General features: G+C 39.6%; 3 protein-coding genes and 3 long non-coding RNA genes across 8 annotated transcripts in view; 1 reads left to right on the forward strand and 5 right to left on the reverse strand.

Annotated features, from left to right (window-relative positions):
• Window positions 1-1,013: 1,013 nt before the first annotated feature.
• hdgfl2 (HDGF like 2) lies at window positions 1,014-89,996 on the reverse strand. Its single transcript, XM_076277775.1, has 16 exons — window positions 89,790-89,996; window positions 78,598-78,674; window positions 67,512-67,650; window positions 40,327-40,497; window positions 33,852-33,977; window positions 33,398-33,466; window positions 33,090-33,270; window positions 32,352-32,436; window positions 31,442-31,730; window positions 18,719-18,843; window positions 12,563-12,627; window positions 12,324-12,394; window positions 6,995-7,096; window positions 6,054-6,210; window positions 1,940-2,051; window positions 1,014-1,804 (listed from the first exon to the last, which is right to left on the reverse strand). Exons 1-16 carry the CDS (start codon window positions 89,859-89,861, stop codon window positions 1,708-1,710), a joined length of 1,938 nt encoding a protein of 645 aa, XP_076133890.1. The 5' UTR covers window positions 89,862-89,996; the 3' UTR covers window positions 1,014-1,707.
• A 2,304-nt stretch (window positions 89,997-92,300) lies between these two features.
• sirt7 (sirtuin 7) lies at window positions 92,301-126,635 on the reverse strand. Of its 3 annotated transcripts, none has more exons than XM_076277779.1 (10): window positions 126,540-126,635; window positions 120,849-120,986; window positions 120,630-120,734; window positions 120,419-120,489; window positions 102,953-103,025; window positions 102,674-102,772; window positions 100,339-100,575; window positions 100,174-100,254; window positions 92,778-92,884; window positions 92,301-92,678 (listed from the first exon to the last, which is right to left on the reverse strand). In XM_076277779.1, the coding sequence occupies exons 1-10, from the start codon at window positions 126,564-126,566 to the stop codon at window positions 92,486-92,488; spliced, it is 1,131 nt and encodes a 376-aa protein (XP_076133894.1). In that variant the 5' UTR covers window positions 126,567-126,635; the 3' UTR covers window positions 92,301-92,485. The 3 variants fall into 3 exon arrangements, with proteins under 3 accessions (XP_076133894.1, XP_076133892.1, XP_076133891.1); XM_076277777.1 differs by lacking the exon at window positions 126,540-126,635 and adding an exon at window positions 124,118-124,331 and having other exon boundaries at window positions 120,702-120,734; XM_076277776.1 differs by lacking the exon at window positions 126,540-126,635 and adding an exon at window positions 124,118-124,330.
• An 8,490-nt stretch (window positions 126,636-135,125) lies between these two features.
• LOC143114273 (uncharacterized) lies at window positions 135,126-137,695 on the reverse strand. Its single transcript, XR_012984881.1, has 5 exons — window positions 137,203-137,695; window positions 135,953-136,013; window positions 135,789-135,833; window positions 135,637-135,701; window positions 135,126-135,513 (listed from the first exon to the last, which is right to left on the reverse strand). It is a non-coding gene; the product is annotated as an uncharacterized LOC143114273 (long non-coding RNA).
• An 844-nt stretch (window positions 137,696-138,539) lies between these two features.
• Window positions 138,540-141,162, reverse strand: LOC143114278 (uncharacterized). The gene is made up of 2 exons (XR_012984882.1): window positions 141,070-141,162; window positions 138,540-138,703 (listed from the first exon to the last, which is right to left on the reverse strand). It is a non-coding gene; the product is annotated as an uncharacterized LOC143114278 (long non-coding RNA).
• Window positions 141,163-191,166: 50,004 nt separating this feature from the next.
• LOC143114285 (uncharacterized) lies at window positions 191,167-195,630 on the forward strand. The gene is made up of 4 exons (XR_012984883.1): window positions 191,167-191,219; window positions 191,322-191,366; window positions 193,732-193,883; window positions 195,594-195,630. It is a non-coding gene; the product is annotated as an uncharacterized LOC143114285 (long non-coding RNA).
• Window positions 195,631-199,682: 4,052 nt separating this feature from the next.
• The window catches only part of naprt (nicotinate phosphoribosyltransferase), a 100,636-nt gene continuing 11,960 nt past the window's right edge, over window positions 199,683-288,358 (reverse strand). The window contains exons 4-13 of the mRNA XM_076277780.1: window positions 287,408-287,538; window positions 287,122-287,237; window positions 258,611-258,804; window positions 254,238-254,378; window positions 223,151-223,235; window positions 218,554-218,634; window positions 213,725-213,827; window positions 201,035-201,192; window positions 200,089-200,196; window positions 199,683-199,969 (exon numbers count right to left, since the gene is read on the reverse strand). Of these exons, the coding sequence (XP_076133895.1) occupies window positions 199,886-199,969; window positions 200,089-200,196; window positions 201,035-201,192; window positions 213,725-213,827; window positions 218,554-218,634; window positions 223,151-223,235; window positions 254,238-254,378; window positions 258,611-258,804; window positions 287,122-287,237; window positions 287,408-287,538 (1,201 nt within the window). The 3' untranslated portion in view covers window positions 199,683-199,885. The remainder of the gene's footprint in view (window positions 199,970-200,088; window positions 200,197-201,034; window positions 201,193-213,724; window positions 213,828-218,553; window positions 218,635-223,150; window positions 223,236-254,237; window positions 254,379-258,610; window positions 258,805-287,121; window positions 287,238-287,407; window positions 287,539-288,358) is intronic.

The raw sequence follows: 288,358 nt of genomic DNA on the forward strand, positions 1-288,358 counted from the left end.
TTAAGCTATCGTTCATGAATGCGGAAGTAATTGTTTTTAAATAGAGGCGGTCTTGTGCGTCTCCACGTTTCACAATTGGACAACGTAATCCCAAGAGAGGATGCTTCACAAGCTGATGAGCATCCTGAACAACACTTCATCCCCTAAATGAATAGCTTGTTGAGCTGAAGATTACTTTCAGTGGCAGGCTAATCTTCCCCAAATGTTGCTCTGAAATACACAGGTCATTCTTTCCAATGGCAATCAAACTTTACAACTCTTCACCTCTCCTCTTATTTTACTTTTATGTTTTTGTTTACATGCACAGGAGTCACATTTCCTTTGGGATGAATAAAGGATTTCTGCACTGTGCACAAAAGGCTTAGGCCACTATTAGATTTGTTGTTTTAGTAAGGTCATGATGACCACCTACAACAAAAACTTTTTTTGGCGTTTTTCAATATTATGTACTTATTTCCTGTATTTTCTGGGACAAATATATAAAGTCCTCTCAACATTGCTAAAGCAAAACATGTAAGGTGGCCTAAAGCAGTGGTTTTCAAAGTGGGGGCCGCGAGGGGGTGCCAGGGGGGCCTCAGCAAATTGGAAGGAAAAATAAAAGCAACAAATAAATACATTTGAGACATTTAAAATATACCTATTACTGTGAGGGTTGTTATACAATGCCATTATAATAATTTGTTGCATATCTGAACATTATATTTTCCATCATAATGACTGGGAGTAAAAGTAGCGTGATAGCTCTCATATAGCAGAAAACCCCAAATGCTCCATCGTGAAGTGCTTGTAGCTAAAATTAGGATTAAGGAGAGTGGATTAGGATTATCTTAATGTATTTTTTACATTTGCCGTAGTATTGTTGATGGGTTTAATAACACATCAAGGGGGTCCTTGGCCAGAACCTAGTGGTATTTGGGGGGCCTTGTCGTGGAAAAGTTTGGGAACCCCTGGCCTAAAGCATGCACAGTACTGTAATATGTGACTTGCCATTCATTTGAGAAGTGCAGTATAAATAAATTACACTATTTTTATTCAACTAGAAATACAAAAGGTTGTAACCAAACAACACAGATATACATCAACTTGAACTACAATCATATTTGTGACACTATCTTAACTGTATGTGAATATTTTTTTGTTTTGTTTTTACACCTTAAAAAGTATTTATTTATATAGACTTTGTGTAACTGTTTAATTCATGAAGGTACTGAAAGAAAAAAATAAGATTATACAGCATTCTGTTAGAGATGACATAACTATTAATATACAGTCTTTCCACACAAATATCCTCATAAAAGTAATATGGCTCAAACAACATACATTAGTCTCATTTAAAAAAGGTTCTTCATCCTGTCCCAATGGAACAGTGTATTTTTCAAATGAAAACACAAAAGACACAACAATGACTGACACCTAACAATTGGCATGCTGTCAATATTTAACTAAGCGTTCTTTGCCAGGTTCTAATGACTTACAATACATGTTAAGAACCCAATCCTTAATCTCTCCCACTTTATAAACACGGAGGGTTGATTCTGGAGGAAGCCATTGTAAAAGAGAAGACTAAAAGGCAATTATGTTTATGTAAAAGGTGGAAACATGAGAATATCAACAGGGTCTGTACAGATGTATGCATCAGTTACTTTTCTTAGTCCTCAAGCCAACAAAAAACCCCACTGCCATTCAGTAAATAAACTAGTAACATCTTCAGCTGTCCTCTACAGCAGTCTGTGTGTTTGTAGTAGGACTATGTTTTGTGGCATCTGTGACAACGTGTCTCTCAGTCATATGTTCTGATTCCAGCCTACAACAAAACAGGAAAATATGTTTTTTAAATATTTTTAAACAGCAAAAAAACATTCCTTTATCAATTATTGAGAATATTATTTTCTTATTTTTTATGGATTACAAAACATCAACTACACTAGTATTACAGTACCTGCTGGAAATGGCAAGTTCGGACTCAGGGCTTTCTTCGGCATGTAGAGATTCTGGGTCACATTCAACATTTTTCTTTAGAGATTCTGACTCCCCATTTACTGGTTTTAGATCTTGGAAATAACAGAGATGGCAGTGTGTTAGGAGTAGTTTAAACATGTCTTGCTTATCAAATACAGGTAATCCAGATACAATTTAAACAAATAAGATGTGCACTTGGCCATACACATGCATTTCCATCAGGCAGATGCACTGTGGTAATGGCAGCATATTTCAGTGGTGAAAGCTACTGATCTCTGTATGTTGTCTTCCAAAGTATTGAATAAAATCAATCAATCAGTTTTTTTTTTTGCCTTACACCCCCCCCCCCCCAAACTGTAGAGATGCATCTAAAAGCAAAAATAGAATATTGTGGAAAAGTTAATTTTACTCTAATTTGACATTTTCAAGCCATTTTTGATTTAATGTCGATGATTACGGCTTACAGCTCACGGAAATCAAAAATCAGTATCTTATAATATTAGAATAAAGAGGTTATAATACAGCAATGACTGTTTACTGAGCCTTTAATCTCTCAGCCTGGTTCATTAAACACAACCACAATCATGGGAGACTGCTGACTTGACAGTTGTCCAGAAGACACTCATTGACACCCTCCACAAGGAAAGTAAGCCACAGAAGGTCATTGTTGAAAGGGCAGGCTGTTCACAGAATGCTTAATCAAAGTATATTCATGGAAAATTGACTAGAAGGGAAAAGTGTAGTAGAAAAAGGTGCACAAGGTGCAACAAAGATGACCACAGCCCTGAGAGGACTGTCAAGCAAAGCCGATTCAAGAACTCCATACGAGCCACCATGCGAAAATGGGGAAATGGGTTACAAGTGTCACATTCCTAGTGTCAAGCCACTCCTGAACCAGAGACAAGGTTAGACGGAGAAAAATAACTGGACCGTTGCTCAGTGGTCTACAGTCCTCTTTTCAGATGAAAATAAATTTCATTTGGATATCAAGGTCCCAAGAGTCTAGTGGAAGAGTGGAGAGGCACAGAATGCTATGTCATCTGCTGGTGTTGGTCTACTGTGTTTTATCAAGTCCAGAGTCAATGCAGCCTTCTACCAGGAGATTTTAAAGCACTTCATGCATCCATCTGCTGACAAGCTTAATGGAGATGCCCATTTCCTTTTCTAGCAGGACTCGGCACCTGCCCACAGTGCCAAAACTGCTAGTTACTGGTTTGTTGACCATGGTATTACTGTGCTTGATTGGCCAGATAACTCGCCTGACCTGAACTCCAATAAGAATCTATGGGGTATTGTAAAGGGGTAATTCCGTGTCAAATCAGATAAAGTTGTTGCTGCACCGTCTCAGATTTTGTTCAATTCTTGTCTATATCATCAATGGGTCTTAAAACCAAGGCCTGGGAAATATTTCTGTGAAAACTTCTTTTTCAGACCTTGAAATTCTTTCATTTTTACAGCATGCCAAAAATCAAATGTTTTATTGTAAATGTTTATTTTGGTGTTCCCAAAACACCTGTAACTACATGCATTTATTCTGTGAATGGGACTTGGGACAATATTGGTACTTTACACACTAAATGTCCATATACTTAGCCATTTCCACATAGATTTTGATGTCCTACTAGCTACCCCACATACCATTTCAGTTGACTGAAAATGACACAAAAATACAAACATGCCTTGTCTTATCCTTTATATTGTCATGGCCTTTTGTTTGGGACAACATTAAAAAAGGATTATATTTCTAGAGAAAATACCGATTGATGGCAGGTGTGTCACAATAAAGGAGTTTTGAGACCCTCAATATCACTTTTTTGCATGTTTTTTTCTGAAACTAGGGACATCTATAAAACCAATGAGACTGTGGTACAAACTTTTAACAATTGAATCGTACTGAGAACATGTTTGTCTTCCATTCTATAAAGTTTGGTGATGCTAGGAATAATACTTTTTAAGATATAAATGTCCAAACATGGCCTCCAAGATAAGGCCTTTTAGAGAATGTAAACAATCAAGGGCAAAAAGTCTATAAAAACAATAGAATTCAATACAAATATTTCACAGGTTTTAGTTATGGAACCTAAACATTGTGTAGACAAACTCTGAGGAAAATCGGAGTAGGTGTTGCAACCATTTTCCTGGATTTTGTCTGATTTGACACGGAATGACCCAAAGAGGAAAATGAAAAAAATCAGTCCCAGCAATATAGACAACTTTAAGGCCATTATCAAAGAAACCTGGGCTTCTATTACACCTCAGCAGTGCCATAGGGTGATTGTATCCATACCTACCATTGATGCAGTAATTTGTGCAAAAGGAGCCCGACCAAGTATTGAGTGCATAAATGAACTATTTAAAATTCGTCAGATTAGTTATTTTCTTTTCAAGAGCTCAAAATAACCTCTTTAGAGATATTACTATTTGATTTTCATGAGCTGTAAGCCATAATCATTCAGATTAAAACCAAACAATGCCTTCCAATATTTCACTTTATATGTAATGAATCTAGAACAGGGGTCGGCAACCTTTTTTGCCTGGAGAGCCACTTTTACCAAATGTAATATTTTTTTAGTCTCAGAAGAGCCACATAAAGACGGTTACAAGAAAAAGGTTGGATATTTAACGTACAGTTACTTTCATTCAGAGGCTTTTTAAATGCATGTCACCATTTAAGGGCAACTCCATGCAAAACTGTCATATCCATAATGCAACTAAATACCATGGCATTGTGTTGGATTTATGGATGTGACCGTTTTGCGCGGAATTGCCCTTAAACATGAGCGCAGGTTTGTCTTTATATTTTTGTATATGTGAGAAAGATTTCTCACATGCAAGTGGAATCGAACAGGGTTAACACAGCAATAGGCTACTAACTCGTTGCAGTGTGCGATATATAACGGGCAGTTCATTTCGCATTTTCAGAATCAGTCTTCGGATGGAAACTTTCCCATTTCAGCCTTGTGTTCGCTGACGTTTCCTTTTTGACATGTTCCTTATCTAGCCTACAGCAAGCGCACACATCAACAATAACAATTAAAGTGTTCTCGATGACTGAAATGGAGGGAAATCTGTGATTTTGTTTGATATTGACATGGCAACAAACCACAAATGTAACAATATTGTGCAGCTACGGTTACGGAGTCAAGTGAGGTGGAAAGTTATATAGACTAAATTACTCAGATAGACTTATTACATTTTGAAAATGAACGAACTAAAATAAAATACATTTTAAATAAATACTCATTATTTCATTTCAAAAGCTGAGCCACATCAGAGGGATCAAAGAGCCGCATGCGGCTCCGGAGCCACGGGTTGCCGAACCCTGATCTAGAATATATGAAATTCACTTTTTGAAATAAAATATGGAAAAAAATAACTTTTTCACAATATTCACATTTTCTGAGATGCAATGCTACAGGCTACTATGAGGAGCACATGGGTCACATCAAAATCATGATGCGATTGTCTTAACGTAACTGCCTTTGGAGCAGAATGCATATGGCAGAATTGGCCCCTAAGTGAATTTGGTGAATTTTACAACAGGCTGTTTATAAATGCAGAGAGATGCTGTACTCTGAAGGAGGGTCTTTATTGATTCCAGGTACAACTTGCAGCGTATGTAACAACCAAATTGTGCGTTACATTTTAACTTGGTTTAGGCTTGTTTGCTGATTGATATCTGAATACAACTAATTTAAATGTAAAGTCTGCATTGTTGTTACACATGAAAAGTTTTTATGTGGGGGTGTTGTGGCACAAGTGGATACAGCCTCCATATCACATTCGGGTCCAAATGCCCCTGGGTTTGAGTCAGACCCAGGTTACTTCCCAATCCCACCCCATCTCTCTCTCCTATTTGCTTCCTGTCACTCTCTTCACTGTGTTATCTGATTTTAAGGCATAAAAGCCCCCAACAAATAGACATTTAAATAAAAACATTGGCATGAAACATGTAATGGACAAACAATAAGAAACTGGAAAAAGAGAAAAGGTGATACCACAAGCAATGCCACAGCCTCCAGAGGGGTACAAAAAAGTCATAATTACACTGAATGAGCATAAGGTATGACAACTACTGTTCCAAGGAAAAATACCTTGAAGTTGAGGCTCTGTTCCACCATCGTCCTGGTTCTGGTTCTCCAGTTGAGTTTTGGCAATTGGTTCACCTTTACCTACAAACTGCAGTTTCAATTTGTTGTACACTTCACTTGCTTTTTCCATTATAGCAGTGCTGGCTTTGTATCGACGGATCTACGAGAGTTCAGGAAAAAAACAAAACAAATGAAAAACCACCCCACTGCTGAACACTAATATTACATTTGAAGAAAGGGAGCTGGAGCACACTGATTACTTGCAGTCTTATTTTAGTGCAAACAGACTAACATTTTGACACAACTGTGTCTTCCTCAGAATCAATGATGACCAGAGATGAGACACCCAATATATTGAAAACAGATCATTGGAACAATTCCAGGATCTCCGCTGGATTGGCTAAGATGTAATTAGTCTCATCACTGTGTCGTTAGGTCACACCACCCCAGTGTTTCCCACAGAATTTGATAGAATTTGTGGCGGTAGCATGACTTGGACAACAGGGTGTGTGTGTGTGTTAAGATTGTGTGTACGGCGCAAAGCAGCAGTGCTGCGCAATGTTTTGAGCAGAACTTTTGTCGGACACCCCGTTTCTATTTTAATTCTGTCGCTTGCGTTGCTTTGCCATTTTGAATGAGAAATATGACTCAATAGAAGGGCATATTTAATGGATTCAATGTGGACAGAGCATTCAATGCTACACAAGTCACTCGCACGGATACAGTGAGGATTCCCTGTTAGGGGCTTGAATTTTGTGCGGGCGGTTATGGGTAGCCAGTGGAGCTCAGTGAAATAACATTGGAGTAACGTGTACCCTTTTCTGTTGATTCAACACCAGACACATTGAGAATAATGAATCATCTGTCTAGATCTTCAACTCAACTGCATTGTGTTGTCTGCAGTATTACATTAAAGAATTTATCTCTTCACTTTTTCTCCTTACCTTTTTGAGAGTAGTGATGACATCAGAGTTTTTCTGTAGGATGGCACTAGTGACCTGTACTGATTCAAGATCGGTCAGTGCTTGTAGACAACGTTTTATGTCCTGTCATAAAGCACAAGACAGTTCACATGTTAAATGCATCCCAAACCACCTCTATGCACATACTTGAATAAAATGATTAATACCCCTGGAAAATATTAATTTAATGTTGATTTTCTCTTTATCAATATGTTTGTTCTGATTGAAAATGAATGACACTGCCAAATGCCAAAAGGTTGGAAGACAATGTGGTAACATGGAATCACAAAAGAAAGAGTTTTCGTTTTTTTTAAATATTTTTATGAAAAATGGTTTGTCCAAAATTATTCATACCCTTTTTAAATAATCAATGGAAACATCTTTATTTGCCATCACAGCTCTCAAAATGGTTCTTATAATACCTACCAAGCCTCTCCATGTCTCCACAATGATTCTAGACTGCATCTTTTCAGCAGCAATTCAGGTTTTTAGGCAGGAACAATTATTTGCCATCACTCTGGCCTTGTGCTCACTTTATTAAGGATTAAGGTCTAGACTTTTGCTGGGCCACTCTGAAATGTTGATATTGTTCTCTGTTAATCATTTCTTGCCTTGTTTCGCTGTATGTGTAGGATCATTGTGTGGTTTAATGGTCCAATGCCGCCTATTGGGGCACGTCTCTCGGCACACTACCTGATCTTTTACTCCAGAATCTTAATGTAGCCCCTTGTTTTAGTGTTACCATTTACTTTGAGAAGGTCACCAGGTCCCACCGGTTGAAAAACATCCCAATAGAATCATTTTCTCATCCCCAACACTTAAATTGGACATCGTCACTGGGATTTAATGCTTCTTTTTTATGCCAATCTCAGGCCATGTTCCTGGGTCAAAAATAAATCCAGCGAAAGCTAAATTCTTTGTCCAGGTGTGTCCTTATAAAGGTTAAGCGGAGTTGTGCATGTTTGGAGAAGAGTTATCCATGATCAGCATCCATGATGACCAAGTGGTCCATTTTGGGATGGGGTGAAAATTTCAACCACCAAAACACCATACCCACAGTGGACAATAGCTATAGAAATGTAATAGTTTTGGGTGTTTTTTAGACAATGGGGCCTGGCAACATTGTTAAACTGAATGGCATCATGAGAAAAAGGACTGCCGTATTTTCCGGACTATAAGTCTCACTTTTTTCCATAGTTTGGCTGGTTCTGCGACTTATAGTCAGGTGCGACTTATATATGAAAAAATATATAATTGAACATATTTTTAAATGTTAATTCATATTAACTGACATGAACCCTACATGAAACATTCTATAGTCGCGAGAGAGTGCTCTCAAATGCACAAGTTCTGTGCGCTTTCAGTCAGAGATTAGTGCTTGCACTACCTGAAACACACGTGCATAGCTAAATCCTCAAATAATGGCCGGGATTCTATTTATAGCCGGGCCTCAGATTCGGACAAATAAAGGCCAGTAATTTTGTTTCGATTTAACTCATAAAAGAGCCCTTCTTAATATTTTATATTGTTGGTTGGTTTAATAAAGTCATTGTCCTACACCATGAGTCTCCAACACGTCACTCTCAAGCTAGTCGCTTGCCGCCCCCTTCTGAGCTTGCCAGAGGCTGAAGCAGTAACCTAGCCTACATTTAAACACGATTGTTGCTGCCAGGCATTAGCCTACGAATTATATAAAAAAGTAAATCATGCATAATTAAAAAAATAACTCAGTTTAGGCTATCGCTGACCTCTTTGGCTATACGGAATAAGGTTTCCATTACAGCACAGAACACGTTCCATGAATGGATGAAAGCGGATGCCTTGTCTCGCAATAAGCGGATGGAAATCCCGACACTCTTTCAACTACAGGAAACTTAATAGTGAACCATCTAATACCCCACAGATTTCAGTGATCATCAGTACCGATATTTAGCAATGTAATCAAACGGTAAATTAAATCCCAAATTCAACATCTTCTGCTTTTGATAGCCTACCGGTATGCCGCTCCAAATAGTCTAGGTCCTGGGAAAGATTTGTATGCACTTCATTTAGAGGAGAATATCTCAACTGTTATAGACTAATATGACCCCATTGAGCAACGTGGGATGTGTGCCAAAATCGCTACCCGGGACGAAAGTCCTGAAAATGACCACAATAGGTGACACTATTAGCACATTATAGGTGAATGGGACTTCATGTGCATGTGCACACAAGAATGGCTGTCCCTGTCAGCTGATATCCATTGCTGCAAGTACTGCAAATGTAAGGGAGGCAATAGTTGTAAAAATCCTATCACTGAATGAGTTCTCATTATAATCCCCATACCTGGACTGTTGAGAAAAAGTTGAAAGTTTTACCTTGCAACACAGGGAATAAACCTGTTGTTCTGTATGTTTCACTTTAAGTTAACGTTCCAATGATAATAGCATAGTTATATTACATTTCTACAGCTACATTACATTGGTAACATCTACAGAAACACAATTAAAAAGTATCAAACCAGAATTCTTACACTACATGGTCATTGAATAACATTGTGATCACCTTAGAAAATATGTAGCTTGAAGAGTTTATGTACGCATATTTAATGAGATATTGGCTAATTTGCATATTTTAATTTATTTTTAAGACAAAGTGTAATACAAAAAGTATTTCTCTTAATATGAAGATTAAACTGGTAGAAGTTTATGAGAATATCTATTAAGGAAAAAAAAAGTCCCATTCACCTATAATGTGCTAATAGTGTCACCTATTGTGGTAATTTTCAGAACTTTCAGAACTGGGTAGCGATTTTGGCACACATCCCACGTTGTTCAATGGGGTCATATTAGTCTATAACAGTTGAGATATTCTCTGCTAAATGAAGTGCATACAAATCTTTCCCAGGACCTCTACTAAAATGAAAAGTAGGCCTATTTCTCAGAATAAAACACACCACGTAAGAAATAAAGGCCTAGCTGCCTCGAATACAAGCCTGCCTCAAATAAAGGTGCTGTGCTTTGCGCAGCCTAAATAAAAGACCCCAGCCATAATTTGAGGATTTACGATAGTCTGTCTCCTAAAAATTCCTCACCCGTTACAGACATGCAAAACATTTGAAAACAAAACTCACTGCCATATATTTGATCGCTGTTTTGCTACAAATGATCTTTCACGTAATGAATGCGCACACTATAGTGAAAGAAGGCCTACTATGCGCTCCATGTCTGTAGCTGTCTGTTCACATCCGCAATCGATTATAACGCTCCTCAAACGGAGAACACATCCATGTTCTCTCGTGTTATAGGCTGTCATGCTTCTGTGTTGCGAATTTCCTGACGGTTCCTGATCGCTAAAATGCTTGATTGCATTGTATTCTAGGATACACCGAACTTGCAAGCGGGATATTCTTCCTACAGGCAGTAGGGGCGGGCGAGAGAGTATTCATTCGCCCTGTAATGAGTCATTTAACCATATACCGACTTACGAAGATGATTAATTAACACGAAAAGGTTGCCTGGTGTCCCTGTAACATCCTCAATAGTCCAGTTATGTAGTCTCTGTCTGTTTTTTAAACTGTATTTCTAAACAGTGCAACTTATAGTCCAGTGCGACTTATATATGTTTTTTTCCTGTTCATGACGCATTTTTTGACTGATGCTGACGATTTTGACCAATACTCCGGAGTGACTTATAGTCGGAAAATACGGTACATCAAGATTCTTCAAGACACTGAGCAGGGAACCTTGGGCTCATAGGCAGCATTGGACCTTTAAGAAAGACAATGATCTGAAACATCCAGCCAAAGTGGGAAATAAATGGTGAACAAGAAACAATCGAGTCGAGACATCAATCCATACAAAAGTGAGAACATGGCCAGAGTGATGGCAAATAATTGTTCCTGTCTCAAAATCCAAAATTGCTGCTAAAAAGGTGTGGTCTAGAATCATTGTGTAGACATGGAGAGGTTTGGTAGGCATTATAAGAACCATTTTGAGAGCTGTGATGGCAAATAAAGATGCTTCCATGGATAATTTAAAAAGGGTATGAATAATTTTGGACACGCCATTTTTCATAAAAATGTTAAAAAGATAAAAATGCTTCTTTTTTGATTCCATGTTTCTACCTCATTGTCTTACAACCTTTTGGCATGTGGCAGTATCATTTTCAGTCAGAACAAACATATTGGTCAAGAGAAAATCAACATTAAATCATTATTTGCCAGGGGTAAGAATAATTTTGCTCTTAACTGTATTGTTACTTTCTCTAATACTCTAGGTTGTTTACCATGATATCATTTCAGTATCATAATACTTAGGTATGGTATAGATGTCATAATTTTGGTTTTGTACCATAACTAATGTCTACTGAAAACAAACTAACATTGGTCTTACGTGCTTCAACAGAGTTCGGACAGCCAATCAGGACTTTGGATTAGGGCTCAGCTCTATTTCATGATAGTCTGGCTGACATCAAACCAATGTTCAATAGAGTACTGAAGTCATGAAGCTATGTCAAAGCAGCAATTTCACTGGATCTAAACAAATCAATCTAACCATAGTGGTGACCATAGAGGTGGCTTTCTTAATCTATTTAAATAATTCTACAACATTTCTGTTGTTAAGTATATTCTTTTACACTAGGAATTGCATACTACAACATATATGCATACCAACACAATGAAATTTTATTTTAGCATGGGTTTCCTCCGTAAGAGACCTGCATATAACTTCACAACAAGTAGTTAAAAATCTGAAACTCACAGACGTGTCAGGGCTTTATTTTTGAGGCAAAAAACGTCACTCTTAACAGCCGTCGCATTTGATAAGACATGAAATATACACTGGGATTTTGTTTCTTATTATTACATCTGACAGGGAATCCGTGTTATGTGGCTAAGACGCTGCCTAGAAGGGAAAACACGTTTTAAACGGCTATAGCATACATTTAAAAAGAATTTATGGAGGTAGAAACAATGGCACATGTCTATATGCAATTCTGTCTATGCCACTTTGAAAGTTTGTTTAGATCCAGTGACACTGCAGTCATGGATCGGAATGTCACACTTCGGTACTCTATTGAGAATTGGTCTGGACAGTGTCAGTTCACTTTCAATTTCTAAGGAGCATAACCAGTGGGTGAAATAAACATAAGTTCGTACACTACACTCTTACGGAATCTTGTTGGTCCAGGCCATTTTAGAATATCTTTGTAAAATAAAACAACAATGATATCTTTTCAAACTTTCTTTACTTTATAAAGGCATGCAGCAAGATGCAACATTCAGTAAGCAGCCTGGAAGTATTGCCAGGTTGGCAAGGGGTTAACTCACTGGACTGTCAACTTTAAGTGCAAATTTGATGTCCGTGTGGAGCTTCTGCAGTTTCTCCTCAGGAGATGGCTCTGTGAACCAGACAGGACAAAAAGCTCAGAGTTTGAGTGTGTGTATTTTTTAGTACAGCGATCATATACATTATAGTCATCATGGATCTACCACTAAACTGTTACCACTGAGAGACTGGTTAATAAATGGTAGTTCTAGTTCTCTTGTGAAATCACAGAAATCCTTACCCTTCTTTTTGTTCTCTTTCTCTGGCGGATGTTTTGGTCTATGCTTTGATTTGTCCTGCTTACTCCTGGAAAAAATAAAAGCAGGAATTGATTACCATTCTTGTGGGTTAAGTTAAAGGTTGGGTTAACAGTCTACACATTCTCCAAGTGAGCTCCATATGAGTCATACAAAGTTCCTAGAAAAGGTTTTGAGATTTAGCTAGAATGTTGGCGGCTTCCAACTACAATGGGTACCATTTAGAAGTGGCCACTTCATTCGCGCTTCCCGTGATTCAGGCCGCTGCGTTAAATGTATTACCACTTTTCACCACGAGGTGGCAGCGTTGTAGCATTGACGGTAAACAGGGCAGCTGACTGCATTCAGACGCGTTGCAACGGCCAGTGTTGTGCCAGTTCACAGCTTTTCTGAACTAGTTCAAGTTCAGTTCATACATGCTCAAAGTGAACAGTTCACGTTCAAAGTTCACAATTTTAATTCTGAACTAGTTCAAAGTTCAGTTCATTTGACTTTTTTCGTGAGATATTCAAATTAATACTTTTTTTCACACTACGAGCTAGAAATCACTATACGTTCTTTGAAGCTGCTCATTGTAGACATTAGCTTATGACACTGCAATTGTGGGTTTCTTACCAGGTGATGAAACTTACAGCAGTACAGACAAGGTAGACCAGTCTCCTTGCCATCACTTCCACTAGCCATTTTTTTTTTTATTGCAGCGCTTTCTCTCACTCTCGTCATTGGTCTGTCTCTCTCTCTCTCTCTCGCTCCTCCAGCCCTCCGCGCTCTCGTCGTTGCCTGCTACGCGGCGTTGCTATGCCTACCCCGCTCTGCTGCAATTCATTACGGGTACCGTTGTGCGGAAGCCAGTATGCTATTCAACTATTCTCAGCCGGACACTACGTTGCCCGCAATGCATTGCGCACACAATGTCAAAACCATTTCTGTCTGGTGATGCATGATTTAAGCGGCACCAGCGAGAATACAGGAGGGAGGAACTTTCTCTCGTTGCGTTTCAAAAGAGAAAACAGATGTCACTCAGTTTTCAATGGAAAACAAATTCCAACGTTCATTTACAGTGATGTCTGCCGTTCATGACACATAATGTGAACTAATTCACGTTCAAGTTCTTTATTAAAAAATGTGTTGCATTCAGTTCAACGTTCACGAAAAAATGAGCATGTTCAATGAACGCGTTCTTTTGAACTCGTTCACGCACAACACTGGCAACGGCAGTGTGATTGGCAATCCGCAGACCGGTGCCGGGCCGTGGGCTGGACATGTGCTATACGAAGCAACTGCATTGGCTTCTCGCGCGTCTGTGCAAGTGAAACTGACAAACTCGTGGGTAGGCTAGAAGCAACGATATTTAAAACAATGAATGAAGTGGATTCCTGTAATGTTCATGAAAACAGCATAGCGATTGGATAGCCTAATAAATCGCGACTTGTTGTAGGCCTAACAGTAGCTTATATCGTAGCAAATAGCCTATGGCGATGACATATTTAAAATAGATTTTTTAAATACATTTCACTCGTCTCGCTGGAGTGAGTGCAGTGTTTCCCACAGAATTTAATTATATTTGTGGTGGTAGGTTTGCAGAATTAACTTGAATGCAACAGTTTTTAACAAATTAGCGCAGCGTGGTTATGATGCTAACCAGATTTAAGCACAATTTAGTACAACCTGGAAAATCATTGTGTGGTGGTCAATGTTGATATTGTTGTGGGCCGCCACAAATAAGTCAATGTATGGGAAACACTGGAGTGCATAATGTGGGCTGTTGCGGAAATAAAATAATTAGGGAGATGATCTGCATAAAATGAGACAGTTTATTTTTTCCCGAAAAGTGGGGTAGCCACTAGCCTTGTGACCTCATGAGCTAAACCATTAATGAAAGCAAAACAAACATAAACAAAACAGCCAGATGCCTCTTCATAAAATAACAAAGGTATCGGCAGGCTATATTAAAAGCAGAAGATTTTCAGTTTGCTTCGAGATTTAATTCACTTTTGGATTGTTTGAGCATAGTGCTAAATGTTGGGACTGTCGCAGGAGACATACTGTATCAGCCATCGAAATGAAAGCTCATCAGGGGGTAATATTGTGGAAACAACTGAAAAACGTTGGGTAAATATATGGTGCGTGCCTCGACAAAATGAGTCTAGTTTGACACAATAAAAAATGGGTTTATTAGATATTCATAATCCACAGACCTTAGTGTTAAGGTCATTTGTTCAATTCCGTTTAGCCAACCCAGAGATATTGGCCAAAATGTGAAGGCTATCCTCATCTCAGCAAAAAAACAAGTTTTGAGAAAATCAGCTTTAAAGTTCGAACTACACAGCACAGCTTCTAAATGCTCCATTCACGCAGGTGGTAAAACTTGTGAGGCATTCGTATAATTTGTGAGGTAGGCTAGCCTATAATGTTCGTTCAACTTCTGAAGACGACAAGGACAAAAATAGCTTAATGCTTAAACGTCTACTTTTTATCCAAGCTTTAATGCGCAGCCTACACATTTGGCCTTCAAAATCACATGTCTAGGTCGTTTTACAGTAGCCTAAAATACATCTATGAGTGATAGATAAGAGGTAAAGGAATGTGTTAGTGGTGAAATCAGAAAATGCATAATTTTTTAATTTTCAACCCTCGCTGCATTCAAATCGCTATGAATCGAAATGGATTTCCGCGACACAAGACTCATTTTGTTGTGGCACGCCCCATATGGTCCATACTGTAGCATACTGGCGCGCATAGTCAAAGCGGCAAAAGCCGACGTTCCTAACCCTGCTCACAAGAGCCACCTTGTGGTTGTTTGGGTCATTGCAGCTTCACTGGGGAAATATAAATAAAAGAAGTGTGATCCACGCGTGAGGTCACGTGAAGTAGTACCAGAGACTTTCTGAGGAGACACAGAACTCCATAAAAATCCTCCATAGAAATGCATGGGGTTAGTTTGTAACGCCAATATGGCCGTTGTCTACACATATCCCACCCCTTTCTCGGCAAAACGTCGACATGTGAATACATTGAACCAATCATGTTGTGTTGTGAAGACAACGATGAGTGCCCAAAAAGCGTTACTATATGGCCGCCGAGTGGAGGGACTTGCCTAAAAGGACTTTGGTAGTACCCACTGTACTAACAAAATCAAGCCTGACTATGCAAGCCACAGACTATCCAGAGTTAGGACTATAGGGAGAGGTGGGGAAGCACTCTCTAGTGCAATTCCAAATTAGGGTGATGGTTAACACTGTTTATGAACCCAAATTATGGTTATGACTGGGAACCCTGTATGAGCTTTGGGAATGTTTGGGACCAAGCTGGGATAGTAATCCTGATATTCTTGCAGGCCTTCCAGAAAAACTGATCTACAACACAGGTGACAAAATACACCTCAGCTCTAACCAAGGGCCGGCACAACACGTGACATTTCTGAATCAAACAATAAACTCCAGGGGTTTTGCTAGCAGTTGAAAACATTCGGGGCTTCAGCCCACTGAGTCTAAACGGTTCTCAGAAATCCCATTTTGCCTGCTCTTGCTGCTCACTTTTGATAGATTAATCCACCGACTCCAGCCTCGTTTGCACCACATTGATTACATAATATTGACAATAAGCATACATTAAGTTATCATAAGCAGTTGTCATTGCTTTGGCAATGAAAGGATGTAATGACCTGTTGCTATCTTGACATTGAAACCACTTCCGTCCAGTCGCCCTCACCCCAATAGTCATGAAATGCTCATCTTACTCATCCTACCTACTGTCAGCACACAACTGGACCCATACCAATTTGCATACCGGCCGAAAAGGGGGACAGAGGATGCAGTGGCATGCCTTCTCCACTCCCTCCTTCACCACCTCCGGACTCCCCATAACTTTGCCTCAATTCTGTTTGTTGACTTCAGCTCCGCATTCAATACAATCCAGCGGCATCAACTCATTAAGAAACTACAGCACCTGAATGTCACCCCTCTCCTCATCCACTGGATAAAAAACTTTCTCAGCAACAGGCCACAGGCAGTGAAAATTGGGACTACAACATCATCAACCATCATCACCAACACTGGAACCCCCCAAGGTTGTGTACTCAGTCCCTTCCTGTACACACTTTACACAAATGACTGCCAGAGTTCACTACCCAACACCACTTACTACAAATATGCAGATGACTCAGCCATAGTAGGACTACTTACAGACAACAGTTCCATCACAGCTTACCACCAGTCCATCACAGATCTTCCACTGTGGTGCTCTGATAACTACCTCCAACTCAACATTGACAAGACAAAAGAACTGGTCATTCATGCATCAAAATCACCCTCTGGACTCAATCACATCACCATCCATGGCCAACCAGTTGAACAGGTCAGCACTTTCAAATATCTTGGTCTCACCATTGACAATAAGCTTAACTTCAATGAACATGCCACCATCACAGAAACATGCACAACAGAGACTGTATGCCATACGCAAACTCTAGATCACTGTATGTTGCCCCCCCATCTCCTTCTGCTACTCTACAAAAGCATCATCCAACCCCTTCTACTCCATCTCCTTCTACTCTATTGCAAATCTGCCTAGAGCAGGCCGTCACCACAAACTGAGTAACTGTGCAAGAAGAATAACTGTGGGGGAGGCCACCAAGGCACCTATGGCAACTCTGAAGAAGTTAAAAGCTTCAGCAGCTGAGATGGGAGAAACTATGCATACAACAACTTTTGCTCGAGTTCTTCACCAGTCAATGCTCTATGCGTGAGTAGCAAAGCTCTTATTAAATCTCGACTAAGTTCGACCTAAGACATGTAGGAGACCCCTAGGTCAAATGGTCTCCTAGGTCCTTGGTCTGATGAGACCAAAATGTATCTCTTTGGCCATCAGACTAGATGCTATTTTTTGCGGACACCAAACACTGCACATCTTCAAAAACACAGCATCCCATTTGAAGCATGGTGGTGGCAGAACCATGCTGAGGGGATACTTCTCGACACCAGGTCCTGGAAGGCTTGTAAACGTAAAAGTAAAATGAATTCAGCAAATTATATCCTGGAGGACAATCTGATTCAGTCTGCAAGAGAATTACAACTTGGGAGAAGATTTACTTTACAGAAAGACAATGGGCCGAAAACTACTCATGAATGGTTTAAAGACAGCAAGGTGAATGTTCTGGAGAGCCAGAGTCAAAGCCCAGACCTCAATCCTATAGAAAATATGTGGCTGGAGCCGCTGGACTTGAAAATAGCTGTTCACACCCAATCCCATTCCAACCTGACAAAACTTAAGGAGCTTTGCAAAGAAAATGTGAGTAAAATTGCAGCATTCAAATGTGCAAGCGTAACTGAAAGCTATCCACTCAGGCTCCATGCCAAAAATCTATTAAATGCTGACTTGAAAGGGGTGAATATTTATGTAATCGCTTATTTTGCATTATATATTTTTAATGAATTAACATTGCTTTGTAGAAATCAGCTTTCACTTTGACATTAAAAGGGGAAATCCGGTTTCAGAAGACATTTTTGCTTTACAAATTACATTGCTATACATTGCTATAAATTACAAGCTATAAATCATTTTGTTGCTAATGCAAACGACAGTCTAGCTCAAAACTCCTCAGACAACAAACAAAAGTTTGAACTCGTTATTATTAATAAATAGACCATACAGTGGGTACCACTTGGAATTGTCCGGTTTCACGATTCTCACAGGACCTCACGTGTGAATCACGCATCTTTTATTTATATTTCCCCAGTGAAGCTGCAATGACCCAAACAACCACAAGTAATACGTTGTAAGTTGTACATTATAAGTTGTAATACATTATAAGTTGTAATACGCTGTACTGTAGGTTGTGTTTACAGCGAACCATCCATTTAAGTCATTCTGGTCAACTGAACGGATATGACAGCAAATACTGAATGGATCTGGATCTGATAATAGACAGGATTATCTGTGTTTGATAATGTTGCATGTTCATTATAAGACTGAATTCTGAATGACACTTCCACCTGTATAAAGTTTCCTTTCTTCAGACTTCACATGGGGCACATACAAAGTTTATACTCTGCCAAATTTGTGATGCTTCAATTAGTGTATCAAGTAAGTAAATAATCTATTACCAAACCACTTTCCCAAATGCATCTTAAATGTGTTACTTTGGTTTGTCCACTGCACGTTGGATTTTCTTCTTCCTGTGTCTTTCCTTCTGCTCTTCACCTTCTTTTTCCTTCTTCCATCTCTCTTTCTTCTGGTTGTCTGACCGTTTGCTTTTTTTTTTTGGCTGGTGGTATAAACAAACAATCAACAATCAGTGTATTATGTATTAGAAATTCAATTGAATGTTTAAAACATTGAAATGAGCAACTCCATACCCTTAAGAATTGAAATCACCACCTTTGCTGACCAACATTCACACAGCTTTTGAAACAGCATTTATGTGGTTAAGAAAGTGGAATTAAAAAAGTTACAAAAAGACAGCCATGTAAAGAGAGAAACGTATGATGATTTCATACAGAAAACTTTCCTTTCTAGGGTCCATTTATGGTAGTTAACAACATTTGATTGAGAGAAAAATTGCCTTAATTTATGGAGTTGAGCAAGGCATTTTTTGCACTGAATGGGCTTATATTGAAAGCTACTGTAAGCATGTCAAAAAACAAACGCTATTTTATAACATTGACAATGCTCAAAATATAATTACACTTCTGTGGTAGTGTGGTGAAGGTCCCTACAGACAAACCAAAGTATTGTACACTTTGAAAGTGTACAGAGAGGTTATAACAAGACCTGCATCTGAAGGAAGCAAATTGCCTGGATTTGTGTTCTGGTAGCGTCAAATGGGCATGTTCGACTTCTTCCAGTGCTGTGTAGATCTGGCAGAATGTAAGGCATGTTTGTATTGTAAGATTCAGTCAGATCTGCGCAGCGCTGCAAGATCGAACACGCCCGCTGATTTTAGCATTTGTTTGGCACCAAACAAACTCTGGCATTTTGATTAGTGTCCATTGGTGATGCCCCTTGGAAATGGGAGGTGAATGAAGCTTGTCCAGATTCAATCTCAATTGAGATAAGGTCTGGTGCTAATCAGGCCATCAAGACACCAGGTAGCATGCCTTTTAGGTAGCTAGCTTGCTGATTTTAGTCCGAAACTGGCATAGTGCTTATTTAGTAGAATTAAGTTGCTCAATAAGTTAAAGTAACACAGTGAAAGAATACTTTCCCCTTGGCAATGTTCTGTTTTCATGAAAGTCTACCGGACTGCCCTACACATAAGAAAATGACACTTAAGGGTACTTAGTGCATCTAAAAGGGATGTTCCTGTATGGTACACACCACAGAGCAGAATACCAGTCATTCTGGCACGCAGTGGCAATGGCAGAGACACCATTCTCTCCAATAACTCAGTGCACCTAGCCTGGAAGCCAGCCCAATTTACCTGGCCCACGAAATTTGAGGTCCGGAAACTGAGATTGAGATCCATTGAGAAGCCTTTATGCCTGAACCAGAACAGTCTGTGCCAAATCAAATTGTCTGGGTGGACTTTATATGACAATGGACAGATCATGTCATGTCACTCACGTCACCTGAGCATGCTTGAATTGATTTTGTTTTCATTACAAAGGCTGTCACTAGAGAAGCTAGATGTTTAGATTTCGCTATTGCGTCAGTTGTACAACATATTGAGAGCGCAATACCTTTAAAAAACAGAAAACATCGATTAAGGCATTTGTCGAGAAGGATGTTTTGGTTGTTCTCCCTACAGGATTCACACATTTTGTTGCTCTGACTTTCAAGAACGGGCCTTTATTTTGTCCCGAAATTGCACTGTGCCTACATCAGAGGGCCACCTCTTTTGGCCTACCATCAAATGCTTAACCTCTTTAGAAAGCTTGGACCCTGTAGTTTCTTATGAAACAATCAGAATAGCTGTGTGAAGTACTGGCACAGGGTTACAGAGGCTAGAATATTGTTTTTCCTTTCTGCCGGATAACAAGAATCTCTGAATTGACCACATTTCAGCCCTCTAGGTCACTTTATAGGACTTTAGAAACACAACTGAGCCCTAGCACCCGGTCTTGAGAAGCTGTGTGAAAAAGTAGATCAATATAGAATGAAAAATGAGTACTTTAGACCATCATTTGCCAAGGTATGCTCATGCGTTTTGTAAAATGCCCTATGGAAACTCCCCATAGGACTTTTAGTTACCCAAAATGTATACTGACAATAAAAGCCTTACTGTGTGGCAACTTCTAGGTGTAGAAGCATAATCCTAGTCTCAAATGAAAAGGTAACACTCTGAGGTTTCTTGTCAGAGGTTCTGATATAGAATGACTACACAATATATGGAATAATTACACAAAAGTCTCTATCTTTGCATTTTGTTTGTTGGTTCAATGGGTATAAGATGGACTATACATATACACAACTAATATTGGATAACACAACATGAATATTCAATTTCTATGGATTCCTGTGAATATTTCAATACCCAATATGCTGCATCTACTTATTGATAAGGATACACACTGCAGCTAGAATGTAGAAAAGCACCAAAGGCAGAGGAGGGGATTTTTGATTGAATTGAAGCATAGTAAGATTAATCTGACAATGTAAAGCACTATACAGATTTTACACAAAAAAGGTTGTCATCATGTATGGATCCCAAGAGTCCAAGCTTTCAAATGGTGTATGACATTACTATGCTACATAGCAATATGGTGCAATTGAATAGTCGGAGTGCCATTCTCAATTTCACAACGTAACTCATTTGAACCAGACCACCGTCTCAGATAAGCTATCCTCAGTGTCAAACATAATAATGCATGTAGTCTTTAACTTATACACAGGGAAAATGCACTAACTGGCAGAAATTAATAAAGCCATTGCAGCCAAACTATGTTCTAGTATTATAGGCTAATGTACACATTACTGTACACTCCTGGGTGTTCAGTTGTCTTGTGTGTGGAAATAAATAAACTAACAATTTTAGAATTTGCACTGAGATGTTGTCGGGTAGCCATTGAATATTCTGGCATCAGAGATTGCTAACAGATGTTTCAAAATATCTGGGAACATTCCGGAGCTCTAAATGGCAGAGGATAGCTACAGATCAATTCACACAATCATTGAAGTAGGCTGTATTATGGGCCATAATGTATGACTTTGTCAATAAACATAGAAGAGGCGAAGCGCAAGTTCAATAGCAAACAGGACTTTTTCAGCCCATATCAAACCATGTAGGCTAGCCCAATGAACGCCTATGTAAATACACAAAACATTCACATGAAAGCAGGGTGAGTTCTTCGGACTTGCGAGTGCTGTCAAAATCGATCGTATGTGGTTTGCACATATAGTCTAGTGGTGTGGTGGTGAAGTGCAGTCATACTGCGTTCAAGAGCTTAGGGTAGGTCTACGTCCAGTAGTAGCCTATATTTTAATTTAACATGTTTAATGGTAAGAGATCGCACAGGGATGGATAATGAGCATTGTTTAAGATTAAATTACAATGCCAGACACCTTCAGATATGAGAGACCCCTTCAGATTTTTGACTTTGTTGTTTTCATGGGAGCCAGTCCTCATTCTAAGGGAGCTCGGCTCTCTCTGGCTCCCACGTAATTCGAGCACTGGTTTTGACGGTTCATGGCATGCGTAATATAGCCTCATGCCCATATGTGACCCCAGACAGATTTTTCCCCTTTCACGTGAAAGCAGAGGCGTGGAGAACTGCGTATCACGTGTAGAAATGCCAAGTGGGAGAGATAACCAAAGCAGCCCGGAGTTGGAGGATGCACCAGCGTCGCATAATTTGTCTAGTGTGCGCGAACATTTTGGATTTAGAAAACGGTAGATAGAACTGAGACTGTGTGCAAGCATTGTGCAACACGTATTAATTATGCTAGTACAGGCCCGGAGTGGCTAATCGGGAGTTTCGGGAGGATGGGCCTGTCTGAACATCGTGAGCTTAAATGTATTGTGTCTGAAGTTAATTTGCTGCGCCCTCGCAGCACTTTAGCAGCTTAGGCTGTGCGGCTCTCAGCCCCTTACTTGCAGTTTCCCAAATATTAACAAAGTAGCCCTCACAAAAACTGTTTGAAAATCGCAACCAAGTCTATATTAGCAATCATTGCAGGCTATATGAACGGCCCCTCCTCCAGTGGCACGCACGGCACTGACGAACTCTCATGTGCAGGGAAGACGTGCAGTAGGCTAATAATAATTAATTTTACTGTAAGGTAATTACCCTAGATCTCAAAAGCTCTCGAAAAATAAAATATCATTACAATTATGTTGGGTCCTCCTCACATGGAAGCTCTAACGGTCCGTTTCAGTGAGCAAATAGCCCTGTTGAGAGAAACTAGAGGAGCATTTCAAATTCGTCAGAGACAGGAGAGAAAGTGCGCATTTACAGGACATGTCAATGTTATGTGGTAGCCTAGAAGCTATCTTGCATACCGTAGCTCGGGTACGCTACGCTATGTGTAGAAATACAATATTCTGTAATATTTCAGTCAATCTTAGTGTGCTACAAAGGCACAGAAGTTACTGCAGATGGCAACACCACACACAAAATTTTTGCCAAATAAATGAAAAGCAATTTGAAATCATCAATGTCTTCACTCTTGCTGTATCAAAATCTCACCTTTCCTCAGAGATAGTCTTAATGATATGCTTTATGTGTCATTCTTTCAGTTTGTGCATGATATAGTTACATGATATAACTATACTAATACTGTAGCCTAAATGGTGGATAATTAAGCTATACATATTATGCTGAAGTATGGTATTTCTGAAGCGTTAAAGATTAAAATGAAAAATAACAACAAGAACCGTACAGAACCGAAAACCGTGACTTTAAAACCGTGATACGAACCGAACCGTGGGTTTTGTGAACCGTGCCACCCCTAGTGTTATCTGCACGCATTTTCAGCTATCAGCGTGTATGTCAGGGGTCTCAAACACCCGGCCCGCGGGCCAAATCCGGCCTGCGTCCGGCCCAATTCCGGCCCGCGACGTATGTCAAAATAATAATGTAATCCGGCCCTTGAGGGTATTTTTAATTGCGACAAACAACGATACTGATTAAAAAAGACAATAGATCCAAGTACGGTGACATCTCATTTGTACTCTGCTCCACTATGTGCTAGACATCCAGAGCTTGATTCAAACCCAAAATCGCTGCGCAAAGTTTTCAGGAAATACTTGTATTACACGCGAGAAACACAAAGACGTGCATTTGTAATGACACGGAAGCGATGCAGTCCATAGTTTTTCACAAATTGAAGCAGAAATAGGCCTACACCTAATGTTGAAAAACGTTTACGTGTGATGAAGTCTTAGGTAGGCTATGTTATTCACCTATTCTGATTCTGAAGGAGAATATCCTTTTGGAGATTATGATCGATCGTCTATTGACAGTGATAGTCACAGTGCATCTGTGAATGGAGGTGCGTCTTTGCGTGTATACGACGGTGTCCACTAAGCATACCATGTTTATTTTCGACCCTCTGCCCAACATAGCTTGGAGGTTGCAGTGGTAATCGTGATGAAAGTGTCCGTAATGGACGTGGTACAGACAGCAGGGCTAGTAGAAATAGGGCTATAAAGAACTACAAAGTCACCTGCAATATGATGCGAACTTCTGGGTACTAAGATTACCCGCGATAGGAACTGATTTGACCAGAATACTTTATTGTAGGCCTTGTGGTTTAGTAATAGATTACTAAACCATCTTAGGTGTTTTCCTGTTAATTTGTTATGTGGGTAATATGAAAAAAAGGAAAGTAAACCTGCTCAAATATGTTCATCCAGTACTTACTGAAAGGTGCATAATTTGGGGTGCTTGCCATCCAGTGATGGGTACATTTACCCCCTTCATAAACTTTTGTTTATACTCAAAGATTTTTACATTTACAGTAGGACTTTATCTCTGACCACTTTCAAGCCATGGCCTTTTGAAATTTTGATATAAAAATCCAATGGTGGAGGTCCGGTATGAGTGGTGCCGAGTGAGGTCGCACTTTCTTGAGCTCCTCGTCAGAACTGTACATTTTGTATATATTAGCTATATTAAGATGAATCAATATTAACTACAGTATACCATCTCATTCTACAATACTTCTACCTCGGTTACACCACGGTATTTCCACTTTTTTGCGTCAGATACATATACTTTTTCCTCTAACGATGGCTTCATCCCAGCAAAAACGGTCTGCTGCGCTAAGTGCTAAGGCTAGAAATGGCGCCAATGCTAACAACGACCAGGAGATCAGCAGCAGCGACTCATCAAACGCCACTATTCTACAGGCGATTCAGTGTCTTAAGGACGATTTGCTTAAGAAAATGGATGAGAACACTAAGATGCAGTCTTTGGAGCTGAAGCGGGAAATTACCCTGCTGCAAGAGGAGCTAAAAGGTAGCATTGAACAAGTTAGCAGTCGGACCAGGGCACTGGAGGACACTGTGGAGAGTATGCACACAGCGTGCAATAACCACTCCGAAGCCATCTGTAAACTACATGACGAGGTTCAGCAGTTGAAACGGGACATTAAAACACTGACGGATAAAAACGAAGATCTGGAGGCTAGGTCAAGGAGGTGCAATCTCCGCATCACCGGGGTGAAGGAGAAGCGGGAGGCGGGGAAAGCACCGTCGGAGTTCATGGCAGGGCTACGTGACACGCTGGGTCTAGAGAGCTGCCCAACGCTTGACAGGTCTCATCGGACTTTGCGTGAGCGCCCTGGAGATGACCAACCACCTCGAGCTTTTGTGATTAAATGCCACTACTACCAGGAAAAGGAGGCTATCCTACGCAGAGCAGCCAAGGCTAAGGAACTGATGACTCCGGACGGAGATATAATCAGGGTCCACCCGGACTACACACAGACTGTGCTTAAGCAACGAAACGCTTTCAGAGAAGTTAAGGGCATCCTCAGGGGTTGCAGTGGGGTCGAATACAGGCTGAGGTACCCAGCGGTGTTGCAAATTACCACCAAGTCTGACGGCCAGCGGCACAGCTTTTCGGACCCGATCAAGGCGAGGGATTTTGCTTTGGGTATACCTGGTGCTACGCAGCATAGCTGAGGTAAAGTTTGTATCACTTTAGCTGCGGGCGGTCACAGCTAACTGATCTGCAAGTGGTCATAGTCAGGTTCATAAACATCCTGTATCTTTCTTGTCCTATCGCCCGGACGTTGTTAGCCTTTGAGCTGCTGTGTGTATTACGTTAACTCAGTTATTTGCAAATGGCAATGTGTTAATCTACTGTCTGGGCGCGGGATAACTTCCTGCTCTGTTAGCCAGCAGGGCTAGCTGCTAACAGCAATTGACCTAACGTTAACGTTGCACTCATTGATTTATGATTACACCCAGGCAGCGGAACACTGTTCCTAACGTTACTTAACTGAAATGTTGTTTGACTGGTGAATATATTGTGGATTATCTACATCTTGATGTTTAAATCTTAATAAACGAGCTTATGCATAATTAATGATACCATTACAAAAGTTCTGGCGAGGCTCAGTCTCGCTAGGTAAGCTGTTCACTTGGAGTTACGAGTGTTATCGGGGGTGGGCTGCAGTCTCTCAATAGGCCTTTATCACGGCAGCCGAAGTAGGAAGTGAACAGCCCTGCTCCTGTGTGAGCACAGGTGTTTCTAATTAAGTGTCAGATTCAGCCACAGTTACTTCAACCAGAGGCCTCGTTAATGTTTTTAGGAACACCTGTGTTTTGCCTGCTAACAGGAAAGTGAACAGCCCTGCTTCAGCTGCCGTGATAAAGGCCTATTGGAGAGAGACCGGCTGGGTTTGCATCACGTTCTTTTGGGTTATGGGTTTGTCGTTCAGACGGACTCATTTAATAGTTTTATACAGTGTTATGACGTTTCTGATTGTATGTGGTGTATTTTATGTTGTTTTGTTAGTGTTTTTAAGTCAAGTTTTTCTACCCCCCCCTCATTCCTCCCCTCTCCCTCCTCCCTGCAATGGAAGGCTCAACGTGTTGCGCTACTTATCATGAGGAAGTCAAACCGATTGGGCAATGCTGTGACTAACTTTGTAAGCTGGAACGTTAAGGGCCTTAACCACCCTGTGAAGCGAAGTAAGGTTTTTGCCCACTTAAAAAAACTAAGCGCTGATATTGTGTATTTACAGGAGACGCACCTCTGCCAGAAGGACCATGCTAGACTTAAGCAGGATGGTTTCTCTCAAAATTTCCATTCTAAATGTCAGGCTAAATGTAGAGGGGCCGCTATATTGATACGCAGACAGGTGCAGTTTGTTCAGTCTAATATTATTGCTGATCCATGTGGGAGATATGTCGTTGTGCAGGGCCTTTTATACAATATACCAGTGGTGTTGGCATGTGTCTATGCCCCTAATTGGGACGATGCTGATTTTTTTTAAAAATTCTTTGCGGTACTGCCCGAATTAAATTCCCACCGTTTAATCTTGTCAGGGGATTGGAACTGTGTTCTGCATAGCTCTCTTGATCGTTCGGCTGCCCCCTCTAGGTCACTGTCAAACTCTGCCAGAGTTATCAACTCTTTCATAGAGAATTATGGGATCGTGGACCCATGGCGATTTAAAAACCCTACAACTAAACAGTTTTCTTTTTTCTCCTCTGCGCATCAATCTTACTCTAGAATAGATTACTTTCTGCTCGACAAAAATCTACTCTCTATCTTGAAATCCACTGTATATGAGAGTATAGTAATTTCAGACCACAGTCCAGTGGTGTTGCAGCTTTGCTTTCATGACCATGTACCCCCGAACAGAGCTTGGCGGTTTAACCAGCGTTTTCTATCTGACGAAAATTTTATTCACTTTGTCTCGACAAACATTGATGTTTTCTTGAAAACTAACATGCCGTCTGAGACAAGCGTAGGGACCGTATGGGAGGCTATGAAAGCTTACCTGCGAGGCCAAATTATATCATACACCGCCAGTGCCAACAGGGATAGAGCAAAACGCATGACTGAACTAGCAAACTCTATTTGTGATATCGATCAGAGAAATGCAGCCGTGCCATCTGCTGACCTCTATAAGGAGCGTATCACGCTACAGACAGAATTTGATTCTTTAGCATCTGCACACATTCAAGATCTTTATCAGAGGTCGCGTATGACCCATTATGAGCATGGCGAACGGGCCAGTAAGCTACTCTGCCACCAATTGCGGCAATCTGCAGCAGATAGCCTAATAGCTGAAATCACCACATCAAATGGGAACACCACTTCTGACCAGATAGCTATTAACAACCAATTTCAGAAATTTTATGAAGATTTATACTCTTCAGAAACCCCCAATGATTCTCGCACGACTAGTTTCTTTCAGTCTCTCGAACTTCCAACACTGAGCTCAACAGAGGCGTCGTCTTTAGATGGGGACATATCTGAGATTGAAATCAATCAGGCAATCACGTTGATGAAAAGTGGCAAGGCCCCTGGGCCTGACGGCTTCCCTATAGAATTTTATAAAAAATTCTCAAAACAACTCTCACCAATACTATGCAAGGTTTTTGCTGAGGCCTTTCAGCGAGGCTCGTTGCCCCCCACTATGTCTCAGGCGGTAATATCGGTCCTCTTGAAAAATGGTAGGGATGCTACTATATGTGACTCATATAGGCCTGTCAGCTTGGTATGCTGCGACAACAAAATTCTTGCTAAGGTTCTAGCTTTGCGTCTAGAGGTTGTACTCCATAAAATTATTCACCCTGATCAAACAGGTTTTATAAGAGGGAGACAATCTTTTGGAAATCTTCGCCGCCTTTATAACATCATCTATTCAAACTCGGGGCCCACACCGGAGGTTGTTGTTTCACTTGATGCACACAAAGCATTTGACCGTATTGAATTTGATTATCTATTCACTGCGCTTAGTGAATTTGGCTTCAGCCCTGGCTTTGTCTCCTGGATAAAGGTCCTCTACTCCGCACCACAAGCAGCAGTCCGTACTAACGGCATTATCTCTAAATATTTTCCCTTGCAGAGGGGCACGAGACAAGGTTGTCCTTTATCCCCCCTCTTGTTTGATTTAGCCATAGAACCGCTGGCGGTAGCTCTCCGAGAGAGGGGTGATCTTGTAGGTATTGAGCGTGGAGGTATTGTTCACAAACTGTCCCTGTATGCGGACGATATGATTTTGTACTGTTCAGATCCCCTCACTTCTATCCCTGTGGCTCTGGATATAATTAATTCATTTGGCAGGGTGTCTGGCTATAAAATTAATTTAACCAAAAGCTTACTCTTCCCAATTAATACTAGTGCAACCAGGCTCACTCTCACACAACTGCCTTTCAAAGTGGCTACTGACTCTTTTACGTATCTAGGTGTGTGTGTGACGAGAGAGTATGCAGACTTATTTAAAAAGAATTTTAGACCAGCCCTGGAGAGGGCTAAGGATGATCTTAAGCGCTGGGAATCTCTCCCTATATCATTGGCAGGAAGAATTAATTCCATAAAGATGGTTATCATGCCAAGGCTATTATAGTATTTTAACACAATCCCTACTTTTATACCAAAGTCTTTTTTTAAGGAATTAGATAAACATATTAGCACATTTATCTGGAACAAGAAAATCCCACGTATCCGTAGATCATTCCTAGAAAAATCTAAATCAGAAGGGGGTCTTGCATTACCTAATTTTCTGCATTACTACTGGGCTGCCAATATCCATAAAGTCGCATTCTGGATGTCCTCCTTCAGAGATGGAGTTGGGCCTGACTGGTGTGATATGGAACGACAAGCATGTGGGCCAGTAGATCCCGCTGCACTACTCTGCTCTCCAATGCCACTCAGTAGGAAATGGTATTCAAACAATCCGGTCGTCAGCAACTCCCTTCGAATATGGACACAGTTTAGAGTTAATTTTGGCTACAAGCATACCATCTCATTAATCCCTATAGCCCGTAACCCTCATTTCAAACCTGCCCTTCTTGATTCTGCATTTAACCTCTGGTCTCAGAAACGGCTGAAATGCATTGCCGACCTTTTCCATGAAGGGGTATTTGCCTCCTTTGTCTACCTAGTTAGAGAATATGGCATACTAAACACACATTTTTTTAGATACTTGCAAATTCGTGACTTTGCGCGAAAACATTTTCCATCCTTCCCTTCAGCTCCACCAAGTGGCCCTGCACATAACTGCATCTCTCTCAATCCTGTTCTACCAGGGTGTGTCTCCAAACTATATTCTATAATTCAAAGTATTCATGCCCCCCCTCTTAATCATGTTAAGAATGCATGGGAAGCAGAACTACAGTCAGACATCTCAGATGAAACATGGCAGAAAGCAATTGCGAACATACACAAATCTTCAATCTGTGTGAGACATGGCTTACTTCAATTCAAAGTTTTACACCGTTTACATTTCTGCAGAAGCAAACTCGCCAGGATATACCCGGGCACAGACCCCACCTGCCAAAGATGCTTCAACGCCCCTGCCACTTTATCCCATATGTTTTTCTCATGCCAATCAATTGCCCCCTTTTGGTCTTCAATATTTAATACATTGTCCCAGATGTGTGGCCAGGACATGTCACCAAATCCTATGGCCGCCATTTTTGGTGTTGTCCCGGAAGAGTTACACCTCCCAAACAGCCAGTCACAAGCTGTGGCCTTTGCATTGCTTCTTGCCCGCCGGCTCCTCCTTCTTAAGTGGAAGGACAGACTCCCACCATCACATGGCCAGTGGATTAGGGATGTCATGGCACACCTTAAACTAGAGGAACTCAGATGCAGTATTAAAGGCTCTTCTCAGAAATACTACAGGCTATGGCAGCCCTTCTTAGACTACTTCCATAACTCCTTCCCCTCAGTCAGTCTCATGAATTAAAAGCCTTCCTCTCCCCTCCTTCCCATCAACCTATTTTTTTTTGTATTTTTTTATTTTAATTCTGTGTGTGTCTCTCTCTCTCTCTCTCTCCTCTTCCATTCTCATTTCTTCATTATTATTATAATTTTTTTTTTTTTTTTTTTTTTTTGGTGGTTCTCTACATGTCTGTATCGTCACTTTGTCTTATTTCATGTGTGTGTAAGTTTGTGGCATTTCTGATACATTGATTTTGCTGAAATGTATTTTCATTCATGTTTACGCTTTTACTATGTCAATGTATATGCAAATGATTGTGTGAAACTCAATAAAAAAATAATTAAATATAAAAATCCAATGGTGTTGCTTTCTTAACCCTGACGCCTAGTTTGCCAGGTTTAAAAAAGTTATGAGAGGAAAATATTTTTATTTGGTGTAAAACACACACATACCTGTTTTTATGCTTTTTGTTTGTTTTATAATTTGTATTAATATTTATTTTATCATTATTTTATTTATAAGCTAAGGTTGCTAGCACAGGTGTCTAAAACTAGATAAAAACACTTGCACTTTCTGTTTGCAGTTTTGTGTGGTATTTGAAAAAAAGAACATTGCATTTTCAGAAATAGTCTGCCCTCCAATCAGATGACGTTGGCAGAAGTGGCCCCCAGCTCATTTGAGTTTGAGACCCCTGGTGTATGTCAACGCCCCGTAAACATACACGCCACTTATTGTCTCACTTCCGCGTGTATATCAACGGCAAGTATATGGCGCCCTCTAGGGTTAGGGTTAGGTTTAGGTTTATGGTTAGGTTATGGCGTTGATAAACACGGCAAAATGCTATTATGCGTTAATAATGCTAGTGCTATTATGCTAATGCTATTATGCGATAACACGCTAGTGGCCATTGGCGTGTCATACATACGCAGTTCATGATATCAGTCTGCTACAAGAGGTTAAGTTGATGACACGGTCAAGTCAAAAGTCATAAGCAAAGACTAGCTATACAATTATGTATTATGACCATGAATGAACAGAAATCTTAAGTCATCAATCCAGACAGGGCCACTTACCTCAGTGGGTGCCGGTGAGTCAGAGTCTGATGGAGCAGGGAGAGGTGGTGGTGGTGGTTTCTTACTCTTCTTGAGAGGATAGTCATCTACTCCCTCATCTGAGCTGCTGCTGGTGTCCCTTTTCCCACCCTTCTCTTTCTCGCGTTTTTTCTTCTCCTCCTCTTCCTTTTCCCTATCTCGCAATCTCCGTAGCTCCTCTGCTTCCTCCCTTTTCCTACGCTCTTCAAGTTCACGACGACGCTCCTCATCTCGTTTCTTCCACTCACTGATGCGATCCAATTCACTGCCACTGAAAAGGAAAAAAGGAGTCACAACTTTTTTCTATTCATTGTAGTCAATAAAACAGTGGATGGAAGAGTCAGGTAAGTTGAGCCAGTGGGCAAGTTAAATCACCACCTGTATCTTGGAAAGTTATTTTTTTGTGTCAAAGTATTTTCTTGGGCGTAAAGGGTATAATCAGTCTCACATCAAAAGTAAATAATCTCAGTTTACAAAGTTGTATCAGATATATTGGTGACCAGGAACTGTATAAAACCATGTAAGTGAATTAGAAATACCCCTAATTTGGGGTAAGAGTCAGAAGAACTACAGCTCTGGAAAAAATAAAGAGACCACTGCACATTTTTCTGATGTCATCCTACAGTTGCTGAGTGGCATTCGAATGAGTTGATGGTCATATTCAAAATTAAAATACCACTGCAAATATAAATATGACCGCCAACTTATTCAAATGTCACTCAGCAACTGTAGGAAGACATCAAAAATGTGCAGTGATCTCTTATTTTTTTTCCCAGATGGACCACATCCTGAATGTGTGTTCTTTGCATTAGTTTTAGTCCCATGTCATATTCCTTTTGGCTATAAATGGCTAAAAAAATGGCTCAAATTACCCACTCTCCCCTACCCTCACCTGTCACTATCGGAGGAGGAGGAAGAAGAAGCCTTCTCTGGGACAGGTTTCGGTTTCCTTCCAGGTGGTTTTGAAAGTTTTTTTTCTGAATGAGAAAAAAAAAGATACATTGATTGGGATTTAAAAGAAATGCATTATTGGCCCTCAACTGTCCACAAACTGAATAAATACTGTAAAACATCTGACCGTGCAATAAGAGGCTTCTGGTGAAATTAGATAGCTAAATTATATTTCACCTTGCTTTAAAAAGGTGGGCAGCCGTGGCCCACTGGTTAGCACTCTGGACTTGTAACCGGAGGGTTGCTGGTTCGAGCCCTGACCAGTGGGCCACAGCTAAAGTGCCCTTGAGCAAGGCACCTAACCCCTCACTGCTTCCCGAGCGCCGCTGTGGTTGCAGGCAGCTCACTGCACCGGGATTAGTGTGTGCCTCACCTCACTGTGTGCTGTGTTTCACTAATTCACAGATTGGGTTAAATGCAGAGACCAAATTTCCCTCACGGGATCAAAAGAGTATATATATACTTATACTTTTACTTAAAAACAGATTTGTATTCAACCGAGCATATGACTACATGAATGAGCAGGACCTTCTACCAAGAAATTTTAAAAGACCAGTTATTCTTGGAGACTAGACAATTATTGGAATAATTTGGGCGGACTCAACACTTAAGTATGTTGTCGAGTTTGTAAGTCTGACAACTACATTAACAACCACAACACAATCTCAACAGTTCTCACCTTTCTTGGCAGCCTGAACACGTTTGCGATCAGGGGCATCAGAATCAGACTCAGATTTTGAGCCAGTCTGTGACTCAGAGCCAGAGATTGCAGGACGCGGTTTGGAATCATCGGAGTCAGATTTACCTCCTCTCTGCTCAGACTGTGATCCTGAATCGGAATCGGAGCCTGTTGAAGGCTTCTGTCGAACAAAAAATAAGCCATTCCAAAGTTTGTTCATATAATTTATACTAAAACCTTGTAATTTCCAATGACCCATTTATTAAAATGCTGCTTTGTTACATCATTTCTAAAATTTAATTTGTTACCGTCTTCCTTCCTCTTGCTGTGGCTTTTTTCCCAGTTCTGCCAGTTAACTTCTTTTCCGGTGTGAAATCCTAAGGGGCATCCACAGCAACATATCAGCCATGACTAAGGAGTAAATCGTCTCAATACAACTAAAACAATTCTTTTAAAATGGATAGTTCGGGTCCTTAATTATGACTGATTGATTCGGGTTTGATGCCGTTGTAAAATCCAGCACAACCCTTCATGTTGACCGCATTTCGTTCTATATTACTGCGCTACACACAAAAGTTAGAGTTGATGCATCATGATGTTGCTTGGCAACCATTTTGATAGAGGGAACATATTTCTTTGCAATGGAGCTGATGCTACTATATTTGTTGCCAAGACATTGTGTGCAAATAATTGTGGGTAATCCAGGTAAGATGTCAAACTGATATACTGAAATAATGTTAAGGGTTTCAGTTGTTATTGTACCTGGTCGCTACTTTTTCCTGAATCAGAGTCTGATGTTGGGGAGGGCTCAGACTCTGACGTACTCCCGTTGCCCTGCTGTCTGTCTTTCTCACTGGATGAGCCTCGGGCCTTCTTTGCTGAAGATTGCTATAAAACACAAAATAATTCTATATATTGGATTATATAAACAGGAAGTGAGCTCATATCTCCGCAACCATTTCACGTATCATAACCAATCTTAGTAAGTAGACTCATGACCCCATCAGGAGGATGTTCAAAAAATTGGTGACCTTTGTGATAATAAACTTGTACTTGTAACAAAAGGCAATTGAAAATGTAGCGAAGTAAAGAGTAGATTACTGGCTCAAAAATGTGTAAAAATTGAAGTAAAAGTAGAAGTACTTTTGGAATATGGAAAGTTGCCGTTCCAAGAAAAAAATACTTTTTTACTCATGTGCGTACTTGTAGCACGTTACTACCCACCCCTGGTATACTGCATAGTCCTGCGTATCACATACAATAGACTACACCACTGGTCCCAACATTCATTCATTCATTCATTCATGAGCACTGTGCACCAGCTTATTTGCAGCCCTGGCCTGGACATTGCTTGGCTCCGTTAGTTGACATTGACAATGTTGCTATGATCAAAAGTCTTATGCATTGACACATCCGAAAAGCCAAAACACATGTTTTGCAGTTGCAGTGTGCCCGAAAGATTTGGTTTCGCTGAGATATAAACTCACTTCCTTTGGCAGCTTTGCGTCTGATTTCGATTGGCTGTGATGGGTGAACCCTTTCGAATATCAAAAATCCTTTCTGTATTGTGAGGCATGGTCTGAAGATCATGTACATCAGGTTTCGTGAAGATTGGAAAAAAATTGTGACCTGTGAAACTTTAGTTTAGCTTTTGCTAAAATCCAATATGGTGGAAGAACGGCAATCATCAGTGATGCGATGTTCGCGAGCAACTTACACCGGTTCAACTTACACCGCTTTCAGCAAGCACATTTAATAAAAATAAAGAAAATAAGATAGGGAACTTAAGAAGAACAATAAGTGTGCTGCTTTCAGCAAGCACACTTAATAGCACAGTTTACGTTGAGCAGTTGCCATGCTGTCTAGTCTCCGCCCCACCTCTGCCAGGATACCATCAAAGATCAGAGAGACCAGAGAGTCGCATAGACCAGCGTTACGTGGCCTTGGCAGATATCTGCGCTCTGTTATTCAGTCCCCTCATATATACCATTTGTTGTGTTTTGGCAGTCATAGTTTTTGCAGCACTCGAATCGGAATAAGAATAGTAACTAGCATGCTAGCTGTAGAAGCCAGCATAGGCATAACACTAGCTAACCCATCGGCTAAACCGCTGACTACTTAAATTGTTTGGCTTACGAACAGAAACTGAGGAATTGGCAACTTTTCACGATCAGACATTTATGGTCGTTTGTAGTGCTGTCGCGATTAGTCGACTTAGTCGACCTAATCGACCATGAAAATTAGTCGATTAGCCTACTTGTTTTGAACATGCTGATGTCAGGCTCATTTGCAAAATCCTCAACTCCAGACGCCTTTTCAAAGTTGGCTAGACCAGCGTTTCTGAAACTATGGGCCGCGGACGAGCACCGGCCGCAACGTGGATACTGCTGGTCCCGGAGCCGCAGAGTGAAATTATTCCCGGGGCTTCGTCTGATAATTTGCTGCGCAATTGATCAAGGAACCGCGGACCGACAGAAAAAGTAAACAAACGTTTCTGCAATCAGTGTCATCAAACATAGAGGCATACCATTCTTGTTCATTCAATGCATGCGTGTGCGCGAGAGAAACTGAAATCACTCGATAACGTTGGTAGCAAAGCTCCGATTCAACCTATTGAAGCTATTTAATTATGAAAAGACATTTAATAGAACGATGTGGATTTGTGCAACTTCCATAAAAGCACAGACTAATACACTATCTAGCATTGTATTGTATACCGTAAAACTGCAAATAATAGCCTGGGCTTTTATTTTCCCAAATCGCCAAACTGCACTGGCTGGTATTAGAGACAGGCTTCTATATGAGACAGGCCATTAATTCCCTTTACACAGAACTTTTCCTCTGCAAGATGGAAAATATTATCGAATTAATTATTTCAAACACACTGAATGTCTACCTACATGACTAGGCTATCTGATGACAATTACGGATCATCATTCATTTAGTGTTGAGATGTTGTTCATTGAGTGAGATACAGTAAGATCCAAATAGCGGGATAGCCAGAACAGATGAAACACGTTTTAATTAAACGTAATCTACAAAGAGATCGTATCACACTGAGAGCTCATATTTTGTCACTAGCAAATAGCCTATATCAGTCCTTTGTCAAATACAGTTGCATTATCAGCCCTGACCAAAACTGTTCAGGAATTATTTATGCAAAAGTGGAACGTGCTTAATGTTTCATTCTCCCTCCTTTTTGGAACGAATGAAACAGCATGAGAGAGCATGAACCATATTGTTTCTCCCGTTTTGTATTTGCCAAATTTGACAACAGTCTACATTCAAATCATAGCCTGAATTCCATATTTTTGATCAGGGGTGCTGAATAACAAAATAATCATAATGTCCGACGATTTCTCCCCCAGCATATGATTCGAATTTAGAAAGCTAAATACGCCATTTCACCGCCGTGTATGAGTAGGTCTAAGAGTGAGAAGTTTTATAATGGCCTGGGCAGCCACATTCCACTGCAACTATGCGCAGCACTTGCCACTCCGACTCATCAATAAAAACTGTGCGCGCACACAGCAGTACCATAGAAGCGCACTTGACTTTACATCATTAACCTATTTCAGTAGGTTATATAGCCAGAGAATGTCCGTAGACGGGCTCTGATATAGCCTAGTCTAAGGTAAATTCCTTTTCTGACTTCTTTCTCTTTATCGCCATGGCATTTAGAATAAAGAATAACGTTCGCAAACCGTTCTGTTTTGTTGCCAGCATAAAAACAAGCTTACCATCGGCCTATCCGCAAATTTTAAACACAAGGGATGAATTGAACGATGACGAAGTCGGATATATAGGCATAGTTCATATTGGAAAAAAAGTTATACAATTTGGAACTCTAGCTTTTCCCCACCGCAGTCTTTTAATGCCATCTAATCATAACGTGCGCAGTCTGCGCCATTAAGCCCAAATCACACCCAAGATTAGCAACGAGATGAGCAGCAACTTCATGCAACATTCTAAAACCTTGCAACTGTGACCAGACATGTGAATGCTTTGCGGAGGCTTGTAACGACGTGCAACATCTAATTCACACTGCTGTAACCTCCTTTCTGTAACGGTTTTGTGTCATTGCGAATCTTTAAACAGACGATCTGACGGGTTTTAGAAGATTAAATACAACCCGAAACTAAAAAACAGACCAGGCCTCTACTGGAGACCGGCCTTTAACCCAAACCTGTAGCCACACCAGGTGTTCAAAAGAGACAGGTGTCTCTTAGGGACTCGGCGATTATTTGAAGTTTTACGGTAGTCAAATTTGAATAAAGTGGCCAAAAGCTATTGTGGCTTAATTAAATGTCATGTTAATATTCTTTCCATTTGCCTACCAGTGTATGATGCTGGTGCTGATGAGAGAAACATCCCAAAACAATGTCACCCATATAATTGCTGGTGTTTTGAGAAGTATTTATCATGCAACCATGCAAGAGCAATGAATTAATTATATTTTACATTGGTAAAGCAGTCCTCTAATGTGCATGTTTTCACAAACTTTTTGTGAACAATGTTAGCACTTTAAACATCGTCTGCTTTGAAGTGCATGTATAACAATATAGCATAACAATAATAATTGATAATGATAATTTGATGGGGGGTGGGTTCATGTAGGTGCCATGACCGGCCCTCAGGTCAAAGAAGTTTGACAAACATTGAACACTGTCTATGTCCATGGCAACACTGGCATACAAATAAAGTATATCAAAGGTCTGACATTAGACCTGATGGTAGCATTTGATGGTGATTTCTTTTTTTTACACATAATGTTTTTGAACAGTTTACTTAAGTTTTCTCTTCAGTTGAGTTCAAAATAAAATGGACACAACGAAATAACAAACACGTCGTTTAGATTAGTCGACTAATCGAAAAATTAGTCGAAAGATTAGTCGTTAGAAAATTAGTCGTTAGTGGCAGCACTAGTCGTTTGTTGGCTTACTCTATGCACATCAGTCTCTGGGATCACTCGCTGGCTACAACACATCATCAGTAGGGTAAAACTAACCTGTCTCACGACGGTCTAAACTCAGCTCTCGTTCCCTATTAGTCAGTGAACAATCCAACGCTTGCGAGCCTACTAGTGGTGGGAAGGGTTCAATGCCACTATAAGCAACTTTCTTAGTCATTTGCAAGCGACGCGACCCTGCTCAGTGTGGCAGAAGGCTGAACAATTTTGGAAAATAATCTAATTGCGATTTGTTTCTTTACCAATATCAAGCTTTTTATCTTCTGTATTATTAAACAAAGACAAGCAATACATCATTCAATACTGTAGTATGACTAACACAATATTAAATTAAATTAAACAAACTGTTCTTTCCTGGAAGCCAGGCCTATGTTATGACATTAGGTGATAGATAAATGGATATGAATGACATATTTTTATTTAACTACTTCATCACAGTAGTAGGCCATATTTGTAATGTAATAGTTATCATATGGTGACCACCAAATTACATTTCTATTTTATAAAACTAAAAGCGCACTCAGAGAGTGGAGGTCTCCGCCAAGTTTCACTTCACTATCATTGCGAGAAAATAGGCATCCACATGGAAAATACTTTGAGTCGGATCTGCTCCAAAAATGTAAATCCTTAGCCTGTAATACACCTTTCCACCAAGTTTTGTGAAAGTTGTACCGGTAGTTTTTGCTATATTGTTGACAGACATACCACACTGAAGTAGCCTATGGCGCAGTAAATGCTAGCGCACGCTCTTGATAGCGCACATCACTAATGTCTATGAAAACAATATGTTTATGGAATAAAACTAGACACGCCCTAATAATATCTGATTATCGTAAACATGGTAATTGCCAAGCATTTAGTTCGAAAATTCTAAAACAACAATGTTTTTTAATACTTCAAAATAACATTTGATAAATTTGGTTCTTACCGGGGGTTTTACTGCCTGAAATATCCGATTTTGTTTACCACGCTCGGAGTTTAGTGCTGGGCTGGTGGGTACTTATTCCCAACCTTTCGGATTTGTACACGCAGCCTTACAACACTGTTTACAGCTCTTCGAGTCACGGTAAAATGTAATTTTTGGTACATAGCTAATTTAGATAAACTTATGGTGTGGGTGCTTGCGTTTCTTTAGGAATCCGCCATCTTGGTTTGTATAGAAATTAATGTTAAGTGACACATACACGTAAGAGGTTAGACATACGTGACGGTTAGTAATATGTGACGTTCCTATACTATTGCTATTTATTGTTAAGCTACGACAATGTGAGCCCTAGCCAGCAGAGGGCACTTAGCATACCATGCACACGGACAATATTGTGCGCCTGCCCTAATTCTGAAGCAGTGGCCACCACTATAAAATGAAGAGCAAACGAACGAAAGTTCATGTTTTTACAATAAACTACATCAACACAACAATATGTGGAGTGAAACTGGACGGGCCCTAATAACCTCTGACTAGCTCTACATAGGCTATTGGTAAATTGCAATGTGAGCAGCAGGCAGGGGCAGGCAGGATCATTTAAAAGGCAACCGCGACTACATTTTGAGTCTGCCCTAATTCAGATGCAGTGGCGGCAATCATTTTTCAGTCACGGGCCACCTCCACAAAATGAACGTAGAGGAAACACTTGACATAAAACAAAAATTGCAGAGTAAACACGCTCCATAAATGTGGCCTTAGATGATTAAGTCACAGGAATTCTGATAGATAGTTTTATGGAACAGAGAAAAGCTTTTCAAATAAATGGGCCAATTATTTGCCTGATGTGGTGATTTGTAGTCAAGCCTCTTGATTATAAGAACCAATTAACAACTTCTTTACCAACACTAAAGTGACTGATAGCTCATATGTGACTGACACACTGCAAAAAAAATAATATAATTATTATTAGTCTTACATTAAGATCAAAAAATCTATTTGATATTGTTTTAAGTATGGAGAGACTTACCTAGCGCTCTCTCGAAAGATCATTTTGATTTAATTTAAGAAGACTAACTTATGTTAAGGAGTCTTATGAAGACAAATTTGCTCAACGCACTGGCAGCCAAATTTGCTTGTTTTTAGGACAAGTTTACGCATTGCACTGGCAGCCAAATGTACTTGTTTTCAGGATGAGACATCCTAAATTAAGTCAAATAGGAAAGTGCTAGGTAAGTTTGTTTGTACTGAAAACATTACCAATTAGAATTTTTGATTTTTATATAAGATTAATAACACTTGGTTAGATTTTATTAGATAAGCAGTTTTTGCAGTATACTCATTACCTTATGAGCAGTCATTTTCCGCTTCAGCCCTCCTCTTCCTTGATCTTCACTGCCCGAGTCTGAATCTTCACTACCAGTCTCAGCATTCCAAGGAACAACAGCTTCCTGATTATCCTCTGCATCACTTTTAGCCCCAGCATCATTATCTTCTGTGTCAGATGAGCTTGCAGGCTGTGATCAAGAGATGATTAAACAGCATTTATTAGCTTTACCCATTTATACTGTCATGTATTAATGCATATTCAATTACACAGATTGGCTCTGGTATAGCTTGAAGACAAGATGAATATTTCAACGCATTTGAATTTTCTCTGGCAAATCCGTGTGGCCACCTTCCCATTCAAGCAGATTTCCGAATCATCAAAAGTCCAAAAGCCAACCACAACCACTTATCGGATATGGGGCAGACTTTACACAATGACACCTGCAAGTTTATCATCATCAGGCCATGTGAATATCATCAATACCATAATAATCAATAAATTGTGAAGTTTCAGCCAATACATTCTGACAGATGTTGTGTGTATTCAGCGCAAGTAGGAGGGTGAGGTGGTAAACCTGCTGTTGCGCTACATTCACTTACAGTGTCTACAGAACTTTTCGAACTTTCTACAACCAAAGCCTTGTTTTCGCCCAGTGTAACAAGGGTGAATAGCTTGGAATAGACTTTGGGTCTCCTTGACTTCGGTGTCCTGTTCCGTGAGCACCAACCAGGCTGAATCGCAAGTGACCCCCTTCTAAGGGTGAACACTGCAAAAAATTTATTCTAACCATTGCTCCGAAGCCTAATTAATCCGACCATGCATTTATGACTAATGATTAAGTGTCGGGAATAGGCTTGGGTAGACTTAAAAGCCTAGCCAAAATTCTGTCTGTGCACACAAGGCTTAGCTTACGTTAAAGAATACAAATGCCTGTGCCGTATTTTGCCTGTAGTATAGCCCAAGTTTGTGCCGGTATGACCACATCCCCATGCATTCGTTTACGTTTTGTGAATGAGCCTCTGCTGTGCCTGTTGGTTTCAAGAATGTCTATTAAGCACTGGATTAATTAACCTAGCCCAGGGATGGGCAACTTTGATGAGAGAGAGGGCCACAACATTTTCTTGTCGCTGTCAGAGGGCCAGACGTGATCGCCCTGGGTGAAATAGGAATATGTCGCTCCCATGTTCGTAGACTGTGTGCCACTTTCGACTGTGTGCTACCTTCACAGAAGCCCCTGGCTGCAGCGTGCAGATCTGGGCTGGTTTCAATGTGGGGGAGCTCAACGTTGCTACTTTCCAGCGCTACTGGATCGCAAGGAAAAATTAAAAAATTGTTGCCAGGCCTCACGGAAAAAATGGTAGCATACAATTAAGCAATTAGGCTTTTCACGTAACATAAACATAATATTATTACAGGCTATTTTAAAAAAACTGGACTACCTATTTAATGATGCCGTCTGTTAGGTGTGCATTTAAACGTGACATTAGGAACACACTTCGAGTTTCGCTGTCTCATATCACCCCGCGATAGGACCATCTTATTGCGAGGAAACAAGCTCATTGCTCCCCTGATTCGGTGACATGGTGAGATTCAGATTTTAGCCTACCTATTATTACATTGTCGTCCCTCGGCTACGTTCCACTGCTAGCAAACTGACGATTCACCAAGAACTTGAAATAAACTAAAAAATATTACACATTCACAATAAACCTTTTTCCCACTGTAATAGTGACTCTTGTAAAAAGGCTCTTATTGTTAGTGTTAAACAGGTTTCCCACTCTAAGTCAAATGTAAAATTCCATGGCTTCCCATGACCAATCCGGAAATTAAAAAAAGCCCATTGAAAAAAACAGGTAGGGGTAACTACAACCACTCACGCAAGTAGTAATGCGAAAAATATACTGTAATAACTCAATAAACACCAATGCTGCGTGTAAATACTGTATTAGGCCTAATGTATTTTGGAAAGACAATTTTAAACTCCAAAAAAATTCCCTGATATTCCATGACTTTGCCACTCAAAGATATAACTCCCTGACCTTCCATGTCTGGAATAGACTTTATTAAAATGCTGATGGTATTTTTGAAATTCCATGACCCGTGGGAACCCTGCTTTACTTTGAGGTCGGCTACGACAGCGGCTCTAGCAGCTCCGATGTAGCCTACTTTTAGTTATCTTCGTGCATGGTGTTGTAGTGTTGACTTAAGTTCACCGCTGATTTCGTTTCTAAGCATAGCCTACTAAACACATAAGTTGACTTTGAATTCTGTGTTAAGATCAGCTGTGTCTGAACCTTTCCCACCTTGTCTACAATTCTGAGTTTTCTTTAGCCTATTAACTGCTCTCTGTATCTCTTTCTTGCTCGCTGGCTGTAGTGAAGAAAGCTTGACTCCGCTGGATTTTTTATATAGGAAGCGCCCCTATCGGTGGACCGTATCATTACAATAAGGATCCTGTTCAGATGTGATAAAAACATGTCAAACGAACATTTTAATGACATTTCAAAATTGATCCGCGGGCCGCACTGAGTGAGGAGGAAGGCCGCATGCGGCCCGCTGGCCGCCAGTTGTCCATCCCTGACCTAGCCTATTGTTGCCAGAGCCACCCTATCAACAATAAAGTGATTCTTGATCAGTGATTGTTTTGATTGGCGGTATAGGGGAGAACAGTGGTAGCCCTTTTTTATATTACAGGATTCACTATTGTCATGATGCCAACTTACAACTGCAGCCTAGGTCTCGGCCTATGTTACTGCGCTTATTTTTATGACTGCGTTAGCCAGCTCACTCTTAACTTAGGTTGCTAATAGGCCTAAACTGGTTGCTGATTTGTTGAGACCACACCTTTCCATTAATCTTATTTGCATAGTCGTCAGGCCATCATTACTGTGAATTTGGGAACATATTTTTTTTGGGGACTATTTCTATTTCTATTCCATATCCGAACCCACAACATAGCGTACCCAAACTTCAACCTCAACTGCTGCCTGTAAGCCTAAATGACCTAAATCCCATAGCCTAGCTAGGTAGGTTAGCAACACAAACTTGAGATGTAAGTGAGCAAATCAACTTGATATTAGACTATTATTATGTGTTGCTGCTGTGCAGACACAGCATCACTTAACCCCTAGAACCCTAAGCTGTTTTTAGGGCATTTTCACTACCTTTATTCATAAGGATTTATTCTGGTCATTGTAATTGCCACACACATATATTATATATTGTTTTTTTCAGGAGAGTCTAGGCTATTCAGATCTGCCATCATTTCATGTATTAATACTAGCATTGATTTTATTCTGATTTTTAAAGAATTAAAATATAAAAAGTGTATTATAAAAATTCTTATATTTCGACATGTATCTCACCACAGCAAGCTCACAGCTCTACATGCATTTCATGTGTGTGTAGGGCAGACTGTCCTGAATCGGGCAATATAATTGCCATGTTGGAGGGATACTCTGGGGCTGAGCAATATACAGAAATATTTGCTGTGTGATTTACGGAAATAAATGCCATTTTTTATTTAGTGATGAAAAATGACCTTTCTGCGCTCCATATCTGTGACACGAACTGATCTGACCTGACTTGACCCGAGGTTGCGTGTTAGCCTGCGTGCCTGTGTGTATGCAGTCATAATAATTCTCAACTTTTTACTGCATTGCCATGAACAAAGTAAAGGCAAAAAAGGTGTTTATTTGTTGAACAAATTGGGATGCAATGTGAGCCTTGAATTGGATGCCATGCAGGAATTTGCTAGGATCTCAAAACCGGAATATGAACATGCTTTGCCATAGAGAAACACATGATAGCATTGGATTATAAACATGCTTTGCCACAAGAACAGACAAAAACGTGGGGTAAGTCCAGCTATATGAAGTTATTATTTTGCCGTCACTTCATCTGTTTTATAACCCAGAAGGATGTACTTGGTATCAAATGATAGCTCCAAGTCTCCTCTTTCATCTGACACGCGTGGCATATCTATGCGATCACGGGTCCGCGAGTAATTCAAACGAGAGTAATGAGTGTGCAGCGTTGGTTTGTGTACATGACGTTATTATTTTGCAGTCACTTCGTCTGGTTTTATAAGCCAGAAGGGTCGATAAACATGGTACCAATGGATAGCCCTGTGCCTCCTCTTTCATCTGATATGCTTGCCATATCGATGCGATCACGGGTTCGCGAGTAATTCAAACTAGAGTAATGTGTGTGCAGGTGAACGCAGAGAAGTATAGACTGTAAATATGATGCAATTTGATTTAATTTCATGATTTTTTAAAATTTTTAGGGATGTCCGATATTGGCTTTTTTGCCGATATCCGATATGCCGATATTGTCCAACTCTCAAATTTCGATTCCGATATCAGCCGATACCGATGTCGATATGTGGGTTATTTTTCCTCAAAACTAATTTAGGTAACATCACATATCTCCTGTTGTGGAATTAACACAACATGCTTAGGGCTCTATTTTCCGTCCCGGCGCAATTGACTTTGTATACTCGCGCGTTTGTCTTTCCTATTTTGCAGTCAGCGCATATTGGAATTTTCCCTCCACAGGTACATGCCTGTAAATTAGGGAATTCGATTGCGCCCACGGGGGCGGTTCAGCGAAAAGACGGGGCGTGTTCCGGCGCAAACGTTCACTGTTGATATTTTGCAGTTTCAGAAAACAATTCCGCCACAGACCAGGAACTCCCTGGTCTAAAGTCTGTGGCGAAAATGCAGATGCTATTTTAAGGGCGCATGCATGACCACAGGCCTGCATGAATGAATGCGTTGCACACCAATCTACAGACACCCCCGTGCACAGACGGAAACATTCAAAGCCTTGATAATATTTGTCCATTTCCCGGTTTTGTTCGTGCATTGGTGACCTAAATATTTAGTAGCCTATAAAGTACAACATCTACATGCAATATCTTTACAACAACGCCTAATTACGACCTATTAATCTGGACAACTTTATAGGCTACAGCCCTATAAAGGCTAAAGTTACTTTTAGTTTTGTTCCAATTTACCGTTGTGTAAGTTTTTAAGCACCATAATTTTGCCTACCTTGTTGTAGCCCATCTGAAATAACTCCAAGCTCCCTATGTTCCCTCCATCCTTTCGTTATTTTCAAAAAACGTTTTATATCCATGATGGCCTTGAAGTCTTGAGTTAGTGAATTAGCTTAAATCAGCTTTTCATGTGCTGTTAACCAGCAACAGATAGTACAAGAAAGCAGCAAGTATGGTTACAATTTCTGTACAATTTCTGTAGTTGCTGCATCCATTCATTGTTATTCTCTCTCCTGCTCAAATAAATGTTGTGCGTGAATTAAGTTGATGATAATGTTTTTACAAACTCTGCTTTACAGAAAATATTGTAAATAGTCTACTGTCACGCAGTTAATGGGATACTGTGCAGAGTTGAAAGTTAGGTCAACTTAAACGAAGCCCTTGCTTGGCCGCCTGTGCTGCGCAACGCACACTTAGCTCCTCTCATCTATACAATGTAGTTCCCACATTTCTGTAAACCATACATAATTTCAAAGAAAAATATTACCACGAGGGAAATCAGTGTGGTGTCCATGTGAAAAAATAGGCATAAATCTAGCGTACACATTTTCACGAATCACTGATGTGTTGATGACATAAATTAGGAAATGTTAGAGGACTTAAGGAGACGTGATGTTGAACTGCATGCCGATGCCATTTAACCCAAATGCCCAGATTAACTGACGGAAGATATGCATTGTCTATAGAGAGGTAATGTTAGATTACATTGTACATTGCAAATATATCACCATGCATTCATAACCTCGTGATTCAGTGAGAATGATCCCAAAACATCGGAAAGTATGTCTTTGTGACAATTCTGTATTACATTTTGTCAAGATGAAAAATCAATAGCTAACTGTTCCCAACTGAACAGTGATTATAGCGCTGTGAACGCTACTGGCTGCGCCTGGCAAATACGCCACCATAATAGCAATCAGCTATGGAACAAGCGTGCCTGTTGTTAAAGGGATTGTGAGATGACGCTCTGATTGGTTTATTGCACGTTACGCCCAAACCACACCCATGATTAATGTAGCTACTTCAGACCACCCCATTTTAGATTTGCGTCGGGCGCAACAGTCAATATCCCGCCGGTAAAATAGCATCAGCACCCAAGATCCGCCCACAAAGTCACTTGCGTTTTGCGCGAAGACACTTCCGTTTCAGACCATTAAAATAGGGCCCTTAATGTTATTGTGATGCCCCACTGGATGCATTCTTGAATGCAACAAGGCTTTCCAAATGTTAACATTGTCTGTGCAAAATAAGAAAAATACTTCAACTTAATTTAGGGAAAAAGTGCCATGTTTATTTTTTATTTTTTAATTGTCTCAAACAACAGTTTGGATTACACTCTCCCTGAGATAATCTTGACAATGCCCACAACAAATAGGGCAAATTTGACTTCTTCACAAATGATAAAACATTGTACCTGAACAACTATGTGCAACATAGCAGAATGTAAAGCCAACTAAAATAACAGGCATAGTGTATGACAGGCTACCCTTTTTCTGTGTTAAATGAGCCTGCATTTGTAGGATGCTTCATGAACTGTTTCTTTAACTAAAACTCAATCACCTTAATTGAATGAATGCACAAATATGAGTCAATTACACTGTGGCAAGCAACTATACTGCACAATTTTGAAAACATTTGTTTGAGCTACAAAAAATACTTCAGGCTTGAGGTGAAGTACATAACGGGCCATACCCACAATCAGGCTTGGAATTTCACCATTTTAGGGGCAAGGCCACTTGGCCTTCAGTTGGGCATATTTGGTGGGGGGCACAAAGGCCACATGTCAGGGCACCAAGGCCAAAGTTAACTATACAGTAGTAGGCTATAAAAATGATCAAAGTTGTATTCACTGCAGTAGACCTGCATCACTGTATACAAAAACATAAAACATGACATATTACATATAACTGTAAATCATCTGATCATCTAATATTTTCAGATATCTAGGCTATATTTAACATTTATTTTATATTTGGCCTGTTATGAAATCATGTATTGAACAATTTAAGCACAGCTCAGCTTTAAGAAACTCAAATAGCCTAGATGCATGCTTAGCATTTTGTGATCATTAAGGCTACTTTCACAAACTCTTACAGTCAGCTGTCCTCTGATTTACCGATATCTAGGCGACATTTGTAATATTTGTTTTGTATTTGGCCCGTTATGAAATAATGTGGAACAATTTAAACACAGTGTAAAACTTAAATCCCAAATTTGGAGACATCCATCTATGTTGAAATTTACTGCAAATTAAAAACGGGATTAGTCTGGAACGGCTAACTGTACAGGGGACTGATTTACACCTTTCTGTTCGGTAAGGTCTGCTGTTTATTCTGATATATGGTTTGTCATATGTTAAACAAAGGGTTCTGAAGTATTCCACCGAGATGAATGGGTAGGGAGATGGACGCAAAACCTTCAGTAGAATTTATGATTGAATGATATTATTTACTTTTCTCGCGAACCGTTCACCACAGCAATTAGCGGCTAACATCGTTTAAAAGCTGAGAAAAAGCTCTTTCATGTGATACTTGTGATGTCTGTGTGATGAGTAGGCTACTTCGCGAGTAGTTCAACTGAGAAGAATGGGTTAATTTGGACGCACTTTCTTGCGCTGTCACTTTCTCTACTGCGTAATTTGGCCATAGGCTAAATATATATCGCTATTAGTAGGACGCAAAGCAGAATATTTAAAGAAGGGGGCACCAAGGCCACCGTGGCCTGTAAACCTCTGATTTTCAAAGGGGCGTCACGGCCAACTCAAGGGGCTACGACGGCCATGGCCAATTCCAAACCACAGACATAATGTTGAAACAGAGCGAGCAAGTTTGTTACTGCAGCCATCCACGCTTGTTTGTAAGCTTCAAGACGCAGCTTGATGAGGTCATCATCTGTGCGCCGGTAAACGCTTCAGGAACGCAAGCATTATTTTATCGGTTTTAAGGCAAAAAAATCCGATAACGATATTAACAGATATTACATTTTTATGCTAATATCGGGCCGATAATATCGGTGGGCCGATATTATCGGACATCTCTATTAATTTTCATACTTGATCGTACAGACAAGTGTGTAGTCTCGTTGGAAAGCCCCACTTCTGCTCTGTCGTGCAATAAAGGTTTCATCTCGCTGCGATGAACCGTTCCGAAGAAAGGGTGTGTTTTTTGACGCACTTTGCGTCAATCGGGTTCTAAGGGTTAAACCAGTGTTTTTCAACCACTGTGCCGGGGCACACTAGTGTGCCGTGAGATCATCAGGTGTGCCGCAGAAAATTACCCAAATGTCACTCACTGGTCCAAAAAAAGCAACTGTTGCATCAAAGAATTTATAACCACATGCTCTCATTGATTGTAACTGTATGATTGCACTATTTGTGGTATGCAGGCATTGTACAACGGGGGCCCCATATCCAGTATTCACAGAATCATCACATATCCAGTTCATAACAACAATTAAATTAGATATAGTCACCTACAAATGAAACAGAGGGCGCTTGTTTTATTGAGGTCTTGCATAGAAGCCATAATAAGGCCATATCTGTGCATTATTTGAAATTTTAGGCTATGGTATGTTTATTTTTTCTTCACACAGAAAAAAAAACAAAAAGAATCAAGCATCACAAGCACGGTCCGGACGGCACTCAGGCCCAGCCCAACCTATACGACTGGAAAATCGCTACGCCATTCTGACCGAGGATGAGGAGCCCCTCCTGTCCCGAGACAACCATCCTGGTCCCTCCTCAAAGTCGGCGCCCCCCTGACCCCCTCCTCCCCGGACCTCATCAACCTCCACCCTGGTCATCGGCAGTTCCATAGTTAGAGACCTCTGTCTCTACGTAGCGGTCCCTCCAATGTCTACTGCTTCCCTGGTGCCAAGGTCCTTGACATCCAGCAGAAACTCCCAAGCATCCTGGCCTGCCACACCAAGGTCAACAACATCATCGTACACGTGGGCACAAACGAAAAACGCTTTGTCATTTCTGGGCCTCTCCCTACCTACAGAAAAGGTGCTGAGAGATAGTCTAGACTGTTCGATACCTCAGCATATTCCTCAAAAGCCAGAGGCATTTTCAGCTAACATGGGCTTACTAAATATAGGTGGATTTACTACCAAAACCTTTGCAATCAATGATTTTATTAGTGAAAAAAAAAAAAGATTTTCTGTTTCTTGTTGAAACCTGGCTGACTTCAGACAGCGAAGCTGTTCTTGTTGAAACCTGTCCCCCAAATTATAATTTCTTCCACTCAATTAGACAAGGCAAACAAGGCGGTGGAATTGCCTCCATTCTCTCAAATAAATATAGCTGCACTAGAGTCAACTTTGGCGAATTCGCTTCCTTTGAGTATATTGCCCTCACTCTGAAGGCTGACCCAGCTGTACTTCTATTAACCTTATACCGCCCTCCTAAACTATGGACTGGCTTTCTCGACCAGTTTTCTGAACTTATGTCGCTCATCATCACTAGCTATGATCGGATAATTGTAAATGGCGACTTTATTATTCATGTCAATAGGACAACTGATGCTAAAGCCAGTAAGTTCCTTAACCCTTAGAACCCTAAGCTGTTTTTAGGGCATTTTCACTACCTTTATTCATAAGGATTTATTCTGGTCATTGTAAGTGCCACACACATATATTATATATTGTTTTTTTCAGGAGAGTCTAGGCTATTCAGATCTGCCATCATTTCATGTATTAATACTAGCATTGATTTTATTTAGATTTTTAAAGAATTAAAATATAAAAAGTGTATTATAAAAATTCTTATATTTTGACATGTATCTCACCACAGCAAGCTCACAGCTCTACATGCATTTCATGTGGTTGTAGAGCAGACTGTCCTGAATCGGGCAATATAATTGCCATGTTGGAGGGATACTCTGGGGCTGAGCAATTCACAGAAATATTTGCTGTGTGATTTACGGAAATAAATGCCATTTTTTATAGTGACCTTTCTGAGCACCATATCTGTGACACGAACTGATCTGACCTGACTTGACCCGAGGTTATGTGTTAGCCTGCGTGCCTGTGTGTATGCTGTCATAATAATTCTCAACTTTTTACTGCATTGCCATGAACAAAGTAAAGGCAAAAAAGGTGTTTATTTGTTGAACAAATTGGGAAGCAATGTGAGCCTTGAATTGGATGCCATGCAGGAATTTGCTAGGATCTCAAAACCGGAATATGAACATGCTTTGCCATAGAGAAACACATGATAGCATTGGATTATAAACATGCTTTGCCACAAGAACAGACAAAAACGTGGGGTAAGTCCAGCTATATGAAGTTATTATTTTGCTGTCACTTCGTCTGTTTTATAACCCAGAAGGATGTACTTGGTATCAAATGATAGCTCTGAGTCTCCTCTTTCATCTGACATGCGTGGCATATCTATGCGATCACGGGTCTGTGAGTAATTCAAACGAGAGTAATGAGTGTGCAGCGTTGGTTTGTGTACATGACGTTATTATTTTGCAGTCACTTCGTCTGGTTTTATAAGCCAGAAGGATCGATAAACATGTTACCAATGGATAGCCCTGTGCCTCCTCTTTCATCTGATATGCTTGCCATATCGATGCGATCACGGGTTCGCGAGTAATTCAAACTAGAGTAATGTGTGTGCAGGTGAACGCAGAGAAGTATAGACTGTAAATATGATGCAATTTGATTTAATTTCATGATTTTTTTTAATGTTCATACTTGATCGTACAGACAAGTGTGTAGTCTCGTTGGAAAGCCCCACTTCTGCTCTGTCGTGCAATAAAGGTTTCATCTCGCTGCGATGAACCGTTTCGGAGCAATGTAACAGAGAAGAAGGGGTGTGTTTTTTGACGCACTTTGCGTCAATCGGGTTCTAAGGGTTAATGTGTTGGACAGTTTAGAGCTAAAGCAGCATGTTACAGGACCCACCCACAACCTTGGCAACACCCTCAATCTAGTAATTTCTAGAGGGATAGAAGTCACAGACTTATCAGTAAATGATATAAATATGTCTGATCATTATTGTTTATCTTGGAGTAATACATACTCCAAAAATTTATCCCGAAATTGCAATCAAATCAAGACTCTTGGACATTAGAGCAGAACAGCAGTTCATAGCTCATATAGACTCCATAAATTTAGATATTTTACATCATCCCATTGATCAAATGGTAGAGGCTCTCAATCATGAATTAGGCGCTCTGTTTGACAGAGTGGCACCCTTAAAGACTAAAAAAAGGCCCTGTAGCACAGTGTTTTTCAACCAATGTGCCGGGGCACACTAGTGTGTCGTGAGAGATCATCAGGTGTGCCGCAGAAAATTACCCAAATGTCACTCACTGGTCCAGAAAAGCAACTGTTGCATGTTGCATGTTGCATGTAGGACATTTTAAGTGTCATAAGTGTGCCGTGGCACAAAAAAGGTTGAAAAACACTGCTGTAGCAAACTGACTAGTGCTGCCACTAACGACTAATTTTCTAACGACTAATCTAAACTACTTAATTTCACTGCATTTCTTACTTCCAGTAACTATATGCATGTGACAATAAACTTCCTTGTATCCTTGTATCCTTGTAAACAACTTTTTTTTTTTTTAATCAAGTGTTTGTTATTTCGTTGTGTCCATTTTATTTTGAACTCAACTGAAGGGAAAACTTAAGTAAACTGTTCAAAAACATTATGTGTAAAAAAAAGAAATCACCATCAAATGCTACCATCAGGTCTAATGTCAGACCTTTGATATACTTTATTTGTATGCCAGTGTTGCCATGGACATAGACAATGTTCAATGTTTGTCAAACTTCTTTGACCTGAGGGCCGGTCATGGCACCTACATGAACCCACCCCCCATCAAATTATCATTATCAATTATTATTGTTATGCTATATTGTTATACATGCACTTCAAAGCAGCCAATGTTTAAAGTGCTAACATTGTTCACAAAAAGTTTGTGAAAACATGCACTTTAGAGGACTGCTTTACCAATGTAAAATATAATTAATTCATTGCTTTTGCATGGTTGCATGATAAATACTTCTCAAAACACCAGCAATTATATGGGTGGCATTGTTTTGGGATGTTTCCCTCATCAGCACCAGCATCATACACTGGTAGGCAAATGGAAAGAATATTAACATGACATTTAATTATGGCACAATAGCTTTTGGCCACTTTATTCAAATTTGACTATACAATACAATGCTAGATAGTGTATTAGTCTGTGCTTTTATGGAAGTTGCACTAATCCATATCGTTCTATTAAATGTCGTTTCATAATTAAATAGCTTCAATAGGTTGAATCGGAGCTTTGCTACCAAACGTTATCGAGTGGTTTCAGTTTCTCTCGCGCACACGCATGCATTGAATGAACAAGAATGGTATGCCTCTATGTTTGATGACACTGATTGCAGAAACGTTTGTTTTCTTTTTCTGTCGGTCCGCGGTTCCTTGATCAATTGCGCAGCAAATTATCAGACAAAGCCCCGGGAATAATTTCACTCTGCGGCTCCGGGACCAGCAGTATCCACGTTGCGGCCGGTGCTTTAGCGGCCCATAGTTTCAGAAATGCTGGTCTAGCCAACTTTGAAAAGGCGTCTGGAGTTGAGGATTTTGCAAATGAGCCTGACATCAGCATGTTCAAAACAAGTAGGCTACAGGCACTTTGCGCGTCTTACCTGAGAGAAAGTGGAATAGGACATTATGTCCAATATTCCAATATATGGTTTAATGTTCTGCATTATGTCCAATATTCCAATATGTGGTTTAATGTTCTGCATCTCTCATTAGTGGGTCACTTTGATACTAAAAGTATGATTCTATGTAATGACTGTATGATATCTGTACTGTCCCTGTGTATATCTCTGTGTGACTGTGTTTAGAGATAAGCAGGAATATTATGACTTTGCAGTGTTTCACTGTTCTGCATGGCTGCGTCAGTAGCTATCTGCTCCGGATTGCCAGGCGGCCACTAATCAGGGTCTGATTCAGTGTAGTCCACGTGAGATGGGATGACCAACGCCATCTCCCATCAGCCTGGAAGGATACTTAAACTCTAACTATTTCCTTGTCTAGTTAGAGCAGCTGATGGATCTTTAGGTGAAGTCATGCTGTCTCTCCCTTGATGCGCATCATTGCAAATAAACTCTATTCCTGATTTTTCATACTATTGGTCTGACTGGGTCTCTATTAAATCCATGGTATCAAAATTACCATCAGTTTATGGAGGTTCTACCGAGATTGATAAGGATTGTATTGATCTATTGAATTAAGGATTGTTCTTTTTACCAAACTTACTGTGTGTGATCCCTCAGCCCGCTGGAAAGACGCGCTCTCGGTGAGTAGTATGTTTTGTTCCCTTAAAGTGCTATTATGACTGCCATTTGGGCAAAGGGGGATTGCGTTGAGTAGAGCTCCTGTCTTAAAAATAGACAGTTTGGGTGGTAGTCTGTTGTAGCAGCTATCGGCCCGTAAAAGAAGGAACAAATTGTGTGCGCACACAGGTTGGACTTACGTCAACGAATCTCCGGAGAGTTACAGATGTTTTGAGTACGGGTCTGGGCGAGAGATCACATTCACTGGGTTTGCTAAATTGGACAATCTGTCAAATTTTGAGACCAGTCACTTTACGGTAACCAATCAGGAACATGAGTCAGTTTTTGTCAACATGTATGTCTATGTATGTTTCTGCCCTATGGGTTATGTGTAAGTGTGCTTTGCAATTTAGTGTGCTTAGCAAAAGCTACTCTCTGATACTAACATGTCTGAGTGTCAACCTGTCTCTGCTTGAACTACTATTTGGCATAGTTTGTTCGGAGCTGCAAAGCTATTTGAATCTAAGAAAACATCCGCCTCATCTGCGTGGTTAAGGGAAAGTTAACTTACTTGGCAGCTTTGTCTGTCTGTGGCAGCCACACATGGTCAGCAGCATAAGTTGGGCCAAACTAAGATAAAGGTGGGGACGCCTATTCAAAACATCCCAGTGCTGCTAACATTGTGTGTCAGCCAATCAAAAATACCACAAAATAATTAGAAGAAAGAATCTGTCCAAAACTATAGGCTACATGTTATGTGTTGCAACTAAAGACTGAGTTCGTTTTGTCTTTGTCTTCTCTCCTGTCAGTCGACATGAGGCCTGAGTGAGAGTGTGTGTGTGTGTGTTGGCCAGCTGATATGCATAAAGGTCACATATCTGTTACAGACTGTAACTGAGGATACACATAAGAAAGATGCATCTGACTGTTGTATTTAATTGTTTTTTTTTTTCTTTTTGCTAAGATAATTATTTTTGGGATTTTGTTAAGTGTTTGAAGTCTAATTCCTTCTCTCCCGTTGAGTTGTTCCTTTTCACAAAGGTAAAAGATATTCTGTGGTCACCATTGAAGGCACTCTTGCTGGTACGGAAAACACTAACACACTTAACCATAAGGTACAGATCTTCTCTGACTTAGCTGTGTGTGTGTGTGTGTGAGTGGTTGTTATCTCTGCACTTGAAGGTCAGGGAGCCGGTGTAAAGAGAGAGAGAGAGAGAGAGAGTGGAGAAGAGAAAAGACATTTATTACACTTGAATTATGAAGTTAAAGATATTTTATTAAGTTCGACCAATTTGAAGGTGTTGCTTGTCAGAGGAGTCTTAATTAATTCTCTTTTAAAATGACGTTTAGATGTTGATTGCATACCATAATTAATTCAGACAAGAGTTACTTCTCTTAAGAGTGGCAACATGTTTTGTTTTGGTTTGTGTTTGGTCAACATGCCTTAATTATTTTATTTTTGTTTGTTTTACTGTCAATGCTAAAAGAGCCATTGAATTACAATTGTCATTGAATAATTTCTACAGTCCTAAGTGTTTATTTTTCCTCTGGAACAAAATGGAGGGGGGTGATCTTACAGTCCTGGTTCTGGGGATGGGCCTCTGGAAACACCCGTAAGGGAGCTGAACACGCAGCAACAGGTAAACCAGAGACTTACAAGCAGACCAGGGCTGTTAGGTTGCTACCGCCCATCATATCTTTTTTTCCCCTGGTGATTCAGGCCCTAGCCCTAGAATAAGATATACTCATAGAAGCCTGAGATTCTAATATATGAGAGATCTGTGGGCAAGATCACTCGACAACCCTGCTCACAACAAGTAAGGTAACAAACCACCAACATTTGATTAAGTGACTGAGTAGTCACACTTGAGTTGTATGACTTTAGTTGTAGTTATGCTTCACTTATGTAGCCACTGAAGTATATAAGCACTCTTAGAATGTAAAACTTTTTGCTTCAACCAGCTGTGCTAGTTTGCAAAGATTCAATATAATTGGATGATTTTGATCACTGGCTCCTGTCTCATCTTCTTGATTCCGAATTGATTTACCTAACAGAATTGCGAGAGGTCCCGGGATCCCAACATCTGGGGTCAGAACGAGCTTTCTGAAAAACCGTACATGGTGAGGTCTGGGACCTTGGATTTGGAATCCTGAAAGCCCTTGGTTGTTTGAGACAGCAAGGCGAGATGGCTGACCTTCTGACCCCCGGTGACAGGATCCTACTGAAAGGGAGTTCTCCTAAGACGTCGGAGCGAGAACCAGTGATCAAGCAAAAAGGCGAACGTTCGGTGAGTAAAAAATAAATAAATAAAAATCTCCTCCGTAGGGAGTCAAGGCTATTTTGTAGTAGTAGTCTTTGGATGAAAAGAAACCCAAAGCGAATAGGCTCAGGGGTGATTCATCCTAAATAAGAAAAATACTAGGAGGGCTATTTGGTAGAAGTAGTCCTATGATGAAAAGAAACCCAAAGCGAAGAGGCTCAGGGGTCCTAAATAGAAAAACCTAGGTTTATTAGATCCTTTTGATATTTATAAGGACTTCTACATAGTGCTCATTGGTGAGGGAAATAACAGTATGCATATTATTTGTGATGATCTAAAGTGTATATTTACATGGTTAGCCTCAAATTACATTGATTTATTCAATGACTAAAATGTCATAGGGTCACAACCTCCTACATCATCCTCCAGTGTTTTATATACATTTTGATATCTGATATCTCCGCCTAGGAATATCTGTTGTTGTAACTAAATTTAGTGAAGCTTTGCAGGGAAAATGAAATGCTGTGTGCTGTGCTATAAAGAGTGTTGGATGCCTGGACCAAAGCATCAAGGCCATCCTTGCTCTCCCCAATCCACTACAAGTCACAGGAGCACATAGGCGAGGTGATGGGTATGTTAATTATATCAGATTCCATATTCCAGATTTGTTTTAGTTTTTCCAGTTATAAATGTAATAAAGGCCCCATAGAAAGTATGACCATTTTGCTTAAATGCAGGCTAATTGTTTCTCCAAGCTTCCTGCTCCCCATGCTAATAGAACCGGACCCAAGTTATCCTGTTTTTACGTGTAGGCCGTAAACACTGGAAGCCATGCGGACGCTATGTTGCTGCTTCAAGGTAGACACAGTGTTTTGACTGTTGATTGGCTAGGTGTGTCGGCCTTGAGCCCTGTCAGATCCTGCTTTAAGGCCACCATACACTATGGTGAGCGACTGGCTGAATGGGCCACAGTGGAGACATACAGGTTCTGAGAACAGAGAAGGTACATATGTATTAAGCATTGCTCCACAATCTCGTGCTTCTGGCAGTGACAACGCTGACAAGAGTTGAAGCATATCAGTTAAATTCATACTTGGGGGCCAGTTTAGCAAAGTTGCAATCTTACCAACAGCAGTGAATTTATTAAATTGTTGATGCTATGACGCACTTAGCTCTAGGACACAGTGTTATAGGCGACAACATTTTAGCTAAGGGAATAATTTTGCAGCCTTGCTGCAGATCATAAGGGGGAGTCTGATTAAGAGTTGTCTGATAACATAGACAGCTAGCTCTTGCAGTGTATTAAGTTATGATTAAAGATAGCTTTTTCTTTCATGGAGGATGAGAGGTTGTTGATGTTGACTTCACTACACTGAACTAATAGGTTCATATGTTTAACAACACACACAGTTGTTATATTGGTATTATTATTTTTTTTATCATCATTGACATGGAAAAGGTTTTACAACTGTTTTTACAGCTATGCAAACCAGTGTCAAGATAATAATAATTGTTTACAATTATTTTGGATACAGCAATGCAAAAAAATAAATAAAAAAAATACAACTTTTCATTTGTTTAAGAATAAAGTTCTAACCAAGTTCTTTAAAACATTCCTTTAGACCTGCTTTAAACAATGTGGAAAAGGGTTCAGATAATTTATAGCGTTGCTGTATGATAAACAATTAATGATTTTTCAACAAGATCATGATCATTTGAAGTTATATTTCATTGCTAATTACTAGTTTGGTGACAGACCATAGCAGTATTGCAATTGAAATCTTTTTAATTATGTTAGCTGAAACTTAGGAAGCACTACTGGGGCCTTGGGTTTGGTACAAATGTAGCTTAGGTCATACTGAAATGATTTAGCTAGGGGCGCCGGAGTCAGCGACCCTTGGGGCCAAGATGGCGGCCAAATCCAATATGGCCGATGGGCGAAAAGGGTTGATATCTTTTTCAGCTTAATTGATCATGGGGAATACATAGGAATGTTAATATTTATGACCCGGTGCATCTGGACCCCTTATTCCTCCAATTCTAATATGGCCGCTGTCCAAAAAAGCAGTTTTGGCTGTAGTATGGGGCCTTACACCCCATTGTTTGTGCAAATTAATCTACAAGCACCAAATTTGGCACGGATGCAGCTGAGGGCATAATGAAATGATTTAGCCAGGCCGCCCGAGCCAGTGGTCCCTGAGACCAACATGGCAGCCAAATCCAAAATGGTTGTCGCCTGAAAGGGATTCGGCTATAGCTTTGGAGCCAGATGAGATACAAATACAAACTTGATGTCTATTTTACCATTTTTGATGATGGGAAACCCATAGGAATACTTACATTTATGATTGGGTATATCAGGACCTGCCAAATTCCCTAAATTCAATATGGCTGTCCGAAAAAGGGTTTTGGCTTCAAATTTTGAACCAAATGCGCTACAAATGAGGATGTTTATTTTTAGTTTATTGACCACAGGAAGTCCATTGGCATATTTATATGTATGCTTGTGTCAGTCTGGAACCTGTATTCTTTTCAAGACTTTGGTTGAAAATCTTTTTTTACCACAGCTTTGAAGGTTATTCTCAATGTGGATTAATTTCCTTATAAAAGTGAAATGCTTTCAGTGTACCACAGGTGAATACATTTCGAAATGTAATCATATAAGAAAGAATAAGACTAGAATAAGAATAGTATGTCAAATTGTTAAAAGAATAAGAGAATAGAATAGACTAAGAGAATAATAGATAGTCAATTTGTCCAAAACTCTTCAAAGGTTTGCTTAGCATATAAAAAAAAAACAGCAATAACATAAAAACAACAACAGAATTTTCATGGTCTCGCTCATGAATTTTTGCCTGAAGAAGACCCAGCAGGGTCGAAACGTTGTCTGTTGTGCATTAAATATATGGGAGTCAAAAGCAGTGTTGCGGACATTATATTTTTTCAATTGAGTAAGTTTTCATTTGTCCTGCACCTGCCAGAAGGTGGGATGTGCACACAATAACTGTTTGCTCTCTCATGAATTCTCATTCTCATGATCTCTCTCACAATTGTAGTCATAAGAACAAAACACTTATGGAAAAAAGTACACCTGGTTAGGAAGGAAGTTGGTAGGAAAGGAAGTAGTTGGCTAAACACTGTTGTTGGTCATCTTCTGAGACCACAGGTGACTACTACAGTACATGGACCCATTACAATTTACATACCGTCCAGAGGTGGGTGTGGAGGATGCCTTAATCTACCTGCTTCATAGAACACACTCTCACCTGGACAGGGGCTGGCAGTATTGTGAGGATCATGTTCTTTGATTTCTCAAGTGCTTTTAACACCATACAGACTATGCTGCTACGTGACAAGCTTTGAAGGATGCAAGTAGACACCTCCACAACTTCATGGATTACTTATTACCTGACTGACAGACCACAGGTTGTGAGAATGAAAGGGTGTGTGTCTGAACAGGTAGTCAGTCACATAGGAGCACCAAAAGGGACTGTGTTGTCTCCTTTTCTTTTCACACTGTACACCTCAGACTTCCAGTACAACTCTGAGTCATGTCACCTGCGGAAGTTCTCAGACAGTTCACAGACTGCAGTTGTGGGGTGTGTCAGTGATGGTAAGTAGACGGAGTACAGGCAACTGGTGGACCACTTTGTGACATAGTGCAGAAACAACCACCTTGTCTTGAATGTGGCTAATACAAGGGAAATGGTGGTGGACTTTCGTAGGGCCAGGCCTGAGCTAAATACCATTTCATTACTGGGTGAGGAAGTTGTTGAGAACTACAAATATGTGCGGGTTCTTATAGACAATAAAATGGATTGGAGGTACAACACTGAGGCTGTATACATAAGTATACAGTATATACTCTTTTGATCCCGTGAGGGAAATTTGACTCTGCATTTAACCCAATCCGTGAATTAGTGAAACACACTCAGCACAAAGTGAACACACAATGAGGTGAAGCACACACTAATCCCGACACGGTGAACTGCCTGCTACAGCGGCGCTCGAGGAGCAGTGAGGGGTTAGGTGCCTTGCTCAAGGGCACTTCAGTTGTTCCTACTGGTCGGTGTTCGTACTGGCAACCCTCCGGTTAAAAGTCCGAAACGCTAACCAGTAGGCCACGGCTGCTCCAAAGAAGGGTCAGAGCAGACTCTATTTTTTGAGAAAGCTTAGGTCATTTAATGTGTGGTCATGGTAAAAAAAATAGTTTTCATCTGTAGCTTATTCAGTTCAAAAGTTGTAGTCAAAACCCTTTTTCAGACAATCACCAGATTGCATTTGGGGACTTTGAGGGTCCACATATACCCAATCATAAATATTTTGTGTTTCCCATAGCCAGAAAAGGTGAAATATTTTTTAATTTTACATTTGTATCTCATCTGGTTCAAAATATGCAGCCTACAGTAATCCCTTTTCAGGTGGCGGCCATATTGGATTTGGCAGCCATCTTGGTCCCAGGGGCCACTGGCTCCGGCATCCTCACTAAATCATTTCAGTATGCCCTCAGCTGCATCCATGCCAAATTTTGTGCTTGTAGATAAATTGGCGAAAACAATGGGGTGTAAGGCCATATTGGAATTGGAGGATTAAGGGGTCCAGATATACTGGGTCATAAAGATGAACATTTATATGTGTTTCCCATGATCAATTAAGCCAGGGCCCGAATTATCTTTTTGTCTTTAAGGGGGTCTCTCTATCTCATAAAAAGTTGGCACACCCTGGCATAGCCTAACAAGGCGATACAATTAAATAGCCTAGGCGCGAGTGGCGCTTTTGCGCAGTAGCCTATATGCGCACGATAGGCCTAGACACACGCACACAATAGAGATTTTTCATAGAAATTGATTCCTTTTAATTCATTTCAACATATTATTGATTGTAATATTCCATATTTAATTTCAATTTCACAATACAAAGATAGAGTGCCATTCTCAATTTCACAACGTAGGCTAACTCATTTGAACCAGACCACCGTCTCAGATAGGCTATCCTCAGTGTCAAACACAATAATGCATGTAGTATAACTTATACACAGGGAAAATGCAACTGGCAGAAAATAATAAAGCCATTGCAGCCAAACTATGTTCTAGTATTATAGGCTAATGTGCACATAACACCTGGGCGTTCAGTTGTCTCGTGTGTTGAACCGTGGGAATAAATAGATGAACAATTTTGGAATTTGCACTGAGATGTTGTCGGGTAGCCATTGAATAGGCTATTCCGCCATCAGAGATTGCTAACAGGTGTTTCAAAATATCTGGGAACCTTCCGGAGCTCTGAATGACAGAGGATAACTACAGATCAGTTCACAGAATCATTGAAGTAAGCTGCATTATGGGCCATCATTTATGGCTTTGTTAATCAACATAGAAGAGGCGCAAGTTCAACAGCAAACAGGACTTTTCCGCATGTATCAACCCATGTAGGCTAGCCCAATGAACGCCTATGTAAATAAACATTCTCATCAAAGCAGGGTAACTTCTTCAGACTTGCGAGTGCTGTCAAATCGATCGTATGCGGTTTATGGTGTGGTGGTGAAGTGTCATCATGCTGCGTTCAAGAGCGTAGGGTAGGTCTACGTCCCGTAGTAGCCTATATTTTAATTTCACGTCTGTAATGGTAAGAGATCGCACAGGGATAGATAATGAGCGGTTGTTTAAGATTAAATTACAATGCCAGACACCTTCAGATATCAGAGACCCCCTCAGATTTTTGACTTTGTTGCTTTCATGGGAGCCAATCCTCACTCTATGGGAGCTCGGCTCCCTCTGGCTCCCACGTAATTCGAACACTGAATTAAGCTGAAAAAGACATCAAGTTTGTATTTGCAGCTCATGTGGTTCAAAAGTTATAGTCGGAACACTTTTCGGGCAGCGGCCATATTGGATTTGGCTGCCATCTTGGCCCCAAGGGTCGCTGGCTGTGGCGCCCTAGCTAAATCATTTCAGTATGACCTGAGCTACATCTGTGCCAAATTTGGTGCTTGTAGATAAATTGGCGCAAACAATGGGGTATAACTACAGTCAAAACTGATTTTTTTGACAGGGGCCATATTGGAATTGGAGGATTAAGCTGTCCAGATATACTGGGTCATAAATATAAACATTCCTATGTGTTTCCCATGATCAATTAAGTTGAAAAAGACATCAAGTTTGTTTTTGTAGCTCATGTGGTTAAAAATCTAGTCGGAACCCTAGCTTTTCGGGCAGCGGCCATATTGGATTGGCTGCCATCTTGGCCCCGAGGGTCTCTGGCTCCGGCGCCCTAGCTAAATCATTTCAGTATAACTTGAGCTACATCTGTGCCAAATTTGGCGCTTTTAGAAGAAATTGCGCGAAACAACCTATTTATGTGCTTAAGGCCCCCCACTAGAGATATGTATCTGTGTTTTGTTTCAGGTGCAATCAGTGGTCAAAAGGGGGAGCCTTACAGACTCTACTCTTGTCCTTCTTCTTTTGTCTATTGTTTCTTTTTCCCCTAGAACGGTTTGGTTATTGTTTTATCACTAGTACTCTGTGGTCTGTAAACTTTTTCCACACCCTGTGAGAAATCAAGACAGTCAGGGCCACTTTAATACATGTAACCATGTTGTTTCATTTGATTCATTTCCTTTATTGGGTTCTATTTGAGAATTGCTGAGATACATTTCTTATTGTTTGGTGTCAAAGGCTTCAAGTCTTTTAAAGGGGGACTTGAGAGTATTGGATTCAGAACTTATTATTATTTTTCATGACTTATGAAGAAATCAGTTAAATCATATATCTAATCATGTACCTGCTTATTTGGATCTGACTAACTTTAATGAAACAAGTGTATAATCATTTATATTTTATATAGTGACATTATTTGATTAAATGTTCCAGCCATAAAGGCTGAAAAAGGGGGACTGAGAGAAAGTGGAATAGAACATTATGTCCAATATTCCAATATATGGTTTAATGTTCTGCATTATGTCCAATATTCCAATATGTGGTTTAATGTTCTGCATTTCTCATTAGTGGGTCACTTTGATACTAAAAGTATGATTCTATGTAATGACTGTATGATATCTGTACTGTCCCTGTGTATATCTCTGTGTGACTGTGTTTAGAGATAAGCAGGAATATTATGACTTTGCAGTGTTTCACTGTTCTGCATGGCTGCGTCAGTAGCTATCTGCTCCGGATTGCCAGGCTGCCACTAATCAGGGTCTGATTCAGTGTAGTCCACGTGAGATGGGATGACCAACGCCATCTCCCATCAGCCTGGAAGGATACTTAAACTCTAACTATTTCCTTGTCTAGTTAGAGCAGCTGATGGATCTTTAGGTTAAGTCATGCTGTCTCTCCCTTGATGCGCATCATTGTAAATAAACTCTATTCCTGATTTTTCATACTATTGGTCTGACTGGGTCTCTATTAAATCTATGGTATCAAAATTACCATCATACCACATAGGTTACCTCACTTTATCAGTGGCTTGAACGCTAAAAAAGAAATGCGTTGTGACTTATTGAACATGCGACGCGCACCTTATTGTTGATATCACGGGGGGCGGCATGTTTTTTTGTATGAATGAATAAACGACACACCGTTGCATTGTCAACGTGAGCCACTCTCTTCACTTCATTTATTGCAATTTCCACAATACTAGTCAGAGTCTGGACTAGCGTAACTAGTTTAGCTCTGCCTATTTGAATTGCGCTCGCTGAAAGCAGGCAGGCATGCAGTTTTGCTGCTCGCATTTACACTTGCGTGCATGGCAGGGTTTAAAACATGACTGCCAAAGTCTAAGTAGCCTATTTGACAGTCGTACTTTTCAAGAGTTAATAACATTACAATGAGCCGTTTGAGACGGGAGACCAAAAATAAATAGGTGGTCAATAGTAAACGACTCTTCGACTAAAAAAATTGCCGTCGACTAATTTTCATGGTCGACTAAGTCGACTAATCGCGACAGCACTACAAACGACCATAAATGTCTGATCGTGAAAAGTTGCCAATTCCTCAGTTTCTGTTCGTAAGCCAAATAATTTAAGTAGTCAGCGGTTTAGCCGATGGGTTAGCTAGTGTTATGCCTATGCTGGCTTCTACAGCTAGCATGCTAGTTACTATTCTTATTCCGATTCAAGTGCTGAAAAAACTATGACTGCCAAAACACAACAAATGGTATATATGAGGGGACTGAATAACAGAGCGCAGATATCTGCCAAGGCCACGTAACGCTGGTCTATGCGACTCTCTGGTCTCTCTGATCTTTGATGGTAGCCTGGCAGAGGTGGGGCGGAGACTAGACAGCATGGCAACTGCTCAACGTAAACTGTGCTATTAAGTGTGCTTGCTGAAAGCAGCACACTTATTGTTCTTCATAAGTTCCCTATCTTATTTTCTTTATTTTTATTAAATGTGCTTGCTGAAAGCGGTGTAAGTTGAACCGGTGTAAGTTGCTCGCGAACATCGCGTCACTGATGATTGCCGTTCTTCCACCATATTGGATTTTAGCAAAAGCTAAACTAAAGTTTCACAGGTCACAATTTTTTTCCAATCTTCACGAAACCTGATGTACATGATCTTCAGACAATGCCTCACAAAAGTTACAGAAAGGATTTTTGATATTCGAAAGCGTTCACCCATCACAGCCAATCGAAATCAGACGCAAAGCTGCCAAAGGAAGTGAGTTTATTTTTAAAGCCTTGATGAACGAAAATATCCATGATCTAAAAAGATCATGTAGAAAAGCTGAGAGAACATGGAGAAAAGTTACAGGTTCACCGTGCCATTCTAAAAGAAAAAATAGCAAATTATAATAGAGCTAATTGGAATGAGAGAAGGAACCACTTCTCTAAGGTAATTGCTGAAAACAGTGTAAACTCTAGGTTGTTGTTCTCCACCATTGATAGGCTATTGCATCAAACACCTTTTGATACACTCAGTCAGGCATCCTCTCTAAGATGCAAAGAATTTGCAGACTTCTTCAAAAACAAAGTCATTTCTATAAGGGAGGCTATTGGTAACACAAGTAATATGTTTGATAGTACACCCAAAAACAGCCCCCCAAAATTAAGGTTCTTTAGCACAGGTACTCAATCTTGAGCTTGGTAAAATTATAACTCAAACCAGCTCCTCAACATGTGTTTTGGATTCAATCCCTACTAGATTCCTCAAAAATGTATATGATAGCTTAGCTCCCTTTATTCTCAAGGTAATAAATACCTCATTAGAAACAGGTATATTTCCAACTGCTTTTAAAACCACTGTTGTGAAACCTTTACTAAAAAAGTCGAATCTTGACCATACCAATCTGAGCAACTACAGGCCTATATCAAATCTACCGTTCCTGAGCAAAGTACTTGAAAAAGTCGTTTGTAATCAGTTAAATACCTTCCTCAACGAAAACAGTATCCTTGAAAAATTCCAATCAGGTTTTAGATCAAATCACAGCACAGAAACAGCTCTAGTAAAAATAGTCAATGATCTTAGACTGGCTACTGACTCAAACAAAGTCTCAATCCTTATTCTTCTGGATTTGAGTGCGGCATTTGACACCATTGATCATAGCATCCTAATTCACCGCCTTGCGAAGTGGGTGGATCTCTCTGATAATGCTCTAAACTGGTTTCAAACCTACATTACTGGCAGAGATTTTTATATCAGTCTAGGAGATCATGTGTCTGAAAAACATGACTTGCCTTTTGGTGTGGCCCAGGGGAGCTGCCTTGGTCCCCTGCTATTTTCCCTATATATGCTTCCGTTGGGAAACGTCATAAGTCAGCATAATGTAAACTTCCATAGCTACGTAGATGATACCCAATTGTATATTTCTGTGGAGCCAACTAACCCAGATGGCCTTTGCTCCCTCACTGCATGCCTAACCTCCATTAATCAGTGGATGAGCAAAAAAAATTTGAAACTAAATGATGAGGTACTTTTAGTTGGACCAAAACTAAAGCGAGACATTGTTCTTAGTAATCTGGGGAACTTGGCGCACCAGGTCAAACCAAAAGTAACAAGCCTCGGTGTCATCTTAGATGCAGAGTTAAGTTTTAAGTCCCATATCAGTAAAGTTACTCAGACAGCCTATTTCCACCTGAGAAACATTGCCAAAGTGCGGCCCTTTTTAACTATTTAGAAAAACTAATTCATGCCTTTATCACTAGCAGGTTAGACTACTGCAATGCACTTTTTCAATCTGAGGAAGACCGCAAGGTCGAAACGTCATGTGCCAAATGAGAAAATAAACTCAACAAAAGAGTACCAAGGAGTGTGCAAACTTTTTCCCTAAAAAATACACTTTGAAAGTAAAAACACTTTGTTATATGTGCTTGCAACTATAGATAAGCAAGTTTGTGGGTCCAAATGGAAAAAACAAATGCTGAATGGTGCTTGCCATTATATTTAGTGAGCTGCAAATAGCTGTAGGCTATCTGCATACGGTAGCTGTTACGAACACTGGTCATAGGATTAAGTAATGCCGACGTTGTTCCGTGGTATTTGTGGGAGTTTTATTCAGCGTCCCACCTGGCTGAGGTTTGGACGCATGTGGTGTGTGTCTCCCTGTCTCCCTACTTGGAGCTGGCGGAGGCCTACTGGATAGAAAAGGCAAAAACCTAGTAATTATGTGAATACACTGCAAAAAATTAAATCTAACCAAGTGTTATTAATCTTAAAATAAGATCAAAAAATCTATTTAGTATTGTTTTTAGTATGAAAAGACTTACCTAGTGCTCTCTCGAAAGATCATTTTGACTTAATTTAAGACTTTGACTTATTTTAAGGAGTCTTATCAAGACAAATTTGCTTGTTTTTAGGACAAATTTGCTTAACGCACTGGCATAAAATTTTGCTTGTTTTCAGGATGAGATGTCTTAAAATAAGTCAAACTTTTCTTAAATTAAGTCAAATGATTTCACGAGAAAGCGCTAAGTAAGTCTCTTTATACTGAAATCAAAACAAACTAGTTATTTTTATCTTGATATAAGACTAATAATCTTGGTTAGATTTTATTAGAGTAAAAAATTTAGCAAAAAATTAAGCAGTTTTTTGCAGTGTAAAAATCTGTTTGAATGGCCAAAAAATCATGTGGGGTATACCTCACATTACCTTGGTGTTAGGGTAGCCTACTGCACATGCCATTGACAGCGAGTGGAAACTTCAGTCATTTGCCTTTATCATATTAAAAATCTGACTCTTCATTGATCCACTCATCTGACAAAATAGTTTTTAAATTAAGACATCATCGTGTCATTTTTATGATGTAAATTGAGGGAGCAAAAGCAGGATTGGCTCCAAATATCGGCTCAGAGAAAAGAAATCGGCAGCCCGTATCGGTCATCGGCTAAGACTGATGAAAAAAAGCGGCATTGCCACTGAAATCCATATCGATCCCTAATCAAAACTCGACATATTGGCGAGAGACATGTTTGCTCTATGTTTTTGTCAAGTATTGCTATGACGTATAACCATAAACTGGGCTAGAAATAACATGACATGATACGCTGTGATACATTTTGATCAATGAAACTTATGGGACCAATGAAGCCTGTGATCAATGTCACCTTTAAAGTAGCACACATATTGTTGTGAAGTAGCAAAATCCGATACTCACAGCAGGAGTGCTGTAGGATGCATGAGGATTGTTCTGGATCTCCCACAGTCCTTCATTGAAGCCTTTCCGCTTGTTAGGCTTACCAAAACGATCCCGGTACTTCTCAAATGCAAACAGGTCCTTTGGTGCCAGGAAGGCTCTGGGAAAAGAGCAACCATTTCAGTTCAGTCCTCTACACAGACATTATCCATTATGGGTTACTGAATGGATACTAAGCAAAATTGTCCTTGACGAGCCTGTGTCCCTGTGTTTTTCCCCAGTGCCCAAACCTAGTTCATTGCTTTGAACCCCAAGCCTCCCCAGGTGCGAACCCAACCAGCCTAGCATGCTATATGTAAGACATTTACTGTAATAAATCATACAATTACCATAATATGGCATCAGAGATAAAAAAAAAAATCTATATTTTCAAATACTAACTTCACTGACAACAATGGTACAGCCATATTCCCAATTCACACTTTCATTTGCAGCCTGCATACTGTTTATGTGTTTTTGTCTGCTGTGCCACCCTCCGCAAATTTACAAATCACACAATTAGTAGTATTTTGATCTTTGAATTGCCAGATTAGCCTACTTAATGCTCTCAAATGATTTGATTTTGGACTGCAATACCCCCTTTTAAACACTAGTTGTTTTTCTTACATATAGCACCTTTGACTTTACTTTACTTAAAGTAACCTAACAAACTAACTAACACTAACAAAATGCAACACTAACATTTTTTTTTTTTCAGTTTTTTGTAATTTCCTAGTGACCTCACATTTTTTGTTTCTCCTGGGGACCCGGAAAACGTAATCTGCATGACCATCCAACTTCATTATGAAAAAATATGATTCAGTTCCACTTAAGATTATTTTGTTTCTATGTTCTGTAAAAGAATTGTTCAAAGTTAAATGACAATTTTCCATTTATTAGTTTGTTTGGGATATAAAAGACACTGGGATATACATGGGTCAATGACGTGACGCTCATTTTTTTTGGTACATATGGGTTACCGTATTTTCCGGACTATAAGTCGCACTTTTTTTCATAGTTTGGCCGGTCCTGCGACTCAGGTGCAACATATGTATATTTATACAACAATTGGGTTCCATGGAACTATTTATTTGTTTCTGATTGGCCGAGAGATGTTCCATGAGTTGGAATATCCCTGGACATTTCAACTCAGACTTTGCACAGCTAATAATAAATCACTCCGCGATACAATGCGAAGATTTGACACAATGTTCTCATCCCAGCTCTCCACTATTTTAAGCAATGGGTTACTCCTTAGCAAACCATAACAAAACAGTGCTTCACCACATCTGTGGATTAAGCCACACAGTCAACTTAATGTAAGTAAGATAAACGAGGATGCTAATTGTTCTCAGCATTGCCAGCATTGTGTATAATATGATTGTCACTTGGAGGAGATTTGTAGATAACTAACGTTAGCATAGTTAGCTAACCGCTGCTAACGTGCTAGCATCTTCACATCAGGCTATGCACAGTAGTGTAACATTTATTCACCATAAATTAATAAAGTTGAGTGGTTCTGCAATGTAGGCTATGTTTCCGTTTTTTTACAGTACCATGTCCCTTACATGACATGGCCCAGTGTCCTTGTAACATGCATGCAACAAACCTAGATATGAATGTGATTTCAGCCCGACTCATTTCTTTCAAGAAGACACTTAAACCACAAAGACCCGTAACGGTAACGAGGGATCTGGAATGTTGGTTACCTAGCAACCAAGACGCTGTCTATTGAAAAGGGAACTATTTTTTGATGCGTAAGAACAATGTCGAAATTAAAATTTTTAAACAATATTGGGGTGTTTTCAGATTATTTAGTTTGTGGTAGAATTGTTGTATAAAAGCAATATAGCACGGCCGAACAACACCCGTGGTATATTGCTTAATTATATATATGTTTTTTTTCCTCTTCATGAAACATTTTTTGACTGGTGCGACTTATACTCCGGAAAATACGGTACATACATTTAAAATTGTTAAAATTTGAAAATAATTTGACAAATTATTTTCAAATATCATTTTCATCAAACCTTAATTTTAAAGTTTTGGATTTATTTAAAGGGAAACTTGGCAGGATTTCCCCCTCTGCTGGAGAAATTGTGCATTATGCTATTTCAAACTGTGGAAAAAGGTATAACAATAAAGCACATGGATTTGCTTACAAGCTAGCAAAACGGTTAGCATAAGTTCGGCAGACAATGTGGATGTTACAAGGTAAGAAACACGATTTAAAACGAGTTTCTTGTTTCTCACTTCTCTTTCCGGGACGGTAGTCTCAATGTTGCAAGCTTGGTTTTCCGCCTGGGGACGCTAGGGGCAGCGGGAAAAGTCACCATTTTCACCGGAACAGGTCATTTAACCATCCAAATGATTTCTAAACGGGTTTATGACGTTGAAATAGTTGCCAAGTTCCCCTTTAATTTTGAAAGAGTATTAACTGAATTTGGGTAAAATTGTCAACACGGTGTAACCACAAAAACATGAACCAAATAATTACACTTGCTGAAAAAAATGTGAAATTCTCTCCAAAATCCCTTCTAACATAATCTGGCATGATCTTGCACAAGAACTTTTCTATATGTAATACAAGTAATGAAACCCCATTGTTCTGAATGTTTAAATTAATATGGGGAATCCTGTCTGTCATATCAACCACTTAAAATGTCAAGTGGTGTAACCACCATTTAAGGAGCAATTTTGTATGTATTATGTCAGAGAATCATGCGACAGGAAATTATGTCATAGAGAAAGACCCTTCAAGACGCCAACTGCTATGAGTCAAGGTTAGCAACTCTCCTAAAGTAACATAATAGTGTTTTTAGGCCATGGCCAGGCAAGCTTAGGTTATATGTCAAATGGTATGACCTTTTAAAAATGTTGATAAATCATAATAATCATTAAATATTCAATTTAATGTAAAAACTGTGTTTGAATATTCACATAAAGGTTAAGTGTGTACATAGTTGTCCATAATAATGCCTGCAAATTTTGCTTTTAAATAGAAATGTCAAATGGTGTAACCGGTTACACCATTTGACTCTTTTCAGTTTGAGACCAGTTTGATCAGATTCAGGGCCAAGAGTATGTAATTTTAGGTGCCAATTATATTATTTTTATAATTTAAATAGTGACTAACTGTTTAGCATGAACAATAGCTTTAAAAGGGTTTAATTAGATTGCAATTTAAGCGATTTTTGAAATGTCAAAGCTTTTCATTTTAAATTTAAACTTCCATAATTGTTTTTTAATATTTTATTATGATGTATGCAAACAGTATGTTCAAATTATAAATAAATAATATAAATACATGTATTATATATAAAATGTACCTCTTGTGCTGCACACACTTGTTTGGGCTTACGAGCCGGCCAAAGAGTAGTAGCCTAGGCTGACGCATTAAATGTGTGCCGCCAAAGATTCTTTCACCGTCAGTTCTGTTATCAACATTCCTCTTTGGCTGCTTCTATTTGCGATGTACTCTGCTTTCGACATTCATTTACATTAGATTCCATTCTTTTCAATACAACGCCGCACACCAGCATCGCACTTTGGCGCCGTGTAAATCACGATTCAGTTATATTTGGTCCATAAAATCCATTGTTCATCCAGTGTTTGCCTGTTAAAAACTTCGGCCCAGATGTGTGTGGCAAGTGACAGTGCACCATAGACTGTAGGCCTATAAAATGGCAATACACTCATGTTGAAAACTTCCTTATTTTCAACTGAACTCAAAGATAATGAATATAGTATGAATATAATATTTTCTGTTTGTTATGCCCTATATATGTACTTAATGTGTAGGCCTACATTTTGTGCATGCACTTCTGCGGTAGCATTTATTTCAGTTTATATCAGCTACATTTCTGAAGAATATCGTGTTGCCTCAGGTCTGCTGCACATCTTTTGAAATTTGATTTGAAATAATCAAATAGACCTACGTCTTAAAGTTCAGTTAATAAAGTAACTTGCTTTGCTTTCATCAATCAAAGCAATCAAGATACACAACTAGATGTACCGCAGATCGGTACAAAATATGACCGCCACCCAGTCCAGCACATTTTTTCCACAAAAATAAATCACGCTGAAAGGCCTATATGATTCTAACTGTCTCACTAAATTGCATTATCCACACGTACTCAATTCTCACTGATATCTGCTAGACAACAAGTACCAAAACATGATTAGTTCATAGATTTCACATGTAAAATTCATTTTATACAACCCCACCTCCATCTTGCCTGTTCATAATTCTGAGAAATTCTTGAATTGTGTGCATGTGTGCATGTTCATGTTTATGTTGTGTGTGTGTGTGTGTGTGTGTGCGTGTGTGCGTATGCGCTTGTGTGTGTGCCTGCGTATGTGCCTGTGCAAGCGTACATATGTCTACTGTGTGAGTATGTGTCATACGTATGATTACTGTGAATGTATGTGTGTGTGTGTGTGTATCTGTTTGTGCACATGTGTGTACATGAAATGGGTTAACATGACCCCTGGAGGCAAACATATGGAAAAAAATGGTCATCCTAGTCCGTACAGTTCTCAAGATATTCACAGAGAACTGTGTCTGCCCTACCCTCCTTTCGGGGGTCCAGTCCAGCGGGGGGGCTACAGATCAAAACGAAAAACGACGGTTCCATGCTATCCATGTGGGGTTACATGCCCACCAAGTTTTGTGTACCCCGGTCTTTCAGTGTCCCGGGAATCATTGTTGGTGTACGTCACTAAATGTACACATAAATTATTTTATTGTAAGGCCCCCCATGAACGAAAGTACACAAAACTTGGCATGCATTCGGAGGGTGTCATAATGATCCTACACTTTTAATTTCGTGCAGTTTTGACCTTGTCAGCCAGAGATATTGTGATGAAAACACCACATTTTTTGCTTTTTATTTTTTAACTAGGTGGCGCTATACATGAAATAAGTGGTAATGGGATGGGTTGACATGCCCCGTTAAGACCAACATACATAAAAAAGGTGGACCTCCTAGGCCCTACGGTTCTCGAGATATTCACAGAAAACTGTCTCCGGCCACCTACAGGCCAGTTGGTGTATAGTAACATAAATTAATTTATTGTGTGGCCCCCCATGAACGGAATTCCACAAAATTTGGCGTGCATACAGAGGGTGTCATAATGATCATACACTTCCAATTTCGTGCAGTTTTGACTATGTTAGGTCACAGATACCTTCAATTACAACACCTCATTTTTACTTTTTTGTGTTTAACTAGGTGGCGCTATACATGAAATGAGTGGTTATGGAATGGGTTGACATGGCCCCTTGAGATCAACATACAAAAAAAAAATGGTCCTCCTAAACCCTACGGTTCTCGAGATATTCACAGAAAACTGTGTCTGCCCTACCCTCCTTTCGGGGGGTCCAGTCCAGCGGGGGGACTACAGATCAAAACGAAAAACGATGGTTCCATGCTATCCATGTGGGGTTACATGCCCACCAAGTTTCGTGTACCCCGGTCTTTCAGTGTCCCGGGACTCATTGACAGAAACTTGGGCATGCGAAAAAGAAAAAAAAAAAAAAATCTGACTAAACCTATATGACCGCCGCTTCGCTGCGCGGCGGTCATAATAATCAAGATACACAAAAATTGCTTTATTATTATGGACTCCTGGAAAGTTCAGAAATGCAAAATAATAGAATTTTAACCATATGATAAAATATGTGATTAATCGTGATTAACTATAGGAATTCAGCGATTAATCTCGATTAAAAATTGTAATCGTTTGACAGCACTACTAATAATTTCATGAGAGCAATTGCATGAACTCTAGGAGGTGTGAAATATTAGATATGTCATTTTTGTGGTTACAACATTTGACAATTTAACACGCTGTTAGTTCTATCTTTTGTTAAAAAATAGCATACACATCATATTAAATAATATGAATACAACATAAATACAAAGTATACACTTTAGCAAACCTCAGGCATGTTTTGTTTTAAAGGTTTAAACATATTTTTAATTTTCTCATCTTACCAACCCTTATGTCATTGACCCACATATAAACGACACTTTGTTTGGGATATAAAAGGACATTATGCATATGCATCCTTATATAGAGGCACAGAGGCATTCAGCATCCATTTACACCAGACATGGTCTCATACAGTTCAATGTGCTGCGTTGCATGCATGCTTAAAAATGTCGAGCTGGCTAAAATGTATCTTAAAGGGAAACTTGGCTGGATTAGCTATATTTCCCCCTCTGCTGGAGGAGCTGCGCCAGGGGCGGAGTGGCAATCGGGACGATCGGGAGTTTTCCAGGTGTGCCGGCCGAGGAATGTGCGCGGTGCGGGCCGGCCCATAAAGTCTCTGTCGCGGCTGTGAGGCGTACGCGGCTATCGAAATCTTAGATTCATTATGAATTTTCCAGGAAAATCTCTGTGATCTACACTTTGAAGTTCTAAGAAGTCGCTCACTGTCTATAGGTCATTCATGGTTACCCTGCACACTCATCTCTCCCATGGTGATTTTTGTGTAGGCTAGCCTTCATTTTTTTTTTATCTTAATTCATTTTTGTCTTATTCAGGCGTTACAGAACTTTCATGGTCACAAGTAAAAAAAATGAAAATTTAATTTGCTTGTTTGTTTTTAAATTAACGTAGGCCTAGGCTAGAATGGAGCAAAGCCTCCTGGGACTGGGGGATGTGTTTCTGGTTTATCCAATGAACCGATTGCAGGTCAAGTCTATTTACAGAAATGTAGGGGGATAAATGAGTGGCCCCCTCGTCTAATGGCATGACCCTACAAGCGATCAAGTTCGAGGAAAACTACAGGATTTTTGACAATCGACGGATTTGCGTGGTTGCTTGCCGTTACATGGATGGAAGGCAGAGAGAAAGGTTAGCGGAGCTAAAGAATTGACGTTATTGCTAGGCGGAAACTAGCACAAGCTAGTCTTATGTTGATATGTAGGCCTAGCCTATTTAATTATTTAATTACCTGTGTTATTAGGTTGGCATTGTCTGTAGGCTAGGCCTACTTCCTTTTTTAAATGTATACAGGCAACTATTGGAGTGCTTTGATACCCAGATAAATGTCCTTGCATGATGCTTGACATTTCCATCCACACAAAACTGTTTTTATACTGCACTTAAATATCTATAGTTCCTTACACATTTATTGAAAGTGCCTGGTTTGTGGTTGATTGGCTTGTTGTATTGCATTAGGTACTTGCATTATTGCTATTCAGTTCCTTTCTCCAAATGTAACCATACATAGCCTATTAGTATTTTAAATTGACATATATTTTGTTTGTGCTATTGATGTGTGTGCGTGTTTGGGGGGGTGTTCGGGCCGGGCCGGGCCACTGCAGTCAGAATTTTTCCGGTGGATTTTAGTGCCCCACTCCGCCCCTGAGCTTCGTGTAATGCTATTTCAAACTGTGGAAAAAGGTAATGATAAATGGATTTGGATTTGTTTACAAGCTAGCGAAACAGTTCGGCAGATCAATGTGGATGTTACAAGGTAAGAAACACGATTTAAAACAAGTTTCTTGTTTCTCACTTCTCTTACTGGGATGGTAGTCCCAATGTTGCAAGGTTGATTCTCTGCCTGAGGACACTAGGGGGAGCGGGGAAAGTCACCATTTTCCCCGGAACAGGTCATTTAATCATCCAAATAATTTCTAAACGGGTTTATAAAGTTGAAATAGTTGCCAAGTTCCCCTTTAACACAGATCCTTTGTGTGACCTCTGTGGGGCATTTCCTGCCTCATTGGATCACGTTCTGGTTGTGTCCGAAATGTTTTGATATTCTGAATTTCATATGTAACCCAGGCCTTACTGCCTTGGGCACAAAATGCAGTGAATAGCTCTACTTACTAAAAATAATACATATATTATTAAAAGTCATGAATATAGTATGGTTAATAATATTTATTGTTGCCAAAATAGGTTAAGAGGTCAATTATGGTCTTTGATTTGTCCAATAACGAGGCATTATAAAGTTTGTAAGTACACCAGAAGTTTGGGCTTTTCCAAAATCACGGAAGTGACGTCGACGCAGCAATAGCGGTGGCAGCTGAGAGTAGAAGCCATCAGGCAAGTGATATTTTACTAAACTTCTGGTGCACTTACAAACTTTCTAATGCCTCGTTATTGGACTAAAGGTCATAGTTGTACTACTGTAGAAGTTTCGTACCATTCAGGGCATTATTAGTGGGGTAATTTACGAGATAAAAGTTGGTTCCATTACGACTGCAGAACGTCATTCGTTTCTGACAGCGCTACTCGACCAGGGTTCGACCAAGGGAAAAAAGGTTCTGGGAGGGTGTTATGGTGTTAAGGACCCTAGGGTGAAATTACTCCGAACCATCGCTTTAAGGTTTATGTTGTGAGCTGTGATTTGTTGTTGTATCATGTTGAGCAATTGTTGATAGGCTAGTGTAAGCGCTCATTTAAATAGCTTCCTTCATTCTGTAAATATTGTGATAATCATCTGTATCTTCCTTCACTTCCTCACCTTCACTTACTGACCACTCATGCTCATTTACAGATCTCTAAACCCAGCCGTCTAGCGCCATCAACGGGTCAAAATTTGGCCGAAAATTGAACCGCTGGGTCAAAAGTTATGAAGCCGCCAAACAGGAAGTGGACTAACATCTCGGTGACGCTTTGAGTTAACATTACAAAACTCGATATCATTAGTCAGGACACTGTTCCAATCACTCACAGCAATTTCTATGCATATACATTGGACGGTCTAGCGCCACCACCAGTTCAATATTGGAGATGCGTTCATGCGTGTGATCCTTGACTCTTTTGTCTGATTTTCACAATTGCATCTAAATCCTTGGACATTCTGGGGTTCATCGACCCCTATCGAGTCACTTTCTGCCATGTTGGACCTCCGCAAAATTGGATTTGATCCAAACTCTACGAAAAGTTTCAGTGGTCCCAAATTTCATCTGATTTTCACGAAACTTGGCGGAGATGGCGCACAAACGATACTTGTCAGATTTTTCAATTTCAAGTTTATTTGCCCGTGACAGCCAATCAAATATGGTGATGAAGCCGTCAAACAGGAAGTGAGCTCGTATCTCAGCAGCGCTTTGATGTACGAAGACCAAATTTGGTAAAGGGACTTGGTACCTGATTGTGAGGACACAGTAGGAAATTGGCATCATTTGGCCTCTATAGGGGGCGCTACAATACAGGAAGTGAGCTCATATCTCAGCAATGCTTTGATGTATGAAGTCCAAACTTGGTACAGGGACATGGTAGCTGATTGTGAGAATGCACAAGGACATTGGTGTAATTTGACCTATTCTTTATCCAATTGCCATGAAAGTTGCTGTGAGTGCTTGCTCATGCCATGGCAATGCCATTCCTGCTAGTTTACTGCTAGACCCCCACATTGGCGCTTGCGGCTATATTTTGTTTTTGTTTTTTTTAAATCACTTCTCTATCTCCCTATTGCTATGCTTTTAAGTGTCACATTGGAGCCTTCAGCTTTGTTTTTCTTAGAACTAATACTTGCATATAGAATGCCAAAAGGCTGCAAGAAAATATTCATAGACTCCAGAGGTGTTTTGTGAATGTAGGCTACAATGTGCCTACAATGTGTGCAAGTTTTAAGCAAGTTCTGGAAATTATAGAAAATGGTACCAAATTAGAGTGGTTCATGCCTGCGTATCGAACCGTAGGGGGTATCATTCAGTTCAAGAATGTACCGTGTACCATGACCTCCCGATAAACAAATGATAATTAAATAACAGTCATCTACAGAGATTTATGAAATTACCAGTGTTTCCCCTACAATGTATTCATCAGCGGCGCAGCACCGCTGCTGGAAATCAAGCGCCACTGCAAAAAAAAGTTGCCTAATTAAATTTTTTTTTTTTAAAAAGACGCAAGTGAACTTCAGGAACAGCTGCCGTTCGTTCAGGTTTCATGTCAACAAATAATAGTAGGCTAACGTTGAAGGCGCAGTCAGGATTCCACAGGAGATCACGCTTGTTTGTGTTTAAGTTTATTAGCAGACGCATTTTTGTGCAAGAAAACGTAGCCTACATTATGTTAACCAAGGAACCAAATTAAACACGCCAGCGAGATAGCTGCCCCTACCTTCAGTAGCCTATTCCCAGATAAATTCCACGCATTGTTTCGTTTTTGTTTGTGATACAGGCAATGATTTCAAGCCGTGTTGCTAATACCTAGGCTGTGAAACTAAGGTCTAGCTAGCCTACTGGTGGGTTTAATTGAATTTGAGTAATAGGATACGCAACCATTTACATCTGAGATAGTTTGTAATTCCTGTAGAGCTCACCAAAATTATAGATATGATACAAGACACTTATCTGCTTTAATCCAAGATAGATTTTTTCGAGTTTTTGAGCATTTATTTACCAAATGACATGGGAAACATAATTCATTTAATCAACATATGCACCATGCACAACAACGCTACTAAGTTAGCTTAAAACCTTGAGAATCAAGCAAGCCGTCACGGCATTAAAGTGACAAGCACTCAATTCGAATTGCACAGCACCTGACATGAAAGAGAAGTCTATATAGTTTATACAGTGCTGTGCAAAAGTTAAGACACCCATGCTGAAATTGACTAAAGGGAGGAATAAAAAATACTTTGCCTTTTGTCTTAATTAAAAAAAAAATAGGACATCAATTATTTTTTAATGCATCATGTATCGTAAATAAACAAATGTTATTATATAAATAAATGTCTTAACTTATGCACAGCACTGTATATTCTAAATAGTAATAGTTTGTACAGTGGCCTACAGTGTACCGTTGTACAGTGGCTAATAACTAATAATGTAAATGAAAAAGGTGAAAGAAAAACATGAATAAAACTGTTCAAGTACTGCAATAATCATGCTTTGTAAATGCTTGTGTTGATGGTTATGCCATAATTTGTAACTCAATCTGTCCATTTCTTTCACAAAATCCACCAGAAGTCACCATTTTTCTTTTTTTTTTTTTGGGGGGGGGGGGGGGCTTCCTACGATCAACAGCACCGCTGCTGGAAAATTTTCTAGGGGAAACACTGTACCATGTGCTTTATATTTACAACCATCATACTCACGTTTCATGAGTGCCAAAGAAGAAAATCGGGATCTTGTTTGGTGGAGGTTTCACTGCTCCATCAGGAACATCCTCAATCTAGGGGATGAACAGTCATAAAAAATGTATTAAGAATTAATCAGTGAAGCTGCAGATAACGATTAACTCTTGAAAGACGCACAGCGCATGATCCTGGAATGTAGATGTCTGTTTCTTATTGATGAAAACCTACCATGTTTATTTGAGAGCCCAGGCATAAGTTCACTCTGCCTGGTCATGGTAAATTTCCAACGGTCTCTGACATGAAATAAGTTGATCGATATTTTTACTCCTCTCAATATGTATACATGATTAACTCATTGCCTTTCATTAGGTTGTTACCTCGCTAGACAGTTTGTAGTGGACTTATTTAGCTTTAGGCAACTCCCTCCACTTGGCGGCCATATATTGACGCTTTTTGGGCAGTTATCGGGCATCTATTTATGCAGAAATGCGCGTGCGCAAGGCGGTGTTGTGGTTTATTTACTGCCACAACATGGTGTCTAATGACTAATGTTTGTTTGATAACTTTTTTTTTTATTTTGTGTTATTGTGAACTTTTAAATTTAAATGTTATATTAGAAAGTTTGCCATCGTATGAAGCGGCTAGCTGAGGTTAACGTTCAGCAGCCGCCTCGCAAGCTGTCTGTGGCGGCAAACTGAGGTGCTTCAGACGGTTAGCTGCCGTCTGTTAGCTAACGTTAGCTGGATGCTTTGAGATCCTGTTGACATTCACATAGCTAACTGCTAACTTAGCGTTGTGAGCTCCCGTACACTGTTTTTAGACATGGTTATTTCACAAAGTTTGATGAGTATAAATACGTTCACCCACTGATTTTATGAAACAAATATTTTATGATGTTTGATGAATATAAATACGTTAAGACACACTGGTTATAAGATATAGAATTTAACAAAGTTTTAAGAATATAAATAGATAAATACACACTGGTCATAAGACATGATTTTTTTGATAAGGAATACGAGTATAAATAAATAGATATGTTGATAAAAGGAATAGTATTTTGTAAAGTATGAAGACTCTGAATATGTTAAGAAACACAGTTTTGATATAACAGTTATCTTGAAGTAATGAATGTAAATATACTAAGCTATGACACTGGAATGAATGTTCATTATCTGAATCATATTGAGTATACGTAATGTAACTAGGGTCATTCCAAGTGAAAACAGCCAAAATCGGGGGATCATGTACATGGTACCTCTCAGATTTGGCTGAAAAGCGGTGAAAATATGCCTTATGTTACCAAACTGAGGAATCTGAAGTTTCAGGTCAATATCTCAAACGGTTTGCCAGTGCCGTCCATTTGAAATTCAGGTGCCACGGCCCTAATTGACACATTGGAATTTCACATTTCATCCTTTGCCATTTTTGGAAGCCCATAACGTCTGTTCTAATAGTGGTAGAAGGCGTGGTAGAAACTGGTGTGGTAGTTCATTGTAGCCTGTACTACACAATTCTGGAGGCAGAATCAACATTCCTTACTGTTTAGGTGAGAGGTGGGTCACCAAAGTCCTAAAAAATGTTGACATGTGTGATTTTTTACTTTTTGGGTGGCCGTAGCACCACGATTAATGATCATATTTATTCTAAACAGGATTATTTTGTCATGTTTGGGAACTTTGCTCTTTCCAAAATTAATTTGAGGGTTATGGTACCACTGGTGGGGGTTTTATGGGGGTCCAAAAACCCTCTCCGGCAAATGTGACTTTTTTGGAACCCCATATTTGGACCCCCAAATGACCATGTGGGCACTTGATGATCCTAATGGGATTTATACCAGATAAAGATACACATTCGTTCTTTCTTTTAATGAAATAAAAATGTTGACTATGAAGCTCCATAATATGAATTTTATTCTTCATAATGCACCATTTTGGACATTGTTTCCAGAAGTCTGGAATGTAGATCAGGGAGAATTTAGTGATGATAAAGCATGAAAATAGTGGAAATAACTTAGTATTATGCTCAGTGACGGCAAACAATTAAATACTGAGACTGTCACAGATTAACCCCTTATCCCCCATGAAAGAGACCCGCCATCAAACTTTCAAACTAAATAACAAGAATGTTACATAGTGTAAGAACACTACAAATAAAAGTGAGTTTTTCCTTGCCCCTGTCACTCCAAATAAAATTAAATTGAAAATTAAATGGAATAGTGTCTTTAAGTATTATCCAAGAAATTGTGGAAGCAGTGGCATCATTTTGTCATGGTCATTTTGGTCAAGTTCGTATTGGCGAGCACTGCGTCCATAGATGTCTGGCACACTGACACAACAAATGATATGTTGGAATGGCACCCAACAGGGGATCTGTCTTTGGTCCGATGGCCATGTGAGGATGTTGTTGACACACTTCATGAATTTCACAAAAATGTCACCATGTTCATCTGAACGTTCAACAATGTTTCCAATGAACCAATCATAGATACAGGCAATGTATTTTCCTGGCTGGAAAATTGAGTGTCAGCCCTCTACCACTATTAGAACAGACATGATGGGCTTCCAAAAATGGCAAAGGATGAAATGTGAAATTCCAATGTGTCAATTAGGGCCGTGGCACCCGAATTTCAAATGGACGCCACGGGCAAACCGTTTGAGATATTGACCTGAAACTTCAGATTCCTCAGTTTGGTAACATAAGGCATATTTTCAGCCAAATCTGAGAGGTGTCATGTACATGGGTGGCTGAGTTGACGTGGAATGACCCACTAGTGCCTTTGACAGGGCTCTACAGTGCGCCCATTTCACTCGCACATGCGAGTAAAAATGATGCCGTGCGAGTGCAAAAAAATATTTAGGCGCACTGGTGCGAATTACTTCTAACCATGTCAATGTTTGTCTACAAAATACCCTGTAACATCGAGAAACATTACTGGTGAAAACCATAGAATCACGTCGAATGCAGCATAAAAACTACACCTCCCATCAACGTTAGCAGTTTCGCGTTGTGACTCGCTAGTAGTTGCTTCTATCAAATCCAAGAGCGCGCAGAAAAAGCGGAAAGTTAGACTAGCCAGCCAAGATGCAAAGATTGAAGAAATTAGTTCTTCTATCCACCTAATTCATTGGATATAGGAGGAACAGGATGAGATTCTCAGAATGCAGTGAGAGAAGGAAAGGTAACTTAACATGCCTTTTAGCCCAGTTGATGTATTGGCTGCAATATGCAAAATATAGCTGTAGCGGACTGGCACAAAATTAGCCTCCCGTAATACTCCCCTTTTATTCAAAGGTAGAACGCTACTGACAACTCCAGGCTTCCACGCACCGATTACAAGCTGAAGTGCACAACGAAAGTAGGCCTAACGTTTGCCTACTGCCCCCATCAATGCAGATATTTCAAATAAAAACTAATTATAAAACATATATCCTTGATTAGCCTATGTTGGGTTTTGTGGAAGAGAAAATGTAGTAGTATTAGGCAGTATGCTGTCAGATAGGTCCCCATGGGCATATTTGGATTAGCTATAGATGGATTCACAAATAAATAATTTAGCCTACATTTGGCAGGATATTTAATAAACAGGCTAAATGCAAATATGGCAATGTATTATATTATTTTACAATAACAAAATGTAGGAAAATAGAACAGACTGAAAATAAAGTAGGCACTGATCTTTAAAATCCTTTTTCCTGTAGCCTAAATGTTGTCAGTCATTCTTAATATTCGCAATTGGTGCACTGGCATGTTTAACTGTTAGCTGCAGTATAATGTTATTATGTGTAAGTTAAGTACAGAACTGACTGCGCCCACATTTTTGTCTGTGCTCCTAAATTTTTTAACTTGGGCGCACAAGTGCTCCTGAAAAAAAATGTTAGTGTAGAGCCCTGTTTGATATAGCTGTTTGTATATTTAAACGGGTTAAGCGTTTTATAGTATTGAACTGAATGTGCGATTCTCTGACTTTTGCTACTTTAGAATTCTATTTGGTATGAATGGTTAGTCAGGTGGTTTGCTACAGGTAGCCTGTACTTAAATACTATGGAATGTCCATGTTATTGTACTATTCAGCCATAGTGGCCTATTTCTCACGGGTGTAAAGATAGTATATGTATGTGATGAATGTATTGAGATACATAAATGTAATGTTAAAGAATGTTACTGTTGAAACAGACTTAGAGAATTATTGCACATTTACTTTGCCATGACTGCTAGTAAATAAAAGATGCACTTTGGATGAAAAACTGACAAGAAGCAGCCTGTGTCATCTCCTTGTTTTTCCACCTGTTTCACAGCCTGTGTCATCTCCTTGTTTTTCCACCTGTTTCACAGGTAGATTATCTTTAATACTACTGGTACCACTCTTAGGACCCGTAATACTATTACGGGTCCCAAGAGTGGTACCAGTAGTAATAAAGATAATGTACCTGTGATGTGATGTAATGTAATGTACCACAATGTAATGTACCACTCTTGGGACCCGTAATATATGTTTAGACAACCATATTGGCGTCAAAAACTAATCCCATCCATTTCTATGGAGGATTTATTGAGTGCCCTGTCTCCTTAGAAAGTCTGGCTAACCTCTGTGTAAATTAAACAAACATCAAATGTGCTCGTCTGAACATTTTCTAAGTTGGCATGACTTAAAATATGATAGCTTTTCTACTCCTCTAAATCATGATGCAAAAAATCAAATATTGTCAGAAACGTCATTATTGCATTTCAGCAGTTAGTTACTAGGTGAAATGTAATCTGTCTTTTTCTTTGTCAGCAAGTGGGTGGTTGACGACATAGCCTTTTTGTGGTCCTCAGTGTCAAACATAAGTAAAGACATGTCTAATCTGCAAATAAATGTGGTTACCTTGTGTGGTTACACTTTACTTGACAGTGTCGACATAAGAGTGTCATGACACTGTCATTAACATGTCAAAGAGGTCATAAACGTTCATGACATAACGCTTCTGTTAAGTGACATTCAATTTTTGTCATAACAAGTTGGGGTTAGGTTTACAGTTATATTTATAAACCTATACCTTCACTGCACGGTGGGCATAATAAGGGGAAATATATTAAATTTATTGGTTTCGTTCAAAATCAAACTTTGTGAAATGGACTTGGAACAGTCACGCCATATGAACTTTTCCTGGTTTGGCTGAAAATTGTATGAGTATGAATGGCATTAATGGTCTATGTTAATATAAAACAGTTTTGGTAACACTTTACTTGAAAGTATCGACATAAGAAACCTAACTCTAACCCTAATCCTAACCTCTAACTCTAATCCTATAACCCCAACCCTAACCCTAAGTATAGGTCTAATCAGAGTTTTCTTTCTTCCCGATTTTTTTTTTTATTCAGTAATTTTGTGTCAACGATTCCCGGTACACTGAAAAACCGGGGTGCATGAAACTTGGTGGGCATGTAGCCCCCCCCCAAGGATGACACGGAACCATTGTTTTTTTGTTTAGATCCATCGCCCCTCTGCGACAACCCATCTCATAACCACTCATTTGATGTATAGCGCCACCTAGTTAAAAATGAAAGGCAAAAACAGGGCATTGTAATTAGGATTGGGTATAGGGCTGCACGATATTAGGAAAACATGCGATATGCGATAACATTATTGAGTACTGCGATAACGATATAATTTGTGATATTTAAATATACTGCTCAAAAAAGGTTTTCCACACATTTTTGAAACCTTCCACCCTTTTCCCCATTCTCAAACTACATTCACAGAATGTCTGACAGTTCTTGCAAAATAAAACACTCGCCTCAAAAGTTTTACTTGTGCTCAGAACCAAACAGTGTCAGAGTACTGATCCAGTGTATAATTGAAGTGTTCCCTTAATTTTTTTGAGCAGTATATTTAATGTTTTTTTCCCCCATTCTGCTTGGGAGGGGGGGGGGGGGGGGTAAATGTATAATTACAGAAATAAATGTATAATTTTCTACATAAACAATATAAAATATTGTGTAGCCTAGGCTATATATGGCCTGATGGAAGTGGACAGCTAAGAGACCTGATAGGCTATCGAAGTTGTGTGGAAGATCTGCTCCTAATCCTCATAAAAGACGGATGGACAGCCAATCTGAACACTTGTGCACCAACCAGCGGAATATTCCACATTGCCAGCCTTCGATGGGCCTAGCAAAGAAGCTACTTGCTATATCGCGGCAGTCATCTCAGTCTGTAACCTCATAGGCTGTGCATCCCACGTTATTAGGCTACCGGCATGCCGACTACGAGGGCAGCGGAAAGTGAAAGTAATTGGGATGCAATCGCACAGTCCAGGCTAAGAAGTAGGTTAAACAACGTTACAAATAACGAATCCTGATTACCTCTGTGCTGCTGTCTGAGGCTTTTGCTAAATGCAAATCATGAAATACAAGCCTTACAGACAGTGAAAGACAGATATCTTCTGATATAACGATAACGAAAGAAATTGTTTATTTTAACACGGTGGAGAAGGACGCATTTGCGCTGTGTTTGTAACACGGCATCCTTCATAAAACCAAAATATTCCCATATAACAGACGTGCTTTTCCTTTTAGTCACTAATTCCTCTTCACCCAAGTGTAGCCTACCTCGCTCGACTCACTATCTTCAGCCATCACGACTTAGCTCCCGCTTCAACACCTAAAACACCACACACCTAAACTGGTAGGGGACGGGCTTCTTGGACAGCATGACGGCATCGGTTTGGTAACATATGTTGACATTCAGAATGTGAATACACCAGACTGTATGGAATGCGCACGGCACAGAAAATTTATCGAAATTTATCGAAAATTACGTAATCTTTGCGGTATGTCCATCGCAAGCGTTGATAGATTTTAGATATATCGTGCAGCCCTAATTGGGTATTGTTTGGGTTTTATCCGATATCGGTGTTAAATCAATACTTTTAAAACGGTGCCGGTGCCAAAACAGTACCTGAACCGGTACTTTGTTTTTACAATAAAATGCCTAAACCAATGGTTGAATGCATGAATTGGTTTTTTGATTGATAAAACAAATTTGAACATGAAATTGAACTATATATTTAGTTTATTATCAATATCTGTAGTTTCATTGCTTCTAGGCATATTTCTAATTGCAGATGGCTTGCCATAACTTTAAATGTTAAAATGGCTTCCATGGATGCACACACAATGGCAAGTAGCATAATTCAGTGGTTTTCAAAGTGGGGGCCGCGAGGGGGTGCCAGTGGGGCCTAAGCAAGTTGGAAGGAAAAATAAGAGCAACAAATAAATACATTTGAAAAATACACCTATTACTATGAGGGTTGTTATACAATGCCATTATAATAATTTGTCGCATATCTGAACATTATATTTTCCATGATAATGACTGGGAATAATAGTGATAGCTCTCATATAGCAGAAAGCCCCAAAAATAATGATTAGGATTAGCTTAATGTATTTTTACATTTGCCATAGTATTGTCGATGGGTTTAATAACACATCAAAGGGGTCCTTGGCCAGAACCTTGTGGTATCTGGGGGGCCTTGACATGGAAAAAATTGGGAACCCCTGGCCTGAGTGAGGCGGTTCAAACATGGCCAGGCACAGGCGGACTAGCCTTAAACGTTTTTTCAGAGGCCAGACGCGATGGATGATGATAAATTGGTAACGTCTGAAGCCTCAGATGACCGGTCAACTCCACCACCACCAGATAAAAAGCAGAAGTGTCAGGCGAATCTGTCAGAATCAGTGACTTTGGAAGTGAAGTTGTGGGGGGTGTGGCCGTGCAAGACACTGTCATTCTCCGCGTACACTGGTCACACAACTGTGTTCTGTATAGCATACAGTCGGCCTATGCTTTCTCTGTCTATGATCTGCAGGGTTAGGCCTCCTCCGACCCGAAATCATATGGAGGACTACTCATTTGAAACAAACAGACCCTCACCCCTTTTTTGCGAGGGTAGTCCTCCTAAATAGGCCTATGTGATTTTTACTTTTAAATTATCAATAACAGTTGCACAGTTTTGAAAACGAACATTAAGGGATGTTTTAGGACATGTTTGAGTAGCCTACTACAGTATAACCTGACTCCGCCAGATGGATTTGCTCCGCATATCCATCTGGGAACTTTTCATTGAAGAACTTTTGGGAAGGGGCGGACATACTGGTTAGCTGATTGGATAAACCATCTGTCTATCACCACCTTTGTTGGTTATCGAAGGGCCAAATCAACCAATTAGATGAACAAAGTATTCTTCTAATGCCGTTTAACATACAATTAAGTTAGGTAACGTGACAAACGTTAAGATGTTTTAACTTACCATTTATGAACCTAATCAACGACAATTCCCATCAAGTTTTCATGGTAGGCCCTACACTTCTGAAGATAGTATATTCCTCCATTATGAACTGGAATCAGCCGTGGAGGATGTCTGTGTCGTTCATTCCTCCCAGCTGCATGGCTGAGACTCATAGCTTCACAGTTTACCCAGGAATACTTTCTAATTTGAATAAAACTTGCGCGATAGCTATGCTCATCTCTGTGGATGCAGTCATGTTGTTCGTTGCGTCACACCTCAACCCGCCTCAAAGCCAACGCTGATTGGACGTTCGTTTGGTGAACTGCTCCAAATTTTCTTTAACGGAAAGTATCCAGACTGATCTGCGAGTGAAATCCTGAAGCTCGCGAGATCAGGATGGTCTCACGAGGCTAACTACAGTATGCCCATTGCCAGCCACCCTGAGAGGTGAATAGGCGATTCAAAACGAGTCAGAAAAGTCGAGACAGGACCAATCGTCAAATTGTCGGTGTCCACCACTCTAGTTCATCCAAAACAAACCAGAAAAGGGCCTTAAAGTGCTAAAAACCGGAATTTTCCTTTAAGCAACTGTATTTTATCTGATTCTTCAATACTTTAATATCAATATGCAACACTACCAACATTTTTGTTCAGTTTGTTCATTTCAAAATTTGCATGGGGAATCTAATCTAATTTAAAAAAAAAAAAAAAAAAAATTTGGGGCAATTAATCATTTTGGTTAGAATTTGTACCCAATTTATACCCACCCACCATTATGAATTCAGGGATTATTTAAGTTCCGATTTCAGTGGACAATTAGGTTTTAACATTTCAATAGTAATCGCCCACACAACCCTAATATTAGTGCTGGGCGGTATACCGGTTCACACCTTACCTCATATCACCGTTATGATATGAATTTTTAATATACCGCCATACCGGTGTATTTGATTACACAACGTTTGGAACGCTGCGCCGCGCGACTGTTTCAGACAGGACTTTCTTCACACGCACGCATGGTGCCAATGCGAGGCATAGTGAGGGTAAACACAAAACAGTTTAGAAGTTTTTCCCCTGAAGTATGACCCTTAAGCCTTAATTTCTTCTTAGGTAGGGGGTTTATTTAAGGGTGTTGCACAGAATACCTTAAATTGTTTCTTTAGTTAAGGAAAAACGTTAAGGGATACTGCATTGAAAGGGATTTACCGTCACGAAAATTCTATTGAGATTGTTCAATAGCTGTAACTAGCTGGCTAGTAGGTGATGTCGTTAGTTAGCAACCCACCGAACACAGTGAAGTTTAATGTTCTTATCATTCATCTCACCTTAAGAATATTCGCTGAAATTATCCAGGTAGCAAGTAAAGCATGTTATAGACATGCACTAAGCAATACTAGCTGGCTAGTTAGAAATGATCCTGACTGTCATCAGTGCACCAAAACGAACTTTTTTGTTAATGTTTTGCCTAGCGAACCGAACCGAAGCTCATAGCAGGCTAACAAGACATCCACATCCACATGAAGTTAACGTTAGCCTACCACTAACGTAAGCCACACAATAACAATAAGGCATGTTTCTGATAGGCCTATTTGACAGAGTAAGCATATTAGCAGAGAGGTTTTATTTTAAATTGTATAATTTTCAAAAAAGTATAATTATTGCAAGTTGCACTACTTTTTGTATTGGTTTTATACAAGATGTTTGTGAAATTTGCACAGTAAAAGTTCTGTATTTTGACTGCAATTGTTTTTGCATTCTGATGATTCTTCATTAGAATCATGAGTGGCTCTTTGTAAACAGCATCATTTTCTGGGGCCATGCAAAACTGCATTACCACTAGTGTGGAGTTATTCTACATCATGACTGTAAAATAGACCATCCTTAGTCAATGTAGGCTACTGCAGCAATTCCTCTCTCAACCTGTAGAAAATGCTGTGAACATCTGATTATGCATGGGGGAAAAAATACCGTCATATACCGTGAAACCGTAAGAATTTTGAAAAATACCGTGATATAAATTTTTGGTCATACCGCCCAGCACTATTACTACCCATGTCTGAATTAAAGTCATAGCTTAGTGTTAGGTTTGAAACTATTTATGTGCTGCAATGCGTTACATTTTAGTAGCTCATAAACTCCAATGTGCCAATTTAAGTTGGAACTAAACTAAGATGGAACTTGTGTTCAACCAGCTGCAGAACTCTACCCATAATGCATTAAAAGCATAATTCCCATAATGCTTTGGGCTGCTGACGACATAATCCTGTTGTCTATATCTTAAGTCTAATGTGAGGGATTGCACCAACATTTTTTAACATAAGCTATGCAATGAGGGATATTAGCATGGAGTAATTGACGGTAGCCCTATTCAGTTTTGTAGAGACTTGCTCCTCGAGGTCCAGGACTCCGTTAATGGTAAACGAACCGGGCTCTGGTCAAGCTACACTACCACCATCTATCTGCTACCCCAGCCAAACACGTTGCTTCAAGAGTACGTAGGGGAGGGGTGTAATTTGGTTGGCTGTGGTCAGATATCAACAAATAACGTTAGCTTTCGCAAAATATCGGACTGTCTTTAATGCGTTGTTTAACCAGCTTCACATATGCTTTGCGAATCTGTACCACTCGACTTTATAAAAGTCTCAAGTCAGCTACATGGTATTGAGGGGGAGGGAAGCAACACAATCTCAATGAATTGAGAAGTTGGAAACTTGGTCCAACGAAAGCTCTGTGTAACAAGCCAAACAAACAATCAAGAACGTTATCACTACTTTAGCTAACAACCGATATGCCAGCGGTTAACAATCAGGAAATATGTAATTTTCATTTGGTTATTTGAATATCATGGATGAATATCATGGAATAAAAACGGCCAAACAGCACAGTGCTAGCAAGCCCAGAACCCCTGAAACCCATCACATCGATATGCTTTCTTACCCGTGCAGGCCAGTGGGGGTACCCCTTCATTTTAGCGAAAACTAGGTCGCCAGGCCGGAAATTGTGTGGCATTTCGTGTATCCTTTAACGCCCTTTTCTTCCTGTTTGTGTTAAACTGGTGTATTTAGAAGGCCAAACTCAATATAAACCCTTCTTCTAGCACCAGGTAGCGAGTGTAATATCAAGTGCGAGTTGATTTGAAGCAGAGCTGAGGGTATGAAGGCGGTATTTCCGGCAAACTTGACACATGAGCCTGGGTTCCCACCTTCCTTTTTTCAATTGGTGCAAACGTCTGTCACACAGGGTTTTACACGACTGTTGTAATACACGATATTTTGACGACTGTTCCCTCGATTTGCCCATAGTGGTGTGGTTTAGTGAAATTACCGTTAGTGGGTGGAGAAAAGCATCATATTTCACATGAGTCTTTTTTAATATCACCATGAAACTTCCCCAGTTGTTAATTCAATGTTGTTGGGTGATTCTTCAATTTGGGTCGTTTTGTCATCTTAAATTTTGAATTAATAAAATTAGGAAGAATTTGCTTTAAATTTAGGCTATGCCAAGACAATGCCTACATACTTTGACGCGAAGATATAATGATGGCCACAGCTGAGTTTAAATAAATGTAAAATAATTTATAGCCTATTTATTTAAACTGGCATTGCAAAATGTCATTCCTATCACATCAAAATCTGTCTTGAAAATAAAAGGATCTAACGGAGATCATTTAAACTCATTTATGTTGTAAACATTGTTAACTATCAACAATAAGTAGCCTAGTCTAGGCTATAAATTCAAAATGTTTACATTCAGCAATTTACATGGTTTCATAATTCCCACCATCAAAATGTGTTTTTCCATGTTCAACAAAGCACACTTTGTTTAATTTCTGGAAAAGTAGTTTTAAATCTTTTTTCTTTGAATATGTGGATAAGTATTTCATTAAGCCTTTCATGTAGCAGCTCAACATTGAAGATAAAACAATTTTTTAAGTATTTAGATAGATAGATAGATAGATAGATAAATACTTTATTGATCCCCAAGGGGAAATTTCATTTTACTGTAAATGAAGTATTATGGCTATATGGCTACCATTTATAGGGTGGCTAAGAGCAGTTTTTCAGTGGAATCATGCAAAGTGATACAAGCACCAAATTTGGCAGTTGCTGTCTTGGGCATACTAAAGCAATTTGTCCAATTGGCCACTCAAAAATCCAAGGTGGCAGCCATATTGCAATTATAAGAGCTCCATATGTGTGTGCTAATGTCCAAAATCTCTAGGCTAATCCCACTCTCTCCCATTCTCACGTGTAACACTGGTAAAGTTAGCTTAAAAGACATTTGCTTGAAATTCAAAAAATAGGCTGGCTAGATCCAGAGTTCCTTTGAGATGAGAGAAGCGTAAAGGACAAACATCAATGCATCACTCCACCAATCAGGCCTTTAAAAGTGGACAGATGGAAGCCATTTTTTGCCGGGAGTTTCCCCAAAAGCACCTGAACAACTCTCAGACCATGAGAAGTAAAATCAGCTGGTGTGATGAAACGAAGATTGAACTATTTGTCCACAATTCCCTACGGTGTGTGTGTGGAAGAAAGCAGGCACTGAGCTGCACTGATGTTTGTCCTTCTTTACGCTTCTCTCATCCTCTCAAAGGAATTCAGTGACCATTGGGTCCTTACCTGTCTGATCAAGGCCCTTCGTCCCGGATTACTCAGTTTGGCTGAGCGGCCAGATCTAGGAAGACTGTTGGTTGTTCCAAACTTTTCCATTTGAGAATGATTGTTTGAGGCTACTGTGCTCTTTGGCACTTTCAATGCTGCAAAATTGTATTGTATCCTTGCCCAGATCTGTGTCTTCACAAAACCCATGTCTCGCAGGTCTATGGACAATTCTCTTGACCTTGTGGCTTGGTTTACTTCCGTTTTGCGTTTGAGAGGGAATATGTTGATGAGATAGGGCCCTGCATGTTTTAGCTGAGACAGCTGGGGTAGTTTGCTCAGAACGACAAACTACCTGTTGATATGCAGAAGTACAATACATCATCAAGTAAAGGGTGCCATCATCTTTGTACATGACATTTTCATTTGTTTTATTATCAAAAATATTATTTGAGTCAAGAGTAAGGTCTAAATTGTATTAAACATGACATTAAACAACTAGATACTAGATAGTACTGCATAACGCATGACCGCTGCTCAGTCCTGTACATCCTCTCTGCGAAAATAAATCACGCTTGTCAATTTGTCTCCATCTCCTATAATGATTGTTTCAGATTATTTCTGAGAAAAAATTAGGATTTTTAGTTTTTCTTGGAAAGGTCCAAACAACTGGCCATCACTGTATAGTTCCTTTGAGACATACAGTAATTTAGCACTGAACATATCCTAACAATGATATGAGTGAATGCTTTGATGATAACCTTGCAAGGTAACAGAAGGGAAAACAATCTCTAAACAAGCCCCAAACAAAATGGTATTTCTTTGGTAAGTCTCTTGAAAATAAAACTTGATACACAAATAAGTTTTAATGAAGACAACGAAATTGTGTAAGCATGAATGGTAAAGGCAACAGACTTGCCCAGCAAGATAATGACAATGGAGTAGCTACAATACTAAGGTAAAATGACAAATACTACAAAACTGTGCCATTTCGCCACATTAATCTACATTTCGTCTTAAATCCACCATGTGTTATTTCTTTCGTCCCTTGTTGCAACCTCGTCCAAACCAGCCTCCTTGTGTCCCTTCTGTCCCTTCTACATGGCCACTGAATTCTGGATGACCAGTATCAACAGCAGAAGGTGGCAATAACAATTTCCGTGTGTGACTGGCCTCCTCCTTTGGCTGAAGAGTTGTAGCCATATTGAAGATTGGGTCTTCCGCTCTGTCAGAAATGAGGTGAAATTAATTATTACAGTTGGTGAAGTGTAGTCTACATCAATGAAAAATTATATATTCAGAGGAAGCACGAAAACTTACTTACCTATTGTAGGCTGGTGCTTTAATGTTTAGCTCCTCCATCAATAGTGACATCACATCATCGCACTTCCCATGGATTTTCAAAGTGGCCAAATCATCTTTAGGTGTCCACTTGAAAGAAAAAAACCTGGGTTAGACCCCTTCTGAACATCATGTCAATACATATGACTGACAGTGTTCTAAAATTCTACACCAGCATTGTCATTGTTCAGTCTATATTAAATGTTGGCAGGTGATGTGAAACAAGCTCATTCTCTGTTATTTGTTTTACCGTTTATTCTAAACCAACAGACAGCGCTGTGGTTCAAGGAAACACTTGGAGACCACCGCTGTATCACAGACAGTGGTTGTAACACAAGGGGTTTTGCTCTGTAACATGGCATCAAACAAACTCGAAATATTCAGTTGCGGCCCCAGCTGTGGCGCAACTGGCTGGGGCACCTGCACCGTATGCCGACGACCCGGGTTCGATTCCCGCCCCGTGGTCCTTTCCGGATCCCACCCCTGCTCTCTCTCCCATTCGCTTCCTGTCACTCTCCACTGTCCTATCATTAAAGGCATAAAGCCCAAAAAAATATACTTAAAAAAATAAATAAATAAATAATGGCCCTCCCTGCAACTTCTCCCCACCCATTACCGATTTTGAGGCCCTAATAATGACCTCCATTGGCATTGTAAAAGCAAGTGGGGAGATGGTACATCCCGCCATGATTCCTACCTCGAGTTGTTGCCACCCTGTGGTGTACTCAGCTGTAGTAAAACAAAATTGAATATCCAGAAAGTATGCTTTTACTAGGCTTTTAATGCTACCTGGGATTCTGAAATAATCAAAGGCCTCCCACAACAGACTATGCGGTACTGATCCAAAAGCATTAGCCAAATCCAAGAACACAACGTGCAGGTCTCTCCTCTCACGCTTCGCTAACTGAATTTGGTGCCAAATCATGCTGGTATGCTCTAAGAACCCGGAGAAGCCAGGGATTCCAGCTTTTTGCACCGTGGTATCAATTAGTTTATTCCTTTCAAGGTAACTTATCAGTCTCCATAATTCCGTGAAAATGCATGAAATGCAACTGAATCCATGCATTTCCACTGAATTATTTTTGGAATCTGATCCCTTATCATACCTGTTCGTTCGTACTCGTCGCTCGACTTATCGTGACTAAATTCAAGATGGCGTCGAACGGTAAAATTCCTTAAGGTACTGTCTTGTTTTAAATGTCAAGGCCCTCGGAAGTCTACCAATGAAGTATGGAGCTACTTTGAGCCTGGTAAATGGTGTAAAACAGTGATTTATTTGCATGGCTAGGCCGATGCCCGAGGCACCACAACGAAACACTGTTGGTAGCATTGGCTAACTAGCGCCAGATTTCTGAGTGCAGGGGACAAGCCAAGGTGAGCTATGAGACATACGTTCACACTCAGTATCATGTTTCAACACACTTTAGGTCAAGATCACACCGGAATTCTCCTTTAAGAAACAATTTCTGTGCACAAAGTATAGTGGGGTACGAATTGTCATGAAATAATGGTCCCGTAGGATTTTTTTGCTAAAATTGATTTTTTTTGTTTTATCTGCTTTATTTGGGGTCCTACTGTTGAAAAATGAGATCATTCATCAGCATCATCCTCATTTCTAGAATGCTTCGCTAATTATAGCGCCCCCAGTGGCCGAATTACACCAAATTTGTTGTGTACCCTTGGGAGGGGGTCAGTTGTCATGTGACCAAGTTTCGTTAACATACATCAAAGTGTTCCCAAGATATGAGCTCACTTACTGTTTGGCGACTTTGCCCCATTGGATTTGCCTTTATTACTTGAGTGCACATAACTTAGAGTGTATATAATCAATTTGACCAAAAAATATGATAAAATACCCTAGAAAAGCCTAGACCACTACCAAAAAATGAGATAACAACTTCTGATCACAATGAAACGGTCATAAATGGACTCAGCATCCTCAATAACCCCTAAATTGACACCAAGATTGTGAAAATGTGATCATTATTAGTAGATGTCGTGTGTGGTCAGTATCCTGGCCAAGATGAGAAAGCGCCCCCCAGAGGGGGGGGCAAAACGGGGTCAGAAAATTTGCACCCAGTCATTTTTCAACAGTAGGACCCCAAATAAAGCAAATAAAACAAAAAAATCAATTTTAGCAAAAAAATCCTACGGAAATACAATTTGTACCCCACTAGTAGGGCCAATGCCTAAAACATGCATGCATGATCAGTCATCTGACTCTTGAATATTAGAACCCATTGTTCAGACATGAAAACATTGGTTACCCACAAACTAGAAAGAAAATAATTAGAATCAGAAATATTATTACGTAAGGACATCATACTATTAAAAAAACAACATGTATCCAACCAGATTGTCAGCTTGGAACAGACCAAGGACCATATAACCAAACAAACTAAACTCACAGACCATCAACATCTAAGGCATAAAAAAAAAAATTCTTGGGTTCCGGTTTCCGACCGACCCTGTCAATTTATGTGCGACCCAAATTTATTTTATGAGCTTGGGGAACAAATAACACTAAATAGTCTAGGCTACATTAAATAAATCCACAAATAAAAGGCGAACTATAATTACATTAATTACCCCTTGCGTTATGTATAGGGATGAGCGTATTCTCTCTTTTACAAAGTAGCCTATGCACAGCTGTTCACGAAGACGATTGTTTTCGTCACTTACCAAGGCACTCGCAATTTTGTCCAAACACCGCAACTTTTTCGCAAATTTGACCAATCATCGTAGTTGGTTTACTGACATTTGAGTAGGCTATGCAACCCATTGGCAAATGTTTATCTGGATATGTCCTTTTAGCTTATGTCATGTTTGCTAGCTTGTGGGCTTAGTTTAAGTAGTGCTACCAAAATCATAGAAATTAATAAAATTGCAAGACATTTACCTCTTCTATGATCCAAGAATGATTTCATTCGAGTTGTTTTTTTTTACATTTATTTTAACTAATGACATAGAAGACATTCCCAATTGCATCCACATATCGTAATGCACTATGCAAAAAGTGATTTACACTCGTAGCCGAACACAGTGAGATGCAAGCCTTCCAATCCACTCAGAAATGTAATTAGGCTACCCTCACGTCCTTAAAGGGGCAGGCAGTCAATTAGACGTACACCACCAATGTAATGACATTAAACAGAAGTGTAGTCAAATAGTTTAAATCAATATGAAATTACTAGATACTTACTTGGCTATTAGTATGGTTATGGTTATGGATTTAGCAGACGCATTTGTCCAAAGCGACACATAAATACAAAGCAACATAATAATATTTAAAATTGAACAGGGAACAGATTAGAATGTAGGTCAAATATAATAAGGAGAATAGTTATAATACACAATAATATCAATTCAATCAATAGCCTAATAAAAAGCAATGGAAAAAAAGGGGAAAGGCAATAATAAAACAATAATGTCCATTCAATCAATAATATAAAAACAATGACATGCTAAGACTACATTAAGGATAATATCAATAATAAACAATAATGTCAAATTAATTAACAGCCCAATTAAAATAAAACAACATAATACAAACCATAACACATAAGCGCTTAAACAACTAAGTATATGTTGAATAGGAATGTCTTTAGACCCCTCTTAAACGACCCAAAACTACCACAGGAAAAGAGAGCACTGGGCAATTCCTTCCACCAACATGGAACCACTGAAGAAAAGAGTCTGGAATTAGACCCAGTTTTCATGACGACACAACAGACGCTCACCAGAAGACCGCAGTGGGCGGTTGGGGAATTATTAGTAATTATTAGTAATTATGCAGGCCACAGACTATGAATTATTAAAAAGATATGAACTTAATATGAATTACAAAATATATGAATGTATTGAAACATATGACATGATGCCATCTCTTTAGGTGACTGTCTTTTTTGGACAGTTCTACGAAAGGTTATACTGCTTTGTGAATTACCTCAGTCAAAGCATTTTCACAAATAAAGTAAGCCTACTTTGATTTTCTGTAATCCTTACTGTTTACCTTTGATTATCCTTTTTTAATAAGCATCAAGATTATCAGTGTGACTTTGGTCTTACTAACCTTAATTGCCCTAAATATAAAAAATAAAAAAAATCGCAACTATTTTTGCAATTTTCACTTCCTCCCGCAATTTCTCCACAAGAAACAGCTAAAAACACCGCAACTTCCATCTAGGCATTTTAGGTCGCAACAGTCTCAAAACACCTCGTGAAATCCTGGAGGGACTGATTTTCTACCTATCCCTTACTGCCACTGGAAAAAAAAAAAAAAAGAAATTCCCTACCGACCCATGGCCTCAACTGACAACCAACAGGAACCAAACTTTTTTTTTTAATGCCTAATGTAAACTGTCCTAGCTGCATAGGCAGCAGGCTTGGAATTTCACCATTCTGGGGGCAAGGCCACTTGGCCTTCAGTTGGGCATATTTGGTGGGGGGCACAAAGGCCACATGTCAGGGCACCAAGGCCAAAGTTAACTATACAGTAGTAGGCTATAAAAATGATCAAAGTTGTATTTAGCCTATTCACTGCAGTAGACCTGCATCACTGTATGAAACATTACAAAAACATGAAACATGACATATTACATATAACTGTAAATCATCTGATCATCTGATCATCTAATAAAAACAGATATCTAGGCTAATTTATTTTATATTTGGCTTGCTATGAAATCATGTATTGAACAATTTAAATGTAGCACAGCTCAGCTTTAAGAAACTCAAATAGCCTAGATGCATGCTTAGCATTTTGTGATCATTAAGGCTACTTTCACAAACTCTTAGTCAGCTGTCCTCTGATTTACCAATATCTAGGCGATATTTGTAACATTTATTTTGTATTTGGCCCGTTATGAAATCATGTGGAACAATTTAAACACATTGTAAAACTTAAAGCCATGGCCGTCGTGGCCGCCGTGAAATTCCTTCCCTGATAGGCAGTGTCTCAAAACTGTTGGCTTATTGAAGTCTGTCAGGCCTGTTAAGCAAACAACTCTTTTAATTCAATTCATTCTGTTTGGATGAACATACAAAACTCACACTCACAGCTTTGCTTTGGAGTCATGCATATGCAGTTGAAGAAACACTGATATAAATATCTGTTCACGGACCACTAAGGGTAGCTTGCAAACGACATTTGAGAAATGCTGCTGTATGTAGCCCATACAAAATGACATTTGAATAAATTATTATAGCGTGAAGGATTCTTTTTGCAAAAAAAATGGTTATTACTAGGGATGTCAGCGTTAACATGTTAATCACAATGCGATACCAGGTGTTTTGGGAACACCATTATAAAAGGAGCAAAATGCTATGCTGTTTCACCTGAGGGGAGGCTAACTATCTATTGTTTATTGTAAATCTTTATTTTGGTATTCCCAAAACACAAGGATACGAGGAAGTTTATTGCCACATGCATATAGTTACTGAAAGTAAGAAATGCAGTGAAATTATGTCTGGTGTCAGCCTATTTGTGCATTAATGGGGGGGGGGGGGGGGGGTAAAAGTGCAGTAGAAGCGGGGTTTAGTAGATTAAGTGGCAAGGGCTGCATAAGAAAGGTGGGGGAGGATTGGGATTGGGGCGGGGGGGGGGCACCAACAAGGAGCACCCAAGAGCAACAGGGGCAAGGAAAAACTCCCTTACCAAGGAAGAAACCTTGATCCACGGCTCAAGGGGCTAACCCAACTGCCAGGGGTCTTGGTGTGTGTGTTGGGGGGATGACAGGGGAGATGGGATAGTGTGCTGTGTATGTGGGGAGAGGGCAGTGTGCAATATGTGTGACACCTGTAACTACATGCATTTATTCTGTGAATGGGACTTGGTACAATATTGGTACTTTACACATTAAATATCCATATACTTAACTATTTCCACATAGATTTTTATGGTCCTACTAGCCCACCTAGCTACCCCACATACCATTTCAGTTGCTTGAAAATGACACAAAAATACAAACACGCCTTGTTTTATCCTTATTATGTCATGGTCATTTGATGTGGATACTTCAAATTGTTGGAAAACATGAATAAACTGTTTTTTAAAGAGGAAATAGTAAATAATAACAAATGAAAATGTTTTTTAATACCCTCAACATCACACTTCGCAAATTTTTCCGAAATTTATGGCCCTTTCAAAAGCCAGGAGACTTTTAGTACAGACTTTAAATTGTTTACACATGCTTTTTAGGAGTTGGTCTTCCACCCTAGAACATTTGAGGAGGCTAGGGAAAATATTTGTCAAGATATTAAGTCTCAAACATGGCACATGTTTTTCAAGCTGTAAAAATGAAAAAAATTCTGAAGGTCTGAAAAAGATATGAAGACTTGCACAGAAATATTTCACAGGCCTTGGTTTTAGGACCCATTGATGATATAGAGAAGGTTTGAACAAAATCTGAGATGGTGCAGCACCAACCTTATCTGATTTGAGATGGAATGACTCACATGCAAAATAATAGAATTTTAATCATGTGACAAAATATGTGATTTATTGCGATTAACTATAGAAATTCGGCGATTAATCACGATTATGAAAAAAATAATAGTTTGACAGCCCTAGTGCAGAAAGTAGGGTGACCAGACGTCCCGAAAAATTTGGGACAGTCCCGATATCCAAGCAGTTGTCCCGAATCCTGCCCTAATTGTCCCGAAAATTATACTCAATCAGAATACTGAGTAGTTATTTTCTGATAAGTGTCTGGATGCAGCCCGGCTACTTTGTTTCTTTTTGACGTTCTATAATTAGGTGCGAATATGCACTGATTTCGCGAAGCCGAGGACATTGAATGTGCACGCAGCGCAGCAGGCAGAGCCAGCGTGTGTGCAAAAAAAAATACGTCGGAAGTTCGGCCTAATGTCCATGTCGTTTAGTACAATTATTTTGTATTCTTACTTAATGACCCATAATTTTGGCAAGGCTTGTTATTAGCGTTAGGCTATTATTCTAATTCTGAAAGGTCTGATTTGCACTGTTACGCAGTCATTGCTTTTTTTTGTTTTTTTCCCACAATGACATTTTGAGTATATAATTTCTCTGTTGTATTTTGAGGCAGACTTGATGTTTGAATAAAAATGTGTTTTGGTACAGGCCTACCACCCCCAACCCCCCCCTCCGCGAAAAAAAAGCGTCCCGAATTTCAGGCAATCTCATCTGGTCACCCTAATACAAAGTGACTTACAAAGTTATGAATTGTGTGTTGAAAGATTGAAAGATGGTTATAAGAATAACTTACAAAGATAAGTAAAGCAATATCAAAACAATACTGACAAATAATAAGAATAGTGATTGGCTCTTTCTTAGTTAATTGCCAACTGAAAATGGTACCCTTGATGAAGGCTTCTATCATGAGCCATTTCAATAACAATACCTGCAAGTTGACAATGTAGAGTCTTGGTCTCTTATTAGCAGGTCTGTTCATACACCAGAGGCGTGGATATTTCTTCAGCACCTAATGAGCAAATAATATCAAAACTTTATTTAGAGAGATGATAAAGTGATATCTTCATAACTGTTTAAATTCTCATTCTCCTACCTTAAGGCTTGAGCCCAAACAAAGAATGGTATCAGAGCGTTCAGCTGCCTCTATAGCTCCCTTCCAGTTAAGCGGTTGGTCCAGGGTGCCTCGTTCTCCAAAGTGCACAATAGTGTCCCTAAGATCTCCTCCACAATGACAACATTGTCGCCCAGTTATATGCCTGTGTACAGCTGTGCGCTCTGTTACATCAAAGAGACGTATGTACTCCCTCACTGGGATGCAAGTCATACACACCTACAACATGAAAAAAGGAGAATTTAGTTTATGGTACTTTCAGGTAGGAATTCATATATCAGTTATCAATAGGGTTGGGTATCGTTTGGGTTTTATCCGATACCGGTGCTAAATCGAGACTTTTTAAAACGGTGCCGGTGCCGAAACGGTGCCTGAACCGGTACTTTGTTCTTACAATAAAATGGTCTAAAGCATGAATTGCTTTTTTTGTATTGATAAGACAAATTTGAACATGGAATTGAACTGTTCAATTCAATATTCAATTTACTATCAATATCTCATTGCTCCTACAGCTTGCCATGGATGCACACACAAGTAAGCTCTGCTTTCAAGTTTACCCAGTGTAGGCAGTTTGCCATAAGGTATGTTAAAACCGCTTGCCATAGAACTGCCAGTCATGGAAGGACTACTTTCCAGTTAATTCAGTGTGTTCCCAAATGCTTCAAGAAATGTCATGTCTTCCCCCATAACACGCAATAGTTTTGAACATGTTAGGTTACATGTCGGTGTTGAAGTGTTTAGATTCCCAGCGCTAGTAGGCATTTTAACAGCAACTATGGCTATGCGCTAACACCAGTCAGCTGAGTTTAATTAGCGATAACTTACAGAGATGGTTCCGTAGCCTCTTTCACAGCTCAGTGACATCATTTTAACATGATCTTCATATTCATTGTGATGCTATATGTGCCTCATGCACATGAAAGATTAATATCATGCCATTATGTTGTTTAGAACACACTGTAAAATAAAGTTTTCACCTACAACTTTGCTGATAACATTTCAAATAAATGCCAGTTAGCGCATTAGCGAGGATATTGTGTAAAGTAGGCTATACTGTTGATGTTGTTTCATAGCCTTTTGCCTGTGTGTAGTTAGGCCCACTGCTAGATTTTGACAGGAGCTTGTGATATCGCTTTAAAGCTACTTGGGCTCACGCAAGCTGTCAAACACTGTCCTCTCTCTCGCCTATGTGGTGCACCCCTCTGGTTTATACATCCAGTGTTTATGTTAACTAACTGTATCTGGATGTACTGCTATCAGAGCAAGACGTTAGAGATGGCGCATGGCATGCAGTGATGCCTCGTATAAAAAAAAACGCACCGAAATGCACCGAAATGAGGCACCGAAATCAACGTTATTATTCGATGCAGTTACTACCGTTTGCGTCGGCACCGGTGCCATATTAGAACCGTGTTTCGGTGCCCAACCCTAGTTATCAATTACATTTGATGTAATCAATTACCATCCAGTGTTTCCCATATATTGACTAATCTGTGGCGGGGCGCCATGAAATCAAAATCGGCCGCCACAGATTAATATTCTATGTTTAATTTAATTTAATTTATTTTAAATTAAATATAAGATCAAATCCTTGCATTGCCATTGAGCTGCGCTTAGGCAAGCAGCCTTTTCTTACCCCGCCCCACTCTCTCTCGTAGCCTGCTGCCCCTCCTCTGCATGTGCATTTAACAAAGTATTCACGATTGTTGAAGGATTGTTGTTGCCACATAGAAGCATTGCATAGAAGACGTCTGGCTAAATTGCTATTAAATCCGCTTAGCATCGTGACCATGCTGCGCAAATTTGTTCAAAACTGCTGCATTGAAGTTAACTCTGCTAAGGTCTTATCACAACATAGTAGGCTACATTGAAGAGACTAAACGAAGTTAAGTTATGCAATCAAGCAGTATCTCAAAGCTAACGTTAGAATACTGTTTGGATGTCGAATTTAGCATGCTTAGCCTACTTACAGCTCCTTGTCAATTTGGTTGAAGGGCTCATTTTATTGACTCCGACACTGAATGTTAGCAAAATCCCGATGTAAATGGAAAAGTGTTTTCCAAAATTCAAAAGTGCTTGTCCCAAGGAGAAGTACGAACCTTTATTTTAAGTATGTAGAAAACGTTATGAATTGCATCCACACATCGGCAGCCTTTTAACTGTGTTAATCACGAACGTCTTAAAGTGACAGGCACTCAATTAGACCTATACACTACCAAGACGATCTTAAACAGAGGCTGGAATGGTGCAGTATAATACAGGATCTCCTTTCGTAAAATGCCTTATTATAAGCAGAAAAGTGAAAAATGCTTCACACCTCTATGAACATGTTTCCATGTAGCTCAGAGAGGTTTTGCCTGGGGAGTCCACTTCTTAGGTGGAGTCCATCACAGTTTTGAGAGACCACTTGCTGAACCTGTCAAAACACAAACAAGAAAACAGTCAAGTTTCAGTTTCCGTTAAAGAGATGGAATTATATAAATAATACTCAATTCTACAACAAGTTTGCTGGGAAAAGAAAAATATCAGTAAGAAGAAAGTGTATATAATATAAATTACTTGGTAGAGGAGCCTTAAAATTCCTAATGGGGCATACCAGTTTTTCTTTATGCAACATCTTGATGCACATGTGTGTGAAAGTGGGCTCAGCTTGACTCAAATCTGCCACTCTAAAAAACAGAGAGACTTATTAGTGTAAAGAGAAGGCAAGATTAAGCTTTAATTGTATATCCTGACATTGCTGAAACTGCACCTGAGCAATAAATGTTATTATTTATACAGGAGATATAGGCCAGCAGGTTCAACCAAGACTGAGAAATATAAATCATGTGATAAACTAATAATAACTAAATCGTCGTCATCATCATCATCATCATCATCTAGTAGTACTACTATGTGAACAAGACATACAGAACGGTTCCATGCAGCCAATAAACGGTTTCGAATCAATTTTTTGGGAATAAACCGAATATGCGTGTCTTGTAAAAACCTAAATCCTGATTGAAATAAACCGAAAAAGGCCATATTCGGTTTACTAATAAACCGTTTGCACACCCTAGCATATGCTTGTTTTAAATGGAATATTGGGTCATTAAAACACCTTAAATGCAATATGCTCCTAGAAGGAAGAGTGTTGTAGGCCTGCGCATGCTCAATTCGCACAGAATTCGGATGAAATGAACCAATTCTCTCTCACGCACTTTCCTAATCATGGCAAAACAATGCGCACACTTTTGGAAAAAGGAGACAAACTTATGTCTTGCAATCATAAAAATGACATGGAGTTCATCGACGGGAGAAAATGTCGTAATAGCTACGTTTTTAAAAAGATTCGTAAAAAACTTAATGAGGCTGGCTATCAACATACGCCTGAACAAGTGAAATACAGGTGGAAGACCCTGAAGACGTTGTATTATGCAGCCAAAAGAGGGAATTCCACCAGCGGAGATTTACGTCATGACGTTGGGAACATATTTGTAGGCTGCGTCACTGACTTATTCGGAATAATGTTGATTGCTATGTAAACAGAAATATGCTCAAAATGTGACATTCTACTTGCTTGTAAAGAGGTTAAACGGAATATTGACATAAACGGAATCAATAAACTGATTCAAAGCTGTTTATTCCCGGCATGAAAATGTGCTGATTGGGGCAGCCGTGGCCTACTGGTTAGCGCTTTCGGACTTGTAACCGGAAGGTTGCCGGTTCGAACCCCGAGCAATAGAAAGCGGCTGAAGTGCCCTTGAGCAAGGCACCTAACCCCTCACTGCTCCCCGAGCGCCGCTGTTGTAGCAGGCAGCTCACTGCATTGGGATTAGTGTGTGCTTCACCTCACTGTGTGCTGAGTGTGTTTCACTAATTCACGGATTGGGATAAATGCAGAGACCAAATTTCCCTCACGGGTTCAAAAGAGTATATGCTTACTACTATACACCTCAAAGTGCAATAACTGATGCTAACAATGTTAAAATGCTAACCATGTGACTTATCTAACCTAGCTAATCATTTTTAGTAGTTATGCTAACTATGCTAACTAGCATGCTAACCATGCTAACTATGTTAACCATGATACTTAGCTAACCTAGCTAATCATTTTTAGCAGTTGTTAACTATGCTAACTAGCATGTTAACATGCTAACTATGCTAACTTAGCCAATAATTTTTAGCAGTTTTGCTAAAAATTTTAACAATGTTAACATGCTAACTATGCTAACCATGCTAACTAGCTACAGTGAGTAGGAGTCATAGTTGATGACAAGTAACAGTTACAATGGCTGAACAGTTAAAAAGTTCAGTAGTTTAAAGGGTTAAATTGTTTAACAGTGAAATATTTTAGTGAGGACTTTTACTTAAACAGTTTTTGGCAGAGGAAGCAGTTGAACAGGGTGTGTAGTCTTAATTCGCCTTATTCACCTGGCGGCCGAACGCCATTGAGGGGTACACAAACCCGGAAGTTTGACTCTGATGCATACGATCCAGCAGCACCAGCAATGGAAACTCCAGAATGGACCACCAAGTTTTTGGCAGAGGAAGCAGTTGAACAGGGTGTGTAGTCTTAATAGAGCCAGTTTGTATGCTTAAAGCCTGAGACTTAGGATTCTAATTGCTTAACGGCTCTATTGTGATGTCATCAGCCCATGTTAAGTCTATGGGGAAATTTTGATTAAGTCATTTAGTCGCTTCTTCTTCTTCTTCTTCTTCTAACGCAGTTAATGCAGCTTCAACAGTTTAACGTAGAAACTTCATTCAAACTATGTTACGTAGGTCTTACTTAGGACATGTGGGCTATGTATTTTTCAGCTTTGTAACTTTTATACTTTTTAAACTATTAATTAAAAACTACTCAATTTCCCCATAGACTTAACATGGGCTGATGACATCACAATAGAGCCGTTAAGCAATTAGAATCCTATGCCAGGTGTTCCGGCCACCTGGATCAACTGCCAGTCTCAGGCTTTAAGCATACAAAATGGCTCTATTTGCCTTATTCACCTCGAACGTTCCACCGAGCCTGAGGGGTACACTTAACCACTTCCGGGATTTCTCACAACGCGATTTATCACACTGCTATGTTTCCCAATGCACTTCAACACACAGGAAAAAAATCAAACAGAGGACAAACGTTTCCCCAAAGATCAGGGACTACGTCGACAATGGATAATAAACATCAGAAGGGATCCTGGTCGTAATTTTAGGGAGAGTTTTATTATATGTCTGGTGCTGTAAGGCTGAGCCGTCTCCATGACTAGCTTGTATCGCTAGCAGCTAACTAGAACTAGCAAGTTTTAATAAATAGATTAAGGCAGAGAGACAGGTTGTTGAAATATACAGCCTAGTCCAAAATTAGTAGTAGCCTATGTTATTAAAATCTACCACCACAGATGCACTAGTATAAGCATATTCTGAGTGACCTTGTTAGCTTCTAGGCACAAGCTAACCTAGGGAACACGTCACATCAGTTTTCCTAGCTAGGAGGAGGATGTACACATCGAGTCTGATCAATACAATTATACATGTATAAATGCTTATATGATTACATTTTATTTGCTGATGCAGATAAACACATACACAAGTGTGCTCGGAGCATTTCCTCCCAGACTGCCTTGTGAAAAACTGTGTTTGCATGGAGTTCTATCAGACCAGAGAGGAGTGTTGTTTAGATGAATTAAGTTACTAGTTTGTAATGCATTTATTAACTGTGTAGTGACAGTGTTTCTCTGTTGATGATTTCCAGTAATGTTTCCATGGATCTCGATGATCGATATGGTGTAATTGGTTACATGAATTGAACATAAATATCCTTGTAAAAGACCTAATGGGACACATCAATATGTTTCTCTTATACTACTTCCAGTGAAGACACCCCCTCCGCACCCAGACCATGAATATGCTACACTGCCTCCCTCACTTCAAGATCAACTTGAGGAAGCCCGCAAGACCATCGGTGATCAAGAACTTTTTATTTTAGAGCTTCAACAAAAACAGTTTTTGATTTTAAAGGTGACGATAAACAGATTTCATTTTATACAGGGTTCCCAGATTATGATACATTTAAAGCTGTGTTTATGGCCCAGAAACCTACTGCAGAAAATATGGTGGGATCATTATTGTTGAACTTTATGAATCTATACAAAACCTTTACAATCATTATTGTTCATCTTCACGAATCTATACAAATACTTTATCATAATTATTGTTCATCTTTATGAATCTATACAAAATCTTAACCAATATTATTGTTCATCTTTATGAAGCTATACAAAACCTTAACCACCATTATCGTTCATCTTTATGAATACAAAACCTTAATGAATATGATTGTTCATATTTACAAATCTATACAATATGCGAACTTGTATTGTTACCATAGCACCTTATCATGGTCAATGCATCACAGGATCAGTCCCTGTCAGACCATATAATCACTTCTCATGCTCTTTACTTTTACATACCTGTGAGTGATTTGATTTTTTACATGTATGTGTGTGTATGTATAAGCTACTGGATGTCTATCTATCTAAAGAATAAAGTACAATTGTATTACACATGGATGATGTCCTTCATAACTTTATAATTTAATATACCGGAACCAGAACAGGCCGGAACATCAGAAAACATTTAAAAAAAAACATTGATAGGCACAATGGTCTAGGTTTGTAAAGGTAACTTTGTACATAGAAGTTGGTATGGGGAATAATGTAAAAAGGCCTGCCTGTAAACTGTAAGCATGGAAAAGGAACCAGATCAGAAAACAGGCCGTTCAAAAAACATTGATAGGCACAATGGTCTAGGTTTGTAAAGGTGACTTTGTACATAGAAGTAGTTGCACTGAGTCTCCCTTATCAATGGCTGCTCAAGTGACAGCTCCACCTGAAAAGATAATCAAACTTTAGACACTTGACACTTCAGAGTTGATATTAACAAATATATGGCATATACATATATGTGTGTGTGTGTATATATATATATATATATATATATACATACATATATATATATATATATATATATATATATATATATATATATATATATATATATATATATATATATATATACATATGATTTAGCTAATTGATTATATAACCTGTACACCAGCAATTGTTGAACATTTACCTGTACAAGTACATTGACAGTAGCCCAGCCTAACAGCATGTTGTAGGCCTACTGTAGAAATTTCACTTAAATTGCAACTGCAACATGCCTGCTTGCCAACGTTCAAACGACAACGAAAAAGATAATAAAACAACAAGAGGGTTGAGTCTGAATGACACTGAGTTTTTAGACACTGAGTTTTTGTAGTTAAGAAATATTTTCGTATAAAAAAAATGGTCATTCTTCAATCTCCTTCACTGACGCCTATGGAAAAGGCTTAACGTCCCAAAACAACGATCAATGATCATCAAATTTCTCTCTCACATTGCTCCTCATAACCATCTATAAAAAAAGTGTTTTTTATTTTCTTTTTGAGCACATCCGAATCCCAGGACATATCGCACTGGACCTTATAATAGGCTCGAGATATAATTCCAAAGGGGGCAGATAGGGGCCACTGCACTTAAAACTTAAAAAGATGAAGCTTTCCGAACTTTGAAATTGCGATCAGTGACTGGCATCGGGTGAACGAAGCTTTTCGAAGTTGAACAGGCTATTAAAAACTATTTGCGCACCTCCATGTCACAGGAGAGACTGGGCTCTCCCTTCTATGAAAAAGACGTTAGGCTACCTGCAAACTGGCCTATGATTTGATTGCTGAGTTTGCGGCAAAGCAAGAACATTTTTTTGGCGAGTCAGTGTAATTTATTTGACCCAGTACAGGACATTGACAGTAGCCCAGCCTAACAAGCAAATGTTGCAAAATACATCAAAAGACGCAATTAATCAGAAATAAATAATGTAATCTGCATCGCTTTATTTAACAAACTGCAAGCAAGAAGAGCATTGAGTTCGCTGTGAGGCCAAACCCAAGAGCAAAGCCTATCTGTTAAGGCAGTCGATAGGCTATATAACGAGCTGTGTGCCTGGAAAGACGATAGATGACGGCTCTGGTCATCCCATACCCTCCCCCCACTTCCTGTAGCCTACCATTATGAAGGCCTGTAGCCTAAAACGACTCGTTGCCGTTTTGTGACATTAAGTTTTTTCACGTTAAGCCCCCCTCCCCCATCCCCTTCTTTCACAAGCAGTGGGGGAGCGCGGGGCACAAAGTAACACTTTTTGGTAGACAAAGGAGGGTTCTCCGCGCTTCTGTCGTTTGGCCACAATCCGTTGCAACCAGGCCAGGACAGATATTTAAGAGAGAAGGAGAGACGCCGGTGCAGCTCAGATGTCTTCTTAATTTTCTTTATTCTTTAGTAAAAGGTGCAGAACATTATTAAACTTTGACTAACATTTCGATGTGTCGATGTTTTTGACTAACGAACATCGAAACGTTAGTCAAAGTTTAATAATGTTCTGCACCTTTTTACTAAAGAATAAAGAAAATTAAGAAGACATCTGAGCTGCACCGGCGTCTCTCCTTCTCTAACACTTTTTGGCTTTGGCTAAATATTTCTAAAATCATTTGAGTTTCACTTGTCACATGTTTTAACAAGCAACACTTGTTATTGAACTAATAACAGACGTGTGTCGAAAATTTACTTTATTTTCCATACGGAGAAATAACATATGCAGTCTAACCAAGGTCAATCTTGCCAAAAAAGCCCTCAAACCTGAAAACACATGAGGCAAAAGTGCAAAACATCACAAAACTAACTAAACTAACACGCGCATATTTTTGTATTGCAATCATTGTAGCCTACAGTTGTAACAGCGCGTAACAGTCGTTTTACTCCCCGGATGCGCTCATTATAAAGAACGTTTAACTTGTCCCAAAAACAGCTATCAATTAATCACCAAACGTCTTATAAACAAGTATTGCCAGGAGCGACACCTTGCAAAAAATGATAACAATAGGCCTAGGCCTTTATATGGCTCTGCTCCTGCCTAGATTCGAACTCAGAACTGCCTGAAAGTTGCAGACCTGTTCTGGAAATACGTGCATTAACCCACTCGACCGTCAGACAACGCTATCTGCTTCGAGTAGGCCTATTGGGTAGGACTGTAGCCTACACTGGTTGCTGTGGCACAGTCTTGAGTGACCGAATTCGTTTTTCTTTGTCATATGAATGCTTTCATTTTGTTAACATTACTGTTAAGGAGATGCTGTAGGCAAAGTCTATATTTCAACCTTGTGAGTGTAGTAAAAAAAATCAGAACTATTCACAAGGTTTCTGGGCAGCATATTTATGTTCTGTTAGCAAGCAAACTTCTCATGACTACCGACAAAGTAGCCTACTGCCAGCTGACGAAGCTCTCATTTTAAAACATTACTGAGAGACAGACACTGTACAATCAAGAAATCTTGCCACTGAATCCAAAACTATGTTTAACATTATGTACAAGGCTTAGGCTACAGTGGACTAGCATGTTGCAGGGGCTGCTAAAAACACAGAGAAACGCACTGAAAACTCGGCCAATCACAGCCCTTGCTGTCGAATGCTCCGTCTGGTTCGACCGTGGAACTCCACTGCGGACTATGCTGCCCCCAAGCGGCTGCAGTTGTACTTACATTTCACCATTCACCATGATCGTGAATGAAGTGTCAATTTTTAACTGGGACCCACTGTATATATATATATATATACACACAGTATATATATAAGATATAAGTATATATACTTTTTTGATCCCGTGAGGGAAATTTGGTCTCTGCATTTAACCCAATCAGTGAATTAGTGAAACACAAACAGCACACAGTGAACACACAGTGAGGTGAAGCACACACTAATCCCAGCGCAGTGAGCTGCCTGCTTCAACGGCGGCGTTTGGGGAGCAGTGAGGGGTTAGGTGCCTTGCTCAAGGGCACTTCAGCCGCGGCCCACTGGTCGGGGCTCGAACCGGCAACCCTCCGGTTACAAGTCCAGAGTGCTAACCAGTGGGCCACGGCTGCCACACGCACATACACTGAGTGTGCAGTGAATTAGGTACATCTGGCATTGAAATGATCTGGCATGAAAATATTACAGCTACATGCTGGTAGTGGTAGGTTGTTTACAGCTGTGATACTTGCGAACACAACTTGAAAGATACAGGTAATATCTTGGACACTCATTGTACAAAAAAGTCAGGGTTGTGGAAAAGCTCATCTTAAGATTGAACAGTATGGATCCTACAGTATGTAAATTTTAAACAGACAAGTGATTTGTAAACTAATTACATTTTGAAGAACCTTCCTCAACCCTGGCTACACTGCTCCAAGAACTGAGCAACTCGTATCTTAACATGAATGTTAATACTTACCTTACCTTATCACTTACCTGATAGTTATACTGTCATTATACTATCATTGTCAACAAGCAATAGCAACATGTTCATGCATTGTTACTTTACTGTACACATTTAATTAACTGTATTTTATACCATTTGTACCACTTTGTATTATACCATTTTGCAATAAACCACCCCCCCCCCCCCCCCAAATAAAATAATAGTTTGACAAAAAAAACTAGCAGCATGCACCTAGCCCTGTCTGGCTTTGCTAATTTGAAACAAAATAATATTTGAGTAGATATCAATGAGGCTTATGTGATACTACATCAACTACAGATAACATGTTAATAAGATAAAATAGACATGTTATTTTCAGTCAGACAGGGAAAGGTACATTGTTGATATAAACTCAAAATGAGCATTTAGCAAGCTGGTTTAACTGTGGCAATGCTATGCGAACTGAGCAGTTTGTCCACTTAGCACTATGCTACCTGTAAGCTATGTTGTAAGGTGCCTCATTTTCCACACCGAGGGAAAATACCTAGCCCTCACAAATATGTGTGATGGGCTCCTATTAACTGTCGATTAAAGACATGTTAAGTGTTAAATAAAATCTAACATAGTACAGACAGTCAACAACTCCATATCACAGCTAAGCTTACTACCCCTAGCTGCTACAAGCTAGCAGAAATTGAGGCAAATTTGCGTCCATTCTTACCTTCAATGCCGTGGATAAAACCTTCGATCCAGTTACTGTATCCCTTAATTAACACAGCCCGTGGGATGTTGCAGTCGGTACTGGCCCACTTCTCCACATTTTGTATCGTTAATTCGGCAGACAGGAAAGATTGGTGGTCCATTCTGGAGTTTCCATTGCTGGTGCTGCTGGATCGTATGCATCAGAGTCAAACTTCCGGGTTTGTGTACCCCTCAATGGCGTTCGGCCGCCAGGTGAATAAGGCGAATTAAGACTACACACCCTGTTCAACTGTTTAAGTAAAAGTCCTCACTACAATATTTCACTGTTAAACAATTTAACCCTTTAAACTACTGAAATGTTTAACTGTTCAGGCATTGTAACTGTTACTTGTCATCAACTATGACTCCAACCCACTGTAGCTAGTTAACATGGTTAGCATAGTTAACATGTTAGCATTGCTAGCATTATAAGCATTTTTAGCAAAAAAGTTAAAAATTAGCTAAGTTAACTAAGTAACATGGTTAACATAGTTAGCATGTTAGAATTGCTAACATTGTTAGCATTTTTAACAAAACTACTACAAATGATTAGCTAAGTTAGCTAAGTAACATGGTTAACATAGTTAACATGTTAGCATTGTTAGCATGCTAGTTAGCATAGCTATTAAAAATGATTAGCTAGGTTAGCTAAGTCACATAGTTAACATGTTAGCATTGCCAACATGCTAGTTAGCATTACTACTAAAAATGATTAGCTAGGTTAGCCAAGTCACATGGTTAGCATAGTTAACATTGTTAGCATGCTAGTTAGCATAACTACTAAAAATGATTAGCTAAGTTAGCTAAGTCACATGGTTAGCATTGTGGGGTCATCCCTATGTTCCCCGGGTCCTATGTTCCCCGGGTCCTATGTTCCCCAGCCGCACGGCAAGGCACGGGTTGGTAAAGTGCTGTCGCGCGTGTTTGAGCTCCGAGTCGCCTCTTCTTGGAGGAAGAGCGCATGTTTGAATCTGCAAGCACGTTCACTAATGAACATTTCTTGACGAAGCTGGCCTATCTTAGCGATATATTTGATATATCTTAGCGATACATTTGAGTTAAATGTCCAGTTACAAGGCAAAGACAAGCACCTACCTCACCTAGCAAATAAGATTACTGCATTCACCAAAAAACCTTGAGTATGGGACAGGCGCCTCGATCGCGACAGTTTTATGACTTTGAGATTTCTGAGCGAAATCGCTGAAACGTCTGATTGGGAGGCACTCTTGTGATCCCATGTATTAAACAGTAGGCCTACATCACATCCCTGCAAAGTTTATTTCAAAAATATTTACCAACCAGCAGTGCTCACTCAGTATGACTGGATTATGGATCCATTTAATGCAGCATGTTGGCATTTCATTGAATATATTGTACAATGCTGTATAATGGCCTATGCTTCCTAATATGTTGCTGGAAAACAGAAATATGTGTGTTATGTATTTATTTATTATTATATCTGCAGCACCAGCTGATTTTAACTCCGTTGAAGAGGATATATTTAGAACTTGTCATTATTTCAATAAATTTCACAATTTTAAGCTTGACCCTACCACTTTCTTAGAGCGATGAGGGACAGTTGGGGCTCGAGAATGCCCCCTCAAAGTGGGGAATGAAAGAAAAAGTTTGAGAACTACTGGTCTAGTTTGTTAACTACCACAGTCACGAGTTGGGTCGCGATAGTCTGTCATTTTTAAAAAGTGGGTCCCCAGAAAAAAAGTTTGAGAAACACTGTTAAATCTAGCCGAGTCTGCATGGCTTCAGTCCCAAGCTTGTCATTGTCTTTGCACTTGGCATGTCATTGTTGATTCTTACTGTACAAGAGGTGAAGGAGGGGATCTAAAATAGCCTTTGGTTGAGCTGTCGGAAGAATGGGATTAATTTTAATGGAACAAAGAGAGATCAAACTACTGGGCTGTAGACCCAAAGGGACATTTTTGGATTATTGACGAGTCAGACCAAAGGGGCTTCGGAGCAACGCGCAGTCCCCCCTGAACGGAAAAATTAACAAAACAAACCTATTAAATATCAACTTAAAAAGGCATGTAGTTGTAGCGCGTTTCTTCTGTGAGAGGTGCAGCTCGTGTGTGTTGCTGTCCTCAATTTAGTGCTGAAGCGGACAATGCGAAGTTACCTAGAATGTTAACTTTGAACTTGTTATATTCAGTAAAGAAGCACTACACAAGTAAAACCATTGTAGGCCTATGTTGTAAAAAATGTTCTTCATCTATTCTTTTACTCCGCTATACTCAACGTGGAAGTTAGGAAAATCGCCCTTCTGGCTTGTGTCAATATTGCACCGTGCGCGTATGTGTAGGTCTACCTGGTGTGCTACGGCAAGCAACATTGATAGAAAAATACACTTTGCTACCGTTTGTGCACGAAATGTGCACTCGCAAGCATATCCCATGCAATTTCCGTGGTCAGATACAAGGCGGGGAACATAGGACCCTTTTCTACAAAAAGGGTCCTATGTTCCCCGGTCCATACAAATAGCGGGGAACATAGGACCCGGGGAACATAGGACCCGGGGAACATAGGTACGCTCCCAGCATTGTTAGCATTGCTAATTAACATAGTTAGCATAACTACTAAAAATGATGAATTAGCATGTTAGCATTCTTAACATTTTAGCATAACTGCTATAAATTATTAGCTAAGTTAGCTAAGTCATATAGTTAACATTGTTAACATAGTTAATAGCATTAGCATTATTAAAAAAAAAAAAAAAAACTGCTAGAAAACATTAGCTAAATTAACTAAGTTAAGTAACTTGGTTACCATTATTAGTTAGCATAACTGCTAGCAAACATTATAGCCATTCCAACTGTCAGTTATGGTCAACTATCTACCTAAATAATTTAACCAGGGCTCAAAATTAACTTTTTTTCTCAGTGTCCCGCAGCTGTCCCGAATTCTATTTGCCACTGTCCCGGACTTAACCACCAGTGTCCCAAATTCAAGTTCTTTTTTTTTCCCATTCTATATAATAAACAGCATAATAATCAGTAACTTGCATTACATAATTAACTCATTATGGTCCACCATGTAAGTTCTGAACACTTAATTTATTAAACACACAACACTAATTTTCAGAGTTTGGGACCAGTTTCTCAGTGAAAACAATAAGTAGCATGGGAAATTACCACAAAGCTGTCAGATAGGCTACTCTCCCGTATTCGTTTATTTTCTCAACAATAGCCTATAGCTTAGAACTGCCACAGCAAGATGTCAAATGCTAACTTGAATAACCGTTTTCATAGTTATAGGCTACCTTGCAACACTATCGTTTTGTCAAATCACAGTTGCAGTAGGCTATTTAGCTCAGCATCGTATTAGTGACGTTTCGTCCGTCACTGACAGAAAACACACAGCGTTTTAGTCAGAGGGGACTGTCATCTCGTTTTTTTTTTAGAAAACCATTGTAACCTTAGGCCTACACTATCAGTCAAAAATGTTCACAATTTCATGAAAAAAAAATGCCATTTCCTAGCCTACCTGCTTGCTAATTAGGCAAGTTAAGTAATATCGGAAAGTGAAAGAATATCGGAGGCATATCACCTGTGCCCTATTTTTGTGTCGGCCTATGTGTCACTTAGGCTAATTCATTTTTATACAGAACCAAGACGGCAGATTCCTAAGGAAACGCAAGCACCCATCCCATTTGGGTATCTTATACTATATTTGTACCAAAAATGACATTGTAGTAGGGGTGGGCGATATGGACAAAAAATAATATCTCGATATTTTTTGTGATTTTGACGATAACGATAATTAGTCGATATCCTTTAAAAAAAATGTTTTGTTAAAGTCTGAGTTACTTTACAGCTCATTATTTATGAATAGCATCATTACAATAACCAATAACCTAACCTGTGACTTTTTAACCAAATCAACCAATGCATTGTCACTCTATGACACATTTCCAATTCTGCCCCCACTTGTGTGTGTGGCAATGACATGGTCTAGCCAGCTACATTAGAGAAGATGAATAGGCCTAACAGTTTCCCAAGAGAAAGTCTGAAGCTGAAGTTCCTTTCAAACCTTTACATAGGATTCACTGTAAAACTAAGAGCAGACCAACAGAGTAGCTTACATCTCAGTTATTTCCTTCTATGTTTTGTTTTAGAGCAATCACGTAGGCTAGCATTCCAAGTTACAGAATAGAAACTAATGCGTTAGCTTATGGCTAATGTATATGAGAAATCCCATAGAGATGCTAACGGTTAGCATAATCGGTAAACGTAGATATTTAGAGCGAACTTCAGTCCATTTACAAAAGAGTTACATGAGAATAGTTATTTTTTTACAACTGACGATTAAAATACTCAAAGGCTAATGTTTTCTCTCCATATAATACCGTGTAGAAAAAAACGTGACTGTCTCATCAATGCTACTTGAACAGAAGTAGCCGCATAAAATCCCAAGTAGGCTACTCTCGCTGCACAAAATAAACATTAGGCTGCGTGGGACAACGTTGTGACCCACTAGTGATCACGCGACACTTGCTCTGCTGCACTTCTCCCGCATAGCCTACATCCTGGGAATGTATGAGTCTTCAGTGCGTGATTTCGAGTGTTTTTTCCCCATAAGTAATTTAAATACTCGATAATGTCAATTTGCACATCGTTAAAACAACAATCACGATATTATCGCAGACGATATATATCGCCCACCCCTACATTGTAGCCTTCAGTGATTCGAAGAGCAGTAAACAGTGTTGTAAGGCTGCGTGTAGCCTACAAAACAGATTCTTTTTACAGATCAGTTGGCTAACGCTGCTTTTTCCAGCTGCACGTTACGCCAGGTCAAATTTTGTATCATTTTATTCAGACGAGAAAGATACGTTTAAATTCACATGTTTACAGTTTAGGACTAAAGTAACTATTTTGCAATTTTCTTTGCCATTTTTTCTACTGTCCCAGAGTTGTCCCAGACATCATTCTATTGTGTCCCGGAAGCATTTTTTATGGTCCCTGGGACATCGGGACATTGTTAATTTCGAGCCCTGAATTTAACCATTTAAACTATATATTGATTTTAAGGTTATGTTAATTACTTACAAAGCTCTGAATGGCATAGCACCTTCATATATCTCTGAGCTTTTAATATCTTATCAACCTCAAACGAAACTTAGATCATCCAATTCTAATCTTTTAATCATACCCAAAGTGCTCCACAAACAAAGTGGAGAAGCTGCTTTTATCCATTATGCCCCCAAACTATGGAACACCCTGCCTCTGTACATCAAGCAGGCGAGTTCAGTAAATATTTTTAAAAAAGATCTGAAAACATACCTGTACAGGAAAGCTTTTAGTTAACTCGTCTTATCCTGTAGACTACTTTTTCAGATTATTCTACATCTGCTGCTATTGGAGGGCGCAGCCAGCCAGAAGCAGATGGGCTCCCCCTATTAAGTCAGGTTCTGCTCAAGGTTTCTTCCTGGAATATGGGAGTTTTTCCTTGCCACAGTTGCCATATGGCGTGCTTGTGGGGGGTAAGAGGGTTAAGGCTGCCAGTCTTATGACATGTAATTTTGTATATTTTTGATATGTTGCTGAGTGGATCATAAACGGCCCCAGCAATGAAGAAATGTGATTGATAATGACTGACTGACTATTATTTTGTTACATGCTTCAAATGTAAAGCCCTTTGAGCTGCATTCTGTGTATGAAAGGTGCTATACAAATAAAGCTTATTATTATTATTATTATTATTATTTAACTGTTCAGTCATTCCAACTATATTAAACCTCATTTACCTAGCAACCAATATAGTTTGTTTTTACTCTACTTTTTACTTTTACATCATATTTTTGCATTTTCATGCACTGTATTTCCTTCAGGAAATGCTTTTCTAGTTTTTAATTAATAGTTTAAAAATTATAAAAGTTACAAAGATGAAAAATACGTACGTAGACCTACGTACGTAGACCTACGTAACATAGTTTGAAAGAAGTTTCTACGTTAAACGGTTGAAGCTGCATTAACTGCGTTAGAAGAAGAAGAAAAAGCCTAGGAAGAACAGTACAGTGCATTTTCATGCACTGTAATAATAAACATCATCAGCATTATCATCTACTAATTACTACATTATCTAATCAAATAAAAAAAATATTAATTACAGGATGTAGATCAGTATGTCAAAATCATTTCTCTAAATATGTTCATTTTGGTGTCCACAGAAAAACTTCCTCTCCATTCAAAAAAGTCAATTTCATTGCATACACTATCATAATTATAAAAAATCTTGAGTTATTTGATTCACTTTTGCAACGACATGCTAGCTGGAATCTCCGGATTACAGCGACTACGCTAAGCTAAAGCTAACCGGGCCGTTTCTAGATTAGGACAATGGCTGGGTCAGCTATAAAACGCTTTGGCTCACTCATCCAACTCTAGGGACTGCAAGGAGTGACCCAATTTCACCTAGGGGTGGCATATTCCTTTAAGGAACGGCTTGGCCTATTAGTAGAATATTGGAGTGGATTCAGGGGTTAATGAGTATTCTGATTCCATTCCTCACAATTTAAAAATTCAAAATGGCTAGTAATGACCAGGGGTTGTCACATTTCCACTATTGGCAGGCTGATTTTGATGAGTTTTTGGGTAACTAAAAAATATTAGAGGACAATAACTTATGTATTTGAAATAATTTTGATACTTCAAGTTGATTATAAATTGTTGGAGATTTCTGAACACAATTTTTCTCAAGACATTGGTGACAATTGAATATTGGAGGTATCAAAGGGAAGTACATATATGGGCACTGATGGTGTCGTGCAGGGGTCTCAAACTCCCGCCTCGGGTCCGGCCCAATTCTGGCCCGCGACCTGATGTCAAAATAATAATGTAATTCGGCCCTTGAGGGTATTTTTAATTGCAACAAACAACGACACTGATTAAAACAGACGATAGATCCAAGTAAGGTGGCAAATCTCTTTTGTACTCTCATTCACTAGTTGCTAGACATCCAGAGCTTCGATTCAAGCCCAAATTCACTTCAGAAAAGTTTTCAGGAAGTAAGCGAGAAACACAAAGATGACATGCATTTGTTTGTAATGACACGCAAGTGATGCAGGCCATAGTTTTCCACAAATTAAAGCAGAAATACACCAAATATTGAAAAAAGTTCATGAGTGATGAAGTCTTGGGTCTGTTATTCACCTATTCTGATTCTGAAGGAGAATATCTGCCTTTTGGAGATTATGATCAACCGTCTATTGACAGTGATAGTCATGGTGTGTCTGTGAATGGAGGTGCGTCTTTGGGTCTTTTTGACAGTGTCCACTAAGCATACTATGCTTATTTCAACCCTCTGCTCAACATAGCTGGGGGTGATGATAGTGTCCGTAATAGACGTGGTACAGACAGCAGGGGCAGTAAAAATAGTGTCGTTATGATAGTGTCGTGATGATGGTGTCCGTAATAGACGTGGTACAGACAGCAGGGGTAGTAAAAGTAGGGCTCTGAAGAACTACAGTCACCTGTGATAGGAACTGATTTGACCAGGCTACTTTATTGTATAGTAGCAAAGGGTTTGTGGTTATAGTAATAATTTGTTATTGTTGGTTTACACTTTAGACCTACTGTTTTCCTGTTAATTTGCTATGTGGGTAATATGACAAATATGTTCAACATCCAGTATTTACTGAAAGGTGCATAATTTGAGGTGGTTGCCATCCAGTGGCATCATAATATGCAAATTAGATGGGTAAATTGACCTCACATTTACAGTAGGACTTTATCTCTGACCACTTTCAAGCCATGGCCTTTTGAAATTTTGAAGTCAAAATCCAATTGTTTTTAAGTTTAAGACCAGGGGCCTATTGCACAAAACTAGGATAAGGGATTAAGCCGGGGTATCTTGGTTATCCTGGCTCAATTTATCCGTGATCCAGTTGCACAAAAGCGGGATAGGGGACAGCAGGATATGTTATGGTATAAGTTACCATGGTGATTCATTCTGTGGAGCTAGCCTGCTCCAGACCAAGTTCCAGGATCTATTTAATCTCATCCCTTATCTCAGTCAGCAGTCACCACAAACGGAAACCAATAGTTATTCCATTGCCCACTACACATTGTTATCACATATACATAGACCCACTGTCATTATTTAAACGTTTGTGATCATTAATTAACTCTTACATACTCGCCATTCCCGATGCGACAATGTGACGTCACGGGAGTGCCTAACCATTTTGCGCGTGGTGGTCGCGGCACTAGCTGCAATATTCTCCTAAACAGAGGTGTTGCTGTTTGTTGCTGTTGTGAAAAGGCTATCGCTACCTACTTCACACCGTAGAAGAAGCAATGAAGCCGCTCTAGTTGCCATGGTGAATCAGTGAATCTGTGATCGGTGGCGGGGTCTATTTGAGGGAGCCGTGAGCGCGCACTTATCCAGGATAGGTTTAACCTGGCTTGATGAATCTGTGTCTGCTCATACTGGCTTGCTCGTTGTGCAACCAATTAAGCCTGTACGCTCTTGTTTTGGATTCATTGTAGTAACTTATCACGGATGTCTTAATTCTGCTTTTGTGCAATAGGCCCCAGGTTTAAATAAGTTATGAGAGGAAAATATTTGTATTTGGTGTGAAACATTATTTCATATTTTTTTTTATTTATAAGCTAGTTGTTAGTACAGGTGTCTAAAAAGAGATAAAAAAAAAAAGACTTGCACTTTCTGTTTGCAGTTTTGTGTTATACAGTATTTGAAATAATGGGGAAAAAACATTGCATTTTCAGAAATATCTGTTCTTTTTTTGTATTATTCTTGAGCACTGATGTGGCCCTCCAATCAGATGACATTGGCAGCAGTGGCCCTATAGTTTCTATATGTTGGGGACCCATACTATACATTTCTAAATCAAACTATCCAGATCCATAATGGGGCTCTATTGGCTGGGAAGTAGACTAATACATATGAACTGAGAGAATTACTTGGTGAAGGGGGCTAAATAGTTGGGATTTTGTGGCACAGTATAAACATTTGAACCCAGTGTTCTTCAATTTACCTCACTGGCAGACCCCTCTTCAACTTTGTCCAAACACCATTAGGCCCACGGTAGTCTGGAATTGATGCAGCCTGGAGACCATATCAAATATGAGAAACGGATATCTATGTGAAAAATCGCCGGATTTATCCTTTAAGCCAACGGTCAATCATTGGCTGATTTCCTTCTTTGCTTAATAATGTATCTTAAATCAGTCTCATTAGGTTACTACCGTGCTGATGCCAGCTCCAGTATAAATGACCAGGTTTTGGGATGTTCGTATTGCCTCTGCTAGCTGTTTCACCTTAAATCTCAGCTCCTCATCATCATCGAACAACTAAATGTGAGAAATGATATACAATGTTTGAAATTGCATAACCATTCATTTAACAAAAGAACAATGAAACAGATTACAGAATTTAAAAGTTGAAAATGACCAAAAAGAAAAAACCTCATCTTGCTTTCTCTTCACCAAGGTCCTCTGGATTTGGCGTTTGCACAATTCTTGCACAATGTCTTGGTGCTGCTGTAAAGCTGCCAGATCCATTTCAGTGCGTTCACCATCTTCTTTCTTCAAAATGTCTGATATCTAAATGATGTAAAATGCAGATATAAAATAATTTAGCCACTACAAGAAAACTTTTTCACATTTATTCCAGGGCTTAAATTTCATTGCGGGTATTGCGCATAATTTGTTCAAGTCCCGCAACTCTAGCCATCATAATGCGAGAAATTCCCGCATACACTTTTACAGCCTGTCTGATGACGTTAATATAATCATTAAGTGGCGTGAATACGGTGCTATTGACCGGACTGATCAACTACCGAGTTGAATTGAACATAGCCTCATGCAGACGCAGACGCACACACACACGGAGAGAGAAAGAGAGAAAGAGAGAGAGAGAGGGAACCACTTTGCGCTTACGCAAATAGGCTACGCAACCATGGCAAACTTTTACATCTGGAAAGAGCTCTTTGGTAACTAATCTGCTAGCTCAGGTCACGTCAACACTTGATCCCAGAAAGATTGTCTTCGACATGTTAGTTTTTTGAACATTTATTGTATCTAATGACATAGAAAACATAATGATTTGCATCCACATACCGCACTATGCACAACTTTTATTCACTAGCGACTATAGCCTAAAACCGTCAGGCTGAAGGGAGGCTAATTACTCCATAGAATTACTCACGTATTTTCTTAAAGTGACAGGCACTCAATTACACCTACTCATCACTCAATTAGACCTACACACCACATTAAAGATATGCCTAAGTGTTATAGGTTAAACGTCAATATGAGGCATTCAAATTACTAAATATGTTTAGCTACTAGTAATTACTAGTAAAACGCTATACTTTAAAAAAATGCATTATTAAATAAATACACTCTATATGAATTAAAAAATATATGATAGAAACATATCACATAAGCTATCATTTTCAGTGTGTGTTTGTGTGTGTGGAGAGAGTCAAGCAGAATCTAGGATGTCCACTGTTGTGAATGATCCCACTACAGTATATATTACTGATGACGTCAGGGTGGTGGGGGCCCCAAAATGAAACACTTTTTTTAAAAAGTATCGAAGAAGTATCGAAATCGCAATTCTTGACTTGGTATCAGAATCGACCCCCCCCAAATTGTGTAAATCCCCCCTACATGAATAACCTAAGGGGGGATTTAAACTTTTTTCACTTATTCAGATATTTCATGAATAGCTCGCAAAATGACAATAGTTAGGAGCAAACAAAACAAGACGAGTTTAAGGCCGCTAACAAAGCAACCTGGGCTTCACTTTGGGTCAGTTTTGGCTACTTTTTGGCCACATTTTGGACTCTTTTTTTTTTTATGGCCATATTTTGGAATGCCACAATTGGTTTTTGGCCTCTACACACATTTTGGATATCGTATGCGCTTTAATAGTGTTGTGCACTCGTCTTGTTTTGTTTGCTCCTTCTCTAACTATTGTCATTTTGCGAGCTATTCATGAAATATCTGAATAAGTGAAAAAAGTTTAAATCTGAATACAGGGCTTAAAATTCATTTTTCAAAATGGGGGGGAATTCCCCCCTTAGGTTATCCCACTATGGACGTGCATACCATACAACAACTGATGACAATCGATTTATTTGATGTTATAGGTTAGACACTAAAAATGACCGCCGCGTAGATTACGCTATCGCTCGCAAATGCGGAAGTAATTGTTTTTGAATGTAGGCGGTCTTGTGTCTCCACATTTCACGAATCACGATTGGCCAACATCATCCCAACACCGAGAACACCACAGATCTGAGCTGAAAGTCTAGTTTGACAAATATATCACATAGCTGCTATCATAGTATCACGTACACCCCTGAGTCAAGGCTTTGTGAAGCCTCGATATAGATATGTCTAACGTGCTTCCTATACCACTGTTCCCGACCGGGTTTGGTTGACAGCTTAAACACCATGATGACGGCGACGCTAAAACAGATCTACTTTCGTGTCACAGTATACCCTGGCTTTGAGCGCAACATAGATAGATAGATAGATACTTTATTGATCCCCAGGGGAAATTCAAGGTCTCAGCAGCCTACATACAACACAACCACATTCTTTAACAGCAGAAAGAGTAATTAAAGTATATAATATAAAAACACAACTAAGCAGTAAGGACAGTAGAAGATAAAGAATATGCTAAATATACTAAAATACAAATTATACTAACACTTAATACAATATATAAAAATATACTAAAATACAAATTACAAAAATACAAATTATACTAACACTTAATCTAAATCAATTCTAAAAACAGTATCCACATAGTGGTGATTAATAAATCAGAGGCGCTTGCAATAACTGAGGCAGGGACTGAGCCTGTGATTCTCTGTGCATAGTAAGGTATGGTAAGGTGCTCTAAGGTGCTCTGTGTGAATGAGTGTGAATGAGTGTCATGGTGGTAGTGCAATGGTGATAGTGGTCATGGTGATAGTGAAAATGAGTAAGTCAACAGTGCAACAATGCAGAAATAAAGTAAAGTAAAGTCTATATATCTATATATTTAACTATTTAAGAAAATGTGGCCACAGTTCGGCTGTGCATGGAGGGGGGGGGGTTATGCATATGTGCTAATGTGCTAATATAGCACGCAAACAGTGAGGCATAAAGACAGTGGTACAAGTGGCTAGTGGACAGACAGTACCAAACATGGAGGGGGTGAAGAGGCAGACAGACTATGCAGAGAAGTCTATCTCTCCTCTTCCCTTAAGTGAGGCATTGAACAGTTCAATGGCCCTGGGGACAAATGACTTTCACATACCTCGCTACCCACTAATCGAGATTCGTAGTATAGGCTACCCCACTGGTGGTCACTTATTATTGTGTAGTTTGAGACGTAGGCCTATGTGGATTTACCGGCTCTTTTTGGAGTTCTGTAGCCTACTTAAAACAAATCATCATGGTATTCGATAAGTGGACCTTGCTTTCAGGTTTACATTTGAGTACCCCCTGCCCGCAGGGACGTGCCCCACATGCATCATAACTACATGGCTTTCTGGCAGTTCAGTAGAACATTGATTGTGCTGTTTTCGGGAATAGTTTGTTATAGTTTTTTTTCCCCACAAAACAGCAACAGTAGGTTAAACAAAGCCAATGCATATTCATACGCCTCGGTGATAACATACAAAAATGCATGCTAAAACTTCTCTCTACTGTTTGTAAATGTTCATTTATCCTACCGTTTTCAGTGTTTTTCTCTCTTTCTCTCGTTGCACAATTCTGGTCCTTTCGAGTGCTTTTCTCTCGTTTCTGGAGGAGACGGAGTTATGTGTATGTCCCTCCATGTTCGTTTGATATTGTATACAAACCAACGACAAATAAGAGGACAGACAGGTACACGGAGTGAGGCGATTTTTGAGCAGCGCCCTCCAGTCAGCCTCCAAGCCGACTCATAAATTCAGCAGCAGCAGCGTGAAAACAAAGATTGTTAAGGCGGAGCAAGATATTTCGTCGTAGTTCATGTCTATGGGCGCGAAATGGGGATCGAATCCTGTCTGCATAAAGAGGCGTGTCGATGACGTATTGACGAGCGTAAGTTGCAACCGGCCAACAGCAGCGGCATAAATAACCGGCGCACATCTGATATAAGGTTGACTGGACTCCAGACTGGATTGCTCAAAAATGCTAAAACTGTACCTGAAATGTTCAGAAGGGTTTGAGGATCGTGAAAATGTGCCCGAAATTCACATTCCTAACTCTATAGAACCAAGACCTTAGCATGTGGTGAAATTCTGAGCTATGCCCATAGACTTCAATGAAGCAGTCGCTGCCTCTGCTCTGCATAAAGGGGGATTTTGACCCCCTCTCGTGCGATCCGGGTTCCCGGAAGTGCCTCCTGAAGAAATATCTTGCTCCGCCTTAACAATCTTTGGTGAACCTTCACTCTCGGAACGCTTCCGGTGTGGTACTGCATCTAGGGGCGCTCGCGGGCGAGTCCAGAATGAATGGAGGTCTATGGAGCTGTACCCCTCATAATCCACTTTTCTCCGGATATAATTTTTTTTCAAGTAATTTGAATATTGTATTCGAAAGGGGAGGCAAAGATAATACACTTGGTTGAGTATTATATTTTTTAAAGTCACTTAATTGTTCTAAAAAGCCTTTCAAACGTGTCAATGACGTCATTCATTAGCATGATCATAGCATAGCATAGCATCAATGCTAGCGTGTTATGGGCAACAACGACCCAACCTGTAAGAAAACGAAAGGACATGACTCCCGGATTATTTCACTTTTGATTGATAATCCATATCCATTTTGCGAAAAATAAAATAAAATCTGAGGGTTTCAGTTGTTAAATAGGTGAAAACAATAAATGTAGCCATGTAGCTCCATAGGACCCCATGTATTTTGGACTCGCCCGCGATCGCCATCTAGGTGAACTCTGGTGAACTGCAGCCAAATTCGGTTTGTATGGGATTAATAGAGAGTGGGGAGGCTCTCCGTAGACGGGCTCTGGTGAAACTTCTTCTTCTTCTTCTTCTTTAGGGTTTTACGACAGCCGGCATCCAAAAAGTTGCATTGCTGTCACCTATATATCCAGTGTCTTTTAAAAATGTGAAAAAACAGCGTTTTCCCCTCCCGCTTAACCCTATTTCTAAAATGCTTTTCATAGCGTGAAACTAGGGCTGCACGATATTAGGAAAACATGCGATATGCGATAACATTATTGAGTACTGCGATAACGATATAATTTGCGATATTTAAATATACTGCTCAAAAAAGGTTTTCTACACATTTTTGAAACCTTCCACCCTTTTCCCCATTCTCAAACTACTACTCGCCTCAAAAGTTTTACTTGTGCTCAGAACCAAACAGTGTCAGAGTACTGATCCAGTGTATAATTGAAGTGTTCCCTTAATTTTTTTGAGCAGTATATTTAATGTTTTTTTCCCCCATTCTGCTTGGGGGGGGGGGGGGGGGTACATGTATAATTACAGAAATAAATGTATAATTTTCTACATAAACAATATAAAATATCATGTAGCCTAGGCTATATATGGCCTGATGGAAGTGGACAGCTAAGAGACCTGATAGGCTATCGAAGTTGTGTGGAAGATCTGCTCCTAATCCTCATAAAAGACGGATGGACAGCCAATCTGAACACTTGTGCACCAACCAGCGGAATATTCCACATTGCCAGCCTTCGATGGGCCTAGCAAAGAAGCTACTTGCTATATCGCGGCAGTCATCTCAGTCTGTAACCTCATAGGCTGTGCATCCCACGTTATTAGGCTACCGGCATGCCGACTACGAGGGCAGCGGAAAGTGAAAGTAGCCTAATTGGGCAGCAATCGCACAGTCCAGGCTAAGAAGTAGGTTAAACAACTTTTACAAATAACGAATCCTGATTACCTCTGTGCTGCTGTCTGAGGCTTTTGCTAAATGCAAATCATGAAATACAAGCCTTACAGACAGTGAAAGACAGATATCTTCTGATATAACGATAACGAAAGAAATTGTTTATTTTAACACGGTGGAGAAGGACGCATTTGCGCTGTGTTTGTAACACGGCATCCTTCATAAAACCAAAATATTCCCATATAACAGACGTGCTTTTCCTTTTAGTCACTAATTCCTCTTCACCCAAGTGTAGCCTACCTCGCTCGACTCACTATCTTCAGCCATCACGACTTAGCTCCCGCTTCAACACCTAAAACACCACACACCTAAACTGGTAGGGGACGGGCTTCTTGGGCAGCATGACGGCATCGGTTTGGTAAAATATTGTAACGATTTGACAACAAACCACACAGTTGTCCAATCGAAAGGTTTATTCACTGGGAACGAGAGCCGGGTCACAGATAGACCAAGACCAAAACACAGAACACAATTCAAACAGGGCATGTCAAGCACGCACACACACTACACATACAGGGGAGGACGCAGCCTCCCACACAAAAAGGAGGGAGCACGAGGGAGAACTAAAAGGGAAACATGTTACAATAAAGACGCTAACATTGCACACAAAACTAAGGAGAATAACGACATAAACCCCCCAAATGTTCGCTCTCGTATCCCAGGATCCCCTGCGCGGGAGAACGCGAACACTGTCTTTTTGCGCCGACGTTACAATATGTTGACATTCACAATGTGAATACCAGGGGCGGAGCCAGACATTGTAAACATTCTGGGCTTAGCCCATTTAATTTTTTTTTAAATAACCCCCTAAATAATGACTTCTAGTGAATTTTGTGTAAACTAATGGACACATTGAGACTTAAAAAATGTGAAACTAACATTCAACAGATTCAAGGTATCTGAACACTGTGTAAAATTATAGTTTTGGGTCTTTCAAGAGGCAATATCTGTTCATATCTGTTTAGCATGTACTTAGTTAATTAAGCGTTTCTTATGTTTTGTATATTATAGTATTTGTTTATTTTCATTAGGCTATTGTTTGATATGACATTATTGTTTATTATTGCTATTCTCCTTCTTCCTCTTCCCTGATCTCATCTGTGTGACAAATATATAGAATATCTTATACTATAATATACATAATATTATGATATAATTACAGTATGGCCAGTCATCATGATACAAGGGTATTTTGGAAGGAATGCATTATCATCTTGACATAGGCGTTTCTAAATTATATTAATTTTGTAATTTAGCAAGATTATTCATAGGTTTCATCAGGCCCCTTTACACAGGTGCATAAAATCAAGCACCTAGATTATGAATGCAGACTGCATGGTGCTTGATTAACACACTTATGGAAAGGGCCCTTTCCTCTCAATATATCATTGTAATGTTTTTTTTTTTAGTTAATAATTAGTTAGGCAGCCAAAACAACATAACATGACTTTTATATTTATGTCGACTCTTGGATTTTAAGATCTGTGGTGGTGGATAGGATATCAACTCAGTAATAGAGCATTTGGTGACATTTATAGAGAAACCGAGGGGAAGTTATATTGGAAATAAGAGTTGCCTGGAATTTAAAACACTAAAAAAAGATTTGGGGCTTTTGAAAAAAGATTCGGGGCTTAAGCCCCCTAAGCCACCCAGCTGGTGAATACACCAGACTGTATGGAATGCGCACGGCACAGAAAATGTATCGAAATTTATCGAAAATTACGTAATCTTTGCGGTATGTCCATCGCAAGCGTTGATATCGCGATAACGATAGATTTTAGATATATCGTGCAGCCCTACGTGAAACTAGCGACAGTCAGAGCCCTTATCTGCCTTATCTCTGCGACCGCAGAGCCCGTTTACGGAGAGCCGGATCACTCCCTATTGTACCTGCAATCTGTTGCAGTTCCGCTAGGGGCGATCACGAATAAGTGCAAAAACCATGGGGGTCTATGGAGCTAGACTCTTTCACCTGGTTCAACTGACACATCGTCAGTCTTCAAATCAGAATCAGGCTTTTCTAACTGGAAGCAAGACGGTGGCTTCAAAGACCATTCCAAATCAGACCATTGTAAAAATAATTGTTGAAAAAATTGTGTAAATATGATGTAGTTGTTGCTCACATGCTGTGTGCGTGTGTGTGTGTGTGTGTTTGTCTGTTTTAATGTACGCAAACTGGCAGTGAAAGTGGTTTCTCTTATCAACAAAAGGGGAAAATAAACAAAAAAGTTAAAGTAAAACTTGTGTGTGTGTGTGTGTATATATATATATATAGACTGGTGAAATGTATGCACCTTACTGCTGTGGTGTAGTCTAGTTAGCTGTAGTGGGTATACTGTGATCAACCCCAAATTTTAATACCTATCCTTGTCTATTTTAAGTGGGTATACTGAGATAGGTGATGCTTTTTAAGTGTGTGAGACTTTCTAATGAGGAGACACAGCACTCAAAAAATCTTTCATAGAAATGCATGGGGCTAGTTTGTAACGGCCGTTGTCTACACATATCCCACCCCTTCCTCGGCAAAACGTCGACATGTGAATACATTGAGCCAATCATGTGGTGTGATGTGAATACATTGAGCCAATCATATGGTGTGTTGTGAAGACATCGTGCCAATCATGTGTTGTGAACTCGCCGCTGGAGCAAGATTGGTGTCGTGAAGACTTCAAGTACTTGCGCATGCACATTTCTGCTGAAGGATGCCCAAAGAGTGCCCAAAAAGCGTTGCAATATGGCCGCCGAGTGGAGGGACTTGCCTAAAAGGACTTTGGGTATACTGCGTTTAGTCCTGCATATCACATAGACTTCGTGCCTCTGCCTTACTGAACAAGGGATTTTCTGTATATTGACTGGTTCTTGGCCCCTCACTGTATGATGTGGCCCCTGTCTCAGAAAAATCCTAGAACCGCCACTGGAACATATACATATAGTTCTGTCAGCTTTTTGGCTGTTGAGTCCAACAAAGTGTCCATGTAGAATTTGACTTTGGCAAAACAAGGTTCCCCCCCCCCCCCGCCCCCCCCCCATATACGTTTGTGAATATGAAATTTTCCCAATAACAAGAGCAAATTTATCGTAAAGACAACATTTATATTAATGTCTGCATTTTCATAAAAAAATAACATTCTTTTTCTGAAGAGTAACATTGCACAACCACACAGCACTACACATATTTTCTAATTCTATCCAAAAAAACCTTGAGTAGATACATTCGTAAAATAAATGACAAACAGTTTCAAGCGCACAACCATAGAAAACACACATGTCAGATATATCATCTCTGTATCTTTTAAGCAGAGTTGGTGGGGTAAAATAAGTGGATTATTTTAAAATAAATGTCTTTGATTTTGTTGTTTAGAACATATTTATTGTAATAAGACCAAACCCTATCCCATTGAATATTGTCAAGATGCCACACCAATAACTTTTACAACGAGGTGTGACAGGGTAAAGTATTATCTGTCTTAACCATTTATTGTTACATTTTCTATTTTTTATGTTAACCCATTCGCGCCGGATGCTGCACAACGCAACATTCTATCTCCCGCCGGTTGCTGCATATAGGGTTATAATAGCGCAACATTGAATCTCCCGCTGGTTGCTGCGTAGCACAGCATGCTTTTTATTTCATGTTTCTAGGTGCTACAGAGGCTTAGATAATAAGGTTTTGGTAGACGTTGACAATTCATAGTATTTTTTTCAGAAAACCCTCAGGAAATAAGGTTATTTAGTTTAGAATGCCATAGGATTCTATAGGCGTTTTTAGCAGGCATTTTAGGATTAAAGCAACACCAAAGAGTTTTTTGTACCTTAAAATAATGTTTCCAAAATCGTTTCAGTGGTTCATCAACTCGTAACTGGGTGAACGGCATTTTCTGCATTCGCTTCGCGGCCCTCTATCGGCTATTACCGCACTATGTAAGTTTGCTGCATCGGGTAGCGGATCTGTAGTTCGATGGAATGAGACATGAGAAACTACAAATTTCACTTGCATCTGATGTCGCAATACATCGTACTTTCATAAAATCATGCAACTTATTCTACCTTGTCTGTGGACATTGTTATTTGCAAAGCCGGTGCTGGATAAACAAATAGTGCGTGCGACAGATGAAAAGTTCTTTGGTGTTGCTTTAAATGGGTTAATACCATTCAGTAAAATATCTGTCTGTAGAGTTGATTGCTCATGAGTTCTAGAACCCAGCAATCTCAAAAAACCATCAGGCAGTGCAGCAAAGACTATACTTAAGACTATACTGTATTCTGTATTGGGATAGCAAATTTGTTTAAAAATTCATTGTAAGTCAGATAATAGCCATTTACATTGATTAATTGAGAAATAAAAATAATGTTGTTGTTTACCCTATTTTCATTAAATATTTATATTTGACAAGTTTGTTGTTCCATATTTGTGTATGTGGTGAGAAGTTATGCTTGTAGGTGAGAAGCCAACATAAAAGTGCCTGCCTATGAAAATTGGACAGTTTGATAGGAAGTTTGTTAATATCAAAATTACACTGGAGCAAACATTCTATTCCACTAACTTTCTGGAAAATAAGATTTGGAATTAAATACCATAACTTGTTTTTGTTTTTAACGTATTCCTTAATCCAGCTCACTTTGAAAATGATATTTGAAGAGTGAAAGTCTAGAACATTTAGGCCTCCCTGACCCTGATCATATGAGTTGCCCATGACACGTTTATTTAGGTAGTGAGGCTTGTTCCTCCATATACATTTTAATAAGGTAGAGTCTATCTCTTTAGACACAGAATTAGGTACATCCAACACTCTAGCGGGATAAACTAAGTGAGACAAGCCTTCAGTTTTGGAGAGGAGTATGCGACCTTTGATAGATACAGTAAGTCTCGCATTAGCCATAAAATGAACCTACTTTTAATTTTTGGGATTAGGGGGTGGAAGTTACACTGCATTCTTTCTAACTGATTTTTGCAAATGACTATACCTAAATATGTAACTTTGTCTGTAACTGGAATACCTTCAAATACCTTTTAGAGGGAAAAGAGCACATTTCTTAAGATTTAGATGTAAGCCAGATATATTTGAAAACTCTTTAAGACACTCAATCATCTTCTTGACCTGCATTTCATCTTTGAGAAAGATAGCCATGTCATCAGCTAGCTGACAACATTTTATTTCTCTTCCCAGTATGTTAATACCCTGGAAAGAGTCATTATATAAATGTAGAGTCAATATTTGCATAACTAAGATAAACAAAAATGGAGCCGCAGGGTCTCCTTGCTTTATACCTCTAGATATGTTGAATCTATGTGTAGTGCCCCCTGGAAGTTTCACTGAACTATTACAATCATTATATAACGTTTTTATTGTGTTCTTGAAGAACTGACCAAAACCAAAAAAGTCCAAAACATCAAATAATGTGTTATGCTTATCAAAGGCTTTATATATGTCTATGAATAAGATCAAATTATTATCTGTTAGGTACTCCCGATAATCAATTAATTAAGTCTAAAATTAAAGGTTGAAGGTTAAAGGTTGTCACTTATAAGCCTTCCTTGCATACATCCAGACATTCATCAATAATTGAGGGTAAACATAATTTAAGGCGCTGAGCAAATATATGAGCAAATAGTTTTGCATCATTATTAATTAAAGTTATAGGCCTCCAGTTTTCAATTAGTAAGCAATCTTTATTGGCTTTAGGTATCAAGGTAATTAACCCTTGACACATAGAAGGAGGGAGTTTACCAACATCTAAAGCTTCCTTGAACACACTCAATAGAAATCCAGCAATATGATCTTGAAAGACCTTAAAATACTTGACAGTAAGGCCATCATTGCTAGGAGATTTGTTATTTTTTAACCTACTAATATTCTTTTTCAATTCATCTAAGGATATATTTTGATCACATAGGTCCTTTTGGGTTCGGTCAATTGGTTGTTGCCCACAACACACTAGCTTTCTGCTAATGAATGACGTCATTGACGCATTCAAAAGGCTTTTTAGAACAAATAAGTGACTCAAAAAATATAATACTCAGCAGTGTATATTTTCTCTGCCCCCTCTTTCGCATGCAGCATTCAAATTTCTGGGCAAAACATTATATCCAGAGAAAAATGGATTTGAGTGGTACAGCTCCATAGACCTCCATTCATTCTGCACTTATTCGTCAACGCCCTCATGTGGAACCAGAAACGGAACTGAGAGTTTCCCGAGAGTGGCGGTTCTCCCATGGCGGTTCGCCATTCAGCAGCCTCTATGGTTTTTCTTCTTCTGTAAAGTTTATTGGCAGCTTGCGAACTTAGTGCACTACCGTGTCCAGTTTTCAAAAAAAATATATAGAATATCATACATATTTTTTAAATGATAACAAACAAATAAACAAACTATATATATATATATATATATATATATATATATCTTTACTGCTGGTTTTGCTTGTTGTCCCACCTAAAGCTGGTCATTTTAGTTGGTGTTGCTGGTCTACATTGCTGATTTAACTGGCCGTGCCAGCTTATGTTGGTCATTCTAGCAAACCAGCATGACCATCTTACACCAACAATGTCAAGCTTGCGGGGCTGGTCACCAGCATGTCCATCTTACACCAGCTGTATCTGACATGACAGGCTGGTCACACCAGCATGACCAGCTTCCTCAGTTGGTCATGCCAGCATGTCCACCTGGTGGCCCAACCAGAGACTCATGTGTAACATAAAGGAATCCTGAATGACTTGTGTGTGAAAATGACCCTGATGAAGGCGCAAGCCGAAATGTTGGACTAATAAATAATTGCAGTTCTGAGTGTGCCACAACACTTCTTCTAATTTCAAGTCTTCATTTACCATTGTGAGCACCTCACAAGGTGTGCATTTACCATCATCAAACAAAGGCCCAACAAGCTACACCAGCAAAGACCAGCAAGAGCTGGAACAAAACCAACAAAGACAGCTAAAACCAGCATAAGCAACAATCAAAAATCTAACTCTGATCCAGTACAATGGCACAGTCCGCTCATACAGATGAAGGAAAGGTATGGTCAAAGGGCCGTAGCGCCGCTTGATACATTTGGCTTCCCCTCAAAAGGGAAGTCTGAGTATGACACAGATAAACAACTGGAAGACAAACTCTGTTCTGTACTACAATGTTTATTAATTTATCACTAGGCCTACTGGATCTACTAAAACCAATAGGCTAATACTACTAATGGGAACCCAATAGTCTCCTTACATATTAATAGGCTACTAATACTACACTCTAAAAAATGCTGGGTTATTTTTTCAACCCAAACGCTGAGTTGAAACTGTTGGGTCATTGTGTGGGGTTGTTTTTACTCATGTTGGGTTATTTTCTGTAACCCAGCTTGTTGGGTTGATAGTTTAGGACAGCCCCCCTCCTCTCCAATAGTATCTGTCTGCGTCCTGCAATACTACAAGACACGCCCACTACCAGACACGCCCACTACGTTGCACGGCAACTACTACCAGACACGCCCACTGCGTGACACATCATCAACTGACTCTGTCTACTTGAACGCAAATCGGTGTTTCACAACACAAACACACAAAAAAAAACAAATACTATTGCTTAAATGTCAGAATATGTGCAGTTTACCTCTTATATCCTCCATCACAAATGCATTAGGTTACAAACGTATCAAAGTTGCCTTTCGTTCCATTACTTGAGAGAATAGCTATACCGGAAGTTTGTAGTTTTAAGTGTTTTTTAAAAAAAGAAAAAAAAAAAACTAAACATGCGGGCTGTTTCTCAAAGGATCCATAACAAAATGTTGTTACCGGTCCCGTTCATCCCTATGGTGCTATTAAGGTGGTACTCATTTTTATGTTTGTTTCTGCAAACGTTTTTGGCCTGTTTGCACTTGCAAACACAGTTCAAAAGAGAAATAGGAAGTGATTTGTTGCTAAATGCTGATTGGCTAACGTGGGATTGAGTTTTTTCCTCACTGCCACCGACAGGTTTGGCATGCTCTTGACGGCATATATACACGGGGAGGAGTTTGTGCACAATGTTATTTTTGAAAACAGAGAGGGTGACATGTCCGTTTATGAAAATAACCATGAACGAAGATAACTAGAAGTAGGCTGCATCGGAGCTGCTAGACTCGCTGTCGTAGCCGACCTCAAAGTAAAGCAGGGTTCCCACGGGTTCATGGAATTTCAAGAATACCATCAGCATTTTAATGAAGTCTATTCCAGACATGGAATGTCAGGAAATTATATCTCTGATGCAATTTTGGGAAAAGATTATTCCACGTGTTGGACAGGCTGCCTATCTGCCCTAAGACTTTTCATCCTTGGGATAATTCCCATCAGACTTTTAAGTGCATTTTCCGGGACCATTAGGCCTACATAAGGCTACATATCCACTTTGTGACAACAAAAAGACAGCAGATTAATTCAAAGAATTTTATTGAAGACATTTCATAGACATTAAACACATAGTCAAAACAGGCCACAATGGCCGGTTAAACACGGTTAAGCAAGCCACAATTTACTTTTAATATTTGTACTTCCAATAAAAATAAAAAAAACAATAAACACAGAGCTAAAACAAGCCACAATGGCCGGTTAAACACGGTTAAGCAAGCCATAACTGACTTTTAATATTCATACTTCCAATTTTTTCAAAAAACAATTCCACGTCCTCGCAACGGGTTTTGTGTTGCTGATCATATCACTCTGCAAATATTCCGGTCACTTCTTGCATTGGAACTTCATTCAAAAGTGAAAGCAGACGGTTGATCAGCTGTGTTCTAAAGAATGTTTGAATCAAGTTCAGCGTGTGTTGCGAACTATTTGTTTCTCAGCAAAAGCCACGACGAAACGGTAACAATTAAGTGTAAAGAGACATATCGTGGAGTTTATTTTTTCGTTTTGGCAAGTAGCCGTATAATAAGCGGGATAATGTATAGAACGCCGGTCATTATGGGAAAATAAGTCCCTTCAGGGCGAACAACAAGACCCCTCCGCTGGCGCGTCGGGGTCCGGTTCGCCCTGTCGGGACTTATTCTCCCCATAATGACCGGCGTTCTATACATTATCCCTTACATAACAGTGATTTTGCTTTTATACTTATGACCAGGCATTCTATGAAAGGCAAACCTATTATCTCCATCTCCTCAAACTTGCGCTTCCTCAGACGCATCACAGGCTGCCGATGACCTTTTAGGAGATCCATTGCTTCATTGGTCCAGTGTGAAAAAAGCTTGCCGTGGCTAAATGAGGTAGTGGAGGGAGGTAAGAGTGGAAAATGCAAAAATTATCAGAAATGCATGAATCCTGCTATTAAAGGTTGAATCATGTGAGAATCTGTAAATGCCCTAATGTTAAATAAGTACTTGTCCAGTGTGAAGTTTTCCATCAGCATGATATACCACCACCTCCTAAGGGCTGGCATATCCACCTAAACATAAAATAGGTAGACTTATGACATATTTATATGTAGTTATTATAAATTCCATCACACCGAATATAAATAATCATTCCTTACGATGGTGTAATCGAAGGGAGCATCAAGTGCAACGTACAAGGCCAACTGCACAAAAAACAACAAACAAGTAAAACATGAATGGGTGAACACCCGATTGCCAATTGAAGTTTACTATTGCAAATAAATGCAGGCTGTAAAGCTTGATACAAATGAATATCACTTACCTCAAAATGGTACCCAGTTTTCTCTGTCCATTCCCCAGGATTTATCCTTTGTGCAAGATCTCTGTGTATTGTGCAACCAATCAGAAAGAAACAGTAAACCCCTGATGCACTCACTATCATTCTTGTCTTTATGAGGGCATATGAAGGTGATTGTCCTAGCGTAAGGTCCACATGAACATGACCTTATAACATAAAGCAGGGGTGTCAAACATATGGTCCAGGGCTGAAACCACCCCTTCACATTATTTCATGCGGCCTGATCCCAAATAGGGGCAGCCATGGCCTACTGGTTAGCACTTCGGACTTGTAACCGGAGGGTTGCCCCGGTAGGCCCACGGCTGAAGTGCCCTTGAACAAGGCACCTAACCCCTCACTGCTCCCCGAGCGCCGCTGTTGTTGCAGGCAGCTCACTGTGCCGGGATTAGTGTGTGCTTCACCTCACTGTGTATACACTGTGTGCTGAGTGTGTTTCACTAATCACGGATTGGGATAAAAGAGACCAAATTTCCCTCACGGGATCAAAAGAGTATATATACTTATACTTATACTTGGGCTGATGATATTACAATGGGCTAATTAACTTGATTTGCACCTGTATCAACTTCTAGCTGCTCAACTAAGCCCCATCAAAGAGCCAGTTAAACTGATTGATTGATTGATTATGTGGGTACCTGATCTGCACGGGTTACCAGATCTGCATGATTACGTCACAAAATACATAAAATACATTCTGATTGGTCTATTAGCCGTTGCACTTCCAGAATTTCATTGGTCAGAATGTTGATTGCTGTTCGATAATTCGCCTGAGTTTATTGTTTTCTGTTGAAGGACCCAACGTACAGGAAGGAACGCAAGTGTCTTTGAAATATTGAACTAGCCGGCAAGTCGCCCAATCACCCAAACACCGATAGGCCTACCTACCGTTTTTGTAATATAAACAAATAAAACATTAGTTGCAGTATTAAATTGCAAACGTCTAGCCTGTCAATCCTTGAAATACAGAACTACCAGCTAGCCACCAAACATCGATGTACTCTGTCTTACTTATAGGAACGTATTTCCAACCTCTTAGTGTAGTAGACTGTCACTTATTAGCTAGCCATCAAACATCGATGTATGTATGTATTTCCAACCTCTTACGTGTGTCACTTAATATTCATTTCTATACAAACCAAGACGGCGGATTCCTAAAGAAACACAAGCACCCACACGTGTATCAAAATTAGCTATGTACCAAAAATACATGTTACCGTGACTCAAAGAGCTGTAAACAGTGTTGAAGGCTGCGTGTAGAAATCCGCTTGGAGCTCCAGTGGAAATTTGAATTGCGAACTAGCCTGTCAAACCTTGAAATACAGAACTACCCAGTAGAGCCCTGCACTCCCGCGGGTATAAATTAGATATAGGTATAAATTACCTATTGGTCAATGTATATCATATATATAACACAATGTGCTGGATATTATATTTGGTAGCCTATCTATTAATAAACATTTTTGAATGTAGATTTGCAGATGTATAATCTCGCACACATTTCCGATTCCGTTCTGCTCTTCCGTATTCTGGCTCTTCCGTTCTGCTCTCCGATCATGGCAGAAGAGCAGAGCTCCTCTAGCGAAACAACACACAATGCTTCAGAAATAAGTGCTGGTCTAAAGAGAGGTACATTCACCGTGAAAAAATCGAAAGTTTTGAAATCAGATATTTGGAAGTCATTCTCACTCGTGTATGACGCAGAAGGAAATCAGTGTTTAATTCCTCAATGTCAATAACTGTCTTGAGCAGTAGGTGAACGTCGGAATCATGCGGGAATTGCGGGCGGGAGCGGGACAATGTATTACAGTTGCGGGCGGGAGCGGGACTGAAAATCATAATTCTTTGCGGGAGCGGGCGGGAGCGGGACTGAACACTGCGGGAGCGGGCGGGCGCGGGACTGGAAAATCTGTCCCGCGCAGGCCTCTACTACCCAGCTAGCCACCAAAACATGCAGTCTTACCTACTGTTTGTAATTTAAAGAAAACATTTGTTGCAGTAGGCTCCTAAATTGCAAACTTCTAGCCTGTTAATATATACGGCTCTTCTATTTCTTATCCTGCACTGCCACCTAGTTATATATATATATATTTTATCGCTTACAGCCCGACAACATTCGTCAGTGAATCTTTATGGGCTAACCCTCCTACCTGACATGAGGTTAAAACGGAACCCTCGATATATCGGACTTTACAATTTATGTAATATGATTTACATGCAAACTACCGGAAACATTGACGTCATTAACCCAACCCTTGACAAAACCAAATCAGACTAAAGAAATTGACGAGCTATACATGTGTGAATAAAATGGGCAGCAAATTAAATTCATTTCTGTGAATCTTACTTTAAGTACCTTTAGTTTAAATCAATGTTTTCTTAAGTTTAAACAGGCCACTCTTGTAATATGATGTCTAGGCTACCTTTGCTTCTAATTAAATATACATTTCTAGAATACATCATTTCTAATATCAGCTGATTACACACATAAACAGTAAAATTAAGCTTGTCCATACATTTGGAAATCCATTACCACAAATGACAAACAAAACAATTCCAGAGAAAACAGTGGACATGTTTATTAGTGTCTAAAGTGTTCCACAATGTGTGTTGCATCTTGTAAAGATATTCATGAGAAATCAAGTTTCAGTGTCCATGTCTGGTCGGTGCCAGTCCAAAGGTAGATCAATGTCTCACTGTCCATTGAGGCCTGTCAACCTGTGAAAATAAAACCAACAAACAATCAGTGTTTTAAACCGGTTTTAAAAAATGTGGAAGAACTAAAGCTTAAAGGTCTATAAATAAAGAGAGTCTGAAATAAGTCTGAAATAAGGTTTTTGTCTCTTTAGTAGTTTATTAATCTCTGTGCAAAGAGGTCTCATAACAGTGTTTCCTCTACGTTTATTTCAGCATGGCGGACCACCACGGGTTAATTAATACCGCCATGGTATCAGAATCAGGGTAGACGCACAATGTAGCTGCAGTTGCTTTTTAAACTAGATGTACCGCATAGCGGTACAAAATATGACCGCCGCTCAGTCCTGTACATCCGTTCCGCGAAAATAAATCACACTAATCAATTTGTATCCATCTTTTACTCCATCCCCCACTCTTGAAACTTTTGTGTATGCTTGTTTGGCGTGCCTGTGTGTGTGTGTGCGGCTGCACAGAAAGTAGCCTACTGACCCTGCAAAGGTGAATAGATTGTAGAAAAGCCAAAAAAGTTGTAGTATTTTTATAAAACCTTTAAAATCTCCTTTAAAAGAACCTTTAAAAGAAGGGCAGTTCATCACAGTTCATCCATTGCAACTGGATTGATGAAAGGTCACTTACACCTGTAGGCTACATTGTATTTGGGAAAAGCAGAAGGTATCAGCATAATGTTATATTTTTATTTATTTATTTATTAATAAACAAAAACATCTCTGTCAGTTCCATGCAGTTTTCAACAGCTATCAAAAACAAAGGTCATTTTTGGATGGATGGATTTTTTGTGAATGTTTCTTCTTCTACATAAGATTTTAGTCATCTTTAGTTCATGTGATACTTTATTGTCAATGCACAAATTAAGTAAGCTTACCAGTAGTCTGAAACGAAATGCAGTTTTACATCTAACCAGTGGTGCAAATAACTGACATGTCCAAATGGGCCTTCATGAAATGCGTCGCTAGACTGTTCATACACATTTTAACGGGCCAAGTTGAAGAGCTGTTGTCCGTTATTGTTCGTGCAAATATAGGCTGATTCATGTTCCCTTGCATTGTGTAACTGAGGTCCATGGTTAGTCTGGCTTTCACCATACCAAGCTCAATCTTTTAAGAAATCAAAAAATAAATCACCGGCAGATCAGGCTGGATTCACCCAGCCTAGTCCATGGTAGGCGCCCGATATTGCTTAATTTTCCGATTGAGATATCCACGCTCTGGCTATTCTAAATGCAAAAATGCATCAGGGAGTTATGACAAAACCGTTAACAAACTAGATCCTAATAGAAAGCTGTTAGCTTCCCTAAGCTACAGGTATAAGGTAGGCCTATTTACAACATAAATTGTCAATAGGCTATGCTGGCGACACATATAAAATATCCTTTGGAAACCAATGGCTTACGCCTTACAGTATCAAGCGGACTTAAGCTGGCACATCGTGGCGAAAAGTTTTAATAAAATTCACGCAGCTCCGTGAATCACGGAAAGCGCGAATTAATTAGTCACTTCTAAATGGGACCCACTACACAGTAGCTTAAGGTTTGTTGCTAAAGCAGCCATAATGAAAGCCATAATGAAGGTGTCATTGTTTGGATACTTCACACACACGTGCTTTTTAATCTCACAGACTACAACTACCAAGCTGGAATCAAAGCACATCGATTCCCCTCTCACACCCTGTACGCACTTCAAACAAATAAACAGGCGTCTCAGTCTCACACATGTATAGCCATAGGCAAAACTGTATCAGACCGGTGTACCGTTGGTAAATCTTCCATTGCACAGAATGATTTTTGTAGCACGTGCAACAAATAATATTACGATTATGTGTACAGCCCTGCCTTGGATACATCTCTCAAAGTGCGCTCTAAAATATTTGGTTTAGATGTAGATCATCACGGGTGCGTTAATTTTGAAAATAGAGTATTGAAGTAGCCTAGTGGGTGTTTGGGAACAGAGCCGGACAGTAACGGAGTACATTTACTTGAGTACAGTACTTGAGTACAATTCTGAGGGATCTGTACTTTACTCGAGTATCATTTTTTGGGGAGTACTCATGGCTTTACTCAAGTACATTTCAGAGGCAAATATTGTACTCTTTACTCCACTACAGTTAGCAAGGAGCTCTCTCCAGATGTATAAGTTTGCCATGGTTTCGTAGTAGATTTGCGTAAGCGCAAAGTGGTTCACTGTGTGTGTGTGTCTGCGTGAGGCTATGTTCAATTAAACTCGGTAGCTTATCCGTCTGGTCAATAGCCTCGCATTCAGGCCACTTCAATCGGAGCATCACTACTTTTTACATCAAATTATGGTGCCAGTTAACCTCCATACTCCATGGGAACATGAAAGTAAGACTTGTATAGTTGAAAGCCCACTCACCACATCAAGGTGCAGGCCACGAGTGGGGTGTTAGTAGGACAAGACACCTGTCTCTGCCGGGAGTAATGCAGAGTGAATGCTGAAGGTGGTCTTTTTCGTTGAGGCCTGACAGACAACAAAGAACAAACAAAGAACAACAAAGGACAAACAAATTTAGGACAATCATTGACCCTTGTACAAACTTCACAAGGACATACATAGAAAAGCATGACCACTGCTGTGTATAACATACATCGAACTAGAACAAGAAGTTTTCATGTGTTATCATGTTTATGATTAAAATGTATTCGCTGACGCTTTTAGTCCTTGGTTAAAACATAATTCTCATAAATCTGTTTCAGTTGGTTTCACCTAGCTCGAGTTACCAGGCAGCCACAGCGCTACAGTCTTGGGGCATGAACATGGGCAGTAAGTGTAACGGCTGTAGCTGCCTGGTAAAGAGGTCTATGCGAAAATCGCAGGAATTCCCCTTTACTATTTCGGAAAATCATAGAGTGTTAATAATAGGGAAAAAATAAAAACAATATGCAGGTTACAAGGCAGCCACAGCACTACAGTCTTGGGGGCATGAACATGGGGGCTCATGAGCATGCCCCCAAGAGTGTGGTGCTGTGGCTGCCTGGTACAGAGGTCTATGCGAAAATCGAGTGGACAATGGAGAAAACGCTTAGCTTACTCCGTTTATGACAGAAATTAACTTGGTGCCAACATGTTGTAGAAACACAATCCACAGCACTGCCTTTGGTGCAAATCTCCTTTACTTTTGTTGGTTAGGCTATAGTCCGCTATTCACTAGGCTCACCGCAAGTGCATACACAATGTTTTTGGCCAAGTTTTGCTTTAATCCAGTTTACCTTCGTTTCTACCAGTCGTTGCTTTTTTTTCCCTGCGTCGAATTGCGATTGAGTGCGCATCTAATGTAACAGTGGTGTCTCTGCGGAGACATCCACTCTCCATGTTTCATTTTTGCTGTTGTTGCGAGCGAACTAGTAGGCTACGATATGGGAAATGCTTTCAATACGATCTGTATTTCCTCTCCCGATACACGTAAAAAAACGATTTCATAGGTCTACAACTGTAAGATTGACTCGATCGAGTGATGGCCACAGGAAAACCCACTCATAAGTCCTAATAGCTCGTCGCTTTACGCGCAAATGGTTGACCACAAACCAGAGGCTGAACCGTGGCGCTTAGCTATAAACTGAGGAAAAGGTTAATAAACACCAGTGTTGGGAGTAATGCGTTACAAAAGTAATGTAATTACTGTAATATATTGCTGTTTGCGGTAACGCTGTAATGTAAGGCATTACAAAAAAAAATTGGGTAATATTTACTCGGTACAAACTTCAGTAACGCGCGTTACAATGCAGTTTAACCCAAAATTAAGCGCTTGTTTTGTTTTGATACATATTCGCAATCGCAAACACCACGCGAGAACAACAGAGGAGAAAAAATCCGCGCAAAATAGTAGAACGTCTCCTGATACTGGTTGAATATGACTGTGGCTGCAGCAGACTCGCAGGCGGACTCTATTTGCGGGATGGACATAAGCCTACACTCATTATTTTCAGCTTGTCAGAGACAAGGCTATGAAGAACATAATAGTTAGTGCACTTTGTGTGCGAAACCGAAAGATCTCTCAGCTCGCGAAATAGCACAAGTAAATTAATGAAACATCTAAAGTAGTGCCACGCTAATCTTTTTGATTCTTGATAAAACACAAACTATGCTGTTGTGCATGTCAGCTTTGTGCTGTGAACTTAAATTGAAGAGAATAAAGGGATAGAAATGCAGAAAAAGATTGTGTAGCCTGGCAGTGCCACCGCTCCCACCACGCGCATCACGCACTTTGCGTTGGGCACCAAAGGACAGAGGGGGCACCCAAATGTAACCAATGAATAGTAGTGAAGGGAATATTTTGTATTCATATTTTATGTGAATGGTTTAATGATTCAAGTCTTTATGACTTGAAGACTGTATAGTTCTTATGGTCATTTGTGATTGTGTACCCATGTGTACCCTGTATGTGTCTTTGGTCTGTATGCAGTGTATCCATTGTTTATGCCTTTTGCCCATCACCAAGGTGTGAATGTTTGTAGAACAGCATGTGTCCAAGCCTCTGAAGGACTTCCCAGGAAAGGGGGTAGTTTTAATTAAAAGATAATAGAAGCTGACCAGACCTGATGAAGGCCTAATCCTCATCCTCCCTTTCTATTGCATATTCAAACTGGGTTGGACCTACAGGTCACTCCTTCTTTGTGTGTAACTTTAAATATGGTCTCTGTTAGTCAGAGAAGTTAGAAGAGAATATTGAGAATCTGGTGAAACCCATGATGGGGTGACACAAACATGTACTTTTCTCCCTTGAGGGGCACTAGGCCCCTCATTGAAAAGAATAAAGCCTGGATACTGACTTGCATCGTCCTGATTGAGTCTCAAGAGAAATATGGTAGTAAAAAAATATACTATCAGTTATGGAGGTTCCAACCGTGAGATAAAAACTTTGGATTTAAATTGGATTCAACGTTTTGCTGAAAGAGATTTTCAACATCGTGTTTTGACGGCACACTCTTAAGGTAAGGCAATTGATATTTTCTGGTGGTGAGATTGGGGAGTAAAAAGTCCTATATAGTTCTTGTCAGACTATCGGGCTCCAGCAGGGAGCTCTGTTGGGCGTTAGTAACAAGCTTGTTTTGTTCCTGTAAATGGCCCGTAAGTATCACTGAGAATACTTTCGTCTCTATGAGACTGGCGTTAGAACAATAGTTCTGGAAATAGCCATGTATGTTTTAGACAGAAACATATTCGGTCCTATGGACACAATCTGGAGCTTATCGGATTAGCTGCTAAGCTTTTCAGGGGTAGCCGGGGTTCTTGGCCAGTCCCCATTTTTACGGCTACATTGGGGGACTGCTTGCCTAGACTCTCACCTGAAAATGAAATTGCATAAGAGTGTTGCTGGTCATAACAGATGTATGAAACCATCTCTAGATTGTGTAACTAAGATCACAGTTTGAAGTAGCCTATAAAGATGTTGCACTGAAAGCGTAAGTTAATAGTTGGGGCGTCGAATGACGCTTTCCACCGTTTAAAGTAAAAACATTGGAGTGGATACGATACTGTGTTCTTCAAATTGATAAAATACAACTAATTTGAAATTGGATTGATAATAATAACTTTTTAAATTATGGAGACTTATTATGGATGATGAAACCAGGATTCATGTTGTAGGCTAATAACCTTTTTCAAGTGTGCAAACATAACCTCAAGAGAGCATGGTTAGGCCTCTTTTAAGTACGCCTGAGCTAACTAGCTGCCGCTAGAGGCGCCTCGATGTCTTTGTCAGAGCTAACATGAGAGCACATAACGAAAATGCCTTCTTTTGTTCCGTTTTTTAAGCAGGAAAATATTCTTGCAGCCCGTTTAAAGTTGTCCTCCAGCTCCATGGAGCTGTGTGTGTCTGTGTGTGTCCAGTATGAATGAATGCGCGTGTGGGCCGGCCCTGTGTGTGTGAAATTTGTTTATTTCTTTCTATGTGTCTGTTTCCATTTTTGTTTCAAGTCCTTCGGTTTTGAAATGTATGGGTGAGGAATTGTTGCAAGTTTATAATCTTAGCAGGATCAAGGACTTAGTATCAAGTACCTTTTCTTTTCCTGTAACTTTTATTTCCCAGCTGAAATGGATTGCTGTTTATGATGTTTTAGGCCTACTTTATTTTAAGTCTTGAACTGTTGAAATTATGTTCTTTCTTTTGTCTGTTTTCTTGGGTCAAAAGTTTTCACACCTTTTGCTATCTTATCTCACTGCCTTTGTTTTAGCACCACTGTATTCTATAACCAACCCCCCAGCTTCTCCCCCATGGACACAAAGGAACTTCACTGGGGAGATATAAACCATTGTTGATTTCAACCATTTGTCTTTCTTTATTTTGTCTTTTGGGGTTTAACATGTTAAGACAGATTTTTATTTTTGCTTGTATGCCAATGGGAAATGTTTGCTACATGTTTACGCCTTGTTTGATGTGGGCAAATGTTCAATTGAATGGATTCATACCCACAACTTGAGTTTCTTTATGTTTGAAATGACTTTTATTTGGTTATAGTTAAGAAACTATAAAAAGGGGGAGATAGATGGTATTGACTTGAAATACTTTCTAAGTTTACTGGTTTTATTGCTCAAATTGTCATTTTGTTTTGAATGCCTAATGTTTTGTTTTACTGACCCTCAAGACCCATACTGTAGGTGTGACTGTCTCCAATTGAGAAACTGAAAACATTTGCATACTTTTGTTGACGTGTGAAACTGCAAGGCACTGCTTGACTCTGTAAGATTCTGTTGCTTTAAAGCACCTAGGCTGTACAGATGCTGGTAGTAACTAATATCATTTCTATACTTTCTTTGATTTGATTCTCTTTGACTTTGAATTTTATTTTTGTTATTCTATTGCACCTTTTGTTTGTTTGTTGTTTTGTAATGATTTAATTCATACATTTACAATCTTTGCTCCTAGCCACCCATCACCGGATGATATTTGATGTCTACAAACAGACCCTTACCATGTTGATGGTTTTTAACAATGGTGATGTGTGTAAATAGCCTGTTACATTACAGGTTGAGGACTTGAACCTTGTACTTCTCAAGAACACTGTTTATTAGATTTGGACGAGATGTTTTGTTACCCGTCATAAGAAATGTTTACATTATTACTAGGAATTCTGTTCTGAGGCATCACAAGCCTCAAAGTTCATGTACTGTATTGTTTGCGTGTTTGGAGGTATAACTGAGAGGTCAAGACAGACCTGACTGCAGCTGACGTCATCTTTCAAAAATGTTGAACTCCACTGAATAATAATTTCCTTATTAGTACTGGAATGACAGCTTAAACCTTTTGCTCCAAAGCTACATGTATTTGCAAGATCTGTTTACAGACTCAGACAGTCGCAGACCCAGAAACATCCTAACGACGCATATCTCACTTCCCCCGCTGGCTTCAGAAGTGTGACGAGACACAACTTATCGAAAGGGGGAAAGCAACCAACACCTCCCCTGGAGACCCCAGCAGACTTCAGTGTTCCTGGGAGAGCAGCATTTGGAAGTCCTGTGTAACATCCCAGAAAAGGACCTTAGTCAGAACATCACGAGAAAGATTGGTAGAATAGTGGACCTGCTGTGGGCAGAATAACCCCCAAAAACAGCAAGGATCCGAAGGTTCCAGGTAGTCGACCCTGACCTTCAGACTAGAGAATTTTTATTTTGTTGGTATACTTTAACTGGAGAAGGAAACATTGAAGAAAAAGAAGAGGAACACAGGCTGTGGGGGAACGCCCCCTATTAATAGAGCCAAGCGCCGCCCTAAGCACATTTTGCACACACATACACATACTAAACATTGTGCACCACACGAAGAATGGAAACTGGCTTTGGTTGCATTTTCTTAGCTGTTTCTATGATAGACGATGTCAGTCTTTCTACTGTTGTTATTTTTATCTGTACCCTCCTTCCACACCCTAAAAGTCCTCTGTTGTTAATAAGCTGATTCATAATTTATGTAAGCAAGTTTAGATGTTCAAGTCTTTAAGGACTTGAAAAGGGGGAATTGAAGGGAATATTTTGTATTCATATTTTATGTGAATGGTTTAATGATTCAAGTCTTTATGACTTGAAGACTGTATAGTTCTTATGGTCATTTGTGATTGTGTACCCATGTGTACCCTGTATGTGTCTTTGGTCTGTATGCAGTGTATCCATTGTTTATGCCTTTTGCCCATCACCAAGGTGTGAATGTTTGTAGAACAGCATGTGTCCAAGCCTCTGAAGGACTTCCCAGGAAAGGGGGTAGTTTTAATTAAAAGATAATAGAAGCTGACCAGACCTGATGAAGGCCTAATCCTCATCCTCCCTTTCTATTGCATATTCAAACTGGGTTGGACCTACAGGTCACTCCTTCTTTGTGTGTAACTTTAAATATGGTCTCTGTTAGTCAGAGAAGTTAGAAGAGAATATTGAGAATCTGGTGAAACCCATGATGGGGTGACACAAACATGTACTTTTCTCCCTTGAGGGGCACTAGGCCCCTCATTGAAAAGAATAAAGCCTGGATACTGACTTGCATCGTCCTGATTGAGTCTCAAGAGAAATATGGTAGTAAAAAAATATACTATCAGTAGCTTTACTGCAAAATGCGTTTCACTCTTCATCAATAACGTTTACAATGTCAAAATGCACTAACACGATGTTACATGCAAGTTTGATACCTTTTGGGTTCTCTCAATCACCACGTAGTACTAGAATTGGTGGGTCTTCAATCATTCGTTTTCCAAGCATTTAGGCTACACGAAGCACATGATATGCTGAGTCGACTGAAACGCATTCCATTCAGATAGCTAGGTGGATACCAGGCTCATAATTCACTTGTATTCGCAAAACTAAATGTGAAGCAACATGTCATTGCATACTTCCATTTCCAAAGCAATGAAGGTTGCTTAAAACAACTTAACATTGTGCATATTATTGTTAATATTGTGCTATCAATGTAACTCAAACAAATAAGGCTTGTAAACAAGAGCTGGCAAAAGGGCATTATGACAACGTAAAGATCAATGCTCTTAAAGTGACAGTGCACCATTTATAAGTAAAACAGCATTTCTTCAGAAATTAATGTTTAAAAATACACATTAATGGTCTGTAAATAATAGGCCTTTTATTTTACTTTAGGTGTTTGAGTTATCATTTAAATGTCACTCACTCAAAGCCACTCACTTAGGGCACCGAAATGGCCAGCAGGCCACCATCTTGACATGTCTTTATTAAAGGAACCGTATGTAAAAATTGTATTTCAATTAATCATAAAATTGCCCTGATATGTCACTAGACATTAAGAAATCATGTTCATTTCAAATACTTATATCACTGACAACAGTAGTCTGGCCAGGATATTGTCATTTAAAAAGTGAAGTTGCAGCCCTCAACTGATGTTGTTGTTGTCATGTTGTGTTTTGGCCTAATGCGCCACCCTCCACCTATCTACTAATCACAAAGTCAGTAGTGTTTCGTCATCCGGTTGCCAACTCTGCCAGTCAGAGGGGAGGGGAGGGGAAGGGGATACACCGCTCTACAGTAATTTGAAAGTGATTGTAGTACCTGTTTTGGCCACAATCTTGCATATGGTACCTTTAAGCTTTGATTTACAATATAGTAGGCTCTCTATTGATTTTAATGAGTAGGCCTAGGCCTTAAAGTTACAGTATTTCTATCACAATTTACCAGACTTTGACCTTTTGTCGGTTTTTAACAAAATTCTGACTATGATTGTTCCTTGTATTGCATTATGAGCACTGTGCCTATTGCATTCTACTGTTGCCTTAAGCCTAGCTCAGTCATTATGCTATACCACATCTCCCTCCATTGGAAGAGCAAGCTGCATTGAGCGTAATAAACTGCATTTAGAATGGCAAATCTAGATATTTTGGTGAAAGTAACTTAAAAGTAATGCAATAGTAGTGTAATGCCTTGCAATTCAGAGACAGTAATAGTATAATGTAACAAATTACTTTGAAATGACAGTAATAAGTAATGCATAGTACATTACGATTTTGAAGTAACTTGCCCAACACTGATAAACACACATGTATTTACTCTACCGATACACGTAAAAAAACAAGGTTCCATAGGTCTACAACTGTAAGATTGACTCTGACCGAGAGTTGGAAAACCCATTCACAAATTAGACTGTTAGCCACTGTTAGACTTACATTTCTTCTCCCGAAATAACTATGCTAGGGTAACATTACTTATAAGACCAAAGGACTGATTAACGTTGTTTTCATGAGAGGAAGTGATAGTTGTGTAACTTCAAAAATGTTATCAAGCAATTGTTATGGTAAATTCAAGTAATTCATGTACTTACCTTGATCGGTGGAGAGTTGTTGTTAGCTGGAGGGTGATCTGCTGTTTCCCACGACAAGGTGATATCCAAGAGTTGTTTTTCAGAAAATATAGCTTTTGGCTGAGGATTGCTTTTGACAATGGAAGTGCTACTCTGAGAGCGGCAGGAAGAATAAACTTCTGCTGCAGTTATACTTATATGATGTTTCCACTAGCATATGAGCTAGTTTACGGTTGATTTCACTAACTTACTGTCAAACAGCAATACAATAGCATTAGCTAAATAACTCGCAAATATGAGCTAGTTTACAGTTGATTTCACTACTGTCAAACAGCAATACAATAGCATTAGCTAAATAACTCGCAAATATGAGCTAGTTTACGGTTGATTTCATTACTGTCAAACAGCAATGCAATAGCGTTACACTTAAGAAACATAAAAATAGATCAAAGTATAACCTAAAGTTAGCTTATTTTCCCGCGATTACAGCAGGGTTAATCAGACAGCGTTGTTTGCAGTCGTAGGTGACGTCACACAAACCAGCCAATCACACCACTGTTGCTGTGAAAGAGTCCACTTTAAAGGAACACGCCACCCAATGTCAGTAGTAATATATGTTCTTACCTTAACTTTCACGAGTTAAGTCATACCTCTCCCGTGTCCGTACATGCACTCAAACGCTCTGGTGCGCGGCTGGACTGTGTTAGCATGTTGCTATGCTAGCGGGCTTTGACGGCAACTAAGCGTAGAAGTAATCAAAAACATCCACGTTTTACCGACTTAAATACAGTTGCACGAGTAGTTGATAGAAATGCTACGGCCACGCAACATGAAACGTGGTGATTTTCCAAGCGAATAAACCGGAGAACTACAATGTGTGGCGCAATAGCACTTGGGAGTACTTCGACCTAGCGTAGTAGTATTGTTAACACCTAATTGTAGATCCTATCCACAGAGTTTAGAATCCATGCTGGATCGACCCTCAGCCTCTCCCTCCCCTCTGAGCGAGAGAGAGGCACACACACTAGAGATGCGCTGATGGGCTATTATTTCAACCATAACTGCATAGCAAAACTTATCCATCAGCCATCCATCAACACCAAAGTTTTTTGACCAATCTTCGAAACGGCACCCGCCCACCATCCGCTGGTTGTTTTGATGTAGGCTATATGGGTGATGCAGCGCTGCTGACGTGAGGCTAGAAAGCCCTTGCCTGTTCTAGGAAGACTGATCCAATGCAGCAAATATATTAAAAGGCTAAAGTCGTACATTGGCTATGTTGTAGCCTATCCCCAGAATATCAGCAGCAAACTCAGTCTCTGTCTCGCAAAACAGTCTCCAAATAAAACGCACATCGGCCTGTTGCCTATACTGCCAGCTTGTGACAATATATCGTCCAAAATGCTTGATTGCATTGCATTCTCCACATTTTTAGCTACATTTTCATGTACCACATCAGCATTTTTGTTCAGTGAATCTTTTGTAAATTGCTTTAAAATGAATTGCGCTGTCTGTCTGAAAAAGACGCGCTCGTGCAGTCAAAATGAATGGGAGTCTTCAGAACAGGCTTTCAGTCACCCTGACATAACAGTGTGTAAAGTAGCCTATAATGTGAATGACTTGTTATTTTATCAAGGATTTCTTTCTTTTTGCAAAAAATAAAGTACAATAGGCATTAATTAGTAGGCCAGGAGCATGTTGAAATTATGTGGCAAATTGCGTTTTTTATTACAATGATAAAATTGTAAAAGGACGTGACCGAAGCTGAGGCAAGCCAGGCAATAGGCCCGACTGTAATTGTAAAGCAATTTACAAAAGATTCACTGAACAAAAATGCTGATGTGGTACATGAAAATGTAGCTAAAAATGTGGAGAATGCAATGCAATCAAGCATTTTGGACGATATATTTTCACAAGCTGGCAGAAAAGGCAACAGGCCGATGTGCGTTTTATTTGGAGACTGTTTTGCGAGACAGAGAGTTTGCTGCTGATATTCTGGGGATAGGCTACAACATAGCCAATGTACGACTTTAGCCTTTTAATATATTTGCTGCATTGGATCAGTCTTCCTAGAACAGGCAAGGGCTTTCTAGCCTCACGTCAGCAGCGCTGCATCACCCATATAGCCTACATTAAAACAACCAGCGGATGGTGGGCGGGTGCCGTTTCGAAAATTGGTCAAAAAACTTTGGTGTTGATGGATGGCTGATGGATGATAAGTTTTGCTATGCAGTTATGGTTGAAATAATAGCCCATCAGCGCATCTCTAGTGTGTGTGCCTCTCTCTCGCTCAGAGGGGAGGGAGAGGCTGAGGGTCGATCCAGCATGGATTCTAAACTCTGTGGTGGATAGGATCTACAATTAGGTGTTAACAATACTACTACGCTAGGTCGAAGTACTCCCAAGTGCTATTGCGCCACACATTGTAGTTCTCCGGTTTATTCATTTGGAAAATCGCCACGTTTCACGTTGCGTGGCCGTAGCATTTCTATCAACTACTCGTGCAACTGTATTTAAGTCGGTAAAACGTGGATGTTTTTGATTACTTCTACGCTTAGTTGCCGTCAAAGCCCGCTAGCATAGCAACATGCTAACACAGTCCAGCCGCGCACCAGAGCGTTTGAGTGCACGTAGGGACACGGGAGAGGTATGACTCAACTCGTGAAAGTAAAGGTAAGAACATATATTACTACTGACATTGGGTGGCGTGTTCCTTTAAATATTAAAACTTTTACCTCAGGCATCGCTTGAGCAACTACGCTTCAAACCCAGCCGAATTCTACTCTCGACTTTGGACGAATGAGGTGGCGACACATCATCTATTATGACGTAATCATGCAGATCTGGTAACCCGTGCAGATCAGGTACCCACAATTACACTATTAATTAAAAATCTATTAGGACTTTATGACATCACAGCAATTAGAATCTTGTGCCAGGTGGCCAGGCCACCTGCATCAACTGTCAGTTTCTCAGGCTTTAAGCATACAGTCTCATTAGAGTGCATGAAAATGCAATCTACTGTTATCCGATTTCTTCTTATTACAGTGCATGAAAATGCACTGTACTGTTCTTCCTAGGCTTTTTATTATAGTGCATGAAAATGCACTATACTGTTCTTCCTAGGCTTCTTTTTACAGTGCATGAAAATGCACTGTACTGTTCTTCCTAGGCTTCTTATTCTTATGATTCTTCTTATTACAGTGCATGAAAATGCACTGTACTGTTCTTCCTAGGCTTCTTCTTCTTATTCTTATTACAGTGCATGAAAATGCACTGTACTGTTCTTCCTAGGCTTCTTCTTATTCTTATTCTTCCTTCTAACTCACTTAATGCAGCTTCAACCGTTTAACGTAGAAACTTCATTCAAACTGCGTTGCGTAGGTCTTACTTAGGACATGGGTGCTATGTATTTTTCAGCTTTGTAACTTTTATACTTTTTAAACTATTAATTAAAAACTATCAAAATTTCCCCATTGACTTAACATTATGATTATGACATCACAATACGGCCGTTAAGCAATTAGAATCCTATGGCAGGTGTTCGGGCCACCTGTTTCAACTGCCAGTCTCAGGCTTTAAGCATACAAACTGGCCCTATTAAAGGAACACGCCACCCAAAATCAGTAGTGATATATGTTCTTACCGTAACTTTCACGAGTTGAGTCGTACCTCTCCCGCGTCGGTAGGTGCACTCAAACGCTCTGTCGCGCGGCGCGAATGTGTTAGCATGTTGCTATGCTAGCGGGCTCTGCCGTGGCCGTAGAGAGAGGCACATAGCAGTATTCAAACACCTCCACGTTTTACCTACTTAAATACAGTTGCACAAGTAGTTGATGAAAAATGTTAGGGCACACAACATGAAACGTGACGATTTTCCAAGCGAATAAACATGAGAACTACAATGTGTGGCGCAATAGCACTTGGGAGTACTTCGACCTAGCGTGGTAATATTATTAACACCTAATTGTAGATCCTATCCACCACAGAGTTTAGAATCCATGCTGGATCGACCCTCAGCCTCTCCCTCCCCTCTGAGCGAGAGAGGCACACACACTAGAGGTGGTGGCTGGTTGTTTTAATGTAGGCTATATGGGTGATGCAGCGCTGCTGACGTGAGGCTAGAAAGCCCTTGCCTGTTCTAGAAAGACTGATCTAATGCAGCAAATATATTAAAAGGCAAAAGTCGTACATTGGCTAGGCCTATCCCCAGAATATCAGCAGCAAACTCAGTCTCTGTCGCGCAAAACAGTCTCCAAATAAAACGCACATCGGCCTGTTGCCTATTCTGCCAGCTTGTGACAATATATCGTCCAAAATGCTTGATTGCATTGCATTCTCCACATTTTTAGCTACATTTTCATGTACCACATCAGCATTTTTGTTCAGTGAATCTTTTGTAAATTGCTTTACAATTACCGTCGGGCCTATAGGCCTATTGCCTGGCTTGCCTCAGCTTCGGTCACGTCCTTTTACAATTTTATCATTGTAATAAAAAACGCAATTTGCCACATAATTTCAGCATGCTCCTGGCCTACTAATTAATGCCTATTGTACTTTATTTTTTGCAAAAAGAAAGAAATCCTTGATAAAATAACAAGTCATTCACATTATAGGCTACTTTACACACTGTTATGTCAGGTTGACTGACAAGCCTGTTCTGAAGACTCCCATTCATTTTGACTGCACGAGCGCGTCTTTTTCAGACAGACATCGCAATTAATTTTATAGCAGGCCATCGGACAAATATGACGCCTCGATATTAAAGAAACTCCGACTCCATTCATTCTGAAAGTCCACCGCACAACAATGCAACGTGCATGTTCACATTTTTAGTAACAACCGCCAAACTTGCTTGCTTGCCTTACACATCTAAGTTTTCCGACTATTTTTCTTACCTTCTTTTTCCGCTGTGGATGTTAGTGAGTTTGTAGAAGTTTTAGCTCTTACGTTCTGAACATCTCGCACTGCCATCGCCCGATGTCATTTCTTAGTCATATCACTCTCTGTCTCTCTTTTAAATGCCTATTCCCTGAATGGTAGGCTACAATTATGTGTTTTATATATAGGCTAATATCTAAACAAAATAACCCAGGCAGTCTCATCTAGGATATAACACAGGTTGAAGTTGGTTCTATTTAGGGAGGTGAACATCTGTAGATGACTCAGAAATGACATCGGAAGACAAGGAGTGAATATGGCAAGAGGCAAGCCGAAGTCTGCTGACAAGGGCCCGAAGGTAATTGTAAAGCAATTTACAAAAGATTCACTGAACAAAAATGCTGATGTGGTACATGAAAATGTAGCTAAAAATGTGGAGAATGCAATGCAATCAAGCATTTTGGACGATATATTGTCACAAGCTGGCAGAATAGGCAACAGGCCGATGTGCGTTTTATTTGGAGACTGTTTTGCGCGACAGAGACTGAGTTTGCTGCTGATATTCTGGGGATAGGCTACAACATAGCCAATGTACGACTTTAGCCTTTTAATATATTTGCTGCATTAGATCAGTCTTTCTAGAACAGGCAAGGGCTTTCTAGCCTCACGTCAGCAGCGCTGCATCACCCATATAGCCTACATTAAAACAATCAGCCACCACCTCTAGTGTGTGTGCCTCTCTCGCTCAGAGGGGAGGGAGAGGCTGAGGGTCGATCCAGCATGGATTCTAAACTCTGTGGTGGATAGGATCTACAATTAGGTGTTAATAATATTACCACGCTAGGTCGAAGTACTCCCAAGTGCTATTGCGCCACACATTGTAGTTCTCATGTTTATTCGCTTGGAAAATCGTCACGTTTCATGTTGTGTGCCCTAACATTTTTCATCAACTACTTGTGCAACTGTATTTAAGTAGGTAAAACGTGGAGGTGTTTGAATACTGCTATGTGCCTCTCTCTACGGCCACGGCAGAGCCCGCTAGCATAGCAACATGCTAACACATTCGCGCCGCGCGACAGAGCGTTTGAGTGCACCTACCGACGCGGGAGAGGTACGACTCAACTCGTGAAAGTTACGGTAAGAACATATATCACTACTGATTTTGGGTGGCGTGTTCCTTTAAGACTACACATCCTGTTCAACTGCTTCCTCTGCCAAAAACTGTTTCAAAATAAAAGTCCTCACTACAATATTTCACTGTTAAACAATTTAACCCTTTAAACTACTCATAGACATATACACTAGATGTCGCCTTGACTACTGCTGTTCATTGGAAATAATGCGTCAATCGAGACGCCATCTTGCTTCAGTGATCCACTCCTCTATAATGCATTAGCGTCAATCTGGGCAAAGATCTAGCGAAAATAAAATCACCATAAATCGTCAAAATCTCAAGCAATTATCTAGTTTTTTGGGTTGTTCCAACTGACAGTCATGTATTTATGGTTGAGTCTAGAGAAAACTAAGCTTAAGACGATAATAAAGATACATTTTACCCGTCTAGCCCCATAGACTTCCATTCATTCTGCACTAGCTAGATCCCTGTACAAAGATGGCGGCGGTGTTGACGCATGCTGAGAAGCAGAAGGCGACATCTAGTGTATATATCTATGTAAACTACTGAACTTTTTAACTGTTCAGCCATTGTAACTGTTACTTGTCATCAACTATGACTCCTACCCACTGTAGCTAGTTAGCATAGTAAGCATGCTAGCATGCTAGCATGTTAGCATGCTAGTTAGCATTTTTAACAAAACTGCTAAAAATGATTAGCTAAGTTAGCTAAATCACATGGTTAGCATAGTTAGCATGCTAACATGTTAGCATGCTAGTTAGCATTTTTTATAAAACGGCTAAAAATGATTAGCTAAGTTAGCTAAGTCACATGGTTAGCATAGTTAGCATGCTAGCATGTTAACATGCTAGTTAGCATTTTTAGCAAAACTGCTAAAAATGATTAGCTAAGTTAGCTAAGTCACATGGTTAGCATAGTTAGCATGCTAACATGTTAGCATGCTAGTTAGCATTTTTTATAAAACTGCTAAAAATGATTAGCTAAGTTAGCTAAGTCACATGGTTAGCATAGTTAGCATGCTAGCATGTTAACATGCTAGTTAGCATTTTAAGCAAAACTGCTAAAAATGATTAGCTAAGTTAGCTAAGTCACATGGTTAGCATAGTTAGCATGCTTACATGTTAGCATGCTAGTTAACATAGTTAACATTACTGTTAAAAATGATTAGCGAAGTTAGCTAAGTCACATGGTTAACATAATTAGCATGTTAGCATGCTAATTAGCATAGTTATCATAACTAATAAAAATCATTAGCTAGGTTAGCTAAGTCATATGGTTAGCATAGTTAACATTTTAATATTGTTAGCATGCTAGTTAGCATAGTTACTTGGTTAGCATTATTATCTTTAACATAGTTAGCATAACTACTAGCAAACATTCGAGCCATTCCAACTGTTAGTTATCGTCCACTATCTGCCTAAATAATTTAACCATTTCAATTATCAACCTATTTAACTGTTCAGTCATTCCAACTATAGTAAACCTTATCTACCAAGCAAATAATTTAACCATATGAACTCATCATATTTTTGCATTTTCATGCACTGTATTTCCTTCAGGAAATGCTTTTCTAGTTATTTTTCTTCTTCTAACGCAGTTAATGCAGCTTCAACCGTTTAACGTAGAAACTTCATTCAAACTGCGTTGCGTAGGTCTTACTTAGGACATGTGGGCTTTGTATTTTTCATCTTTGTAACTTTTATACTTTTTAAACTATTAATTAAAAACTACTCAAAATTTCCCCATAGACTTAACATGGGCTGATGACATCACAATGGACTAATTAACTTGATTTGCACCTGGTATCATCTTCCAGCTGCTCATCTAGGCCCCATCAAAGAATCAGTTCAACTGATTGCACCTGTATCAACTGCTTTCTACTGAACTAGACCAACTCTCTCTGTCTCTCCATTCTACAAGGATATGACACATTTCCTCCAACTTTCTATCCATTCATCCTCTTCAAACCATTCACTCATCCACCCATTAAACTATCCATCAACATCCATTAAAAAATCTGCCTATCAACATCCATTCAACTTTCTGTCTATCAACATCCATTACACTATCTACATTTAACTTTTAAACTATATACTCTGTCTCATGCTTTAAGCATACAATATGGCTCTATTAAGACTGCCGTTAAGCAATTAGAATCCTATGGCAGGTGTTCGGGCCAGCTGCATCAACTGCCAGTCTCAGGCTTTAAGCATACAAACTGGCCCTATTAAGACTACACATCCTGTTCAACTGCTTCCTCTGCCAAAACCTGTTTCACTGTTAAACAATTTAACCCTTTAAACTACTGAACTTTTCAACTGTTCAGCCATTGTAACTGTTACTTGTCATCAACTATGACTCCTACCCACTGTAGCTAGTTAGCATGGTTAGCATAGTTAGCATGTTAGCATGCTAGTTAACATTTTTAGCAAAACTGCTAAAAATGATTAGCTAAGTTAGCTAAGTCACTTGGTTAGCATAGTTAGCATGCTAATTAGCATTATTAGCAAAACTGCTAAAAATGATTAGCTAAGTTAGCTAAGTCACATGGTTAGCATAGTTAGCATGCTAACATGTTAGCATGCTAGTTAGCATAGTTAGCAAAACTGCTAAAAATGATTAGCTAAGTTAGCTAAGTAACGTGGTTACATAGTTAGCATGCTAGCATGTTAGCATGCTAATTAGCATTTTTAACAAAACTGTTAAAAATGATCAGCTAGGTTAGCTAAGTCACATGGTTAACATAGTTAGCATGGCTAACATGCTAGTTAGCATAACTAATAAAAATGAAAACATTAGCTAAGTTAAGTAACTTGGTTAACATTATTATCTTTGATAACATAGTTAGCATAACTACAAGCAAACATTAGAGGCATTCCAACTGTCAGTTATCGCAAATTATCTACCTAAATAATTTAACCATTTAAATTATCCACCTATTTAACCGTTCAATCATTCCAACTATATTAAACCTTATCTAACAAGTAAATCATTTAACTATATAAACTATCCACCTATTTAACTGTTCAGTCATTCCAACTATATTAAACCTCATCTACCTAGCAACTAATATAGTTTGTTTTTACTCTGTATGATATTTTACATCATATTTTTTGCATTTTCATGCACTGTATTTCCTTCAGGAAATGCTTTTCTAGTTATTCTTCTTCTTCTAACGCAGTTAATGCAGCTTCAACCGTTTAACGTAGAAACTTCATTCAAACTGCGTTGCGTAGGTCTTACTTATGACATGTGGGCTTTGTATTTTTCATCTTTGTAACTTTTATACTTTTTAAACTATTAATTAAAAACTGGTCAAAATTTCCCCATAGACTTAACATGGGCTGATGACATCACAATGGACTAATTAACTTGATTTGCACCTGGTATCATCTTCCAGCTGCTCATCTAGGCCACATCAAAGAATCAGTTCAACTGATTGCACCTGTATCAACTGCTTTCTACTGAACTAGACCAACTCTCTCTGTCTCTCCATTCTACAATGATATAAGACACATTTCCTCCAACTTTCTATCCTCTTCAAACCATTCACTCATCCACCCATTAAACTATCCATCAACATCCATTAAACAATCTGCCTATCAACATCCATTCAACTTTCTGTCTATCAACATCCATTACACTAACTACATTTAACTTTTAAACTATATACTCTGTCTCAGGCTTTAAGCATACAATAAATATGGCTCTATTAAGACTGCCGTTAAGCAATTAGAATCCTAGGCCAGGTGGCCGGGCCACCAGCATCAACTGCCAGTCTCAGGCTTTAAGCATACAAACTGGCCCTATTAAGACTACACATCCTGTTCAACTGCTTCCTCTGCCAAAAACTGTTTCAAAATAAAAGTCCTCACTACAATATTTCACTGTTAAACAATTTAACCCTTTAAACTACTGAACTTTTTAACTGTTCAGCCATTGTAACTGTTACTTGTCATCAACTATGACTCCTACCCACTGTAGCTAGTTAGCTAAGTTAGCTAAGTAACTTGGTTAGCATAGTTGGCATGCTAGCATGTTAACATGCTAGTTAGCATGCTAATTAGCATTTTTAGCAAAACTGCTAAAAATGATTAGCTAAGTTAGCTAAGTCACATGGTTAGCATAGTTAGCATGCTAGCATGTTAGCATGCTAGTTAGCATGTGAATTAGCATTTTTAGCAAAACTATTAAAAATGATTAGCTAAGTTAGCTAAGTCACATGGTTAACATAGTTAGCATGCTAGCATGTTAGCATGTTAGTTAGCATTTTAAGCAAAACTGCTAAAAATGATTAGCTAAGTCACATGGTTAGCATAGTTAGCATGCTAACACGTTAGCATGCTAGTTAGCATTTTTAGCAAAACTATTAAAAATGATTAGCTAAGTTAAGTAAGTTATCTAAGTTAAGTAAAAATGATTAGCTAAGTAACATGGTTAACATAGTTAGTATGTTAGCATTGCTAACATGCTAGTTAGCATAACTACTAAAAATGAAAACATTAGCTAAGTTAACTAAGTTAAGTATTATCCACCTATTTAACCGTTCAATCATTCCAACTATATTAAACCTTATCTACCAAGCAAATCATTTAACCATATAAACTATCCACCTATTTAACTGTTCAGTCACTCCAACTATATTAAACCTCATCTACCTAGCAACCAATATAGTTTGTTTTTACTCTGTATGATATTTTACATCATATTTTTTGCATTTTCATGCACTGTATTTCCTTCAGGAAATGCTTTTCTAGTTCTTATTATTTTTCTTCTTCTAACGCAGTTAATGCAGCTTCAACCGTTTAACGTAGAAACTTCATTCAAACTGCGTTGCGTAGGTCTTACTTATGACATGTGGGCTTTGTATTTTTCATCTTTGTAACTTTTATACTTTTTAAACTATTAATTAAAAACTGCTCAAAATTTCCCCATAGACTTAACCCTCTATACCCCAGTGGAATTCTATAACAATGCCCCAGATTCCTGGGAATTCTAAGAGAAAAGGGCAATTTGAGAAACATTTCAAATAACCAAGAATAACTAAAAATCTAATGAAAAGTGTCAATTGTAAGTTTCTTTCAGTTTAAAGATTAGAAATGGCTCTTTCAAATGATATATGATCCATTAAGAATTATATATTCATGTTTCCCATAGACGGCCATAGGCCTACTCACTTACAGTCTCAAAGTCTTTCACTAACAAAAAGTTATAAATATGGTTCACATATTTATGTATTAGAAGCTGGGAAACAAGATACTACATGAGTACTGATTTCATTGAAATAGACTGGCATATCTTGCACTTATTTGGGATTTAGCTGGACAGTAAGCCTTAGGCTACAGCTAAAAAATTATGAGGATATGAACTAACGTAGGCCAGAAGCATAGCGCATGAAATCGTGACTCATTTGATAAGCATGTCACCAAGAACAGGGACTGTTAAACCTGACATGGATTTACGTTTTGTTTTACATGCACATCATGTTATATCATTTATCTAAACTTGATCAGTTGATGATAATGAACCTGTTGCACTCGTTCACTAACCTTCAACCTATCCTGTGCTAACGTTAACATTACGAGTCTCAGACTAACGTTACATCAGTGAAGGTAGCAAATTAGCAGGCTTTTTTGTAATCACAAAGATGACGAGACATTGGCCTACTTGTATACAAATACATTTTCCTAACATCCATAAGCAGAAAACACAACGGTGGTTCCCGCTTTGGTTATTAGTCAACATAAAAACTAATTGGGGAATACATGTATAATAGTTGCCTAGTTTGCAATAACTATCTGTAAGTGGGATTTGATAATGTTAGCTTTACTGTACATGCCAGAAAGGGGTAATGTTAATGTTATGTGTTAAGATATAACTGCAAATAAACCTGGCATGGGTTTATCATAAACTTTATTGTTAATTAGGCCATGACCCATCACTGAATTATGCCTATATTTTGCTGGTGCTAGCTAAACTCAAACTCAAACTTTCACAGTGACAGCCATACGATTTTTTTTATGCCAGAGAGGCAGCTAGTCAGTCATGACAAACGGGAGGATGCTAACGTTAAATATATTACACTTTCATGTTTTTATTTTGTCATTTTCTTACATCAATATGATCGTCACTTACATCAAAACATGGTGGATGCACATCAATACTATCTCATCTAATGAGAAAAGACGCGAACGCTTGTTAGAAGCCATAACTCCAGAGGCACCGTAAGTCCTCAGCCGGTCAGTCAACAGGCTAAACTCAAAAATACCGGAGAAATGTCAATAGCAACCTAGCCATTTAAGTGTGTCAAAATAAAAGTCTGGTGTTTATGTACCCACTAACGCTGTATTATTTCATGTATGAAGGTTATACTGTAGCAGGTGTCTCTTTAAGAATTGCGGCCGTCCGCGGCCGTTACAGGAGAATACAGAACGGCCGTCGACGGCCGTTACGGGGTATAGAGGGTTAACATGGGCTTATGACATCACAATGGACTAATTAACTTGATTTGCACCTGGTATCATCTTCCAGCTGCTCATCTAGGCCCCATCAAAGAATCAGTTCAACTGATTGCACCTGTATCAACTGCTTTCTACTGAACTAGACCAACTCTCTCTGTCTCTCCATTCTACAAGGATATAAGACACATTTCCTCCAACTTTCTATCCATTCATCCTCTTCAAACCATTCACTCATCCACCCATTAAACTATCCATCAACATCCATTAAACAATCTGCCTATCAACATCCATTCAACTTTCTGTCTATCAACATCCATTACACTAACTACATTTAACTTTTAAACTATATACTCTGTCTCAGGCTTTAAGCATACAATATGGCTCTATTAAGACTGCCGTTAAGCAATTAGAATCCTATGGCAGGTGTTCGGGCCAGCTGCATCAACTGCCAGTCTCAGGCTTTAAGCATACAAACTGGCCCTATTAGGACTACACATCCTGTTCAACTGCTTCCTCTGCCAAAACCTGTTTCAAAATAAAAGTCCTCACTACAATATTTCACTGTTAAACAATTTAACCCTTTAAACTACTGAACTTTTCAACTGTTCAGCCATTGTAACTGTTACTTGTCATCAACTATGACTCCTACCCACTGTAGCTAGTTAGCTAAGTTAGCTAAGTAACATGGTTAGCATAGTTAACATGCTAGTTAGCATTTTTAGCAAAACTGCTAAAAACGATTAGCTAAGTTAGCTAAGTAATATGGTTAGCATAATTAGCATGCTAGCATGTTAGCATGCTAGTTAGCATAGTTAGCATAACTGTTAAAAATGATTAGCTAAGTTAGCTAAGTAACATGGTTAACATAGTTAGCATGCTAGCATGTTAGCATGTTAGTTAGCATTTTTAGCAAAACTGCTAAAAATGATTAGCTAAGTTAGCTAAGTAACATGGTTAGCATAGTTAGCATGCTAGCATGTTAGCATGCTAGCATGTTAGCATGCTAGTTAACATAACTACTAAATATGAAAACATTAGCTAACTTAACAACTAAGTTATGTAACTTGATTAACATTATTATCTTAGATAACATAGTTAGCATAACTGCTAGCAAACATTAGAGCCATTCCAACTGTCAGTTATCGTCAATTATCTACCTAAATAATTTAACCATTTAAATAATCCATCTATTTAACCGTTCAATCATTCCAACTATATTAAACCTTATCTACCAAGCAAATAATTTAACTATATAAACTATCCACCTATTTAACTGTTCAGTCATTCCAACTATATTAAACCTCATCTACCTAGCAACCAATATAGTTTGTTTTTACTCTGTATGATATTTTACATATTTTTTGCATTTTCATGCACTGTATTTCCTTCAGGAAATGCTTTTCTAGTTAGAGTGCATGAAAATGCACTCTACTGTTCTTCCTAGGCTTCTTCTTCTTATTCTTCTTCTTCTTCTAACGCAGTTAATGCAGCTTCAACCGTTTAACGTAGAAACTTCATTCAAACTGCGTTGCGTAGGTCTTACTTATGACATGTGGGCTTTGTATTTTTCATCTTTGTAACTTTTATACTTTTTAAACTATTAATTAAAAACTGCTCAAAATTTCCCCATAGACTTAACATGGGCTGATGACATCACAATGGACTAATTAACTTGATTTGCACCTGGTATCATCTTCCAGCTGCTCATCTAGGCCCCATCAAAGAATCAGTTCAACTGATTGCACCTGTATCAACTGCTTTCTACTGAACTAGACCAACTCTCTCTGTCTCTCCATTCTACAAGGATATAAGACACATTTCCTCCAACTTTCTATCCATTCATCCTCTTCAAACCATTCACTCATCCACCCATTAAACTATCCATCAACATCCATTAAACAATCTGCCTATCAACATCCATTCAACTTTCTGTCTATCAACATCCATTACACTATCTACATTTAACTTTTAAACTATATACTCTGTCTCAGGCTTTAAGCATACAATATGGCTCTATTAAGACTGCCGTTAAGCAATTAGAATCCTATGGCAGGTGTTCGGGCCAGCTGCATCAACTGCCAGTCTCAGGCTTTAAGCATACAAACTGGCCCTATTAAGACTACACATCCTGTCCAACTGCTTCCTCTGCCAAAAACTGTTTCAAAATAAAAGTCCTCACTACAATATTTCACTGTTAAACAATTTAACCCTTTAAACGACTGAACTTTTTAACTGTTTAGCCATTGTAACTGTTACTTGTCATCAACTATGACTTCTACCCACTGTAGCTAGTTAGCATGGTTAGCATAGTTAGCATGTTAGCATTTTTTGTAAAACTGCTAAAAATGATTAGCTAAGTTAGCTAAGTCACATGGTTAGCATAGTTAGCATGCTAACATGTTAACATGCTAGTTAGCATTTTTAGCAAAACTGCTAAAAATTATTAGCTAAGTAAGCTAAGTCACATGGTTAGCATAGTTAGCATGCTAGCATGTTAGCATGCTAGTTAGCATTTTTTACAAAACTGCTAAAAATGATTAGCTAAGTTAGCTAAGTCACATGGTTAACATAGTTAGCATGCTAGCATGTTAGTTAGCATAGTTAGCATAATTGCTAAAAATAATTAGCTAAGTTAGCTAAGTAAAATGGTTAGCATAGTTAGCATGCTAGTTAGCATAGTTAGCAAAACTGCTAAAAATGATTAGCTAGGTTAGCTAAGTCACATGGTTAACATAGTTAGCATGTTAGCATTGCTAACATGCTAGTTAGCATAACTACTAAAATGAAAACATTAGCTAAGTTAACTAAGTTAAGTATAGTTTGTTTTTACTCATTTTACATCATATTTTTTGCATTTTCATGCACTGTATTTCCTTCAGGAAATGCTTTTCTAGTTATTATTCTTCTTCTAACGCTTTTTCTGCATTTAATGCGGCTTCAACCGTTTAATGTAGAAACTTCATTCAAACTGTGTTACGTAGGTCTTACTTAGGACAGGTGGGGAATGTATTTTTCATATTTGTAACTTTTATACTTTTTGAACTATTAATTAAAAACTATTAAAATTTTCCCCATAGACTTAACACTGGCGATTATGGCATCACAATAGGGCTCTTAGAATCCTATGCCAAGTGTTCCGGCCAGAGCCATATGGTTCCGGCCACCTCAGGCAACTGTCTGTCTCAGGCTTTAACCCTTTCATGCGCAGTGTCCACATCTGTGGACAGTAACTTTAACTCTGTTTTCTATTTGTTTATCATGTTGATATACTCCAATCCACTTGAGGGCAGTGTTAGTAGATCCATTGCAATATATTAACAATATGTATCATCTTATATTTGGAATATTGACTGCTTGATGACATCATCAATTCAACATGGCTGACAGTAATGGCCATGTGCTGAATACTCCAGGCATATCTGTAAAAAGTTTCTACCCAAGAAGGCAAAATCAGGTGAAAAAAAATATTATGGTGTACAGGAGAGTGTGTTGAACAACTCTATGTGTTTAGAAATGAAATTTGATGTAAAATATAGTTTGTAGACCCTAAAAACCAACTGTCCACGTATGTGGACGTTGCGCAACAGAGGAGTTAAATGACCAAAAATCTGATTTTGTAACTAGGAAGTTTTTTTATTTGTATTGTTCAAATATGAATTTAACTACTTGAAATTACAAAAAAAAACATTTGGTAAACATAAATAATGACCTAACTACATGTTATAAATTATGCAAACTGCCTATTTATGACAACATTACAGAAATATATAGAGACCAATGAATAGTGTGTACGTTTTGCAAAGAGTAATATATTAAGACATTAGGTGGTGACTAAGTGGTGTACAGACAGACAGACAGACAAACACACACACACACACACACAGAGTGAGAGAGAGAGGGAGAAAGACAGAGAGTGAGAGAGACTAGTGAGACCAATGACTTCTCCCCTTTCAAACAGGAACCTAAATCATCTCAGTACAGAATAGTGGAGAATATTCCAGAGGGCAGTGGCAGTGACACGAGTGACAGTGATGAGGATTTTGTTCCAGTACCATCTACCACACAGAGTCAGAACACAGACGAATCAACAGATGAGGCAAGCAGTGAGGATGAAAGACAATTAGAGAGAGACACAGGCAGACAAGAGGTTGAGATGGTGAATGACAGAGGCAGAGGAAGAGGTAGAGGCAGAAGCAGAAATGATCAGAACACAGACAAATCATCAGATGAGGCAAGCAGTGAGGATGAAAGACAATTAGAGAGAGACACAGGCAGACAAGAGGTTGAGATGGTGAATGACAGAGGCAGAGGAAGAGGCAGAGGAAGAGGAAGAGGCAGAGGAAGAGGCAGAAGCAGAAGTGGAGGTGAAGGAGGAGGCAGAGTGGATGACAGAGTATGGGCTCGGAGGGACAATCTCTATGAGGGCGATCTCCCAGCCTTTACTCATATGGTCAATGTGACTGCTGAGGGTGAGGAGCCTTTAGAGCTTTTCTCCAGTCTTTTTCCTGACACATTAATAGAGGAAATAACATTCCAATCAAATTTATATGCTATACAGCAGGGAAAAGAAAACTTAAATCTCAGCTCTGCAGAGCTGAGAGTGTTTTTGGGAATTAACCTGACCATGAGCTACATTAAATACCCACGAGCAAGGATGTATTGGTCCTCCAATCCTGGCCTCCGCCAACATCTAATTGCTGATTCTATGTCCCTCAGAAGATTTGAGGAGATCAAAAGATTCCTCCATTTTGTAGACAACAATTCACAGTCCAATGCCGACAAGTTCTACAAACTGAGGCCGGTCTTGGACGTGCTAGAGGAGCGGTTTGTTGCAGCAATGAGTCCAGAAGAATTTCAAGCAGTGGATGAACAGATTATCCCTTTCAAGGGCCGGCATTCAAGCAAACAATACACACCGAATAAACCTAAGCCATGGGGATTCAAAGTGTGGGTTAGAGCTGGTAGCTCTGGGTACATGTACAGGTTTGAGCTGTACCAGGGTGCTAGTGGTGGACGAGGTGATGTGGGTGAGTTGGGAATGGCTCCAGAGGTGGTTATTCGTCTTTGTAGTGATTTACACCACAAGGGCCACAAGGTTTTTTTTGACAATTTTTTTTGCTCAATTGCCCTTCTTCAGCAATTGAAATTGTACGGCATTGAGGGAACAGGCACTTGCCGTGCCAACCGTTTGAAGGGTGCCGGGGCCAAACTACTTGATGAAAAGGAAATGAAAAAAAAAGGAAGAGGAACTACATCTGTGGTATCCACTGCAGATAACATCACCGTCACACGCTGGCTGGACAGGTCTTTGATTCATATAGCGTCAACATGTGCAGGACAACATCCAGAAGACAAAGCTACCAGATGGAAAAAGACAGAATCTACTTTGATCGAAATCACTCGACCATTTTCTGTTGCCTTGTACAACATGAACATGGGTGGTGTGGATTTGGTGGACCAATGCCTGGCTACCTATGCCAACAGAAGAAAAAATAAGAGGTGGTACATGCGCATATTTTTCCATTTTTTGGATCTGGTATGTGTGAATGCATGGCGACTTTACCAGAGAAAAAATGCAGCAGCAAAATCAGATCTTTTGAGTTTCAAAGCATCAATAGCACAAGGTCTCATCAATGCTGGGTCCATGATGGACAGACGCAGGGGGAGGCCGAGCCTGACCCCGACTCCAAAGAGAAGGCATCAGGTGAATACTGTCCATGAGGTGCGGTATGGGATTGGCCAGCACTGGCCAAGAAGTGCACCCATCAAGAATGCCATGAGGTGCCGCTTTGAGAGGTGCCAAAGGAAGACCAGATTCATCTGTGTCACATGTCAGGTCTCACTCTGTCCTGACTGCTTTGAGGGCTTTCACTCAAGATAGAAGAGTTTTTTGAAAAGAAAAAAAAATCAGTGTTATATATTTAACATTAGTTTTTACATTACATCTTGAAATTTTTACATGCTTTCCGTATAATAGTATCGTTGTCAGATCATTTTCTAACTTGAAACTTTTTAAAAATCTGTTTAAAAATATGTTACATGCTAAAAAAGTAATATGCTGTTCATAACATTACAGACATGATTGTAAAATCAATCAGTTTTTGAAACGTAAAACAATATCTTAAAACTTGTAAACATTATCTTCTAAATGACATGGTGAAAAATACTTTTCTACAGTTAATAACATAACCAACATGACATGATTGTAAAATCAACTTGTTTTAACTTGACAAATATTTTTAAATCATTTTATATGTTATCTGTTGCAAAATATGTTGAAAAAATTTCAATTTCAATTTCTTTTTAAATTTTTTAACTCTTTCTAATGTTGCATAACATCTTCAAAATATCATTCTGTGCCATTAAAATCATTACTGTTATGATGTACTTGAAAAATCAGTTTTTTTTTGCATTAAAGTCACATAATGGTCCATATTTTCTGTCATTACTCTTTATTATTTTTTACCCCATTGTTGCGCACTGTCCACATACGTGGACAGTAATATAACTTCTATATAAAACCATATTTTTAAAAAATTCAAAATGCTTTTCAGTTTTAGGCTCATATAGAGTAATAAAATCAATATTAAAAAAATCTAGACATTTTTTTTCATAATGCGTGCATGAAAGGGTTAAGCACACAATCTGGCTCTCTTAAGACTACAGATCCTGTTCAACTGTTTCCTCTGCCCACAACTGTTTCAAAATAAAAGTCTCCACTACAATAATTCCCTATTAAATAATTTAACCATTAAAACTATCCAACTATTTAACTGTTCAACTATTCCAACTGTCAGTTATCATTAACTATGCCTCTAGCCTACTATTTTAAACCACCACCTACCTAGCAACCATTGAAATTAAGCATCTATGTCAGTTTCCATAGCAACCAAGATGATTATACTACCAAACCACTGTAGTAACTCTTTTATTTCTGATAGTAGCCACCATGGACACCCTAGCAACAACCTAGCAATGACTTCAAGTACCCTAGCAACAGCCTAGCAACCACATTCACAGTTAAAACCTAGCAACCAGCATAGCAACCACCATAACTACTCTAGCAACAGTCAGCTGTCATCAACTTTGACTCCCATCAACTGTTTCCTCTCCCCACAACTGTTTCAAAATAAAAGTCTTCACTGCTATAATCCCCTATTAAATTATTTAACCATTTAAACTATCCAACATTTTAACTGTTCAACTATTCCAACTGTCAGTTGTCATCAACTATGACTCCCGTCAACTGTTTCCTCTGCCCAAAGCTGTCAAAATAAAAGTCCTCACTACAATAATTCCCTATGAAATATTTGAACCAATCCAACTGTCAGTTGTCATCAGCTATGACTCCCGCCAATTGTGTCCTCTGCCCACAACTGTTTGGCAGCCTGGGCTTTTCAGTCAACTAGTGTGATCAACTCCCAATCTATATTCAACTTTTAAACTGTCTACTTTTAAACTATCAACTTTTATTAAGCTGTGCAACCACCATGTCTGTCCTAGCGTCATTTTCATGCACTCGTAATTCCCTGGAATTACATTCTCTAGTTACTCTTACTACACATCCTGTTCAACTGTTTCAATTGTTCAGTCATTCCAACTATATTAAACCTCATCTACCTAGTAAATAATTTGACCATTTAAACTATCCACCTATATTAAACCTCATCTACCTAGCAAATAATTTAACCCTTTAAACTATCCACCTATTTAACTGTTCAGTCATTCCAACTATATTAAACCTCATCTACCTAGTTCAGTCATTGCAACTATATTAAACCTCATCATGTTGGTTGCCAATTAGCACATCATCTGTTTTAACAATATATTTCACACCATATTTTTTGCATTTTCATGCACTGGTAATTCCCTGAAATTGCGTTTTCTAGTTCTTCTTCTTCTAACGTAGTTAATGCAGCTTCAACCGTTTAACGTAGAAACTTCATTCAAACTGCGTTGCGTAGGTCTTACTTAGGACATGTGGGCTTTGTATTTTTCATCTTTGTAACTTTTATACTTTTTAAACTATTAATTAAAAACTACTCAAAATTTCCCCATAGACTTAACATTGGCTGATGACATCACAATAGAGCCCTTAAGCAATTAGAATCCTAGGCCAGGTGTTCCGGCCACCTGGATCAACTGCCAGTCTCAGGCTTTAAGCATACAAACTGGCTCTATTAAGACTACACACCCTGTTCAACTGCTTGGCAACTATTTCAACGTAATAAACCTGTTTAGAAATCATTTGGATGGTTAAATGACCTGTTCCGGTGAAAATGGTGACTTTTCCCGCTGCGCCTAGCGTCCCCAGGCGGAAAACCAACCTTGCAACATAGTATAGTATACTCTTTTGATCCCGTGAGGGAAATTTGGTCTCTGCATTTATCCCAATCCGTGAATTAGTGAAACACACACTAATCCCGGCGCAGTGAGCTGCCTGCAACAACAGCGGCGATCGGGGAGCAGGTTAGGTGCCTTGCTCAAGGGCACTTCAGCCGCTTCCTACTGGTCGGGGTTCGAACCGGCAACTCTCCGGTTACAAGTCCGAAGCGTAGGCCACGGCTGCCCCATTGAGACTACTGTCCTGGAAAGAGAAGTGAGAAACAATAAACTCGTTTTAAATCGTGTTTCTTACCTTGTAACATCCACATAGTTCTGCCAAACTTATGCTAACCGTTCGCTAGCTTGTAAACAAATCCATGTGCTTATATTTGTTACCTTTTCCCACAGATTGAAATAGCATAATGCACAATTTCTCCAGCAGAGGGGGAAATCCTGCCAAGTTTCCCTTTAAACTACTGAACTTTTTAACTGTTCAGCCATTGTAACTGTTACTTGTCATCAACTATGACTCCTACCCACTATAGCTAGTTAGCATGGTGACGTCTGAAGAAGGGTGATTACCCAAAACATCACGGAAAAATAAAAAATAAAAACAAGTGGGAGCAGAAAACCCTGGTTGAAGCGGACTTTTTCTCTTTTTTGTCTGGTCGTTTGTTTGTCCTGCTCCCAGGTCAGACATTTGGATGTGCGGACTTAAAAAACTTACTCTTTGAAGTCATGGAAAAGACAATGCATTTTGAGCCAGGCTGTTTATTGGCTTAACTTAGTGTAGCCTCTAGGTTTACTCTGGCTTGATTTCAATGTTGACATAGAAACAGGGGTAACACTTTATTTGAAGGGGTCTACACAAGGGTGACATATAACCGTCATAAGAATGTCATGACACATGTCATGCACATTACTGACATAGTATTGATGTTTATGACTGTTGTCATTAAGTGTCATTCGGTTTTTGGAATGTCAAGTTGACATTGTTTGGGTGTCATCATTATAACATCTTGACATTAGGGAAGATGACATTATTTGAGGGTGTCTCTGTCATGACAACTTGACATTAGCCAAGAAAATGTAAACCGTTGTCATGACAACTTGACATTAGCCAATTAAGAAATGCAAAATTGACATATAACTGTGTTTAGCCTGACTCATCTTCTAGGTTCGTGAAGTGGTGGGCCGGAATAATTAATTGACATGACACCATTATAATTGTGTCATGAATACTTACCTTGGCATGATATTGTCATGACAACTTGACATATAACTGTGTTTGGCCTGACTTATCTTCTAGGTTTATGAAGTGATGAGCCTGAACAATTGGCTGTCATGACACCATTATACATTAGATATACTCAACATATTGAAGGTGCATTGCAGATGTAACCCACTCGGAAATAGCCTACTAATAGGATTACATTATTCTAGTTTAATATCTAATTTCTTGATTACTTTTAGTTATGTTTTCCCTGCACACTGTATTTGTCCAGTAGGTGGCAGTGGTGGCGCTGCATAGAGGGGAAACTGCTACACTGATTCTTAGAGAAGAAGAGAGAAATCGCAAACAGCAGAAGGACAGCAGAATGATAGTGAGCTGAAGCCATATTTAGATTTTCCACACTGAGAAGAAAAGTTAAAAATAACATTGAAGAGCTAGTTAAAAGGGGTTTTCCCACCAAACCTATTTCTAAGGAAGGAATAACAGCAAAGGGTCGAAATTACGACAAGGAGTTTACTTACTTGTATGAGTTTTCTCCGGTGAGTGTTTTACACATGTTCCTCATTTATGTTAGTAGCAGACATGGCGTGATAGATGTGTTCAATGAGTTAAGCACGTAAAAGTTTTATTTAGCTGTAACTCAGTTGTTTAATGCATTGTGTGGAAATGTATTGATGGTACTGCATAAGCTAAAAAACAATCGGAGTTGAACATGAGTTTAATGATTTGAAGTGCTATTTCATGCTATGTTGAAGCAATGTTAACGTGATATGCTAGTGCTGAAGTTTCATGTAGGCTATGTAGTGAATGTATAGATTAAAAATAAGAATAAGCTACCACAGTTCATGAATATGAGTTATATTTCCAGATCTGCTAAAATGTATCGAGAGAGTAATTGAATTAAATTGTTGCCCTGCTATGCAGGTTGTTTTTTTTGTTTGGATGAATGATTTGAGAGAGTGTTCCATTGGACAAATTCGCCATTGGACACGGGAGGCAGAAGAGCAGAGGGCGCGAATGATCATCTTGCCTGCGACATGAACTGCTTCTACTCAATATTTCTTCATTTCATCGTAGCCTACAGATAAGCGCGAGATCACTTAAAAAAAAAACATACTACCCAGGTAGATGGACTTTGGTTTATTATTTTGGGGTTATTTTATCAGAGCTCTGAGGTCATTTTACTTTATATTTTTCTCAACTTGTGTGAAAAGGTTGAAAACTAAGAGAAATACTGATTTTCACAACTAAAAGGACAGAAAAGAGAAACAAGGTCATACTGTTTGATATTTGATGTTTAATAAATGCGGGCTATATGTTCTGGGTAAACTATTTTGGTACTTTCATTTGTCTACTCCTCTTGTAAAAAGTTCCTTAGAAAGGCAGCACTTCACTCTACATTAAAATAAGTGCCCCTTACACAGACAAATATGGTGTCTCAGGGGGAATCGAACCCCTCAGTCCCTCAAAACACACCTTAAAATGATTGAATAGTACTACTGGTTAGGAATCCGTCATCGTAATGGTGTGTTGGGTAGACTCGTGCATGATTTGAAAAAGCTGCAGAAATGATGGCAATGAAATGGTGCTTAAAGACTAGTATGTGAATAGTTGAATGCATGTTCCACATGCACAGTTAGGTTAGCTGGCATGGTAACATGTCCTTGTATTATGGTTTTGCAAAATGCATTGCTGAAACAAACTCTTAAGTCACATGGGCGGATTATGAACTTTCAGGCCCCTGGGCCCAGATGTATTAAGGGGCCCCCACTAATTGTGGATATGAATATGTGAATATGTGGGAGTGGGGGTTTGGGGGTCCTCCCCCAGAACATTTTTAATTTGTTTGATGTGATTTCCTGTATTCTGGTGCATTTTGGAGATGGCCAATACTAAATTCAATCAGATTCATAGCCTATCCTGATTTGTTGATATTGAGGCAATGATTCCATGCAAAGGCTTGGGTTTCAGGGCCCCCTGACCCCTTGGGCCCCTGGGCCTGGGCCCGGTAGGCCCGTGCAGTAATCCATCCCTGTTAAGTCATGACTGAGTATGGTATTTGTTGACTCAATGTTCCAGAAATGTAAAATGTACAGAAATAGGACCTACATGATAGTGTAATGACACTTAATGACATGTTCAGGAAACATCTCAGATGGTTCACTGTACTTTAGGTCAAAGGTAAGTATTCATGACACTGTCAGGAAACTATTTTGGTGTGTAATAGTTATTTGTGACAGCTTAATGACAAGTCAAAACTGTACCACTGTAGTTGAGGTCAAGAAAAGTATTCATGACCAATTTATAATGTCGTCAGAGAGTGTAAAGGGACACCTTATGCCAAAAATGATGGATGACCCAAAGGTCAAAAAGGTCAGGTTCATGTTTGGGTCAGTGGGCGTGTCTAGCAGTGGGCGTGTCTAGTATATTCTAGAAGATTCTGGAACATTCCAATAAGGTCACATGATGTGGGTGTGTCTTATGACATCACATGAGGAGGCGTTACTTTGCAGATGATGACATCACATGAGGAGGCGTTACTTTGCGGATGATGAGATGTGATTTAACAATTTAATGGTTAATTAATTAATTGTATAGAATCAATAGAATTCTTTGTTCATGCTTGTGGAGATAGACGGTGAGAGTGTTTGCTGACATTTCACAAAAATCAGGCTCCCCAAAAGTCAGGCCGCCCTCTCACAGCTAGGGCTGGGGGCACACACACACACACACACGCACGCACGCACACATACACAGAGTAAAATGGTAGAATGAGTGCTAAAATGCTAAAAAATACCTCGGGGTGTAAAAAACCACAAAGTACTGAAGAGATTCTGTAGGCAAAGGCCTGTGAGAGACAGAGTCCGTGAGAGAGACAGAGTCCTGAGGAGATTCTGAAGGCAAAGGCCTGTGAGAGACAGAGTCCGTGAGAGAGACAGAGTCCGTGTGAGAGACAGAGTCCGTGTGAGAGACTGAGTCCGTGAGAGATACAAAGTCCAGAGGAGATTCTGAAGACTGCGACCGTTCCCTCCGAGCGTATGACTGGAAATGAGTCGAAAACGAGAAGGTGGGAGGGCGTGGTTGTCCCAGATTTAGACTAGTATTTCTCGTACCAATGGGATCATTGGGTGTGGCCAGCCTGTTAACCAATGAGCTTCCTTGAACTAGCGGTCATGTTCGGGTCATGTTCACCCATCCCCGGGTTACTATCGGTCACCCACCCACCCTCCCTGGGGCACCCAGCCCACCCTCCCTCTGCACCCCTATGCAGACTCATCTGTAAGACATTAAAATCAAAGAAAGTTTTTTACTACCCACAGGGGTAGACCTAACTAACCCTAAAGTTCATGAGAGAGGTTATACTCACCCATTTCATGTGGTGTGAGGTTACTTTCGCCCACCCACCCTATGTGAACAACCCCGCACCCCACCAGGTGTGAGCATCCCCTGGGACTCATCTGTAAGACATTAAAATCAAAGAAAGTTTTTTACTACCTGTAGGGGTAGACCTAACTAACCCTAAAGTTCATGAGAGAGGTCATACTCACCCAACCCAGGGGTGTGAGGTTACTTTCGACCACCCACCCACCCCATCTGAACATCCCCGCACCCCACCAGGTGTGAGCATCCCCTAGGGAGTCATAGGACTCATAGGACAACATGAACATCCTGGACCACCAAGTTTTAGGGGGTTTGTAAAAAAAAGAAATAGGAGGAGTTGCTTAGAGTTGTCGAGCCAATGGTGGAAGAAGTACAAGAAGAAGAAGAAGATGCGATTGCCGGAACGTCTGGAGGAATGGTCACTCCTCAAAATGCTGTTTCTGAACCTGACGAGCGTTTGCTGGGAGCTCCTAGGAGAAAAAGACTCTTAGGATATCAAGAACGCCAAGAACCTCATCCCAGCGAGTTAGGAGGAAAAGAGAGATGGTGCAATCTAAGTTTAGGGTACGACTTTTATTTTCATTTGGGTCAACTGGGTCTGTAGGCCTATAGACTACTGAGACCGAACTGACGGCGGGAGCTCCTCCCGACACCATCATGACTTTGAGATCTTACGATTGGAAAATGTGTCAAGAGATCGTCAGTAACTGCATCAAAAGTAAAATGCCTGGGAATGAGAGTATTTCTGCAATGTGCTGCACGGTGCCTACCGATTTTGACAAACTGTACATACGTTTTTTTGCTGCCTGAAGAATGAACCCCCTTTGTCTTTCATTACACTCTCTCGTCAAGTGGGTGAGGATGTGGAAAAGGCTACACTGTAAATTGTGATTAGTTTACTTTATTTAAAAAACTGTGGAAACCCGTTGTCTTAGAAAAAGTAAGTAAATTAACTTAAAGTTTGTACATAATATTCTGAGTTGTAAGTTCATACGAAAGTTGTCGTTACTCACACACTCACAAACACAAACACAAACACACACACATACACACACAAACACAAACACAAACACACACACACACACACACACACATCCATATGTATATGTATACAGACACACACACAAACACACACACACACACACACACACACATTCAACAAAATGTAGTCATTCAAACTAACTTGAGCTTCAAACTAACTTTCTTGCTTAAAGATTATTAAGTAATTATTCCAGTTGTTAATACAACTTATATTGCACATTAACTTCCACAATAACTGATTTTTGCATTGACATAGAATGTAATGCTAAACTGTTTTCATTCAAATAATGACAAGATTTACCACAAACATTACAGAGTGTGCACACTGCATGTATGAAACTCAGGCTTTTATACACATTTGTAGTTTGTGCAGAAGGTGATGTTGGAGTTAGCCTTAAGGGGTTGCATGAGAAATGTATGGTAGATCGTGTAAAAGACCTTATAGGTCTTATAGGCATATAAAGGCCTGCATCTGCAATGTAATCTGCATAATCTAGGAGGTCAAACATCAGTCTATATGACGATTTTTCATAAAGCCAGATTGTATTTGAGTATAGACATATCAGCCTCACCACTTTAACTAAAGCAAACATTTTATATGCAATAGTTAATATTGAGATTGGATGTCAGTTGTCAATAAAAGATTGTCTAAAGCTAGCCTCTGGCGTGAATTTGGTGAGGTTTCACATGTACTCTTCAGTTTTTGAGATTGAGGTGTCTGATGCAGTGTGTTTCCGTGTGATAGTGAGGCCTTGTTGTTCCGGATAGTATTATTTATTATTATTTTATCCATTCCTACTTGATAATGATAATAAACTGTATAAATAAACTCTCTCGTTCAATCCTCTAAGCAATATAATAAGGCTCATTTCCATAATGTTACACTTTCTTCATGGAATGGTGGGTATTTCATTCATTCATCATTGCTCTGTAAGCATTCTTGCGTGCGTTCATTTTTTTGTTACAATTTCCTTACACTCCAGAAGCAAATTGACAGATTCACATTGTTTTTTTATGTTTTCACGAGTGAAGTGAACTGAGTAATATTTACTTGACTTGCCTCACTTACTTAGTATAACTTCATCTAGATAAGTTCCTTTAATTGTCTTTTCCAGGCAAGCGGTTTCCAAATTTTTGCAAGTATAGTTGTATAGTTAACACATCAGATTGTATAGTGTACATTTCTGTGTGTACATGATTCAAGTGTTATCAGATAATTTGGTGTGTTTGTGATTTGACAACAAAATAGATTTTCATTTTAAAACAAGTGTTAAATTTTGTAAAAGATCCTAGGGATTCTGTTATTTGGCCGTGGCGGCTGTGTGTTAAAAATTGAATTTGAAATGTCAAAATTCTGCTAAAGAATTTTGGAAGGAAAAACAACAGTTCTGCTCACACATTCTCTAACCATTTGCTCCATGATCTTACGAAGCCCCCTTTAGTCAAATAAATCTCCTCAGGTTGTAATATTCTCTTTTGACAACTCAACTGTTTTTACAACAACTTTGTTTTCTGGAGATTTTAATCATTTTACATCTCTGAATGACAATATATCTTGTTTTATACTTTGAGAACCCCCCCCCCCCCCCCCCCCATTTTTGTTTACCTCCCTCGTTTAGGTCAGAAAACAGGATCGGAAATCAGTTTCCGTCCTTTAACAGAGCATTGTTCAATTTCCAATAACCTCATAGTGATGGAATATCTGACGCATCTGTTTATCCGGACAAATAGCAGACTGGGGAAACGTAAGACATGATCAATCCACGATTTGAGCGTTACGTTTTTTATTTGACATAGTGATGTCCAAACCTCCTGCACATAGCTGTACAGTACATTTCTGTCTATATGGTTTTCTTATAATCATTTCTTATAATATATTCTGTTAATACGCTGCATATATCTATAGTATTCTTACTACTATTATAAAGTTACTGCTACTTCATTGCACATATCTGTAGTCTACATGTTGTTCATACATTGTTCATATGTTATATACTGCTAATACGCGGCACATATTTACCTTCTGGGTTTACCTTCTGTAAACCAGCTATTCTTGTCAATTTCTTGCCCTGTCTGTCTATGCACCACCCGTCTATACTTTGTATATCACATTGCACTTTCCTGCTTTTTTGCACTTCTGGTTAGACGCAAACTGCATTTCGCTAACTTTGTACTTGTACTCTGCATAATGACAATAAAGTTGAATCTAATCTAAGTCCCAGCAATTCAAGTTGAATCTAGTCTAAGACCTATACGTAAGTCAAGCACCATGTATTTGAGTCCTACTGCACTCTTTGTGTTGCACCCTGTGCATGTAAAATGATAAATTACTTGTATATTACTTAACAGAGCGCACAATACTTTCTTTTCAAAAAGCTGACACAGAGCGCACAAACTTTCTTTTCAAAATGGCGGACATAGCATTTTTCTCATTTTATAGCGACGCAAGGGGTGATTGATGACATTTTTGGGGGTGTGTCTTACAGAGACATGTTAGTTTTTCACAGTGTTTCATTGGTTGATAACAGTTCAGGGAGGAGTGTTGTAACATAAAGACATAAAAAGCATCGGGTAGGTGTGTACCAAGTAACTAACTTTCAAGACAGTCAAACCAATAACTTGTCAAGAGTTTCTGGACCTGTATTTACAAGGACAGGCTAATGGATCCTGAAATAACTTTTGCACCAAAAAGAGGAAAGCCGGAAACATTTGTAAACTTTTTTCATAAACCGAGCAATGCTCTGGAATACCAATGGATGTTGAGTGATGGTCGCATAGGAGGCTATGTTTTTGACAAAGAAGAATGCAGTGTGAAGCTATATGTTTTGGCTTCACCGTATTTGGTGTTTTCAGACGGGATGCAACACATCTCATTTTGCGCTGCCGATTGGATAATGTTTAGGGACATTTGGAGTGATCTTGAACTACCTGTTTCGGATAGCACCTTCACAGCATCATGGAATAGTTCGGTCTATACCAAATGTTACCATATTTATGCTAATTGTCTTGAAATAGAACCACAGGGGTTCATTCACCTGTGTAGTGATGACTACAGAATAGCAACATATGCTGAAGCAATATATGCTATAGAAAATGATGTAGAGAAATTCGTACGAGGTCCTAAAGTGAGGTATCTATGGAAAGACATGCTTGTTTTAAGTAATGTTTTCAAAAAGGTTGATAGATTGTTCAAATGGAGTGTTGGCTTGGATAGATACCAAAGGATCAAGAGGCGTCTTTTCCCGACGCGTCGCCTTGATCTGGCCAACGATTGTGAATCGTCAGCTCTGGAATCAACGCCCCTCGACAAGAAGAAGAAAATGCTGAAACACCAATGATTGTCTCATCAACAAATATCTGTGAATCCTCTGAAGCTACTGGATTTGATTGTCACTACCTTACAACATCCTAAAGGCGTGTGTGTGCAACAGCATATTGTCGCTGAGAAGTTTTTCGGCTGTGAAGTCAGGATGCCTACTACTACAAGACGCACATAGGGGATATAAAAAACAGAGACTTTTTAAGCCAGAATTGTTACAAGTCATCACGGGTGTTTTCCAGACATAAGAAATTCATGTAAACCCTCAAAATTCTTGGGGTGCTGTAGAGGCCTTTGTCTATGAAACATTACAATTAAGGAAAACATTGCTGAAGCTCTGGATTAAACCTCTGGACTGTGAAAAATACTTTTTTCAAAAGATCATTGTGTTAGAAACCGGCAATCAAAAGATTCTGACTTTTCAAGATTCTGTTATACCATAGAATTTGCAGTGCCTTGGCATCGTTTTAATGCCCTTAAAAACAAATGATGTTTGCTAGGTCATTGTCTGAAGACTGCTCTAACCTATTGTATGTAGGGGCTTCCATTAACAAACCATATCACGTAACAGTATGTGTAACTTGAGAAAACATGTCAGACAACATATAACAGCTGTATGTACATATACTGTAGATGTTTGTATCATTAAGTTGTATGAAAATGAAAATGTGTTTTTTTCTATTTATAGATAGCTTTTAAACTATTTAGATACTTTACCATTGTAAATGTGTTTGTGTGGGTGACAATAAATGTTTTCAAAATCATTATTTGGTGAAAAGGTTATAATGGCGGACCCTCTAAATGCGGCTTACTATACACCATCCAGTGAGGGGTCGGTAAAACAAGATTAAAAGAAGCTGTATTTAAAGATACAGGTGTACGTTTGTCTGACAAAGTTGTCACCGACTGGTTACCTGTTGAGGATTCTTATACACTTCACAAAAATATGCATGTTAATTACAAGAGAATTACAGTTTCAAGCAGACTTGGTTGATGCCTATATACTCGAAGTAGTATATAGTAGTACTTTAAATATACAGTACGTTGACACACATAGACATTTTTAGCAAATATGCCTGGGTATGTGTTCTGAAAATAATAATTGTATCTGAATTCATTTTAAAGGAATTGCATGCAAACCGACCGTGGGACAGAATTCTTCAACAAACATATTTTTTGTATTATAAAGAGACTATTACTTTAATAACTCAGCAGCACTGAAGAAACATATTGTAAGCCTGTTCATTTAAAACAAATAAAACTCCCTCTGACAGTGGTGACTTTAGAACTGACAGTGGACACTCTGACAGCGGTGACAGTGGCCTCATTACAACATACAATTCCAAAACTTATACCACTCAAGTCAATAGCTTCTTGCTTAACAACTTTGTTATTTTTTGGACCAAAAGTTAAATTTAAGCTAAAAAGTTTTTTAAGGAATATAAGGTACAATTAAGCAATATCATTATTAAAAGTACCCATCCCTATATCATCAAATATCAAATCATCATAGTAAAAAATAAAGTCATTACCAGTAGGAATTATGCATCACTGACATCATGTTAAACCGTCATCTACTGCCCCTACTCGTGCTAATTCATAATGATACATTGCATTGTTCTGAAAACTGGATTGTAAACTGTATGTATGACGTGAAGAACAGATAACAAATAACAATTGTGAGCACTGTGGCAAACATTCAATAAGAAACATATAGGTTCAATTAGCAATAGGCTATCATTAAATGGTGTTCAAATGCTTTCCATAATGACTATTGTGATAGATGTTAAGGAAAGGATGTTTTGTGTGTTTTATCTATCTTTTACCATGTAAATGTTAAGGTTTTTTGTGGAAGCCAGCTTGCACAAACATTAGCTATCATTTTACTAACTAGCAGTGTTAGCCCATAGATATGAGCAAAGACTAACATGGTAAGCCGATCATATGTGCTAATTCAATCTCTAGGGATCTAGGGCTACTGCAACTGGATTGATAAAAGGTCATGTAGTTGTAAACATCTCATTGTGCTTGAGAAGAGCAAAATCTATCAGTATGGTATGATATGCCATGCTATTTTGTTGTTGTGTTTTTATAAAAAACAAAAAAATAATCCCTGTCAGTTCCATACAGTTCGACGGGTATCAGAAAGAGAGGTCATGCTACTCCATCCTCAGTGTTCCGCTGGCGGGTCGGGTATCCCCCTCCCCCACCTCCCCCAACATTCTAAAACAATTGTATGCACCATATTGCTAGCATGGTAATGGTATACACCATTTGAAAGCTTGGACTCTTGGTTATCCAAAATGCATACTGACAATCAAATGCTTACATGCAAATGAACCCCTTTTGTGTAATTATTCCATATTTTGTGTAGCCATTCTATATCAGAACCCCTGACATACAATCCAAATAGTCTACAAGAAACTTCAGTGTTATCATTCATTTGAGACCAAGATTATGCTTCTGCACAAAAGGGGTTCATTTGCATGTAAGCATTTGATTGTCAGTATGCATTTTGGATAACCAAGAGTCCAAGCTTTCAAATGGTGTATACCATTACCATGCTAGCAATATGGTGCATACAATTGTTTTAGAATGTTGGGGGAGGTGGGGGAGGGGGATACCCGACCCGCCAGCGGAACACTGAGGATGGAGTAGCATGACCTCTCTTTCTGATACCCGTCGAACTGTATGGAACTGACAGGGATTATTTTTTTGTTTTTTATAAAAACACAACAACAAAATAGCATGGCATATCATACCATACTGATAGATTTTGCTCTTCTCAAGCACAATGAGATGTTTACAACTACATGACCTTTTATCAATCCAGTTGCAGTAGCCCTAGATCCCTAGAGATTGAATTAGCACATATGATCGGCTTACCATGTTAGTCTTTGCTCATATCTATGGGCTAACACTGCTAGTTAGTAAAATGATAGCTAATGTTTGTGCAAGCTGGCTTCCACAAAAAACCTTAACATTTACATGGTAAAAGATAGATAAAACACACAAAACATCCTTTCCTTAACATCTATCACAATAGTCATTATGGAAAGCATTTGAACACCATTTAATGATAGCCTATTGCTAATGCTATATGTTTCTTATTGAATGTTTGCCACAGTGCTCACAATTGTTATTTGTTATCTGTTCTTCACGTCATACATACAGTTTACAATCCAGTTTTCAGAACAATGCAATGTATCATTATGAATTAGCACGAGTAGGGGCAGTAGATGACGGTTTAACATGATGTCAGTGATGCATAATTCCTACTGGTAATGACTTTATTTTTTACTATGATGATTTGATATTTGATGATATAGGGATGGGTACTTTTAATAATGATATTGCTTAATTGTACCTTATATTCCTTAAAAAACTTTTTAGCTTAAATTTAACTTTTGGTCCAAAAAATAACAAAGTTGTTAAGCAAGAAGCTATTGACTTGAGTGGTATAAGTTTTGGAATTGTATGTTGTAATGAGGCCACTGTCACCGCTGTCAGAGTGTCCACTGTCAGTTCTAAAGTCACCACTGTCAGAGGGAGTTTTATTTGTTTTAAATGAACAGGCTTACAATATGTTTCTTCAGTGCTGCTGAGTTATTAAAGTAATAGTCTCTTTATAATACAAAAAATATGTTTGTTGAAGAATTCTGTCCCACGGTCGGTTTGCATGCAATTCCTTTAAAATGAATTCAGATACAATTATTATTTTCAGAACACATACCCAGGCATATTTGCTAAAAATGTCTATGTGTGTCAACGTACTGTATATTTAAAGTACTACTATATACTACTTCGAGTATATAGGCATCAACCAAGTCTGCTTGAAACTGTAATTCTCTTGTAATTAACATGCATATTTTTGTGAAGTGTATAAGAATCCTCAACAGGTAACCAGTCGGTGACAACTTTGTCAGACAAACGTACACCTGTATCTTTAAATACAGCTTCTTTTAATCTTGTTTTACCGACCCCTCACTGGATGGTGTATAGTAAGCCGCATTTAGAGGGTCCGCCATTATAACCTTTTCACCAAATAATGATTTTGAAAACATTTATTGTCACCCACACAAACACATTTACAATGGTAAAGTATCTAAATAGTTTAAAAGCTATCTATAAATAGAAAAAAACACATTTTCATTTTCATACAACTTAATGATACAAACATCTACAGTATATGTACATACAGCTGTTATATGTTGTCTGACATGTTTTCTCAAGTTACACATACTGTTACGTGATATGGTTTGTTAATGGAAGCCCCTACATACAATAGGTTAGAGCAGTCTTCAGACAATGACCTAGCAAACATCATTTGTTTTTAAGGGCATTAAAACGATGCCAAGGCACTGCAAATTCTATGGTATAACAGAATCTTGAAAAGTCAGAATCTTTTGATTGCCGGTTTCTAACACAATGATCTTTTGAAAAAAGTATTTTTCACAGTCCAGAGGTTTAATCCAGAGCTTCAGCAATGTTTTCCTTAATTGTAATGTTTCATAGACAAAGGCCTCTACAGCACCCCAAGAATTTTGAGGGTTTACATGAATTTCTTATGTCTGGAAAACACCCGTGATGACTTGTAACAATTCTGGCTTAAAAAGTCTCTGTTTTTTATATCCCCTATGTGCGTCTTGTAGTAGTAGGCATCCTGACTTCACAGCCGAAAAACTTCTCAGCGACAATATGCTGTTGCACACACACGCCTTTAGGATGTTGTAAGGTAGTGACAATCAAATCCAGTAGCTTCAGAGGATTCACAGATATTTGTTGATGAGACAATCATTGGTGTTTCAGCATTTTCTTCTTCTTGTCGAGGGGCGTTGATTCCAGAGCTGACGATTCACAATCGTTGGCCAGATCAAGGCGACGCGTCGGGAAAAGACGCCTCTTGATCCTTTGGTATCTATCCAAGCCAACACTCCATTTGAACAATCTATCAACCTTTTTGAAAACATTACTTAAAACAAGCATGTCTTTCCATAGATACCTCACTTTAGGACCTCGTACGAATTTCTCTACATCATTTTCTATAGCATATATTGCTTCAGCATATGTTGCTATTCTGTAGTCATCACTACACAGGTGAATGAACCCCTGTGGTTCTATTTCAAGACAATTAGCATAAATATGGTAACATTTGGTATAGACCGAACTATTCCATGATGCTGTGAAGGTGCTATCCGAAACAGGTAGTTCAAGATCACTCCAAATGTCCCTAAACATTATCCAATCGGCAGCGCAAAATGAGATGTGTTGCATCCCGTCTGAAAACACCAAATACGGTGAAGCCAAAACATATAGCTTCACACTGCATTCTTCTTTGTCAAAAACATAGCCTCCTATGCGACCATCACTCAACATCCATTGGTATTCCAGAGCATTGCTCGGTTTATGAAAAAAGTTTACAAATGTTTCCGGCTTTCCTCTTTTTGGTGCAAAAGTTATTTCAGGATCCATTAGCCTGTCCTTGTAAATACAGGTCCAGAAACTCTTGACAAGTTATTGGTTTGACTGTCTTGAAAGTTAGTTACTTGGTACACACCTACCCGATGCTTTTTATGTCTTTATGTTACAACACTCCTCCCTGAACTGTTATCAACCAATGAAACACTGTGAAAAACTAACATGTCTCTGTAAGACACACCCCCAAAAATGTCATCAATCACCCCTTGCGTCGCTATAAAATGAGAAAAATGCTATGTCCGCCATTTTGAAAAGAAAGTTTGTGCGCTCTGTGTCAGCTTTTTGAAAAGAAAGTATTGTGCGCTCTGTTAAGTAATATACAAGTAATTTATCATTTTACATGCACAGGGTGCAACACAAAGAGTGCAGTAGGACTCAAATACATGGTGCTTGACTTACGTATAGGTCTTAGACTAGATTCAACTTGAATTGCTGGGACTTAGATTAGATTCAACTTTATTGTCATTATGCAGAGTACAAGTACAAAGTTAGCGAAATGCAGTTTGCGTCTAACCAGAAGTGCAAAAAAGCAGGAAAGTGCAATGTGATATACAAAGTATAGACGGGTGGTGCATAGACAGACAGGGCAAGAAATTGACAAGAATAGCTGGTTTACAGAAGGTAAACCCAGAAGGTAAATATGTGCCGCGTATTAGCAGTATATAACATATGAACAATGTATGAACAACATGTAGACTACAGATATGTGCAATGAAGTAGCAGTAACTTTATAATAGTAGTAAGAATACTATAGATATATGCAGCGTATTAACAGAATATATTATAAGAAATGATTATAAGAAAACCATATAGACAGAAATGTACTGTACAGCTATGTGCAGGAGGTTTGGACATCACTATGTCAAATAAAAAACGTAACGCTCAAATCGTGGATTGATCATGTCTTACGTTTCCCCAGTCTGCTATTTGTCCGGATAAACAGATGCGTCAGATATTCCATCACTATGAGGTTATTGGAAATTGAACAATGCTCTGTTAAAGGACGGAAACTGATTTCCGATCCTGTTTTCTGACCTAAACGAGGGAGGTAAACAAAAATGGGGGGGGGGGGGGGGGTTCTCAAAGTATAAAACAAGATATATTGTCATTCAGAGATGTAAAATGATTAAAATCTCCAGAAAACAAAGTTGTTGTAAAAACAGTTGAGTTGTCAAAAGAGAATATTACAACCTGAGGAGATTTATTTGACTAAAGGGGGCTTCGTAAGATCGATCATGGAGCAAATGGTTAGAGAATGTGTGAGCAGAACTGTTGTTTTTCCTTCCAAAATTCTTTAGCAGAATTTTGACATTTCAAATTCAATTTTTAACACACAGCCGCCACGGCCAAATAACAGAATCCCTAGGATCTTTTACAAAATTTAACACTTGTTTTAAAATGAAAATCTATTTTGTTGTCAAATCACAAACACACCAAATTATCTGATAACACTTGAATCATGTACACACAGAAATGTACACTATACAATCTGATGTGTTAACTATACAACTATACTTGCAAAAATTTGGAAACCGCTTGCCTGGAAAAGACAATTAAAGGAACTTATCTAGATGAAGTTATACTAAGTAAGTGAGGCAAGTCAAGTAAATATTACTCAGTTCACTTCACTCGTGAAAACATAAAAAAACAATGTGAATCTGTCAATTTGCTTCTGGAGTGTAAGGAAATTGTAACAAAAAAATGAACGCACGCAAGAATGCTTACAGAGCAATGATGAATGAATGAAATACCCACCATTCCATGAAGAAAGTGTAACATTATGGAAATGAGCCTTATTATATTGCTTAGAGGATTGAACGAGAGAGTTTATTTATACAGTTTATTATCATTATCAAGTAGGAATGGATAAAATAATAATAAATAATACTATCCGGAACAACAAGGCCTCACTATCACACGGAAACACACTGCATCAGACACCTCAATCTCAAAAACTGAAGAGTACATGTGAAACCTCACCAAATTCACGCCAGAGGCTAGCTTTAGACTATCTTTTATTGACAACTGACATCCAATCTCAATATTAACTATTGCATATAAAATGTTTGCTTTAGTTAAAGTGGTGAGGCTGATATGTCTATACTCAAATACAATCTGGCTTTATGAAAAATCGTCATATAGACTGATGTTTGACCTCCTAGATTATGCAGATTATATTGCAGATGCAGGCCTTTATATGCCTATAAGACCTATAAGGTCTTTTACACGATCTACCATACATTTCTCATGCAACCCCTTAAGGCTAACTCCAACATCACCTTCTGCACAAACTACAAATGTGTATAAAAGCCTGAGTTTCATACATGCAGTGTGCACACTCTGTAATGTTTGTGGTAAATCTTGTCATTATTTGAATGAAAACAGTTTAGCATTACATTCTATGTCAATGCAAAAATCAGTTATTGTGGAAGTTAATGTGCAATATAAGTTGTATTAACAACTGGAATAATTACTTAATAATCTTTAAGCAAGAAAGTTAGTTTCAAGCTCAAGTTAGTTTGAATGACTACATTTTGTTGAATGTGTGTGTGTGTGTGTGTGTGTGTGTTTGTGTGTGTGTCTGTATACATATACATATGGATGTGTGTGTGTGTGTGTGTGTGTGTTTGTGTTTGTGTTTGTGTGTGTGTGTGTGTGTGTTTGTGTTTGTGTTTGTGAGTGTGTGAGTAACGACAACTTTCGTATGAACTTACAACTCAGAATATTATGTACAAACTTTAAGTTAATTTACTTACTTTTTCTAAGACAACGGGTTTCCACAGTTTTTTAAATAAAGTAAACTAATCACAATTTACAGTGTAGCCTTTTCCACATCCTCACCCACTTGACGAGAGAGTGTAATGAAAGACAAAGGGGGTTCATTCTTCAGGCAGCAAAAAAACGTATGTACAGTTTGTCAAAATCGGTAGGCACCGTGCAGCACATTGCAGAAATACTCTCATTCCCAGGCATTTTACTTTTGATGCAGTTACTGACGATCTCTTGACACATTTTCCAATCGTAAGATCTCAAAGTCATGATGGTGTCGGGAGGAGCTCCCGCCGTCAGTTCGGTCTCAGTAGTCTATAGGCCTACAGACCCAGTTGACCCAAATGAAAATAAAAGTCGTACCCTAAACTTAGATTGCACCATCTCTCTTTTCCTCCTAACTCGCTGGGATGAGGTTCTTGGCGTTCTTGATATCCTAAGAGTCTTTTTCTCCTAGGAGCTCCCAGCAAACGCTCGTCAGGTTCAGAAACAGCATTTTGAGGAGTGACCATTCCTCCAGACGTTCCGGCAATCGCATCTTCTTCTTCTTCTTGTACTTCTTCCACCATTGGCTCGACAACTCTAAGCAACTCCTCCTATTTCTTTTTTTTACAAACCCCCTAAAACTTGGTGGTCCAGGATGTTCATGTTGTCCTATGAGTCCTATGACTCCCTAGGGGATGCTCACACCTGGTGGGGTGCGGGGATGTTCAGATGGGGTGGGTGGGTGGTCGAAAGTAACCTCACACCCCTGGGTTGGGTGAGTATGACCTCTCTCATGAACTTTAGGGTTAGTTAGGTCTACCCCTACAGGTAGTAAAAAACTTTCTTTGATTTTAATGTCTTACAGATGAGTCCCAGGGGATGCTCACACCTGGTGGGGTGCGGGGTTGTTCACATAGGGTGGGTGGGCGAAAGTAACCTCACACCACATGAAATGGGTGAGTATAACCTCTCTCATGAACTTTAGGGTTAGTTAGGTCTACCCCTGTGGGTAGTAAAAAACTTTCTTTGATTTTAATGTCTTACAGATGAGTCTGCATAGGGGTGCAGAGGGAGGGTGGGCTGGGTGCCCCAGGGAGGGTGGGTGGGTGACCGATAGTAACCCGGGGATGGGTGAACATGACCCGAACATGACCGCTAGTTCAAGGAAGCTCATTGGTTAACAGGCTGGCCACACCCAATGATCCCATTGGTACGAGAAATACTAGTCTAAATCTGGGACAACCACGCCCTCCCACCTTCTCGTTTTCGACTCATTTCCAGTCATACGCTCGGAGGGAACGGTCGCAGTCTTCAGAATCTCCTCTGGACTTTGTATCTCTCACGGACTCAGTCTCTCACACGGACTCTGTCTCTCACACGGACTCTGTCTCTCTCACGGACTCTGTCTCTCACAGGCCTTTGCCTTCAGAATCTCCTCAGGACTCTGTCTCTCTCACGGACTCTGTCTCTCACAGGCCTTTGCCTACAGAATCTCTTCAGTACTTTGTGGTTTTTTACACCCCGAGGTATTTTTTAGCATTTTAGCACTCATTCTACCATTTTACTCTGTGTATGTGTGCGTGCGTGCGTGTGTGTGTGTGTGTGTGCCCCCAGCCCTAGCTGTGAGAGGGCGGCCTGACTTTTGGGGAGCCTGATTTTTGTGAAATGTCAGCAAACACTCTCACCGTCTATCTCCACAAGCATGAACAAAGAATTCTATTGATTCTATACAATTAATTAATTAACCATTAAATTGTTAAATCACATCTCATCATCCGCAAAGTAACGCCTCCTCATGTGATGTCATCATCTGCAAAGTAACGCCTCCTCATGTGATGTCATAAGACACACCCACATCATGTGACCTTATTGGAATGTTCCAGAATCTTCTAGAATATACTAGACACGCCCACTGCTAGACACGCCCACTGACCCAAACATGAACCTGACCTTTTTGACCTTTGGGTCATCCATCATTTTTGGCATAAGGTGTCCCTTTACACTCTCTGTCGTCATGACAGCCAATTGTTCAGGCCCATCACTTCACAAACCTAGAAGATAAGTCAGGCCAAACACAGTTATATGTCAAGTTGTCATGACAATATCATGCCAAACACCTTGCATTTCTTTCTTGGCTATGTCAAGTCTTTATGACAATATTGTAAACGGGTTACATTTTCTTGGCTAATGTCAAGTTGTCATGACAAAGATCCGTCAAATGATGTCATCTTGCTAATGTCAAGTTGTCATAATGATGACACCCAAACAATGTCAACTTGACATTCCAAAAACCGAATGACACATTATGACAACAGTCATAAACATCAATAATGTGTCATTAATGTACATGACATGTGTCATGTCATTCTTATGACGGTTACATGTCACCCTTATGTAGACCCCTTCAAATAAAGTGTTACCGAAACAGGAACACAGAAATGTCCACGGTGAATACATTTTTAAAAGATCTAATTGCTTTTTAATATGCTACATCTATACACCAAATCTACAGTAGGCTACATGCAGAGCAATGTTATTTCAGAAGTGAAAGATTGGCTTTTGTTGTCCTATGACTGAGATATGCTTTTCACGCTGACTGAAGGAAGTCTAACCAGAAACTCACTCGCTTGTCTGCTACTCTGTCAAAACCAACCAACCGGATTGGCCTCTCTCACGTTAAAATGGCGTCTTTCCGGTTTCCAGTCCACCCTAGGGATCGCTACTTCCAGCCATGGGGAGCGCCATTCACAGTGAATGACAATGGCACAGTCGACAAGCAAGAGGTGGTGTTGTGTACCTCTGTGTACCAGAAACAAACAAAAACAGCCCTATTTGAGCTTTCATACGTACATTTCCCGGTGATGTGGACCATCGAAGAAAATGGATTCAAGCCATCAGGAGAGAGGAAGGCCCACTGTTTAATGTCTCTAATACAGGGGTTCTCAAAGTTTTGATTGGTGAGGGCCAATTCAGGAACCCAACATTGAACTGAGGGCCGCCAAAGGGGCGGGGGGAGAAAAAGAAAAAAAAAACCTGGAAAAAAAATCCCATTTGTAATCATTTTAATGACTAGGTTGCATCTCTACAGTTTATATTTATTGCATTAAACACATTTTAATTCATAACTGAGGCTAAACCTGGCAAAACTTGTGAAAACCTTAAGAAAAATTGCAATGCACACACAATCCCTGGGGTTCTCTACCCTCAACAGACAAATTTGGGATATAACAGTTCATTTCAAGTAGCCTACAAACTTATTTAGAACAAACAGTCTCAGTGTGCCTTGCTTCTTATCAGCATAGCCCTTATTCAGGGCCAATTCCAGCTACCAAAGCTCCCCACAGGAAAACATGACGGCCACGAAACACCACTAAACGGAGATTCATTCTTTTCAAAGCACACAGTACAGATGTGTACAGCTGTTTCCTTGAAGACACAGCAATTGAGTTCAAGGTAAAACGCAGCAACAGGTTAAACCACAGGTAGTACATATGACACAGCAATGAAGCTTAAGACATCACGTGACTTCTTGTGTCACCGGCGAGTTTAAAACCGCGTTAAACTCTAAAAGTGGCTAAGCTAATGACAGAGCAATTGCCCAAAAATGTTCATGGGGCAATCTATATCCACAATTCTGACCGTTTAGTAGAAGTACATGATAATACAGCATGACATACAATAATTAAAATACACAAAATACATTAACACAATAAATAGACAACATGTTAAGACGAGACAGACAACCATAAGTGACAACAAAGTCAAAGAGATACAGTATAATCCCATATCTCTTAGTAGTGCAGTGTGACTGTTTGGTGTCAGAGTGCGGTCAAGGTAAGAGATTCTGGGCCGGATGTACAGAGAAAGCGCTAATACCGAGTTCTTCTATGCGCCGAAAGCGAACGCTGTGCTTTACCTTATTGCGGGGAGTTTACTAAGCTGTCACTTCATAACGTGAACAGCGTTCATCATCGTCCGCCCCCGCCGCCTCTACAATGCTAATTGCGTGCCCACAGCTGAACCACAAGTGCAGTTGAATAGAGTTAGTCTGGACTGAAACAGGAACATATAGATGAACTACTTTTAGTATTACAGTGTTTAAACAACATTAGTGCACAATGAAACTATATACACTTGAACTGAGTTGACATTTTTCTTTTTAAAAAACAGGAAACTGATGGGGAGACACAGGTGATGTTTATGAAGGAGCTGAATAAATTAAGAAACTCCCAGAACTCCCAGTCGCTCCCAGAACAGTAAGTAAGATGTGTTGACCAGTCTGTAGACATGGTAGTAAGTAAGCAAGCATTTAATTTAAGCCTGGCATTGATCTTACTACTTTTCCTCTCATCACCCAGATATGAAGCTGGATTGCTCCTGGAGGACCATACACCTTGCTCACAGTGAGTATAGCATGTCTACATTAACTCATGTTCATTAATGTAATGTGTATGTAGTTAAAGTGTATGATGTTCAGAGAATATTACCACAGGCAACAAACTGTCCTGTCTATCTAGACTGTCTTGGCCGAGTGTTCAGATGCCATCTCTTCTGGGGACACTGGGTTGTATATTAATATGTTAATATATCTCCAGAGATATGTCTCCAGAGGAAAGATCCTGCCTTTAAAAAGAAGGACAAATCACATATACGCATTATTGATTCAAGTGCTGTTTGATAATGTCACTAAGCACACTTGGTAAGTTTAGTTCAAAATATAAAGCAGATTCATTTTTACTAAAAGTTATTTTCCATTTTCCCAGGGGTTTATAAACTTCCAAGTTTTAGGGCCTGCTTACACAAAAGAATTTTCAGTTTTCTCTTGGTCAGTGGTGTAATGGAGTTTTTTTTCACAGTTTTCTCTTGGTCAGTGGCGTTTTTTCCTAGGTTTCTCTTGGTCAGTGGCGTGTTGCGTTTTAGGTAGTGTACGAACGTGCCAGACCACTCCTTAGGTTGTTAATTACCACACCCCTTGGCACATTGTTTAAAAAAGAGAGGTGCAAAATATGAAAATAAACTTTGCGCTGGGAAAATAATGAGTTTTTCACCATGCGCCAGGGTGGAAAATAGGGAACGTAATCTGAGACTAGTCTGTGATTATAGGATGAGATTAAAAAGTCCTAAAGTAGGCCTTTAGGATGCATTTCACTAACAAATAATTATCTGTTTTAGGTATCCCAGTCACAAAATGTATGGAGATGTCCTGGGGAGTTTGATTACAAAATTTCCATTCTCAAGAGATGGCAGTTCATCTGGACATAGGGCCGTAGTCACCATAGACATTGAGGGGGACGTCCCCCCCCCAATATTCAAATATGACCAAAATGTCCCCCCCAATATACGGACATAGAAAAATAAAGAAAGAATAAAGCGCTATACTAGGCCTACAGGAAACCAACACGCATCTGAAATGTAATGAAACGTAAATTACGCACAAATTAGTGACCTATGGTCCCAGAGTAGCCTACACCCCTGAGTGGTTTGTCCTGGTGATTTTCCGTTTTTCGTTAGTGGCGTGCGCTATCAAAAGCTTCCATTTACTGCACCCTACTGCGGTGAGGTAGGGCTGTCAACAATATCGCAAAAGCTACCGGTACAATTTTCACAAAACTTCTTGGAAAGGTGCAGCACAGGCTAAGGAAATCCCATACATGTTTGGAGCCGATCAGACTGAAAGGGAACATTTTCCATATTGTAGCCTATTCTCGCAATGATAGCGAAAGTGAAACCTTTTTATTTTAAATGATAAATTTGTGCAAGCCTGTGTCATTTCTTTCACGTCTTTCAACATAAATAATGCATTTATATGCTAGTAGTAATGCCAGAAATTACCGTTTATAGGCCTCTTAGAAATTATTGTTGCATCTCGCGGACAATAACCAAAGAAAGGAATTTGCACCTCCATTCTCCAATTAAAGGCTGTAGTAGGCCTAGTGTTTCTACATGTTGGCACAAAACGTCATTTCTGTCAGAAGCCAGTCTATAATGCATACAGGGGTAACATGAGGTGAGTCAGACAGAAGAGGGGCCTGTCTTAGTAGCCTATTCCTGAATCCTTTCCCTTTCAAACTATGTTAAAATTGTGTGATTAGCCGCCAGCATAATAAAATCTAAATTAAAAGACAAAATCTTATTAGGCTCCAAACCTATGAGTCTAAGCCTTAGTTTAAAAAAAAATCTTCAGGTGTAAGTAATAAGTCAAAGAACCACATTCTGTGTCATATAGAGGTTATCATAAGATACTATAGTTTGTAATTTCTTTTAAAGTATACATTTTGAACACAAATGGAGTCACGGGTCCAGGGATGGATTACTGAATGGGCTTACTGGGCCCAAGAGCTCAGGGGGCCCTGAAGCCCAAGCCTCTGTGTGAAGTTGCTTCTTCTCCACCCTTCTCTTTTCATAAAACTCACTAGAGGGGGTGGTGGGGGGGGGGGGCATCTGTGTCCAGGGGTTCATAATCCATCCATGCCATGCCTATGTCCGTCAAAAGTTTGGAATAACCTAATTGACTGACCTAACTAACAACGTGATTTGTAATAATATTTTTGCATGGTAGGAAATGTATTGAAATTCTGTTTGGGGGTCCCTTAGACCCCACCACAGATTTGGTCCCCCCCAATGTTGACATCATGACTACGGCCTTGTCTGGACATGTACGTACAGTACTGCTACTTGCAAAGACTCTTTCTGTTTTGGTTATTTTTTTATTACTGTGTAAATAATGCAATTTTACTATTGCAATTTGCATTGTATCCTTGTATCTAGGAGACATTGTTAGAGTGCCTCCGTAACAAATTCAAGAAGGAAAGGATTCCACTTGTGCACAACTTCACAGTCCTCCAAATTAAAAAAAGTATGGAACCAAAAAACGAATGGTGGAGCAAACATCCTATGTGGACACTACCATCGAATCTGAGGTACATTAGGCCAGTGTTTTTCAACCTTTTTTGTGCCACGGCACACTTTTGACACTTAAAATGTCCCACGGCACACTAACATCCTGTGTGAAGAAAAAATAAACATACCATAGCCTAAAATTTCAAATAATACACAGATGGCCTTATTATGGCTTCTATGCAAGACCTGCTCAATAAAACAAGCGCCCTCTGTCATTTGTAGGTGACTATATCTAATTTAATTGTTGTTTTGAACTGGATATGTGAGGATTCTGTGAATTCTGGATATAGGGCCCCCGTTGTACAATGCCTGCATACCACAAATAGTGCAATCATACAATCAATGAGAGCATGTGGTTCTAAATTCTTTGATGCAACAGTTGCTTTTCTGGACCAGTGAGTGCAAGGGCGTAGGTTTGGTCTGAGCTTTGGTGGGGACACTACCCACTAATTCCCCCGGAAAAAAAAGGAAAAGCCACTCAACTCTTTCACCAGCCACTATATATATATAAAATGATTAAAATGTGCTACTGTCCAACTACCCATGATTAAAATGTGCTACAGTCCAACTTGATCTATACTGTGTAGCACATAATCTGATTTTAATATGTATACATATGTAGGCTATATTTAACATTTATTTTCTATTTGGTCTGTTATGAAATCATGCATTGACCCATTTAAGCACAGTTCAGTTTTAAGAAACTTAAATACATGAATGCTTAGCATTTTGTGAAAAGAATCATTAAGGCTACATTGACAACTCTTAACCATAAGCTGCCTGTATATTCTCGAATAGGCCTATTTACAGATATCTAGGCGATGTAAGCACAGCTCAGTTTTAAGAAATGCTTAAAGCCGAAAGACCATGTTGAATTTTTCTACAATTTATTTCAAAACCGGATTACTCTGGAACAGCTAACTATACACAGGAATGCTTTACACCTTTGTGTTCGGTAAGGTCTGCTGTTTATTCTGATATGGGTTGTCATGTGTTGCGTGAAGAGTGTGTAGGCCTACGATATTCCACCGAGACGAATGGATGTGGAGATGGGCACAGAGAATAATTATTAAATCTCTTGAAGTTAATTTTTCTCGCGAACTGTTTATCACAGCAAATAGTGGCTATAGCACCGTTTAAAAGCTGAGAAAAGGCTCTTTCATGTGACACATGTGTGATGAGTAGCCTACTCGAGGAGTTCAACAGAGAAGAATGGATGAATTTGCACGCACTTCATATGCCTTGTAGTGAAGTGAAGCTGAAGCGCAGCGTCTCCTGCGGCTCACTGGTAGTTATTATAGGTAACTTCAAATCAGCGCGATTTACCCTTATAGGCTACTGCACATTACACGATCTGTACGAGATGATCCGCAGCAAAGTGAGAAAGTATTTAACTCTTTGTAGCGCATGTGAGCGCTTCCCCCCCCCACTTCAACCTGAATATTGGTGGGGACATTTCAGTCGTAATCTGACATTGGTGTGGACACGTCCTTCGGTCCCCACGCAAATCTACGCCCCTGAGTGAGTGACATTTGGGTAATTTTCTGCGGCACACCTGGTTGTAACACTAGTGTGCCGCGGCACAGTGGTTGAAAAACACTGCATTAGGCTATTTGTTTAAATGTTTTTCTGATCTTTATTCTTTTAAAAGTGTCAGGTACCAAAAGTGGGTTAAGAATGTTACAGTATCTTAACTCATCCTATATGACATGAATTACTGTCCATTTCAGATGGCAAAAAGGAGAGCAGAATTACTGGATTATTCAGCATCACACAGTAACTCCAGTTCCTCGCTTGAGGTATTTTTTGTTTTCCTTTTCATACTTCATTATTGTTGTACAAATAACAAGTGCCACCCATATGCAAAAGAGTAACAATGAGTTTGTGGAGAATCAGCCACTCTACTTATTTGATTACACTTGTTTTATAAAATTTTGTTCTCAGGTTTTAGAGCTGGACGCAGTTGGAGAGGATGACACCAGTTATCAAGAGCATCTGAATTACATCTTAAGGGAGTTGGCCAAGAAGCAACCAAATTTGGCAGAAATTAAAATCAGGATGAGGAGGACGCTTTTTATGCGCATTGAAGCAATGACTCTCTCAACAGAGAAAGTCATGGAGATTTTTTCCATTTCTTGGCATCCCACAGCTAGTGAGTAAAGTGTGCACAAGACAGTTACAGTTACACACAATACTAACAGTGGTTATATTCTATTTATCATTCACTCTTAATTTGTTCTCCTTAAAGATGCATCATGAAATGCAAATGAGATTTGGGATAAGACATGGACAGGAGCTTGCAAACTGCAATACATAAGTTGGCCCCAAGAATCATCAGGGTGGTGAAGGAGAGCAGCCTGAAAAGGTTTTCACCCTCCCTCCTTGAGCCAACAAATGAGAGATTAGAAGGTAGGTGTCTTCTGTGATCTACCTTTAAATACCAAAAGTATGAAGACACTCTTTTGTTTATGTAAACTAAAGCACATTGAATGACCTCTGTGTATGAAATGCGCTATATAAATGAAGTTGACTTGACCTGACTTGAGTTGACTCTCACACAAATTTGAGTTTTAAGAATCACTGAGAAAGAGAATGACAGAAGGAATGGAAAGATATTATGTTATATATATTATATACTATGTATTATGTATTTTTCTTGCTGGAATGTTGAGGGATAATTGGCGTTTATGGTACATTTAGTTTTTGCGATGATAACCTCTGTGAATGATAATCTAAGCATGATGATTCATTTGGGTAAATGTCTCTTAACATGCTACACTGCTGTTGCTGCTGAAACTCTTCAAGGAGAAAACAGTGTTTATACTGTGTTGAAGATGTAAGTGTGGTCTGTTCCTTTTCCATGATTTCAATTCATACCAAAGTTTAAAATTACCATGCCCTGATGTTTCCCCTACTTGTTTCCTCTACAGGAAGTCCACCCCTGTCGTTTTCCATGGCTCCCCTCAATGTGTTCAAGGCAGACACCATCAGCATCAGGCTCGATGGACTAACATTAACCACTGGGAAAATGACCATAGCCGAAGCACTCGAGTACCTCTTCAGCACTTATTTCCTGTTCAATGTATCATATCCCGCCCCTCTTGTAAATACTTTAACATTCATTCGGATATTTTTATTCCAACTCTGTCCTAACAAGAAAAAAATCCCCATCCCTGTTCTTAAAATGTACAACCATTTTATGTAATTTGAATAAATATCCCCTTTATTCCCTCGATAAATTATATCTTTATATCTTTCTTTCTTTTTTCTTATAGCTTACAATAAACACATTTGTTACTTCTTAAAACCTTTGTCTTGTTTCATTTTCATGGCATTAAAGTTGCTGATACAGCACATCAATTAAGCTATACTTTAAAATAAATATACATTTCCTAAAATATTAATTAAGTCATTGATTAACCTAATAATTAATTGATTAATATTATTAAAAATGTATTCAAAGAACCTCTTATCGGTTCTATATAGAACCATTTTGTTTAGGCTTTAAATAACCCTTAGGGGTTCCTTTGATGAACCCTTCAAAAAGGTTCTATATAGAACCATTTAGGGGTGTCATATATGAAGCATGCAATAGAACCATTTTTGGTTCTATAGTACCTTTTTTTCTAAGAGTGTACTGTATGTGTGAGTGTGTGCGTTCCTGTGTTTGTGTGTCTGTGCTTGTGTGCATTTATGTGTGTGTGTGTGCCTGCATGTGTGTGCATGTATCTTTACTGTATGTGTGTGCTTGCGTGTGTTCATGAGTGTGTGTGCACGCATAGTGTGCAGTCACTAAATGTACACATATATTAATTTATTGTATGGTTCCACATGAACGGAATTCCAAAATCAAAATAAAATCAAAACGAAAAACAATGGTTCTGTGTCATCCTTGTGGGGCTACATGCCCACTAAGTTTCATGCACCCCAGTCTTTCAGTGTCCTGGGAATCGTTGGCACAAAATTACTGGGAAAAAAACAAAACAAATCATTATCCATCCAAGCATCTCTCCACTGTAGTTCTGCCATCCTAGGGTGCCTCACACACTCATCTATAAGAGCAGTCAGCCAGGGGTCAGACTATGGGTGTCCCTAATACAGCTCATACTCTAGGCAAGTCTATGATGGCCTCACAGCAAGCCATCCCACTTCCTCACCTCATATGTAGTGAATAGGAGAGTGCAGTCACCACTCCTGGGCAAAAAACTCTGGCCTACAGGGTACCATACAATGCAACCGGAAAGTTTTCAGACCCTTTCAAGTTTTCCACATTTTGTTATGTTTCAGACTCATCTTAAAATGGATTCAATTATTTTTTTCCTTATCAATCTACACACAATACTCCAACACTCCACAAAAAGCAGGTGTTTGAAGTGTTTTAGAAATGTATAAAAAATAAATGAAATATTTAATTTACATAAGTATTCAGACCCTTTGCTATGATGCTTGTAATTGAGTTCTGGTGCATCCTACTTCGATCAATGGTCCTTGTGATGCTTCTACAACTTGATTGGAGTCCACCTGTGCCTAAATTAATTCACTGGACATTATTAGAAGAGGCACACATCTCTTTATATAAGGTCTCAAAGTTGATGGTGTATGTCGAAAGAATTGTCTGTAGGCCTGCGAGACAGGGTTGTGTGAAGACGCAGATCTGGGGAAGGACACAAGTACACTTATGCAGCATTGATTGTGCCCAAGAGCATGATAGCCTCCATCATTCTCAAATGGAAAAGTTTGGAACAACCAACAGTCTTCCTAGATCTGGCCGCTCAGCCAAACTGAGTAATCCAGGACGAAGGGCCTTTGTCAGACAGGTAACCAAGGACCCAATGGTCACTATAAATGAGATCCTTTGAGAAGATGAGAGAAACGTAAAGAAGGACAACCATCAATGCAATCCCACCATTTTTTGCTGGGAGTCTGCCAAAAAGCACCTGAACGACTCTCAGACCATGAGAAGTAAAATCATCAGCTGCACTGATGATTAGATGTCTTGCTCACTCACACATCACTTTTAAGAGACGTCAGTTACTGATGATGTGAGTTACTGATGACCTCTTAGAATAAACTGACCATAATTGTTACAGAGACTACAAAATTAAGGACTAAGATCAATCATCAAACCATTATTGTGCATAATAATGCACAGTAAGCAACATATAGGCCTAACCAGTACAGTTATTTAATGTATACACAATAGGCATAAGCCTAGGCAAGGACCGAGTATGTATGCAAATAGTGTACTAATCTGCACCCATTGCAGGATCCTTCAAGGCTGCTTTTTCAAGGAAGATACGTCAACGAATTTCGTCGAAGCACTGTTCCTATAGACCTCTGAAGTTGTTTTATTAGGTAGCAATACAGTGCTTAGCCTGTAGTGAACATGCAGTGTATATCTTTTTTATGAGCTTATTTCTTAACTTAATTGGGAATAGACCAGGATAAAATTCTTAGGGCAGAAATGCAGCCTCACAGAAATAATGTCAGACAGAGTCTGTATAACCTTTTTCCAGAAACAAACTGATTTTGTCTAGCTTTTAAATTAGCTTGAGACCATGCACTTTGCCCAAATTACGCCACATTGTGTGCACGTAAATGAATATGAATAATTCATATTCAAGTGGCCTATGAGTCCAGACCTAAATCCCATTGAACACCTCTAGGAAGAGCTGAAACATGTAATCTGCAGAAGACACCCTTGAAACCAGAGACGATTGGAACAGTTTGCTTTAGAAGAGTGGGCAAAACTACCTGTTGACAGATATGAAAAGTCAAAGCTATTTTCATTTGTTTTATTAAATAAATATTTGGTTAAATGAAGAGTTAAAATCAAAGTGTACTTGGCACTAAACATAGAATAAACAATCATGAATGCAAATTAGTTTAGTCAGTTTCAAATTATTTAAAATATTGACAACTGTATTTAGGTCCAAATGATGATACAAATGACACTTTTTTTTTTAAAAGGCTGGCTACAAGCATCAGATGTAGCCATTTTGTGGCTGTTGATTCACATATCTCATTGGAGCAGGAAGTTATTAGCACTGGTGTTTTTGGCTTTGACATCACAGAGGAGGAGGTAGAGCTTCTCAGACATTGCAACCTTTAAGCAATACAAAAGGCAACATGTAAGAAACAAACAATTTACAAAATGATGTATTTGAAAGACAAATTCATGCTAAGTGTCTGTGGACTGTGTGTGGATTTGTGCTTCACACTTACAGTATATGTGTCTGGCTGTTGGAGGCATTTGTATCTTGGGTGTAGAGAGTGAATGCAGATTTGTGCTCTGGCTTTGCTTTCTGCCACAGAACTGAGAGGTAGGGTGAGCTGCAGAAAAAAAAGATACAAACAGAAACACATTTAACATTGAAAAGCATTAACAATGTCACTACATTTTTAATGCTTGGATGTTAATTTTCTGGTGTAAGTTTGTTGTTACTTACACTTTTGTGTCACTTAAAGGTACAATGTGTAGGGATGTTTATTAGCAAAGAGTACATATAGTATTAAAACTATAGTATTCATAAATCTGTGTTGATTAGTGTGTAATTACCTCAACTAAACAAATCAAGCTTAAAATGAGTCCTTTACAGTTACATAGAGCAAGGAAGCGACATCATAGTCTCCCAAATTGCACAACCATATTGATGCAGTGGCCAAAAAACAGACACACTCTGCTTTGCCTTCTGAATTCACATTCTAGTGGCAGCATGGCCAGGAGATGGAAAAAAATAAACAAAATAAATTATCGTTGCCTGCTGTATTGGTAGGCTACTCATGGTAATTGCTAGTTCAGGCTAACAAGTTTGAGAATAAGGATTGTGTGAAATGGAAGACTGAATGTTACACATATAATTTACCACAAGAGAAGGTACAGTAAGGGAGCATTAATCTTCATTGCCATGGAAGACAAAATCGTGACAGCAGAAACCATGGACAGGCTACACAGTGACATTTCTGAGATGGAGATATCAGTTGAACAAGAAAATGTGGCTATCAGTCCGTTAAGCAAATTTGTCTTGATAAGATGTCTTAAAATAAGTCAAACTCTTGTTAAATTAAGCCAAATCATGTGGCTTTACTGACTAGTAACTACACTGGCCTTCAAAAAGTAAAATGTCAAAATTTAGGGAAAACATTCGATATTAGAGCTTTCATTTCGTACCTGGCCCTTGGAGAAAACATTCTGCCGCAACTCCATCACTTGACCAGGTGTAACACAATATGGTGTGTTCCCATGTCCTAACAAATGGCATTGCATTGACACACCAGCTACAGGGGGAGGCTCCTCTGACAGGCATAACAGGTCCAAAAATGGATGGCCTGGATAAGGAAACAGTTCAACAGACAGACAGGGAAAAGCAAAGTATGGAGAAATAAAAGAACAAAAATATCAGGTGTCAGCTAGCATATCAACAAGTAAGCTAACCCACAACACTGCACCTACGTTTTTCACACTTTTATTCTTACATTTTTTTTAAAGTATATTTTTTGGGCTTTTTGCCTTTATTTGTATAGGACAGTGAAGGGTGAGACAGGAAGTAAGTGGGAGAGAGAGATGGGGTGGGGCCGGGATATGACCGCAGGTTGGATTCGAACCTGGGTCCCCGCGGGCAGTTGGACCCGTATATGGTATGAGCGCTGTAGCCTGTTGTGCCACAGTGCCCCCCTTATTCTTACATTTTACACTTAAAAAACAAAATGTTATATTATTTCGGTAACACTCCAAAATAAGGTGCCATAATAAATAGCAAACTATTAATTACCTAACCCTTTGTTAATATTTGTTAATTGTTACTAAAATATCTATTTGGCACAAGTTAATAGTTTTTTCATCATTAATTAAATATTAGTTGTTTGCATAAAATCTGTATGTTAATGTTTTAACAAATCTATTAACTAATATTGGCACTAATTAACTGTTATTTCTTACATCATTTAAATGTTAAATGTTTATTTACAAACTATATGCTAATATAAAAGTTAATGACATATTATTATTTATCTAGCTTTTCTGATTAGCTTTGTGGATAATTTATGGAATTTATGGTTTATGGCTTTATGGTCTTGTGGGGTGTATGTAGTGTGTGTGCAAAACACTAAAAGAATAGGGAGAGCCGCGGCATGTTCAGCTGTTTACTTTCACTAGTATGAACGAACACACAGAGACCGGAAACCAGCAGCGGTCATATCAAAATAAAGGCACCATATAAAACACTGACATCTCATAAAATCGTGGAGACATAACATTTTCCCCCCTCCCCAGGGAAGACACAACTTATATCCCTGAGTGAAATACAACACAATTAATAAATCCTAAATAAAACCTGTAGTAGGCATCAGTCGGATACTTTGTGCATGACTACTGTGACAGTCCAACTTGAACTAATCATTACAAGGCTATTTCGAACTTGGCCTAAAGTGCCTTAAAACACCAGACTCAGTAACTGGAACAGTCTGGATGAGCTGGTACTCGCAACGCATAGTCAACAGCAGTAATATTAAAAATCTGCAACATAGTCCTCAAGGTAGCCCGGTTTGGTGCGGGCACGGACTGGTCGTGCTGTGGGGTTAACTGGGCCTCCAGAGTCCGGATCAGGATCTCGGCTGACCTCCAGGTCTGTTGCGGTAGGTGGGGCCACTTTGCGGAGACGGCGTGCATGCCACCACGTTCCGTCTGAAAGGCGAAAGGTGGCAGGGCCCAGTTGCTCAGTCACCTGGTAAGGCGCTGACCAAAATGACAGGAGCTTATGGCCCCGTGTGGGCCTTCGGACCCTGACCCAGTCCAGAATGGTGAAATTTGGGTGTTTGACCCTGTGGGACCGGTCAAAGCGTTGTTTAGTTGCCTGCTGTCGTGCTGAGACCCGGTCGCGTAGCTGGCCAGCTGGTTCCCGCTGGGCCTCCTGTGATGACAGGTGAGCAGGAACACGCAGGCGATCCAGGGGCAGTGGTAGCTCACGCCCTAACATCAGGAGTGCTGGCGAGCTGTCCGTTGTGGTATGTTGAGTCGCTCTGTAGTGCAGCAGGGTCCGCAGAAGTGCTGCTGAGAACTGAAATCCCTCTGCTAAGTGAGCTCTAATACCGTTCTTCAGCGTCTGATTCATGCGTTCCACACCCCCATTCGGCTGAGGGTTATAGAAAGCTGTACGTAAGTGTCTGATTCCCCGCTCACCCAGAAAAGTTGTGAACTCCGCAGAGATGAATTGCGGCCCATTGTCTGTGGTGACCGTCTTGGGCATGCCCCAACGAGCGAAAAGCACCTCCAGAAAGTCAATGACCGCCTGTGTGGTGACCGACCCGGTAGAGACTGCCTCCGGCCACTTGGAGTACAGGTCATAGGCTACGATGAGGAACCGTTGGTGATGTGGTACGCCGCGGAGCTCACCGCAAATATCCATTTGGATGTGCTCCCAAGGCCCAGCTGGCCACTGCAGTGGCTGAAGGGGAGGAGCTGGTGGGGGGCCAGTCTTTCCACTCACCAAGCAGGCTGTGCAGTCTCTCACCATAGCCTCAACATCACCATCTATGCCTGGCCACCAGACCACTTCTCGGCAGCGCTGCTTCACCTTGACAATGCCGAGGTGGCCTTCGTGAGCCATGGACAGGACGCGTGCCCGTAAGGCGGAGGGTACGACTGTGCGATGGCCCCTTGCAACGCAGTGGTCGTTCCAGCAAAAAAGTTCATCTTTAAAGCGGCGGAATGGCGCCAGACTCTCTGGTAGGCTGGAGGCTGGAGGCCACCCAGAGTGGATGAAAGTGCGGAGTTGTGAGAGCACTGGGTCCTGTTCAGAGGCCTGTTGGAGCTCCTGAAGTGACACTGTCGCCTCCAGAGGGGAGTGGAGGAGCTGGATGAGGTCCAGGTCGCTGTTGTCATATGCCACCGCTCACAAGCCCAGACACAGGCCAGGGCCTCTCTCTCCCCAACGGAATACTTCTGTTCTGCAGAACTGAGGGCTCGGGAGGCGAACGCAACAGGTCGCTCCGTGCCGCTGTGGAACTGAGACAGCACAGCCCCCACTGCGTAGTTGGAGGCATCACAGGTGAGAAACGTTGGGCTGGACGGGTCGAAGTGTGCGAGTACTGGTGGTGCGATGAGCTGGGCCTTCAGCTGTATGACAGCATCATTGCAGGCAGGGGTCCAAACCCATTGGGCGTCCTTTTGAGGAGCTGCCGTAGAGGGGCGGTGGTGGAGGAGTACTGGGGAAGAAAGCGCAAGTAGTAGGCTGTCATGCCAAGGAAAGAGGCAATTTGGGCCGGGCTGGAGGGCATGGGCAGCCGTTGAATGGCCTCCACATTAGAATGAAGTGGGCTGAGGCCTTCTGAGCTCAGACGAAACCCCACAAACTCCACTTCAGACGCAGAAAAAATACATTTCTCCCCATTTAGCGTGAGAGTATGGGAGGCCAGTGTGTCGAGCACCCGTGTGAGTCGCTGGTCATGGATGACTGCTGTTGGTCCATGTACTACTATGTCGTCCAGAAATATCACCACCCCTGGGATACCAGCAAAGATGGTGGACATTATTTTCTGGAAACAGCTAGGGGCGGAGCATAGGCCAAAAGGGACCCTCGTGTAACGGAAGACGCCTGCGTGTGTGACGAAAGCGGTGAGGTTACGACTGTCCGGGTGCAGAGGTACCTGCAGGTAGCCTTGGCGAAGGTCCAGCTTTGAAAACATTGTGGAGCCGTAAAACTGAGAAGTCAGTTCCTCTGCTGTGGGCAGCGGGTACTTGTCGGGTACAATGGCCTTGTTCACCGCCCTCAGGTCCACACACACACGCAAACCCCCTGACGACTTCTTCGCAATGACCAGGTTAGAGATCCAGGGCGAGGCGTTGACTTGCTCGATGATGCCTATGTCCAACAGCTTTGTCAGCTCTGCTGTGACGTCATCTCGTAGTGCCAGGGGAATGCGGCGGAGAGGCTGTATGACCGGGTGTATGTCCACGTGGAGTAGAGGCTGATGGGTGAACGCTGAGATACAGCCAAGGCCTGAAAAGAGTGCTGGCCATCGCTGTTCCCATGGTGTGCTGACCTGGAGAATCTTAGCCCCACAGCTGTCCATGAACGTGAAGCCCAAGCTGGTGATGAGGTCCAAGCCCATGAGGTTAGCTCCATGCCGCGCCACCTGAAAGGTGCCACCTGAAAGGTGAAGAAAGCCATGGATTTCTTGCCGTGTCGCACTGAACAGCTGAGGGAGCCCACTAAGTCGATCTGTGCATTGCCATATCCATGGAGAACAGCCGAAGGTGTCTGCAGCATGACGTGGGGCAGGAAGCGCTTGACTGTGGCCCAGTTGAGAAGAGATAAAGCCACTCCGGTATCCAGCAGCAACGGTACACAGACCCCATCTAATTCCACCGTGCACGTCTTGAAGGACACACGGGCAGAGCTGGGAAGCTAGCTGTGATGTCAGCTCGGTAGCTTTTTCTATTTGCAAGGCTATTTCCAGCGCTTTTTTAAGAGTCAGATCATCCGGTGACATGATAAGCTTCTCGCGAATTTTGGGGTGGGTTGCATGCTCTGCAAGCTGGTCCCTTATCATTTCTTCCTCCATATCACCAAACTTGCAGAAAACAGCTAAACTGCGGAGGTCGGCTACATAATGCTGAACTGACTCACCCACTTTTTGCTTGCGCTGCCGGAAGACATTTCGGCGGAGAATGACAGTCTGTGGAGCAGCAAAGTGTGCTTCGAGTAGTTTAGTAGCCTCCTTATACTTTTCCCCTTGTCCCAGGGTTCTAAAAATGCGCTGTCCCTCGGTACCGAGGCAATGCACGAGAAGTGCTCTCCGTCGCGGGTCACTAGCCTCCTCCAGGCCGAGAGCTGCGAGATAAGTTTCAAACGACTCCAGCCAACGGATCCACGGTACTGGAGGCTCGCCCGGTAATGCCAGGAAAGGTGTAGGTGGTGGGAGTGCAAGCTCCATCTTCGTCGCCAATGTAGTGTGTGTGCAAAACACTAAAAGAATTGGGAGAGCCGCGGCATGTTCAGCTGTTTACTTTCACTAGTATGAACGAACACACAGAGAGCAGAAACCAGCAGCGGTCATATCAAAATAAAGGCACCATATAAAACACTGACATCTCATAAAACCATGTCGTGGAGACATAACAGTGTATAAGGCACCCTACTGCCAGTGGTTGGTTGTGTGAGAGTTTGCGCTCCTCTTCCACTTCATCCTTATTGGATGTGGTTGGCTGTCCTGTAATTGGTGACTCTGTCTAGTGTTTGAAAGTAGTGTACTCTTTGCCTTTGGAAGTACGATTTGGTTGCTGCTTGAATTTGGTGAAATTCAGGGGAGGGGGGTGTAACAGAGTTAGAAATGTAGTTTAGTGTTTGTATGTGATTTTCGCTGTAATTAAGCAGCCTTATTGAGATTGGTGTTTTGGAGCCCCCTTTGGAGAAACGCTATACTGCAGCTCTGCTGCGTTTTGTCCTTGTATTGTTGCCATAGCCCAGTGGTTGTCAAACTTTTTCTTTCATTCCCCACTTTGATCAAGGGGGCATTCTCGAGCCCCACCTGTCACTCATCGTCAAGCTTAAAATTGTCAAATTTATTGAAATAATGACAAGTTCTAAATATATCCTCTTCAACAGAGTTAAAATCAGCTGATGCTGATACACACATATTTCTGTTTTCCAGCAACATATTAGGAAGCATAGGCCATTTTACAGCATTGTACAATATATTCAATGAAATACCAACATGCTGCATTAAATGGATCCATAATCCAGTCATACTGAGCACTGCTGGTTGGGAAATATTTTTGAAATAAACTTTGCAGGGATGTGATGTAGGCCTACTGTTTAATACATGGGATCACAAGAGTGGCTCCCAATCAGACGTTTCAGCGTCTTTCAGTTTCAGGCATAATACTGTCGCGATCGAGGCGCCTGTCCCATACTCAAGTGTTTTTGGTGAATGCAGTAGCCTAATCTTATTTGCTAGGTGAGGTAGGTGCTTGTCTTTGCCTTAAACTGGACATTTAACTCAAATGTATCGCTAAGATATATCAAATATATCGCTAAGATAGGCCAGCTTCGTCAAGAAATGTTCATTAGTGAACGTGCTTGCAGATTCAAACATGCGCTCTTCCTCCAAGAAGAGGCGACTCGGAGCTCAAACACGCGCGACAGCACTTTACCTCGGGAAAGCCACCTTGCCTCGCTGTGAAACAGTACAGCCTTTTGGTCAGCTACCATCTCTTCGCAAAGTGCGGAGAACAGACGCGCTTTTAAGGGCCGGGTTTTGATGAAATTCACCACTCACAACAACGTTCAAAATCTCATGTAGGTCGAGACTAACTAAGCTGCCTTGACACGAGCACTTCCCTGTGAATAACACAGTGCATCCATTGCGCATCGGGTGCTACCTGGGCCCAGGCTACAGATAACAAAATAAATTAAAAAAACCTCCTGTTTTTCACGTCAGTTCGCGCCCCACCTGGCATGTCTCCGCGACCCAGTAGTGGGTCGCGACCCACAGTTTGAGAAACGCTGCCATAGCCGATCAGAAGCGGTATGCTTTGCATTGCGTAGGTTGACTGTATAAAGCTCTCCCCACTTTGTTTTAATTTTTTAACTGTAAAATGTTGTTTAAGTTGAAAACGTTGATATACCACCTGTATTATGTTACTTTACATGTATTGTTAAGATTTGGGTGCAATTCTAGCAACTTAGAGATAGTTTATTAATTCATACACACTGAGTCTAACGTGACTAGCTGTAAACTCCGCTAGCAACTTTCCATGCATTCAGTGTAGTTTAGCTTAGTGTGCATGGAAAGTGCAATTCAGTCTAGCAGGAAATGAATGTACATTTAGTTTAGCATTATGTTTATGCATTACCTCCGTATGGTCTACGTCTTTGAGTGTTTAGTGAGTCTCAGAATATTAATAAACTGTTGTTCTGTGCACCTGAACATTCCATGTCGCATGTCTCCCTTGCTAGTAGGGCTGACAGTGATGGTATAGAAATGATGCATGTAATATAGCCCATTCAACTACTTGTTGTTTTGTTTTAACTTTTCCTAAAGGAATAAATGTGATAAGCCAGTTTTGGTCTCAGTCCCTTCACCGTCTGACTAGTTATATATTACTAATATATTAATAAAGCTTAACCAACTTTATTATAAGGGTCCCCCATACTGATAGTTATATATTACTAATATATTAATTAAACTTAAAGGCCGTGTTGCAGGGTTCATTTTCCAACGAATTTGCACAATTTGCTTGTTGATAATAAACATTTAAACTGTTATCCATTGTATTTGATGTTGTTGGGTATCACAAAACGGAATATAATACGAAAAAGCAGCTACTATTTCACAGCGTTTGAAGTGATTCTCCTTTCCCCCACAATGCATTGCATTACGTCACCTTGGGGAGATACAGACCAAAGCCCACCTTGAGACCCTTGAGAGTAACGAGAGGAGTAAAGAGAGACGAGTAAGGGATTGTTCAGCAGTAGATAGCGCAGATTATAGATAAATAGATAGGCTATAGATAGCCTAGATATGTATATAGACAGGTAGATAGATAGCTAGTTCTAGATAGATCATGTCATATGCTGGTCACAGGGGGGCTCCTCGACCAGTGGCCAAAATGCACTCGCTTCCCTAGTTACTGCAGCTCTCCACCACAGTTTCCATCGGGACGGCACAGCCCACACAAGCACCTGCAAAACTGCGACTTGCCCATATTATCTCCCTCTTTGGTAAGCCGTACCCTGACGATGTCAATGGCAATCAATCACGAGCAGTAGTTATCGAAAATATTCATGCTGAAGACACGACCAGCCTAATCGGCGGCGGCTAGAAGCTAAGTAACTGTGGCTCACAGGTGGGACTAAAAAGTTAGCCCAGCTAGCTATCATGATGCTTCATATTCTGATCTTCTGACTAAGTTTGCCCGGTAGCCTACTTATCTGAACTAACAACATGATCACTATCACTAGATATAAAGAAAATGTTGACTTTCATTCGGTGCTGTTCACTGACAGTAACAAAAAAAGTGTCGTAATGTTATAAGCATAATACATTGAACTGAATAGGTGCATTATGTAGCCTCATAACGAGGCCTCTCAAATTCAAATTGCATTAAACTAAAATCGGAAGACATTGTTATCTTTGTTAGACCATAGGGTCGTTGTCATATAAATGCTGTAACGAAATTCGAAGTGAAAATATACAAACTTTATGTTGAAAGTGTAACCGCGACCGTTTCCCATAGGAATGAATGTAAAACATACCCTCCAAAACGAGACCTCCCAAAATTCAGAAAAATTACTAAATTGATATCAGGCACCGTTATTACCATTGGTAGATCATAGGGTAGCTGTGATATAAATGCTGTGACAAAATTCGAAGTGTAAATATACAAACTTTATGTTGAAAGTGTAACCGCGACCGTTTCCCATAGGAATGAATGTAAAACATACCCTTCAAAACGAGACCTCCCGAAATTCAGAACAATTACTAAATTGATATCAGGCACCGTTATTACCATTGGTAGATCATAGGGTAGCTGTGATATAAATGCTGTGACGAAATTCGAAGTGTAAATATACAAACTTTATGTTGAAAGTGTAACCGCGATGTCCATTGAAATGCATTGAAATGAATGAAGCGCAGATCAAGTAGTCCCCAAAGTGACGTCATCACCGAATTGCGTACAAAAAACCCGCTAATGCTAAAAACAACAAAAACTGGCATTTAACACCATTTGGATACATTTTTAAAAATGATATACATATATTGAGTGCTTTATGTACCCATTAATCAACAGTGGTGGTTAACCTGCAACACAGGCTTTAACCAACTTTATTATAAGGGGCTCCACACTGATAGCTATATACTACTAATATATTAATTAAGCTTAACCAACTTTTAAGGGTCCCCCATACTGATAGTTATATATTACTAATATATTAATTAAGCTTAACCAACTTTATTATAAGGGGCCCCACGCTTATAGCTATATACTACTAATATATTAATTAAGCTTAACCAACCTTATTGCAAGTGGTTCCGGTGCCGACAACAGTGGCAGCATGTCAAGGTAGCTCCGTGTTTTTTTCTTGAATTTCCCCTTGGGGATCAATAAAGTATCTATCTATCTATCTATCTATTGTAAGGGTCCTATGGAGAGCGGTTCATATTGGGATAGGCAGAAGCACAGTTTAATAACAATTAGTTAAATAATAATAAGTCATTAACTTTTCTATTAACATATAGTTAGCAAATAAACATTTAACATTTAAATGATGCAAGAAATAACTTAATTAGTGCCAAAAATACATTTAGTTAACTATTAACACATATTATTACAATATTAGTTAATAGAACATTAACATACAGATTTTATGCAAACAACAAATATTTAATTGATGATGAAAAAACTATTAACTTGTGCCAAATAGATATGTTAGTAACAATTAACAAATATTAACAAAGGGTTAGGTAATTACTAGTTTGCTATTTATTATGGCACCTTATTATGGAGTGTTACCAAATTCACTTTTAGATAATTTAACAATTTAAACTACTCAGCTATTTAAGTGTTCAGCCATTCCAACTGTCAGTTATCATACACTATGCCTCCAGCCAACTATTTTAAACCACCACCTACCTAGCAACCAGCATAGAAACCACCATAACTACCCTAGCAACAGCCAAGCAACCACCTCAATTACCTAGCAACAGCCTAGCAACCATATCAAGTACCCTAGCAACAGCCTAGCAACCATGTCAAATACCCTAGCAACAGCCTAGCAACCACTTACATAGTTACAACCTAGCAACCAACATTGCAACCACCACAACTAACCTAGCAACAGCCTAGCAGCCTAGCTAAGTAACATCGTTACAGTTAGCATTGTTAGCATAACTATTAGCAAACATTAACTTAGTTATCTGTTTTTAACTGGCATGTTTTTATATCATATGTTTTGCATTTTCATGGACTGGTAATTCCTTGGAATTGCATTTCTAGTTATTCTTCTTACCTTTTTGTGGACTTAATTCAGCCCAAACTGCTTAACATATAAACTTGGTTGAGACACTGTTCCGTAGATCTTCCAGGTTTTACCGGCCTGTGTTTTTTATTTTTGAGAAGTTTATAGTTTTTGAGATATTTGCCATTAAAAAGTGTATTTTGAATTGAATGGAGGCTGTGGCATCATAATAGAGCCAGCTGCGCTCATTAAGTAGTTCCAGGAGTTGTTCCCGGGCTAATCAGAACACTGGCACAGGTGCCACCTGTGAGGAATCCAACTGTCTCAGCTTCTAAGCATACAATCTGGTTCTCCCTGAACTACACATCCTATTGAAGTGTTTCCTGTGTGTCAAAATAAAACACCCAGCCATATCTCATGCTTTCAGCATTATATCTCCAGAACGGCTTGACGCACATGCTTCAAATTTTGTATGAGTGTTTGTATGGACTGATGTTGGACGTCAAAAGTCAACTGTCAAGGTCAAAAAGTGTGAGTGTGATATCTCAAGAACGCCTTGTCACACAAGATTCAAATTTGGTTACTCCTAAAGCATATCCTAGAAATCTAGATGCACCCTAGCAGCAGCAAATGTACAGTAATTTGCTGCCAGGGTAGTCAAGCAACTCAAAAGCACCTTTGTAGGCATCACATTTACCCTACCAACCAGCTGGCAGCTAGCTAGCCAGCAAATTGCATCCCCTTGTGTAATTCCTCGGAATTGCATTGCTAGTTTTTTGTTAAAATCTCAAAAAGTATAAGTTTAAAAAATCTGAAGTCATAGCAACCTGGTCCATTGGAAGACCTACGTTACAAAGTTTGAATGAAGGTTCTAAGTTAAACACTTCATGAGAAAGAGTATGGAAAAAGTGGTCAGCGGAATAACAAGATGAAGAAGCCTAGGAAGAACAGTACAGTACTGTAATAAGAAGTAGTAACCTAGGAAATTGAATTGAAATTCTGACAAAAACAAAGAGAACAGAACATATCACTCCTATACTTAAATCCCTGCACTGGCTTCTAGTTATGTATAGAATTCATTTTAAAGTACTGCTGCTTGTCTGTTACTCTTTGAATGAGTTGTGACCAATATACCTCCTGGACATGCTACAACCAACCTCTTAGATCACAGGAGAAGCACCTGTTGAGAACAGCCCTGGTCAGAACAAAACATTGTGAAGCAGCATTCAGCTACAAAGTGCTTTCCCTGACGAAATTAAATATGCCACCAACTGCCACCATTTTTAAACCATGACACAAAACTAAACTATTCACAGTTGTTTTCTCCTAGAGTATTTATTTATCTATTTGTTTATTTATTTTCATTTTATCTGGCTGTACTTTCTGTTTTATGACTTTTTATTATGTATTTTTATGACTTTTAATGATCCTTTTTACTCTATGTTACTTTTTAATTTTATTGTTCCAGCTGCACTCTGCATTCTTGACTCTTCTATATACATTTTTTAATTTCTAATTCTTTTTATTGGCTTGACTGATTTTTTGAATTTTATGAATTGTCTTGCTGTGTTTTTACTTATTTGTTACTTCTCTGTCTCCGATGGTGTGTATAGCACACTGAATTGCTTTAGTGCCCAAAATGTGTTACATAAATATAACTGCCTTGCCTGCCTAAAGAACCATTTGTGTATGATGTTGCTATCTGGTGGTGACCACAAAATAAATGCATTGCAATGTTTCAAAGTTAGCTAGCTGATTTTGCTAGCAGGTTAATTTACGCATTGAACATGTCACCTACCAATGTGGTAATCAATTGAAAAACTGCCCCCCAGACCCGGCGCTAGTAGGGGGGGGGGGGGGGGGCAAAAGGGGGCGATGCCCCCTTAAATAAAATCTGTGCCCCCTCTATTGTGACCACCATACAGGCTATTGCGTTTTTATTTTGTTATTTCACGTAGATATGGTTTTCTTTCGTTAGTTAGGCTACATGCAGCTGCATAAAACTCACACAGCCTCTCCTTGCCCCGCTCTCACAAACACACAACGGAGACTCCCCTCCGTGGCCTAGGCTAGCCTTATAAGCGGTCACTCCGGCTCACGGCGGCCACGAACGCAAAGGCTGAATTGTTGTATAGCCTAACAATGCTTATTTGTACTGATTTGTTTGGGAGGGGGGGGGGTTCTACTAAAGATGCCGCTGGTCCAGTGCGCTTACATGCGCTGTAAATTAAATAGCCTGCAACAGGCACTCTCCCTCTCACGCTACACTTGCGTTTTAAAAGCGAAACTGATGCCACAGCTGGTCTGGGTTTGCTGTAACCTAGGCTACAGGCTGCATTTATTACAGAAAATCAAGCGACATAGCAAGTAGGCCTAGTCTACATTTGGTGACAGGAGCATAGGTTTACCGTGACAACAGCGGTCACTAGTTCTCATCGTCGTAGGCTTTGCCGATGCAGAGACTAAACAGTAAAAAGTTATGATGGCATATACTGGAAGCCTCTACCCTTTTGGATGTGTTAGAGCTGTAGGTGCACTTAGTTGTTAGCGATTGACCAGTTTTGCTTTTTCAAATGAAATGCGTTTGTTAGGCTAGCCGATTGTCAAAATAGGGAAATTACACTGCGTGCATACATTACAGAAATGCACGCAGTGTAACAGACGGCCTACTCTCGGTCACGGTTAACATTAGGCTATATTAATTTATCAACTGCACCCCCCCCTAAATAAAAAAAAACGTGCCCCCTTGCTCTGCCCCCCCCCCCTGAGAAATTTGACAGGAGCCACCACAAGTTTTAAGAAAATGTATAATTTGTGGGCAAGTAGTAATGTTAAATAACCCTACTGGATTAATACAATTCTGTAAAATTGAAGCCCTACAAATATGCACATCGACTCACCCTCAGTGTCCAACAGTCTGTAAACATTTTTGCTGCCAGGGAGAGTGGTCTTTTCAGGGTCTTCAGTAAACTTGATCTTGGGTTGACCACTTACCTCTACCAGCTGAGAAAAAATTAAAAGATAAGCATATGAGTGGTTATTAGCGTGACTATCTGTCCCACTTTAGGTTGTACTGTACACCCTTTTGAGCCGTTGTCCCATGCCCCGCATATTGAGACAATGCCCTGCATTTTTGACTGCATCCAGAATACTACAGTAACGAGTAAACCCCCTTTCGAGCCCCCAATACTATGAAACATAACTAAGTGCTCTGTAAGTCTAATGCTGGAAGTAAAGCATTGACAAAAAGAATAGAAGAGGGAAAAGGAAACAAATATTGGTGAGAACTGGGAATCCCTTATCTTATGTTGACTAAAGTAAGATGACCAGTGGTTTTATTCTTCCTTCCAGATTGTTTATTGTACAGTCAGCGATCCAGTATTTTTTCTAATTGTGCATTATGTGTAGCTAACTTGGCTTGTTAGTAACAGTGTTTGCGTTCTGGCTGTTATTGTCAGTAGCCTAGCTTCTATATAGGTACTGTTTTTAATAATAATGTATGTGTAATTAGGAAGTAGGTTTGTTCTGGTCTATCAGCATATAAAGTTTGAATAAGATGTCAAGGCTGTGGATTAAGAATGGAGCAGATATTAGAAAATAGGTTTATTGTTGGATGTGAACTATAGTAGCATTGTTCTAGGACATGAAATTAAGACTATTTTCAAAGCTAGCTCTTTTCTCTGAAGGAGATTTGCTTATAGTCCATGATTCAGTCAGCTGATTTTAGCTGATTGGTACCATTTTAAAGTACCAAACTTTATTGTCTTTTTCTGATTGCTATATGTGTCAAAACTGCATGATAAACATCTGACACTCAAGCACTCAAAGTTCAGATTCAAGATTACTTGAACATTACATTACATTTCTTAATACTTTTACAGTACAAGAGAGTAAAAATACTTGTCAACATTGCAGCAATAAAGAATAATAATGTGTTAAGTGCTAGGATAAAAAGAGTGTGTGAGTGTGTGTGTGTGTATGTGTGTGTGTGTGTGTGTGTGTGTGTGTGTGTGTGTGCCCGTGCGTGAATGTGTATGTGTGTGTGTGTGTGTGTGTGTCCGTGCGTGAGTGTGTGAATGTACGCATGTACATGCATGTACATGGTGGGGGCAACCGTGGCCTACTGGTTAGGGCTTCGGGCTTGGAACCGAAGGGTTGCCAATTTTGATCCCCGACCAGTAGGAAAAATGTGGGCGGGGGAAGTGGTTGAGCACCCTTGAGCAAGGCAAACCTAATTTACATTTGTGACCCTGCAAGGCAAAACCAGTCGTTTTGGTAAAATTTACAAAATTAAAGGAAAATTCCGGTATTTAGCACTTTGAGTCCCTTTTCTGGTTTGTTTTGGATGAACTACAGTGGTGGACACCGAAATTTTGACAATTGGTCCTGTCTCGACCTTTCTGACTCGTTTTGAATCGCCTTTGACTACTCAGAGTGGTTGCCAACAGGCATACTGTAGTAGGCTAATCAAACATGTCCTAAAACAACCCTTAACGTTCATTTTCAAAACTGTGCGACTCACCGAGTGGTTAATGGTGTTCGTTGATGTTCCAAAACAAGTAGCGTAGCGAAATACAGTTTCTGTCGTGTTTTATTTGCCATTTTGTAAAATCCCATTGATTTCTGTTGGAAGACTCATTGCACATTGATATTACTGCGCCACTGTCTATGCTTCAGGTTCAAATATTGAGCGGAAGTTTATACGCGGTTGTGAGGTGTCTGAATAAATAGTTCTACAATAGGCCTAGCAAATATATAATAAAATATTTGCTTTTAATAATCAACGAACACCACTAACCACTCGGTGAGTTGCACAGTTTTGAAAACGAACGTTAAGGGTTGTTTTAGGACACGTTTGAGTAGCCTACAGTATGCCTGTTGGCAGCCACTCTGAGCAGTCAAAGGCGATTCAAAACGAGCCAGAAAAGTCGAGACAGGACCAATCGTCAACATTTCGGTGTCCACCACTCTAGTTCACATTTCTTAATTTATTGTTATCAAATAAAGAGGCATAGTATTAGAGGGTAGTGGTGTGAGCGCTCATTCTTGTATCTTGCATCTGTGTAAGTTAAACAGTCACCACTGGAGATGTGGAGAACGTGGGTAGCAGCAACAAACAACGTAGCCTTTTTAAAACAACGAACGAAGCGGACTCTTGCTGTCCATGAAAAGATACTGGCTAGATCTTGTTAGGCATGTTTAAGTTAGGCTAATGAACATGTTGCATTCTAGCTTGATTATGTCATTCTTTAAGTAGCCTGTCTCCAGTTTTCCTCAATTTGACTAATTAAGAAGTGATAATATATTTGACCGGCATATCATCAAAATGTCCGGAAAACGAAAACTCTGCCGGTCACTTTGACCCAAGGCCGTAGTCATGATGTCAACATTGGGGGGGACCAAATCTGTGGTGGGGTCTGTGGGACCACCAAACAGAATTTCAATACATTTCCTACCATGCAAAAATATTATTAATAATCACGTCGTTAGTTAGGTCAATTAGGTTATTCCAAACTTTTGACGGACATAGGCATGGCATGGATGGATTATGAACCCCTGGACACAGACCCCCCCCCCCCCCCCCCCCCCACCACCCCCTCTGGTGAGTTTTATGAAAAGAGAAGGGTGGAGAAGAAGCAACTTCACACAGAGGCTTGGGCTTCAGGGCCACCTGAGCTCTTGGGCCCAGTAAGCCCATTCATTAATCCATCCCTGGACCCGTGACTCCATTTGTGTTCAAAATGTATACTTAGGCTTAGACTCATAGGTTTGGAGCCTAATAAGATTTAGTCTTTTAATTTAGATTTTATTATGCTGGCGGCTAATCACTCAATTTTAACATAGTTTGAAAGGGACAGGATTCAGGAATAGGCTACTAAGACAGGCCCCTCTTCTGTCTGACTCACCTCATGTTACCCTTGTATGCATTATAGACTGGCTTCTGACAGAAATGACGTTTTGTGCCAACATGTAGAAACACTAGGCCTACTACAGCCTTTAATTGGAGAATGGAGGTGCAAATTCCTTTCTTTGGTTATTGTCCGCGAGATGCAACAATAATTTCTAAGAGGCCTATAAACGGTAATTTCTGGCATTACTACTAGCATATGAATGCATTATTTATGTTGAAAGACGTGAAAGAAATGACACAGGCTTGCACAAATTCATCATTTAAAATAAAAAGGTTTCACTTTCGCCATCATTGCGAGAATAGGCTACAATATGGAAAATGTTCCCTTTCAGTCTGATCAGCTCCAAACATGTATGGGATTTCCTTAGCCTGTGCTACACCTTTCCAAGAAGTTTTGTGAAAATTGTACCGGTAGCTTTTGCAATATTGTTGACAGCCCTACCTCACCGCAGTAGGGTGCAGTAAATGGAAGCTTTTGATAGCGCACGCCACTAACGAAAAACGGAAAATCACCAGGACAAACCACTCAGGGGTGTAGGCTACTCTGGAACCATAGGTCACTAATTTGTGCGTTATTTACGTTTCATTACATTTCAGATGCGTGTTGGTTTCCTGTAGGCCTAGTATAGCGCTTTATTCTTTCTTTCTTTTTCTATGTCCGTATATTGGGGGGGACATTTTGGTCATATTTGAATATTGGGGGGGACACGTCCCCCTCAATGTCTATGGTGACTACGGCCCTGCTTTGACCGCCATCATTTTCTTCTAGCGGAAACTCTGACTTACGGTAGCATGACTTTGAAGCGGATGACTGACTATGTCCAGTTTTATCAACCGAGTGAGTGTCTTTTTCTGCCCCCTAGTTAATACCAGGGACGGTCATATAGTGTCACTATAGAATATAATTAATGTATTTCGGGGAAAGTAAGGGGAGAAGAAGTTCTATGTACAGATTGTGTAGGCTATAGGCCCACTTTTAAAATGTGCTACTGCTACGTCAATGGAAAACTTATTCTGGTCTGTAAAATGACGCCAGGATATTTCTAAAAGTTCGTGCTTTTGACCGTTCGTGCCCTGAAAGGCAAGTCTTTCACATTCATATTCGGTTACATCTGCCAAGAAGGATAGAGAGCTTACACATTGAGTAACGAGTAGCCTAATGAGTAGGCTACATTTTAGCTCTACCTTAAAACCTTATAGCGGCGTGGACAAATGGAATGACTGCTAATGTGTTTAATCTTCACCTAAATAAAGTCAGGGTTTAACAGTCAAAACGTATGTTTATTCGTGAAATTTGTTCACAATATGAAAGTGTAGACTGTATACTGTCAAATTATGCAAAAACGTGGCCCCAGCTGTGGCGCAACTGGCTGGGGCACCTGCACCCTACGCCGGCGACCCGGGTTCGATTCGCGCCCTGTGGTCCTTTCCGGATCCCGCCCCTGCTCTCTCTCCCATTCACTTCCTGTCACTCTCCACTGTCCTATAATTAAAGGCATAAAAAAGCCCAAAAAAATATACAAAAAAAATATATATATATATATGCAAAAACATGAAATTCGACATTTTAACCCGTACGTTTGTTTATCGTGGATTCCCTCAAAATAGCAGTGTGTGCAAGACGACTGGTTTCGCCTTGCAGGGTCACATTTACGATTTACATGTACATGCATGACACACAAGAGAAATAGCCCTCCTCTTGGCTCATCTATTATTATCTCGCATAAGGAGAAATTGGTGAGAAATTATTTATTTCTTGTGAGAAAAGACATTTTCTTTGGGTAGCCATGGCCATCATAATACCATACAGACACACACCTTATACACACATCCAAGGGATGGCTGATGGGTGCAGGTAACCAGATGAGTTCCAACGCCCATCATATCAATCTCACTCTTCTAAAAAGAAATAATGCACACAATCAGTTGAATGTTAATTATGCCTGCAATACATGGTGGACAGTTCCATAGCCTGCACATTGCTATAAGTGCAATAATTGATATCAACCTGGTACACTATCCATATTTCAGTCGAAAAGCTTCAACATTACCTTTAGGATAAAGGGCCCCATCATGACAGTCAAAAGCGCATCATCACTCGTCAAAAGCTTATTCATGGGTTATTCATGGATCTCACCTAGCGTTCATGGGCTTCGGAAAAACCTTTATCCCAGTGAAAACATCATCATTCCGCGTCATTCACGTCACGTTGGTTGAGTCAGAGGACGGAAACTGGGGCTAGATTTTGCTAACAGAGTTGCCCTGTTAGGCGCTCATCATCACTTTTGTTGTCACATTGTAGTTCGTTTGTAGTCCATGTGGTCTTTCATGTCCAATAGTTTTAATGTGAACTTGGGAATTTGCCGTTTTTGTCACTTGGGAATTTGCCGTTTTTGGCGCATATTCTTTGTTGAACCCTTTCCAGGCATAAAAAAAAAAATTCTTGGGTTCCGGTTTCCGACCGACCCTGTCAATTTATGTGCGACCCAAATTTATTTTATGAGCTTGGGGAAGAAATAACACTAAATAGTCTAGGCTACATTAAATAAATCCACAAATAAAAGGCGAACTATAAGTACATTAATTACCCCTTGCATTATGTATAGGGATGAGCGTATTCTCTCTTTTACAAAGTAGCCTATGCACAGCTGTTCACAAAGATGATTGTTTTCGTCACTTACCAAGACACTCGCAATTTTGTCCAAACACCGCAACTTTTTCGCAAATTTGACCAATCATCGTAGTTTCACCGTGAAATTTCACCTACCACAACAGTCCCTCGTGCAGAATATTGAGCCAGATGCCACACTTACTTACCAAAGACTGCCCTAACGTTCGTTCCTCTGCAGTTTTGATGACTATAAATAGAAGGCTAACGTTAATGATCTGCTTACTTACTTGCATCTCTCAACCTGGTGTTGCTAACCTACCTATGAAAGTAAGTTAATTAAGGCCTACTGGGTTTACTGACATTTGAGTAGGCTATGCCAGTGGTTTTCAAAGTGGGGGCCGGGGCCCCCTGGGGGGGCCGCGAGGGGGTGCCAGGGGGGTCTCAGCAAGTTGGAAAGAAAAATAAAAGCAACAAATAAATACATTTGAAAAATTTTAAATATACCCATTACTATGAGGGTTGTTATACAATGCCATTATCAGTGTTGTGCGTGAACGAGTTGAAAAGAGCGCGTTCATTGAACACGCTCATTTTTTCGTGAACGTTGAACTGAACGCAACACATTTTTTAATAAAGAACTTGAACGTGAATTAGTTCACATTATGTGTCATGAACGGCAGACATCACTGTAAATGAACGTTGGAATTTGTTTTCCATTGAAAACTGAGTGACATCTGTTTTCTCTTTTGAAACGCAACGAGAGAAAGTTCCTCCCTCCTGTATTCTCGCTGGTGCCGCTTAAATCATGTATCACCAGACAGAAATGGTTTTGACATTGTGCGCGCAATGCATTGCGGGCAACGTAGTGTCCGGCTGAGAATAGTTGAATAGCATACTGGCTTCTGCACAACGTTACCCGTGATGAATTGCAGCAGAGCGGGGTAGGCATAGCAACGCCGCGTAGCAGGCAACGACGAGAGCGCGGAGGGCTGGATTTCATTGCACTAAGGGTGCATTCAGAGCACCTCGGAATGACAAGGACCGCCCCCATGGCTACTTTGTTTTTCCGACAGCAAGTGTTCAAGTGCTTTGCCATCGAATGTGTGACAAACACGGATGCCACAACAAAGGGTAAAACATACACTCACTAATCCTAAACAAACAACTGTATTTGCTTAAAATATAGTGTAAGATGCTTGTGAAAGAAAGATATGCAGCTTTTCAAGTGATAAAAAGGGCAAATTCCCAAGTTCACATTAAAACTGTTGGACATGAAAGGCCACATGGACTACAAACGAACTACAACGTGACGACAAAAGTGATGACGAGCCCCTAACTGGGCAACTCTGTTAGCAAAATCTAGCCCCAGTTTCCGACCTCTGACTCACACATTAAGTGACGTGAATGACGCGGAATGATGATGTTTTCACTCGGAGAAAGGTTTTTCCGAAGCCCATGAACGCTAGGTTAGTATAGAACTGGTCTACCTTGTCTGTAGCCTACTGCTGCAAGTTTCATCACCTGGTAAGAAACCCACAATTGCAGTGTCATGAGCAAATGTCTTCAATGAGCAGCTTCAAAGAACGTATAGTGATTTCTAGCTCGTAGTGTCAAAAAAAAAAATATTTGAATATCTCACGAAAAAAGTAAAATTAACTGAACTTTGAACTAGTTCAGAATTAAAATTGTGAACTTTGAACGTGAACTGTTCACTTTGAGCATGTATGAACTGAACTTGAACTAGTTCAGAAAAGCTGTGAACTGGCACAACACTGGCCATTATAATAATTTGTCGCATATCTGAACATTATTTTCCATGATAATGAATAATAGTAGAGTGATAGCTCTCATATAGCAGAAAGCCCCAAATGTAATTTTACACACTGTATGCTCCATCACAAAGTGTTTGTGCTTGCTAAAATAATTATTAGGATTAGCTTAATGTACTTTTAAATTTGCCGTAGTATTGTCGATGGGTTTAATAACACATCAATGGGTCCTTGGCCAGAACCTAGTGGTATTTGGGGGGCCTTGTCAGGGAAAAGTTTGGGAACCCCTGGGCTATGCAACCCATTGGCAAACGTTTACCTGGATATGTCCTTTTAGCTTATGTCATGTTTGCTAGCTTGTGGGCTTAGTTTGAGTAGTGCTACCAAAATCATAGAAATTAATAAAATTGCAAGACATTTACCTCTTCTATGATCCAAGAATGATTTCATTCGAGTTGTTTTTTTTTACATTTATTTTAACTAATGACATAGAAGACATTCCCAATTGCATCCACATATCGTAATGCACTATGCAAAAAGTGATTTACACTCATAGCTGAACACAGTGAGATGCAAGCTTTCCAATCCACTCAGAAATGTAATTAGGCTACTCTCACGTCCTTAAAGGGGCAGGCAGTCAATTAGACGTAAACCACCAATGTAATGACATTAAAGAGAAGTGTAGTCAAATAGTTTAAATCAATATGAAATTACTAGATACTTACTTGGCTATTAGTAATTATGCAGGCCACAGACTATGAATTATTAAAAAGATATTAACTTAATATGAATTACAAAATATATTAATGTATTGAAACATATGATGCCATATCTTTAGGTGACTGTCTTTTTTGGACAGTTCTACGAAAGGTTCTACTGCTTTGTGAATTACCTCAGTCAAAGCATTTTCACAAATAAAGTAGGCCTACTTAGATTTTCTGTAATCCTTACTGTTTACCTTTGATTATCCTTTTTAATAAGCATCAAGATGATCAGTGTGATTTTGGTCTTACTAACCTTAATAAGTTTTTTTAAAATTAATAATAAATAAAAAATCTCAAATATTTTAGCAATTTTCACTTCCTCCTGCAATTTCTCCGCAAGAAGCAGCTAAAAACACTGCAACTTCCATCCAGGCATTTTAGGTCGCAACAGTCTTAAAAAACCTCGCGAAATCTGCCACTGGGAAAAAAAAAAAAAAAAAAAATCCCTACCGACCCATGGCCTCAACTGACAACCAACAGGAACCAAACCTTTTTTTTTATGCCCCACCAATCCATCTGAAGTATGGGAATGATGCGTCACTGGTGTATCCTGCGTTGTGTTGAACCGCACTGTTCATCCCTGCGCCCATACTTGAAGCCCAACAGCAGCAACTTGGATCAGGAGTCGAGCGCTAGCAATCGAGCTAAGAGCCCAGGCTGCTTGCTCTCTCACTAGCACTCTTAAGGCGTCGGGAGGGAGGTTTACCAACTGCATACGGGTCATTCCGCATCGTTTGGTATCAATCATTATGTTTTTCATTACATACTATATTTTATTAATGTTGTACCAATATTTTTTAATCCTATGAAAATGACCAAAACACAACCTCCCCTTGTTTAATCCCATTATATGTGGAGAGTTCAAATAGTGGTATAACATTAATGAAATATAGTATGTAAAGAAAAAAATAATGATTCATACCAAATGCCTATACTACCCTTGTCCCTCTTTTTGGCCTTGTAGAAAATCAATTAGAATGCTGTACAAACTTTTAATGGTTCAGTCATACTAAGAACATGTTTGTCTTCCACCCTACAAAGTTTGGGCTGCCTATGAATAATACTTTTCATTGAAAATGAGCATACACCTGTCCTACTGTTTCATAAATTAGGGCCAATGTATTTACTCTAAATGTATCAGGTTCTTCTTGCTCCAGCTTCAACTGTTCTATGACTGCTCCAGGCTAGAAGTGTGGAGAAATGTTAAGTAAAGTCATCTTATTACTTTCAACATGTCTGACAAGAAGATTATGAAAACAATGAATTCTCACCTTCTTTTTGAGATCACCAAGACTTTGCTCGGACACACCATTGGAGCCAATGATGATCAAGGACAGGAACTGTTTTACTTCAAAACTAAAACATGCAATAAGCATAATGAAAAAAAGTGACCGTTGACAGTATAATCATACATTATGGACTAAGGATATACAATAACACACATTTACACTGAATTTCCAAGCAAGCAAATGTTCTCATTAAAACCTTATTCATTTTCAAGGGAGCTTGCAACAGGCCAGTTTGGGATGTGTAAGATATTGTTTCTGTTACAATTCGGTGACATAGGCCAATTAAATTATGTGTACTTAACTTGTGTACTTAAAAAACTAAACATATAACAAAAAGTGTACTACTTAGCTATATGAGTTTATTATAACATTACATAAAGGTTAGGGCTATCAAGCATTTTTTTTAAATTGTGATTAATCACATATTTTACCACATTATTATAATTCTATTATTTTGCACAGACCCGGCGGCAGACACAAATTCATGGACGGGCATTACACCTTTCTGGGGGGGGCACGGGAACTTAAATTGATCATGGTAGTTTAAGCTTACACTTGACAAAACATTCTAATATGAAAATGTAGATGCAATTGTTGTAAAATGGTACAGCTCCTTTAAGAGAGCCCCGTGCGCAGAGATGGAGAGAGAAAAAGCGAGAGGGAATATAGATAGATAGATAGATAGATACTTTATTGATCCCCAAGGGGAAATTCAAGGGTCTCAGTAGCATACAGACATCACACACAACATGCACTTACAGCAGAAATGGTAAACATAAGTATAAGTATAAACATATAACTAAACTCCACTGTACAATAAAGACAGTAGAAGATAAGAAAGATAAGAAAACTAAATACTAAATACACTATATTTATATATATTAAATTAAGTTAATTAAAGGGGTGGTTCAGGATTTTGGACATAGGACCTCATTTCCAAGTAAGCAAGTGTGATATTTATCAGTGGAGACCGTTTTCAACACGTTTCATCCAGTCCTTCTAATTGCAGAGTTCGCAGGTGCTAGGCTAGCGCAAGTCAACGGTATGTGCTAGCCTGCCACTAAAAACAGTCTTACCCACTCCAAAGTACACCCGAGGCAAATAAATTATAACGCCAGACTATCGATGTAAATGTCTGTTTTGATAGTGTTATTTCTAACGTTATTCTATCCTTGCATTTCAACGATCGCAGTAAATTTTGAGGGACTAGTTTCTTAGCAGCGGCGGAATTATACTTGCTCCGGTTAGTAGTACTACGCCGAAAAGTAAGCAGTAAAGCGCACTCCAATGGGGATACCTAGTAGTAGCCTTGGTAATATCAGTCCGCCGTTGAGATGCAAAATGACTACTACCAACTTCAGGGACCAAAGTATAACTATTGCAACGCGATGCGAGGGTAGTTGTATTTCTCACACTATTCTATCAACACAGACATTTACATCGATTGTCTGGAATTTGCCTCGGGTGTACTTTGGAGTGGGTAAGACTGTCTTTAGTGGCAGGCTAGCACATACCGTTGACTTGCGCTAGCCTAGCACCTGCGAACTCTGCAATTAGAAGGACTGGATGAAACGTGTTGAAAACGGTCTCCACTGATAAATATCACACTTGCTTACTTGGAAATTAGGTCTTATGTCCAAAATCCTGAACCACCCCTTTAAGTCCAATGTGCTTGAGGGTGATCAAGCATAAGACGCTTGTAGTGACAGGGCCGGGACTGGTGAGGTGCTAAAGGGAGTGAGTGTCATGGTGAAGGTGCAAACAGTAGTCCAACCCATAGTCCTTAGTTATGTGTGCCTGGCAAGGTGCTCAAGAGAGTGAGTGTCATTGTGAAGGTGCAAAAAGTAGTCCAACATTAGTCCAACAGTGCAACAGTGCAAGAGTAAGGTCTAGAGACAAGCATAAATAATATGGACAAATAGGAGAGTAAAGTATAATGTAGACAAGGTATGCCATGACCAACTTTTGATTCTTTGATATGGAAACCAGGCTCATCATTTTGGGGTGTTATTAAGTGTGCTTGCTGAAAGCAGCACACTTATTGTTCTTCCTAAGTTTTCTTATTATTATTCCCATCTCCCTAATTCTTGGCCAGCTCCTGCGCCTAGGCCCTTTGAGACAGAGACACTGTTCCAACTTTAAAATGTCCGGTCAGTACCGGTGTAAGTTGCTCGGGGAGATGATGTCACTAGAGCATAATCGTTCTTCCGCCATATTTGATTGAACAGAAAGCTAAACTAAATTTTTACAGGTCACAAATTTGGTCCGAACTTCACAAAACTTGACTGGCAAACAAGGTAAGGTGCATTACCCAGCTTGAAAGCCTTACACCATCTAACTGTAATAAAACAGAAAGGTAGGTACAATGCATTTTGGATTATTCACCAGTGGCGGAACAAATAAAACTAGACTGCATTTCCGGCGGGAACTGCGAAAGTGTGCTTGCCCTGGTCCGGTCACCAACGTGAGCAGACAGTGGCATACGCTATGCTGAACCTGGCTTGATCCAGGCATTGTAACAGTGCCTTTCAGTGTTGGAGCAGTGGCAATATCTCAAAAGCTCTAGGAGAGGGCTATTCAACTATTGGCTTGCGGGTTGAATGCGGTTAGTTGGATTTTACCTTTGGCCTGCCTTCGAATTTAGCTTCTATGACTGAGATCAAATCAATAAAATAAAATGACAGCAGTGATTGGCTGCAAAAATAAATAATGTCACGCGTCTTGCGCCTCTCAAACTGGGCGATCAGGTAACCTACAGAGGAATTGAAATTATGAAATATGACCAAGGCATTAAAAAGCTGCTTGTTTGTCAGGATACTTTTTCACTGATTTATTTAAAAAAATATGAGCTATGAGTGTGAATGTTATATATTCCATCCCACAAATTATGTTTTACTGGTTTATTTGACAAATAATCTATATGGATTTGCTCTATAAAGACCTTATGTCTGTTTCGGATTGTTTTGTGAGCCTGGGGTTGTTTTGAGAGCCTATTGATGTAGCCTATCTCAGATGTATCTCAGAATAAAGGAATACTTCATATTACTCTAAACCACCGTCTGTTAATCAACTGTATACTACTGTCTACATTGCACTATATTTCTTGACCTGTCTCTGTATATTTCATCACCTTTCTATACTTTGCATCACATTGTATGCATACTGTAGCTACATGAATCACAGCTAAGATCCTTGGTTGCTATGAAGGCCAGTCGTTCTAAATGGATGGTTGCTATGGCCAAAGGCCAGTTATCTCTGCCGTTGTCAAGCGGGCATAGTGCTATCCTAACTTTATCTTATTTTAAACATCTCTATTTTACTTAGCCTACTTCCATACAGTGACTCCTATTAAGAAGTGGCCACTTCATTCGCGCTTACCGTGATTCACTCAGCAACATTATTAAATTAATCTGTCACCATATGCCTATGCCAACGTTTGCAAAGAGGAGAATATTTTAATTTGATTCACAATGAAACGTTACATTTAATGTACATGTAAATAATGAGTAGGCTAGTTTTGGTTGTTGTTGGTGGTGTTACTGCATCCCTTAGTTATGCCTACAATGCAAAATTGTTCCCTCGTGATTGTTAGACGCATTTCAAAACATTGCGACGTGAAATGCCACCACAAAACATTGTTTGTGAATCGGTCTTATTAGGAGTCCTTGCTTAAGCTGTCACAGACTCAGGGCTACTTTTAGGGCTAAAATGCTTCCTGAATTACTCTTAGTAAAAAAAATAGGAGTCCTAAAGTTACGAGTGACGAAGTTACGAGTACAAGCATATCAAGCAACATAAATCTCATAACGTTAACGTTACAGCAACATCTCCTCCCTGTCCTAGCTAGCTAGCTTCTAGCCACACAAGAAATGAATGATGTTAAAATCTCCGCTTAGCATTCTAATAACAGAAGGGGCACATTTATGTGGACCACTACAACATGACTCATTATGTCTGTAACGTTAACTGTATAAAACACTTACTTTCATAAAGGAAGCACACCATCCAGCACATACACATGGAAACCGATATTTTATGTAGCCTACTTGGCCACGAACTCAAAACGTGTCTCTCTGAAGCTCCGTTCTAGCGTTGCTAAGCAACATCAAATAAACGAATAGACAGTCTTCCAATATTAAAGGCCGTGTTGCAGGGTTCATTTTCCAACGAATTTGCACAATTTGCTTGTTGATAATAAACATTTAAACTGTTATCCATTGTATTTGATGTTGTTGGGTATCACACAACGGAATATAATACGAAAAAGCAGGTACTATTTCACAGCATTTTAAGTGATTCTCCTTTCCCCCACAATGCATTGCATTACGTCACCTTGGGGAGACTACAGACCAAAGCCCACCTTGAGACCCTTGAGAGTAACGAGAGAGGAGTAAAGAGAGACGAGTAAGGGATTGTTCAGCAGTAGATAGCGCAGATTATAGATAAATAGATAGGCTATAGATAGCCTAGATATGTATATAGACAGATAGATAGCTAGATAGATCATGTCATTATTCTGGTCACAGGGGAGCTTCTCGACCAGCGGCCAAAATGCACTCGCTTCCCTAGTTACTGCAGCTCTCCACCACAGTTTCCATCGGGACGGCACAGCCCACACAAGCACCTGCAAAACTGCGACATATTTTCTCCCTCTTTGGTAAGCCGTACCAGAGCCCGTCTACGGAGAGCCTTGCCACTCCGTATTAAGTCCCATTGTACCGAATTTTGGTTGTAGTTCCACTAGATTTCCACTGGGGGCGATCGCCATGAGTGCAGAATGAATGGGAGTCAATGGAGCTAGACGGCTAAATTTGCCTCTTTCACCTGATTGTCGTTGACAAATCTCAGATTTGATTGTAGTTTGTATAACTTCAACATGGGTTATAGGTCAAAAGTTGAATGAACGAGTACTTATGTCCTTTTGATTTCTTACAGGTTGGGTCGTTGTTGCCCATAACATGCTAGCATTGTGCTAATGAATGACGTCATTGACACGTTTGAAAGGCTTTTTAGAACAATTAAGTGACTTTAAAAAATATAATACTCAACCAAGTGTATTTTCTTTGCCTCCCCTTTCGAAAACAATATTCAAATTACTTTGAAAAAAATTATATCCAGAGAAAAGTGGATTTTGAGGGGTACAGCTCCATAGACCTCCATGCATTCTGCACTCGTGGACGAGCGCCCTCATGTGGAACCACAGAAGGAACTGCAACCAGTTCAGAAACCGGAAGTTTTCCGAGAGTGGCAGTTCTCCCCTTATTAGACATTCTCTGGCCGTACCCTGACGATGTCAATGGCAATCAATCACGAGCAGTAGTTATCGAAAATAATAATAATAATAATAATAATAATAAGCTTTATTTGTATAGCACCTTTCATACACAGAATGCAGCTCAAAGTGCTTTACATTTGAAGCATGTAACAAAATAATAGTCAGTCAGTCATTATCAATCACATTTCTTCATTGCTGGGGCCGTTTATGATCCACTCAGCAACATATCAAAAATATAGAAAATGACATGTCATAAGACTGGCAGCCTTAACCCTCTTACCCCCCACAAGCACGCCATATGGCAACTGTGGCAAGGAAAAACTCCCATATTCCAGGAAGAAACCTTGAGCAGAACCTGACTTAATAGGGGGAGCCCATCTGCTTCTGGCTGGCTGCGCCCTCCAATAGCAGCAGATGTAGAATAATCTGAAAAAGTAGTCTACAGGATAAGACGAGTTAACTAAAAGCTTTCCTGTACAGGTATGTTTTCAGATCTTTTTTAAAAATATTTACTGAACTCGCCTGCTTGATGTACAGAGGCAGGGTGTTCCATAGTTTGGGGGCATAATGGATAAAAGCAGCTTCTCCACTTTGTTTGTGGAGCACTTTGGGTACGATTAAAAGATTAGAATTGGATGATCTAAGTTTCCTTTGTGGTTGATAAGATATTAAAAGCTCAGAGATATATGAAGGTGCTGTGCCATTCAGAGCTTTGTAAGTAATTAACATAACCTTAAAATCAATTCTATAGGAAATAGGGAGCCAGTGCAGTTCAGCCAACACAGGGGTGATGTGTTCTCTCTTCTTAGTCTTAGTTAAAAGTCTAGCCGCAGAGTTCTGTATGAGTGCCAATTTCTTTAGATGTTTTTTGGGAAGACCAGTGAAAAGTGCATTGCAGTAGTCTAACCTGCTAGTGATAAAGGCGTGAATTAGTTTTTCTGCATCTTGTTGAGTTAAAAAGGGCCGCACTTTGGCAATGTTTCTCAAGTGGAAATAGGCTGTTTGAGTAACTTTACTGATATGGGGCTTAAAACTTAACTCTGCATCTAAGATGACACCGAGGCTTGTTACTTTTGGTTTGACCTGGTGTGCCAAGTTCCCCAGATTACTAAGAACAATATCTCGCTTTAGTTTTGGTCCCACCAAAAGTACCTCTGTTTTGTCATCATTTAGTTTCAGAAAATTTTTGCTCATCCACTGATTAATGGAGGTTAGGCATGCAGTGAGGGAGCAAAGGCCATCTGGGTTAGTTGGCTCCACAGAAATATACAATTGGGTATCATCTGCGTAGCTATGGAAGTTTACATTATGCTGACTTATGACATTTCCCAATGGAAGCATATATAGGGAAAATAGCAGGGGACCAAGGCAGCTCCCCTGGGCCACACCAAAAGGCAAGTCATGTTTTTCAGATACATGATCTCCTAGACTGATATAAAAATCTCTGCCAGTAATGTAGGTTTGAAACCAGTTTAGAGCATTATCAGAGAGACCCACCCAGCAAATATTCATGCTGAAGACACGACCAGCCTAATCGGCGGCGGCTAGAAGCTAATTATCTAACTGGGGTGGCTCACAGGTGGGACTAAAAAGTTAGCCCAGCTAGCTATCATATGTTTCATATTCTGATCTTCTGACTAAGTTTGCCCGGTAGCCTACTTATCTGAACTAACGACATGATCACTATCACTAGATATAAAGAACATGTTGACTTTCATTCGGTGCTGTTCACTGACAGTAACAAAAAAAGTGTCGTAATGTTATAAGCATAATACATTGAACTGAATAGGTGCATTATGTAGCCTCATAACGAGGCCTCTCAAATTTTAGAAAATTGCATTAAACTAAAATCGGAAGACATTGTTATCTTTGTTAGACCATAGGGTCGTTGTCATATAAATGCTGTAACGAAATTCGAAGTGTAAATATACAAACTTTATGTTGGAAGTGTAACCGCAACCGTTTCCCATAGGAATGAATGTAAAACATACCCTCTAAAACGAGACCTCCCGAAATTCATAAAAAATACTAAATTGATCAGGCACCGTTATTACCATTGGTAGATCATAGGGTAGCTGTGATATAAATGCTGTAACGAAATTCGAAGTGTAAATATACAAACTTTATGTTGAAAGTGTAACCGCGACCGTTTCCCATAGGAATGAATGTAAAACATATACCCTCCAAAACGAGACCTCCCGAAATTCAGAAAAAATACTAAATTGATATCAGGCACCGTTATTACCATTGGTAGATCATAGGGTAGCTGTGATATAAATGCTGTGACGAAATCCGAAGTGTAAAAGTGAAAGTGTAACCGCGATGTCCATTGAAATGCATTGAAATTAATGAAGCGCAGATCAAGTAGTCCCCAAAGTAGTCTAGGTCAATTTTGAAAATAAATTAACCCTGAAGGCAAATCATGTTCATTTTTGGCATACAACACTTTTAGGGGTTTTGAAGGGTGCTGAATTCAAATCTTCTGTATGCCAGGCTCAAAAATTTCCCATAATGCCTCAAAACGGAGAAATCCAATATGGCCGCCACCGCCAGGTCAAAATCTAATTAATCACTTATCTTTAGGACTGTACAAGGTAAAAACCTGAATGTAATGTGCTTTTATAGGTTTTCACATATAGGGAATTCAATGCCATGCTCAGATTTAAGATCAAGACTAGAGAAAATGCTTGAAATGAATGTACATGGTTAAAATTGTTGTCTCGGATAACGAATAATTCATGAAAAAAGAGGACCATGAAACAGGTTGATAGCTTTCTGAAGAATTTACTTGAAACATGTTTTTTATTTTTATATTTTAACTATCTATTTATATTATTTATCTGTATTTTAACTATTTATTTAGTATTTGAAGAAAATGCTTGAAACTCTTAAGCTATTACTACTAGATTTGCCTACTATTGAAATATTGTACCTGAGCTTATTGTTTTGATGTCAGTGTGCTATGATGACATGTTTGCCCATCCCACCCCTACCTGTACCCCTACACACACACAAATACCCATATGTAACCCTGAATGAGGCCACACCCTCTACCTATACACTGAGGAGGCACTTTTTAGCAATTATGTTGCTCCTCTCACATGATGCTCAGCAGTAACAGGTAAACTATAACATAATATCACAACAATTTGTTTAGGACCATGTAATACATCTATAATAGCATGTGAATATTGTTATGTGAGGATTATGTATAGGCTAACTGAATAATTAATATATCGTAAGAAACTAAAAAAACGTTAGCTAGTTAGCCTTTGTGAATAGGAAGAAGCTAACTAGAGCCTCGACTCTCCGGGATGTGGGCCCCCTCTTGACAAGATGTTGGCCGCAGCATACAAGGCCCCTGGCACATGAACTGCTCTGAGAGAGCTGAACAGGGGATGAGCCCAGAGCCACAGGTCTGTCGACAGGCTGCAAAGACCTGGAGACCCCAAGCCCCCCTGTCTGTTGATGTAGGCCGCAGTCACCGTGCTGTCGGTCCTCACCATCACATCTTAGCCACGGTAGACAGTGTCGGAGGGCGAGGAGAGCAGCCCTCAGCTCCAGGACATTGATGTGCTGGGATAGCCAAGGGTCCGTCCAGAGACCATTGATGCCCTGACCATCGAGAACGGCGCCCCAGCCTACTGGGGATGCGTCTGTAAATACGACCCAGTCACGAATCTCTGGTTCCATGGCACTCTCCTTCTCGGTGTTGGCGGGATCTCTCCACCAGTATAGGGCCCTGTGAAGCCTGCGGGACACAGTCACCTTGGCCTGGGAGGGCCCTTGGGGGCACAGACCAAGGCTCAACAGGCACCTCTGGACTGGGCGCATGTGAAGGGCCATAAGGCCCAAGAGGCGAAGGCAGAGTTTACACTCCACCTGGGCGTGCAACGTGAAGCAACTGAGACATTGAGACGGTTGCCCTCCTGGAGTCCAGGACCATGCCCAGGAAGGTGGTGACCTGGGAAGGCTGGAGCCTGCTTTACTTGGGATTGGGGCGCAAGCCAAAGTCCTGAATGTGCTTCAACAGCAAGGCCACGTGTAGGCGGCATTGCACTTCTGAGGTTGCACAGATGAGCCAGTCGTCTAGATAGTTTAATATCCTCAGCCCCCTCTGCTTCCATGCACCTGGTAAAGGTTCGGGGGGCCAGAGAGATTCCAAATGGGGGGACTTGGAACTCGAAGACCTGACCCTCGAACGCAAACCTCAGGAACTGCCAATGCCCTGGCCATGGGTATCTGAAAATAAGCATCCTGTAGGTCGATGGCAGCAAACCAGTCCCCTGCATTGATGGCCTGCCGCACCCTCGGAACTGTGATGAACCTGCACCTCAGAGACCGGTGTACGTTGAGAGCCCTGAGGTCTAAAATAGGACGAAGGTCCTCTGTGTGCTTGGGTACAGGAAAATAACGGGAGAAGAACCCCGCTTGGGGGTCTGAACTCCTCACTTCCCTTATCGCCCTTTTGTCCAGGAGGGTGGACAGCTCTGCACATAAGGTCTGAGCGTGGGTCATGGTGGAGAGCACCCATGGATCTGCTCCAGCCAAGCCTTAATGCATCGAGCTGAGAGGTGAGGCTGGCTGGCCCGGAGATTGTCAGGAATGACGAGAGCACCTGGAGAGGCCACGGCTAGTAGCACGCTGGCCCCCTGGACAGCTTGTGGGCGGCCACCCCGCCCCTGGGATGCCTGAAGCCGCTGCCTGAGATCAGTCGGCCCCCAAGACGGATGCCGCAAGGTAGGTGTTGGCTGAGGCGTGAATGCTCTAGGGCGCCTAGCGCCCCTGGTACGCCTGCCAAGAGACCCTCTCACCTCTTCTGCACAGGGCCAGCTGTCACGCGCCTGCTGTGGGCCGAACATGGACCCAGGCTCCACCGGCACTCTCAAAAGACGTTCTCTGTCTGCCTGCTGGAGCTGAGATTAAGACAGCCAGAGATGGCGTCTAGCTACTTAGAACTGAGGCAAGGAGCAGCCCGATGACACTGCCTGCTCCTTAGACACTGCAGTGAGGTACACAGAGGCTGACTGGAGCTCTATCAAAAGAGTGGGATCACCGGCACTGCTTTGCAAGAGACCAGAGAGGTGTCGAACATACAGGGACAGAATGGCCGCTCTGTTAGCCAGGCGGCCTTGCATCACTATGGGCCTATGCAGCTTACCCAGCAGAGCCTCCATAGTCCTGCCATTGGCACTGAGGCAGGAGGGACCACCAAAGAGGGAGTTGGGGGAGTTGAAGAGGGGCTCCAAAGCTTGATCCACTGGGGGGAGCGAGCCACAACCTATCAGCCCTTCACCGTGCATGTTGGAAAGCACCTTAGCCTGGCCAGACCACCTATGAAAAGTAGTTGGGGAGGAAAACTAGTGACAGACCAAGTCACTAAAGTCTGGTAGGAGGGGAATAAGCGCCGCCACTGGGCGCTCAGTCATGTCTGTGTGGAACCTAGATGCAAAGGCAAGGGGCTTTTCTGGAAGGGGAATATCAAGAGCCCTGGATGCCCTGCCAAGGACCTCCTCAAACAGACGGGCCAGCTCGCCTCCCACGGGGCTGGCTACACAGGGCAGTGCACAAGGTAGCTCCTCTCCCTCAGACGCAAGAACCGTCTCAACGTCCACAATGGCCTCCTCATCTTCCTCCTCCAGCTCATGCGGACTGGTAGAAGGAGCAGGTTGGGGAACTGCAGGCCTTGTGCTAAGAGAAAAAAGTGAGGCTTGTAAGGCTGCTGAGGACTCCCCAAGCGCCTTGGCTTTTCTTGCCATCTTCCTTGACGGAACATCGGAAACAGGAGAACCCGCACGTTTACCAGAGAAAAAACGGCTTCCCTTGTGTGCGTAGGCATAATTAAACAATTCATGCACGACTGGGGGGGGGGCGCCAAGAAAGCATGTTGGTGGCCCAAACACAACACACACTTATCAGGCCATCCAAATGTGCATGATCAGTTAGTGCCACAGCTACTACCTCTCACCAATTCCAAAAGCTTGTAAGGAGATCACCTCCTGTGGTTGCGTCAAGGGATGTCTAAGCCAGCGCTACAGTTGCAGGAAAAGTTGCATGTTATGCATGGAGTCATGCAGCTGCAGCAGCACCTGTCAGAACACTGCTGGAGAGGAGGAGGATGAGGATGATTAGGATAACCTAAGTGTGTAGCCTACCTCTTCATACCAAGAAGTTTAAAGAATTGATTAGAACAGAATGGATTAATTACTAAATAAATAGGTAAATATGCATTATTAAATAAATAGTTAAAATACAGATAAATAGATAAATACAGATAAATAATATAAATATATAATTGAAATATGGTAATCAACCTTGCTTCTAAACATGTTTCAAGTAAATTCTTCAGAAAGCCATCAACCTGTTTCATGGTCCTTTTTTCATGAATTATTCATTATCCGAGACAACAATTTTAACCATGTACATTAATTTCAAGCATTTTCTCTAGTCTTGATCTTAAATCTGAGCATGACATTGAATTCCCTATATGTGAAAACCTATAAAAGCACATTACATTCAGGTTTTTACCCTGTACAGTCTAAAAGATAAGTGATTAATTAGATTTTGACCTGGCGGCGGCGGCCATATTGGATTTCTCCATTTTGAGGCATTATGGGAAATTTTTGAGCCTGGCATACAGAAGATTTGAATTCAGCACCCTTCAAAACCCCTAAAAATGTTGTATGCCAAAAATTAACATGATTTGCCTTCGGGACTTTAAATAAGCACATTTTCCAAAATCCTGCCTAGTCTAAAGTGACGTCATCACCGAATTGCGTACAAAAAACCCGCTAATGATAAAAACAACAAAAACTGGCATTTAACACCATTTGGAGACATTTTTAAAATGATATACATATATTGAGTGCTTTATGTACCCATTAATCAACAGTGGTGTTTAACCTGCAACACAGGCTTTAAATGTCTACGTGTGATTACGAATGGATGTGTGTGGTTTGCAATTAGAAACAAGAAATAACATTTCCAATAATTTCCCATTATAAATTACATAATATTTGCACCTTCCTTACTTGTGAAGCTCACATAATTCTAATGATCTCACCCTATGTAGATGTGAAATGTAATACAAGGTTGCCACCTAGCGTTCAGTAGGCTATTTACATTAACGTGACATTCTTGCTTATTCTTTCGTCAACTCCATGCTTTTAGGAAAACAATCTTTTTATCATAGTTCCCTCTTCAATGAGCGATTACCAGCTCGTTTTTGTAACAGAGATAGCTGTTTATTGTCCCTAGGTTTACAGAAACACCTATTCATATTAATACGTAGCCTATGGAGTGCTGCCGACCACTGTTCATTACGGCCCAGAATGCCTTGCATGTCTTTATAACAAAACAACACAGTAAAACCTAATTTCCTGTAAACATATGAATTTGCATACTTGTACCATTTTTAATAATACTCTCCCATCATGACATTTAACAATAAGGAAAAATTTAATTTGAATACCGTCAATGTGAAAACAACTCTATTATGTAAGCTATATATAGCTACTGTTCTCCTTGCTATTTCAGTTCGTAAGTCCATACTATCCCATGGCAGAGCAAGGATTTCATGATTGGGCAAGGTTGCCTAGAGACATTGTGGCTACCCAGAGACATTGAGCATACTTGGAAGGCATTGTGATAGAAGGTGAATGGTGCAAAGGTGAATGGTGAGAGTTACCAAATACCTGTAGTAGGGTGGTCCTTATTTTTCAACTTTGGAAAGTTCATGCTCTCACCCCACCAATATGTTTGAATAAATAAAAAAAATAATTGGGCAAAGTTTTATCAATATTAATCAATATTTAGAGGTTGCTCAAGACCTTTGAAGTTTAACACATACTGTGCAGTGTGCATATTCAGGATTTTTTTGCGTATTATGTGATACATTGTGCTAGCATGTATAATTGTTTAATAATATATGCTTATGGCAGCAATGGACTTATTTGACCATGCACTCAATGATAATGTGTATTGATTATTGGTGACCACATTGAAATGGGAATTCCATATTGTCCATTCAAATTTGCAATGCTGATTTGCTAATCTCATCTGCTGATTCCGGTATTTCCCAATAATATGCTGTTGTGAGCAATTCATAGCAACTCCTGTTTTAGTTGTGATATGTCTTTCAAAGCGTCAATGTGAATGAAGCACAATAGACAATATACACTTGAGACAATGGCTGAAGCAACATGTAGCAAATCCGCTATATGGTTACTTGGATCAGAAGAGACTGAAATAACTGGAACAAAGTTACCCTCCAAGAAGCAGGTTTTATGTTTGTTGTAATATTACCATAAAACATTGAAAAAAAACTGCATGAAAGTGCAACAGCGGTGATCAAAGAAGTCTTGGTATTCTAGGACAAGGCTAGGATTCCCGTTCGTCCCCAACATCACACAAATGTCCCCAACATCACACAAAACACTTCACGACAAATGGCAGAAGCTGAAGAAAAATGCCAAGAGAACTTCTGATTCTCAGCAGTGCAATGTAGAGGCCTTCGTAGACCAGTTGGGAGACCTGTTTGATATCGCACATCAAGATGCACTCATTCATCTCAAGAATCCAGAAGATAGAGACTTTCTTCTGGCCCAAAGAGAAAAAGGACGTCCCGGGTGTACAACTGTACAATATGATGATACCATTTAAATCTCTCACTTTCGCCTTTGGCCCTGGACACTGACTGGATCTGCTCCTTGTTATTTTAATTCAATGATCAAGATACATCCTCAACCGCCCACTGCGGTCTTCTGATGAGTGTCTGTTGTGTCGACCAGTCATAAATGCTAGGTCAAATTTAAGAGACTTTTCCTCAGTGGTTCCATGTTGGTGGAATGAGTTGCCCAGTGCTCTCCGTTCCTGTGATAGTTTTTGGCCATTTAAGAAGGTCTAAAGGCATATCTGTTCAACATGCACTTAGTTCTTTAGGCGCTTCTTATGCGTTATGGTTTGTAAAATATTGTTTTATTTCCATTAGGCTGTTGATTAATTTGACATTGTTGTTTACTATTGATATTCTCTTTAATGTAGTCTTACCATGTTATAGTTTTTATATTATTGATTGAATGGACATTATTGTTTATTATCCCCCCCCCCTCATTTTCATTGTTTATTTCATTAGGCTATTGATTTAATTGACATTGTTTATTATTGCTATTCTCCTTATTATATAGTCTGACCAACAAATAATATTGCATTTTATTTTGTTGTGCGTTCTTAAATGGTACAATTTCTGCAAAAATGAGTGATTCTGGAAATATTCAAAGGCCTTGAGCTACCTCTAGATATTGTAGGAACAATTCAAAATTTTGCACAGTGTGTTTTTATTGATATCCTAACACATTTAGGGGGTGAGAGTTGAAAATTTCCCAAAATTTTTTTTTTACCCCATATAAGGACCACCCTAACCTGTAGGTGGTTTGCCAAATGATGGAAACTTTTGGAATATTTCTTTTTTTATTTTAGCTTATGCACCCTCACACTGGAGTCCCCAGTTCATATACAACATTTGGTATCGATATGTGACAGTGTTCCTGAGATATGGACGACTTCCTGTTTCGGAGCTTCACCGCCGATTTCGTTTGGCTGTGACGGGCAAACGCTTTCGAAAATCAAAAATCCTTCCGCTAACTTTTGTAAGGCTTGGTCCAAGGATAATGTACGTCAAGTTTCGTGGCGTTCGGATCAAATTTGTGACCTGTGAAAATTTAGTTTCGCTTTCTGTTCAATCCAATATGGCGGACGAACGGCACGCCCACCTGACGTCATCTTCGCGACCAACTTACTCCGGTATTGACCGGACGTTCTAAAGTTGGAACGGTGTCTCTGTCTCAAAGGGCCTTGGCGCTAGAGCTGACAAAAAATTAGGGAGACGGGAAAAATAATAATAATAACTAGAGAATGTAATTCCAGGGAATTACAAGTGCATGAAAATGACGCTAGGACAGACATGGTGGTTGCACAGCTTAATAAAAGTTGATAGTTTAAAAGTAGACAGTTTAAAAGTTGAATGTAGATTGGGAGTTGATCACACTAGTTGACTGAAAAGCCCAGGCTGCCAAACAGTTGTGGGCAGAGGACACAATTGGCGGGAGTCATAGCTGATGATGACAGTTGGATTGGCTGAACAGTTAAATAGTTGGATAGTTTAAATGGTTAAATTATTTAATAGGGAATTATTGTAGTGGAGACTTTTATTTTGAAACAGTTGTGGGCAGAGGAAACAGTTGAACAGGATCTGTAGTCTTAAGAGAGCCAGATTGTATGCTTAAAGCCTGAGACAGACAGTTGCTGGAGGTGGCCGGAACCATATGGCTCTGGCCGGAACACTTGGCATAGGATTCTAAGAGCCCTATTGTGATGCCATAATCGCCAGTGTTAAGTCTATGGGGAAAATTTTAATAGTTTTTAATTAATAGTTCAAAAAGTATAAAAGTTACAAATATGAAAAATACATTCCCCACCTGTCCTAAGTAAGACCTACGTAACACAGTTTGAATGAAGTTTCTACATTAAACGGTTGAAGCCGCATTAAACGCAGAAAAAGCGTTAGAAGAAGAATAATAACTAGAAAAGCATTTCCTGAAGGAAATACAGTGCATGAAAATGCAAAAATATGATGAGTTCATATGGTTAAATTATTTGCTTGGTAGATAAGGTTTAATATAGTTGGAATGACTAAACAGTTAAATAGGTTGATAATTGAAATGGTTAAATTATTTAGGCAGATAGTTGACGATAACTAACAGTTGGAATGGCTCCAATGTTTGCTAGTAGTTATGCTAACTATGTTAACAAAGATAATAATGCTAACCAAATTACTATGCTAACTAGCATGCTAACAATGTTAAAATGTTAACTATGCTAACCATATAACTTAGCTAACCTAGCTAATCATTTTTATTAGTTATGATAACTATGCTAACTAGCATGTTAGCATGCTAACTATGCTAACCATGTGACTTAGCTAACTTCGCTTATCATTTTTAACAGTAATGCTAACTAGCATGCTAACATGCTAACATGCTAACCATGTGACTTAGCTAACTTAGCTAATCATTTTTAGCAGTTTTGCTAAAAAATGCTAACTAGCATGCTAACATGCTAGCATGCTAACTATGCTAACCATATGACTTAGCTAACTTAGCTAATCATTTTTAGCAGTTTTGCAAAAAAAAATGCTAACTAGCATGCTAACATGTTAGCATGCTAACTATGCTAACCATGTGACTTAGCTAACTTAGCTAATCATTTTTAGCAGTTTTGCAAAAAATGCTAACTAGCATGCTAACATGTTAGCATGCTAACTATGTTAACCATGTGACTTAGCTAACTTAGCTAATCGTTTTTAACAGTTTTGCTAAAAATGCTAACTAGCATGCTAACTAGCATGCTAACATGCTAGCATGCTAACTATGCTAACCAAGTTACTTAGCTATCTTAGCTAACTAGCTACAGTGGGTAGGAGTAGTCATAGTTGATGACAAGTAACAGTTACAATGGCTGAACAGATAAAAGTTCAGTAGTTTAAAGGGTTAAATTGTTTAACAGTGAAATATTGTAGTGAGGACTTTTATTTTGAAACAGTTTTTGGCAGAGGAAGCAGTTGAACAGGATGTGTAGTCTTAATAGGGCCAGTTTGTATGCTTAAAGCCTGAGACTGGCAGTTGATGCAGCTGGCCCGAACACCTGCCATAGGATTCTAATTGCTTAACGGCTCTATTGTGATGTCATCAGCCCATGTTAAGTCTATGGGGAAATTTTGAACAGTTTTTAATTAATAGTTTAAAAAGTATAAAAGTTACAAAGCTGAAAAATACAAAGCACCCATGTCCTAAGTAAGACCTACGTAACATAGTTTGAATGAAGTTTCTACGTTAAACGGTTGAAGCTGCATTAACTGCGTTAGAAGAAGACGAATAATAAGAAGAAGAAGAAGAAGAAGAAGAAGAAGAAGCCTAGGAAGAACAGTACAGTGCATTTTCATGCACTGTAATAAAATGCCTTGGAATAACAGTACAGTGCATTTTCATGCACTGTAATAATAAAATGCCTTGGAATAACAGTACAGTACATTTTCATGCACTGTAATAAGAAGCCTAGGAAGAACAGTATAGTGCATTTTCATGCACTATAACTAGAAAAGCATTTCCTGAAGGAAATACAGTGCATGAAAATGCAAAAATATGATGCGTTCATATGGTTAAATTATTTGCTTGGTAGATAAGGTTTAATATAGTTGGAATGACTGAACAGTTAAATAGGTTGATAATTGAAATGATTAAATTATTTAGGGAGATACTTGACGATAACTAACAGTTGGAATGGCTCCAATGTTTGCTAGCAGTTATGTTAACTATGTTAACAAAGATAATAATGCTAACCAAATTACTATGCTAACTAACAGGCTAACAATGTTAAAATGCTAACTATGCTAACCATGTGACTTAGTTAACCTAGCTAATCATTTTTAGTAGTTATGCTAACCATGCTAACTAGCATGCTAACATGTGAACTATGCTAACCATGTTACTTAGCTAACTTTGCTAATCATTTTTAGCAGTTTTGCTAAAAATGCTAACTAGCATGTTAACACGCTACCATGCTAACTATGTTAACCACGTTACTTAGCTAACTTAGTTAATCATTTTTAGTAGTTTTGCTAAAAATGCTAACTAGCATGCTAACATGTTAACATGCTAACCATGTGACTTAGCTAACTTAGCTAATCATTTTTAGCAGTTTTGTTTAAAATGCTAACTAGCATGGTAACATGCTAGCATGTTAACTATGCTAACCATGTGACTTAGCTAATCATTTTCAGCAGTTTTGCTAAAAATGCTAACTAGCATGCTAACATGCTAACTATGCTAACCATGTGACTTAGCTAACTTAGCTAATCATTTTCAGCAGTTTTGCTAAAAATGCTATCTAGCATGCTAACATGCTAGCATGCTAACTATGCTAACCATGTGACTTAGCTAACTTAGCTAATCATTTTTAGCAGTTTTGCAAAAAATGCTAACTAGCATGTTAACATGCTAGCATGTTAACTATGCTAACCATGGGACTTAGCTAACTTAGCTAACTAGCTACAGTGGGTAGGAGTCATAGTTGATGACAAGTAACAGTTACAATGGCTGAACAGTTAAAAAGTTCAGTAGTTTAAAGGGTTAAATTGTTTAACAGTGAAATATTGTAGTGAGGACTTTTATTTTGAAACAGTTTTTGGCAGAGGAAGCAGTTGAACAGGATGTGTAGTCTTAATAGGGCCAGTTTGTATGCTTAAAGCCTGAGACTGGCAGTTGATGCTGGTGGCCTGGCCACCTGGCCTAGGATTCTAATTGCTTAACGGCAGTCTTAATAGAGCCATATTTATTGTATGCTTAAAGCCTCAGACAGAGTATATAGTTTAAAAGTTAAATGTAGATAGTGTAATGGATGTTGATAGACTGGATGTTGATAGGCAGATTGTTTAATGGATGTTGATGAATAGTTTAATGGGTGGATGAGTGAATGGTTTGAAGAGGATGAATGGATAGAAAGTTGGAGGAAATGTGTCTTATATCCTTGTAGAATGGAGAGACAGAGAGAGTTGGTCTAGTTCAGTAGAAAGCAGTTGATACAGGTGCAATCAGTTGAACTGATTCTTTGATGGGGCCTAGATGAGCAGCTGGAAGATGATACCAGGTGCAAATCAAGTTAATTAGTCCATTGTGATGTCATCAGCCCATGTTAAGTCTATGGGGAAATTTTGAGCAGTTTTTAATTCATAGTTTAAAAAGTATAAAAGTTACAAAGATGAAAAATACAAAGCCCACATGTCATAAGTAAGACCTACGCAACGCAGTTTGAATGAAGTTTCTACGTTAAACGGTTTGAAGCTGCATTAACTGCGTTAGAAGAAGAAGAATAATAACTAGAAAAGCATTTCCTGAAGGAAATACAGTGCATGAAAATGCAAAAATATGATGAGTTCATATGGTTAAATTATTTGCTTGGTAGATAAGGTTTACTATAGTTGGAATGACTGAACAGTTAAATAGGTTGATAATTGAAATGGTTAAATTATTTAGGCAGATAGTTGACGATAACTAACAGTTGGAATGGCTCCAATGTTTGCTAGTAGTTATGCTAACTATGTTAAAGATAATAATGGTAACCAAGTAACTATGCTAACTAGCATGCTAACAATATTAAAATGTTAACTATGCTAACCATATGACTTAGCTAACCTAGCTAATAATTTTTATTAGTTATGATAACTATGCTAATTAACATGCTAACATGCTAATTATGTTAACCATGTGACTTAGCTAACTTCGCTTATCATTTTTAACAGTAATGCTAACTAGCATGCTAACATGCTAGCATGCTAACATGCTAACCATGTGACTTAGCTAACTTAGCTAATCATTTTTAGCAGTTTTGCTAAAAAATGCTAACTAGCATGCTAGCATGCTAACTATGCTAACCATATGACTTAGCTAACTTAGCTAATCATTTTTAGCAGTTTTACAAAAAATGCTAACTAGCATGCTAACATGTTAGCATGCTAACTATGCTAACCATGTGACTTAGCTAACTTAGCTAATCATTTTTAGCAGTTTTGCAAAAAATGCTAACTAGCATGCTAACATGTTAGCATGCTAACTATGCTAACCATGTGACTTAGCTAACTTAGCTAATCGTTTTTAACAGTTTTGCTAAAAATGCTAACTAGCATGCTAACTAGCATGCTAACATGCTAGCATGCTAACTATGCTAACCAAGTTACTTAGCTATCTTAGCTAACTAGCTACAGTGGGTAGGAGTCATAGTTGATGACAAGTAACAGTTACAATGGCTGAACAGATAAAAGTTCAGTAGTTTAAAGGGTTAAATTGTTTAACAGTGAAATATTGTAGTGAGGACTTTTATTTTGAAACAGGTTTTGGCAGAGGAAGCAGTTGAACAGGATGTGTAGTCTTAATAGGGCCAGTTTGTATGCTTAAAGCCTGAGACTGGCAGTTGATGCAGCTGGCCCGAACACCTGCCATAGGATTCTAATTGCTTAACGGCTCTATTGTGATGTCATCAGCCCATGTTAAGTCTATGGGGAAATTTTGAACAGTTTTTAATTAATAGTTTAAAAAGTATAAAAGTTACAAAGCTGAAAAATACAAAGCACCCATGTCCTAAGTAAGACCTACGTAACATAGTTTGAATGAAGTTTCTACGTTAAGCGGTTGAAGCTGCATTAATTGCGTTAGAAGAAGAAGAATAAGAAGCCTAGGAAGAACAGTACAGTGCATTTTCATGCACTGTAATAAGAAGAAGAAGCCTAGGAAGAACAGTAGAGTGCATTTTCATGCACTCTAATAACTAGAAAAGCATTTCCTGAAGGAAATACAGTGCATGAAAATGCAAAAAATATGATGTAAAATATCATACAGAGTAAAAACAAACTATACTGGTTGCTAAGAAGATGAGGTTTAATATAGTTGGAATGACTGAACAGTTAAATAGGTGGATAGTTTAAATGGTTAAATTATTTAGGTAGATAGTTGACGATAACTGACAGTTGGAATGGCTCTAATGTTTGCTAGCAGTTATGCTAACTATGTTATCAAAGATAATAATGTTAACCAAGTTACTATGCTAACTAGCATGCTAACAATATTAAAATATTAATTATGTTAACCATGTGACTTAGCTAACCTAGCTAATAATATTTAGTAGTTATGCTAACTATGCTAACTAGCATGTTAGCATGCTAACTATGCTAACCATGTTACTTAGCTAACTTAGCTAATCATTTTTAACAGTTTTGCTAAAAATGCTAACTAACATGCTAACATGCTAACTATGCTAATCATGTTACTTAGGTAACTTAGCTAATCATTTTTAACAGTTTTGCTAAAAATGCTAACTAGCATGCTAACATGCTAGCATGCTAACTATGCTAACCATGTTACTTAGCTAACTTAGCTAATCAATTTTAGCAGTTTTGCTAAAAATGCTAACTAGCATGCTAACAAGCTAGCATGCTAACATGCTAACTATGTTAACCATGCTAACTAGCTACAGTGGGTAAGAGTCATAGTTGATGACAAGTAACAGTTACAATGGCTGAACAGTTAAAAAGTTCAGTAGTTTAAAGGGTTAAATTGTTTAACAGTGAAATATTGTAGTGAGGACTTTTATTTTGAAACAGTTTTTGGCAGAGGAAGCAGTTGAACAGGATGTGTAGTCTTAATAGGGCCAGTTTGTATGCTTAAAGCCTGAGAATGGCAGTTGGTCCAGGTGGCCCGAACACCTGCCATAGGATTCTAATTGCTGTGATGTCATAAAGGGCAATGTTAAGTCAATGGGGAAATTTTGATAGTTTTTAATTAATAGTTTAAAAAGTATAAAAGTTACAAAAATGAAAAATACATAGCACCCATGTCATAAGTAAGACCTACGTAACATAGTTTGAATGAAGTTTCTACGTTAAACGGTTGAAGCTGCATTAAACGCGTTAGAAGAAGAATAAGAACTAGAAAAGCATTTCCTGAAGGAAATACAGTGCATGAAAATGCAAAAATATGATGAGTAACCTTGTGACTTAGCTAACTTAGCTAATCATTTTTAACAGTTTTGCTAAAAATGCTAACTAGAATGCTAACGTGTTAGCATGCTAACTATGCTAACCATGAGACTTAGCTAACTTAGCTAATCATTTTTAGCAGTTTTGTAAAAAATGCTAACTAGCATGCTAACATGCTAGCATGCTAACTATGCTAACCATGTGACTTAGCTAACTTAGCTAATCATTTTTAGCAGTTTTGCAAAAATGCTAACTAGCATGCTAACATGCTAGCATGCTAACTACGCTAACCATGTGACTTAGCTAACTTAGCTAATCATTTTTAGCAGTTTTGTAAAAAATGCTAACTAGCATGCTAACATGTTAGCATGCTAACTATGCTAACCATGTGACTTAGCTAACTTAGCTAATCATTTTTAGCAGTTTTGAAAAAAATGCTAACTAGCATGCTAACATGCTATTATGCTAACATGCTAACTATGCTAACCATGCTAACTAGCTACAGTGGGTAAGAGTCATAGTTGATGACAAGTAACAGTTACAATGGCTGAACAGTTAAAAAGTTCAGTAGTTTAAAGGGTTAAATTGTTTAACAGTGAAATATTGTAGTGAGGACTTTTATTTTGAAACAGTTTTTGGCAGAGGAAGCAGTTGAACAGGATGTGTAGTCTTAATAGGGCCAGTTTGTATGCTTAAAGCCTGAGACTGGCAGTTGATGCAGCTGGCCGAAACACCTGCCACAGGATTCTAATTGCTGTGATGTCATAAAGGGCAATGTTAAGTCAATGGGGAAATTTTGATAGTTTTTAATTAATAGTTTAAAAAGTATAAAAGTTACAAAGATAAAAAATACATAGCACTCTTGTCCTAAGTAAGACCTACGTAACAAAGTTTGAATGAAGTTTCTACGTTAAACGGTTGAAGCTGCATTAAACGCGTTAGAAGAAGAAGAATAAGAAGAACTAGAAAAGCATTTCCTGAAGGAAATACAGTGCATGAAAATGCAAAAATATGATGAGTTCATATGGTTAAATTATTTGCTTGGTAGATAAGGTTTACTATAGTTGGAATGACTGAACAGTTAAATAGGTTGATAATTGAAATGGTTAAATTATTTAGGCAGATAGTTGACGATAACTAACAGTTGGAATGGCTCCAATGTTTGCTAGTAGTTATGCTAACTATGTTAAAGATAATAATGGTAACCAAGTAACTATGCTAACTAGCATGCTAACAATATTAAAATGTTAACTATGCTAACCATATGACTTAGCTAACCTAGCTAATAATTTTTATTAGTTATGATAACTATGCTAATTAACATGCTAACATGCTAATTATGTTAACCATGTGACTTAGCTAACTTCGCTTATCATTTTTAACAGTAATGCTAACTAGCATGCTAACATGCTAGCATGCTAACCATGTGACTTAGCTAACTTAGCTAATCATTTTTAGCAGTTTTGCTAAAAAATGCTAACTAGCATGCTAACATGCTAGCATGCTAACTATGCTAACCATATGACTTAGCTAACTTAGCTAATCATTTTTAGCAGTTTTGCAAAAAATGCTAACTAGCATGCTAACATGTTAGCATGCTAACTATGCTAACCATGTGACTTAGCTAACTTAGCTAATCGTTTTTAACAGTTTTGCTAAAAATGCTAACTAGCATGCTAACTAGCATGCTAACATGGTAGCATGCTAACTATGCTAACCAAGTTACTTAGCTATCTTAGCTAACTAGCTACAGTGGGTAGGAGTCATAGTTGATGACAAGTAACAGTTACAATGGCTGAACAGATAAAAGTTCAGTAGTTTAAAGGGTTAAATTGTTTAACAGTGAAATATTGTAGTGAGGACTTGTTAAGTCTATGGGGAAATTATTTAAAATATGTTAAGTCTATGGGGAAATTTTGAACAGTTTTTAATTAATAGTTTAAAAAGTATAAAAGTTACAAAGCTGAAAAATACAAAGCACCCATGTCCTAAGTAAGACCTACGTAACATAGTTTGAATGAAGTTTCTACGTTAAGCGGTTGAAGCTGCATTAATTGCGTTAGAAGAAGAAGAATAAGAAGCCTAGGAAGAACAGTACAGTGCATTTTCATGCACTGTAATAAGAAGCCTAGGAAGAACAGTATAGTGCATTTTCATGCACTATAATAAGAAGAAGCCTAGGAAGAACAGTACAGTGCATTTTCATGCACTGTAATAAGAAGAAGCCTAGGAAGAACAGTACAGTGCATTTTCATGCACTGTAATAAGAAGAAATCGGATAACAGTAGATTGCATTTTCATGCACTCTAATAATAATAATAAAACTTAAGAAGAACAATAAGTGTGCTGCTTTGCAGCAAGCACACTTAATAAAACTTAAGAAGAACAATAAGTGTGCTGCTTTGCAAGCACACTTAAAAAGTGGTGCTAAAATACTGGCATATAATACAGTCAGACCCCACATGCCCAAAAAGCCTCCAGGCCCCCACCAAGGATTATCTACAAGAGGCCACACAACATCAGGGACTATGTAGTGAAGGCAGACTGTCAACCAGCACCAACACAACATTTTGTAAGCGACATTCCAGACGGATATTATCCTTGTGGACGTTGTGCACAAGACAATTTCACATGATAACAATAAGTGAACATAAGAAACAACAATGAAAAGAGTTCTCTGGCGGTTCACTTTAACCAATCAGGACACCCACTCTCAACCTTGAGATTTACAGGGATAGAACAAATCAAACGTTATCGTACCAAGGAGTGTGCAAACTTTTTTCATAAAAAAACTTGACTTTTTTTGTTCAGCACCTGGGATGTGCACAAAGTCTCCTTGTAAGTGATGCACAAAGCACAACACCTTTATTTTGGGGCAGGCTTGTATTCAAGTCAGCTAGGCCTTCATTTCTTACGCGGTGCGTGTTATTGTGAGACATAGGCCTACTTTTCGTCTCAGCTGTTTTTTTTGTTTTTTTTTTGCCCCCCCTGGCTCGAATGTGAAACTCCGCCTATGGGTATTTCTGCACAATTCTATGGATTTTAAGACACAATCTTCTGGATAAGACCTTTGAGAATTTGAACAAAGTGTCCAACTCATGCCTGTACGATTTTCGCGCAATTTCACAGCCGGTGTCTAAATTTCAAAGGTCGGACAGAAATCATGGGAGTTGTACTGGAGTCGTGGAGCACTCCCGTCAACTAGATTGTTTAGTGTAAGGTGCCAATCTTAGTGGTTTTAAGTCAGTCCGAGTCAGTCTTTTTCTAGTCATGTTTGATATTACCGCAAGTCTTTTAGTTGTGGCTCATGCAAATAGTGACGTGACCAATATACAAACCAATAGTGACCTCTCTTTAACAAACAGGAAGGGGCAAAGTAGGTAACAGGTGTAGTTTGTAGTATGTATATGATTATTTGATATTTCGTTTCTTATAAATTATTAGTCAGCTATCCCACGTAATAGAACAACTGTATATCGGTTAGGGATGTCACACATGAAACAGTGCTGCTGAAACACGAAAATATGACTTTGATATGAGTTAGCTATCGTTGGAGTTCCTGTTGATATGCACAATGGAAAATAATTTAAAGGAATCTAGCTGCAGCCTTGTAATCAGTGACCCTGCAAGTCTGCAAGATCCCTAGTCGTTGCAAAATCGTAGTCTGTGACTTAAAAAGTCTAGGACTTGTCTTGTGAGAGGGTCTGAGACTGTAGTCTTTCAAAAATCTGCAAAGTCTTTCAGAGTAAGGAGAGCATTAAGTGCGACTCAAGTCAGAGTCTCAGACTCGAGTCCCCATTTCTGCCGTCCATATCAATGTAAACGACAATTGAACTAGCAACAAGCAGGCAACAAACAGTGGAATCAACTGTAACAAAGCAAAAATGGTTTTAGTACTGTCCTATTAACGTTTTTCATGTGACATATTCTAGGTTCTATAGCTTTGTTTACATCCACCTGGTAGGCAAGGGACAAGTTGAACCCATTAAACATCGTTGTCTGCAGCTGCCTCTCAGTAGGCTACATCTCTGTATTTCAGCAATGTCAACATTTCAGGCATCAATAAAGGTGATGATGAAACGTTATCCCATTGTTCAATATTTGATAGCCTGTCACAGGAACGTTATTTCGCTAAAATCGCCCTGATTTGGTGCATTGATCTGTATCGATAACGTTATGGGAGAACCTGCAGCCTATGGTAGCCTAACTTTTTTTCTCTGTTCAAAACTCTGTTTACACGAAGACGATAGACTTTCTTAGAAGCTGTGAAATTTGGCCAGAAAGGAACATGTCTTCCCTCTGAAAGTTGACACAAAATCAAACAATATTTGATAATTTAACTTGAACTGAACAGCGACAGGTTTTGGTAGGCAGTAGACTCAGCAGACGTTAAAACGGTAGCCTACTACATAGCCAGCGTCAGTCATGTAACATTAATGTCGTTAAAGTCATGAATCCTGTAACATATTATAACATATAACAGCGATGACTCATTCGGAGACGATCTGCATGGATATATAACCACCCAGAAAAACTCAGAATGTGAGTGATAAAAGTTAATTAATTGTATGAAACTTTTTTACTAGTTCATTGCAGCATCGGCTATATTAGGCTGTTATGCTAGCTCAGCCCATATGCTGTTATTTTAGTCATGTGGACTTGATTAAACGGGTAAAGATCATTCATAAACTGCTTATTTCTTACATGACTGAAGCAGTAGCCTAGGTTCAACAGTGGTGTTTGAGGTTGCGGTGTTAAGTTCAGCTCAAAAATCAGTTTATTTTGACATACGGGAGTTAGCCTAACTGAGCTGTAGGCTATAGCACATAAGCCTATTCTGTTTTCATTTACATTACATTACATTACATTACATTACATTTGGCTGACGCATTTTTAGCCAAAGTGACTAACAACATGGTAAACAGTTTAAGTTTAGAGCAATTCTCAACAATATTAGGACAATTTAAAAAACATTAGAGTACAGTAAGAATAAGTGCATCAGTGAGTGCTGTTTTTAACAGTTACGTGTCAGTTTAAGACGGCTGGTGAGTGCTAGGATCAGCAAGACTTGTTGTAAGTGTTGCTATGAGAGGAGATGTTCTCTAAAGAGCTGGGCATTTATTTTGTGATTATATAATCAAATGACACTCATGATAACTTCAAATAGAAGGACAGAAGATAGGTGATTGATGTCCACAAGCACGAATTTCACGAGACAAATTAGAACAAACTGTTCCGGTAAAAATAATCTTGCCATGTTTAAAATGCTGCACTTTTTCCCTTCATAGCCTATCTCTGCCAATTCATTTTTGGATGACTGTAGATAGTTGTATTTTAGCCTACGTCTTCGTAGACAGTAGGCTACACCATTAGGCCATCTTGAGAATAAAAGACTTCACAGCTGCTAACGATCATCCTCCACAACCACGAGGATAGGTTGGCTAAACGGTCGTTCGTCGCCTTTTTGCTTCTTATTGTAAAACCAACTGTTAGGGCCTAAACAAGTGGTTGGCATCCCGGTCAATATTTGATATTAAAATTTCAATTTTGAAGCTATTTGTAACTATGTGTAGCCTATGCAACCCGACTGTTGTAGGCTTGCCTACCATTCTTGCCTACCACTCTAGTTGTAAACAAACGGTCACATGACATTATGACGTAGGTGCAAAACCTTAATAGTGAGAATGAACATCAGCTATTAGGTATTCAAGGTCTTGTCTTTGGGCCAAAGGTCATGGTCATATGGGGTCATATATATCCTAATGTTCTCCCTCAGTATCTTATCTATATTGTTTTCATTCTGTAGCATTTGACACACCTGACAAAGCTTTTTTTTATCAACTTTCTAAGGGGATGATAAAACAGAAGACAGATCTAATGCTTTTAAGTTGTCTACAGGGTGACATCAAATTGCCAAAAACAATGGGTTTACACCCCATGTTATCCTTGCAGAAGGGTAATAAAGTTGAACATTTTGGCTCCTTTAGTTGAGTTCTCTTTTCATTTCATTATTTCTAACTTCAGACATGTCCCAAGGGGATGGTAAAAGAGAAAAGTTGGATCTAACACTTGTAAGTTGTTCACAATGTGGCATACGCAAGAAAAAGAAAAATCTGTTTACATTTCATGCTGTCCTTCCAAAAAGGTAATGACGTTGGCGTTTTTATGGACAAATCGCTATTTAGGGTCTAACTTTAGAGCTGAATATATGTAATTGGCCATGGGATACTTTTTTACTCATGTGCTTGTAATGTGTTATAACTATCTACCCTTAGAAGATGAATCCGAACGTGAGTTGATTGTCATCATACTGTCGTTTCTTAGTCTTGCTGGAGGTCTCTTAGCCTCGTGAGACCATCCTGATCTCGCGAGCTTCAGGGTTTCACTCGCAGATCAGTCTGGATACTTTCCGTTAAAGAAAATTTGGAGCAGTTCACCAAACGAACGTCCAATCAGCGTTGGCTTTGAGGCGGGTTGAGGTGTGACGCAACGAACAACATGACGGCATCCACAGAGATGAGCATAGCTATCGCGCAAGTTTTATTCAAATTAGAAAGTATTCCTGGGTAAACTGTGAAGCTATGAGTCTCAGCCATGCAGCTGGGAGGAATGAACGACACAGACATCCTCCACGGCTGATTCCAGTTCATAATGGAGGAATATACTATCTTCAGAAGTGTAGGGCCTACCGTGAAAACTTGATGGGAATTGTCGTTGATTAGGTTCATAAATGGTAAGTTAAAACATCTTAACGTTTGTCACGTTACCTAACTTAATTGTATGTTAAACGGCATTAGAAGAATACTTTGTTCATCTAATTGGTTGATTTGGCCCGTCGATAACCAACAAAGGTGGTGATAGACAGATGGTTTATCCAATCAGCTAACCAGTATGTCCGCCCCTTCCCAAAAGTTCTTCAATGAAAAGTTCCCAGATGGATATGCGGAGCAAATCCATCTGGCGGAGTCAGGTTAGAGGTCTCTACCTCCTTCACTGAATGACCACAGGATGAAGAGGATGATGTTGAGGATTCAGATTCAGATGTATCAGACTCTGGAGCTTTTTCTTTCAAAAACATGTGCTGGCTAATTAACCACGACACAATGCTATGACAACTCATCCGAAATCACTACGTTCCAAACACTGATTGCAGCTTCGGTGTTAGAAAAATTAATCTGATTTTATTTAATCTGATAACTATTTTCTCTGATGTGTCCTCCATTTACTTAACTGTCTGATAAAGTTAGAAAGAAAGAATCCAAAATTATGCATCAATTTATTTCAATTTTATTTTATTAGCCTAGTGTCAGCTACGTTTCTGCGGCACACCTAAGGATGCCAGATGCACCCCGGTTGAGAAACACTGGCCTAGCCTACCAGGTCTTGCATGCAAGCAGATTCCTTCAGATGCGCTGACTGTCAAAATATTGAGAGCGCTGTTTGATGGTGCGCTGCTTGCTCTTAAAGGGATTGCCAGATGTCACTCTCATTGGTTTAAATGATGTTACGCCCAAAACACACACTAAGAATCATTAAAACAACCATTTTGAATAATGCGCCTAGCAACAAAAATTCTAACCTAATTCTAACCTAAATGTAGGGTTGGGCACCGAAACACGGTTCTAATATTGCACCGGTGCCGACACAAACGGTAGTAACTGCATCGAATAACAATGTGGATTTCGGTGCCTCATTTCGGTGCTTAAATAGCGTTTTATTTATTTATTTATTTTATACAAGGCATCACTGCATGTCATGCGCCATCTCTAATGTCTTGCTCTGATAGCAACAAATCCAGATACAGTTAGCTAACATAAGTGGATGTATAAACCAGAGGGGTGCACGTGCACCACATAGGCGAGTGGATAGTGTTTGACAGCTTGCGTGAGCCCAAGTAGCTTACTTTAAAGCAATATCGCGAGCTCCTGTCAAAATCTAGCAGTGGGCCTAACTACACACAAGCAAAAGGCTGTGAAACATCAACAGCAGCCTAACCTAAAGCAGCCTAATACCTTACACAATGTCCTTGCTAATGCGCTAACTGGCATTTATTTGAAATGTTATCAGCAAAGTTGTAAGGTGAAAACTTTATTTCACGGTGTGTTCTAAAGATCTAAACAACATAATGGCATGATATTATTATTTCATGTACATGAGGCCCATATAGCATCACAATGAATATGAAGATCATGTTAAAAGTTAGCTGGCAAAAACATAAATATGTAGGTTACATACCTGATGTCACTGAGCTGTCAAAGAGGCTACGAAACCATCTCCGTAGCCTACGTTATCGCTAATTAAACTCAGCTGACTGGTGTTAGCGCATAGCCATAGTTGCTGTTAAAATGACTAGGCTAGCGCTGGGAATCTAAACACTTCAACACCAACATGTAGCCTGACATGTTCAAAACTATTGTGTGTTATGGGTTAAGACATGAAATTTCTTGAAGCATTTGGGAACACACTGAATTAACTGGAAAGTAGAGTCCCTGTTAGATTAGCTTGCTTGCAAATGCAGTTGTCCATGTTCTATGGCAAGCGGTTTTAACATACCTTGGCAAACCGCCTACACTGGGTAAACTTGAAAGCAGAGCTTACCATTGTGTGTGCATGCATGGCAAGCTGTTTTAACATTTAAATGTATTATTTGTAAGAGCAATGAGATATTGATAGTAAATTGAATATAACAGTTCAATTTCATGTTCAAATTTGTCTTATCAATAAAAAAAGCAATTCATGCTTTAGACCATTTTAATTTAAAACATTTTAAAAACAAACGTTTTAGATTGCTTAAATAGAGCCTAAATAGAGGGGTTTATTTTTATTTCATCACTAGAACATAAACTTGGCATTAGGAACTTACAGGTTTATATCAGCTAGGTGTAGCTTGGTGATGTAGCTTGGTTACCTGGCCAAGTTAGACACAAGACTCACTATGGCAAACCTGAGTCCAAAGATCATGGTACTGATTATGGGAATCAGCTTTTATGTTCGGACCTTTGCGTGATTAGATATTTGCCACAAACTCATAAGGGGCCACTTCCTCACAATGTTTTTTGAAAATGGTTTGACAAATGGAATTTTTTGTGGGTGATTATTTGTCAGCATTGTCAGGCATGAAATTATTACCATGGAACTACCTAATTATTTCCAATCTGTTACCAAAGTGTTTCTAGCAAAACTATACATTTTATAAAAAGACAGGTACTCACTGATTGCAGCACTGAAGGAAGACCGATCGTACTTCCACTGATAACTTGCAGAGGTCACCACTGTCCAGCCGCACACCCACTGGCTGATACCCCAACTCACACAGAGTCAGTGCCACAGCACAAAAACATGGGAGACCACTGCTGCAACCAAAAAATTGAACTTATATAGTTTGACTCAGCTTGTGTGGAATAATTCTAACATGACCAGCATTGCAATATAGACAGACAGTAACCACTACTTGAATATGGTAACAACACAATTCAACTGTCAACACTGACAGGCTAATCTCCCTATTGCTTATCCTTGTAATAACTAGATGTACCGCAGAGCGGTACAAAATATGACCGCCGACCAGTCCAGCATATTTTTTCCACAAAAATAAGTCACGCTTGTCAAATTGTGTTCATTTCCTACTTTGTTCCTTTTTTGTGTGTTTGTAATTGAGTGTGTGCAGAGTGTGTGGTTGTTTTTTTGTGTATATGTGTTTTGTGTGTTTTTGTGTGTGTGTGTGTGTGTGTGTGTGTGTGTGTGTGTGTGTGTGTGCGTGCTTGTGTTTGTGTATGTAGGTGTGTTTGTATGGGTGCATGTGTATGTGTGTATGTGTAGTAAGTGTGTGTGTTTACGTGTCTTTGTGTGTGTGTGTGTTTTTATGTGTGTGTGCATGTGTGTGTATCTTTATGTATGTGTACATAAATAAAGCAAATCAGGGAACCACCTACTCTTTGCGATAAGTGCCATGGGATCTTTAACAACCATGGTGAGTCAGGACCTTAATTTAACATTCATGCAAAGGAAAACATCTCCTGCAGTACAGTGTCCCTGTCACTGCATAGGACATTGGGATTGATATTTGTTTGGTGGCTTTTGGCCACGGGGAAGAGTGCCACCTACTGACCAGCCACCAACACCACTTCCAGCAGGAACCTACTCTTCCAAGGAGGTTTCTTATCCAAGTACTAACTAAGCCTGCTTAGCTTCAGTAATTCAGCAAAGTCAGGGTATCTGCTGGTCTGGCTGCTGGCTAAAAACAAAAGGTGAAAGGCATATATGATTCTAACTGTCTCACTGAATTGCAATTATGCACACTAAATTCTCACTGGTATCTGCTAGACAACGACAAGAAGTCAAGTACCAAAACATGATTAGTTCATAGATTTCACATGTAAAATACATGTTATACAACCCCACCCCCATCTTGCCTGTTCATAATTCTGAGAAATTCTTGAATTGTGTGCATGTGTGCGTGTACGTGTTTATGTGTGTGTCTGTGTGTGTGTGTGTGTGTATGCGTGTGTGCTTGTGGGTGTGCCTGTGTGTGTGTGCATGTGCATGCATGCATACATATGTCTACTGTGTGTGTATGTGTCATAGGTATGATTACTGTGAATGTATGTGTGTGTGTGAATATCTGTTTATGCACATGTGTGCATATGGAATTGGTTAACATGACCCCTGGAGGCAAATATACAGTACGCAAAAAATTGGTCATCCTAGGCCCTATGGTTCTCAAGATATTCACAGAAAACTCTGTTGGTGTACGGTCACTAAATGTACACATAAATTAATTTATTGTATGGCCCCCCATGAACGAAAGTCCACAAAACTTGGCATGCATTCAGAAGGTGTCATAATGATCCTACACTTCCAATTTCGTACAGTTTTAACCATGTTAGGTCACAGATACCTGCAATTACAACACCTCATTTTTACTTTTTCGTTTTTAACTAGGTGGCGCTATACATGAAATGAGTGGTTATGGAATGGGTTGAAAAAAAAAAATCTGACTAAACCTATAAGACAGCCGCTTCTCTGTGCAGCGGTCAGAAAATCTTTATAGGCTTACTGTCTGTACCTATCCTGTCATACAAGAAAGGGTCTTCTCAAGGTTTCTTTCCTTTTTTCCTTCCTGCCCTGAAAAGCACCTTTATTCACCCCCCCCCCCACACACACACACACACACACTTATTTCTCCTAGACATTAACATTAATTTATCACCCAGAGAGAACTCTTTTCTGATTGGCTGTAGAGTGAAAAAGATGGTTGAGCCTGGAAGCAGGTTGCGCAGCAATGGAGTCAACTGTAAATAAGCCAACCCTTATAATTGTCAGGACCAAAGGACAACAAACTAAGTCGGCTTAGTATTTTTAAACTGAACTGCTTGTTTCCTTTGCATAAAGGCATGACTTTTACCTATAGTGGCAGCTGGGTGATAAACAGGATAAAGCCTTCGATGTGTCCATTATACAGAATTAATGGACTAGGCGGAAGAAACTCCTTTGTTATCCCGGCAGTTATCTCTTACTTATACCACTGCTCGGTTGAATTTCCTATTGTAATAAGCTCTAGAACAGTGTTTCTCAAAGTGTGGTCCGGGGACCACTGGTGGTCCGCATGCTATCCCAAGTGGTCCCCTAGCAGACGTGGTAAAATAAAATATAGATCAGTTGTTTGCAATATTGAACCAACTTATATAAATCCAAACAGTTCTGCAACACTGCATCTGTAAGCTACGGCAGTTTACATCATATGAATCCTCTGACACAATAAGCAAGGTGCAAAGACAATAAGCAAGGTGGTTCAGTGAGTAGGCCTGTTGTGTAATATACTGTTGGAGTAGGTCTACTGATTTATTTTTTAACTAGGCGGTCCGTGATTTTTCTCTTATTGGTTAAGTGGTCCTTGGTCTGAAAAAGTTTGAGAAACACTGCGCTACAACGTCAATTAACTCACACCTAAGAAGCAGTTCCAGTTTTTGGCTGCATTATGCCTGTATATCAATTTGCCAAACTTGTGAAGTTTAAATGAACTGTCACATTACAACAGATCATCAAATTAGCAATCTGACAGACATATCAGACAGATATACACTGCAAAAAATCTAACCAAGTGTTAATAATCTTATATTAAGATAAAAAAATCTATTTGGTATTGTTTTTAGTATGAAAAGACTTACCTAACGCTCTCGAAAGATCATTGTAACTTAATTTAAGAAGATTGACTTATTTTAAGGAGTCTTATCAAGACAAATTTACTCAACGCACTGTCAGACAAATTTGCTTGTTTTCAGGATAAGATGTCTTAATTTAAGAAAAGTTTGACTTATTTTAAGTCAAATGATTTCACGAGAAAACGCTAGGTAAGTCTCTTTATACTGGAAAAAATACCAACTAGTTTTTTTTATCTTGATATAAGTTTTAGATTTTGTTAGATAAGCAGTTTTTGCAGTATATGACTGAGATGGCTTTTAGCTTTATTACACTGTATTTGGAGTAAGTAAAACAGTGAAAATAAAAAGCTAAGACTCAACAGAATCCTGGGATATGCTAGCTTGGCAAAGAGAGAGAGGGAACTAATGACTGGGGTTTAGCATCCAGTAATAGAACTAGTAATGACAGCTTGTCCTGTAAATTGATGTGTGGTGGAAAGAAGTAGTTCCATACGAAGACAGTTTTAGCTGGTGGAAGTTATGACAGCAAATTAACACAACACAAGTGTGGCAACAGGGATATAAGCGGGATAATAGACTCTACAGCGTTCTGGTATTAGAAGTTAATGCATTTCTAGGTATAACAGTCACTCCGTGGCGTGGCTGCATTACCACCCTGAACATGCATTAACTTCTGATACCCGGACACCGTCATCCACAATCCCATACATACAATTTTGCCAATTGTCTTCTTGTCTCTTCTATGCAGGTCTTTTAGCTTAATATGCAGGTTTTTTTTAAACTTAATTTACCTTCACTTAACAGCTTCGGAGTCATTGGAATGGTTATATGACTTTTTTCGGGTTGAATGGTGGCCGCCTCGCTTCCCCATAGCGCCTGTGAGCTTAAAAACCACCCTTGCAACTTTGTGCCGGCGGGCCGGCGGCCTCAGTGTCAGGAAGTATAACGAGTGTAACAACTGCTTTACTGCATTTAAATATACATACACGCCAGGCACCGGCTAGAACAAGGTAGCGATGGAGTCGCTCAGACATTCGTCATGACAGCCAGCGAAAAAGAAGCAAAAACCGAGAAAACAGTGAGGAAATTGCCAATACTGCATAGTTTCTCCTTAAGATCTTAAAATACTCATGTGACACAATGAGATTTGTTCTCATTCCACTGATCCTGGATCTAACCTGTTCCTCCTTATTTCTCTTACAGGGGGTTTAGGAGAAACAGGTAAGAATTCAACAATCTCCAAATAAGATCTGATTTACACAAGACAGCAAAACTTTCTTCTGGGAAAATAAAAAATGTGTCATCAATGCATATTTTTCTGCATCCCATTTACAAGATGGCTAATTTCCTAATTTTAGTGGACGCTAAGCACTACCTGATTTCATGATAATTACATCCTATTCAGTTATAAGAATAAAAAGTACCTTTTAACGCTGTATGTGTCAATCACAGGTAGGAAGTTCTGAGGATAAGCAATGCCAAAAGAAAGAAAGGCAGTAAGCTCGCCCTCGTGTACATGCTCTGACTTCACACCTAGTAGTTGACAAATTCGTTTCAGCCAACCTATTGTTAAGGTCACAACGTCAACTCTTTCACCACCATCTGAAGGCATCATCACCTGCAGAGACAAACAGACACATATAAAATGCATACAAATGCCAAGGCAAAAGAGAATGATAATTATTTGTATGTAAGCTCTTCTCTTTATATAAAATACATGTATTTATATTACTCAAGATCACATTTTACTCATTTAGCAGACGCTTTTATCCAAAGCGATTTACATATGCCATATGCCGCATGCTAGCCCAGCTCCTTAGCCACTAAGCTACCATCGCCTTCACTTCACTCAATGTTCCCTGATGTGTCAAAGAAGCATTTGCAGTTACAAATGGCAGATTGCAACCTCTGTTAATTGCGAAGTGGCCTTGCAGAGAAAGAACATGTAATGCAATTTCCATTTGAAATTCTGAAATAAACAAGAGCAGGCAGACAACTGCAGACCCTTGCCCCTATCTCTTGGGGCAGCCGTGGCCCACTGGTTTGCACTCTGGACTTGTAACCAGAGGGTTGCCGGTTCGAGCCCCGACCAGTGGGCCGCGGCTGAAGTGCCCTTGAGCAAGGCACCTAACCCCTCACTGCTCCCCAAGCGCCGCCGTTGAAGCAGGCAGCTCACTGCGCCGGGATTAGTGTGTGCTTCACCTCACTGTGTGTTCACTGTGTGCTGTTTATGTTTCACTAATTCACCGATTGGGTTAAATGCAGAGACCAAATTTCCCTCACGGGATCAAAAAAGTATATATACTTAATACTTATACTTCTATGTTAAAGCAACACCAAAGAACTTTCCCTCTGTCGCACGCATGCTATTTGCATGCTAAGGTCTTATCACAACATAGTAGGCTACATTGAAGAGACTAAACTAAGTTAAGTCTCCCCCCCCCCGTTGTCAAAGTCAGCTACCGCCACAAATTGAATCCAATTCTGTGGGACACACTGGAATATGTTGCATGATTTATTGAAAGTATGATGTATTGCGACATCAGATGCAAGTCAAATTTGTAGTTTCTTATGCAAGGCTTTGAACCGGTTTACGGAATGAAAACAAAACCCAGAAACTTTACATTTTTTTATGTTCTGGAACAGAAGTGCTAGTTTTACTCTAAGTGTAATATGAGCTGCGGGGGAATTTTGTGGTTGTTGTGGTACAGGTAGGAGATTTGACTGGTGTTCTGGTTCTATTGCTAATCCATACAGGAATAGAGAATGTCATGGGCCTACTGGGTCCCGGCATGTTCTCCAAACTACTGTCAGTACCATTTCTATTGCACGGACCACAATAATATAATAATAAAACAATAATTGATCCCTGTTGTTGTTGTCAGTATTGTCCACTGTACATTCCATGTTACGTGCCGGCTGAGAATATGACTGCTGAAAAGATTCTTCTGAATGGGGAGGGGGAGGTGCTGTAAAGGTTGGGAACACAGTTGAAGGGCTGATATATCACAGCCTGCCTGTTTGCAGGGGATCTGCAGGGGTGATGGTATTGGGCTGCTAAAAAGCTGCCTGCTTATTGGCATTGGTCTCTGCATACTTGCAGGGAGTGACATATGCTGGGGTGGAGAGTAGCTCCCACATGTTCACAGTCTCCATTTGACTGCCTAGGTGGTTCACTTTCCACAGTAGCTCCAGCAGTGTCCATGTTGCTACCAGACACTGGTATGTCAGCATAATTCTTTTTTCCTGGGGCAGCCGTGGCCTACTGGTTAGGGCTTTGGACTTGCCGGTTTGAACCCCGACCAGTAGGAACCTCACTGCTCCCCGAGCGCCTCTGTAGCAGGCAGCTCACTGCGTCGGGATTAGTGTGTGCTTCACCTGCTGAGAGTTTCACTAATTCACGGATTGAGACCAAATTTCCCTCACGGGATCAAAAGAGTATACTTATACTTATACTTACTTATACTGCGTATCTGCAGCCTTGGTAGGTGATATAGATTTCTGCAGCACTCCAACATAGTTTATCTCCTCATGCTCATTTGTTCCAGTAGATGTGGTTGGGCATTGTTGAGTGGGCTGTTTATGTTCCTCCTAGGTCTTTATTTCAGTGGGGTCTACCGGGTGATTGTCAGTGGGCCCTACAGCAGGGGGGGTACGGCATGACTCTGTTTCAGCTTGCGCAGAGTGTTTTGGTTTAGCCGAGTTGTTGATGTCTTGGTCCGTCTGTACGGCTACTGAGCGTTTATCAGAGGGTTGGCTCAAGGTTGGCAGAAAAAATGCTGGGTGGTGCAGAGAGAGGCGATAGTTTTCAGTTAAGATTTTGGCTCCAATCCAACTGAGTTTTGTGCTACTTGGTCTGAAATATTGTCTGTGATTCCAGAAAAGGTTAACTCCAAGTCCAAGCTGTTTTCGGGAGCTTTGTCCTAGAGTGCCAGCAATCTAGACCATTGTTGATGATTTTTGTACAGCCACAGCATATTCTGTGTTATAGCTATGAACACATACAATGGCTCGTTTAAAAGGTGAGACTTCAAGCTCTCGGTGGGTGCAAACTGTGTATTTCTACACGCCTCTGTTCCTGAGAAATCCCAAGCTAAACAGTGGCTAGTTTTCATCAAAATCGCTGTTTTTTTTTCTAGAAATGGAGATATACAGTAACGTCTTTCATGAAATATGAAGTGTTGCCTGTTACTTACTTGTGTAAACTTTCCGGGAAGTGATCAGCGAGACCTGGCGAGACTGCCACCTAGTGATAGACCCACGAAAATGGCCTGGTTTTGACCTGACGTGCATGCGTCACTGATTCGACCCAAAGCGGCAACCGAGTTATGATAAAATGTCCAGATAAAATGTCCAGATTGTGCGTTGTGAGTTTTCGATCGTCAGATATTTCATTTCCATTAATCACAGAGTTCCCAAAATCACATATAAGGTGTGTTAGAGTGTCTAGTTTCGTAATAAAAAAAGCAAAAAACGTAATATTAAGTTTTTGGCACTCAACGCATGGGAAGACAAAACATAATATTACGTTTTTGGCACTCAATGAGTTAAAATTGCCAATAAAGTTCATTCCAACTGAAAAACATGTTTTTGCGAGCCAGGTGTTTCAACTGAAAAGTCTTGTAAAAACAAAGCTTCCCTCGGCTGGGAGTGGACCACTGATGAAAATTTGTATTCCAAGCTCATATAGGACAGAAAAAAGTTCCTTGAAATCTTCTCGGACATACAGCTGCTCTTTGTAAATCAACATAGTAGTATTTGGTGGTGTGAGCGGTGATTTCACGCGAAGCAAACTGCGCCTCGATCTGTGCAAACCAAGCCGAAGCCAACAACTCCCAGAACTCTGGAAGTTTCAAAGAAACAGTGTTCGTCATAGTCGTTCGGTATGTCTCTGGAATGCGTCCAGTAGATAAACGTCCGGATCACCAGTGTAGAAATTGTGATAAACGAAGCGAAGAGAGTGTCTCAAGTGTCCCAACGGTGTGTTATTGAGGTGTCGTCGACAAAAACTTTACAGTAGGCTAAATGCATGAGCTAGCATACAATGTAGTTAGTCTAAGTTAGCAAAAACTTTAGCTCACTGCCTCACTCCTTCAGTAAAGAAAATGAATGTTCTCAAACATCACTAGGCTTTTTACCATGTTAGATAAACAGGGTAATTTACTGCACTTAAAGGGAAATACAACAGGTGAATACAGGGAAATCTGTCTCTAATAACGTCATCACTATTAATATGCGAATGAAGCATTAAAAATAAGCTAGTTTGGACACATTTGGTCTTGCGCTGCAGGACATAATTACTTACATGAAGGTAGTATTTCTTAAACAGATTCTTAATCTTAAGATCTTAAAGCAGCGGTCCCCAACCACCGGGCTGCGGCCCGGTACCGGGCCGCAGGACATTCCTAACCGGGCCGTAGCCTACGACATGAGTTTAAAAAAAAATGCATGCAAACTAAACTAAATTTAATTCGCAATAATGTCACGTTTTTACATGGCATAGGCCTATATGCAGTTGTTTGATTACACGCATGTTTGCATTTTGCAAGGTCCATTTTCTTACGTCTGTCTGTCCCGCCTTCAACACTTTTACATATTGCCTTCAGCGCTGCGCAGCCTCAGGTCAGCTCACTTCACATGATCAGTTCTTGGCGAACGGTAGTGTCACACGAAGTTAACTAAACTGCTAGAATGAGCAACAAAAAAAACAAGCATCTTTAGCAGGTCACTGGTGTACTGGCCAGAGTGTTTGAGTTGCGAGAGCCGCTGCAGAGATTTCTTACAGAAAAAAAGTCACCGTTAGCTGCACATTTTAGTGATGAGGACTGGGTGTCAAAACTCGCTTACCTGTGTGACATATTCGGGTTGCTTAATGACCTCAACCTGTCACTCCAGGGGAGAATGACGACTGTCTTTAAACTGGCAGATAAAGTCGCTGCATTTAAAGCCAAGCTTGATTTGTGGGGACGACGAGTGGACCATGTATTTGATATGTTCCAAACAGTAGTGGGTTTTGGGAGAGACTGAGGTAGGGCCCTTTCTCTCGCAGCTGGTGCGCGATCACCTTGTTGCGCTTTCAAATGAGTTTGAGCGTTACTTCCCATCCTCCAAAGATCTACGGCAAACCAATGAGTGGGTCCGCAACCCATTTGTCAATATCCCGAATAGTCCTAACTTGTCAGCGCAGGAGGAAGAGCAGTTGATCGAAATTGCTTAAGAGTGTGTATAAGGAAACCTCTCTGGCGGGTTTTTGGATCAAAACCAAAGCAGAATATCCCGAGATAGCCGTAAAAGCGCTGAAAATGTTTCCCACCACGTATCTACCGGTATGCGAGGCCGGGTTTTCGGCAATGACTGCAACTAAGACCAAATTGCGCAATCGACTGGACATTTCAAACACACTGAGGGTGTCACTGTCTTCCATCACCCCCAGATGGAAGCTTCTTGTTGCAGGGAAACAAGCAGGGCTCCCACTGATTATATTCGTAATGCACGTTTAGTTCCCATTTTTTGTTCCCATATTTTGTTAAGCATGTTCACACTTATAGATGTAGCTTCAAGTTGTTCAATATTCATAGTTCATATTGTTCAATTTTCACTTCTTTAAGTTCACGTTTTTCACAAGAGATCGTTACCTTCACTGTTCATACATAACTGGAGCTAGTTCTTTTCAAGTAATGCATGCACAACACATATGGAACATGGAACCCCTGAACCCCCAACCCAAGGCACTCAATTACACCTACACATCACCATACACACCACATTAAAGATATGCGTAATAGTTTAAAAATCAATATGGACTATTTAAATTACTAAATATCTTTAGTTAATAGTAATTATGCAGATTATAAAATACTATACATTATTAACTAAATACACTTTATATGAATTTCAAAATATCAAACATATTTCAAAATAGAAACATATGACATAAGCCATCATTTTCCGTGTGTGTTTGTGTGTGTGTGGAGAGTCAAGCAGAATCTAGGATGGCCACTGGTGTAAATGATCACACTACAGTATATTCAATATTACTGATGACGTCAAGGTGGTGGGGGCCCCAAATCAAATAGATTTTTAAAAAAGTATCGAAGAAGTAATGAAATCGCAATTCTTGACTTGATAGCGCATTTCTCTCTGGTTTGAGAAATGCGCCAAATCGACTGAGAAAAACTGTGTAGTAAAAGTGTAGTAAATCTTGGTAGATAGAATCATCTGGGTAGTTCCATCAATCAATCGCAAAAACGTTTGGTGGATATTTTGCAGTTGTCAACATTTTAATTGCATTAGTTTGGCTACATTGACCCTTTACATCTATACCTGAACACCCTCCAGCTGAGTATTTCACTTATCATAACATTTTAAATTCACACTTACTCATATTGAGTGCATGGTGGTTAGACACAACTAATTACATACACTCATTTACACATTGGAACACAACAGAAAAAATGTCTTTCATTCATTATACGTTGGGTGTGCATTCTCAGTAATTACTATGCATGATGCAGTTCTATAGATGCTCTAGTAAATGTGTAGGACTATTTTGTTTTACTATTTACTATTGTCAGTGTTTTTAATCACAGATCTTGCTATTTTCTACCAAACAACACTTTCTAGACACAGTCCTATTTTTTCTTCAATAATAGTTAATCAATGGTTCCTTTCTTGATATTTTGCCCTGGGCTCATCTCCTCCATGCAAGTGTTAACAAGTTTGACCCTAATTACTGTACAGACATCAGTCACATCGTACCACGGTGGTTTAGCAATAACAAAGTTAACTTTTTTAGAAACACACCCCTGCTCAGTTCAGGTCATGGATTTTCTTTTTTTTAAATCAGGACTCCAAAACCCAAAAGCTGTATGCTACTCCAAACACTCAAAAAATACCTTTTAAAGTATATTTGCTTGTATGTGGATAAAACTGTAGAGATTGATAGGATATGAGTAGGGAGAGAGAGATGGGAGTAGGATTGGGAAATGACAGGTCAAACACAAAACCTGTGTCCCTATGGGCAATTGGACCCAAATGCCATATGGATGCTGCCACTTTCACCACAGCTACCCCAAAGTCAAGTTAACAACGTTATCCCAGTGGACTGGACATTAATAAGGACAGAGGAAAAACTATGAACAGCACATTTTCGCTAACATGGCATTAGAAGAAAACATGGCTTTATGGTTGCTCAGCATGGAATACTGTGAGAGGTTCTAGTCATCCTCAGCAGTGTAAGGAACTATCCTTCTCTCAATGATGAAATATTGGAGTAATCTATTTTCAGACATGGTTTTAGTTTATCAAGGCTGGATCTACTGTTTGTACTCGTGTAAGGATCTTTTGAGATCTGTTTGCTACAGCTGTGTTTTGTTTGCTGTCCCTTTGCAGGACACTACAATACACAATTATTTTCCAGGACACAACTAGTAAGTTTTGTTGTAAAGGATGGATGGATGGAAAGGGAGAGAGAGGAGAGAGAGGAGATAGATAGATAGATACTTTAGGATATAGATAGATAGATAGATAGATACTTTATTGCCACACAATAATTACAAGGTTTAGACACTTTCCAACAATGAGGCCATCCTACCAGAATACAGTATGTTAACACTGGCTGAGATCATTCTGAAATGTAAAGTAACTCTTTAACATTATCAAGTTTCTTGGAATCATTAATGAACCCTAAGGTTTTTCCAAATGCATCTTCTATGTTATTAAAATGTGTAGGACAAAATGAGCACATGATAAACTTACAGGACTTAATATTTTCTTAGGACCCTCCATAAAAACTTAGGAAGATATGGGCCTTGGCTCAAGGCAATTACACAATATCAACAACATAATAAAACACTGTTAACAATTAAATCTGGGAACAGTGGTCCAAATTTTGGAACAAAATCATTTTGAAAAAATATATGAAAAACAACCAGTTAATAACAGCAATTAATAAGACAGATCAAGCCCTCCTTTACAGTAACTGTTCAAAATAGTTAATCAATGGTTCCTTTCTTGATATTTGGTAATGACCCTAATAATGGCAAAGGCATTGTGGCCACTGCACTGACCAAGGGAAGATGTCCTGCAGTACTGGACAGTTTATAAAAATGCTTTCCTCTGAGTCTTTGACATAGGTACAAAAGATCATACAGATGTACTTGGCCTTTTAAAGTGGACTGCAAGAAAGAAGGTGGAGAGAAGGATACAGTTCCATTTCAATATGACAGCATATCCAAACACTAACACTAGCATATCACAAATATTAACATATGAGCACCCACAGACATATTGGTAAAGATGCCTGTGTCAATTTCAGCCTCAATTTGCCAGTTGCCATCAGACTATAGAAGATCCTGACAAAATCCCCAAATTGACCGATCGCAAGCCCCACCCATAGAACGCAGATGAGCCAATTGCAGTTCAGTAACTCTGCGCAGGCAGAGACACTCCGACAGGACAAAAATGACCACAATAGGTGACACTATACAGCTGAATGGGACTTTTTTCCCCTTCATAGATATCCTCATACATTTATACCAGTTTAATCTTCATATTAAGATGCAAATTAGGTAATAGCTCATTAAACATACGTACATATAAACTCTTGAAGCTGCAGATTTTCTGAGGTGATCACAATGTTTGGTAGAAAAACAGTAGTTCCTCCGTGCTTCTGTAGGTTGCTATCTGCTGCGTCAACAGGAGGACTAATTCTAGCCAAAGACAGGGGCGGAGTGGGGCACTAAAATCCACCGGGAAAATTCTGACGGCACCGGCCCCCCTTTTTGTAAATGTAAAAAAGGCCTAGCCTACAGACAATGTCAACCTAATAACACAGGTAATTAAATAATTGAAAAACCAGGCACTTTGAATAGAAGAGAACGATTAAAGTAGGCCTATATAGGCTTACATATAGACAGTTCCAACGAGTTCCACAAACCATTCATCAGCCTGAGTGGCCCATTAATTAGTCCCAGCCAGGCTAGGCCTAGGCTACATATCAACATAAGAGTTTCTGCCTAGCAATAACGTCAATGCTTTAGCTCCGCTAACCTTTCTCTCTGCCTTCCATCCATGTGTAAAACAGCAAGCAACCACGCAAATCCGTCGACTGTCAAAAATCCTGTAGTTTACCTCGAACTTGATCGATCATGCCATTAGACGAGGGGCCGCACATTTATCCCCCTACATTTCTGTAAATAGACTTGACCTGCAATTGGTTCATTGGATAAACCAGAAACACATTCCCCATTCCCAGGAGGCTTTGCTCCATTCTAGCCTTAGGCCTGCGTTAATTTAAGAACAAATAAACAAATTGTCATTTTTTTTTATTTGTGACCATGAAAGTTCTGTAACGCCTGAATAAGCCAAAAAATGTATTAAGATAAAAAAAATAATCCTGTAGCCTACACAAAAATCAGCATGGGAGAGATGAGGGATGATGGGAGAGATGATGTGCAGGGTAACCATGAATGACATATAGACAGTGAGCGAGTGGTATAAATATTTGTTGGACTTCTTAGAACTCTGAAGTGTAGATCTCGGAGATTTTCGCAGAAAATTCTAAATGCAATTATCATGTACGACTTGCGGCCGCGATAAAAGCTCTATGGGCCGGCCCGCACCTCGGCCGGCCGACCTAGAATACTCCCGACCGTCCCGATTGCCACTCCGCCTCTGGCCAAAGAGGAGTTTTACCGGAGCAACACAGATGTATACTTCAGATTTTATTTGAAGTGGCAACATAAGGGACTAACGTTTCGACGTTCTGCCACGTCTTCGTCAGAGTCTAGTATGGCAAGCATAGGTAGTGGTACCTTATTTGCCCTTGTGGATTGGTATACACTGGACAGACAAATTGTCAAAAAGTCAATTAAAAATGAGAATATCAGAACACAAAACAGCAATACGCACTAAAAATACTACATACGCCATGGCAAGACATTATATGCAGGCTAACCATGGTTCTCCAGCCTCATTAAAATTTTGGGGGATAGAAAGAATCACCACACCCTCCAGAGGCGGAGACATTATAAAAAGAACTCTTATGCAGAGAAGCGTTTTGGATATTTACTCTGAATACACTGGAACCTCATGGACTCAATGAGGAATTGAACCTATCTTGTTTCTTGTAGGCCAATGTGCATATTTAATCAATTTGTGAACAGTTTCTATTGATCTTCATGACTTGTTATACTATATATGAAATATGAAATTGAGATGTTACCTTGTATGTGATATCTATGTCTATTTTCTCTATGTAATAGCGTCCCTGTTAGTATAATTATTTGTTATGCATACACCATTAAGGGCTGTTAATGTTTTGAGTGCAGCCTATGTCTATGGTAGCCATGTGAAGATTGAGGTACCGCCCCCTGCACACCTGTCAGGTGTTCCTGTTTAGCTTAATAAGGTACCACTACCTATGCTTGCCATACTAGACTCTGACGAAGATGTGGCAGAATGTCGAAACGTTAGTCCCTTATGTTGGCACATAAAATCTGAAGTTTATACATCTGTGTTGCTCCGGTGATCACAATGTTTACAATGACCGTGTAAGTGTAAGAATTCTGGTTTGACATTTTTGATAGTGTTTAGATGATCAGTGTGGATGTTGTGTGAGTGTGTAAATATATATAATTGTATAATATTGTATATAAACAAGGGACTGTTTTTTAAAAGAACGAATATACAGACATTTTATATCCAACATTGCTATTATCATTGGAATGTTAAAGGGGTGGTTCAGGATTTTGGACACAGGACCTCACTTCCAAGTTAGCAAGTGTGATATGTATCAGTGGAGACCATTTTCAACACATTTCATCCAGTCCTTCTATTTGCAGAGTTCGCAGTTTGCTAGGCTAGCGCAAGTCATCAGTATGTGTTAGCCTGCCACTAAAAACCAAAGTACACCTGAGGCAAATAAATTATAATGCCAGACAATTGATGTAAATGTCTGTAACTTAAAGTAAAAAATACAGAACAGGTTTATTCCCTGTGTTGCAAGGTAAAACTTTCACAACCGAGTCCAGGTATGGGATGATGAGATCTCATTCAGTGATAGGATTTTTACAACTATTGCCTCCTTTGCATTTGCAGTACTTGCAACAACGGATGCAGCTACCCGACAGATTAATCGATTCCGTATGACTTTTGACCCCGAGCCGTAAAAAATAGACTGTAAAATGAAGGAGAGAGAAGAAAACGTGCTGCCTGGATCATTGATTGGAACATTTACTTTTTAAAAACGGCCTGATGGTGTTCATAAAAAATAAAGTGTTGAAAATAAAGTCCTCTGCAATGTCTGCAGCAAGGAATTTGCATATCACCCGAGTTCATCAACTCTATAGTCGCACATCAATGCAAAGAAATAAGTGTTGACATTGAGGGGAGTGTTAATTTATTTTCATTGTGTCCCCTAGGTTGTATATGTGGCCTGAAATGCCTTGTATGTAAAAAAAAAACTTCTTCCCGAAGCACTTTTGAATTTATTTCCTCAGCATATTAGGTCATATCATAGATTATTATGGCAATTATTTGAACAGTGAAAATAATAATAAAAGAGTTTTTGAACTTTAATGTCACTAATGCTGATTATTCAATGATTCATTTGAATTTAAATATTTAAAATACTTTCACAGCAAAAAATATATATGCAATTAATTTAGATTAATTAATCACAGAGTATGTAATTAATTAGATTAATTTTTTTAATCGATTGACAGCCCTAGTAAGAACATATATTACTACTGACATTGGGTGGCGTGTTCCTTTAATCTTAAACAGATTAGCTTGTTTGGTGAATTTAGGATACATTTACAGAAGCAAACAGAGGATAGCCCAGTAAAACAAAAAGTCAAGTCAGCTTTATTTATATAGCACATTTCATGTGACAAGCACAGACCCAATGTGCTCCACTGTGGAGACCAGTAGCCTTCATGGAGAAATTGTTTGAGTCCTGCCTGAAACAGTAATAGCATCATTTTGATTGTTGGGTCCTTAATTCTGCTAGTTGGTTCTTTGCCAATAGTTCTTCATCTTCATGTATGTATAACCGACATATCCGGGAACTTTGTACTCTACGTACCCGCCCCCTTTTAGGGGAAGCTGACTGATTGGATTGAATGGAAATCTATGGAGCTGTATCGACGTTGGGAGTGAAAAGGGCTTATACTTATTAAATCTTTGAGCAAACGTGAATAAAAAACACAAAATAAGGTTGCTGAGTTATCTGTGTGTACTTGGGATTTAGACTACTATTACATTCCTATGTTTGGCTCTTTCCAGTCTATTAACAGGAATGTCACGAACAATATGTCTTGTATGTGCTGTGTATGTTGTACTGTCTTTCTGTATGTTCTGCCTGTCCGTACTGTATGAGCCTAAGCACTAAACCAAATTCCAGACGATGTTCCATCGTACAGACTTGACTTGACTGCCAAGCTGTCTGTTGCTGACTGTTTAAATAGGTTTGGCGACCTTAACTTTACATGTCATAACGTCAACTAAACATACGTCACACCTTAATTCTACCACTTGAAATACAAACTTATTTACTACAACTAAGGAGAGATAATTGTCCATGTTATACCGAAGTTCCACAGTTAGCTAGTTACCAAGTTAAGATGGACTGCACCATATGCTATCAGATAAAAAAAAAGGCATTTGGAACATGTTTGATGATGGTGGAGGTTATTGTCCAATGTTTATAACAATACCAGTGGTAAAAATGGTTCATAGAGTGTTGATGAGTGTACATATTGTGAATGTGGACAATACAGTGTGATTTGAATGTTAAAAGTTGCAATTGGTGAATAAACATCTTTTGAGAGGTGGATAAACTCTAATAAGAGGTGGAAAAAATGTCTGAGGTGGATAAACTGTGTTTACTTGTGTTTAGCCTCCAATACAACCCTGGTAATGAGCGACTACAAGCCGTCTTTCCCATTGGAATCAATGATATTATGCTAGCTTGCTTTCCCTGAAATAAGAGCGTAATGCAGAGAAATGTCTCTTTATGACGGTTGTAAGTACAGACAGCCTTCCATGTGAAAGAGGAGAATGTGTAATGGCTACTTCTAACAGCCAACTACTAACAGACAATCAGAATGCATAATTCCAACAGCTAATCAGATTGCAGGATCCTGGGAGCCAATCATATTGCAGGTGCAATATTTCTGCCAGATTTCTGGATTTCTGCCAGAGTTAGCAAGCTAACTAAGCCTTATGCCACAACGCAACATACTCATAAGTTGCAGCTTCTCTCATACATAAATTAACTAACATCCCCCAAAATGTCTATACAAAAATGTTCAGCAAGTAATCTCAACTATCTAACTAGTTACACTGATATGCAAAGTTCGCTGGCAAGTAAGCTAATGAAGCTAATATGGAATGTTTGGGGCATAGTATACCAGGGATGGGCAACTTTGATAGAAAGGGCCACAAATATTTTCTTGTCGCTGTCGAGGGCCAGATGTGACCGCGCACACATGTCAATCACTGGGATATCAGGAATCATGAGTTTTAGGCCTATAAACAGTCAGTCTCTACAGTCTCTCTCTTGGTTATTAAACCAACATGCATTAATTTAATATTTTCTATACTCAAATGCATTTCCAATAGATTCTATTCATCAATGAACTTGAAATAAACTAAAAATGATTACACATTCACAATAAACCTTTTTTCCACTGTAATAAAAAGGCTCTGATGTTAGTGTATCTTTACCAGGGTCCCCACTCTAAGTCAAATGTAACATTCCATGACTTTTCCCTAACAAAAATCTGTCATTTCCATGACCAATCGGGAAATCAAAAAATGGGCATTGAAAAAACAGATAGGACTAACTACAACCACTCAGCCAAGCAGTAATGGAAAAAGCTAATAACTCAATAAACACCAAGGCTGCATGTAAATATACTGTATGTATTAATGTATTTTGGCAAGTCAATTTTAAACTCCTATAACAAAATTACCTGATATTCCATGATTTTGCCCCCCAAAAGATATAATTTCCTGACTTTCCATGTCTGGAATAGACTTTAATTAAAATGCTGATATTCCTGAATTCCATGACCCGTGGGAACCCTGCTTTACATTGAGGTCAACAGCTCCGATGTAGCCTACTAGTTATCTTCGTGCATGGTGTTGTGACTTAAGTTGAAATCTTTCACGGCTAATTTCGTTTCTAAGCATAGCCTACTAAACACATAAGTTGACTTGAATTCTGTGAATCAGCTGTTTCCCATCTTGTCTGAAATGTACGATTCTATTGACAGTTTTCTTTATGAACCGCTCTCTGTATCTCTTCCTTGCTGGCTTTAGTAAAGAAAGCTTGAATCCACTGAATTTTTTTATATAGGAAGCAATCGCCCCTATAGGTGGACCGTATCATTACAATAAGGATCCAGTTCAGATGTGGTAAAAACCATGTGAAACGAACATTTTAAAGACATTTCAAAATTGATCCGCAAGCCGCACTGAGTGAGGAGGAGGGCCGCCAGTTGCCCATTCCTGCTCTATACAGTTTATGTTGGGGAATGTGTGGCGTTTGGGCAAATATCGCCATCTAGCATAGCAGAGTAAAACATTCATACTTGGGTCTACAAAAGGGGTTTTCTTTCGTCACGTAAACAAAGATAATGACAGTGGTCCAGTCCAATCCCATAACCGTGCTATAACTGTAGCTCGACTTAACTGTGTATGTAAACTTACTGACTGACAAAAAGTCAGAATGAGTAATAACTGACAAGAAGCCCTGTGGACATAAAATTGAGATGTGTGAAACACTATTTGACTGAAATGGTAATCAGAAGTATTTAAAAAAATACATATATTTTGACTAAAACTTGAGTAAGATACCTTGAGTTTTCTTTTGACTAAAACTATTACTTTTAGTTATAGTAGACTTTTAGTTGACTAAAACTTGACTAGGGTTGCAAATTTCCGGGAATTTTCAAAGTTAGAAACTTTCCATAGGAATTAACGGGAATATATGGGAATTAACAGGAATAAACGGGAATTAATGGGAATAAACTGGGAATGTTTAATATGGCAAGGTAGTCTATAACAGAGAACTTAAATGTAGTGGACAAAACCCCATCTTGAGCATAATATTAGTTAAAACAACCTGATTTAATGCAATTTCAGTCGAATTTCTACCCTGCACATCAGTCAATCACATGCACACAGCAATCAGCATAGACTAGACATAAAGGAAACCTATGGTGCGTTCATGTGCATGGAAAAAAAGGTTTAACCAATCGGATTTTGTTGTTGAGTGGTGTGGTGTATCTTGGGCAGTTCAGTGTTGCTAGTTTAGCACGCTAGTAAACAATAGGCAGAGAATGGGAAATGCGAAACAAAATGTTAATGTTTGTATATGAAACAGTTTGTATGAATTACCCAAAATTTCCAGTTAATTCCCGTAAATCCCAATTAATTCCCATAATTTCCTTTAATTCCATTAAAGTTTCCAATTTGGAATATTTCCAAAATTCCCCAGCTTAACTTCCCATGGTAAGTTTCCGGAAAGTTTCCGGAAATTTACCCGAAATTTTTCGCCCCTTTGCAACCCTAAACTTGACTAACAAATATGATATTTGAATGACTGAATGTGACAAAGACTAAAAAGGACGTTTCGTCACAAGACTAAATTAAAAATAGGAGACAAAATTAACAAAATGTCCGAGCCACAATACGTTAAATAAGTGCCCTGTGAGGTAGGATTCAAACCAGAAGAGAGCAGAGCCCGAGATGCTCATGTTTGAGAGTACAGAGAGAAGGATGTGGCGATTAACCGTGTCAAAGGCAGCCAATAAGTTAAGCACAAAGAGTACTGATGACCGTGCAGTCGCCCTGGCTTCCTTTAAGCCTTCGGTCACAGACAACTGAGCTGTTTCGGTTGAGTGGCCACTCTTGTTCCATGAAGGAATTCCTTTGGATAGGAAGGATAGAAGTGAGACGATAGTTCTCAACTTGAGCAGGGTTGAGAGAAGGTTTCTTAAGTAACGGTGTTACTTGAGCCGTTTTGAATGCTGTTGGAAATGTGCCAGAGGTTAGCGAAGCATTGATCACATGTGATAGCTGGTGTGATGATCGGGCTGATGGACTGAAGTTAGTTTGTAAATATAGGGTCCAACAAGCATGTAGTAGGATGGCTACATGTCAGGAGTCTAGATACCTCACTCTCAGAGTGAGGCGCAAATGCAGAAAATGAAGTGGCAACAATCGTCAAAGGTTGTGGAAGTGCAATGTCAGTCGCACCCTGCGAGGTGTAGAGAATTGGCTGCTGATTGCCGGCACTTTGTAAAAAAATGAGGCAAAGGTATCAGCAGTAAGGCTGGTAGCAGTGGGAGGAGGCTGAGGGTTGAGTAGTGATTTGAAGGTTGAGAAAAGTTTCCGAGTGTCTGTGACACTGTTCATTTTGTCATTGTAGAAAGCCATCTTTGCAGCAGTGATGCTGGCTGAAAAGGAGGATAGGAGTGTCTTGTAGTTTATGAGGTCATCGGTTTGTTTAGATTTGTGCCATTTTCTCTCAGCAGCTTTAAGCTTGGTACGCAGTGATCGGATGGCATCATTAAGCCATGGGTGAGATTGCATGGAGCTTGTAGTAAAAGGGCACAGTTCTTCCAGACTTAAGCTCAGTGTTGAGTAAAGCGAGTCTGTGGCATCATTAACCTCCAGAGAGGGCAATGTGCTGAGTGGAGGTAGACCAGAGGAGACAACAGAGGAAAAGTGGGTTGGAGACAAGTTGCAGATGTTGCGGCAGAACGTGACCATCTGCAGAGGAGCCGGTGATTGCTCTGTCATGACGACGTCAGGCTACTACACATGTTTGGAGAAGAAATAGCACTGCACATCACCCTAAAATATTACACCAACAGTGAAGTTTGGAGGTCGAGGTATCATGGTGTGGGGCTGTTTTTTAGATCATGCTATTTGCAGACTGCATACAGTTGAAGGAACAATAAATGGAGCCATTTTTTCTGGGAGAATCTTGGCATTCACTAGAATGATGAGGATGAGACGTGGGTTGACCTTCCAGCAGGACAACGATCCAAAGCATACATCAAATGAAATTCTCAATTGGTTTCAGATAAAGAAAATCAAAGCTCTGACTTAAATCCAATTGAGCATTTGTGGAAGGAACTGAAGATCAGGACAGAGTCCTGCACGGGTCCAATTTTTAAAATCCGCACCCACCCGTACCAGTCATGTTTAAAACCGCATTCCGACCCGTTTTCCGACACCAGAGCTAGTTAAGTGTGCTTGCTGCAAAGCAGCACACTTATTGTTCTTCTTAAGTTTTATTATTATTAAGTGTGCTTGCAAAGCAGCACACTTATTGTTCTTCTTAAGTTTTCTTATTAATATTATTATTATTCCCGTCTCCCTAATTTTTTTCCAGCTCCTGTGCCTAGGCCCTTTGAGACAGAGACACCGTTCCAACTTTAAAACGTCCGGGCAGTACCGGTGTAACTTGCTCGAGAAGATGACGTCAAGTGGGCGTGTCGTTCATCCGCCATATTGGATTGAATAGAAAGCGAAACTAAATTTTCACAGGTCACAAATTTGGTCCGAACGCCACGAAACTTGACGTACATTATCATTGGACCAAGCCTCACAAAAGTTACTAGAAGGATTTTTGATTTTCGAAAGCGTTTGCCCGTCACAGCCAAACGAAATCGGCGGCGAAGCTCCGAAACAGGAAGTCGTCCATATCTCAGGAACACCGTCACATATCGATACCAAATTTTGTATATGAACTGGGGACTCCAGTGTGAGGGTGCATAAGCTAAAAAAAAAGAGAAATATTCCAAAAGTTTCCATCATTTGGCAAACCACCCACAGGTATTTGGTAACTCACACCATTCACCTTCTATCACAATGCCTTCCATGTATGCACAATGTCTCTGGGCAGCCACAATGTCTCCAGGCAACCTTGCCCAATCATGAAATCCTTGCTCTGCCATGGGATAGTATGGACTTACGAACTGAAATAGCAAGGACAACAGTAGCTATATATAGCTTACATAATAGAGTTGTTTTCACATTGACGGTATTCAAATTAATTTTTTCATTATTGTTAAATATCATGATGGGAGAGTATTATTAAAAATGTTACAAGTCTGCAAATGCATATGTTTACGGGCATTTAGGTTTTACTGTGTTGTTTTGTTGTAAAGACATGCAAGGCATTCTGGGCCATGTAATAGACAAAGCAGTGGTCGGCAGCGTTAACTTGATTTCCTGTATTAATATGAATAGGTGTTTCTGTAAACCTAGGGACAATAAACAGCTATCTCTGTTACAAAAACGAGCTGGTAATCGCCATTGAAGAGGGAACTATGATAAGAAGATCGTTTTCCTAAAAGCATGGAGTTGACGAAAGAATAAACAAGCGTCACGTTAATGTTAAATAGCCTACCTATCTGAACGCTAGGTGGCAGCGTTGTATTACATTTCACTAGTGTAGCCTACTTGAAATACGGTGTGAGATTCACAAGTAAGGAAGGTGCAAATATTATGTAATTTATCATGGGAAATTATTGGAAATGTTATTTCTTGTTTATCCTAATTGCAAACCACACACATCCATTCGGAATCACACGTTTCACACATTTAATACTGAAAGACTATCATTTCGTTTATTTGATGTCGCCTAGCAACAGCCTTCAGAGCAAAGATTCTAGAACAGGGCTTCAGAGAGACACGTTTTGAGTTTGTGGCCAAGAACCTAAAATATCGGTTTCCATGTGCTGGATGGTGTGCGTCCTTTATGAAAGTAAGTGTTTTATACAGTTAACGTTACAGACATAATGAGTCATGTTGTAGTGGTCAACATAAATGTGCCCCTTCTGTTAATAGAATGCTAAGCGGAGAAGCATGCTAAGCAGAGATTTAGTATCATTCATTTCTTGTGTGGCTAGCTATAGGGAGGAGATGTATGTTGCTAATTGGGATTTATGTTGTTTAGGTAATGCCATGGTCATTTGATATGAGATGCTTGCACTCGTAACTTCGTCACGTGTAACTTTAGGACTGCTATTTTTTTTTACTAACAGTAATTCACGAAGCACTTTAGCCCTAAAAGTAGCACCTAAGTCTGTGACAGCTTAAAAGAAGTGGCAAGGACTCCTAACGCGATGTTTTGAAATGCGTCTACTATTGTCTACAGGAGCTTCCAATCGCGAGGGAACTTGCATTGTAGGCATAACTAAGGGATGCAATAACACCACCAACAACCAAAACTAGCCTACTCATTGTCAACATGTACATTAAATGTAACGTTTCATGTGAATCAAATTAAAATGTTTTCTTTGCAAACGTAGGCATATGGTGACAGATTAATTTAATAATGCTGCTGTGTGAATCACGGTAAGCACGAATGAAGTGGCCACTTCTTAATGGGACTCACTGTATGGAAGTAGGCTAAGTAAAATAGAGATTTTTCAAATAAGATAAGGTTAGGATAGGCCCGCCGGACAACGGCAGAGATAACTGGCCTTTGGCCATAGCAACCATCCATTTAGAACGACTGGCCTTCATAGCAACCAAGGATCTTAGCTGTGATTCATGTAGCTACAGTATGCATACAATGTGATGCAAAGTATAGAAAGGTGATGAAATATACAGAGACAGGTCAAGAAATATAGTGCAATGTAGACAGTAGTATACAGTTGATTTACAGAAGGTGGTTTAGAGTAATATGAATTAAATATAAATATGTGCAGTGTATTAGCAGTTACAGTGGGTCCCTGTTAAGTTTGGACGGGTTCCTTCAGGAATCACGATCCCCATTTTCTCGGCAGAAATGGCACAAATTGCAGTTGACACAAACAACCACAAGGTGTCACTTTGGTGCCACTACTATTTTTGATGCGACTTGACTTACTGCTTCCATGATGCAGTTTCCAAGTCAGTAGAACAATCAGAGAAAGCTGAGCCATTACCAAACATATATGATAATACAATAGCGTGAGTTTATATATCTTATACCCTATTTGTCACGGTTACTTATAGATTTGATAGTGTAACGATAAGCGCATAAGAGCATAAGAGACTTTCAGCGGGGGCACGGAAACTTAAATTGATCACGGTAGTTTAAGCTTACACTTGACAAAACATTCTAATATGAAAATGTAGATGCAATTGTTGTAAGATGGTGCAGCTCCTTTAAGAAAGCACCGTGCAAAAAAGTAGACGTGCTGTTGAGACTGGAGCGAGTCATATTCAAAATGCAAAAAATAACACCGCAGATAAAACCAATTATCCTCATTCATTGCAACCGCAGCATGCCTGCTTGTCGACGTTTAAACAAAAAAGATATCAAAGCACCTTTTGCGTTTGAATGTAACACGAAAAGATGTTTAAACAGCTGGACAAATGATTTAGCTAATTGATTATAGCCTGTACACCAGCAATTGTTGAACATTTGGAAAAAGATCGCTCAGCTGTTGCCAGTCACAGGCAATGTCAGAAACAACATGAGAGCAGTACACACTTCCCCGAATGTGGATGTTACACCGTCATAATCTACCACCAGCATTTTGGCAAGTTGAAAAATAGATGACTTCTGTGAAATCTCTGCTTTAAAGCAAGACCTAAATGAGTGGAGTTGTGTTGGGAATGTCGGTGCAATGTCCATGCTATAATGGTCTGACAAACGCACTGCCTTTTCAAGCAGTTCATCATCACCTGCGAGTTGAAAGATGTAAAGACTCAAAACACATAACAAGTTTCCCGCATGCTTGCACATCTTTGGGAGAGCTGACTGATTATGATGTCCAGAGTTGCATTAAATACCTGCACTTTGAGGTATCTCTCTGCATCGGTTAAGCGTTCATCTTCCGATAGTTCGTCAAAGTGACGCTTCACTCTCCGTGCTCTAACATTTTCAAATGTACTCTGAACCCCCATTTATTTGTGAGTGTCTGCACTGTAGCCTTGGCCTGGTCAAAGGCACGCAGGTAGCAGTGGCGATTGCTGCTCTTTGGAACAGGGGAAGCTCTGATAAAACTGGTCAATTATTACATTAATATTATTAAGGTGCTATATTGTTCTTTGAGGGCAAATCCCAAAACCCAGAATAGGCCAAACAGTAGCAGCTAGGCTATAGAGTTGGCATCATGTAGCCTACACCGTTATATAGCGCGCTACCTAACTTAGCCTAAATACACAACTGAAACAAAAGCAGGTCACAAACTCTGTAACTCCACATTAAGGTTTTATTTACAGTAGGCTATTTACAAAGACAATAGAAACCGAATGTATTACTCCCAAATTATGAGAATTTGAGCTGCAACTTGCCTTGCCTCTCGACTTCACCTGTCAACACTAACGTTAACGCATCCCTTGAACTTGAACCACTTCCTGTCAGATCGCGACATATGCTGTCAATCAAAAAGAGTCCAGCCTCTATGACGGTTCCTCCAATCATCATACAGAAGCTCGGCGTCCAGGCCATCCCACTGTCCCATTCACTCCCAGAGACGCCGGGCTTCCCTGGAAATGACGATTTTGTGGCGCTTGTCCAATAAACGTGTAGCTTTTCTGCACTGAGATCAGCCCACTCTGAAGCCAAGCGTCTATGGGTTTTTTGCATGGTTTTTGATGGATCGTGTCTTCACAGCAATGTATTACGGGTGCGAAACCACGATAAATGACCGACAAAACCTTATTGCTGAACAAACTAGCCATGAAGATGAACATGTTTTCAGCATGTTCTAGTTGGAATAGTAGGCTAGAAGCTAATGTAATAGTGTTATTTGATGCGATTTTCCGTGATATTTTAGAGGAGGCTGAGCTTCCCTTGTAGTCTTAGAGCAATTGCCTCTGGCAGGTAGTCAGAAAGGACTGGTATAGAATTTTCCAGCAATTGCATTGCGGGGGTAGCGACGGGACCCGGGAGGTCACAGGCCCTGGTGCGACTGCACTTGCTGCACCTACTATAGTTACGCCACTGCGTGGAGCGCTAATGTGTCTACTGTAAATCATTCATGTGTGAAAGTCATTAGGCTGGAAGCGCTAATGTGTCTAAGCTCATTAGTCTACTTTCAATAGGCCTACTGTACAGCCTGAGAGGGGGAACATAACCTATAGCCTAGGCTACTGTAGAGTAGGCCTACAGTAGGCTAAACAATCTGTTGTGAAAGTCTGCAACGAAAGTTTCCTAATGGAAGCGCTAACGTGTCTATTGAGCTCATTAGCCTACTTTCAATAGGCCTACTGTACAGCCTGAGAGGGGGAACATAGCCTACTGTAGAGTAAACAATCAGTTTACTTAGTTACATTTGTTTAGTTAAATCCAGTTTTCTACTCTATCTCCATGATATGCTTATCCTATAGAAAGACGAAGTCGGGAAAGTGCTTCAGAGAAAACGTATTTATTGAAATAATGAACAGTCTACATTCTTAAATTTAAAGCACGTTGAATCCCTGGGAAGATCTGCGTGTTGTGCGGAGGAATTTGTTGATCTTATTGATGCAGTCCTTCAGTTCACTCCTCCCCATAGCAGGGAACTTTCGTTGCAGTGTTGAGACCACAAAGTTTTTCACATTCTGCGGCAATGCTCGCTTGCCCTTCGCTCCATCCCAGTTGGTGGTTTTGCTCCAGGCTTTATAGTGTTCCTCTGTGACGATGGACCTGAAGAGCAGGCATCCGTATCTGCCCACTTGGCCGTAGCTCTGTTGGTGAATCTTAGCGTGGTCTTCGGGACCAACATCACGCAAGGTCACGTCTGCTGCGAAGCTGCGAGCTGCGAAGGGGCGTAACTAATCCACACCCACTGGTCAAGATAAATAGCAGTGTTTCACTGCCATTGTTAGAGATGGCTGTGATCAACACGGAAGTCAGTGAGGTCTTCAAGAGTCTGCGGAAGAAAGACTGGACGACTCAGTCTATAGCCAAACATCTGGAGATGAGTGGAATTAAACCTTCCATGGGCACTATTCGGCGTCATTGCCGACATGCTGTTGTGTTGAAGCATAAACGAAGGACACGAAAACTGAACAGTCAGGTGATGGCAATAATAGACTCCATCCTGAAAACAGATGACGAGTTACCGGCAAGAAAAGTGAGAGCGCTTCTCCAAAGGCGGCAAAACATAACGATGGGTTTAAACAGAGTGAGAAAGGCAGTCCGGGCTCTTGGCTGGCACTTTGGGAAGCCCAGATTTATCCCAATGACCCGGGAAAAAAACAAAGAATTGCGTCTACGTCAAGCGCAAGAATGGAAGACTGCTGGTGAAAAGTTTGATGATGTTCTCTTCACCGATGAGTCAACAGTGGCATTGGAACCTAGAGTTAAGCACCCAGTCAAACTGCACGTCTGCGGTGGAATTTCGCGTTGTGGCCCGGGCCCACTCCTCATTTTTGATGGTATTATGGATCAACAGTTTTACGCGGAAGAGATCATCAAAAAAGTTGCCGGTCCATACTTGAGAGAGCGTTTCCTCATGTCTACACATAGATTCTTCCAAGACAATGATCCAAAAACACACCGCTACCAGTGTCAGAGTGAGGGGATCAACTGAGTGCCAACACCGGCAGAGTCGCCGGATCTGAACCCCATAGAGTTAGTCTGGGGTTCGATGAAACGATACATTCGCTGCGAGGCCAAACCCACGAGCAGAGACGAACTGATCTCAGCAATAGAGTCATTTTGGAGGTACAAACTCACCACAAAGGTCTGCAATAACTACATAGATCACCTGGATAAAGTCATTGAGCAGGTTATAGCCTTAAATGGAGGACCAACTGGAATGTGATCTTCCCAGGGCTATGGGATCCCCTACTGCTCCTGCTTCCATTTTACATTGACTTGAAATGGACTTGACATGTCATTTGCAACCAACCAACTCGTTGATTTGAATCGAAATCCAAATAAAAAACGTTTTTCGCAACAAAAAAAAAGCCTTTTCATTTCAGAATGCCAAAAATGCCTTTTCAGAGACAGTTGAGCCAAACACAATACAATATTGGGATATTGTAGGCCTACTATAAAGAAAGTTTAACGTGTCCCAAAACAGCTATCAATTAATCACCAAACGTCAAGAGGGTTGAGTCTGAATGACACTAAAATCATTGAGCATCATTCACACATTGTATTCTGCACAGTCTCTACACGTGGAGCGCTAATGTGTCTAGGCCTACTGTAAATCATTCAAAAGTCGTTTTATGCGCTCATTATAAAGAAAGTTTAACGTGTCCCAAAACAGCTGTCAATTAATCACCAAACGTCAAGAGGGTTGAGTCTGAATGACACCGAGTTTTAGACACTGAGTTTTTGAAGTTAAGAAATATTTTCGTAATAAAAATGGTCATTTAACCAATAAAGGCTGAAAACATGTAGCCTACAGTAAAACTGTAGGCTATAGCCTACATGCAACCCAGCAGAAGACTATTATAGGCTATTGGCAAATCATTGAGCATCATTCACACATTGTATTCGGCACAGTTTCTACACGTGGAGCGCTAATGTGTCTAGGCATACTGTAAATCATTCAAAATGTGTGAAAGTCATTAGGCTGGAAGCGTGTCTACTGTCAGTGACTAATGCAAGAAGCGGGTTCTGTGTTGTAGGCTATGCATTTTTCCGACACTTGGCTGCAAGCTCCCCTCCCCCACCCCCTTCTTTCACAAGCAGTGCAGCTTTCTGAAGCGGTGCCTTTTGAAGCTAATGTAACAAATACCACCAATATTGTTGTGTGGCAATAAAAGTCTATCCAGGGTTTGCGCAAGTAGCCTAGCCTAAATAGGCCTATATAAATAAATTAAGGACATACAATCCTTAAAGCTTAACGTAGCCTAGATTAATGTCCCAAAACAAGTCGTTTTATGCGCTCATTACATGGATTTCTATGAAACGTCACGAAAACATGCTGTGCGCAACCAAGAGGCAGAAAGCACCATATAACAGCATAGAGCAATGCAAAAGAGCAAAAGAATAAAATGAGTTTTTGTGCTGACAACTGCACCAATTCGAAATCACGATGGTTAGAGAATGTTAAATATGTTCAATATCCCTAACGGAATGCATGTCTTCGCCAAAAATGACAAAATACGATGTTATGTTAATAATGCAAATGAACGGCACACTTTGAAATATAGTCGGAAATTAGATGTTATTATCATTGAGACAACAGGGGTATACAATAAAATCCGATTGTAGCTTACAGCAGCCGACTATTTAGGTTAAGTTTATAACGTTGTGGACGACCACCAAGCGTCTTCTGCCCCACAGCTGCGGCACAGTCTTGAGTGACCGGATTCGTTTTCCTTTGTCATATGAATGCTGTCATTTTGTTAACATTAGGCTACTGTTAAGGAGATGCTGTAGGCAAAAGCTATATTTCAACCTCGTTAGTGTCAGAACTATTCACAAGGTTTCTGGGCAGCATTTTTATGTTCTGTTAGCAAGCGAACTTCTCATGACTACCGACAAAGTAGCCTACTGCCAGCTGACGAAGCTCTCATTTTAAAACATTACTGAGAGACAGACACTGTACAATCAAGAAATCTTGCCACTGAATCCAAAACTATGTTTAACATTATGTACAAGGCTTAGGCTACAGTGGACTAGCATGTTGCAGGGGCTGCTAAAAACACAGAGAAACGCACTGAAAACTCGGCCAATCACAGCCCTTGCTGTCGAATGCGCCGTCTGGTTCGACCGTTGAACTCCATAGCGGACTATGCTGCCCCCAAGCGGCTGCAGTTGTACTTACATTTCACCATTCACCATGATCATGAATGAAGTGTCAATTTTTAACGGGGACCCACTGTATCTCATACAATAACACAATCACAATACAATAACTATGTATAAATGTAATCACAGTAGGCCTATGTACATTTGTAAATAAATAGAAAACTATGGGTGAGAGGGATAAATTAATTTGATTTAATCGTAAAAGTAAATTGCATTCAATTAAATTGCAATTAAAAATCTTTCCAGTAGGCTTTAATGTCACGCAAAAAGTACAACCAAAGCTGAGCTTGATCAACTAGAACGTCTAAAGAACCAGAACTTGAGTGTAGTTTTTTGCTGGGTCCCAGGCCATGGTGGTCTGAGGGGAAATGAGAAAGCGGACAGTACTGCTAAGCAAGCCCTCAATGAAGAAGTCACAGAATGTCAAATCCCTGCCCCAGACCTTAAACCTATACTGAATTCTTACATCTCAGATAAGTGGCAATCTGAATGGGATTAATGTACCAACAACAAGCAAGGAATGTGAATTTTGGCACATTTTCATGATCCACTGGGTCATTATGGGCCACACAAAATACGGTGTTGCTAAAATTACTCCTATTGTGGCTATTAGAGACATGCATTCATGAGTATCCAGCTACATTCAATGAGTTAAGTAAAATAAATTCACACACACAAAAAACATCACTAATGTTGTGGACATTCCTTTATTCTGAGATGCATCAATAGGCTCTCAAAACAATCCCAAACAGACATAAGGTCTTTATAGAGCAAATCCATATAGATTATTTGTGAAATAAACCAGTAAAACAGAATTAGGGGATGGAATATATAACATTCACACTCATATTTTTAAAATAAATCAGTGAAAAAGTATCCTGACAAACAAGCAGCATTTTAATGCCTTAGTCATATTTCATAATTTCAAATTTTTCTCTAGGTTACCTGATAGCCCAGTTTGAGAGGTGCAAGACGCGTGACATTATTTATTTTTGCAGCCAATCACTGCTGTTGTTTTATTTTATTGATTTGATTTTAGTCATAGAAGCTAAATTCGAAGGCAGGCCACAGGTAAAATCCAACGAACTGCATTCACCCCGCAAGGCAATAGTTGAATAGAGCTTTTGAGGTATTGCCACTGCTCCAACACTGAAAGGCACTGTTACAATGCCTGGATCAAGCCAGGTTCAGCATAGCGTATGTCACTGTCTGCTCACGTTGGTGACCGGACCAGGGCAAGCACACTTTCGCAGTTCCCGCCGGAAATGCAGTGTAGTTAAAATCCGTATCCCGACCCGACCCGCATTAAATAAAACTGACACCCGACCCGTAGGCCTACCCGAGTTAAACAGACACGTTAAGAACTAATTACACAACCATTAACATTGCAGATCCAACTTCAGCTGAAGTTGACAGGCATATTCTACATGATGTATTGTGGTAGTCTGGCTACTTTTCAACACCCGAGTGATAACATTTTACCACTTTTCAAGCAGATGCGTCTACAAGGCTATCGCCACGCAAATGCCTAATTTAGAATTCAAACACAGCCTTGCACACACAACTTATTAACAGCAGTAGTAGGCTAGCCTACATTAAATGAAGGAATGATTCGGTCATAACCTAGACCGGATTATGCATTAGCCTGTGAAACTTTATGGAAATAGGCACAAGACGTGTGACACGATCCCGTTTATTTGAGTGCAAGATTGAATGGGAAAAATGTGGCCTACCTTTTCCCACGCATAGGAGAAATCGCTCGCTCGCAGGGATGTCAATAGATCTCACAATCTAGGCAATATTGGGAATTAAACGAGCATGCTCTCTCCACCATTACAACATGTCAAAAGAGTCATCTTTAGGCGTTTTTTAATCAATGTGCAGCTACTTTGTTCTGAAAGACTGCAGGCAGATTTTTAAAAGTGAAAGTATAGGCGCCTGTTTTGGGAAGGCACATACGAAACGTGTATTTCAAATGCTTTTATCAACTTGAATTGCAGGCATATTATTTAGGATGTGTTACTGTAGAAAATAGTGTTACATATGCACGTGATGTTTATGAAAGGCCAATTCCGACCCGTGTCACGCCCGTGTCCGACCCGCACCCGACACAGTAGCCTAGAATATTTTTCACCCGTTTCATGAAAATGTGCGGGTCACCCGTCGGGTACCCGCGGGTACCCGAACCCGTGCAGGACTCTGGATCAGGATTCACAAGAGGCCCCCATGGACTCCTCAAGACTGTTTAGAAGAATGGACCAAAATCACACCTGAATACTGCAACTGATCAGTTTCTTCATATATGAAGCTGTCTTCACAAAAAAAGGCTTTTCCACAAAGTATTTAAAAAAGTTCAGTCGGCACGTTACTTTACTTTTTTCCTGTGTCATTCCACACATAACTTTATTTATGGACTTTAATGTTTAGATTTCTTTATATGTGTGGATTTCCTGAGTTAATACTAATGTCTGGTGAAAATTTCATGTGAATATCCTCATTGGAAAAATGTGTTGGATATGATACACAGTAGATACAGAGGAAATAAGTACAGATAAGGAGAAATACAATTAGTGAACCTGTTTAAGGTGACAGTATTAATTTCTGGGATGAATCTTCCACCAGGCTAGTGTGTGATTTCTAATGCATGGCTTCATGGACGCTATGGGTTTATTTATTTATTTATGTTTATTTGACCTGGGACAATGAACAATATATAATTGGACCAGATCATAGCCACAAGGCTAATTTACATCTGTTGTCCCTGGACAGGAGTTGATGCTATAAATCAAATTAAAAGGCAAAATGTATGAGTGGGGGCAATAACCCAACACACACATCACAGTGATATGTACAGAATAATAAAATTGAGTAATGAAAAGGGAAAAAAACATGAAATAAGAAGAAAATAAACACAGAGACAAGAATCAATGACTAGAAAAGTTCACAACGTTGGTTTGCTTTCAACCATTTCTTAAGGCCTAATTTAAAGGTGGTGAATGTGGTGCTTTGTCTAATAATGACAGGGATGCTATTCCAAAACAACTGATGTTTTCACTGAGAAAGCGGTTTGGCCAAAGGTGGAATGCCTAAACACACTTAGATGATGCTCTTGTGGTCCTTATGTTACTTGTGGGTCTACAAAGGCTCATAAATTGTTTAAGGGGTGGTGGTGCAAGATCAAATGTTCAATGACACTTTTGCATTGCTTTCACTACTTACCCGAGGCCACACCTCTTCTAAAGAAGAAAAGGAAGTGACATAAGAATGGGCCATAGTTCCAGACACAGGGACACCGAACAGCAGACCGGCCATAACATTTGAAGTCATGTCAAAACCTAAAAGGGGCAACAGGTGATCATGAGTGAGCCATAGGAGATCATGTGGGAGGGTGCAAGAAAGGCCAAGACTCCACCAGTATTCTTACAGTTTAATTAAAATGACAAGATATCAGTAACAATTTTTCAGAGTGAAAAATGTAAGAAAGTGAAAACAAGTGTCACCTCACCTCCAATGTGAGAGTATCGTGAAGCAGAGAGACCTCCATCTGGTCCTTGAGCTCTTCTGAGGCCCAACTCAATCAGCTTCAGTTTGGGGCCCGCAGCCAGCCGGAAACGTGCAGCATTACTGCAAACCAGACTGCAAGAAAACAGATGTACAGAATAAATACTTATCTTGCAAGTAAACAACGGTTGTCTTAAAATATAGGAAAAGTAATTTAGCAAAAAAAAAAACTTCTGCATGTATATCCCTTTCAGACCTACCCCGGAAATCCAGAGTTCTCGCGGGAGCACAGTTTGAATTTGCTCAGCGAGTCACTCTGGCAATGAGTAATGATACTCATTACTCATGTCCCTTGTATCGTGGGGTACCATATCACATCAGTGTATCTGATATAGGCGGGCCAGAGGCGAGCTAAACAGATGACGACAGTGCTGCAACGAATCGGTCAGTAAACATTGGTCGTAGTGTTATCCAATTGCGTGCAGTAAGATTTTCAAATGAATGCTTAGTGCTGCCCCTCGAGTTGGACCATTACATTACTCATGATACTCACTGATTTAAGGAGGTGCTTTACCTGGATAATTTCTGCGAATATTATTAAGGTAAGATGAATAAGATCATTAAGCTTTACTGTGTTCGGTGGGTTAACTAACGGCATCGCCTACTAGCCAGCTATTTACAGCTGTTGAACAATCTTCATGGAAACTAGAATTTTCGTGCCGGAAAATCCCTTTCAATGCAGTAAATCCCTTAACTTTTTTCCTTAACTAAGGAAACCATCTAAGGTATTGTGTGCAACACCCTTTAAGTAAATCCCTTACCTAAGGAGAAATTAAGCCTTAAGGGTCATACTTAAGGGAAAAAAAGGGAAAAAATACTTAAGGGAAAAAGAAGGTGCTTTGTCTTTAATCTTTCAGATTTGGGTCTGGAATCTCCAGACTATTTCAGACCAGTG

This window comes from Alosa pseudoharengus, unplaced genomic scaffold (genome assembly GCF_046254945.1).
Source record: "Alosa pseudoharengus isolate Yale_2024_CS ecotype anadromous, Long Island Sound unplaced genomic scaffold, YU_APseudo_1.1 YU_APseudo_1.1_scf_11, whole genome shotgun sequence".
Classification (NCBI taxonomy): domain Eukaryota; kingdom Metazoa; phylum Chordata; class Actinopteri; order Clupeiformes; family Clupeidae; genus Alosa; species Alosa pseudoharengus.

Excerpts from the sequence above, each read along its gene's own strand:
- sirt7 (XM_076277776.1), bottom strand. The coding sequence starts at position 124,222 with ATGGAGGGACATACACATAACTCCGTCTCCTCCAGAAACGAGAGAAAA. Across the intron at positions 120,987-124,117 it reads AGAGAAAAACACTGAAAACG|ATATCAGACATTTTGAAGAA; the intron begins GTAGGATAAATG and ends TACATCATTTAG. Across the intron at positions 92,679-92,777 it reads AAAGCACCAGCCTACAATAG|AGCGGAAGACCCAATCTTCA; the intron begins GTAAGTAAGTTT and ends CATTTCTGACAG.
- hdgfl2 (XM_076277775.1), bottom strand. The coding sequence starts at position 89,861 with ATGCCACACAATTTCCGGCCTGGCGACCTAGTTTTCGCTAAAATGAAG. Across the intron at positions 12,628-18,718 it reads CGTGCAGTGGACAAACCAAA|GAGTAAGCAGGACAAATCAA; the intron begins GTAACACATTTA and ends TATTTTTTCCAG. Across the intron at positions 2,052-6,053 it reads AACAGAGCCTCAACTTCAAG|ATCTAAAACCAGTAAATGGG; the intron begins GTATTTTTCCTT and ends GTTATTTCCAAG.